This window comes from Cervus elaphus, chromosome X (assembly GCF_910594005.1).
Source record: "Cervus elaphus chromosome X, mCerEla1.1, whole genome shotgun sequence".
Classification (NCBI taxonomy): domain Eukaryota; kingdom Metazoa; phylum Chordata; class Mammalia; order Artiodactyla; family Cervidae; genus Cervus; species Cervus elaphus.
Window position 1 is genome coordinate 160,536,141 of NC_057848.1, and position 288,358 is coordinate 160,824,498.

At 41.3% G+C, this 288,358-nt stretch overlaps 5 protein-coding genes and 1 pseudogene across 16 annotated transcripts; 5 read left to right on the forward strand and 1 right to left on the reverse strand.

Annotated features, from left to right (window-relative positions):
* The first annotated feature begins 2,315 nt into the window (after nt 1-2,315).
* PIR (pirin) lies at nt 2,316-106,138 on the forward strand. 2 transcript variants are annotated; one of them, XM_043896535.1, is made up of 10 exons: nt 2,317-2,602; nt 3,934-4,064; nt 12,988-13,080; nt 37,152-37,235; nt 39,714-39,920; nt 62,957-63,041; nt 72,604-72,648; nt 90,013-90,095; nt 100,046-100,112; nt 105,802-106,138. In XM_043896535.1, the coding sequence occupies exons 2-10, from the start codon at nt 3,972-3,974 to the stop codon at nt 105,912-105,914; spliced, it is 870 nt and encodes a 289-aa protein (XP_043752470.1). In that variant the 5' UTR covers nt 2,317-2,602; nt 3,934-3,971; the 3' UTR covers nt 105,915-106,138. The 2 variants fall into 2 exon arrangements, with proteins under 2 accessions (XP_043752471.1, XP_043752470.1); XM_043896536.1 differs by lacking the exon at nt 12,988-13,080 and having other exon boundaries at nt 2,316-2,602.
* Nucleotides 18,029-19,168, reverse strand: LOC122689802 (annotated as a pseudogene).
* A 141-nt stretch (nt 106,139-106,279) lies between the features above and the next one.
* VEGFD (vascular endothelial growth factor D) lies at nt 106,280-147,207 on the forward strand. Of its 2 annotated transcripts, none has more exons than XM_043896532.1 (7): nt 106,280-107,066; nt 129,185-129,395; nt 133,362-133,552; nt 136,713-136,861; nt 138,079-138,179; nt 145,238-145,433; nt 146,552-147,207. In XM_043896532.1, the coding sequence occupies exons 1-7, from the start codon at nt 106,977-106,979 to the stop codon at nt 146,676-146,678; spliced, it is 1,065 nt and encodes a 354-aa protein (XP_043752467.1). In that variant the 5' UTR covers nt 106,280-106,976; the 3' UTR covers nt 146,679-147,207. The 2 variants fall into 2 exon arrangements, with proteins under 2 accessions (XP_043752467.1, XP_043752468.1); XM_043896533.1 differs by lacking the exon at nt 106,280-107,066 and adding an exon at nt 107,861-108,239.
* Nucleotides 147,208-154,677: 7,470 nt separating this feature from the next.
* On the forward strand, nt 154,678-168,400 carry PIGA (phosphatidylinositol glycan anchor biosynthesis class A). The gene is made up of 6 exons (XM_043896936.1): nt 154,678-154,789; nt 156,841-157,620; nt 161,524-161,656; nt 162,358-162,490; nt 162,657-162,863; nt 166,074-168,400. The coding sequence occupies exons 2-6, from the start codon at nt 156,903-156,905 to the stop codon at nt 166,344-166,346; spliced, it is 1,464 nt and encodes a 487-aa protein (XP_043752871.1). The 5' UTR covers nt 154,678-154,789; nt 156,841-156,902; the 3' UTR covers nt 166,347-168,400.
* A 3,041-nt stretch (nt 168,401-171,441) lies between these two features.
* On the forward strand, nt 171,442-201,273 carry ASB11 (ankyrin repeat and SOCS box containing 11). Of its 4 annotated transcripts, none has more exons than XM_043897234.1 (7): nt 171,445-171,666; nt 180,084-180,163; nt 185,432-185,539; nt 189,757-189,907; nt 193,046-193,180; nt 197,597-197,788; nt 200,693-201,273. In XM_043897234.1, exons 1-7 carry the CDS (start codon nt 171,486-171,488, stop codon nt 200,815-200,817), a joined length of 972 nt encoding a protein of 323 aa, XP_043753169.1. In that variant the 5' UTR covers nt 171,445-171,485; the 3' UTR covers nt 200,818-201,273. The 4 variants fall into 4 exon arrangements, with proteins under 4 accessions (XP_043753171.1, XP_043753169.1, XP_043753172.1 ...); XM_043897235.1 differs by lacking the exon at nt 171,445-171,666 and adding an exon at nt 172,530-172,740; XM_043897236.1 differs by lacking the exon at nt 185,432-185,539 and having other exon boundaries at nt 171,442-171,666.
* A 9,709-nt stretch (nt 201,274-210,982) lies between these two features.
* On the forward strand, nt 210,983-238,643 carry ASB9 (ankyrin repeat and SOCS box containing 9). Of its 7 annotated transcripts, none has more exons than XM_043897268.1 (8): nt 210,983-211,001; nt 211,289-211,484; nt 219,418-219,497; nt 227,839-227,946; nt 230,618-230,768; nt 231,483-231,617; nt 233,058-233,246; nt 237,993-238,643. In XM_043897268.1, exons 2-8 carry the CDS (start codon nt 211,409-211,411, stop codon nt 238,115-238,117), a joined length of 864 nt encoding a protein of 287 aa, XP_043753203.1. In that variant the 5' UTR covers nt 210,983-211,001; nt 211,289-211,408; the 3' UTR covers nt 238,118-238,643. The 7 variants fall into 7 exon arrangements, with proteins under 7 accessions (XP_043753203.1, XP_043753202.1, XP_043753204.1 ...); XM_043897267.1 differs by lacking the exon at nt 210,983-211,001 and adding an exon at nt 211,007-211,137; XM_043897269.1 differs by lacking the exon at nt 210,983-211,001 and adding an exon at nt 214,728-214,920 and having other exon boundaries at nt 211,151-211,484; nt 233,058-233,314; nt 237,993-238,128.
* Nucleotides 238,644-288,358: the final 49,715 nt, after the last annotated feature.

Sequence of the window (288,358 nt, forward strand, 5' to 3'; positions counted from 1 at the left end):
ATCCGCCACATCTCTTTTCTTGCATCAAAGCATATTTTTCAGTTATCTGTCATCATGAAACAAATAATCTGGAAACTGAGTGGCTTGAAACAACCATGTTTATCTGCTCACAAGTTTGTGGGTCTGAAAGTTGGGAAGAACGCAGTTAAGTGTTCGTGTCTTAGACATATGGAGTCAGCGATGGCAGCTGGGCCTGGAAGAGCCACTTCCTAGATGGCTTGTCTATATATCTGGCGCCACAGTGTCCTTGGCCTCTGTCTCCTTCCTCACATGGCGTTTCTTCTTCCAAGACCACTCCTCCATGTGGCGTGGGCTTCTTCCAGAATGCTGGTCTCAGAGTCATCACTCCTTTTACAAGGCAACTGACTTCCAGAAGGCAGGAAGCAGAAGCTGCCAGGCTACTTCAGAGCCACACCTAGAACTGGCACTGTCCCTTCCAGTGTATTCCATCCATCAAAGCAGCCACAGGCCCTGCCTAGACTTAGGAGGAAGAAAAGTAAACGCCGCTCGTGATGGTGGGGTGAGTGTCAAGGTCACACTGAAGAAGAAGATGTGTATGTGGGAGATACTGTTGGAACCATCTTAGGAAAATAGACTCTTCCAAAGGAGGAGAACCAATAATTGATCAACAATGTGTAATCGTGATAACAATGTGTAGTCGTCATGCTTACCAGGTCAAACATCTCACCTGGATTTGACAGAACAGACAGGCAAGGTTTCCTAGAGGGAGTGATGTGGAAACTGAGAGCTAAAAGATGAATGGCGATGAGCCAGATCAAGGAGAAAGAAGGTTCCAGGCAGAGGCACAGCAAGTCGACAAAAGACTGAACGCACATTCGAGAACCTTAAAAAGTTCAGCATAAGGGAAAGAGGGGCCACCTCTGTGTGTGTATGTTTATCCTTGAGCAAGTATCAGCATGCTGAAGGTGAGGCTGTGTTAAAGACATCACAGGATTTTCTTTTGAGGGCAAGGAAGGTTTTAGGTGGTTAGTTCATTTCCCTGCGACTTAGAGAATGGTTTGACTACCAAAGAAGATTGATGGTGGGAAGCACTGGACATATTTACGAGATAATAGGAGCAGAATCCACAGGATTTCAAGGTGGACAAATGATGGCTTGGGTTTCAGGCTCAGGCAATTGGCTACACGTTGAACTATTTGGTAGGGAATGCAGAAGTATTTACCAAAGACTGCCAAGTGCCAGATAGAGAGTCCCTGCTTCTGTTTTCTTTGGAGACGGGTGCAAAGGTTAAATATAATGAAGATGAGCAGCAAGATTATTTCATGGCACTTTTAATGTTCTTGTATATTATCTCATTTAGCTTTGACTCATCGGAGTAAGGTGGTGATTTGAGCCCCGGTAATGTTGACATAGTGATGTTGACATGTAAGTAATCTGGGGAAAAGCCCTTCCTCTACATGACTGTTAAAGCAGTCCCTAAACTAGGGCTGCAGCCAAGTGTAGGCCACTACCTTGTTTTTTAGAGCCTGTGAGCTTAACAATGGTTTTTACACTTTTAAGTGCTTGAAATAAAAAATCAAGAGAGGAGTAACACTTCATGATAAGTGAAAATTCCATGAAATTAAAATGTCAGCAGCCATAATTAATGTTTTATTGAAACGAAGCCACACACACTTATTCTACATGCTGTCTCTGGATGGCTTGTTGCTACAAAGGCCAACTGCCTCAGCCGCCTCAGAGAACACGTGCGAAGTCGAAAATATTTACTATCCGGCGCCTTCCTTCTTCAAAAGCAGGCAATGAGCTTTCTGCTGTTTACAGAATAGAAATCCGTAGAGGCTTCTGCAACTCTGCATCGCCCTGTAAAGGGCGAACAGCCGTCAACTTATTGATGTAAGCAATAACTGAGCAGTGCTTAGGGCCTGCCCAGCTTTAATTCTCATCACAACCCATCAGCTTGTATTGTATTATCGTCACCACGTCCGTTTTACAGTGGAGGCACTCGAGGCACAGAGAGGCTAAGCTACCTGCCCAAGGTCACACAAGGCCCAAGAAACGATGGAGGTAGCCGACTCCAGGCAAAGACAAGTTTTCCGAGGAGGTCCAGTTGGGACCTCTGGCCTGAACACAGCACCTACTAGGCCTATCCACCCCTCCTAGGGCCCAGAGCTCCTCTCTCCTAGTGATGTTTCCCCTCCCGCCCATCACAAGGGCTGCCGAGCAGGCTGGGGCGGAGCTGTGGCGGGGGGCGGGGTGAAGGGATCCGCGCGGCGGCGGACTGTCAATCAAGGAGTATCGCCCTTGCCCAGGGCCTCCGAGACCCGTGGACTCCCGCCTCCAGCCTCCCTGCGGCCACTGGCAGCGAAGCGCTGAGTCACGGTGAGGCAGCCGCGGGGCGCCCTCCGAGCCCCGCCTCTCCACGCCCCCCGCCGCCGCCGCCGCACGGGCTGCTGTAGCCGTCCTTCACCCGGCTGGAGTACCTGGCGCCCGCGGGGCCGGGCGGCGCGGACCCCGCCCTCTCTGGCCCGCTTTAGACCCCCAGGGGAGTCTCCTAGGGAGATGGCCAGAGATGCTTAAGTAGTCCTCTGCAGTTTGGTGCAAGTCGATGACGACTTTTCTTTCTGCAGAGCACTAAGATCTGGTAAGTACCTCGTCAGTGGTGCACGTGCATAGAAGTTAATTGGAGGAGTCTGGGAAGATCCAGACAAAGTCCAAATTGGGGGCGGCGGGGGGGGGGGTGGACGTAAAATACTTTCTAGATGCTCATAGGTGGAGGACTGAGTTCACTAGAGGTGGCAGCCCAGGGGAGGGCACATTTAGAGTGAGCCTTGACTGGCTGGAGGGTTTTGCTGCGCTGAGTGCTCTGAGTAGCAGCAGCTCACATTCTTAGGACACTGACTACACTCTTTTGCAGAATCTACGCTGTCTTATTACTCCTATTCACAGGTGGAAAAACTGAGGAACAGGGAGGCTTAGCAGTTGGCCTCAGATCACACAGCTGATACGTGGTGAACGTGGGATGCAGACCCAGACTGTGTGGCTCCAGAGTCTGTGCTTCTTGCTAAAATATCTATCTTGGTTTGAGTGGGAAACTTTGAAGGAATGGATTATATGTTATTTGCAGAAGAGCTTTAGGGATTGCGTGTATTGTCTGCAAGCATTTGAAGTGGAAAATGGATTAATTATACTTGTTTTGTGATATGCCCTCGAGTAGACTTTAGACTCAGAGGAAGCACTTTTGAATTGGGGGTCCTGAGTAGAATACAGATTGCATGGTCAAGGGCACCTCCTCCGTGAGTTTCCTGTGCTCTGGAAGACTTCAGAGAAAGCTTCAAAGATTTCTTGCCACTTAAGTTGACCCTGAACTTCAGGGATAGATGAGTCTTTGAATTTGATGACCCTCAAAGATCCCTTTCAGTGCCAGATCCTTGCACATTCAGCTAAGAGATACCCACATCTCTCTTAGCTCATGGTAGCAGCTTCCTTCTGGGGCAACACGGGGTAGAGGTAGGGGCAGAGATTTCAACAGGTGAAGCAGGTAAAGTGCCCATTACAGGTTCTAAGTAAATGCCCAGCAGCTGTTATTACTAACTGTGGTCAAAGGTGGTCCTAGGACTACACCAGATAACCACTGTAAATCATTAGTAGGGTGCTGGGAACCTCCTTAGCACTCACAGGCGTCCACCATCATTAGTGTTGTTTGAAAGCATCTAGCCCAGGTCTTGTGCAGAGTAAGCAATTGAAAAATTATAGTTATTAATATTGGGCTGGCCAAAAAGTCCAAAAAGTTCATTTGGGTTTTTCTGTAACGTCTTGCGGAAAACTCCAAATGAACTTTTTGGCCAATGCAATATTTGGGGCAAGGTGTGGGGTGAATTTCGCATCCTGTATTTTATAGTCTGTGGGTGGTCGGTCCCTCCTTGATGACTTCTCTGTTTTGTTGTCCCTTCTCTTACCCTGCATCCTCTACAGCTCAGTCTCGGAACACTCGCTTTTTAACCTTGGACACCATGTCCTCCAAGAAGGTTACCCTCTCAGTGCTCAGCCGGGAGCAGTCGGAAGGAGTTGGAGCGCGAGTCCGCAGAAGCATCGGGAGACCCGAGGTATGCTGGTTGGGTGGCTGTTTCATGCTTTTTTTTTTATTTTTGCAGAAGGGACTGGTGGGACCCTGAGGGTAAGCTTGGGAAGAAAGGGCATGAGGCAATCATGAGCTGCCCCGTGGGGCGCCTATAGGAACCAACTCTAAACTTAGCAATTGGGGTCTCTTTGGGACCAGCCCCACCCCAAGGGGATTTCTGTACTGTGGATCCAGTGATCCTGACTGAAACGTCTGTGCCCCTCTCCGAACACCCACATCCTATCCAGAGTTGATCTGTCAGCCTCCATGTGCACATGCCCATACATACCTGCTAGATCCCCTACCAGTCATGCCTACCAGTCAAAGCACCAGGGACAGATCCTGGGGCCCAACCCCAAATTCCTAGGAGAGAGAATCCCATTGCCTCCTCTTGGGTCAGGTCTCTACCCTGGGGCAGTCAGCCATTTGCCAGGCATTTTGAGTTCTTAGAGAGAAGGCTGAGACCCGACTCTTTGGACCTGTTGGTGGGGGCTAAGTGAGGGCTTCCCTCAGAGGAGGTGATTGTAGGTCAGGCAGACATCTTTCAACATTAGAGAGCAGTTTTATTTGAAAATTTTGGGGGACATGGGACTTGGAGAAAAGAAAATCTTATGTGCAAAAGAAGGAAATGGTGATTCTAATCCATAGAATACAGTGCCCAGCTCCAGATTCCAAAAGCAGAATTCTTTTTATTGAGGTATAATTGACATATAATATTAGTTTCAGGTGATATTAATTTCAGGTAATATTAGCTTCAGTATTTGTATATATTGCAAAATGATCACAAGTCTAGTTAACATCTGTCACCATAATATTATTCTTATGATGAGAACTTTTAAGATCTACTCTCTTAGCAACTTTCAAATATGTAATACAGTATTAACTACAGTCACTGTGCTGTACATTACCTCCCCATGACTCATTTATTTTATAACTGAAAGTTTGTATGTTTTGACCCCCTTTATCCATTTCTGTCACATCTACCCCCTACATCTGGCAACCTCCAATCTATTCTCTGCATCCATGAGCTTGTTTTTTTTTTGTTTGATTTTGAATTCCACATATAAATGAGATCATACAGTATTTGTCTTTGTCTAACTTATTTCACTCAGCATAATGACCTCAAGGTCCACCCATGTTGTTGCACACAGCAAGATTTCATTCTTTTTTTATAGTAGAATAATATCCCATTGTATCCCATATACACCACATTTTCTTTATCCATTTATCTGTCATTGAACACTTAGGTTCTTTCCATGATTATTGTAAATGATGCAGCAATGAACATGGGGATGCATACAGCTTTTCAAGTTAGCATTTTCATGTTCTTTGGATAAATACCCAGAAGTAGAATTGCTGGATGACATGGTAGTTATACTCCCATGTTTTTGTGGAACTGGCATACTGTTCTCCATAGTGGATGTACCAATTTACATTCTAACCAGTAGTGTAGCAGGGTTCCCCTTTCTCCACATCCTCACCAACACTTGTCATTGCTTGTTTTTTTTTTTTTTATAATAGCCATCCTGACAGGTGTGAGGTGATATCTCCGTGTGGTTTTGATTTGCATTTTACTACTTAGTGATGTTGAGCATCTCCCAAAAATATTTTTTGAATAAAGGAGAAGTATATTAGGGAAATGGATTAATTTTGAAAAGTGAGGCTGGTTTGTTCCTCTTCTTAAATTCTGCTCTAATATTCTCATACTCTTCCCACCATTAGCTTCCTGTTCCTCTGAGAATGTCTTTTGAGGTCCGTCAAATATTGTTTTTCAAAGGGATACAGGCAAACAAGATTATTCTAAGGGCTAAATGCACAGTGGATGTTGGGAAGATGCAGATGGATGTGGTATCATATTCTTCTAGGCCACATTGCCAGCAGAAGAATTCAAACACCTGTCAGTAACCCATTACTGTATGTTGAGGGTAGCTAATACTTTAATTACTCCATCTGTCAGAAACACATATGCTCAGGGGTTCTTAATTTTTCTGGTCTTAGGAACCCCTTTGGTAGTCTGCTGAAATCCATCAGTTCACTCTCAGAATGTTGTTTTATAAATTCCTTCTCAGAATAATGTTTTTAAAATGTATAAAATACATGGGATTACACACAAAGGAAAATCTTTGTATTGAAATACAGTTAGCAAAATATTGCAAAAACAAATTTGTAGTTAGTAACTTAAATAACTCTAGTAACATTCAGTAAGAAGATGTAGTTGCAGTTCTCATAAGCACTTAATTTCAAAGCTTTGAGGAGCAGGAACATAGTTCAATACACAGCAACTGTGATGTGATATGAAAAGAGCTTTGATTTCTATTGGTGACAAAGTCACAGGTCCTGGTAACTTACTGTGAATCTTTGACTGCATTCATAATTCAAGGAAATGTTACATTTCAGCCTGGAGATGGGTGGTGGTGACTTGTTGCACAGCAGTAGGAGCGCACTTAATGCCACTGAACTCTATGCTTTAAAATTGTTAAAATGGTAAATTTCATGTTATGTTTGTTTTACTACAAGAAAAATTCAGAAGAAAAAAAAATTCAGTTGGAAGTTAGTAAAAATAATGATGGGTTTTTTGTTCCCAGCCAAGTTTACAGTCACCCTGAATTCTATCTATGGATAGATATATGTAAAATATAAAATTTGCCCAGTTAAAAGTCCCTGGCTGAAAAACCTGTGCTTTAGAGACCCCCACATTCTACTAATTCAAAGGGTTTACCATGCTCCAGGTGTGTCTCTACTGTAAGGAAAAACAAGTGAATAGGAATCATTCCTAATGCCATCACCCTGGTTTAATCACTATTAAGACAGAGTGTTTTCTTTTACCTCTGTTTAGTTATATGTTTTAGTTGTACAGTGTAAACAATTTTGTGTCCTTAGTTTTTCATTTAACAGGGTAGCCAAGCACCTCCCACATTCTTATAAATTCTTCATAAATACCATTTAAGTAGTTATGACATAGTCCAGTGTATGAGCATACCATTATTCCCATTATTCTCTTATTCCTAGCCCAACTTTTAAATTTTTTGTTTAAATATTTGAAAAAATTTTATTGACATATAGTTGACTTACAATTTTGTGTTAATTACTCTTCTACGGCAAAGTGATTCAGTTATAATATATACACATACATATATATACATTCTTTTTTTAATATTCTTTTCCGTTATGGTTTATCATAGGATATTGAATATAGTCCCCTGTGCTCTACAGGAGGACCTTGTTGTTTATCCGTCCTATATATAAAGGTTTCTATCTGCTAACCCCAACCTCCTCCTCCATTTCTCCCCCAACCCATTCTCTGTCAGCAGCCACCACTCTGTTTCAATGTACATGATTCTGTTTTTGTTTTGTAGATAAGTTCATTTGTGTCATATTTTAGATTCCACATTTAAGTGATATCATACAGTGTTTGTCTTTCTTTCTGACTTATTTCACTTAGTATGATTATTTTTAGGTCCATCCACGTTGTTGCAAATGGCATTATTTCGTTCTTTTTTATGTCTGAGTAATACTCCATTGTATGTATATATGTGTGTGTGTGTGTGTCTATACCACATCTTCTTTATCCATTTCTCTGTTGATGGACATTTAGGTTGTTTCCATGTCTTGGCTGTTGTGAATAGCGCTACAATGAACATAGGAATGCATGTATCTTTTTGGACAGTAGTTTTGACTGGATATATTCCTAAGAGATTGCTGGATCATATGTTAGCTCTATCTTTAGTTTTCTAAGGAACCTCCACACTGTTCTCCATAGTGACTGTATCAATTTGCATTCCCTCCAACTGTGTAGGAGGGTTCCCTTTTCTCTACACCCTCTCCAGTATTCATTATTTTGTAGACATTTTGCTGATGCTGGCCCTACTTCTAAACATTTAGATTGTTACCATATTGTTAGCACTCCACACACTGCCAGCTTGCCAAAAGATGGACCCCATCAGCAGAGAAGGAAAACATCACTTATTTCAAGGTGGTTACTTTTCAAACTTTTTGCACCAAGACTGTATCAGTGGAAAATAAAATCTCATTAAAAAAACTAGAGCACAGAGCTATTGTAGGGTAGAATTTACAACAGTGTTTAATATCAGTGGCTCTAGGTGACACGTTCCTTGTTGCTGTAAATATGGAGGTAGAGGAGTTTATAATATTGTTTTGGTGATGAATGGTGAACAAGAGATGGAACTGGGCTGACTGGTACCGTCCATTATACTGTATATGGACAGGGTAGCCAGGCTATAATTGGAATGATTGTATATCATCATGTTGGTGGGTGTGCTTCCAACAGGAAGGAAACCCATCACTCATCTGCATTTGTTTCTATGCCCCACTCCTCTTTCTGCCAGGCAGTCCTTTCTGATGTGATTTTCCTTGGGCCACTCTCAAGCAGGCATACCTCAGGGATGTTGGGGGTTCAGTTCCACATCATTTCAATAAAGCAAATATTGCAATAAAGTAGGTCACACAATTATCTTGGTTTCTCAGTGCCTATAGAAATTACTTATGTTTATACATACTTAGTCTACTAAGTGTGCAGTAGTAAATGTACATACTTCTTTGGACTGCAAGGAGATCAAACCAGTCAATCCTAAAGGAAGTCAGTCCTGAATATTCATTGGAGGGACTGATGCTGAAGCTGAAGCTACAGTATTTTGGCCACCTGATGCGAAGAACTGACTCATTGGAAAAGACCCTGGTTCTGGGAACGATTGAAGGCAGAAGGAGAAGGGGACAACAGAGGATGAGATGGTTGGATGGCATCACCAACTCAATAGACATGAGTCTGAGCAAGTTCTGGGAGTTGATGATGGGTAGGGAAGCCTGGTGTGCTGCAGTCCATGGAGTCACAAAGAGTTGGACACGACTGAGCAACTGAACTGAAAAAATGCTAATGGTCACCTGAGCCTTCAGTGAGTTGTAGTGGTAAGATCTTCTGAGAACTTCTAGATGTTCAAGCTGGATTTAGAAAAGGCAGAGGAACCAGAGATCAAATTGCCAACATCCACTGGATCATCGAAAAAGCAAGAGAGTTCCAGAAAAATATCTACTTCTGCTTTATTGACTATGTCCAAGCCTTTGACTGTGTGAATCACCACAAATTCTGGAAAATTCTTAGATGGGAATACCAGACCACCTTACCTGCCTCTTGAGAAATCTGTATGCAGGTCAAGAAGCAATGGTTAGAACCAGACATTGAACAACAGACTTGTTTCAGATTGGGAAGGGAGTACGTCAAGGCTTTATATTGTCACCTTGCTTATTTAACTTATATGCAGAGTATGTCATGCAAAATGCCTGGATGAAGCACAAGCTGTAATCAAGATTGCCGGGAGAAATATCAACAACCTCATGTATGCAGATGACACCACCCTTATGGCAGAAAGAGAAGAAGAACTAAAGAGCCTTTTGATGAAAGGGAAAGCAGAGAGTGAAAAATTTGGCTTAAAACTCAACATTCAAAAAACTAAGATCATGACATCTGGTCCCATAACTTCATGGCAAATAGATGGGGAAACAATGGAAACAGTGAGAGACTTTTATTTTCTTGGGCTCCAAGATCACTGCAGATGGTGACTGTAGCTGTGAAATTAAGATGCTTGGTCCCTGGAAGAAAAGCTATAACCAACCTAGACAGTATTATTAAAAAGCAGAGACATTACTTTGCCAACAAAGGTCTGTCTAGTCAAAGCTATGGTTTTTCCCTTGAGAGTTGGACCATAAAGAAAACAGTGCCAAAGAATCGATGCTTTTGAACTGTGGTGAAGAATCTTGAGAGTCCTTTGGACTGCAGAGAGATCAAACCAGTCAATCCTAAAGGAAATCAGTACTGAATACTCATTGGAAGGACTGATGCTGAAGCTGCAATATTTTGGCCACCTGATGCAAAGAACTGACTCATTGGAAAAGACCCTGATGATGGGAAAGATTGAAGTCAGGAGGGGAAGGGGACAACAGAGGATGAGATGGTTGGATGACATCACTGACTCGATAGACATGAGTCTGAGCAAGTTCTGGGAGTTGATGATGGGCAGGGAAGCCTGGTATGCTGCAGTTCATGGAGTTGCAAAGAGTTGGACACGACTGAGCGACTGAACTGAACTGAGTGGCAAGATGGTGTGGAAAACACCAAAAGAACTTTTTTGCCAACCCAGTACTTTGTAAACTGTTGGCCAAAAGCTTATTGATAAAATATACTGATGAAATGTTCATTGCAGCAGTGTTTACAATAGCCAGGACATGGAAGCAACCTAGATGTCCATCGGCAGATGAATGGATAAGGAAGCTGTGGTACATATACACAGTGGAATATTACTCAGCTATTAAAAAGAATGCATTTGAATCAGTTTTAATGAGGTGGATGAAACTGGAGCCTATTATACTGAGCGAAGTAAGTCTGAAAGAAAAACACCAATACAGTATATTAACGCATATATATGGAATTTAGAAAGATGGTAACGATGACCCTATATGCAAGACAGCAAAAAAAAAGACAGATGTAAAGAACAGACTTTTGGACTTTGTGGGAGAAGGCGAGGGTGGGATGATTTGAGAGAATAGCATTGAAACATGTATATTATCATATGTGAAGCAGATGGCCAGTCCAGGTTCAATGCATGAGACAGGGTGCTCAGGGCTGGTGCACTGGGATGACACCCTCAGGGATGGGATGGGGAGGGAGATGGGAGGGAGGGTCAGGATGGGGAACACATGTACATCCATGGCTGATTCATGTGAATGTATGGCAAAAACCACCACAGTATTGTAAAGTAATTAGCCTCCAATTAAAATAAATAAAAAATATACTGGTGATATGAATGTCTGCAAAGAAAATCCAACAGAAGCTACAGATGAATTATTAAAATCAATAAGAGCTTAGCAGTGTTCAAAATCACCTTTCTAGTCACACTTCTGTTTAAAGTTTTTTTATTTTATTTTTTGCCATGCCATATGGCATGTAGGATCTTAGTTTATGACAAGGAATTGAACCTGTGTCTCCTGTGGTAGAAGTGTGAAGTCTTAAATGCTAGACCACCAGGGAAGTCCTTCTATTTGCATTTTTGATCCCTAGCAGCAGACTGTTTAAAAATATTCATTTTTTCGTACTTGTTTATAGGGATAGATGGTAGTGTGTGATCATTTCACAGTATTTACAAATATCAAATCATTACCTTGTACATCTGAAACTAATATGTGTCAATTATATCTCAAATATATTATTTATAATACCATAAAATGTATGTTAGTCAGAATTTGATATATGCAAAATCTGTATGGAGAAAATTATAAATCTTATTGAAAGACATTTCAAAGACCTAAATAAATGGAAGTAACCATGTTTATGAATAGGAAAACTCAATACTATATAAATATCATTTCTCCCCAAATTGATCCATACATTCAAAGCAGTTCCAACCAAAAGTCCAACATTTTTGTTTGTAGATATTTTCTAAAATTTGTGTAGAATAGCAAATGGCCAAGGATAACCAAGGTGACCATAAAGATACGCTGATGACAGCGAGCTCTGCTTTTGCCTCTCAATTGGGCTCAAGATTTATCTTCCTTTGCTGTCTAGGTTTTGCACAATATACTAGACACTGAATATTCATAGTACTGTTTATATCATTTATATACATATCTCAAACTCAATGTGATCTAGAATGAAGTCACCATGCCTACTTCAAGGGTCCCTCTTCTGTTACGTTTCTTGTATTTCTGGATGGCCTTACCACCCTCCCAGGCCCCATAGCTAGAAATTTGGAAGTGATCTAATGCTCTTCCTTTTTCCCATTATCCATCACTACTGCCATTGCCTTAGACCTGGCCTTTGTTGTTGCCCAGACTGTTGAAAAGTGAAAGTGAATGTCGCTCAGTCATGTCTGACTCTTTGTGACCCCATGGATTATACAGTCCATGGAATTCTACAGGCCAGAATACTGGAGTGGGTAGCCTTTCCCTTCTCCAGGGGATCTTCCCAACCCAGGGATTGAACCCAGGTCTCCCACATTGCAGGTGGATTTTTTACCAGCTGAGCCACCAGGGAAGCCCAAGAATTCTGGAGTGGGTAGCTATCCCTTCTTCAATGGATCTTCCTGACCCACAAATTGAACTGGGGGTCTTCTGCATTGCAGGCGAATTCTTTACCAACTGAGCTAGACTGTTGAAAGCACCTTCTAAATACTCTTTGCCTCCCATCTCTTCCTTTTCCAGACCATCTTCCACATATATGCTAGAATGGTCTTTCTAGATCTTATCATCTCAACCTGATTAAATCCATCACCTTCAGGATAAAACACAAACTCCTTTATGATTTGACCTCTGTCCTCAGCCCATCTGCATTTTTTGCTTGACAAGAGTAGTTTCCTCACAGGTTTTCAATCTTACCAAGCTGCTTCTCTGCTCTTTTATTTAGAATAGTCTTCCTTCTCCTGCTTCTTGATTAACTTCTACATATATGTACTTCAAGACTCAGCTCAAGTGACACCTCCCTGGTTGAACCTGCTCTAATGTCTCCCCACTCTCCTATATGTTAACTTCCTCCAGAGCATTTATCATCATAGCACAGTAATTGATGTTCTAGTGTGTTCCCCCATGAGATTATGAATCTTTTTGGACTGTATCTTGTTTGTGCTTGACTACTTAGATCTTAGATGATCATGAATCATTTGTCCACTTCTCATAAAATGTCAACTGTTTAACTTAGTGAATCTGTGTGTGTGTGTGTGTGTGTGTGTGTGTGTGTGTGTGTGTGTGTAAAAGGAGTTCTTTCCTGAAAGCATTTTGTATTGCAAAAAGTTGCTTATTAGCCAAGTCATTTTTAATGAGATTCATTAGCTCTGTTTATGAATGTAGCCCCAAGTAGTGTGATTTAAAAGGCACATCTAATCTGCTGGGTTTTATTTTTATTTCAGTTAAAAAATCTGGATCCATTTTTACTATTTGATGAATTTAAAGGCGGTAGACCAGGTGGATTTCCTGATCACCCACACCGAGGTTTTGAAACAGTAAGTAAAACAGTTTGACTGCAAAAGTGAGTATTTTAAAATTTACCTCTGTTCTTAAAATTAATACTCTGTTCTAATAGAAAATTCAAATTTAGAAGCAATAAATAATAGGCCAAAGTTAATCAATAAGTTCCTGGCTATAGACTGGCTGTTAATAGAATTGTATTAATAATATCTGTTTTTTATTGTCCATGCAATTCTTCAGGTGAGAATACTGGAGTGAGTTGCCATTCCCTTCTCCAGGGAATCTTTCTGACACATGTATTGCAGGGAAAATGTAGGGACAGTTCCTAACAAAGTTTAGTCATCTCCTCCCTGAGGAAAACAGACCAGGGCTTAGTGTGTTTGTCAAGCCCATTACTGAATGAATAAATATTTATTGATGTGTGGTGACATGAAGCCACGGTTCAGGTTATCTTTTGTATGTTAGGGGGTGTGTGTGTGTATGTTTGTGTGTGTATGTATTAGGGAGAGAGGACAGAGGCAGAGGGAGGGAAGCTAAGAAAAAATGAGGAAGAATGAGGCATGACCGCTGCTTGAAAGTGAGAGTCACTCAGTTATGTCTGACTCTTTGCAACCCCACGGACTATACAGTCCATGGACTTCTTCAGGCCAGAATACTGGAGTGGGTAGCCATTCCCTTCTTCAAGGGATCTTCCCAACCCAGGAATTGAACCCAGGTCTCCTGCATTGCAGGCAGAATCTTTACCAGCTGAGCCACCAGGGAAGCTTACATCTAGGATATTGTCTAGTTAAGGAGGTGAAAGATGAACGGGTAAAGAGTTAAACACTGCAGTGTGAAAATAGAATAAACCTAGAAGCTTCTGAAAACAGTATGAAGGATTAAGATCATTGGATGGATTTCCCTTCCTCACTTAGCCATTTGCCTTCCACTTCTCTTCTCTGTGATCACTTCAGGGCCACTGTGCCTTGCTTTACAGCAATAATGGAAACCATGCCTTCCTCCTCCCCTACAGGTGTGCTGAGTTCTGACCCAGATCTCAGAGGTCTCCCTACTGTGCTCTTCTGCTTCTGGTATCAAGACATTCTCAACACCCCATCCCACAGCTCCAGCTGCCATTTTACTAATCCTTCAAGATCTTTTCATTTCTTAACCATCTCCTTCATATCTTCCAGACAGTCCCAAGAGGAAACCCTTTCTCTTTCATGTGGCCTCCATAGCATTAGATTTTTTCTAGTCTCATACATTTTAGATCTTTATGGTGGCCTTGATCATATTCCACTTGTATTAAGATGAATTTTCTGAACCTCCCCTCCCACACCCAAGAGAATTGTAAGTTTCTTAACCTCATATCATCCCGCCCATCTCCATGTTCTCCTGGTGGAGATTGTGTCTTGCTTGGCTGAATTTAATTGAATAATAAAAAGAGATGGATTTTGCTGAAGATGATAAATACATTAAATAAAATGATGAAACCCATCACTTTCTTATCCATTACAGAAACGAGATTTAATTCCTTTCTAAATGACAGTTTATAAGTTGTAAGGTGCTCCATGTTAAACTACTCTGGGAAAGGGTTCAGTGGTAGAATATTGGTGTTTGACTCTTCTGAGTAAGAATTTTCCATAAAAGTGTATTTGTTATTACAGGCAATCCTCATCATCTGTGGATTCTGGATCAGCGAATTCACCTACTCACTAAATTTATTTATAACTGTGGTGCTCGCACCATCATTTGTGGGCATGCATGTGCTCCCGGCTGAGGGTGAACAAGACAATGCTCTGCTTTCTTGCTTCAACTCTCCTACTGCAAACAAATGTCCTTCCTGAGGCCAATTTAGTGCCACATTTTGTGCTTTTTGTTGGTGACCTTGCTGTTTTCAATGCCCCCAGGCATAGTGAAGTGCTGTTCAGTGTTCCTAAGTGCAAGACGGCTGTAAGGTGCCTTTTGGAGAAAGTATGTGTTGGAGAAACTTCCTCAGGCCTGAGATGTAGTGCTGTTGGCTCTGAGTTCAGTGTTAATCAGTCAATAATATATAGTCAATAAGGTGTCTTTAAACAGAAGCACACATAACAGAAGGTTACGTATTGATTCTTGATTGTGAATGGAGGCTTGCAGGAACCTAACCTTGTACTTCCCCCGGAGCAATAGTTCAGTATTGGCTCACTCTGTGATCGTGGCAACTTAATAGAACATCAGTTCAGTTCAGTTCAGTCGCTCAGTCATGTCTGACTCTGCGACCCCATGGACTGCAGCATGCCAGGCCTCCCTGTCCATCACCAACTCCCAGAATTTACTCAAACTCATGTCCATCGAGTCAGTGATGCCATCCAACCATCTCATCCTCTGTCATCCCCTTCTTCTGCCTTCAGTCTTTCCCAGCATCAGGGTCTTTTCCAATGAGTCAGTTCTTTGCATCAGGTGGCCAAAGTATTGGAGCTTTAGCTTCAGCATCAGTCCTTCCAATGAATATTCAGGACTGATTTCCTTTAGGATTGACTAGTTGGATCTCCTTGCAGTTCAAGGGACTCTCAAGAGTCTTCTCCAACACCACAGTTCAAAAGCATCAATTCTTTGGCGCTCAGCTTTCTTTATAATCCAACTCTCACATCCATACATGACTACTGGAAAAACCATAGCTTTGACTAGACGGACCTTTGTTGGCAAAGTAATGTCTTTGCTTTTTAATATGCTGTCTAGGTTGAAGCAAGCATCTTTTAATTTCATGGCTGCACTCACCATCTGCAGTGATTTTGGAGCCCAAGAAAGCAAAGTCTCTCACTGGTTCACACTGTTTCCCATCTGTTTGCCATGAAGTGATGGGACCAGATGCCATGATCTTAGTTTTCTGAGTGTTGAGCTTTAAGCCAACTTTTTCACTCTCCTCTTTCACTTTCATAAAGAGGCTCTTTAGTTCTTCTTCACTTTCTGCCATAAGGGTGGTGTCATCTGCATATCTGAGGTTGTTGATATTTCTCCTGGCAATCTTGATTCCAGCTTGTGCTTCATCCAGCCCAGCGTTTCTCATGATGTACTCTGCATGTATTTTTTTTTTTATGAAAAAGATTCATTTATGTAACATGTCTATAGTTTACAGAGGGCTTTCGTTTACACGATCTCCTTTTACTCTCAGAACGATTTGCAAAGTAGAACACTTGTCACATTTCACAAGTAAGGAACTGCTGCTTAGAAACAACGCTGTCACCTGTGGCCATACTTCCTTTGTGGGTTTTGGGGACACCACCTTCTTCAGACTTTTTTTCCCTTCTCCTCTCTTTTTTCTCTCTTGGAAGGCTTTTTCTTTGGTGAAAGTGAAAGTGTTAAGTCGATCAGTCACGTCCAACTCAGTGACCCCATGGAAATCTCCAGGCAAGAAACTGGAGTGGGTACCTCCCCTTAAAATAAATGCCAACGGCCCTTTCCTCTTCTCCTGCTGGTACCCTCTTATTAGGTGGCCTCATCCACTACCATGTTTAGCCATCACACGTAACTGACAGCTGCCAAATCTACAATGCAGAGCCTGGAATCCTCCGCGGAGCACTTGACCTATACACACAACTTCTGCCTCGTGGCTAAGGCCTGCAGAGGCAGCCGGTAGGGACTGTGAGGAGGGAGGAGGTTGGTGTTCAGCTGAAGGACAAAAGCCACTGGAGCTTGGAGGTGTGCGAATCCTAAATACTTGGCATGATTTTCCAGCATGTTGATTTTTGATTCCTATGCTAACTCTATTCTACATGGTCCTAATCTCACGTTGCTTCAATTCTTTCTTTGAAAATGAGAGAAGTTTACAATATGAATCTGAACGATATAAGAATCTTGTATGAGCCAAGTATTATCAGTCTAATTCTACCATTCACTCACTCACTCACCTGATTTGTTCAAACATTTATCAAGTGCTTTTCAATTGCCAGGAGTGGCACAAGGCGCTGGGCTTAACAATGATTAAGACAAAGTCCCTCAAGGAGCTCACAGTCTAATGGTAAACTACTGAGTAAACCGAGGCACAGAGTGGTAATGCCTTACCCGATGAGGTAGAAAGAGCGAGGTGCTCGGGAATGTGGGAGAGAGGGCAGGGGACCACTGACTCATCGTAAATAAACCCCTCTGGTTGAAGAGCAAGGCTGTGTACAGAAACATATTACAAAATCTTGCAAAAACGGTTAAAATAGTTTCCAACTGTCACCATGACTGAATTAATGTCTTGCAAGGAATTCAGTCATGAGCTGATAGCATTTCTATACTTGTCCCCAAAGCTTGGGGCACATCACCAGTCTGCTTGGACACAATGACTCTGTAGGGAGCCTGAAGTCCAATTTTAGCACTGGGAAATCATATTGAAATACTTGCATTAAATCCACAAACTTTAAATGCACACACATTTTATGGTACTTCTACATGTAGAAGTTAGGGAAAAAACTCTCCTCTAACCCTCATTCAGAGGATTCTAATAAGTTATAGATACCATGGAGATTAGAGAATATGTCACTTTCCATATTTACATTATTTTGGCTGTACAAGGGTGAAAAGTCTCACTCAGACATATTTCATAAGTGATCTAGACATTATACAAATATGCACAAAGATGTCACGTCAGGTTTGTGCGCACACCCATCCATGCAGACATGAACCCGTGTAAGGCAACTTCTTTTGTAATGACATGTGTTCCATGCAGCAAAGGGCAAAGTCCACGAGGAGCTGTCCACCCAGCCTGTCCATCTGTTTCAGTGATATTCGTGTGACTCAGTAATTTCTCTAGGCAAGATGACTTCTTCACTGGCAAAAAAGCAGTGAATAATTATAAAAAGAGCTCTTTTCGAATGCAGAAACCATCATTATCCAGGAATCTGAGGAGCAAAGTGCTTGGAGGTGCTCCTGGCCTTCTTGCAGCTATCAAGCATGAGAAAATAGCAGGGACAATTTATTGCTCTGAGGATCTTCGTCCACACAGGAGTCCAAGAGACTCAGTGCATGGTACCTCAAACACCATCAGTTGGTCACTTCAAGCACTTCTTCACTTTGCTGTGGAGAATTTTCTTCTTTATCAGGTTGAAGGTGCTCCGGAGGCTTGCTTTTGGATGAAGAGGTCCCTACGCTGTCTGGCGTCTTATTAATTGAGTGGGAACCCTGCTCCACTTCACATAAATAAATGTCAGTGGGTCCTTTGGAGCTCTTGATACGTACTATGATCGAATCCTCTCTGGGAGCTGGAACATCCAGTCTGGTTTCTGCCGGTGCTTTAACTGCAGTTACAATCTGTTCATGGAAAGCTTGGATCCTGTGAATGTCTTGATATGTCACATATGCTAGTCTTTCATTTTCTTTGTCATCTGTTAACTCAAACAACTGCTGAACACAATCCTTAATTAAGTAATATAGGGCATCTTCCGGAGAAGGCAACGGCACCCCACTCTGGTACTCTTGCCTGGAAAATCCCATGGACGGAGGAGCCTGGTAGGCTGCAGTCCATGGGGTTGCTGAGAGTCGGACACGACTGAGCGACTTCACTTTCACTTTTCACTTTCATGCATTGGAGAAGGAAATGGCAACCCACTCCAGCTTTCTTGCCTGGAGAATCCCAGGGATGGGGAAGCCTGGTGGGCTGCCGTCTATGGGGTCGCAGAGTTGGACACGACTGAAGCGACTTAGCAGCGGCAGCAGGGCATCTTCCATCACTGATAAGTCAGACAGCTCCTCCTGCAGCTTATTCTGTTGGGGGCACTGCTCCAAAATTGCTAAAATCAGATCCTATCCATCGAATATTGTTCTTAGACTTCTTTTCAACCAGGTCGATTCCATCTAAGACGTTGGTGATGTCATACACTCTTTGTTTTCCTACTCCCAGTTTTGCTGCAAACTTATTTAAGTCAAGAATGCCCCCAGGAGCAGATCTGACAAGATCCATAAATTTTCGAGTTAAATAAACCAGTGATACATCAAAACGAGGTCTCTTCACTTTTAGTGCTTTTCTCATGGACACATATTGTACATTATCTTCTAAATTAATCCTTATTTTTGATGGCAGCAGGCGCTCCACGTTGATGGGGTCATGGTGGCGGCACACACCGTCTCCTCCGCCGGGTCCACAAGCAGGCTGGGCAGCTTCCATGCCGGCTGCTGCTGACTCATGCTGCCCAGCCAGTCGCTCCTCGCCTCGCACCCCCAAGAGCTCTCCCGCCTTCTCCTGTTCCGCTTGGGCGCTGGCCCCCGCAACACAACACGCGGGGCCCTGGGGAGTAAGGGAGTGGTCGGGGGGTGGACTGAGCGCAACCCCGGGAGGTGGGACGCGGGTGGGCTAAAGAGCACCATGACCCGTGCACCTCAGGACGCCAGGCCCACCATCTTCCCACATCTGTACTCTGCATATAAGTTAAATAAGCAGAAACAGAATATCACTACTGTGAATAAGTAGAATCAACTGTTTCCCTCAAGTTTCCCGCCAAAGTGTAGGTAACCCAAGTTTTAGCTGTCTTTTAATATAAACTTCAGAAATCTACAGGGAATTCATGGCCTTCTGGTGGTTAGGACTCCATGCTTCCACTGCAGGAGTAGATAAGTTCATTTGTGTCATATTTTAGATTCCACATAAAAGTGATATCATGTGGTATTTGTCTTTCTCTTCCTGACTGACTTAGTATGATAATCTCTAGTTGCATCTGTGTTGCTGCAAAAATGGCATTATTTCATTCCTTTTTTATGGCTGAGTAGTATTCCATTGTGTATTTATATGTGTGTGTGTGTGTATACCACATCTTCTTTATTCAAGAAATATAACTGTGAGCCAAGAGCAAGAACCTGATTTTATTGAGTTAATGCCTAATTATTTTCTAAAATTTAACTCTTCACTTTGGATAGTGAGGTATTTTCTGTTAAAAACTTGCAGAAAACTTTAGGAAGAAGGAAGACCCTGGAGGAGAAGGCACAGCTGGTGGTCCCAAGACAAAGGGGAAAATGTATGCAGTATTTCCTGCCTGGAGTTTGTACTCCAGGAAGCATTGTTTTGAAAAGGCTTGTGGTAAAGGGTGGAATGATTTTCCACTTACCTATTTCTGGTCTGGCCTGATATCTTGATTTGTTTAGGGCAACTCTAAATGGTCAGAAACAAAGAACCATCTGAAAAAATGCACAGCACTCTTCCTTTTTAATCCACATCCTGCCCAGGTTTAGTTTTGCCTGAAAGAGAAGTACTTCAAGTTCACATACCGTTAATGAACCCTTCGCCTGCCCTGAGAAGAAACACATTTTGTGCCTTTAAATTATAGCCTTGGGACTTTTCCAGTTTTTAAGCACTGAAAGAACTGTGTTCCCGGGAACCCCTTGGTCCTGGAGAAACCAATGCTGTTGGTCACGCCTGCTTCAATTGAAGGATGGTTAGGAGTAACTGTCCTGCCTGCTTCGCAGGGCTGTTTTAGGATGGTCTGGTCCATTGTTTCCTTAGCTGGGCTTAGAAATGTTTTATCACGTTTTTTACTACAAGCCTTAGCAGGTTCTTTGATCTTGTTCAGGAGAACAGACCTGCTCTATTTCCAAGGGTGTGCCCATCAGAAAAGCCACACTTACGTTTACTGGTTGGCAGCCAGTGGCGTTTGCATGCAACCCCTGAACAATATCCCGAGAGGAAGGGTAGGGTTCTGGTGATTCATACCTAAGACTTACAGCTGGATCCAAACCTCCTGTCTCCTACACAGTCTGTTTTTACTAACTCATTGTACTTTTAAACCCAAAGCATACCATTGTTGAATCAAAGCTGGAAAAAAAAAAAGAGTTGAATTCAAAATCTATTCTGGAAAGAAAAAAATAGGAAAACTAGGAAAGAAGGATATTTTCTGAACATCAGAGAGACTCTATTGTTCAAGGAACATCCTCTGTCATCTCTTAATATGGCGGTGTTGACAAGTTCCTGACACTGTGAGAAAAAAGATGAGAATGTCTACCAGCACTATCATGATTGAATATGGTTCTGGAAGCTTTGAGGCCATTAATAAGAGTTATACCTATTGGAAAGGAGGAGAGAACAAATTCTTGTGGGTAATATGCTACTAAAGGAAACCCCATGGTGGCTGCATCCAGCTTTGGGTGGTGATGTGATTGGAGGAGGAAATTATGGTCACAGCTCAGCACATGGGTGGATGTTAGTGCATATGTTTACTTGGCATGAATTGAGGGTGACGCTAATAGATTATAGAAAGGATACTAAAATCTTCCCTCATTCCACGGATACCCCTTGGCACTGCCATGCTAAGAACATCAACCAAAAGTGTCTTACTTAAATGGCCAGATATGGACTTCCCTGGTGGTCCAGTGCTTAAGACTCCGCCTTCCAATGCAGGGTGCACTGGTTCAAACCCTGTTTGGGGAACTTAGGTCCCACATGCCACATGGTACAGACAAAGAGAAAAAGAAAGTAAATGGCTGGATAGAAAATAACTGTGAAAGCCACCCACTTTCCTGCACAAAGGCAATTACTAGATATAATGTGGGGGAATCCCATTCATAATAACAATAAGAGCCCCATATAATTCCAGGACAAAAACATATTCTCCTTTAACCCAGTTACCTTACTTACAGGAATCTAATAATTTCCTTAAAAAAAAAAAAAAAAAGCCCAATGTGAGAACAGAGGCTTGTTATACAAGTGTTTCTTCCAGTGCAATATTAAAAAGTTTTAAAAAAGAAACAAAGTATCTAAAATAAAGGGGACTGATTCATATCAATGTATGACAAAACCCACTGAAGTGTTGTGAAGTAATTAGCCTCCAACTAATAAAAAATAAAATAAAATAAAATAAAGGGGAGTGATTATATATGTGGAGATTATATATCAGGAAATTATTATATATCTGGAAGTTGGAATATTATGCAACATTGTAAAAGCAGATATTATAAATAATTTAAATTTTCATGAATCATGGTCTGTTTAAATGGAGGTTCATCACCCTTGGTACTACTGATATTTTGGATGGATCATTCTTTGTCGTGGGAGGGAGGGGGAGCTGGGCATTTTTGGATGTTTAGCAGCATCCCATCCTCTTCTCACTAGATACTAATAGTACCTGTTTACCTCCAGTGGTGACAACAAAACACGTCTCTGGATACTACCGACTGTGTGCTTTGGGCAGGGGGGCCGCCACATTGTCCCCAGTTGAGAATTAGTGGTTTACTTGGATGTGTCCATACAGTAACATACAACCCAGCTGTTAGAAGAATGACATAGCTTGATAGGTTCTGATAAGGAATAATCTCTGTGATAGTTGGAAAGTGGCAGAGGCGAGGTACAAAATTGTTACGGCATAATGTAGGATTTGTATAAAGAGCAAAGACTATACCTTTATTCTTTTTTAAAAAAATGGTTTATTATTTATTGTGTGGAAGATGGATTATTTGAGTGGATGGTGACTTCCACAGACTACACTGATGCGAAGAAAACAAAATCACAAAATTCACATAGCAATAATAGAAGAAGATGGTTGTTAGAAAATGAACATATAATGACAGATACTAATTTAGTGACTTATATGTTCCTAAGCTTCCCAGGTGGCTCAGAAGTAAAGAATCCTGCCAATGCAGGAGACCCAGGTTCAATCCTTGGGTCGGGAAGATCTACTGGAGAAGGAAATGGCAAGCCACTCCAGTATTCTTGCCTGGGAAATTGCGTGGACAGAGGAGCCTGGTGGGCTACAGTCCATGGGGTTGCAAAGAATCTGACATGACTTAGTGACTAAGCAGCAGCAGCAGTATATTCATAAGATCGTACAGGTATCGCCACTGACTCCAGCTGTTTTCATCACCCCCCAGAAGACAGCCCTTACCCATTTGTAGTCACTCCGTATTACCACTTCCCCAGACCTCTGGCAACCACACTGTGTTTCTATGAATTTGCCTATTCTAGACACTTCATATAAAAGGAATCATATCATACAATAGGTGGTCTTTTGTGACTGGCTTCTTTCACTCAGCATGTTTTCAAAGTTCATCTATTGTAGTCCATATCAGAACCTTATTCTTTTTAATGGCTAATAGTCCATTATATGGCTATGTCACGTTTTGTTTATCCACTCATGTCTTGATGGACAACATGTAAGTGATTTTCACTTATACTTTGATTCTTGGGTATGCCTAGATTATCTCTGAAAGAATAACCAAGAAGCTGGTAATGTACCTTCCGGAGAAGGTTACTGGTGGTGAGGGAGAGTGGGAAAGAATTAATTTTCATTCTAACCCTCTTTTTCTCTTTGTGTCATTAGAATTTTGAACCATATGTATTGGTTATTTCAAATATTGATATTTTTGAAGTTCCCTCTTCACTTGCTGTATTTGAAGATTAAACAGTGCTCTTGTGGTTAGTGAAGGACCTGATGCTCACTTGCTGTCCAGGAACTCTTGTGGGTCTGCCCCTGCCACATAAAATCAGCCTGGTTTGTGTTCTATTCTGGTCAATCAGATAAGCTAATAATGTATGTCAGAGTGGAAGGGAGGGTGTGATCTTAGGGAAGCTTTTTCTAGGAAATATTTGTGTACCTTTAGAGGTACCCATGAAATTTAAAATAGGGGTTCAAATTAAAAAACATAACTTTCTCCTCTACAGTATGTTCCCTGTCCAAAAGGAAATTAAAATTGTGTGTGTATGTGCACATGGAAGCACACAAATGAGTTTAGAAGTCGGGGCAGAGGACTTCCAGTTTGCAAGAAAGTGAGAAAATAATTAAGGAGAAACACGAGTGGTCCAGTGCCTGAAGTTTCATGTTCAGAGGGAGAAGCTAGCATTTCTAACAGGTCTGGGAGGGCTTCAGGAAAAGTTTGGCCATTTAGTAAAACTGTATGATAAGTTAGATGACTGGACAGCAGAGGAAAAAGTACAGGGCGTAGTATGGGGATAAACTAAAATCAGGGATTAGTTTAGGTAGAATTAAAAATTGGATGTGTAGGGCAGGGCACCATCTAAAGCTGTAGGTTGGGCCATCATTGGAGAAGGTCTTCAAAGCCAAACTGGATCTCTAGTTATGAATGAAAGGCCAATATTGATATCCTGAAGCTCCCAGGTTAATGCAGTCATTTTGAAATTAGAACCATCTTTAGTCTAAACGTCTGGTTTTTAGACTGTGCCAGTGCTTCTCACACTAGGGGTGATTTTGCTCACCCAGAGTCTTGCGGCACTTTCTGGAGGCCGTGCTGGTCATGCGACAGGGGGTGCTACTGCCATCTACTGGGTGGAAGCTGGGAATGCCGCTGATATCCCGCGGCACCCACGACAGTTTCCCAGCATAGGTCACATGAGGGAAAGTGGCAGTTTAATGGAAATGTTCTTCGAAAGTAGTCCAAATAAATTCCCAACAAATTTCCCCATCTGCCCCACTCCTACCCGATTACAGTTATAGACAGAAACCATTCATGTCTGAAAGACTACATTCCTAGAGTTCTTAAGTAGACAAATTCAAGGGGATATAATAAAGACTATAAACTAGTCATTAAACATTCTTTTATGTTACCAAATATAAAATAATGCTTCTTCATGGAGACTAAAAATAAGTCTAGAATAAATTGGCATAGACCATTATAAGACAAAAAGCTTTTTCCAAATGTTCAACACTAGAGCAAAGAGTCATCAACGTTATCCATCAGTAGACTCCAAATGAAATGCCTGACCACACAAGATTAAACACATAGGAAATTTGCCATGCAATAATATTAGCTACCTGTTTCATGAGAAGCTTCACATGCTTTCTCTACATTACCTCCCAGCAACCCTGAAAGCAGGAATTGTTAGCTCCCCGTTTTACAGGTGAGGAGACAGAGGCCAAAGAAATGGTGACTTGTCAAGCTCACACACAGTCCGTACAAGGCAGATGGGCTCATCTAATCCAGGCCCACACCTGGCCCCTCTTCCATGCTGCTACTTCTGGAACAAAGTTTCCATTCTGTACCTCTGAGAGTGTTTCTGTACAGTGACACATTAATACCATTAGAAGTAAGATTGCACGGTGACACAGACCCTCACACTGTGACTACCTCATACTCCTCTGTTACTTAGTGTGGGACCCAGAGCTTTCACGGTTCGGGGACCTGATTTTCCTGCCTGTAAGTGCAAAGTAATACTCTCACTTCTCTGAACTTCGGGTATAATGAGGAAGTAGATTGGGTTGGTTGACTGTCTGGATACTTGGCCAGTCATTTAACTTCTTATAGCAACAAGGAGATGTTCATGATCTAGGAGCAACGTGATAGTTAACAAAATGGTGCTTTAGTTGTTTATGACCTTTTACTACAATCTAAAGTTTCTTTTCCTCATCCTGTATGCTGTTTTGTCCCAGCCACACCAGCTTTTTACCAATATTTCAGACTTTTAAAAAAATTTATTTATTTTTGATTGAAGGATAATTGCTTTGCAGTATTGTGTTGGTTTCTACCAAACATCAACATGACTGATATTTCAGTCTTTTAAGGACTAGCTGGGGGCGGGGGGCTGCCTTCTCCATGAATTACTCCCCTGTTCCTCTAGATTCTTCATCATCAAAATTGATCTTTATTCTCTCTTTCCAGTGGGGCTAATCGTACTTCTGTTTAGCATTTGTTTCTCTAAGCTGCCTATTTTGGTAGTGTTTCCCCTGCTGGAATTACCAGTTGTTCCCTGAAAGTAGGGAAGGGATAATCATTGTGTTCCTTCTGGGTGCTTTCTAACTTCTCATTAATGAGTTTGTGATGACATTTTCTCTTCTGTAGGCTGCAATGAAATAAAAAGAGAGATTTAAAAATATTTCAAAATTAAAAGTTTATTTAAAAAGACGAAAGACAAAATCCCTCTATCAGACCCCCTTATTATAAAATGTTTTATTGCTTCTTGAAGGCCAAAATCATGAGAACTGTGTCCCAGTACCATCAAGTGCAATGAACACATTCAGTCAGGGAGTTTCAGAAATTAAATCCTTACAATGAATTGAATCCGGAATAATAAGAAATCACCCATCAAAAAGTGTCAGCTGCTTAATTAAATATTGTAATGAAATTTTAACAAAATATTAAAACAAGGGGGAAATTGACAGGATTCCCTTAAATCTGTCTCTCTAAGAGCCTTGTGCACTCAGGCCTGCCTAGGACCATGTGTGTGGAGGAATGTTTTCAGGCCCTTCTTTCTTCGGTGTCAGCCTTAACAACTTTTAACTAGAGGCTGCTGGGCAGAAAAACTCCCTTCTATCCCACAACACAGCCCCTCCCTTAATGACTAGAGGGCAGCCTGCTATGTGGACATGTGATTTTTGAGCAGAGACAATGTGCTCAGGCTAGAAGACAGTCTTAGTTACCAGTGGATCTTTTCACAACACATCTCTGGTTTGGTGAGAACTGATTTTAGAAAAACAGCACACATCACAAGGATCAGCAGAGGGCACTGTTAAGCAACAGTGCTTTGAACTACCCACTTTACCGGCTGGGTGCAGACACTATGCTTTTATATGCGGGAAACTGGGGTCATCCTAGAAGCTGGCACACCATTCCCATGAGCCCCTTTCAGTATAACATGGGAGATGAAACAGTGGATGTGAATGCCTTGACTATAGTTTTACAGAATGGAGGTGACATCAGTTAAGAGGTTGGCAAGACGATGGCATGGGGAGCCTAGGGTACTTTGTCTGAAGAGATTCCCCCAGAGGGTTGAGTAGGGTTTGAAGAGGAAAGGTGTTTCTGAATCTGGGCTCCTCGAAGCAGCTGGAAGATTCTCAGAGAGTTTGCAGTTCAACCTGAGTAGATTTGGGAATGTGATCATCATAGAACCTCGACATGCATGTCTGAAATTTTATTCAGAGTGAAAGGAAAATTAGTGGATTTGGGAGACTTACAAATGGGAGCAACAGAAAAATAGAAAAGGAAAATTGCTCTCAAGTCAGTTGTGGAAGCACTGGCTACTCTGGCAGCTCCCGTCAGCTCTCCTCCAAGGCAGGCACAATGCTTTCAACACCTCCGTTAGTGCCGAGATGACGCCAGCATTTGTGGGACACCGTGGGAGAGTGAAATGGTTTTATTCTCAGAGACAGGAAATGTTAAATCGTTGCTCTGCTACTATTAATCGTGTAACCTTAATCACACTAAGCCACAGTGTTTTCATCAATAACATGTAGGTAATATATTCGCAGGATCATATGCTTTGTGAATGCCAAAATACAAATACAAGATGCTGCCCCTCCTTCCTTTCACAAATCTTCAGTGTCAGCTATATGTTCTAACCTTCAGGAGGTGGTATTTTCTTAGGGCAGACAGGCAATGAATGAATAACCAAATGATTATATAATTATGTTAATTATATAGTGCCCTTCATGGAAAAGCTAGGAAGAAGAAATGATCCGAATAGAAGGATTGAGACTGGATTGACCAGTTAGATTGGCTGGTTGGGGGGTGGCCTCTCTTAGGGAGTGACATTTAAATGGAGGCCTGAACAAAGTGAGGATGCAAACCATAAGAATATTGAGTGGAAAAAAAAGAATATTGAGGGAAATACATTCCTGGGAGGTTGAGAGAGGACTCAACGAACAGGATCTTGGCTTGAGGAAATGTGGCAAATGTGTTGATTCTAGAACTTACTGAACACTTGTGTGCTCCGCACACATCACCTGGTTAGCCCCCACCACACTTGCTGAGCTCACGGCCTAGGTCTCTGTTGTGAATGAACAAACCGAGCCTTGGAGAAGTTTAGGATTTCGCCCCACATCTCACACCTAGTGAATAACTAACAAAGCCCACATTCCACCCAGGGTCTCAGTACCTGCGCGGTTCTTGAGGCAGGGCTGTGCCAGCAGGGGACAGTGTTGGCGGGATCTCAGAAGCACTGGTGCCTCCGGGGTTGTAGCAGGAAATTTCAAGGCAGGACCCAGCAGAGCTTTTAAAGGTTTGGGTTTGCCCCTTGGCTGAATACCTAAACAAAGTCGCTCATCTTTTCCTCTTTTGTGCAACGACCTTTTGGCACTTGTGAAGGCGTTTTTGTGAGGTTGGGACTGGAGGAGCCAACTAGGGGGTGGCGTGTGATTTCCAGGTTTCTCAGTGATTGCTCAAGAAATTAAAACATTTTTGTAAAATAACTCAGGTCCTGAATTGTATGGATTCAAACATTCTGTTTCTGTCCTTGAAAATCAGTTAGCCGCCTCAGTTACGCAAGATGTTCCTTGCTGGCCTCTCTCATCAGCCATGACCTTAACCCATGTTTTTGTTTTGTTTTTCTCTTTTTCCTACTCAGCTACCAGTAGGGAATATAAAAGCACCATTTTAGGGCAAATGGAAATTAAAACAGAGTTTAATCTAGAATATAAACTTTTTCTTTTAAAGAATACATTTTGCATCTGTAGCAGTGAATGAAGTCATGATACTCTCCTTCCTAAATACCAGCCAGAAAGAAACAGCAAACATTTGGTGCTGTAATTCTTCAGAATTAATTTATAACTCCTTGAGGTACACCTTCTCTAAGCTTCATATTGCAGGTGACACTTTTCTTTCATTACTGTTGTGGGTTTTTTGTCTTTCCCTTTGCAAATACAAACACACAAACAAACAAGAACTGACAAGGAAGCATAAATATTTAGTAAAGACCCATAGAAAGTTTAGGATCAGAAGGAGGAAAGGACGCAGCAGGACCAGGATGCACCACAAGTCCTTTAAGAAAACACCTGTTTCAAATTACGAATTTCTTTCTTAATTAGACATACACAATTCTTGAGTTTAAACATAACACTCCCAATTCCGTCAACCACCCACGGCAATTCTCCAGGTGTTCACGATTATGTAATATCCTAAAAAATCATCTGGATTGTGTCAGTTCTCAAAGTACTGCCTGAGCTTTTTTTTTTAAATCCTCCACAGACATTACTTTATCATCTAGTGTAGCAATTACACCACTTAGCAAAAGTAAATAAATAAGAGATAGTAAATAAAGTTTCCTCAGTTTCTGATTTTTGTTTCCCCAAAGGCTAAAAGTGTGTTTTTTGCTTTAAGTAGTAAAAGGTAGGCATTATGGACTCAGTAAAGTGTCATTGGCTAGACTTCTCTGATTTTACAGTATTTAGGATAGGCAAAATGCTGTTTACTTTGGTATTACCAGAGAAAAGAGGACACGCTTCCCTAGTGGCTAAGCTGGTAAAGAATCCGCCTGCAATGGGGGAGACCTTGGTTTGATCCCTGGGTTGGAAAGATCCCCTGGAGAAGGGAAAGGCTACCCACTCCAGTATTTTGACATGGAGAACTCCATGGACTATATAGCTCATGGGGTCACAAAGAGTCGGACATGACTGAGCGACTTTCACACTCACACCACAAAAGTAAAGAAAATGGGGAGATAACAGCCTTTTCATTCTTTTAGCAACAGTGTTGGATTGCTCTCTAAAATAAAATTTGGAAAACAAAAAAATTCTTTAGATATCCATGTAAATTTTCATCTTTAAATGAGTCATGCTTCCCACAATTTACTTTTGAAAGTTGCCTGACATATTTTTAGATGCTTAACAACTTCAAAGCCCCTAGATTTGGATAATTAAAAAATCTTGCAGGACGGAAAGAACATGATTTGAAAGAGACTCCTTTGAGAACCCAAAGGGGAGCTTCAGTGCAAGCAGAATGAAAATTGCCTTTATTATGCAGTTATTTTAATTAAAAATGCATGCATAACAGGAAAAGGAAAGCAATTCTAGACACCACACCATGTAGTTGGGCTGGTTATTTGAAATTTGGAAGCTTTTTATTTGTCCTCTGAAATTTTTAAGCTTGTATGGAGTCCTAAGTGTCTAATTCTTACTTTGATATGAGTACCCTCTATAATAATTCCAGATCTTTTCCACCTAGTAGCATATTAAAGTCAGAGCTACCTGTGTTGTCCTCACAGCTAGTAGGGAGTTATTCTTCTGATTCTTAGTGTCTTGCTTTGTGTCTCACTGCCTTCCTGTCCAGCCCCAGGTTGCCTACACAGGGAACCAGTATTCAACAGCAGCTATGTAGAATAAAGCATATCATTACTTTTACTGATTAGTGGCAGCACATTTTTATTTCCTCCAAATGAAAATAGTTTCCATTGTAAAAAAGTACTCATTGCAGAAAACTCAGACTATCAGAAAAGAAAGCAGATAATAAAATATACCCGCAATTCCACCCTTTGGAGATGACCTTTAATCGCATTTTGGTGCATGTACATCTGGGCACTTACAGGCATACGCAGCATGACTGGGTATGAGTGAAGTCGCTCAGTCGTGTCCAACTCTTTGTGACCCCATGGACTGTAGCCTACCAGGCTCCTCCGTCCATGGGATTCTCCAGGCAAGAATACTGGAGTGGGTTGCCATTTCCTTCTCCAGGAGATCTTCCCAATCCAGGGATCGAACCCGGGTCTCCCGCATTGCAGGCAGATGCTTTAACCTCTGAGCCACAGGGAAGCCCATGACTGGGTATAGTTTTACTTAAATAAACCCATTTCAGTGCATCTTTTCATTTGATTTGTTTAACTATAATTGCTGTTCTATACCCTGATTTTCTGATTAAATAATATTTCATTTGTCTGTAATGGTGAATAAAGATCTGTATTACTTTTTAACAGTTGCATAATAATATTCTCTTGTATGGCTGTACCATCATTTATCCGAGAGGAATATCAACCACTTCAGATATGCTGATGATACCACTCTAATGACAGAAAGTGAAGAGGAACTAAAGAGCCTCTTGGTGAAAGTGAAAGAGGAGAGTGAAAAGGCTGGCTTAAAACTCAACATTCAAAAAACTAAGATCATGGCATCCAGTTCTATCATTTCATGGCAAATAGATGGGGAAAAAGTGGAAACAGTGACAGATTTTATTTTCTTGGGCTCCAAAATCACTGCTGACAGTGACTGCTGCCATGAAATTAAAAGACGCTTGCTTCTTGGAAGAAAAACTGACAAACCTAGACAGCATATTAAAAAGCAGAGACATTACTTTGCTGACAAAGGTTCATATAGTCAAAGCTGTGGTTTTTCCAGTAGTCATGTATGTATGTGAGAGTTGCCCATAAAGAAGGCTGAGCACCAAAGAATTGATGCTTTCAAGTTGTGGTGCTGGAGAAGACTCTTGAGAGTCCCTTGGACAACAGAGAGATCAAACCAATCAATCCTAAAGGAAACCAACCCTGAATATTCATTGGAAGGACTGATGCTGAAGCTGAAGTTTCAGTGCTTTGGCCTCCTGAGAGCCAACTCATTGGAAAACACCCTGATGCTGGGAAAGATTGAAGGCAGGAGGAGAAGGGGGTGACAGAAGGTGAGACGATAGTATGGCATCATCTACTCAATTGGACATGAGTTTGAGCAAACTCTGGGAGATGGTGAAAGACAGGGAAGTCTGGCATGCTGCAGTCTATGGGGTGGCAAAGAGTCAGACATGACTTAGCGACAAGAACCCTGTTAACCTATCATCCAGATTGTTGCTGTTTTTTTGCTACCATAATAAACATTGCAAGATAGATGTGTGCAGACATTTTGTATTCTTGTTGTCTCCTTAGATTAAAATCTTTGAAGTATAGTTTTTAAATTCTTAATCCATTTGGAATACATTTCTGTACTGGAGTGGGTAGCCATCCCCTTCTCCAAGGGATCTTCCCAACCCAGGAATCAAATCCAGGTCTCCCACATTGCAGGTGGATTCTTTACCAGCTGAGCCACAAGGGAAGCCCAAGAATACTAGAGTGGGTAGCCTATCCCTTCTCCAGCAGATCTTCCCAACCCAGGAATTGAACCAGGGTCTCCTGCATTGCAGATGGATTCTTTACCAATTGAGCTATCAGGGAATCCCTTTCTGTATATAGTGGGGGCTTACTCTCTTTTTGCTGAGAAATAAAATACTGCCTGCCATATCTGTAAACAGAGGATGTCACAGTCATCAGAATTGTGGCTATCTCTGCTGGTGAGCTGGTGAACCCTGAGGAAACTCAAGAAGTAAAGAATATATGCCATCTAGCAGCCATCAGGGGGCTTCCCAGGTGGTTCAGTGGTAAAGAACCCACCTGCCAATGCAGGAGATGCATGTTGGATACCTGGATTGGGAAGATCACCTGGAGAAGGAAATGACAACCCACTCCAGTATTATTGCTTGGGAAATCCCATGGATAGAGGAGTCTGATGGGCTACAGTCCATGCGATCACAAGAGTACACGATTTAATGACTAAACCACTACCACCACCAGCAGTCATCAGACTGCAGCCCCTCCCTATGGTGAACCCTGAGGAAACTCAGGGTATGAAAACATAGGACACTGGCCCCAAATAGCTGAGGTGCATATCGAAGGAATGATTTCAGTGAACTTAGACTCTTGCATCTTCCCATACACAGAAAAGCACTAAATTCCTTAACTTGAAATATCTACTTTTCTTTGATTAACGGTTATCTTTTGTTCCTCCTATCTGCCCTTTGTTGCATAGCTCCTATAACTAGCTCCCCCTTTGCTGCCTCAGAGCAGTTCTCTTAGGGTTCCTTGAGATGCTGCTTCCCAGGCTGGAAGTCCTAAAAATGTCTGCCAAATAAAACATAACTCTCAACTTTTAGCTTGTGAATATTTTTTTAGTTGATATTTCATATAGTCAGTCTCTTGTTCCAACAATACGATTTATTGGAAAATGCATCCCTTGGGCCCCTGATTTGAAATTGCTGTGATTATATGCTAATTTCTCCTACAGATGAGTCTCCTTTATTCCTGGGTCAGTGTTGCCTTGTTGCCATTATGATCACAAGTTCCCAAGCAGGGGTTTTAGACTTAAAATCTAATCAGAGTTCTCCAGAGAAATAGAACCGATTGGATACACAAAGATCATGTAAGAGGAGATTTATTATAGGAATTGGCTTACATGATTAAGAAAGGTGGGCAAATCTCACAGTCTGCCATCTACAAGCTTGCCCTGGTCCAAGGGACTGACTGCTGATGTAAGTCCCAGAATTCAAAGACTGAGAACCTGGAGTTTTGATGTCTGAGGGCCGGAGAAGATAGGCGTCTCAGCTGAATAAGAGAGAGCATGAATTCACCCTCCCTCCACCTTTTTGTTCTGTTTGAGCCCTCAAAGCATTGGATGTACTCACCCACACTGGTGATGGTGGATCATGTATCATCAGTCTGCTGAGTCAAAGGCTAATGTCATCCAGAAGCACGTTCACAGACACTCCCGGACATAATGTTTTACCTACTATCTGAGCATCCCTTAGCCCAGTCAAGTTGACAACATAAAATTCACCACCACAGTCTAGATCCTCTAGTTTCTGTAGCCATCTGCCTGTCACCTGCTGAGATAAAGGTCACTGCCAAGGCAGTCCTGTACACAGTATATACCCCAATGACATTGTTCTGCAGGATGACACATGAAGAGTCCTCATGTCACCCAGCTTAATTTCCACTGTAGTAAGTGCTCTACAAATACTTGTTTTCAAGATCCAGCACTCAATAAAATTTACTCCAGAAGAGCTGGGGTATTATAAGGCTCTGCAGTGTAAGATTTCAACAGCATGACAGTAGCAGGTCTTAAATTGCCCTTAATTGGGGGTATGAAGAGATAAAATAAATAATGGCCTGTTTTCCCAGCCTGGATTCTGAACCATTTCAGATGAAAGAGTAAGAAAGCAGACAAAAACAGACCTTTATTTCCAATAAAGATGATCCTGTCAAGTGAGGCTTATGCCTGCAGGCAGCTGGGCTTCCGAATACCACACCTGAAACTGAGGCAAACCCTGTTCCCATCTCACTGGATGTGCTGGAGCTGGCCCTTCTCATAGAGGCAAAGAGCGAAAGAGGACCCTGGCCTTCTGTGGGCAGGCTGATTCCCAAAGAGGAAGGGGAGAGGCAGGGTTCAGTATCGGAGAACAGTTTAAGTTGACCAATCAGATCAAGTTGTTCCCTTCCAACCATGGAGGGGTGGGCGAGCTGCAGCAAGGATTGAGGAGTGTTAAGTCCATGGGGTCGCAAAGAGTCGGACACCACTGAGCGACTGAGTGACTGAACTGAATTGAATATTAATGGAGTACCCTCCGTGGGGAGGGAGATACATCACAAAGGGCAGTGGAGGTTTTCCCTAACACTTTGTGGAAGGTCCTGCCCTGCTGATGGAGCAGGGATTGCGTGATAAAGGAGGCCAAGATCATGGCTGAACTAAACATGCGTTAAGTGCTGTACTTGGTTTTATTCTGTGGCCCCGTCTTGTCTCTCTAGGCTTCTCTCTTGCCATTCCTGTTCCTTGAACGAGAGATGATCTCCCTTACTTCTTGATCTTCACGTATGCCTGGAACACACTCCTGGCCTGCCTTCACTGTCATCTTTTTTGTCTGGCTTACTCCCATCCCTCCTTAGGCTTCACTTCCTCTGAGAAGCTTTATCTGGCACCCAAGTGTGAGCTAAATCCTTCCTGTGCTCCTCACAGTAAATCCTTCTAATGAATATTCAGGACTGATTTCCTTTAGGATTGACTGGTTTGATCTCCTTGCAGTCCAAGGGACTGTCAAGAGTCTTCAACACCACAGTTCAAAAGCATAAATTCTTCGGCACTCAGCCTTCTTTATGGCCCAGCTCTCACATCCATACATGACTACTGGAAAAACCATAGCTTTGACTCTACAGATCGTTGTTGGTAAAGTGATATCTCTGCTTTTTAATACGCCATCTAAGTTTGTCATAGCTTTTCTTCCAAGGAGCAAGTGTCTTTTAATTTCATGGCTGCAGTGACCATCTACAGTAATTTTAGAGCCCAAGAAAATAGTCTGTCACTGTTTCCATTGTTTCCCCGTCTATTTGCCATGAAGTGATGGGACCAGATGCCATGATCTTCGTTTTTTGAATGTTGAGTTAAAAGCCAACTTTTCCACTCCTCTTTCACTGTCATCATGAGGCTCTTTAGTTCCTCTTTGCTTTCTTCCATAAGGGTGGTGTCATCTGCATATCTGAGGTTATTGGTATTTCTCCCGGCAACCTTGGTTCCAGCTTGTGCTTCATCTAGCCCGACATTTCACATGGTGTACTCTGTGTATAAGTTAAATAAGCAAGGTGACAATATACAGCCTTGACGTACTCCTTTCCCAATTTGCAACCAGTCCATTGTTCCATGCCTGGTTCTGACTGTTGCTTCTTGATGTGCAAACAGATTTCTCAGGAGGCAGGTCAGGTGGTCTGGTATTCCTATCTCTTGAAGAATTTTCCACAGTTTGTTGTGATCCACACAGTCAAAGGTTTTAGCATAATCAATGAAGCAGAAGCAAAAAGAATTCTCTTGCTTTTTTATTTATCCAACAGATGTTGGCAATTTGATCTCTTGCTTCCTCTGCCTTTTCTAAATCCAGCTTGAACATCTGGAAGTTCTTGGTTTATGTACTGTTGAAGATTAGGTCAACTTTTTATGCCTTAGGATAAAGCAAAAACATACACTACAAAAAAAACCTGGCCTAGATATGTATAATGGGTTCTTTTGTGGAGGAGGAAATAATTTTTGTGTAAAATAGTGGTGTCTGATGTATATGCTGAGACCTTTATAAATATTTTTCTTCTCTTACCTCTTGGGTGTATTTTTTGTTTTTCTTCTTAAAATGTAGTATTTCTACTCTGTTTCTTCTTGTAGTTTTAGAGAGTTGTGATTTGTTGGTAAAAAATATTATCTGTTTTTAAGTACTGGTTCGAATTGCTTTATTTTGTGGACTGGGTCTTTGAGCAAAAATTAGATCTGGCTTACATAATTACAAGAGATGTTGGGATTTTAATTGCAGACTACATTTTCGGTTTTGTTTGTTTAAATAATGGTTAAAGAGAATTTTGAAATAAAATTTCCAAGATTAAAAGGATAAACACATTAAACTTTAAAAGAAGCATTGGCATAGCTATAATATGAAAACTTTGTCCAGTAATGCAAATGATCAGCATTGTCATCATAAGCCAGAAGCAGGGAGCCACACGTGGTTTGCAGATAAACATGGTTTGGCGGATACTTTTCAGAACTGTTGAGGCTCACTGGTATTTCTTGTTGGCATTACAGGTGAATTTCATAAGTGTGTACAAAATAAGCAAAATGTAAAGTTGAATCTAAATAGAGTTGTACAGAGAGGGCCCCCACCTCAACATACACATGATGTTTTAAGCTTTTAATATTAAATCGTATATTTCAAATGTTACCATGTCCTTGGGGTAGTTTAAAATTCTTTCTAAGTAGTTGGTGTCTTTTTCATCTTTGTTAGGATAATCACAGTAGTTTTTTAAAAAAGAATTTTAGAGATGCTTGATTTTTTCCTTTTAGTGAAATCATGAACTAAGAAGGGCTTGATTTTCTTGTGCAGTTTAAAATTGGTGCCACCTCATTTTGCCCAGAGATACCATGATTGCAGAGGCTCCCAGAAAGGTTTTGCTCTCCACACAAAATGCCTACCATAGATGGCTGCTGATGTCCAGATTTATTTATCAAGATCAGTGTTATCAAGTGAAACTTTCTATAAAGATGGAAATGCCATATCATCTGCACTGTCCTACTGTGGTGGCCACTAGTAGGGCTGTTGTGAGGACCTGAATCTTACATTTTGTTTAATTTTAATTACTTTAAACTTAGCCACTTGTGGCTAGTGGCTCCCTTGACGGACAATTCAGAATTTCAGCATGGACAGCGCTTTTAGATTTAATACGGACATGCCTCTGGAAAAGCCAATTTGAATTTCTGTGAAATCATTTGACATATCTTGCCAGCATTTATTGAAAAATTTTGTGGGCGTGCGTGTCTGGTCCTCTGGATTTCTCCAGTGAGCTTGTAGAGGAAGGTGTGGAGGTCTGATATCTGTCCTCCCACACACCTCTGTCAGCGTGGTCTCGGTAACAGGGTTCCTGCTGTCTCAATAGGAGCTTCTTCTCTTCACCCTGAGCTCTGGAGCCCCTCTCACCCAGCCAGGGGCTCTGCTTGCTCAGGGCTGCTTCTGCCTGGAGGAAGGGGCTCCCACATGAAATTCTCTCAAAGGTTTTGCCTGACCTAGCAGGGCCCTGTCAACTGAGGTTCATCCCCTCAGCTCATCTGGCAAGTTTTCCTTAACACATTTTTAATGTAAAAAGTGAACAACCCTTCACAGCTCTCCAACACCTGTTTTTTCTTCTGTTCCCCGCCCCCCACCCCGTCCAAAGGTATCTTACCTCCTGGAAGGGGGCAACATGGCCCACGAAGACTTCTGCGGACACGCTGGTCAGTTGAATCCAGGAGACCTGCAGGTATGACCAAGATGAAGAATGGCCAGTGGTTCCAGTCTTTGGCTGTTGCTGATGACCCCACCCACGTCTGGTACCTTCTCGCGTTCCTGCTCTGTCTGTTACGTCCTGGACTTCTCCCTTCCTGTGGCTTCTTGCACTCCACCTGGAAACTTGTGCAGGGCTCTTGTGTTCTTTTATTCTTCCCTAAACACCCCCACAGTCATTTTTTAGCTCTCATCTAAGTCTTTTTCTTATGTTTCTCAAAAGAGTAATCACGAGTCACTATCTCAGCTTCCTTCTCTTCCACCCTATCCTCCATTCATTGAAGTCAGGGTTGGCCTCTCAGCACTGCCTCCACACCTTTCCTGAAGCTGTTCAGGTCCCGGTCACTCACAGAGTCCCAGTTGCCACATTCACTGCTCCAGTTTCTGTCCTCATCATTCTAGATCTTTCTGCTGTCTTTGAGACAGTTTTCTATCATCCAGTTCATTTACAGGGTAGGTATTATTGTCACTTAAGAATATGACCCAAACCCTGCCACCATCCTAGTCCTGTTGGACACATGTTACAGTTAAAATTCCCAGGGAGTGCTTGGGTCATTTTTGCCCGTTTTTATAAGCCTGGACTCTGTATCAGGTACTTCTGGGATTATTTACATATTTTGTGGGATGACAGCTGCAAATATTTGAATTGTGGCATTTCAGTGAACATGAGATTGAAAGTGAAAGTCATTCAGTCCTGTCCGACTCTTTGTGACCCCATTGACTATAAAGTGCATGGACTTCTCCAGGCCACAATACTGGAGTGGATAGCTTTTTCTCTTTTCCAGCGGATCTTCCCTACCCAGGAATCAAACCGGGGTCTCCTGCATTGCAGGAGGATTCTTTACCAACTGAGCTATCAGGGAATTAGATGTGAGAGTTGGACTATAAAGAAAGCTGAGCACCAAAGAATTGAGGCTTTTGAACTGTGGTGTTGGAGAAGACTCTTGACAGTCCCTTGGACTCCAAGGAGATCAAACCAGTCCATCCTAAAGGAGATCAGTCCTGAATATTCATTGGAAGGACTGATGCTGAAGCTGAAACTCCAATACTTTGGCCACCTGATGGGAAGAACTGGCTCATTTGAAAAGACCCTGATGCTGGGAAAGATTGAAGGCAGGAGGAGAAGGGGATAACAGAGGATGAGGTGGTTGGATGGGCATCACTGATGCAATGGACATGAGTTTGAGTAGGCTCCGGGAGTTGGTGATAAACAGGGAAGCCTGGCGTGCTGCAGTCCATGTGGTCACAAAGAGTCGGACACAACTGAACGACTGTACTGAACTGAACTGAGATTGAAAGGCAGGAAAGCAAAAGGGCAAAGAGTCATGGCCCAAAGTTAACAGTAACGTCTCACCAGAGCAGAAAGTAAAGTGTGGCTCTGACTGGTTGTGACCCCAAGTGGGTTCTTCCACCCTCCATGCAGGAGTTCTAATGTGCCTTGGCATGGCTCCCAGCAGGATTGAGCCTCAGGTGCCCACAGCTGCAACCTGCTCATTAACTCCCTTTTTGGCTTTCTCCCTTGTCTGGCTTGCTCTTCCTTTCTTTCTGCAACACTTTCCAGATGAACTCCCTGCACTGGAGACCTGTCTCAGGATCGTCTGTGGGAGAAGCCAAGCTGAGACAGACAGGAGACCTACCTGTTTTCTAGCTCTTCATCCCCAGATCCTAAGCTTGGCATCTGGGGCTGGCCCCTCACATGCTCCTACTAACTAGGAAGGAAATGAGTGCTTGCAAAATCTGCACAGCAGTGGAGGCAGTAACTTTCTCCAGGTAGTGAGGACTCTGTTAACAGGGTCGAGCCAACTGACTCAAGTCAGCTGTCTGGGGTGTGGTGGAGTCTGTGGCCTCCACATGTACCATGCGCCCGTCCTCCATCCTGCCCTGGGCACGGCCCTCTGCCCAGGGAAGGGCCTCTGCCAAGGTGGTGCTCCCTCCTGCAGCGTGGCCCACACTTGAGGGTTTGTTGATGTGAAGATAGAAGAGCCTCCATCTGGGACAATTCTAAAGTTTCATCCAATTCCAGAGCTCCCTGCTAGATCAGCTGAAGCCTCCACTGTAGCTGCATTGGTGATTGGCTTCTTTTCATGCCCCTTCCTGCTTTTCTCACTGATTAAGATGCATCTCCTGAGAGCCCTCCCCAGTTTACCCTCTGCATGCAACTTCCCATCTCAGAGGGCAACCTGAGACTCAGAGATGCTAAAGAGGGGGTTCTTCCACTTCTGTGAATGCCCGAGCTGATGCTTTGATCTCACACTCGGAGGCATGGGACATGTTTGCAAAACCAGAAAGGGCCCCAGCAGTTGTCACTGGCATTTTGTTATTCTTCATGGTGCCTGGGGACTTGGAAAGCAGCACTTGTAAGGTGCCTGGCTTAGTTACTGGGGTGTAATTGTCCCACCTGCCAGCTCATTACAGGCCAGGTCACACTTCCTTCTTGTCACTCTGGTATTTGCAGTGGATGACCGCGGGCCAGGGCATCGTGCACGCTGAGATGCCTTGCTCAGAGGAGCCAGTCCACGGCCTACAACTGTGGGTCAATTTGAGGAGCTCACAGAAGATGGTGAAGCCTCGGTACCAGGAACTGAAAAGTGACGAAATCCCTAAACCCAGTCAAGATGGCGTGACCGTTGCTGTTATTTCTGGAGAAGCCCTGGGAATCAAGGTAAGCCATGCCATGGTGTGTTTATGAAAGCTGAGGTGCGCGGTGACACGAGACTGGACCACTCTGGGTCTGCAACTCTCACAGAGTTTTTCACAGTTCCCGTCTCGTGGGATGGACTTGCTTCAGAGGTGTCAGAATAAGTGCACTCTAAGGGAACCTGGAAGTTTTTCACCATGTGCTAACCGTTAGAGTTAGGAAAATTATAGGAAAGCAAGCTCATGTAAAAAATTCAGTAAAAAGGCAGTTTTCAAGATTCATCTTAATATGTGTGCAGATTGGGTCTGTTTCCTTTCATTTATAGTATAGTCTTAGATTAGAACAGTGCGTTTCAGAAACAAAATCCAAAACTTACTCTGCTCCCTGAAGATATATTTAAATTATTTGTGCTCAGCTTAGTAAGGACCATATATTGCTACATCATAGAAAGGATATTTTTAAATTGACTTGAACATTTATTTAATCCATTTATGTCTTATTGTCGTTGTTCAGTCCCTCAGTTGTGTCCGGCTCTTTGTGACGCCACAGACTGCAGCACGCCAGGCTTCCCTGTCCTTCAGCATCTCCCAGAATTTGCTCAAACTCATGTCCATTGAGTTGGTGATGCCATCCAATTCATCTCATCCTCTGTCATCCCCTTCTCCTCCTGTGAAGCCCTTTATGTCTTATACATTCTTCTTAACTGAGACTTTATCTTTTGCTTCTGGGTCCCACCTTTTAATCGATTAAGATCAATTTCAGCTAAATTTCATGGACAGATGTCCGTACGGAAGGGGTATGGTCAGGACTGTGTAAGTCGCGTACCTGCTTCCCGGGAGCCTGGGTTCCTAGATACTGAGCTGGGTCATGTGGTCTCTTAGGTGAGGTTCCACAGAGGCAGACCCAGAGGTGAGCACTCCTCTGGCAGTGGCTTTAAAGGGAGTGTCCCTTGGGGAACAGAAACAGGAACCCGGACAGGAAAGGGAAGGTAGCCAAGCAACGGTGTCATCTCAGGCAGAGTCCCAAAGAGAACTCGGACTCGGGAGGATCAGTCTGCCCCACCCCGGGCAAGGGAGCCGGGCTTTCGTGCTCCCTTCCCCAAGTTATTACTTATGGCCATTGGTTTGGGGTGGGTGGCACAGAAATGGTTAAAAAGGATGGAAAGGGGGATCTGGGAGGGGCTGAGACCTCCAGTTCCCCGCTTGCTACCTGTTGTCTATTTTTGGTTGTCTGTTAACCTGTTCAGTGGCATCAACATATGGGGACCCACTTTGCAATTCTTTGTGCAACCAGCCCTTAAAGCTATTTTAAATGCTAATTTACATAAATTTAAATTTTGTTTATACGCACCCATAGGGATGGTAGCTGGGCAGTGGGATGCATCTCGTGGTTAGCAAGTTGGTCATGATTATTGGTGAGGACTTACTGGTTTTTATATTTCCTGCACTGCAACTGCAGTTCTTTCCTGTCCTGTGTCCTTGCCTTCTTTCCAGTGCAAATAGAAGTGATTGAGGAAAAGTGTATCAAACTTCACTCCCTATTAAGCATTGATAACTGATTATTGTCTGTGCCCTGGCAGGCCTCTGGCTTCACTTTGCAGTTGAAAAAGTTGCCCTTCATTGTGTTTCTGTGACCCATTCATACGTTGCCAAGCATTGGGCAGCACCCTTCTCAACTGTGCATCCCGGGTTTCCTTCTCTTCAGCTCTACAGAGAGATCTTTACAGGTACAAGGCAGAGGGCATGGAGGGTCTAAGAGAGCTGAACTGGTGCAGAGGAGAGGCCCTTTGCTCCATTTCCCATGGCAGTTTTCATTCTGTGTTTTCAGGACTCCAGGGATGGGCCTTCTGGGGATCCTGAGGCCGATGGTAAAGGTCAAAGGATTTCCCTCTCTGTTTCAACCAAAGCACAAGGCTTTGCCCAGTCCCGTGTATTGGAATTGTCTTTAAGATTTCTCTTACCAAAAAAGTGGAGCTATCTGCAGCTGAAAAGAGAAGTTAGACAACTGATTTAATGGATAATCAAAGCTAGCAACATCATGAATCCTTAGTGTTTACAACTGCTTCTCATTTACAGAAAATATAATGCAGTTTTAATGTCAGAGCTGGTTCCAGTTACAGGCAGAAGGACATTTTAACGCTCTTCCAAGCAGCAGACCACCTGGTCTTGCAATCCCAACCAAGAATTAGAGACCAGAAGTAATGTTTTAACTTAGTGAAATAATGTCTTGGTAGCTGCTGGCCTCTCTTTTTCCCTTTGTCAAGTAAAATCTCTGAAGTGAATTACATTCTCCTAAATAAGTGATCAGTCTTTATTATGAGAACATTTGAATAAAGGAGTCTTGAAAGCCTGGGCAGCATTCATTTGGACTCTGAGAGGCAGTGTGGTGCTATGGTTAGTGGCGTGGACTCTGGAGACATAGACAACCTGGATTAGAATCCCCACCATGAACCAGCTGTGTGGCTTGTGGCAAACCGCTGAACTTCTCTGTGCTCCATTGTTCTCGACTGTAACATATGGTTGCTGTGAGGGTTAAGTGATTTTTTAATACTCAAAAATATAATACTGAAAAGTTTAAAAGTGAGTTTTAATACTCAAAGTTGTCAAAAGGGCATCAGACGTGTTGTAAGCGCCACATAAATGGTAGCTGTTTTATTATTTTGATACTTCGTGTTAACTTGGGCAGAAGCTTGGCTGAGATTTCTGTGTGTGGTCTATGCTAAAAGGACTTGCTGGGATTTGGGAAAAGTCTTTAACTTGCTCTGAGGAAAAGACACTAGCATGAATCCTTGTACACATGGAAGGCTCATAAGAAATGTAGTTTTGCACACCTGAAGCCTTAGTATCTGCTTACAAAGGGATGATTGGATCTTTAAAAGCCTAGGTCTACCATAAAAACAAACTGAAGGTTGTTTTGCATCAGGAAGATAATTTTAAGTTAAATCATGAGATGAGGCTGAGAACATACCTTTCAAGAGACTGATATGCTTATAACCAACTAAGAGTCACCAACAGTTCCCTTCCCCAAAACTTAAATATCTAGAAAATGGAATTAGTGACCATTCCAGTGCTTCTCCAGTTTTAATATTCACCTGGGTTTCTCAGGGCTCTTGTTAAAATGCAGATTCTGATTCAGCAGAGCTGGGTGATGCCTGAGAATCTCCATTTCTAACTGGCTCCCAGGTGATGCTGATGCTGTGGTCTGGGGACCATGGTTTGTAACATGTGTGACACCCCCTGAGATCCAAGACACGGGAGTTTACTTATCACAAGGGACAATTTGGTTAGGTGCCTATAGAGGATGTTATGGTCCAGCTCTGTGGCTTTTGGCAAATCTTTTAACCTTTCTGGACTTCATTTCCCACAGCCACAGAAGCCGTGAGGGAGTCTGTTGCAGAATGCTGGAAGCTTTTGCAAGCAGTATGACTGACCTTGTCATAATCCCAAAAGTAGATGTGTCCCTGATTTCCCAGTTATATGTGTCTGAGCATTTCTTCAGCTCTTGAGAAGCCATGGCCAGTTTTGAGGAAGATTCTGCCAGGAGAGCATCATCTAAAGTGAAGGCTGAAAGGGGAAAAAGATAAAAATGGGATACTTTGAATAGTTTCTGTCACTTCTGGAAGGTCAAAAATCACATGATTATTTCAAGAGAATATGAAATTCTCCAAACTCCATTCCATCTGTATCAGGCAGCCAATCAGGAATATTTATCGCCAGTTCTCTCTGGAACGTGATTCTTTCCCCAACAAATGCCTCGTCTTGCCTCCTGCTGTTTAAAATTCCGTTGTGTCAGAAGCAAACGTTAAGGAGGCCTCAGCCCCACCAGGGTCAGAAAAAGGTGATCTGGAGCCAGGCTACCGAGTTCAAGGCCAGTTCCACCACTGACTGCCTTTAGTGAAGTCATGTAAGCTTGCTGGGCCTCAGTTTTCTCATCTGTAAAATGGAGATCATTATAATGACCCAGAGGGTCCTTGGAAGGATTAACTTGGTTAATACGGGCAAAAAACTTAAACCAATCCCTGGTATAGAGTAAGGCCTCTAGAAGTGGTTGCTGTTTTTACTTCTTTGCAGAAGCTTTGTGCAGCATTCACATGACCTACAGACATAACAAGAAGAAGCTTCCTTCTGATGAGCAGACTGTATATTCATGTATTGGATAACCAAACCTTTTAAAAATTCACTTTCCAAAAGAATTTGCCAAACATCTCATGTAAGTTGCTCAAATCTTGTTTACCACTGTGCCCCCAGCACCTGAAACAGTGCCTGATATGTACAAGGCAATCAGTAAATATTTGCCGGGTGCAGAAGTGAAATTAAAATGTAAATGAATGCTGGATTGCGAGAAACAAGGGTAAAGTAGTAAGATCGACAGTGTAGGGATTAAGAATGACTGCAGTAAGCTTAATTCAAGCTGACTAAAAAGTTGAGAGAACAATAAAATTAGCTAAATTCTAGTTTCCAATGAAATAAACTATTTAAGAAGTTCAGAAGCAGGGAAGTAAAAACCAGATTGATTTTTTTCCCTTTAAATATGAATTTTGGGCTGTTCTGCAAGACAAAGATTGTTTCCTGCAGGTTTCTTAAATTCAAGGAGTGACAACGATCAATGAGCAGAGGTTTGGAGGTTCATGGTTCCCTTTGGGGGTCCACAGACAGGTGTCTCACTGTCTGCAGTAACACCTCCCCTGTGTGTTTCAGGGCATGGCTTGACATGGAGTTGTGATGTACTTACTGGCTTTCAGTGTGTCCCTGTGGGCCCCAGTTTAGCCCTGGCCAGCACTGGGAGACCTCATGTCCCTTGGGCCAAAAAACAGCATGCTCACTAATTAGCCCATGTTATGGGCTGGCACGTGATCTGTAACCAAGCCTGTGATTGTCACCTCTGATTCGAAGAGCTGAGGGTGTCCCCAGGCTGTGGCAGTCCGCTGGTGACCACACATGCCTTTTCCTAGACCAGAACTAGAGAGAAACCGCTGCCCACCATACTACTTGCCAGCTTTTGTTTTCATCTGGGAAGCTTCAAGGGCACAATGTCATTTGCAACACTTTATCATCAATCTAGAATTTCATCAGTCTCCCCTCTACCTTAATTTGATTAAAAAATATGTAGTTTATGTAGCTTTCAAGGAAATAATTTTATAGCTTGTCCAAATGTCAGTGGGTTTTGGGCGATAACACTGGGCAGTAGACTAAGAACATTTTTACATTGTTTCCATTTTCCATTTAGCTCTTTCAGGGGAAATGTGAATTTTTAAAAATCGGATTGGCAGTGTGAAATAGATCTTGTTGACTTCAGAGTTGGCACCAGATTCTCGGTTCGCCTCCCCCCTAGCCTTTCTGAGCTACCTTCTGTTACCTTGGTGATGGGGGGAAAGCTGACCCCCCTCCCACGGGAGGCCTCTGTTTCTTTCCCAAGCCCAGAACAACAATTTCTCAAGGCAGCATTTAAAAATCAATATTGTAAGCAGGTAAGCACAGGAACTCTTCTTTTTTTCTTTGAAGTATTCCAGCAAGTTCATGAATCTAGTTCAAGAAAGAAGGCTGGCTAGTCTCCCAGTAGGGGAGGTTGGAGGTGGGGCGGTGGGTTTCTGACAAAGGGATCTGGGTAACAGGGTCCAGCTGGCCCGAGAGCAAACAGGGAAAACAGCACTTGCTCAGAAAGGACTCCTCTCTTCCAAAGGCCTCTCTGTTAATTGATTTTATTTCTAAACCAGCAGAGCACTCTGTGATAGACTTAAAAACTGGACATTTAAAAAAAACATTCCCTTTGGGTTGGAGGGAGATTAAGGATGAACCTGAGACTTTTCTCAGTATGTCTTTTTATTTTTAATTTTGAAAGATGTAAATATTTACATATTTAAAACAAGTTAAACCAGAAGGCAAAAAAAACCCAAACCTTAAAACCAAGCAGAAACAAATGAAGAACCTAAAAATTTGTGTAAAGATCTCAGACCACACAGAGAAAATACTTATTTTAAGGGCTTTTAAACACAGTTTTCTGGGTGTCCAGTTTGAGTGGGGTATATTCTAAAGGCAAAAACATAAAGTTTTAAGCTTCATTTTGTATTTGTATTGTTAATGTTGTCATTACAATTTTAAAATGGTTTTGTACATTTTAAGAAATAAAACAAATGAGTAAGTTTGTTAACATTTTTAGGAATTAGGATTTTTCAGTATAAGAAAAATAGGTACAAATATAGAAGAGCTTATAAAAATACTGTGATATTCAATGTTATATTAAATACTAAATATTTTTTAATGGATGGCCATTATCTCTAAGAGGCAATTTATGGAAACCTAATGTAATTTGATCATTGTAGGCATTTAAGATTTTTAATGATGCGGTTTCATCTTACTTTCTGACAACAGTTTCCTTTTCCTCTGGGTTTTATTTCCATCGCTTTTTCTTTTATGGTCCATGTTTAATTAGACGCTATGAGGAATGCTTTCTTAAAGAGTTCTTCCTAACAAATTCACAAGCACCTAAATAAATTCAGGCTGAATTTTCATTTTCAGATTTTAAATAAATATTTTAATGAGTGAGTGTGGGGAGAAAGGAAAGGAAATATCACACCAGGCAGAGAGCCTACTGGTCTCGCCTTGACACAGGACAAGGGGGAAACAGAGCAGTTCAAGGGAAAGTTACTGTCAAGTGTGAAGTCCTATAGAAATGTGGAGAGAATTTTACCATCTCCATCTGCTCACTAGTCATCACCGGGGGCCAACCCAGGTCCCCTCTACTTTAGTGAAGCCTTCTTAGCTGCCATAGGTCTATGCAGCCATCGTGTCTTTATCATTCAGGGGATTTTTGGACTGACTGTTATCATTTAATTCACAGGTCCCATTTCTTTATGAATTCTGTTCATTCAGTCATCAGGCACCTGCTGTTTGTACAGTACACAGTGCCCTGGAGCTACAATGTGAATAAGATACAGCAGGTCCTCAAATAAGGTCACAGTCTAGCTGGGGGGAGAAACGGGCCAACATCAGAAGTAGCATGTGATACAAGAAGTGCTAAAACAGCAATGTGTAAAACTTCCATGGTAGTCGGGAGGACAGGGAAGTAATTTTGCTTGTGTGGATGGAGAGAGAAAAGGAAAGAAAGAAAAGCGAGAGGGCAGGGGTCTTGTCTTGTAATGGCTTATAGAAAAGACTTGGATGCTAGGGGTGCACTGGTTTTGGGGGGATCTTGATGGGAGGCTGCATAGGCAACCAGAAGCAGCCAGATCCTGGTAGAGTTGCAACAGGGCAAGAGGAGACAATGTGAAATATTGGAAGAAAGGAAACGCAAACCCAAGACCTGGATTATACCTGAGGTTGACCTTGGTTGTATATATATTCCTGCATCCCTCTCTCTCAGGGTTTTTCAGTAGCATAGTTTGAGGGTAAGGTTGGGTGGGGTGCTGTATGCAGCCCTGTCTCATCTCATATTTCACAAAGCCGTTCATTCTGTAGGACCCGCCCCATCACAGGCCCAGTAGCCCAAGCAGATGACCAGCCTTGTTGCACAGACAAGTGCAAGTCTTGGTTCTGATTGAGTGTTGAGACCAAGTGCAGTTAGGTCTGTTAGTCTTGTTCAGTAAATAGGAAGACACCAGAGAACTTGTCCTGAGTTGGCAGCCGTAGTTGGCATTTCACTTGCAGTTAGGAATGTTGAAATAAACAGTGGTCAGGATCTGCTCACATCAGCTCTACAGAAGGCTGCTCTTGCCCAGGGCAGCCCATTCACCCCAGAAATACCATTCTTGGTGCGCACGAAGGGTGCCAGATGTTCTTATTCCTTTAAGATGTCCCTGCCAACCTAGTCATTTAGCAAGAACATTCCAGTGGTGTCAACAAGCTCTCTTCTGCCAATAAATGAATTATGAATAAGTGTACTTTTAAACCAAAGTTATTTCCTGAACCATCCATACATTGTTGGCCATTACTAAGGAGGGTTACAAATTAGTAAGGGATTTAGACTAAGAGCAAAGATCTAAATGTAAGACCAGAAACTATAAAACTCCTAGAGGAGAACATAGGCAAAACACTCTCTGACATAAATCATAGCAAGATCCTCTATGACCCACCTCCCAGAATTTTGGAAATAAAAGCAAAAATAAACAAATGGGACCTAATTAAACTTAAAAGCTTTTGCACAACAAAGGAAACTATAAGCAAGGTGAAAAGACAGCCTTCAGAATGGGAGAAAATAATAGCAAATGAAGCAACAGACAAAGAATTAATCTCAAAAATATACAAGCAACTCCTGCAGCTCAATTACAGAAAAATAAACGACCCAATCAAAAAATGGGCCAAAGAACTAAACAGACATTTCTCCAAAGAAGACATACAGATGGCTAACAAGCACATGAAAAGATGCTCAACATCACTCATTATCAGAGAAATGTGAATCAAAACCACAACGAGGTACCATTACACGCCAGTCAGGATGGCTGCTATCCAAAAGTCTACAAGCAATAAATGCTGAAGAGGGTGTGGAGAAAAGGGAACCCTCTTACACTGTTGGTGGGAATGCAAACTAGTACAGCCACTATGGAAAACAGTGTGGAGATTCCTTTAAAAACTGGAAATAGAACTGCCATATGACCCAGCAATCCCACTGCTGGGCATACACACCGAGGAAACCAGAATTGAAAGAGACACATGTACCCCAGTGTTCATCGCAGCACTGTTTATAATAGCCAGGACATGGAAGCATCCTAGATGCCCATCAGCAGGCAAATGGATAAGGAAGCTATGGTACATATATACAATGGAATATTACTCAGCCATTAAAAATAATACATTTGAATCAGTTCTAATGAGGTGGATGAAACTGGAGCCCATTACACAGAGTGAAGTAAGTCAGAAAGAAAAACACCAATACAGTATACTAATGCATATATATGGAATTTAGAAAGATGGTATCGATAACCCTGTATGTGAGGCAGCAAGAGAGACAAGGATGTATTGAACAGTCTTTTGGACTCTGTGGGAGAGGGCGAGGGTGGGATGATCTGAGAGAATAGCATTGAAACATGTATATTATCAAGTGTGAAACAGATCACCAGCCCAGGTTGGATGCATGAAACAAGTGCTCAGGACTGGTGCACTGGGAAGACCCAGAGGGATGGGATGGGGAGGGAGGTGGGAGGGGGGTTCAGGATGGGGAACACATGTAAATCCATGGCTGATTCATGTCAATGTATGGCAAAAACCACTACAATATTGTAAAGTAATTAGCCTCCAACTAGTATACATAAATGAAAAAAAAATTAGCCGCAAAAATCCTCCAAAAAAAAAAAGCAAGGTATCACCTTCAGTAAAGGTGAGCAGACACTTTGCCTGTCATTAGAATCATTTCTCAGGCTGTCAAGACTTGTCCTTTCTGGATATAAGAAGTCTTTTCCCTGAACACAGTACAGAGTTTTTCTAACCACAGTGAAGGAAAACAGGACAGCTTCAGAGGTTCTTGCCTATTGCATTAAAAACTGAGTTCTTATGGGTTTAAATGAAGTGGATATTGGTATTTTAAAAACTGGTACTGGCATATATAAAGCTATACCACTGAGAGCTACAAACACCATACTTTATTTTGACCAAAACACAAATCCTTGGGATCATGTGGCTTTTGAACAGTTTGAGCAAAGTCACACTAAAATGTGATGAGTAAATTCAGTGTCAGGTAGAATTCTGATTACTTGAAGCTTCATTAAGAATTCTCCTGTGGTCAGGTATAGGTACTCCAAGAGAAATGAGAATTAAAAGTGTTCAGCTTTAATGGGCTCTAAATCATGGATGGGGATGACTGTAAAAGAGGAGTAGGTGTGATCTTCAAGCCAGAGGCAATCCTTTTCACCATTCATTTCAGGCCATGGGCTATTGCACATACTCTTAATAAAACAAGATGAGGAAACTGTCAGATCCCCCCATTCCTGGAAGGACTCCTGTAATGGTCATTGGGAAACTAGGAGGGTTTTTCAGGAAGGCATTTATGCCATCATAGTTCAGTGTGGTACTGAGGGCCACCTTTGTGTAAGACCCTGTGAAGATGTGAGGGAAAAAGAGGAAAAATATCAGGGAGTTGGAAGGGCACAGTGGAAGGACGGACATATCCACTGCTAACATGAGTATACTCTGCTGAGTCACCAGGCTAGTACACATGGCGGGTTTAGGGGAAGGCAGAACAGATGGGAGACTCGGCCCAGTCTGGAAGGGACAGAAACAGCAGGCCTGAATCTCGGAGCCAACTGACCTGGCAAAGAAGGGTGGAAAGAATCTAGAGAGTACGAAGGAGATAGCATGAGTGAAAGTAATGCTGTTCACAGGTGTCAGTGTCCAGTGGAATAACCATGCTTTGAGGAGGCCTTCAAAACTTAGGCCCATTGCTTTAAACATGAAAATAGTTCATCATTTTTATCATGTGAAGCTTTTCTTGTAATGTAATTTCTCTCTGTCTTTTTAACTTGTCAATGTCATTTCTAATGTCTTTAATTATGAATGTATCAAAGATGTTTCACCTGGCATAATTGCTCTTCTGCCCCTTCTGCCTTTTCTTTCCCTCTCTGCATGATCAAAACCAAAACAATGCAAAATTTCAAAGATACAGTACTTTCACATCACTGTCTGTAGGAGCCATCCACGTGGAGACTGGAGGGGCTCCATTTGAAACACAGCATGGATTGAGTAAGCTCCAGGTTCAATAAAGAATAAAATAATGTTAATTTCCTTCTTTTTCATGAAACCTTAAGCCCCTCATGAAGCCCCCTTGCTCTCTTTGCTTACATGTAGATGATGATTTTTTAACATTATGGAAGGAAACCATGATGGCCCCAAATTTTCTTTCCTGGTCCAATTATGAATAGCAATTGGGAAAATTTAAATGCTTCATTTGGAAGGAAACCATTTTGAAGCCCAGAACAAGGCCCTTCTTTCCCACCACCTTCAGACCCCTGCCTCTGGCCAGTTTTCTTCACATGCCTGCCTGTGGCTGCTCAGCTTGCCAGGAGTCAGTACCCATCTACATCTTTGTCTGCCTTGGAGACTTTGAGTGTCTCTGAGTAACTGTGGGCACTTGGCTGGTGGATTCTCCCAGCATCAGGAACTGATTTAAGGCCATCTGTTACTGATTAGTCCAAACGAAGTTTTGAGTGAGAGTTCCTGGTGACTGTGATTAAATGTTTTCATAGGTTTTAAGTGACAAGAGTCTGTCAACTAGACAAAAGCAGCAGAGAGGACTTAGAATTGGGCAGAAGTCAGATGTAGGGAGTTGAGGTACAGGAAAAGACCAGAAGATCATCCTCCTTTCCATCCCAAGCTCGGAATGAATTGCAAGGTAGACTTGGAGAAGTCAGCTGGGTGGAGGTCCAAATAGCATCTTTATGCATGTGTGCATGCTCAGTCTCTTCAGTTGTATCCAACTTTTTGTGACCCCATGGACTGTAGCCTGCCAGGCTCCACTGTCCATGGGATTCTCCAGGCAAGAATACTAAAGTGAGTTGCCATGCCCTCCTCCAGGCAGTCTTTCCGACCCAGGGATTGAACCTGGATCTCCTGCATTGCAGGCGGATTCTTTACCACTGAGCCACCAGGGAAACCCAATACCATCTTTATTACTAGTCAGATCTGGAGAAGAGCGAGTGACTTGTGTCTGAGACCCTGGGGGCTTCCTACTACTTCCCCACTTTGTTACACGTGTCTAGGCAGAGCTGGACAGTCATAGACATCCTTTTTAGAAGCAGACTTATTACCTCATGGCAGAAGGAGAGAGAGAGGAAAAAAGAAAAGCCCAGAAAAAAGAAAAGCTCAGCTCACACTTCTTTGAGTTACCCTCATCAAGAGGGTACCATCCTTCCCCCTCCCCTCCACCCCCAGGGATGAGTAAGGAGGGCAAAGAGCAGCTGGCAGTTGCCTCCTGGGGACATCAGGGAAGGGTCTGGAGGCTCCCACCATATTCCCCAGTGTTTTGTTCTGTTAGCCTATTGGATTTGACACTGAGCAATGAGTGCCTCCCTCATGGAAGGAGAGGAGAAATTTATCAGCCTGGACCTCCTCCCACCAAAACGAACTTCTTCTGTCTGGGATAAGCTGGGCTAACCAGGAAGTTTTGAAATGGGCACAGAGGGTCTTTTCTTAACATCAAGGCACATCACATAGTCTAGGCTGCACATTGACTCCCTATCTTATTTCCCTGTCGAAAATATATGCAGCCAGGTTGAATGGTGTATGAGAAGCCCGAGTGATAGCATAAGAAATATCTAGATGTTAAAATACCCCAAATTTGAACACATCCCATCATCAAATCTCGAAGAAGAAAGTCAGATTCTGATCTAAACTCCTTGCCTTTATAAACCAAATCAAAAGAAATGATAATGAAAAATGCCATTCTAAATAAAATCCCAGAGGATTTTCACCAAATTTAAATTCTGCTCTTCTTGGGTAGAACATGGATTTTCTTTTTCTTTATAAGCACAGTAGCCTGGGTTGCCCTCCTGGACTTGTGGCTCCATCAAGACAGCTAAACTTAAATTCATTCTATCCAGTTCTCATTTGTCTTAAAAAAATATCCATAAAACAATAGGACATACATTTACTGTAATACCAGTCCTGGTTCCATGAGACCTTGTTGCACAAGCAAATCTCCAAGCTCTAGAGCAGTTATATCTGCAGAAAATTGATGTATGTGATCAGGCCAGAGCATCAACATAGTTAGGAGAATGAAGCCATGTATCTATAGTCTTCCATTCTTTGAGGTGAGACATTTGTGCCTTCTTGAGAAGTCAGATGCTTGTGTTGGTGGCAACTCTGGACAGCAGCTCTTAAGAACATCCTCCAGTCAACTGTTGAAGTCAGAGAAGAATATGAAAAGGTAATCCTCTAACCAATACATAGAAAAATGTCTTTTCTAATAATCTACCACTTTATACTCTGTAAGATGACAAAAATCAGGAAGTTGGGTATTATCAAGTGCTGGCAAGGATAGGAGGAAACAGAAACTCATGCATGGTAGGCGAGTGTAACTATTCCTTGTGGAAGAATGTTAATTATTTGACTGAGAGCCATTGGGGGGATGGGGTTGGACCAGGGAATGATGGAGCAAAAATACAAAATAAGAGGGGTTTTCATGGGTTTCTCTGATCATGTGCCATGACCACTTGCGTTACATGTGCCCACAGTACGGGTGTGGGGGGTGGTGTGTGATGGGGAGAGAGAAGGAGAGATGGATTGATTTGTGTCCAGCAGCAGCTTTCAACCTGTTTAGTGTAGGTAATCTCCTGTGTGGGTGATTTAGGGACTCTAGGATGTCCTCACTCATGCCAAAACACCTCGGCTACATTATCTAAACTGTACCATTAGAGAATCAATCCTTTGACAGTATGATAGATTGAAAAGAGCATGGACTGTGGGGTCAAGCAGACCTGGGTCTGCCTTTCAGCTCCATTGATCACCCCTGTGATCTTAGGAAAATTTGCTTTTGCACTTCATTTCTTCATCTGCCAAATAGGGACATTAAGATGTAGTCGTTGAATTATTTGCATGGTATATAATGTGCCTAACCACAAAAAGAGTAATTCATAAATATTTGTTCCCTTTTCCCTTATCTGTCTCACTTTCTGTTCTCACATTCCCTTTTTATCATTAGGCTTTATGGACAGCAAATCTCTAGACCTTCTTGGGATGAGAAATGGCTGACATCTTTTTCAGGCTTAAAAGGCACTATATTCAAAGTCAGAGCTGTCAATGAAAATATAGTGGAAGCCACATGTCATTTAAGATTTTCAGTAGACTCAAAAAGGAAAAATAAGCAGCTGAAGTTAATTTTGGTAATATACTTTAGTCAATTATCTAAAATATTGTCATTTCAATAGATAACCAATATAAAATTATAATGAGATTTTTGTTGTGCTAAGTCTTTGAAATCCCAGTTGTTGTTGTTTTTTAACACAGCTCATCTTGATTCCTACTCACCACATCTCCTGTGCTCGGTAGCCACATGTGGGTGGTGGCAACAGTATTGCGCAGTGAGGCTCTGAGTGCTTTACCTATCTTAGTTATCTTTCCTCCTGATTTTACCTGGGTTCTCTGGAAAACAGAGCCTAAGGCAGGTCTCATGTGCAGACCCAGGACAGTGGGAGTGAGGGAGACCGGAAGCAAAACAGATGTTTGGTGACACAGGAGGCCTGTTCAGAAAACTGTAGCTCAGAACTTTCTATTGAAGGAAGAAAGAGGAAGAATTTTTCCATCATCTTACATCTTTCATCCCTCTTAGACCTCTTTGGTCTACCCCAGGGATGCTAATTCCCTGCCCTTCCAGACTGTCCCTACGCCCTTCCGGTAGCCTCTGAGGAGGCCATGCACCCCATCCAGTAGCTTGGATCTTCATTCCAGTCTAGGCGTGGAGGTCTGTCAGGCCAGACTCTGTAGCTACTGTAGTTCCCACCCCTGTGGGGGCGATGGAAGCCATTCAGAACTTGACAGTCAACCAGGAGGGGCTGAGGTAGCTGGAGGTGTCAACGCTGGCAGCAGCCATGGCACCCAGGGGCGTCTCCATAAGTGGCCAAGGCCTCAGAAGCCAGTGAAGCTGAGGGACTCTGAGGAGACACACAAAATGTGTCCAGTCAAATTCTCATAACAGCCTGATGAGGGAAGGACCCAGGGCATCATGGGATGGTCAACTCGCCCAGGGTTATGCATCTGGGGAGTGACAGAACTGGCCTTCTAACTGGATGTCTGGCTCCCAACCTTGTGCTCTTAACCACAGACTTACATAGATCCTTAGCAATTCAGCACAACCCAACAGAAATCAGATTTTCTGCTGAGAGTGGGTTTCTTTCCCATGGGAATTTTAAAGACAGAGAGTGCGTAAGAGGAGAGATGGATGTTAAAGAGGGAACTTTTGACCCATCTCTCATCTTGCTAAGGAGCTAACCACTTCCTCCTCATCCAGGAATTATGGACAGTCCCCTGCCCTAGACGGGGGATAAGTACCGACCCTTTCCCTAGGTCTCTGGCCCTTCAGCAGCCTTGTCAACTCTTCAGGTTCTCAGAACTATTGCTGAATAGTAGGGAACTTCCTCTCTTCTTGTTTCTGGGTAGACGGGAGGCCCTATTTGATACTTTGGAGTTTTTGGAGACTTTCTTTATTCAGATGGGTTAGCGTAGTAAGTTTGGGGGTTGATCAAGGTAGAGACAGGTTCCTGAGAGGTTATCATGCGGTATTAAGATGTAAATGAAGTTCTTAGGGCAGAATGAGTCTAGAATTCCTGACAATATGAGATGCTTTTCGGAACCATGCAAGACCTACTCCTCCTGTGGTTTCTGGCACTTGGGTTTGAGTCATAACTGGCAGCAGTAGATATGATAGAGCGGCTGTCCACCTCCATCACGTTGTAGATGAGGATGCGGTAACTCAACTGGGCAAAAGTCATACGGCTCCATGTGGAAGGAACCTAGACCCGAACTCAGGTCTGCCCCATTTTATTTGCACAGTAGGTCTGCCTTTATCACACCCTTCAGCCCTTGTACATAAACTTGCTGAGTGTGTCTCTATCCAGTTTGGGAATGCCTTAGCTTATTTTCATGGAAGAGAGCTTCAGAATGAGCCTCCATCTTCTATCTCCACCAGAAGGGTATCTTCAGGCACTTGTCTTCAGACACTGGGATTATGTCAGAACATCTTGCAAGCGATTATGTGGGAGAAGCCCTGTGCCATAATTAATTCCCCCTTAGACTGAAAATCAAAGCTTCATGTCCACACTGTGGTCTGTCTCCAGATTTCTATGAAATTATATGTTTGCCAGATAGTTTCCCATGTCAATGCACTTTCTTATAAGAACTCTTAAAGCCTCTTAGTAAATACCAAGTGTAACTAATAGAGATTAAAAGCATTATAAAGCTCTGTCAGGGATATTCTAGCATCGATTAATAGATTTGCTGACTTAGCCTTGAAAAACATTACCCATGGATGGGCGATAAGCAATAGGAAGTTTCCCTGTTGGAATATTTAGGGGCCATTTGTGATTTTCTTGTACTGTAGCCTTTGTAGGATTACGGATGGATTATTCATCTAAGAGCTGGGCATTTGTTCTTTCTTGGTTTTTTATTTTCCAAAAAATTTTAGAATATCTGTAACCCAATTTTGTGCAAAGATGCTGACTCAAAGAGTGAAGAAATCAAAGTCTGCTTTCACAATGAACATGTCTCTGATTAAATTTTGGGACCATGAGTCCTATCAGCATCTTTATTCCCTTCCTCTTTAGCTCTTCTCTCCTCATGATCCCCTCCCCCAAACACAAGGTAAGAAGGGGAGGGACTCAGCTGTTCCTACTGATGAAAATGCTTCTTGAAAAAGGATGCTCTTGAGACTAGACTGTAGAATAACTTGGCTATATCCACAAAGGCTGCTCAGCTGGACAGCTTGATGGTTGAGACTTTCTGTAATCCTGTATTATTGATAAAATTTTAAAATGTGGTCTGACCCTCTCTAACTATCACCCTGTACAGTGTCATTGGCATTTTGCCCACGAGTTCCTTGTCTTCTCTTTGGGTAACACTTCATGTATGTGTCAAAATGTAAGTAAGGGTTTTAATCCTCCCCACAATACCTTTGGCACTAAGGATGGGAACCAATCTCTCCCACTCCTTATCAGAATTCTTTAAAATAATAAAGAATTCTGAAATCAGAGTGCTTTGGATTGGAGACAGAAGACTTACCCTTTGGTTGAAGAGCATCAGCTGGTTCTCAACAACAAGAATTGGAATTTGGCTTTAAAGAATGGATAAATCTACTTTTCATTTCCTCAAAGCATGCTATCTCCTAACGAAAGAGGAAGGCATGGTTCTCCCACAGGGGCCGTGGATCTGGTAGTGAGTTTCTTGAGCTGTATGGAGGTGTAAGTGGTGGAGAGAACAGATCTATGCTGGTGGGTTTTCTCTCTAGCAAAGCCCTGTGAAAGCAGGAGTGTCGTGGCAGGAAGATGAGAGGGGGAAGCCCCACGGGTGATGGGCTGGATGATGCTCAGAACTCCGGTGGAGTAGATCGTCCTCTCTTAGTTGAAGCCTCTGAGCTAGTCCCCCAGTAAAGTTTTTTCCACTGAGGTTCTTTTTTTTGTGACTGGCAGGAAGAGAACCTGCCTGAAATAGACCAAGTGTATGTGCGACTTCGTGATAAAGAAGATGGTCATCTGTTGGGGAAAAGAGAAGAATAAGACAATGGGGACAACTGATTAAGCATTCATAGAAAGAAACCAGTTTGGCTTTTGATCTCACACCTCATAGGAAAATAAATGTGACATAGATCAAAGAATTAAATATTAAAAAATTTTGAACTGGAAAGATACAGGCAAACATTTCATGTGACCTTTGCATGGGGAAAGACTTTTTAAGTTTGAAAGCATTGCAAGGAAAAGATTGGTAGATCTGACCCATGTCAGAATTGCCATAAAAAAGCCAAAAACAAACTGGGTGACTTTTACAACTAACAGTATTAAGGGTGAATAGCCTACATTTATTTTTTAAAACACTGTCTCAGATAAATTGATAAGAGAAGCACCAAACTCCCTTGACCCCACACCCTGCAACTCTAGTTTTTCAGAGATTTCCAGGTTTTTTTTCCCCCTTTTCTTTTTGTTTTCCAGCAATTAATTCTTCCCTTCTATTTTTGAAGAAGGATGTATTGGGGAGAAAATTTAAATGTGTAACAATAGGGAATTTGTTGGAATGAGTTAACTTTCTAACAATAGGAGATTAGATGAATGGGGGAAAAAAGCCAATATTTAGAGCACATAATGAGTTAGAAAATTGCCTTGTGGTATAGTGTAATTACAGAGACCAGAAAAGCCAACAACTAGCAGTAGACAAGAGTGAAGTTGCTCAGTTGTGTCCGACTCTGTGACCCCATGGACTGTAGACTACCAGGGTCCTCCATCCATGGAATTTTCCAGACAAGAGTACTGGAATGGGTTGCCATTTCCTTCTCCAGAGGATCTTCCTGACCCAGGGATCGAACCCAGTTCTCCCACATTGCAGGCAGACGCTTTATCATCTGAACCACCAGGGAAGCCGTAGACAAGTTTGGGGAAATTGCTTTTCAGTCACATTACCGTGTTGACCAGCTCACTTTTGGCCACATTGCATTTGGCCATATTGCGTTTGGCCATAAACTTGTAGATATATCAAGAGCTATATTAAAATGTCTAGACCTTTAGACCCACAATTTCACTGAGAATGAAAAAAAAAATGTGGTCAAAAATTTACTTGCAAAGGTATCCATCAAAAGTTAGCAATGATGCCAGAAAAACAAATGCTGAACATTAGGGTGATGATCCAACATGAGAGTGAGGGTCCAGGAATAGGTATATATACACTGCTTCTTTCTTTTATAAAATACTGAAAATTTGCACTTGTTACTCTAGAGTAATTTGCATAAGCAGCATCTAGTAAGATTGAGAATTCAAGTGCTTTTCCTAAAAAAAAAAAAATCACTCCAATCATCAAAGGTTTCAAAATAGTTCTCAAAAAGATGTGAAAACACTTATTACAGCTCTGACATGTGACAAATTGCTGCCCCTTGGTTTTAGGGAAGGCCAGCATGGCAGTAGAATGAGTAGCATTCAGGGATAGATGGGTGGTAGTTATTTGTGAAAGGAGCAGTGGCGACATGAACGATATTTCATCTTCTTTACCTCACTTTTATATAGCAAGCAACATAGCAGGGAAGACATACTAAGCCACATGGCTTCCATGTGGAAGTAATTTCATCTCCTAATTAAGATCACATTTACGAATAAAAGCAGAGGAAGGAAACCAGCTTAACACGGGTATCATACCGAAAGCCAGGGGAAGCGGGAGGTCTTTGAAGGCTGGAAAATGAAGGTAGTTGAGGTTCCGAAGGAAGTGGTTTTGTAGACCATGCTTTGTCTTGGTTGTTTTGTGGTCATTATTGGAGTGGTGTCTTAGGCTCATTTAGGGTTTAATTCCAACATATTTATAGAGAGAGACGAGGCTTGTCTGGATTTGGTAGCAGCCCTGTTGTTAGTGGTTAGCCCGAATTTACCCTTAACATCTCATAAAGAGTTCTGTTACTTCACTTCTAGAAGCTTTGCCTTCATGATATTTGAACTGTAAGATTTTAAGCTATTGGGCTTTTAAAATACAGACGGAAACCTTTAAAGATAAGTTTCCCAAATGCTTTAAACAGACAATTAAGTAATGAAAAGAAAGGCGAAAGAGGAACCATGTAGGATTTTAGTACCTGTGCAGGCAGTGTTAATCAGGACCAAAAGAGAGCAAAAGGACGATGACAATAATTTCTCTGATGGAACTGAGGTGCGTTACTTTGGTTCATGCTGAGACAGATTTATGGAGAAATGTTTTATTTTAGGTTGCCTTGAACCAGTTTATTTTAATCCTATGGAAATAGATTGAGAGCAAAAAAGAAGAATGATTTGTGTAAATAAATTTTCATTCTATTTTGAGGGTCTATTAATATTTTAATACTGCATATGAAAATAAAATAGAACACAAGAGTATGCTGAATGGCAAAATTTCTTTATGGCTGCAAATCAGCAGTGTGTGTGATGGAAAAATTAAGTCCAGATTTGCTCAAAGTGTATTGGAGACTGGTGTTACCATCCTTGAGTTAAATGAAGAGAAATTACATTTGGTATTTCAACAGAGCTACCATAGAAGATCAAAATTTTAAAAAGCAAAACCTACCTGTGTGTGCATGTGTGTATATGTTTATCCGTATATGTATATATACACACAGATTCATAGGAACAGCTTTCAAATTGAATTTTGTCTCAGTATAGGTTAATTTAAATAGAATAAGGTACATACAGGTTTTGGGTAGTTGATTATTCAAGATGTGTTATGTTGAAACTGTCAGTGATCTGATTTTCAGTACAAAGAGACTAGAATCAGAATCCTGTTTTAAGCTGTAGATGTTATAAAAAAAAAAAAAACCTTCAAAATGAATTTAAAACTTCCCTGTAGCCCTTTTCATACTGTGAGGTTGTAGGATATATTTGTGGCTTTTCTCATGGCTCTCATTGGTGGTTTTTTTGTAAGTTTGTAAATTAATACATAAGTACAGAATTCTGTGTCTATGTGTGCATATGCGTATCTGGGGCTAGCCCCTCTCTCTCTTTTGGAGAGGCAGTATGGATTAGGTTGAAAAGCTAGAGGCAGGAAGAAGAGAAGAGCTAATCAGGAGGGCAGAGTTGATGGCTGAGGTTCGGGGCCAGAATAGCACAAGTTAAGCAGTGGCGCCCCACACAGTCCCCACAGCCCTAGTGGCTCTCCCTTGCCCCAGCCACCTTCTCACTTCTCTACAGCTCTAGTCTGAGAAATCAGAACAGAATTTAAAAAAAATTAAAAAGTGGGGGAAAAAACATTAACTTTCTGATTCAGAATTTCAGAACCAGAAATACATTTCAACATCAGTGAAGTCTCAACATCAGATTTTCGGATGGAGTGAACTAAGCCCAGAAGAAGATAAAGGCGTTGCTAATCACCAGGAAAAGCAATACCAGCATCAAAGCCTCCTGGATGACTTCTATGCATACATTTTGGGAGACTTCTAGTAAAAGTTAAACCAAGAGCCTCTTTGTGATTCGTGTCTTTGCTGTTGGCAGGGATACTGCCTTGGCCAGGAGGCAGAGATCAGAAAAAATGCTTGAACCAAACAGAGATTCTTTTTTCTGAAAGAGAGTAAAATATTGCCTCGGAAGAGGAGTCATCTGATACTAAGTGAAGTTTTCCCTTGATCTTTTTAGGAGTAATTTTAGAAGTCTTCATTAGGCAAAACCAGATCCTTTCCAGATGGTGCCTTATACACCTCATGATGCTAGAGGATCAGATCTGTGTCCCGCGGGTGCTGCCCTTGTTTCATGTGTGTTCCAAGCTCCTCAGATTGATTGGGAATCTTTGGCCTCAGGTCACCCTTGATGTCACAGGTCTTTCTTCTTTCATTTATGTTCCCACAGGGGAATTCGCTTTTCCAGTCTTTGAAGCTATATGAATACAGCTTGACCTCCTAAGCCACGTAAAAGCAGCTACCAGACCACTTGAAGCCTAAAACTTCAATTCATGGGACTTTTTCAGGGAATAATCTTCTGATAGCATTATTTACAATTCTCTATTCCAAAACTTAATGACCAGACATATATTTGGGCCATACTTAATCACCTGTCTTGAAGAGAGGCATTTTACTACATGTTGGTAAAGACATTGATAAATATACTATTATACTGTAAGTAAATTTATTATTATACATGAGATTTTTCATAATGAAACATCATTTGGTAAATTTTATTGAACACCTACTATGTGACAGGCCCTGTGCATTGGCTCTGGGTGAAAAGGGCAGATATATGGCCATGTCCTCATGGAGTTGACATAGTGCAAAATGATGCCCTTATTAAGGATGGTAAAGGGCTCTGCATTCTGTCTTGTGGTCTATTTACACATCTGTGTTTCTATTGAGTGTAAGTTTTTGTTAAAAAATACAACACATACACAGAAAAGTACACAAATCATGTGTACGACTCAGACAATTTTCACTGAGTGAACTCATCCATGAAACCAAGAGACCAAATACTGCCAGGCTCCAGAAGCCCCCTTTTAAACCTCATTCAGTTACTAACCATCCCAGGGTAACTACTTTTCTGATTTCTGATACCATAGACTCATTTTCCCTTGTTTTGAACTTTATAGAAATGGAAGCATATGTTTTATGTATTTATTTATTTGGCTGTGCCAAGTCTTAGTTGCTACATGTGGGATCTTTTATTTATTTATTTATTTATTTATTTTTTCATGTGGGATCTTTAGTTGCAGGATGTGGGCTCTTGTTTCCTGACCTGGGACCGAACCCGGGCTCCCTGCATGGGGAGCTGGGGTCTTAGCCACTGGACTGCAAGGGAAGTCCCCAGGAGCATGTGTTATATGATCTGTGTCTGGTTTTGTTTGTTCAGTACTATGTTTGCGAGATTCATCGGAGTTGTTGCCTATAATTGGGTTCATTCATTCTGCTTGCTGTGTCACAGTCCCTTGTATATTGCAATCTATCTATCTTTTCTATCATTAAAGACTTTGGGAATATTTCCAGCTTGGGGCTATCACTGACATTGTCACTGTCAAGATTTGAGTACATGTCTTTCGGCAAACATTTCTGTTGGGGATACACCTGTTGAGTTGGAATGCTGAGATTATTTATATATCCATCTGTAGTACATACTGCCAAGCAGTTTTCTCAAGTGTTTATATCAAGTGATAGTTCTACCAGCAACATATAAAAGTTCCAATTACTCCACATCCTTGCCAAATTTGGCATTATGTACTTTTTCATCTTTGTGTGTGTTTTAACTTAAAAAAATAAGAACAGAACCACTGGGACTTGGTGACAAACAATGAAACATCATGAAGTTTATGGCAACAGGGATAATCCCTTGGATTTGGGGCTGTGTCAGTGATTCAGAATGGCTGTATATTGAATTACAAACTGCTGAACTGTTGATGGAATCAAAGCCACTGTTTATAATGAGAAATCCTGCAAAGGTTGGCCTTTCTTACATTTTGAGTTGTGGCGTTTTTAGACCAGCAGCGTTGGACCACCTTTTAATGCAAGAGAGCCAAATTAGAACAAATATTTACAGGCTGTGCTCTTTGAATTTCAGAATGGACAAAACTTTACTGAGACCTGGAAAAGAAACATACTTTTGACATGTGTTAACCTACCATATTCAGGAGAAGACAAGAAGGGAGAAGGTTGTAGAAGCTGTCGGCCATTGAACTATTGATATCAGATCATATTTGAGAAATGGCTGTAGGGAGACAGCTGTAATGCTGAAATAGCTTGTCAACAATATTGTCAAGCTAGGAGGGTGAACTTTTAGACTGAGACCCTCAGGAGGTGGGTATATTGGTAGCCCATCATATCCACTTTAATAGCATCTCCCAAGAAGGAGTTGTAAATATAATGGATCCAGGCCCTAGGCCCATGACAGTAGGGACCAGCTCAAGTAAAGATGAACCTTATTCCTGGAAAGATGCTGATGATTTCCTCTTTCTTTTCAGTCCAAGATTTACACTTACACACCAACCTTATATTTGGACTTTAAATTGGACCAAGGAGCGAAGCATGTGCAATCTATTCCTAAAGGTATGATGGATTCTGGGGTTTAGTAATCCTTTCAGGGTGAAAAAACCATAAGGGCCACTTTCCCTGGAATGAGTTTGTTTCTGAACCTCAACACAAAGTTCTATGAACCTGTGTATGTTTAATTATGTTTAAATGAGCAAATAGTGCTTGAGCTTTTCAAGTTAAGAAAATCAGGAGGAATTCATAGAATGTTAGGGCCAATCCATTGGGGCCACCCCTCATTTCATTGGTGTGAACACTGAGGCCCAACAGATTCATTACTTGCTCAAGGCCTTATAAGGACTTGCTGGACACGGCAGGACATTTATCCAGGTCTCTTGACTTCCCAGCCACTTTTGACTCACAATTCCTGGAGGCAATCCAACCTGTGTTACTTATGAACAAGTGCATTCTTGATTGAGATACAGCTTTTGTTATGGAGGATTTACTTATAAGTCACCATTTAAATCCAAAGAACAATTAGAAAACTCCCCAAGTATTTAAAGCCAGTTTTAGTTTTTAAAAGGGCCACCCCTGAAGTCATTAGGTACAGTATTAACCTTGGACCCATTCTTTTCTTTTTTGTTTTTTTCCACTCTGGCTACTTTTAAGTTCAGAAAGGTTTTTTACATGAATGCAATTAAACATATGCCTACCTTCATACATACTTTTTATAACAGTAAGTGTGACAGCACATATGCTTTAAGTTTTAAGTGGGTTTTTTCTTTTATTTTTTGAGTTTGCTTCCCTCACAACTGTCTCCCCCACCTCTCATCTACCCATAGCAGTATCCTCTCTGTATCCTAGATCAGGAGTAGTTCAGAGATAATCCTTGAATAAGATCTTGCAGTATTTTTCTCAACCCTTACTTCTGTACACATATATGTACATGTAAATGTACACAAATATAGGGTTTTGTCCTTGTTTTACTAAAATGAAATCATAAATAAATTTTTGCATCTTGCTTTTATGACTGAACCTCATGGAAATTCCTCAGGATCTGCTCCTTTGCCTTTGAACCCATTCTATGCCCTAGGTTGACTACAATGCATTTAGCTCTTCCCTCTCAGCAGGTGCTCCCCTTGTTTCTAGTGCTTGGCTACTGCACGCTGGTCTGCAGTGAACATCCTTGTACCCATGTACTTCCTTAGGGGGGTTGTTTTGTTATGACAGGTTTCTAGGGATGATCACGAGCCCTATGCATGTTTACTTTTAAAAGTCTGGCAGATTGCAACTCAGAAAGGCAGTCCTGCATTCCAACAGCAGTATATGAGACAGCAGTTTCTCCATGATCCTACCAATACTTAATGTGTGTGAAAGTGAAGTGAAAGTGAAAGTGTTAGTCGCTCAGTCATGTCTGACTCTTTGCAACCCCATGGACTGTAGCCCACCAGGCTCCTCTGTGCAGGATTGTCCAGGTAAGAATACTGGAGTGGGTTGCCATTTCCTCCTCCAGGGGATCTTCCCGACCCAGAAATTGAACCTGGGTCTTCCGCATTGCAAGTGTATTGTTTACCATCTGAGCCATCAAGGAAGCCTGCGTGATTCATGTTAATTTTGCCTCTGTACTTCACCACTACCCTATATATTGCCTCATAAGAGAATATGTATCTGTCAGTTTACAAAGCCATACTTCTAGATTATTTTGTCATTATGGATTTTAAACAGAGTTGTTTCAAAGATGTCTTGGGACACATACAAGAACAAGTAGCTTAGAAATGCATGTTTATTATTGGGTCACTGTAAACTCACTTTAAACAAGTCTGTTACAAACCTAGTTAAGATGCAGAAAAACGTGTCTTTTGCAGTATGTCATTTTCAGTTATAGTGTGTTCTCCACTTGCCCCCCATATACACTCATCCGTGTTTTCATTGTGTTAGCTGACAAATCTAAAGTTTGAGGCTTCCCTATCCAATTCCAGGCAAACAATTTAGGTATTATAAAGCAGCACTTCTTATTTATAGTTCTGGCTGCCTGTAATCCAGCATAAAAGTGAAAGTGAAAGTCACTCAGTTGTGTCTGACTCTTTGTGACCCCATGGACTGTCCATGGAATTCTCCAGGCCAGAATACTGGAGTGGGTAGCCCTTCCCTTCTCTTGGGGATCTTCCCAACCCAGGGATCGAACCCAGATCTCCTGCATTGCAGTCAGACTCTTTAATCCAAGATATTGGTTAGTAAAGTTATACTGTATAAATTTTAATATCAAGTCATTCAAGTCAGGGTCACCTTTTGTCTTTTTAAACCACCTTCATAGATCAAATTCCGTTATAAAATCCAAGGACTGCCTAAATTTATTTTATTTGAGAGCTGTGTTTTATCAAGTATTCCTTGAAATTGTAGCCCATTGGCTGGGTCCTCGTGTTTTGTTTATAATATTTTGATTGTTTTGTTACTCATGGTAAAGGGATTTGACATGGATGTCTGTGTTATGTTTGGCTTTTGTCATAAGCTTTACAATCTCACTAATTTAATGTTGACTTTGTTGTACCATTACCAAACTAAAGGATAGAAATATAGGCATGCACTGCTGCCATCCCATTTCTGACACCAGGAAAATGCTTAAGTCCTGAGGGACATCCAGTTAAGGGAGACTGGTAACATTTCTCATGAGTCAGATGAGGTTTTATCTGAATTCCATCCCATGAATAGTATTGGAATCAATTTTTACCATCTCTTTACTTCCTTTGGGCAAGGCACGTTTCTGTAGAGTTGTGCTAATCTTGCAGAAAACAGATGTTTCATGCAGTGATGATTTGGAAGGCAGTTGATATCAGAAATTGAGCTAGATGGTGCATCTCTTACAAAGAATCCAATTTGTTGAGTCTCTGACAGTACCAGATTCTTCTCACATTAGCCACACATTTTTCATGTTAGTTCTTGGCTAAAACTAATAATAAGTAGTTATGTTTTTTGTTTTGGGTTTTTTTTTTTTTTTTGCAGTGACTTTTACCATCTCTTGCAAAGCAGTGTGATTTCCCTTGCTGTAAACTGATGTCCAGATAACACTGTTTGTTATCATTCATTGAGAAGGTCATAAATCTATATTTCTAGGAAAATATCAATCTTTTCCAAGAATCTTGTGCCTTCTGGTCCTCCTGTCCCCCTTTGTCTTCTAACTGACTGCATCACAGTTGGGCCCTCAGTACCCACTCTGTTTATTTTTTCCATCTTCCTTCACAGTATCCCTGCTACTTGATGTTTAAAAGCATGATCTGCAATGTTAAAACTGGAGGATTGTTATGGTATAGAAAAACTTCATTTCGTAAGCCCTCTTTGCTTCCCTCAACTTTTTGCTTTTCTTTAGGTATATGTATTTCTTCAGATTGGAAATGCAATGGGCTTCTTCCTTTGGTAGTGCTAGCTCTTCATGGATCAGAGGGGGCTCTCTGATGGCTTTTGTCTCAACTCCTTAGATATTCTTTTGTGGAATCTGTGGAAATGAACTGGTCTTAATAGCTTGAGGACAAAAATCACTTTTTCCTCGCTGGCCAACCCTCCACCACCTCTTTTGCTATACTGGTGTGGTGACACTCAGAAAGGACATCTCAGTTGTTGTTCGTCTCTTTATGACTCACCATTTCTACTGTGGTCAGGACTGCACTCAGGAATGTCCACAAGTACACGTATGATGGATGCTTCCCCTAGTAGTCCTAGCCTGGGAAACATCTTGGGAAACTACTCTGGCAAATCAAACAAAGGTCTTGGTGGTAAGGAACTAGAAATCAATCTGGGATGCCATCAGGTCTACCCCTGGTGCATCTCCACCCCGCCTCAGTGGTAGATCCGGGAGGGGCAAGAAAGACACCTGTGTCGGTAAGGGACAGACTAAGTCTGACCAGGGAAGGAAAGCTTCGGTGGAGAGTCTGTCTACACCCCCATCTAGAGCAGAGAAGGACGCTTCTGGTGGAAAAAAGCCACAGCTGTGGATGCTGCTTTTTTCTCTTTTATAGATGGGAGCTAGCAGTTCCAGAACCACTTCTTTAAAATGTATTTAAAACACTGGAACAAGTTCGATCCCCAGAATTTAAAAAGACACGCCTGATCTTCTTCTGTGATACTGAATGGCCACAATATCCTTTGGAAGATGGGGAATGCTGACCTGTTGAAGGATCTCAATTATTACTGTTTTACAACTGGACTGGGCTTCCCTCGTAGCTCAGTCGGTAAAGAGTCTGCCTGCAATGCAGGAGACCCAGGTTCAATTCCTCGGTTGGGAAGATCCCCTGGAGAAGGAAATGGCAACCCACTCCAGTATTCTGGCCTGGAGAATCCCATGGACAGAGGAACCTGGCAGGCTACAGTCTATGGGGTCACAAGAGTTGGACACGACTGAGTGACTAAACACATATATACATCAGTCAACAAAATTTCTTCAGAGAACATACAGCTTATCCTATTATTCTGTAATAACAGAGTAATGGCTGCACAAAGATGTCCACATCCTAGTCCTGGAACCTTTGAACGTGTTACCTTACATGGTACAGGGGATGTTACAGCTGTGATTAAATTAAGGATCTTGAGATGGGGAGATTAGCCTAGGTAATCCAGGTGGGCTGATGTAATCATAAGGATCTGTATAAATAAAAGAGGGAGATGGGAGTCAGAGTGAGAGAAAGATGTGACTATCAAAGCAGAAACAACAAAAACTGGTTAGAACCTACTAGGCCTAAGATGGTGGAAGATTTGACTTCCACTAGACCTTGAGCTTCATTACATGCTCATTATAATACATCAGCATATGCTAACTGACACACCCACAGATGCTGTGACAGTTCAGAGGCTAACCATAAAAGGCCAAAAAGTGGGTGGTGGCCCAATCCCTACCCCTTCCCCAAAATAGCTTGAATAATCCTCCCAATCATTAGTGTATGAAGTTACCCAGCCCATAAAAACTAACCATGCCTTACCCTAGGGCCTCTCTCACCTTCTGGAAGGGCCCACAGTCTGTCAAGGAGTGTGCATCTCCCTGAATAAATCTGCTTTCACTCTGCTTCAGCTCCCTCTTGAATTCCTTCCTGCTGGAAGCCAAGGGCCCATCCCAAGGACTCACCAGAGAGCTAGGATGTGACCATTCTCTCATACCCTCTTCTCCTGCAAGAAAATCATATTCTCTGGGTATAGAAAATTGACTGGAAGCAACCAATTAGAGGCTGTTTCTCTCACCTATATGATTTTATCTGCAAAAGAGAAGAAAGAAACAAAATAAATACGTTCCTTGTTTCATCCTTCGTGCTCTTCTGAACAAAAAACATTAAAGCGTTGAAAATAAAAACACATCTCTAAAGTTGAGAGGGAAAGGGATTAACAAACAATGCCGTCATGACAAGGACACATCAAACAAATCCAAACTGAGCGGCATTCTACAGAATAACAAGTCTGAGAGTAACATTGAAACATATACATTACCATATGTAAAACAGATAGCCAGTGGGAATTTGCTCTGTGACACAAGGAGCTCAAATCCAGGGTTTTGTGACAACCTAGAGGGGTGGGGTGGGGTGGGATGGGGTGGGAGGGAGGTTCAAGAGGGAGGGAGCGTATGTATACCTATGGCTGGTTCATGGTGATGTTTGGCAGAAACCATCACAATATTGTAAAGCAATTATCCTCCAATTAAAAATAAATAAAATAATTTAAAAACAAAATAATAAGTCTGTACTTTTAATGAAGAAAAAGACTGAAGAACCATTTCAGATGAAAGGAGATTAGAAGTGACAATTAAATGCCACACGTGAACCTGAATTCCATCCTGGTCTAGACATGTATTTTTCGTTTTGCCCTAAAAAGCATTACTGACACAATTGGCTCAATTTAAATGTCTGCACAAAGCTTATAGTATTACATTAATGGTCATATTTTTTTCACTGATATTGTATCAATGTCATCATTTTTATAAGTGCACTCGGGTTATATTGGAAAATACTCTTGGTTTTAGGAAATACTTGCTGAAAATTACTTCAAAGTAAAGGGGTATCATGTCTCCAAGTTTACTCTCAAGTATTTCAGAAAAAAAAAACAATGATGTGTGTTTCTAGAGAGATTGATAAAGCATATGTGATTTCAGGTTAGCTTTTGGAGAATCTGGGTGAGTGGCATATGGTAAATCTCTATTTTGGTAGCTTTTCTGTGTCTGAAATTGTTTCAAAGTAATAGTGAAGTGAAGTGAAAGTCACTTAGTCGTGTCCAACTCTTTGCGATCCCATGGACTGTACAGTCTATGGAATTCTGCAGGCCAGAATACTGGAGTGGGTAGCCGTTCCCTTCTCCAGGGGACCTCCCCAACCCAGGGATCGAACCCCGGTCTCCCACACTGCAGGTGGATTCTTTACCAACTGAGCCACCAGGGAAGTCCTCAAAGTAATAATTAGCAAATACTGTGGTGGAATAAGGAGGAAGAGGGAAATATCCAGTGGATCTGCCTGCTGTCCAGGAGGCCAGGCATGGGGTCCATGGTGAATGAGCTGCCTGCCCAAGTTGGGTGTCGCAGTATCTAGGGGGAAGCTCTTAGGAACCAACACTTCTTTGGGGTGTGGCATCCAGTGTGACCCACAGTTTGGGGAGAGGTTCCTGCTCTCCTTAGCCCTGTTGCCTTCTCCCTTTCCCAACCCAGAGCTAACCTTTGTCATGGATTTGGCGTGTCACCAGGCCATATTTTTCTACTTTCTCTACATGTACATGTATAAGCGGTTGTTGGAAAGCTCATTGAAATGAACTTAAGACTGAGGGAGGAGGAAAATGAGTTGGGTTAAGGCAAGGAACATAGGCCAAGAAAAGTTCTCACTAGGGATGTTTGCAGGAATTGGGAACCTCCCTGGAAATGAGAGCAAATGCCACAGAGAATGATTTACGTGTTTAAAAGAAAAGTTTTACACGTCATCTGTTGGACTGTATGTAGGAGGTCTGTCTTAAATGTGTTTCCAATTAAACCAAGCAACGGGTCCAGGGATAAAATGTGACCTTCCTCCCAACTCCTGTTCTGTGTCATAGCCTCAGGGTGGGAGGGAGAGCCCTTCGCAGCTGTGAAGAGCCAGTGGCTTGGAGACAATCTTTTCAAGGCCTGTGACCTGAGACAGCAAAATGTCAGGATGTATCCATTTCTGGTGCAGTACAGAAAAGTGAGAGGAAAGATAGAGGAAGAAAGAGTGATGGGAAGGACCTGGAAATCTCACAAGAGAACTCTTTGTTGATATAATCCTGCTCTTAGCAGAGAAGGAATTCCAAGAAAATGTGGTAGTTTGTAAACATATGTAAGCATTCACCCAGTTTGACTGTTGTTTTGCTATAGCTTTAAGAAACAAATGCTTAGTGGATATTAAACAAGGTTTAATAGAAGTGCAGGTAGACAACATGTTAAAAACAAGGAAAAAAGGAAATTACCCTCTGTTTCTATTTTATTCCCTCTGTACCTTCTAACCAGTAACATGAGTTGTGTTAGTAGTGGTGAAGGTGAACTCTCTATCATAATAAAGACTTGTGCAAGGAACAAAAATAGGTGAATGCACATAGTACATTGACCTGGCCATTTGGTCCTTCTGGATAAAAGATTTAAAAAGATAAAAAGGGAAAGAAAACAGACCAAGGCAATTAAGTGTGGACTAATTTTCTGCTTGGAGGATGAGGAGGAATGAAGCAAAGGAGGTGGAGGAGAAATGATATTGGAACAATCACAATGATTCCAAATAAAAACCCACTTGAGCAATTGAGAACTTTGAGGTTCTGTCAAACTCAGAAACCATTAATTTTTTTTATATCTTTCAACCATGAGCAGAGGATCTATTATGTCAGTCACAGCATGTTCTTGCAATGGAATGCTTTGCAGGCTTTCCCAAGGATGGGTTATTTCTCTATGTTTTGACATGGAAAGGTATCCAAAATAGAATACTGAGTTCTAGTTTTTAAGCAAATAATATATAGTGCATAAAAGAAAAAAAGGAACTTCCCTGGTGATCCAGTGGTCAAGACTCCTGGCTTCCAGTGCGGGGGGCATAGGTTCAATCCCTGGTCAGAGAAGAACCCACATGCTGTATGGTTCATCCCCGCCCCCCCAAAAAAAGAAACTGAAAGCATAAATATGAAATTGTTAATGATATTTATGGGCTGGGAACGACTAGCATGTGTTTTCAGCATCTAGCATGAACCTCCCTCTTCCATACTGCACACAACATGAAGATCCATGACCTTGTCTTTCTCTTCTGTCTCCATCACAACCAGTTCACGTGAGTGGTAGCTGGGCTCTAGATGATGGGAGGTCAAGTTCAGAAGACTGAGCCAGTGGTGCAGTAAGGAAGCAAAAGTGTGAGTGTGCTCTGAGCAGATAGATTTACTTCCAGAGCCCTTAAACACATTCTAGTCAAATCTTGGGGAGGAAAAACAGTGAAAGAGGAGGTTGAAAAAATATCATCCAGCATCCACTTGAGTGTCTGTCTTTGTTTTGCCATCCTTTAGGTTTTCTGAACCAGACTCAGTTTATGTTGAGTTTGATCAGTTATGCCTTATCGTGTGGGCCCCTCTTGCACATTTTAACCCACCTGGCAGCACAGCCACATCCCCAGTGTCTACTTTGTCCTCTATAATTCTTCACCACGTTGACTCTGCCACAGACCTCAGTCTGGATCCTGCCCTTGTACCTTGGACACAACCCTGCATTCCCTGCGCGAATCTTCTTTTTCACCAAAGACACACGGAGTGATGTCCTGATTCTGTTTTGAGCTGGCCCCTCCTACATTCATGTCCCTCAGTGGCACTGAAGGATCCCCTCTGGGCCACAGGGACAGGACATAAATATCTGTGGAAATCAATGCTGGTGCCAAGAGGGCAGATAGTGGGTTGTCTGTGTTTCTGAGTTCTTGGCCCACGGGTCACAGTGGGAATCTGGCAAATGCTATGTATCCTCTTCGCAGAAAAGCTTATCCACTTGAAAAATTCTGTGGACAATTCCAAGGAGGGCACAAGCCATCTGAAGCCCATTCATACCCCAAAGATTATGCCTCTCCACATCCCTGGAACTGATGCTCTGTTTTAGGACAGAAAAGAGAGTGTTCACTGGAAACTAAAATGCAACTAAGTAAGGAGAAGCACATTTCTAGCATTCTTTTTACACTTAAAACTGCTTGGAGGTCCAAGGAACTGAAGATAAGCCAAACTAGTGAGTTGTAGTTATTAGCATGATGTTCTACCTGGAAGGAACAGCTTGTTTATTAGCACAGCTGTTGGCATATAGGTATACAGTCAGTAAGCAGCATACTGTCTGCTTGGGCGGTTCTTAAACATTTGGTAACAAGTCATTTGGGTTTAGTTCTGTGTGGTGTGTGCATGTACACGTGTGTGCACATGTGCATGAATTTGTGTGTGCAAGCATGCATGTGGGAGTGTGTGTGTTCTTAGCAGTTTATAGAACTTAAATGTAAAAAATATATGTATCTAAAAGATTTGATCTCCAAACTTATCATTTATATCTGTTATATAAGCTTGTATGTTTATATTTCAAATAGAGATATTGTTAAATATTTGATACTGTTATCCCTTTGTTCCTTTTGGCATTATGGACACTAACCTTTTAATGTCGCTGGTCCCTTTTCAGGGTGGACAAGCTTCATTTATACCATATCTGGAAATGTGTATATTGGTAAGTGATGAGTCTGTTGCTTTGGGTTCAATTGCAATATAAACTACTGCCAGGAAGAAAGGATAAGATGAAACCTTTTGTGTAATTGAATCCTTTGCCTCCTCCTGTCCGGCACTAGCCCTCTCTACACTGTAGTACATACTGGTATCCCCAGGGCAGGGCACCTCTCAGCTTCCAGCATGTTCAGTGAGGGAGAAGAATAACAGCACCAGTCATGACAGGAGCCATTTTACTGTAGCCTGTGCAAATGTCAGGTCCAGCCATGATTATGTGGGCTGACACCTTGCTAAGTTGTTGGCAACCCACATACTGATAAGGGGGCTTCCCAGGTGGCACTAGTGGTAAAGAACCCACCTGCCAGTGCAGGAGACTTAAGAGATGTGGGTTCAATCCCTGGGTCGGGAAGATCCTGGGAGCTGGAAGAAGGTGAATTTGCTGTCCCAGGTGCTTCTGAGAAGTCTCAAAGTGAGGCCTTTTCTTTGAGTTTCCTGGAGGGATTCTATTCAAGCTATCCACGTGAATGTGCCCCTGGTAACACATCCTTTCTTGTCTGCCATCCCTTTCCTGTCTAACTTTCCCACTGCCTAGACGTGTTTCCTGGGACTGCCTCCCAGATAAGCTCCTTGGACTCAAATATGCACCTCAGGCTGTGATTCTGGGAAAAGCTACAGTAAGAGAACTAGCCTCCTTTCTCCCACTCTGGGCTCTTCATGGACAGGATAGGTGTTGTGGATGGGGGTGGTGGGAATAGAGCAGACCATCTGACCACTCCAAGATGCAAGCCAGGAATCCCATTTCTGAGACCCTCTTTGGTTGGGGGCTCTCCACCCCAACCTGCAGCACAGCCTCCTCAACAATGAACTTGCTGTCCTGACATGACTACCTCCTTGGACAACATACTCCCAGCCCCAGACAGCTGACTTCCTGGTACACTCTGCTCAGGGCTGGAAGGCCACACCCAGAGCCGGTTAAACTATTCTTTATATTCTCCAAAATGGGAGTTATCATTGCCTGAATTTAATCTTCTGAAAAATAATGGTAACCCAGAGCTTGTGTGTTTTGATTTTATATCATAGAAATGGGCTTAGTTCCTCTATTACCAATTAGCATTTCAATTATGGTTCAGAAGCAAAATTCATTTCTTTTGGCATTTGAGAAAGTGTGAAAACGATTTAGTAGTAGTATCACGAGTCCATTGGCATACACATTAAACTGTATTAACCATCTGGAAGGGATGAAGCATCATTTGTTTTTTATGATCTTTCGAAAATCTTGGTTTTCACATAGTATATACTTTCTACAAATGGAGAGTAATAGCCATTTTTTTTTAATGGAGGTAGCACCCCTGACTTAGCATTTCAAGAGAAATAAAATAATGCACAGATCTGGTTTCCTCGGTGTGTATGCCCAGAAGTGGGATTGCTGGGTCATATGGCAGTTCTTTTCCAGTTTTTTAAGAAATCTCCACACTGTTCTCCATAGCGGCTGTATAATGTATATTATCTAGGGTGAAACAGATCACCAGCCCAGGTTGGATGCATGAGACAAGTGCTCGGACCTGGTGCACTGGGAAGACCCAGAGGGATCGGGTAGAGAGGGAGGTGGGAGGGGGGATCGGGATGGGGAATACATGTAAATCCATGGCTGATTCATGTCAATGTATGACAAAAACCACTACAATATTGTAAAGAAATTAGCCTCCAACTAATAAAAATAAATGAAAAAATAAAAAAAATTTAAAAAATAAAATAATGCACAAATGGAAAGTAATAAAGAAAACACATGGATTCAGAGCTGGTTTGGATACCAGAAATGTATAGAATGTGAAAGGACGGGGGCAGCAGATTTTCTCCAAAGGACCAGGTAGCAAGTATTTTCGTCATTGCAGGCTGTACAGTTTCTGTTGCAGTGACTCATTCCTGCCTTTGTAGCACAATAGTAGTCACAGGTGATACATACACGATTGGGGTGGTTGTTCCAATGAAACTTGATCCATGGCCAGTGAAATCAGATTTTTATACATTTTTCACGTGTCATGAACTACTCCTCTTGGGATTTTTCCCAATCATTTAAAAATGTAAAAACCCTTCTTAGCTTGTGTGCTCTACAAAAGCTCACATTTGGTTCTGGTTTTATAGGCAAGGAAAAATTTTTCCTCTACCGTTCTAGGTTCTCTTTTTGGCTGGGCTATGAGTTAAATCAACATAAGACAGATTAACAGTAGAAAAACAAGCTTAATTACATACGTACAGGAGTCCCGTAAGATATGAGACCCAAAGGCAAGTTGGGCAGACGCCGTCCTGAGCTAAAGAATGAAACAGGGACTTGGGGCTTCAAAGGGGAAGAGGGTGATTCACAGGATGATAAGAAGAGCAGATGTGGGGTCATGAGATGTTTGCCATGCCATGCACATGGGTCATTCAGATAAGTTATCTCTGGTGATAGTTCTTTGTACTAGGCTCCTTGTGTGAATTCCTTTAGGTAGGAATCTTTTGGGCCTTGATTGTCTTCAGCTGAAAACAATCCGCATACCAAAGTGGCATATCTTGGAGAGGCTCTGAACCTGTTCAGTTTAAATGGTTGAAGGGGAGAAAGATGAACAGATAATCTTCAAAACCCGTTTCAGCCAGTAGGTACAACCTTGTTTCCTGACCGACCTTTAGTCCAAGAGTTTAACAAGTGAAAAGAGTTCAGTGGTTTGAGGGATAAGAAAGGCTTACACACCCACTTGTTTTTCTCAACGTGAGGCAGGATTTTCCTGAGTCATCTCTGCTCATTGGCCCTGTCACTTCTCATGACCATGAGCCACAAGTGCAAAACATCTGGCAGGAAATGGGGTCACAGTCTGGAGTGCTGGAGCAAACTTGCATCTGTCCAGGGTAATGGGGACCATGGAGAGGATGTAGATCATGAAACTTCTCTCCTGGGAATCTGCTTCAGCCAATGAGGAGCTGGCCAGATGACCTCATTTAAATTTTATCTCCTTCTGTTCACCCTCTCCTCCCCCGAGTGGAGATGGTAATGAGAAAAACAAAAGGGCAAGAACAAATAACTAGAGAAGAAACAACAAAACAGAAATAATGTGTGCTGACCTATAAAATCTAGAAAGAATCCCGAAACTGCTGATTTTATTGCCTCAATTTTATCTTGATTATAAAACCAGGATGGCACCAGCCAACCAGATGGCAGGAAGTGATAAGCAAGTAATTGTCTTTTTCAAGCTGTCAGGTACCTCCATTCTATTGAAATAGATGTTATAAATATGTACTTAACTATGGGGCTGGAATATATAGACTGCAGTTTGGCTGGAGAAGGTAGCCTGGGGAATTCCGTAGATGGAGATTTAAGAGGACTATTAAAAATATTAATTGATACAGGAAGTACTTAAAAGATGGACATCAGTAGATTTAGTTTGAGTAAGAACAGATGGAGTTTGAAGGTTAGAAAATGCTGGACATTAACTAGTTGTCTAAGTTAGATTCTTTTTCTTGAGTATTTTGTTTTTAATTGGAGGACAATTGCTTTACATTGTTCTGTTAGTTTCTGCTCTACAACAAGATGAATCAGCTGTATGTATACACATATCCCTTCCCTGTTGAGTTGCCTTCCCACCTCCCAATCCCACCTCTTTAGGTCATCAGGGAGCACCAAGCTGAGGTCCCTTCATTATACAGCAGCTTCCCACTGGCTGTCTATTTTATGCATGATAGTCTATATATGTCAGTGCTACTCTTTCAAGTCGTGCCAGCCTCTCCATCCCCCTGTGTCCACGAGTTTGTTCTCTATGTCTCTGTCTCTATTCCTGCCCTGCAAATAAGTTTATCAGTAACATTTTTCTAGATTACGTATATAACCGTTAGTATATGAAATTTCTTTTTCTGACTTACTTCACTTTGTATGACAGAGTCTAGGTTGACTCACATCACTATAAATGACCCAATTTCATCCATTTTATGGCTAAGTAATATTCCATTATATATATGTACCACAATTTCTTTATCTGTTCTTTTGTCAATGGACATCTAGATATTTTTAAGTTCATAGTGAGTACTTCCCTGGTGGTCCAGTGGTTACGAATCCACCTGCCAATGCAGGGGACATGGGTTCTATCCCTGATCTGGGAAGATTCCACATGCCGTGGGGCAACTAAGCCCACATGCCACAACTACTGAGGTCATACTCTAGAGCCCAAGAGCCACAGTTGCTGAGCCTATGTGCTACAGTTATTGAAGCCCCTGAGCCTAGAGCCTGTGCTCTGCAACAAGAAGCCACCACAGTCAGAAGCCCACATACCACAACAACAGAGTAGCCCCTGCTGGCTGCAACTAAAGAAGGCCCGTGTGCAGCAAGGAAGATTCAGAGCAGCCAAGAATAAATCAATACTTTTTCAAAAAAATTTAAAAAGTGAAGTTCATGGTGAATATGGTGAAGCCATATGCTGCTGCTGCTGCTAAGTCGCTTCAGTCATGTCCAACTCTGTGCGACCCCATAGACGGCAGCCCACCAGGCTCCGCCATCCCTGGGATTCTCCAGGCAAGAACACTGGAGTGGGTTGCCATTTCCTTCTCCAATGCATGGATGCATGCTAAGTCACTTCAGTCATGTCTGACTCTGTGCGACCCCATCGACGGCAGCCCACCAGGCTCTTCTGTCTACAGGATTCTCTAGGCAAGAATACTGGAGTGGGTTGCCATTTCCCCTCCGGGTGAAGCCATATAATTGCACGCTAATAACACTCTGAGGCTTCCCTGATAGCTCAGTTGGTAAAGAATCCACCTGCAATGCAGGAGATCCCGGTTCGATTCCTGGGTCAGGAAGATCCACTGGAGAAGGGATAGGCTACCCACTCCAGCATTCTTGGGCTTCCCTTGTAGCTCAGCTGGTAAAGAATCTGCCTGCAATGCAGGAGACCTGGGTTCGATCCCTGGGTTGGGAAGATCCCCTGGAGAAGGGAAAGGCTACCCACTCCAGTATTCTGGCCTGGAGAATTCCATGGACTGTATAGTCCATGGGGTCACAAAGAGTCGGATACGACTGAGCGACTTTCACACAATGCCCTGAAGAAGTGATGGAATTAGCAGAACTAAAATAAGACAAATAGAATTCGTACTTCCTTATTTAAGAGTATATTTGAGGGGGGGAGGAGCCAAGATGGCGGAGGAGTAGGACCGGGAGACCACTTTCTCTCCTACAAATTCATCAAAAGAATAACCGAATGCAGAGCAAACTTCACAAAACAACTTCTGATCGCTAGCTGAGGTCATCAGGCGCCCAGAAAAGCAGACCATTGTCTTCGAAAGGAGGTAGGACAAAATATAAAAGATAAAAAGTGAGACAAAAGAGCTAAGGACGGAGACCCGTCCCGGGAAGGGAGTCTTAGGCGGCCTTGCTTGGGCTAGGGTCCGGGCCTGAGTGCCCTGAGGACAATCGGGGGGAGCTTCTGTGAGGTGCCAACTTGAACTGTGGGAGACCAAAGGAGAGAGAGAAAATTGACCGGCCGGAACACACTGCCGGCCGTTCGCAGAACAAAGGGACGGGGAAAGTCCCGAGAAGAGCTCGCAGGCTGCGGACCGGCCCAGCCCTGCCGGAGGCAGGAGGCAGGGGGGAGGGGAAGGTCGCGGCGAGACACAGGGCGCAGGCACCCGACCAGCGCGGGGCGGGGACTGGGGCTGGGGACGCGGAGGGCGGAAGGCGCGCGCACCCGCCTGGCGCCAGCGGAAACTGAGACTGGGTCCGCGGAAGGGAGTGGGTGCGCCACACCTGGGGATAGCGCGCCCACCAAGCCCCTGGCTGCCTGGACCGCTCTGACGGGGAAGGCACAGAGAGCAGGCGCAGCTTTTCCTTCCGCGCTTTTGTGTAACACCCGAGGGCTGGAACCTCGCGCAGCGCGGGGCGCGCTCCATATAGAACAGCCGGGAGCCTGAGCAGCGCAGACGGAGAAAGCAGCGTCAGCCCCTTCCGGCAGCGCCAGCCCCGCCCCCGCAGGGCCAGCCCCTCCCCGCAGCGTCAGCCCCGCCCCCGCAGGGCCAGCCCCTCCCCGCAGCGTCAGCCCCGCCCCACAGCGCCAGCCCCGCCCCGCAGCGTCAGCCCCTCCCAGCAGCGCAACGGAACTAGCTACCTGAATAAGAGTCCGCCTCCGGCCGCCTGTGTCAGGGCGGAAATGAGCCTCTGAAGAGACCGGCAAACAGAAGCCAAATAAACAAAGGGAACCGCTTCAGAAGGGACTGGTGCAACAGATTAAAATCCCTGAAGAAAACACCGACTTCACCGGAAGGGCCCTGTAGATATCGAGAAGTGCAAGCTGGAACGAGGAGCTATCTGAAACTGAGCCGAACCCACACTGACCGCAACAGCTCCAGAGAAATTCCTAGACATATTTTTACTTTTTTTTTTATTTTTCTGTTTTTTCTAAGTAAGGAAAAAAAAAAAAATTTTTTTTCTTTTTATATTTTTCTTTTTTATTTTTTCTCTTTTATTTTCCTTTAAAATTCCCTATTACTCCCCCATTACTCCTTAACTTTCATTTTCATAGATTTTTACGATTTTTTTAATTAGGGGAAAAAAAAAATTTTTTTTTTCTTTCTTTTTTTTTTTTTTCTTTTTCTTTTTTTTTCTTCTCCTTTTTCTTCTTTTTTTTTTCTTTCCTTTTTCTCTTCTATTTTCTATTTTTCTTTTTCTCTTATTTCTTTTAAAGTCCTCTAGTACTCCTCTACTACTCTTCATTTTCATCTTCACTACACTATAACCTTACAAAAAAAAAGAGAAGCCCTATCTTAAAACCGAAGATTATTCCCTCCCAATCTTGACTCTCTGTTTTCTACCTCAGAACACCTCTATTTCCTCTTTTCCCCTTCTCTTCCCCATCCAATTCTGTGAATCCTTGTAGGTGTCTGAGATACGAGAACACTCTGGGAACAGACAGCTGCGTAGATCTGTCTCTCTCCTCTTGAGTCCCCCTTTTTCTCCTCCTACTCATCTCTATCTCCCTCCTCCCTTTTCTCCTGTTCATGTAACTCTGTGAACCTCTCTGGGTGTCCCTAACGGGGGAGAATCTTTTCGCCATTAACCTAGAAGTTTAATTATCAGAGCTGTATAGTTGGAGAAGTCCTGAGACTACAGGAAGAATAAAACTGAAATCCAGAGGCAGGAAACTTAAGCCCAAAACCTGAGAACACCAGAAAACTCCTGACTACATGGAACTTGAAGTGATAAGTGACCGTCCAAAAGCCTCCATACCTACACTGAAACCAACCACCACCCAAGAGCCAATAAGTTTTAGAGCAAGACATACCACGCAAATTCTCCAGCAACACAGGAACATAGCCCTGAATGTCAACATACAGGCTACCCAAGGTCACACCTAACACATAGACCCAACTCAAAACTCATTACTGGGCACTCCATTGCTCTCCAAAGAGAAGAAATCAAGTTCCACGCACCAGTACACTGACGCAAGCTTCCCTAACCAGGAAACCTTGACAAGCCAAACGTCCAACCCCACCCACTGGGTAAATCCTCCACAATAAAAAGGAACCACAGACCTCCAGAATACAGAAAGTCCACTCCAGACACAGCAATCTAAACAAGATGAAAAGGCAAAGAAATACCCAACAGGTAAAGGAACAAGAAAAATGCCCACCAAGTCAAACAAAAGAGGAGGAGATAGGGAATCTACCTGAAAAAGAATTTAGAATAATGATAATAAAAATGATCCAAAATCTTGAAAACAAAATGGAGTTACAGATAAATAGCTTGGAAACAAAGATTGAAAAGATACAAGAATTGTTTAATAAAGACCTAGAAGAAATAAAAAAGAGTCAATTAAAAATGAATAATGCAATGAATGAGATCAAAAACACTTTGGAGGGAACCAAGAGTAGAATAACGGAGGCAGAAGATAGGATAAGTGAGATAGAAGATAAAATGGTGGAAATAAATGAAGCAGAGAGGAAAAAAGAAAAAAGGATCAAAAGAAATGAGGACAACCTCAGGGACCTCTGGGACAATGTGAAACGCCCCAACATTCGAATCATAGGAGTTCCAGAAGAAGAAGACAAAAAGAAAGGCCATGAGAAAATACTCGAGGAGATAATAGCGGAAAACTTCCCTAAAATGGGGAAGGAAATAGCCACCCAAGTCCAAGAAACCCAGAGAGTTCCAAACAGGATAAACCCAAGGCGAAACACCCCAAGACACATATTAATCAAACTAACAAAGATCAAACACAAAGAACAAATATTAAAAGCAGCAAGGGAAAAACAACAAATAACACACAAAGGGATTCCCATAAGGATAACAGCTGATCTATCAATAGAAACCCTCCAGGCCAGAAGGGAATGGCAGGACGTCCTGAAAGTAATGAAAGAGAATAACCTACAACCTAGATTACTGTATCCAGCAAGGATCTCATTCAGATATGAAGGAGAACTCAAAAGCTTTACAGATAAGCAAAAGCTGAGAGAATTCAGCACTACCAAACCAGCTCTTCAACAAATGCTAAAGGATCTTCTCTAGACAGGAAATGCAGAAAGGTTGTATAAACGTGAACCCAAAACAACAAAGTAAATGGCAACGGGACCACACCTATCAATAATTACCTTAAATGTAAATGGGTTGAATGCCCCAACCAAAAGACAAAGATTGGCTGAATGGATACAAAAACAAGACCCCTATATATGCTGTCTACAAGAGACCCACCTCAAAACAAGAGACACATACAGACTGAAAGTGAAGGGCTGGAAAAAAATATTTCATGCAAATGGAGACCAAAAGAAAGCAGGAGTCGCAATACTCATATCAGATAAAATAGACTTTCAAATAAAAGCTGTGAAAAGAGACAAAGAAGGACACTACATAATGATCAAAGGATCAATCCAAGAAGAAGATATAACAATTATAAATATATATGCACCCAACATAGGAGCACCGCAATATGTACGGCAAACACTAACGAGTATGAAAGAGGAAATTAATAGTAACACAATAATAGTGGGAGACTTTAATACCCCACTCACAACTATGGATAGATCAACTACACAGAAAATTAACAAGGAAACACAAACTTTAAATGACACAATGGACCAGCTAGACCTAATTGATATCTATAGGACATTTCACCCCAAAACAATCAACTTCACCTTTTTCTCAAGTGCACACGGAACCTTCTCCAGAATAGATCACATCCTGGGCCATAAATCTGGTCTTGGAAAATTCAAAAAAATTGAAATCATTCCAGTCATCTTTTCTGACCACAGTGCAGTAAGATTAGATCTCAATTACAGGAAAAAAATTGTTAAAAATTCAAACACATGGAGGCTAAATAACACACTTCTGAATAACCAACAAATCATAGAAGAAATCAAAAAAGAAATCAAAATATGTATAGAAATGAATGAAAATGAAAACACAACAACCCAAAACCTATGGGACACTGTAAAAGCAGTGCTAAGGGGAAAGTTCATAGCATTACAGGCTTACATCAAGAAACAAGAAAAAAGCCAAATAAATAACCTAACTCTACACCTAAAGCAATTAGAGAAGGAAGAAATGAAGAACCCCAGGGTTAGCAGAAGGAAAGAAATCTTAAAAATCAGGGCAGAAATAAATGCAAAAGAAACTAAAGAGATCATAGCAAAAATCAACAAAGCTAAAAGCTGGTTTTTTGAAAAAATAAACAAAATTGACAAACCATTAGCAAGACTCATTAAGAAGCAAAGAGAGAAGAACCAAATTAACAAAATTAGAAATGAAAATGGAGAGATCACAACAGACAACACTGAAATACAAAGGATCATAAGAGACTACTACCAGCAGCTCTATGCCAATAAAATGGACAACTTGGATGAAATGGACAAATTCTTAGAAAAGTATAACTTTCCAAAACTGAACCAGGAAGAAATAGAAGATCTTAACAGACCCATCACAGGCAAGGAAATCGAAAGTGTAATCAAAAATCTTCCAGCAAACAAAAGCCCAGGACCAGATGGCTTCACAGCTGAATTCTACCAAAAATTTAGAGAAGAGCTAACACCTACCTTACTCAAACTCTTCCAGAAAATTGCAGATGAAGGTAAACTTCCAAACTCATTCTATGAGGCCACCATCACCCTAATTCCAAAACCAGACAAAGATGCCACAAAAAAAGAAAACTACAGGCCAATATCACTGATGAACATAGATGCAAAAATCCTTAACAAAATTCTAGCAAACAGAATCCAACAACATATTAAAAAAAATCATACACCACGACCAAGTGGGCTTTATCCCAGGAATGCAAGGATTCTTCAATATCCGCAAATCAATCAACGTAATACACCACATTAACAAATTGAAAGATAAAAACCATATGATTATCTCAATAGATGCAGAGAAAGCCTTTGACAAAATTCAACACTCATTTATGATTAAAACTCTCCAAAAAGCAGGAATAGAAGGAACATACCTCAACATTATAAAAGCCATATATGACAAACCCACAGCAAGCATCACCCTCAATGGTGAAAAATTGAAAGCATTCCCCCTGAAATCAGGAACAAGACAAGGGTGCCCACTGTCACCACTACTGTTCAACATAGTGTTGGAAGTTCTGGCCACAGCAATCAGAGCAGAAAAAGAAGTAAAAGGAATCCAGATAGGAAAAGAAGAAGTGAAACTCTCACTGTTTGCAGATGACATGATCCTCTACATAGAAAACCCTAAAGACTCTACCAGAAAATTACTAGAACTAATCAATGAATATAGTAAAGTTGCAGGATATAAAATTAACACACAGAAATCCCTTGCATTCCTATATACTAACAATGAAAAAACAGAAAGAGAAATTAAGGAAACAATACCATTCACCATTGCAACAAAAAGAATAAAATACTTAGGAGTATATCTACCTAAAGAAACAAAAGACCTATACATAGAAAACTATAAAACACTGATGAAAGAGATCAAAGAGGACACAAACAGATGGAGAAACATACCGTGTTCATGGATTGGAAGAATCAATATTGTCAAAATGGCTATTCTACCCAAAGCAATCTATAGATTCAATGCAATCCCTATCAAGCTACCAACGGTATTTTTCACAGAACTAGACCAAATAATTTCACAATTTGTATGGAAATACAAAAAACCTCGAATAGCCAAAGTAATCTTGAGAAAGAAGAATGGAACTGGAGGAATCAACCTGCCTGACTTCAGACTCTACTACAAAGCCACAGTCATCAAGACAGTATGGTACTGGCACAAAGACAGAAATATAGATCAATGGAACAGAATAGAAAGCCCAGAGATAAATCCACGAACCTATGGACACCTTATCTTTGACAAAGGAGGCAAGGATATACAATGGAAAAAAGACAACCTCTTTAACAAGTGGTGCTGGGAAAACTGGTCAACCACTTGTAAAAGAATGAAACTAGAACACTTTCTAACACCATACACAAAAATAAACTCAAAATGGATTAAAGATCTAAATGTAAGACCAGAAACTATAAAACTCCTAGAGGAGAACATAGGCAAAACACTCTCCGACATAAATCACAGCAAGATCCTCTATGACCCACCTTCCAGAATATTGGAAATAAAAGCAAAACTAAACCAATGGGATCTAATGAAACTTAAAAGCTTTTGCACTACAAAGGAAACTATAAGTAAGGTGAAAAGACAGCCGTCAGATTGGGAGAAAATAATAGCAAATGAAGAAACAGACAAAGGATTAATCTCAAAAATATACAAGCAACTCCTGAAGCTCAATTCCAGAAAAATAAATGACCCAATCAAAAAATGGGCCAAAGAACTAAACAGACATTTCTCCAAAGAAGACATACAGATGGCTAACAAACACATGAAAAGGTGCTCAACATCACTCATTATTAGAGAAATGCAAATCAAAACCACAATGAGGTACCATTACACGCCAGTCAGGATGGCTGCTATCCAAAAGACTACAAGCAATAAATGCTGGAGAGGGTGTGGAGAAAAGGGAACCCTCTTACACTGTTGGTGGGAATGCAAACTAGTACAGCCACTATGGAAAACAGTGTGGAGATTCCTTAAAAAACTGGAAATAGAACTGCCATATGACCCAGCAATCCCACTTTTGGGCATACACACTGAGGAAACCAGATCTGAAAGAGACACGTGCACCCCAATGTTCATTGCAGCACTGTTTATAATAGCCAGGACATGGAAGCAACCTAGATGCCCATCAGCAGATGAATGGATAAGGAAGCTGTGGTACATATACACCATGGAATATTACTCAGCTGTCAAAAAGAATTCATTTGAATCAGTCCTAATGAGATGGATGAAACTGGAGCCCATTATACAGAGTGAAGTAAGCCAGAAAGATAAAGAACATTACAGCATACTAACACATATATATGGAATTTAGAAAGATGGTAATGATAACCCTATATGCAAAACAGAAAAAGAGACACAGAAATACAGAACAGACTTTTGAACTCTGTGGGAGAATGTGAGGGTGGGATGTTTCAAAAGAACAGCATGTATACTATCTATGGTGAAACAGATCACCAGCCCAGGTGGGATGCATGAGACAAGTGCTCGGGCCTGGTGCACTGGGAAGACCCAGAGGAGTCGGGTGAAGAGGGAGGTGGGAGGGGGGATTGGGATGGGGAATAAGTGTAAATCTATGGCTGATTCATATCAATGTATGACAAAACCCACTGAAATGTTGTGAAGTAATTAGCCTCCAACTAATAAAAAAATTAAAAAAAATAAAAAAAAATAAAAAAAAAAAAAGAGTATATTTGAAATGTTTTATGGTTTTCCAGGATCTTCTTATTTTCTGATACATTGTGTTTTTTTCAAGCCTTCCAGGCTGACTATTGAATAGTAGCTTTAAAAATGGTGCAGGAGAGAGACCTTTGATAGCAGTCTTTTATTGAGGCAACAAGTATCTTGACCAGCCCTCAGCTGAAATCTTCTGTGGTATATGATTTTTAAAAAAATTAAAACAACATGATCAGAAAACCAGCAGATCCCTAGGATACCAGTACTGAACGTCTTCCCTGCAGCTGAAATGAAAATGACATTACACATTAACAGAGAGATCAACACAGTAGAGGAGTTTATACCCTGTATGCCTGAAGCCTGGGACAGTTTGTCAACTTGGATGCCAGTCCTCTAGCAGACGGAGTATCAGGTATACTGTTGAGGCTTAGAAAATATATTTAGAAATCTAAAAATATTTGTTTGTGGTTATTGAGATGACAACTAACTGGTTTATGTGGGTAGTAAAATGTTTCACAGTTATTTAAATAAGTAGTAATTAATGCTCACTATGTGCTCTGCCCTTTGCTTTTGGTTCTGGGGGTATGAAAAAGTTCGACACAGACCGTGAATCTCAATAAAGGTGGGAAAACACACAAGAAGGCAGGTGTGATTCTGAGGCACCTGAAGACAGTGTTTTCAAATCGGTTTATGCCAGTGGCACCAGTGATTGCAGTTATGCGATTTAATTGAATAATATTTAAATTTAACAAAATAAGTGTGAAAAGAGTTCGTATTTCTAGAGCAACTAAAGTCAAATGCTTTGTAAAAGTGAATTGTTAAAGAAAACCCCTTGAGTTAGTATGGCAGAGATGACAGTAAAAGATTGGGGGAAGCTGATAATCTAGCAAGATTTCAGTGGTGCGTTATGGGTATGCTTCAATCCAATCCAATTTCTAAAAAATGGCAGATGGATTCACATTTACACTTTGAAGTATTGGCATATAAAATTGATGATACCAAAATCTCTGATAGAAGTACCAGAATGTATGGGTCAGAGAGTAAATGGGATAGCAGTTTTTGTAAAGAGAAGAAGAAAAAGGAAATCTGGTGTATGGGGAGAAGTTTCACAGCAGTTAACCACACACTGACTTTAAAGTATGTTTGAGTATTTTGGCCTTTCATGACTGTTTAGGCAAACAAAAATATTTGCAATTCAATTGTTTTCTTTTAAATTTTCCTTAACTGCACTATTAGATTTAACATTCTTGGCGAAGCTTTGCAATGGAAACTATTTATTATCTGATTTGGCCTGATTTATAATTGAAAGTAGTCAGAACCAATAGAATGTATTTTCTTTGAGACTTATTTTAGGTTCAGGAGATAACCAGGTGGATGAAACAGCACAGAAATGACATGAAGATACAATCAGTCTTTGCTTTCTGTGATCCTGTTTTAAACATTTCATTAAATAATACTGAAGCTAAGGTACATTTAGAATGATTAATCTGAAAAACCCAACCGTCTAGTGTCTATAAAAAAGGTCTGCCTTACAGTGGAGCATTTCAAATAACCTCTTCAAAATCAACACTGTGATTCCTCTCCTAGATCATCAAGTAGAATGGCAGAATTGCATTTGGTATAAAATTAGAATGAACACTCTTAGGGAAATATGAACTCTTTCTAAATTAAGATTTTGTTACAGACCAATGAACTGCAGTCAAGCAAGCTACCCTGATAGGAGGTGCAGAGAAATCCCAGTTCAGCATTTTTTTGAAAGCTGTCTCTTGCCAGCTCATTCTATCAAAACATAGCAAAAGGGGCTTTATAAACTGTTTTGGTCTCTCTATCATAAAACATCCTACATGATAAAATTAGGGGCTAGGGGTAGACCATATGGGTAATGGGTGTTATATACAAATTTGTTGAAGATAGCAACATGGTTCATTGCTCACAGAAAATCTCAGTGTAGCACACTTAATAAAAGGCTGCTCCATTATCACAGTGAAAAATATTACCCCACTCTAAATGAGATTATTCTTAGACTCCGAGACGTCTCTTTTATTGCCACATCCTTGCATGAGTGGAAAATCAATGGAGTTTATCATTCACTGCTATGACAACTGTTAACCTAAATCTTTGGTGGAGAAGAAGCCTTTAGTGATGTGATGGGGCTGGCTCTTGGCAGCTCACAGGATTTGGTTGTGTACATCTTCCCTGACCTCAGATTGGTAGCTTGAAACTGGTCACAGTAGGAGCATTTACACCGTGGAAATTGGCACACACTACACATCAGGTTGGTTCTTCCCCTTGTCCTTGAAAGCAAGTTGGTAAACATTAACCAGCACACTACTGCCTCTGAGACAGAAGTTCTTTTCTTTTCAATTTTTGGTTGTGCTGGGTCTTCATTGGTGCAAGTTGGCTTTCTCTAGTTGTGGCGAGCTGGAGCTACTCTTCATTGAGATGTTCAGGCTTCTCATTGCAGTGACTTCGCTTGTTGTGGAGCATGGGCTCTAGGTGCAGGGGCTTCAGTAGTTGCAGCTCAGGGACTCTAGAGTGCGGGCTTCAGTGGTTGTGGTGTTTGGAGTTATTGCCGCATAACATGTGGGATCTTCCTGGACCAGGGATCGAACCTGTGTCCCCTGCATTGGCAGGCAGATTGAGACAGAGGTTCTTAAACTTTTTTGTTCCATGGATCCTTTTGAGATTTGCCAAAGCCCCACCTCTGAACAATGTTTTTTTTTTTTTTTTTAATTCAATGAAGTCATTAAATGGTTCAAAGAACAAGTCTATGATATAGTTCCATGTATGCTTCTCTAATGACATTTGTAATAACATGATCCAGAAGCAGATTTAAATTAGGTTAAGTAGTGATTAACGTAAATTGATTTTGAGATCTCTGCAATGCTAGTGAGGTAAGAAAATATCTATAATTTCTACTGGAGACAAAGTCATTGGTCCAGCTAATACAGCTATGATTTTTTCTGAGGGGGGGCCTACATTCATGACTGAAAGAAAGGCCACATTTCAGGTAGCTGTTTGTGAAAGTAAAGATGTCATTTGTTTTCCTTACAAGCCCGTGACTGCTTTGAATTCTATCCAGGGACCCCTTGGGAACACACTGACTCTGGGTTAAGAAGGCCTCTCTCAGAATCCTCTTTCACATTTTTAAGCATCACAATGAACCTTTCTGCTTCATATAGGTTATCTCCAAAGTAGAGGTAAAAGGGAGGACTTCTCTAGAAAATATGACTATCGTTGAACTCCAGCCAGTATTCACAAAATTCACAAATAATGTTTCTGTTTATATGGTAATTCCTCAAGCTCTTGTTTTCACTTAAATAAGCACTTCCACCTTGATTATTCAGCTATAGCTCTATCATGTCAGGTGAATGCTTTTATTTATAGCCCAGAATGTCATGTAGCCCAGACATCATGCTTGAAATCTTCACTCTGTTGTCCATGCACATGTCTTTCTCAACCCTACCTCTCAAACCCACCCATCTTTCTCTGTTCACTCTCCAAGCTCAGACTGGAATTCATTTCCAGTTAGACTGTTAGAATAAACTCCTAACAGCTCATTCTAACTTCAGTCTTGCCTCCTCCAATTTATTCTGTGCTCTGCTTTCAGTTATTTCTCCAGAACACAGATCTAACCATTTCACACACACATCCTTTCCTCAGAGTGTATTTCCTTGAGCTGATGCCAGTCTTCATGGCCATCATTCCCCCCAAAAGAATGTTCCAGAAATGATAGAAGGTTCCCCATTTCCCCAGGCATGCCCTGCATATTCCCAGCCCCTCACAGTCTATCCTCTTTTCTAGAAAGCCCTTCATCCTTGTTTTGCCTTCTGTTGGTCTATCTGATCCTGCAGAATTCTACAGTCCCTATTCTCTCATTGAACTTTGTTTTTTCCTTTCTTGTTGCCTTTAACACACAATTTCAGTTTGTATTATTTCATCTGTGAGCCTCAATATAGAAGGGATGGAAATATACCCAACCTGAACTTACTGGGCTTCCCAGGTGCCTCATTGGTAAAGAATCCACCTGCCAGTGAGACCCAGAAGGTGCAGGTTCAATCCCTGGGTCGGGAAGATCCCCTGGAGGAGGAAATGGTAACCTACTCCAGCATTCTTGCCTGGAAAATTCCATGGACAGAGAAGCCTGGCAGACTACAGTTGATGGGATTGCAAAGAGTCAGACATGACTAAGCAACTAACACACACACACACACACACGTGTAACTTTGTTCTGTATTTGTAAATGTGATGTTATATTTTCATAATTTAAAAAATAAAAAAGAAAAAATCTTAGGTTTATAATTGACCCAAGGAAACACTCTCATTAGCATATGATGCCAAGGACTTTGCTTATTAATTAATCTATTAGGTGTAACATTATAAGTGTAAGTAGAAACACAATATAGGATTCATCTCCTTTTCTACATTGGCAAACAAGCCAGTTTTGGACTTTAATAATTGCAGATACCATCAACCAAGAGATTTAAGGAGATTCCTAAGTCTGTTATTTCTGAACTTGAAATTAATATTGTGATGCTGTATAGTTAACCAGATTTATAATCATATGAGAAATGTTCCATCATGAGGACTAAATTAAGTGGGTCATCCTTTTTGTAGGACCTGATGATGCACAGCAAAAAATAGAACCTCATCACACAGTCGTGCTGGGAGAAGGTGACAGTGTTCATGTGGAGAACAAGGTAAAATTAAAAATATTTCTTTTTTCAAAAAACTTTTTTGTTTTTAAAAAATGTTAGTATAATTTTAAATGTTACTTTCCATTAACAGTTATTACAAAATTTTGGCTATATTCCCCATGTTGTACAATACATTCTTGAGCCTATCTCAAGAATGCACCCAGTGGTTTATATCTCCTAATCCCTCATCCCTATATTACCCCTCCCCTACCCCTGGTGACCACTAGTTGTTTTCTGTATCTGTGAGTCTGCTTTATTTGTTATATTCACTAGTTTATTGTATTTTTTAGAGTCTACATTAAGTATTATCATATAGTATCTCTCTCTCTCTGTCTGACTTACTTCAATTAACATAATGCTGTTTAAGTCCATCCATGTTGATACAAATAGCAAACTTCCATTTTTTATGGCTGAGTAATATTACATTGTATATATGTACCACATTGTCTTTATCCATTAATCTGTTGATGGACACTTAAATTGCTTTAATCTTTTTAACTTGTACTTTCTACTAGTTTCCAGTTTCCAAAAAAAATGCCCAAATCTCCTGTGTACCTGGATAATTTTTTCTCTTCCTCAGGGAAAGAAACTGTGCCACAAGTTTATCAACCAGTTTCATTAACTTCAGTTATTTCTAGTGGTTTATTTTAAGGTATTACCTATACTGATTCCTCATCTTTAGGAATCATCGAAAGTCCAAATTGTTTACCCCTAGAAATATGAATCTGAGGCAACAGTTCTCCTTGTCTCTTATTTTTTCTTTCTTTATACACTTGATTGATTTTATCTTTGGCATAAGTGAAAATGGATCAGCACTCTAGGGGTATAAATGTAGATCTCCATACATAGTCCCATGGAGCCCTTTGAAATTTGGCCCCATGTCAAACTGAGAAGAATATATGCTCTATCTCGTAGTCTTTTTGTGTTGAATCCTTGCTTTGTAAGTAAAGTTTCTGATATTTTCAAGGAGCTTTTTAATCTTTGCTGACAGATTTCTTCCTCGTGTTACTTCTTTTATTCCTTTGGACAAGTCACTGACCATCTTGTGAGCCTATGAGGCCCATATGGCTGCTTTGTGCCATTCTAATAAGGAAAATTGAGGAGACAGTTGTGCCAAAGCTCCTGCAAAGTTGAATTTTGAAAAGTAGGGATTAAAACTGTGTCAGCATGCATGTGACTGGCAGAGAGGCCATCTGACTGACTGCCAGCTCTCCGACCCTGGCATGGTAGAATTCAGTGAGTGTGAGGAAGGTTGCCTTTGCTGACTGTTCCCCTATTGCTCCTTTAATTCTCTGTGGTACCTCCAGGAGCAGTGAAGTCAAGGGAGGCAGAGGCCCGTGAGCTCTAGAGGAAATGCGTATCTTGGGGTCCGTGCTCACTGTTATTAGGTTAAACTGTATGAAACTGCCATGTCTGACCTACAAAAATGATGATTTCATCTGTTTCCACCCAATGCACGAAAGAGGCATTGAAGCTATATATAAGCCAGAGAGCCTCCTGACACCAGGTTAGGCTGTAACATTACCTGGTTTAACTTGACAACCTCAGACCTCTCTGTGATGTAGCACAGGGCACACTGCAGGTGATCAGGATTTGGAAGCTGAAGCAGAACACCAGAATGAAGATGTGAGGGGAGCCAGAAATAGGGAGGCAGTGGGATGTAAAAAAAAATTGTCGGCTGAAGTCATCAATTCTGTGACCCAGGGGCAAGGTTCTGTTACATGCCCCTCTGTAATTTTGACTGTATGCAAGTGTAGCTTGAGCCATCAAGACATTAGGAAGAGCTGTTAGTTCCAAAAATTAGCCTTTACATGAGCGTGTAGCACTTATATCCCGGAAGAGTAGAAAGTCCCCCTTAGACACCACAGGAAGAGCCTGTGACGGTGTGAATCTTGGCCTTGCCACTCATTAGCCACATGACTTTGGACACAGTTCTCAACCCGCCCTGGGCTTTGTTCAGCTTTTTGTCTGCAGATTTGAAATCATGATGCCAGCTGCATGGGGCTGTCAGACTATGTGTGATTATGCAGGTCAAGAGTCTAGGCCACATCTAGCATGGGGCTCAGTAATTTATGCCCAATAGACCAGATGTAAACTTTTCCTAAAGTTTCATTGAATCCCAGTCACACCCATTCATTTCCATTTGTCTGTGGATGCTTTCATACCACAGGTAAGTGGCTGTGACAGAGACTGGGTGGCCCACGAAGCCTAAAATCTTTACTCTCTGGCTCTTTACAAGGACAGCTTTGCTTACCCCTAATCTAGTACACAGTGGGTGTCCATTGATGATAGCTGGAAAGTTCACTGATCTAAACACTTGATGTGACAGGTGGTCATGCCACATACATGTTACTTAATGAAGATTCATACCTTGGGTCCTCAGGTTTAGGACACGTAATTTTCTGCAGCTAGAAAAAGGCCTTAAAGGACTCTTATTCAATTGGGCTCCAGGCCAGAGGTGTCTTCACTCAGGACTAGGAGTAGCCTGAGGATGAAAGAATGACCTGTGCCTTCATGGTTCTCCCCTGTTCCCCCGTGCACAGAGTTGTGGGCAGGAATGAGGAGCTGATAGGTAGTCCCTGGATTTCCTCTGTTTTGCCCTTCCTCTGCTTCTCATTCTGTGTCTTCACCCTCATGCTTGTCTCCGTGGTAGCCCAGGAGTCTGGGTGGGTTTCTTCAGAATGGCCAGTCCTTGGGCAGATGAGGAGGACAGCGAAGAGTTGATGTAGACCACATCTTGGACCAGCACATTTTAGGCCACAGGGAGCTCTGTCTTTCTCACTCAGAGTGTGGATTATCTTTTGTGACTGTACTCTGAAGTCTTCAAGGAGGGGAAGCAACTGCAGGGGGCTTGGTGTATACTGAAGAGTTGTTAAGCCAGACTCTTTGACTTCTGAGAAGAAGCCCAAACCCCAGCATTGACTTCAAAATGGCCCTAACTTTTATGTTGTTCTTAGAGATGGAGCTCAACCCCGGGCTACTCTGGACATTTAAGCCTGGACTGGAATGGCCACCCTGGAACAGCCTGTGTTCTGAGCATTCAGGCTCCCTGTGCTGCTTTGGCAGCAAGGTACCACAGTTAGTACCCTGGTTGCTAACATGGCTCCCTGATCAGGAGCACATGGATTTGATGTGAAGGCTTGGTCTCACCTTTAAACTTGTGTTTGTACTAGTGTCCTATTGAGAAAGTCTTAAGCCTCATGGTTAACAGACTTACTTGTAGTTTGTCAAGGTAGACAATCAATTCCTCTTTGACTGCCACTGAAACCATACTTGAGAGTAATGGTACTCTTTAACAAATTTGTCTTTCAATTTTTAATTAAATGTTAATCTGTATTAATTTAATGTATTCCCCATGAATGGTGCCAGTTAAAGAGTACCATTTAAAGTTAGAGACAACTTTTTGCTGATGTATAAAAATTCATAGTAAAATAAAGCATTAATCTTCAAAAACTGGCAACAGTTCATTGTTTTCACTTTCACTTGACCTAAGAAATATAAACAATGAAATCGAGTAAGAATAATTGCATGCAATTAAGTCCTGTTAAATCTCACTTTCTGGTAATGTTTTTCAGGTAATATTTCACTATAATAAATGTTCCTGAAGCAAAAGCATGCCTTTAGATTCATTCTCAGAGTCCAAGAGCCATCTCAAGCTTTGTATTGAATATTTCTGATCAATAAAACAAACTCTGAATGCATATTCACAGTGTAGAAGTTATCACCAGCTTAGATGAATCTTAGGGCTTCATCTGGGCTTCAAATCATTCTTGTCGTTATCAGTGGAACTCAAGACATATCTTGGCGATTTTTATGGAATAACAGAACATTTTGTAAAAGTGAATTGTTACATAAACCCAGAAGGTCCTGACTCAAAACTAAACTCTGAGAAGGTGTGCCAAAGTGAAAGACATGTTCTGGATCCCAAAAAATCATGAGTGTAGGTTGGGGCAGCTATCCATGAAGCAGTAGGTGGACTTCTGTTACCTTTGTATGAGAGTCTTTTTATCAGACCCCAATAGGGCACTGACATAGATCCACACAGGGACTCATGACCTTCAATAGGTCTTTCCTTCTGCTTGCTTTGACCAGTCTTCTCATTTGATATTGTACCCAAGGTCACCTTGCCATAGACGAGAACTTTTCAAGATGGCAGCAATTGCACTCTAGTGCACAAGCCACAGGAGAAGGCAATGGCACCCCACTTCAGTACTCTTGCCTGGAAAATCCCATGGACAGAGGAGCTTGGTAGGCTGCAGTCCATGGGGTCGTGAAGAGTCGGACACAACTGAGCGACTTCACTTTCACTTTTCCCTTTCATGCGTTGGAGAAGGAAATGGCAACCCACTCCAGTATTCTTGCCTGGAGAATCCCAGGGACGGGGGAGCCTGGTGGGCTGCAGTCTATGGGGTTGCACAGAGTTGGACACGACTGACGCGACTTAGCAGCAGCAGCAGCACAAGCCACAAGAGCACTCTAGTGAAAATTCAGAAAGATCATCAGCTTTCACCAAAGAAGGCTAGGTAAGGGAAGAAAAACGATGCACTTAAGGGAAAAGAAAAAGACCCAAAACATCTGGCTTAGGTTAGAGGACAAGGGTCCATGCAGTGGTTAATTTTGTGAAAAAGTCATTCAGAGGAGCTTGGACCAGCCTGCCGCTTTCTGAAATGGAAAGCCCAATACCCAAACAACTCAACACCCAGCAGATGGATCATTTTTCATTTCAGACCAAACACTAGTGTCCTTTTATCCTACTGTCTGACTTGTAAATGAAAGTCATCATTTGATTTGACAAATGTCAAAAGGGACAAAACTTGAATTTTGAGCACTTTATTATTATTCCAAATTGTGTAAACTGTAGGACACATTTGTCACTCACAAAAGATGTATCTTCTGAATTAAGAAACTTACATTCTGAGGAGTCATAAACCTGTGACACAAGGAGGTTGGCCTTTTCTTTCCTTTTCTCTTATGACTCCTGATCCTTTTTCCCCTGTTTCCTGAACCTAGAAGTCAAGTGCTTAGCTCCTCCAAAAACAAATACCTCAAAACAGTTTGTAGTGATATCTCCCTCGGATTAAAGCATATATGATGTAATACCAGTGATCAGAACTATTTATAAGATACTTTTCTTGAATGTGTCATTTGATTCACACTGAAATTTCGCCCCTTCAAAGCCCTTAGTAAATAAATCTTTTTTGATAACTTCATGCTTTGTTTTTTTTAATTTATTTTTATTAGTTGGAGGCTAATTACTTTACAATATTGTAGTGGTTTTTGTCATACATTGACATGAATCAGCCATGGATTTACATGTATTCCCTATCCCGATCCCCCCTCCCACCTCCCTTAAGTTGAATTTTTTAGTCACTTAAACATGACATTGAATAAGAAAACATTTAAGTTGAATAAGAAACCCTCCCCTTTCTTGTGGACTCTTGGGCTACTGCATGATACTCTGCACAGTTTAACTTACTCATAACCTTGGGTCATCAGCATGTAAATATATTGATTACTCTCCTGAGCTATAAAGTATGATGATGTCTTTAGGGCCTGCTGGCTCCTACAGTAAGTGGTCCTGGACTAGTTTTTAAGCTTCTATGTCTGTTTTTCATAGTTTTGTTTGTTTTTTTGTTTTTAATTTCCATAATTGATGTTAAGCTATCCATTTCCTTGTACTGCTGTATAGTGGTGCTTTCCTATCTTCTAGCTTTGAATCTCATGGATCTGATGACCACAAAGCCTAACTATTAACATTGTATACAGTGTCACAATAAGTGGGAATTGAATGAGGGTCTATGCTGAGGTTAAAATACTAATCTAGAAGATGGGGTTTATGACATCTATTTTTAAAATTTGAATTAGCAGAAGCCTTTTTAGTTTACTCTTTTTTTTTTTAACTCCTGACTCAGGACTTCTTTATTGCATGCTTGAAATATGCCCCAGTATGCAGTGGTTTTTTTTTTTAACCTCCTAAAATATAACAGTTTCAATTACTTGCCACATATCTGTTTTTAAAAGGCAAAGGACGTTTACTGCCCTCCCCAAAATGTCATTTACTTTTCTGTCAAATGTAATTGAATTTTCAATTTTGTTTGAAGGATATTGCTTTACAATGTTACAGTGGTCTCTGCCTTACACCATCGCAAATCAGTCGTCAGTTGAGTTCAGTTGCGTCTGACTCTTTGCAACCCCATGGACTGCAACATGCCAGGCTTCCCTGTCCATCACCAATTACTGGAGCTTACTCAAACTCATGTCCATCAAGTCGGTGATACCATCCGACCATCTCATCCTCTGTCGTCCTCTTCTCCTGCCTTCAATCTTTCCCAGCATCAGGGTTTTTTCCAGTGAGTCAGTTCTTCGCATCAGGTGGCCAGAGTATTGGAGCTCCAGCTTAAGCATCAATCCTTCCAATGAATACTCAGGTCTGATCTCCTTTAGGCTTGACTGGTTTGATCTCCTTGCTGTCCAAGGGACTCTCAAGAGTCTTCTGCAACACCACAGTTCAAAAGCATCAATTCTTTGGCGCTCAGCTTTCTTTATGGTCCAACTCTCACATCCATACATGACTACTAGAAAAAACCATAGTTTTAAGAATACTGCAGTGGGTTGCCATTTCCTTCTCCAGGGGATCTTCCTGACCGAGGGATCAATCCTAGGTCTCCTGTGTTGCAGGCAGATTCTTTACCAACTGAGCCACCAGGGAAGCCCGACTGACACTTGACTAGTCAGACCTTTGTTGGTGAAGTAATGTCTCTGCTTTTTAATATGCTGTCTAGGTTTGTCATAACTTTTCTTCCAGGGAGTAAGCATTTTTTAATTTCATGGCTGCAGTCACCAATCTGCAGTGATTTTGGAGCCCAAGGAAATAAAGTCTGTCACTGTTTCCATTGTTTCCCCATCTATTTGCCATGAAGTGATGGAACCAGATGCCATGATCTTAGTTTTTTGAATGTTGAGTTTTAAGCCAGCTTTTTCACTCTCCTCTTTCACTTTCCTCTAGAGGCTCTTTAGTTCCTTTTCGCTTTCTGCCATAAGGGTATTGTCACCTGCATATCTGAGGTTATTGATATTTCTCCCTGCAATCTTGATTCCAGCTTGTGCTTCATCCAGCCCAGCATTTCTCATGATGTACTCTGCATATAAGTTAAATAAGCAAAAAACAAAATAAAAATTAAAAAGTTAAATAAGCAAGGTGACAATATTACAGCCTTGACATACTCCTTTCCCGATTTGGAACCAGTCTGTTGTTCCATGTCCAGTTCTAACTATTTTTTCTTGACCTGCATACAGGTTTCTCATGAGGCAGGTAAGGTGGTCTGGTATTCCCATCTCTTTAAGAATTTTCCAGTTTGTTGTGATCCACACAAAGGCTTTAGCATAATCAATAAAGCCGGAGTAGATGCCTTTCTGGAATTCCTTTGCTTTTTCTATGATCCAACGGATGTTGGCAATTTGATCTCTGGTTCCTCTGCCTTTTCTAAATCCAGCTTGAACATCTGGAAATTCTCGGTTCATGTAATGTTGAAGCCTAGCTTGGAGAATTTTCAGCATTACTTTGCTATCATGTGAGATGAGTAATTGTGCGATAGTTTGAGCATTCTTTGGCATTGCCTTTCGGTGGAATTGGAATGAAACGTGACCTTTTCCAGTCCTGCGGCCACTGCTGAGTTTACCAAATTTGTTGGCATATTAAGTGTAGCACTTTAACAGCATCATCTTTTAGGATTTCAAATAACTCAGCTGGAATTCCATCACCTCCACTAGCTTTGTTTGTAGTGATTTTTCCTGAGGCCCATTTGACTTCACACTCCAGGATGTCTGACTCTAGGTGAGTGATCACAGCATCGTGGTCATCTAGGTCATAAGATCTTTTTTGTATAGTTCCTCTGTGTATTCTTGCCACCTTTTCTTAATATCTTCTGCTTCTGTTAGGTCCATAACATTTCTGTCCTTTATTGAGCCCATCTTTGCATGAAATGTTCCCTTGGTATCTCTAATTTTCTTGAAGAGATCTCTCGTCTTTCCAATTCTGTTGTGTTCCTCTATTTTTTTGCATTGATCACTTAAGAAGGCTTTCTTATTGCTCTTTGCTATTCTTTGGAACTCTGCATTCAGATGGATATATGTTTCATTTTCTCCTTTGCCTTTCGTTTCTCTTCTTTTCTCAGCTATTTGTAAGGCCTCCTCATACAATCATTTTGCATTTCTTCTTATTGGTCTCTACCTTACATCATTGCAAATCAGTCATAGTTATGTATATATATATTCCCTCCCTCTTGAGCCTCCCCCCTCCCCGCCCCATCCCACTCCTCTAGGTTGTCACAGAGTGCCGGGCTGGGCTCCCTGTGTTATATAGCAACTTCCCACTAGTTATCTGTTAGACACATGAGAGTGTATATATGTCAGTGCTATTTTCTAAATTTATCCTAGCCTCTCCTTCCCCTGCTTTGTCCACAAGTCTGTTCTCTACATCTGGGTCTCTATTTCTTCTCTCTAAATAGCTTACTCTGTTGATTTTTAGCTGAGTTCACATTAGTACATTTTGACAGCAAATAGGGAGTAAATTAAGACTTTCACAGAAATCATTTGACCATATTTTATCACAAATGTGGTGGGAGGTTCTTCTGCTGGTTTCTCTGGCATGATTGTGTCAGAAGACATTAGCAATAGGAGGGCTGTCTGGAAGTTTACAGCACCCTAATGATTTTTGGGCTCCAAAATCACTGCAGATGGTGATTGCAGCCATGAAATTAAAAGACGCTTACTCCTTGGATGGAAAATTATGACCAACCTAGATAGCATATGAAAAAGCAGAGACATTATTTTGCCAACAAAGGTCCGTCTAGTCAAGGCTACGGTTTTTCCAGCAGTCATGTATGGATGTGGGAGTTGGACTGTGAAGAAAGCTGAGCGCCGAAAAATTGATGCTTTTGAACTGTGGTGTTGGAGAAGACTCTTGAGAGTCCCTTGGACTGCAAGGAGATCCAACCAGTCCATCCTAAAGGAGATCAGTCCTGGGTGTTCATTGGAAGGACTGATGCTGAAGCTGCAACTCCAGTACTTTGGCCACCTGATGTGAAGAGTTGACTCGTTGGGAAAGAGCCTGATGCTGGGAGGGATTGGGGGCAGGAGAAGAAGCGGACGACAGAGGATGAGATGGCTGGATGGCATCACCGACTCGATGGACATGAGTTTGAGTAAACTCCAGGAGTTGGTGATGGACAGGGAGCCCTGGCGTGCTGCAGTTCACGGGGTCGCAAAGAGTCAGACACGACTGAGCGACTGAACTGAACTGAATGATGTACAGAAAATCTCCCTAGTGATGTATAGAAAAGTATATCTTTCCCTGCATCCACACTAATATTGGATTTAATAATTAATATTTTTTTCAGTTTCAGGAATAAAAGACCTCATCTTAATTGTAAACAAAAACAATAGGATCCTTTTGGAGAGAAACTTGCCTGAGCAGATGTCCCTGGGATGTTTTTATAAGGTTCCATTTAGTGCAGCATTTCTGGGGCATATTTTATACTAATAGTAATAAATGTTGAAAGTAATAAAATGTTCCTTTTGGATTTGCATAAATAATTTTCCATTCTCAAAATTAAAATTTTAGTAGGAAATTATAAGCTCTATAATAAGCCAAGTTATTTATAGTTTGTCATAAAGGTGTTTCTAATTAAAGAAAAATTTTAATTTAAATTCTCCTTTATTTGAGTAGGTAATTATTTTGGTGGTTGGAACATATTCTTGAGTTTTGATTGCCACCAAGCATCTTAAAGAATGATCATTTCCCTATTGCACATTGCACAGAAAATATTTCTGGAATTTATCTTTAGAATTAAGGACATTATCCATTTGGCCAGGAGGTCAGCTTCAAATCATTCCTTATCAGATAGTCAAAAATAAATCTATTTATTGTTTGTTGCTTTCTTTCTTGCCTTTAGGATCCTGAGAGAAGCCACTTTGTCCTAATTGCTGGGGAGCCATTAAAAGAACCAGTTGTCCAGCATGGTAAGCCACAAATGATGGCGATTTTCTTGGTTGGTTTTCATTTCTTTGAAAGCAGAGTACATCTATAGTATCACTGGGAAGAACAGCTGGATTTTGGTCCTCTATGTACAAAGTTGAGGATTTTGTTTCATTTCTCTATTGTCAAAGGAAAATATACACATGGTATTTATTTCTATATTCATGCTCTCTTTCTTTTCAAGAAACATTTCTTGAGTATCCATCATGTGTAGGACATGGAGGTTTGAACTTTTAGAGGACCAAAAACAGTATTTTTTATGTTGTGTGAAGAGAATTTCAACTTAAAAGATTTTATGGTCTACTGCGGAGTTGAATATCATTTTTATCTTTACCAAAAATAACAATGATTTCTTTGTTTTTCTTTTTGGCTATACCACATGGCTTGTGGGACCTTAGTTCCCAGTGACTGAACCCAGGTCCATGGCAGTGAACGTGCTGAGTCCTAACCACTGGACCACCAGGGAATTCCCATAACAGTGATTTCAATACTGTCCTTATAGTTTACTGTCTTATTAGTGAAAAATAGGAACCTCTTAGGAATATTTCTTTGGAAGTTTCTAAAATATTTGAATCAATTTTAGTTGATTGAAAAAAAAAGCAAATATAGGGAATTCCCTGGTGTCAGTGGTTGGGACTCTACACTTTCACTGCTTAGGACCCACGTTCAACCCCTGGTCGGGGAACTAAAATACCACAAGCCATGCAGCATGGCCAAAAAAAAAAAAACCCAACCAAACCAAATAAATAAATAAAGACATAAGAAGATAAACAACAAGGGATTACTGTATAGCACAGGAAACTATATTCAATATTCTATAATAGACCATAATGGAAAAGAATGTAAAAAAGAATATATGTGTGTGTGTGTCTATATGTATCACTGAATCACTTTGCTATACAGCAGAAAATAACACAAAATTGTAAATAAACTATACTTTAATACAACAAAACAAATAGAGATAACTGTGGTATAGTAGAAATAGGACTGTACTTGGAGGCAGAAAATCCTGAAATAGGTACTCATAATAGTCACTTCAGTTCTTTGTCTTGACTTCTTCAAAATGTTGTTTGATTAAGTGAGGATCATCTAAAAGCACCTAGAACTCAACCTATTATTTAGGTAAATGCTACAAAGCATAGTGTACCTCCACTTACCTAAATATTAAATTTAACATGCAATAAAATCCCATTACGCTACCTTGCCTTGGCTAATGATATGCACAGTGGTTTTAGAAAAAAAAAACTGAACTGGTCATAAATTTAAAGAAAACCGATTACTTTTAAAATATTCATTTTTGTTCTATTAGTAATTTAAGAGGCAAGCATTTAATTTTACCCCACCTAGCCCATAGCATTTGACCTGGATTTTGCAGGCTTCTGATTTCCACTCCAAAGGTTCATGGTTCTCATTTTCTTTTATCTTGATTGAACAGCCCTGAAATAGTTTGTTTTTCTGGAAGAAGCCTGCAGACAAATTGAGTAGGATCACCAACTTTATTAATAGCAGCTAGTATTTAGGTGGGAAAACAATGCGTGGGATGGAAATCTTCTAAGTTAAGCAGCGTCCCCTGCATCAGTGATGAAAACCAAGAATTCAGCTACAATAGGTGACAGGCCAAAGGAGTGGGACCACCTGTAGCCACCCTCCATTCGCCTCCCATGAATCCTCTCTGAGGCTTGGAACTTGGGGATACTGGGTGTGCTGGCATGCACAAACTTAGATTAACCAAACAACATAGAGATGGCTCCTGAAATCTCAGTTAATGAGAGGCAAAGCATTCTACTTGTTTATTTTCTTTTGTTACCTTTTTCAAACCCAGAAAATTTCCTTTTATCTGGGCCTGTTTGAAGACCGCCACAACCATCTCTTGACTATTTGGGAACCAGTACTAGTTGATGAGGAAAACAGAATCCAGATGTTCCACTTCTTTACATAACAAATACTTGGGTAGCACTATCTGCTAAGAGGTTTGTTGGCCACAAAGCTGGCTTCACACTCGAGCTGTGCAATTCCAGCCCCCAGGCTTCTGCCCCTCCCTGTGCCTGGTTGCCCCTTCTCTGTCCTGTGGCTTCTGTGACGGAAAGTAATTGTTAGTGGTGGAGCTGGGATTTGAACCCTAGTCTCCTAAACCCTTGTCTTGTGTGTCTCCACTATAGGAAGTTTCTCCATAATGAGAAATTAAACTCACACCATTTTTATTAAGGTAGAGGGAGGGAGGTCAAAGACTTAATTAGAGAAGAGATGAAATGTGTAGGTTAAAAGAGGTTTGATAGAATTATACATAACTAGCAAATAATTTTCTTGTTCATAACCCTTTACATGTGTTAAAAAACATGCCTTCTGGGGGATATAGTGTACAACATGGTGACTATAGTCAATAACACTGTACTGCATATTTGGAAGCTGCTAAGAGAGTAGATCTTAAAAGTTCTCATCACAAGAAAAAAATTCTGTTATTATGTGTGCTAATAGATGATAACTAGACTTATTGTGGTCATTTCCCAGTGTATGCAAATACCAAATAATTATGTTATACTGGAAACTTATATAATGCTGTATGTGAGTTATACCTGAATTTCAGAAAAATTAATTAATTTAGTTATATACTATTCCCCCCCACCAAAAGGGCTTCCCAATTGGCACTAGTGGTAAAGAACCCGTCCTAATGCAGGAGATGTAAGAGATGTGGATTTGATCCCTGAGTTGGGAAGATCCCCTGGAGGAGGGCATGGCAACCCACTCCAGTATTCTTGCCTGGAGAATTCCATGGACAGGGGAGCCTGGTGGGCTACAGTCCATGGGGCTATAAGGAGTTGGACACGATTGAAATGACTTAGCATGCACACATTCCCTGCCACCACCACCCCAAAAAAGAAAAACAAAAACATGCACTTTCTGGTTTCAGTTTTCTTCTTCAGGATTTGAGATGAGCTTCCTTACCTTGGCTTTGGAGGGCTCACGCTTCCAGTGATTACCTTGTTTCTCAAAGTGTGGTCCTTGAACCAGCAGCATCAGCATCACTGGAGAGATAGAAATGCAGAGTATCAGACCTCACTCCAGACCTTCTGGTTCAGAATCTGCATTTTAATAAGATTCCCAGGTGATTCACGTGCACATTATGATTTGAGAAGCACAGCAGAATACCCCCAGAGAAGTGTCCAAATGGAAGCCCAGAAGTGTACTGTTTGTACAGAAAAGGAATTGGGGGAGGAGAGAGGTGCTTCACAAGTCCCATCTCTAGCAAAATTGTGATGTGCAGAAAGTCACTCCTTGGCCCAGTACCTGCTCTCATTTTCTGAGTTCCATTTCCCTTTCTTTTCTGTATCCTTTAAAAAGTTGACTTTTCCAGGATGCCCTCTAGAATTTATTATTTATTTTGCATATTTCCTACCTGGTATAGTCCACATCTCCAGATGAAATTTCTCTCGTGAGCCCCAGAACCCTGTTTCCAACAATGTACTGAGCACCTCTGCCAGGAAGCTGTCTGATTGTCTCCAGTGCCTTCATGTCAGAATATCCAGAACTGAGCTCCTTGCTCCCACAGCTTCCTGTGTCTCGTGTCTCAGATATCCTTAAACAATTCCACCATCAACTCAGCCTCCCAGGCCAGACATCTTCTCTACCCTGATACCAAAGGTGTCTTCTCCAAACTGCACATCAGATCACAGTGCTGTCTACTTAAGTCTTTGGTGATTCCGGATCACCTGCGGAATTAGGTCCAAACGTCTTCCGAGAGATCAAGTTTAAAACCCAGAGTGGTCTGACCTCTTCCCCCCTATCAGATCCCGTCCCCCTTTGTTTCCCCCTTCGAGCCTTCCTTCCAGCACTGTGCCCCACTGTCACTGCCTCCCACATGCTAGTCCTGAAAATGTCTTTCCTCTATGTCTGCCTGTTTGGACATCACCATGTTTATGAATTCTGTCCTGGGCTGCTCCTCCTCCCCTTTCTGTGCTAATTCTTTGAATTTTCCATGCTTTTGTCATTCTTAGTTCCCCAACCAGGGATCGAACCTGCATCCCCTGCATTGGAAGGCAGAGTCTTAACCACTGGACCACCAGGGTAGCCCCACTTTTGTCATTCTGTTTGTCACACTGCTTTGTAATAATTTGTTTTCGTATCTGTCTGTGTGATAGATTTGAGATGCTTGAGGGGAGAGCGTCTGTCGTTCAGCTTTGTCTCTAGCTCTCAGTGCCATGTTCATTATTCAATAAGTGCACAAAAAATACTGGATAGATGAGTCATTAAATGAAAGAATTTAGATGCCTGCTACCTGTTTTCCCTTTCTCTTGCCATCCTGTACCTTGCAGTCTCTCAAAAGGCCTCAATATCATCAAGGCCTGTGATATTGAATCTTCCTTCTCAAGTGCTAAACCAAAGTGAATGCCAAATCTGTGCTGATATGCTAACAGTAATTAATAAGTTTGACTGTGTTATTCCAAGTATTAAGTTATATTTTAATTTGGGTCTCTCAGAGAAAAACCTCTTAGACGAAGCACTTTGTAAAAGGCTCCTGATGGAACGTCTGCAGGCTAGGGCAAGAGATATACTGAATGGACAAATCTGTCAACTGCTTTCAAGACACTGCCAATGCCATATAAGAGCTGGCCCTGTTTATCCAACAGACGTTGGAGGTGATACAGTCTAAGACAATACCCTTTTGCTCCTACAGTATGTGAAGAGAGGGAAAGAGACATTCTGCCTCTTGGTTGATGAGAAGAGGACTTCTACACCTTTAGCAAAAGCCAAGTTCAAACCTAGGAATTAGACAAACTGTGACCCATGGGCCAAATATGTCTACTACATGTTTTTGTAAATAAATTTTGTTGGAATATTATCTATGACTGCTTTTGTGCTTAAACAGAAGAGTTGAGTGGTTGAGACAGACACAGTTTGACCCATAAAATCTAAAATATATACTATCTGGCCTAAGTGTACTGACCCCTGGAGACTCCAAAATGTGATGTCTTCTTGACTTGAAAATTTTGTAATTTAGTGTCTGTCAGGTGCTACTAATTTTAAGAAATGACTTGGACCCCTCACATAAGGACACGGCTTCATATACTGTGCAGATGCCAACACTGTGATGAGATTTGCCAATTTTTTAAAATCAGTTCAGTTCTTGATATCAGTCAATTCAACTCTATACAACTGACAACAACAATAAATCTTAAAAGTTCTCTTCACAAGAAAACAAATTCTGTAACTATGGATGGTGACAGATGTTAAGTAACCTAATGTAGCAATTATTTCCCAATATATACAAATATCAAATCATTATACTGCATACCCGAAACTAAAGTGTGTCCATTATACTTAGATAAAAAAGATAAAGAGGATAAAGAGAAGTAACAACTACAAAAATAGTTACAATAGAACCAAACCTGAGAATGTTTCAAGTAAAAATATTGTCATTGCTGATGACAGCCTGGAGTGGATGAGTGAGATATAATTGCATTTTTTTATCTGAAGTTTGTTCTTTATAATCATAAACAATCCTAGTCAAGAAACTTGTACTACAGTCCTCAGGGATCGGGTGCTGTGAAAATAACCTTGTTCAGATATGCCTGAGTTTGTTTCAAATTAAGAAGTACAGAAATACGTACCATTTTCACAATAGAAAAAAATGTTCTCGTCACCTGGGACTTTCTGAATGTCTCTTTTCTGCTCTAGGTCCGTTTGTGATGAACACAGATGAAGAGATTTCTCAGGCCATTCTTGATTTCAGAAATGCGAGAAATGGCTTTGAAAGAGCCAAAACCTGGAAATCAAAGATTGGAAACTAGTGACAAGCATAAGGGCAGCTCTGACTGCCTTCTAGAATGTTGCCCTTTGTAACATCCACCCATTCAGTGTGTGCAGTTTCCAAGGCTGACATTGCCAGTGTTTGTAAAGAATTCCACACTCAAGTGATAACATGTTTTTTTTTGTTTATTTGTTTAAATATAGCACTGTGTGTAAAATATTTCCTGGCCCAAGCAAATAAACCTAATTGTTGCTTCTCTAAAAATCAGTGGGCTTCATTTCAACCTAAATTACTAAGCTTCTGTTAAAAAATTTTTTGTATATGTTTACCTTTCCACAGATGTGTGCCTATTTTGTCATATTTGTGCCTGTATGTTTTTTAAAGCATATTTGATTACTTTCTGTGTGTCTCACTGATATACATAGGTATGTGAGCATCTGAGGTCTCTTTCTGAGCAATGCAGTTTCCATGCCTATGTACTAGGGTTGGTTTCATGTTACAGGTTATCTGCATTAAAGTAACAGCAGTTCTGAGCGCTTCAGTCAGTTTTCAAAACTGCCCTGCTATTGGTAGGGACACGACAGGATTACGGCCAAGACTTCCCTGCTTTTTCTGCCAAAATCTGTGTCAGATTTAAGACACATGCTCCTGCAAGCTTCCATGAGGGTTGTGAAAAAAGTTTGAATCCACAATTGGGTCCCAGCCTTCTGTAGCTGCAAACATTGGTGGCCGCACCACCTCCTTATAAAACAACTTGAACCTGGGTATAGGGTGGAAAGATTTTTTTATTTTTTTAATTTGCTGGACATGAAATGGATTTAGAGTGCTTTCTCATTTCAAGTAGAAGACATGTCCACTTCCTGATTATTTTTGGAGCATGAGAACATTTACAATTTTTTTCATCTCTCTCCCCCTTCCATCAGATTGCACAGAAACGCACCTTGACTAATTGATTTTGATCACAACTGATGACTTGTTTTTCCCTGTGAACTCTTGGGGTTTCGAACTTTCCTTCTGGAGAATGCCTTTTGAACCAGTTTGCTCTAGCTGCCTGATGTCAACTGCTTGGTAATCAGTGGATACTGAATACAGAATATCCAGAATGTACAGACAGTGGGCAGTGGTGAATATTTTCATGATGTCTTCTCTGCAGTTGGTGCAGGGCTCCAGTTATGAACGTGGACCAGTGAAGGTAGGTGAGCTCAATTTTTCATGTGATGCAGATGTTTAAGTTGGCTTATACAGAGGATGCTTTCTTTGCCCCCACTATTTTTGAGATAATAGCAAAATGCAGAACACTGCTAATAGTGGGTAGGATATGTCCTGTATTTGTTAATGAATATTCTGTTTCTTAAGCTTACTCAGATTCTTGCCATGAGTTTTTTTTAAATGCTTAGGGTAGGAGGCTTTTGGAGATGTAATAGGACATGAATGGGCATTTTGGAATCTTTTCAGATAGGAAAGTTTTCCCTCAACTGTATGTGCAGATGGCACAGTAATTTTTTATTGGAGTATAGTTATTTACAATGTTGCATTAATTTCTACCGAACCACAGTGATTTTTCTAAGGAAGCATTGATTTGTTTTTATGACACAGATAACTTTGTGGGCTGTTTATTTTCAGGTCATCTGTGAACAGCAAACGTTCCTTTTTTTAGTTAGTTAGTTAATTTCTTCTGTAATTCAAAAACTGCCATGGGTTTCTGCAGACATTTTCTCTCTGGTTTTCCAAGTTACCCTTTCTACCATGTAGAAGAATCTTTTTGTGGAAGTCGTTTTGGTCCTTTGCTTTTTGAAATGTGTGTAAAACACAGTCATAATCAAATATTGGATTCTATCAGCAAGCATCAAATAGAACCCAATGAATTGAGAGTAATACAAAAAAATTAACTGGGATGTGACTGACTGAGCATGATTTCACCCAGTTTTATGTATTTCACAGTTTATATTGTTGTTCTCAGCTTTTGATTTTGAAAATGGTTACGATATAATTGATTTGACCAAAGTGGTGCTAAATCATTATTGATTTAAGAATCTCTGGCCGTGAACAATCAACATGGACTTGAGTTTTTGTAGCTGTTGTTAGGATGTGCATTTTCAGTAAGGGCGATACCGCCCCCAACAGGGGAAAATTGTCCTTGGGGGTGAAAACGTCTTACTGTTACGTATAAAGCACAGATGTACATACAGTAGAGAAAGAGATACACTGTATTTCTGGGAAGATTGACCTCCTGTGTTAGAGGTAGAGAGCCACCTTGCCCAGCAACAACTTTCCAAATTCCAAATGGACACAAGAGGGATCACAGTCGTTCAGCTCCACTTCAGCGCCACCAGCCTGGAGTTGGGACCTCAGTAGCAGATTGCAGGTAAACTGGAATCCCATTTTGAGCCTCAGGGACAGGAGATAAAATGAGACTTGTTTGAAACAAGTAAGGCTTTTCAGGCTGTTCAGCTGTTTTTAAGTCCACAAAACTCAGGAATCCTTTAGGTGTGTTTGGTTTATGGAGGTTCCTACCCACCTCCCAGCCCCACATGGGGTTTTAATATATTTTCATTTTACTTTGAAGCTTCAGTTGCCTCAGTATAAGAGGAGACAGAATAGTTGGAAAGAAGTCATATTCTTTAGGTTGTTCAGCTCTTTTAAACAGCAAAGACACAAAGAATTCTTCAGTTGTCCTGGGCACAGTGAGGTTTTAAATGTTTCAGGGACTTCCCTGGTGGCCCAGTGGTTAGGACTTAGTGCTGTTCCTGCCAAGGGCCCAAGTTCAGTCCCTGGTCAGGGAACTAAGATCCCATAAGCCATGTGACATGGCCAAAAAAAGTTTCAGATTTACTGCCAGCAGTTTTATTAATTGTATTAAACAGTTGATTTAATAGGGCATTGGAGGAAAGCAGTTGAATTTGAATGTGATAGAAAATACGTCTTTACACAGGGAACATGCAGTGTTATATGCTTAGTGATACCATTAGCAATGTTTTTTTTTCATATATATCTAGATTGCCTTCAAAAAGGGAAGCTCTGTATAGTGAACTTAGATCCACCTAACACCTAGCTCAATTAAATCTTTCTGATATGAAGAAAAGGCGTGCATACAGTTACACAGAAGTTTGGGCACAGATGTGAGTGGGTGGTAAAGGCTCAGGAGGTACATTGTACTGGTTGTTATACTTTTTCTCTTCCCCCATAATTTTCTCTTAAGAGAAAAATCCAAGAAGAAATATGTTTTTTAATGTTCTTGTTTAAATCAAAATTTACCATGAAAGCATATTCAGGGTGGTTATGGTTTGGACACTGGAATATGAATGTATTTTGTGCTTGTTGAGATAAAACTATTTCATTTATTATAAGATGTGTCCAGGGTCCTCCTTGGTGGCTGGTCCATGAGTGTGATCTCTAACCTTCCTCTCTTCTGACTACCTCTTTTTCTGAAAGGTTGCCCTTCACCCAGTCTTCACTTTCTAGCCTTGAACATTCTGCTGTTTTTTCAGCTTAGACTAGCAGTGCCTGTGGTACAGTTATAGGAGTCTGTGAATATTCTTTATCCTGCATTAACTGTGCAAACGGCTGCCAGTATCCCCAACAGTTGTGCTCACTGCCATTTGAGTATAAGGCCTCCTGATTTCATTAGTCTTGCCACTTGGACTTAGCTGTTTGGGGTCAGCAGTGCCTGGAATTTGTGAACTGAGAAAAATCTGTTGGAAAGTCTCAACTCAAATTACTGTTTAGCTGATAAGTTTTTCCAATATGAGCAGAATATGTTTTCTTCTAGAAATAAGATTAACCCAATCCCTCTTTCTGACTCACTAGTATAATCAGAGTAACCATCTAGCTATGGGATTTATTTCTATGTCTGTTTTCTCCAGCTTTTATATATGTTGGGGTAGTCATATACAGTTGCATAGGGTGTGCAGTGCACAATTCTAGGACCCTCTATCCACCTGGTCTCATATCTGTATATGATAACCGTGGGTACAGTAGTGTACACTCTCTGGGCTTTTGATTAATAAATATCTGCAACCTCATTGTCCTGTCATTTGCATCAATCTTCTGGCCAGTACTATTTCTAGTATATTTGATAAGTATTTCTTGTCACCAGGAATCTTGGCACCCCCTTAAGTCACTAAGGGAAGCCATCTGCCATAAATCTTTTCAAACCCACTGAGGCAGACATACCAATAGAAATGACAAAGGGTTCATTCCGGGTCCTGGTAGGTTTGGCTAACTCTTTTCTGACAAAATTGGTTTCCTTCTCCCCTATGCTACCTTCCAGCCCCCTCTTTCATAACCTCACTGGCAGGAGAGTATTGTTGAGTGGTGGAGTCATTCAGACTCTGCCCAAGACTGGAACAAGTCCAAGATCCGCAGGAATGTAGGACACCTCTAACTTCCATGAGAAGCCACATGGCTCGCAAATTAATAACCTTGTGTCACTTGTCTTCCCCTGAAATTATCTCTAGAGGTAACTGAATAACAAAGACTGAGGTGCACCTTCCATATTTAACTCCAGGAAGCAGCCTGGCCCTCACTGCCCCCCGTAGGTCATGCACAAGGAAGTCCCTTGACTTTGCCGCTAGTGAGATGGCCCAGTGAGCTCATGTCCGCTTTCCTCTCAGGCATAGTCCTTGGCACAAAGGACATTTGAAATGTTTTCCATTAATGTCTTCTTCATTTATGACCATATAGGTAAATATATTGAATTACATGCTTCTGTACACAGAGGTCTTCTCTCCTAGTCAGTCACTTTTAACTGGTGGTGAAACCTTTATATCACTTGAGCCTGTTATTGCTATTCATGGTACAGTAGAACCCCCTGTATCTTACAGCGTGAATATAGTACTTCCATGTATGACTTATTTTTTATTTTAAAAAATCTGATTTAGACTTGTGGGTTAACATTTATTATAGACCCTTAAAAGCTCTAGAAAAAAATCACATGAAAGCTGCATGTTGAGCGAATTTGATTAAGGAACCACTCTTGGGACAAGCTTATAAAGATAGTTTGTGGAATGAAAATGTAGTATTTGGACACATGCGTGCTTCCTTGTAGAGTGTAACGTAGGGTGCTCTGGAACTCCCAGGCACATTTATTGTAACCACAGTGGCCTAGAAGTATTTGAGAAAGAGGGACACAAGTGACAGTGACATTGTTTCCGGGTACATTTCTAAGCTCGGTTCTTTCCCACCACTTGAGATTAGCAGAGATGGTGGGAAACTATCCACAGTTGGGAATGTGATTGAGATGAGGTGAGATGAGACATTTGTTCTTTGGTTGCTTTTATGGTGAGAAGTCCTTTTTTCTCTCTCCCTTACCACTAGTTCTAATAGTCTCTACCAAGATACTAAGATGTTATAAAGCAAAGATACTCTGAGGGCCCCCTGCATCATGAACGTCTTGACAGGTGGTGATGTTCTATTCCCAAAGGCTCTCCCTTGCCTCTCCTTAGAACTTTCCAATATTTGACAGTTCATTTGTTTATTTATTGAGCATCTACTGTGTTGAATGCAGCAGGAATTAAGGCAGTGTTTCAGCTCTCATGGAACTCATATTCCAAGTGTGGCAGGTGGAGGCAGGCAATATGCAAACCTGGAACATGTCAGGGGTGGAGTGCCATGAAGAAAATCAAGAAGGGGACAGACACAGAGGGATGGGTTGGGGGAGACTTCTGTGATTTCTTTTCATTTGTGTAGACCTCTGGAGGAAGTGAGAGGGCAGTGGTTGTGGTGAGGGCAGGGCGTGGTCTTGCATGTTTAGGTATTAGCCAGGGGCCAGTGTGGCTGGAGTAGGGAGAGTGGAGGCCAGAACTGCAGCTTCTGAGGTTAGAGAAATAGCCTGGGCATATCACATAGAAAGGATGAGATGGTTGAATGGCATCACCGACTCAAATGGACATGAGTTTGAACAAGCTCCAGGAGATGGGAAGGGAAGCCTGGCATGCTGCATCCATGGGGTCGTGAAGAGTCAGACATGACTTAGTGACTGGACAACAACAATCACCTAGAGTGTGGTTGTGTTCCAGTTAAACTTCATGGACACTGAAATTTGAATTGTGTATCATTTCCATGCATCACGAAATAGTCTTCTCATTTGTTGCAATCATTTAAAATTATAGGAAGGAATTCTTAGCTCACAGACCATACAAAAAGAGACTGCAGGCTGGATTTGGCCCACAGGTCATAGTTGGCAAAACCTGATCTGTGTCTATTTTATCTTCTTCATAGACTGTATCAGGACCTGACATTTTTTATTTGCTTGTGTATAGGGTAGGACACATCACTTCCGGTCACAACCTCTTTGACCCCCTGCCCCATCCAACCACCAGGGGCCAGAAAGTGCAAGCCTTCCCTGTGCTCAGAAGGTAGAAAGCTGGAACTCTTTGGTGATTAGTATTAATGACTAACCCACACAACTCTGGTCGGTTCTAAGTGTTTCTGAACATACCACTGAGATGGGAGGTGACTGTGGTTGGACACTGGGGTAGAATCATGGAAGGAAGGAAGATCCTTGGGTTTCTTTATGCTGCTCAGGAGGCTCCTTTTTCCTGGAAAAGGAAAGCTGTACATTCAGTTCAGTGAACATTTGTGGAATGTCCACCGTGTGCCAGGCACATGACTGGAAATGACATTTTTATAAAATAAAGATGTCTCAGTTATTTGCATGTCTTACTAGCAGCCAAGGAGCTCAACTTGGCCTGTGAGAAGGATAATTTTAGTGCCTGAAACCTTAGGTAATAATGAAAATTTTAATGAGTCTCTTTCTGTCATTCATTGTCATCTAAATAATTATACCACTCCTATCTTTGAGAAAAATATTGCTTTCCTAAAATCTAGGTTTGCCTGAAGTTATTTCTGGGGAAGAAAATGACATATTGAATATTGCAATGGCAGAGATTTTTTTATTTATGGTTCCATTCTGGAGGGAGTTGGCAAGAGTGTGATTTTGATTGAAGGAATTCCCTGAGTTCATCTGTATAAGAGACCCTCTGAAAAGAACTGTTCATAACTTGCTTCATAACTGTCTTGTCACAGCAAGACTGGAGATCACTGGGCATATCAGACAATGCAGAGGCTGTAGGTGAGGAAGAGGAAAGCTGTGGATGCTAACATGGGACCACTGCATCTTTAGGAGAAAGATGAAAATTAAGCATCCTGGGCTGACTGCCAGTGGCATGGCAAAGGGCTGCCTAATAAAAAGGAGGCTGAGGTTTGGCCTAAAGATCCTCTGACCACCCAGCAGATTATGTTTTACTTAGGCTGACATATGGCTGTAGGAATCACAATAATGCAATGTGACAATATAGTCCAAATTTCAATGGTTCAAAACATTGATAACCAGCATTACTGTGGCTGAGCTGGGAGTCAGGATCAAGGCTGAAACCAAAGGTTGAGTATGGGTCTGCCCCACGTAACTCTCATCTGCCTGGATCAGTGGGCCAGAAGGGACACATACTCACAGTGATGGCAGAAATGTAGGAGAGCAGTGTAGTCACAAATACATTTCAACACTCTGCTTGCATCATGTCTTATAACATCCCATTGGTTGAAGCAGGTCACATGGCCCAACGTCAGTGGGGCTGAGAAACATACTCTTCTCTTGGGGGAGGCACGTGGAGGCAGTGAAATTGTTTCTAACAATAACCTAATTACCATAAAGACTTTGCCTTATTTCCTTAGATGTTGGGCCCTTCATCTTTGAGATCAGTGATAAAGATACTGTAACAGATCTTAGGGATATATTCTCCTGGGGTTATTCAGAGCATCCTTTTAGAGTTTTGCCACTCAAGCCCATCCCACACTAATTTCCCCCCACATGTCCTAAGCATAGATGCATCCAGTTGGAGCAGAGATATTAGAATGGAACATGGATTTAAAACATGTAAAGGGAAGCATACGCCCCTCCTTGCATGCTAGGCAATCTGGCTGGGGAGAAACCATCCTGCAATACTCATCAAATTAGAGGATGTGAAGGTCCCAGACACCTTAGCCATCTAGTATCCCCTTAAAATACCCAGATAGCTATGCAAACACACTTGCACAAATGTATACATACACACATTTACAATTTCTGTGTCTGTAGTTCCTTTCCTTAGTCTAAGTTTAATTAAACACCCTGGTTTCTCACATTTATACATTTAAATGTAGAACTGCATGAGTCAAAGAACCACCAGTAGCGTGAGGCCCCACTAAAGGGCCAGGTTTCTCGATTTCAGAGCAGCAGGACCAGGCCTTCAGCTGGCTCCATCTAAGTCATCATGAGCAAGCGTGCATTCTCCTCCCTGCCCTCAGTTGGCATGGCCCACACTATTAGGTGTCATCTGTAATGGGGAAGGCTGGATTCTAATAACAAAGCACAAAGGTTTAAGAAGTGGGTGGTTTTTCCTTCACTCACCTGTAAAGACCTATGTAAGCCTGGGTAGATACTTGAAAATTGGCATTTCATCTGAAAATACCTCCCAGAAATATTAAAAAAAGATATTTACCCTGCAAAAGCTTTTCTCTTTTAAATTTTTATTTACTATGGTTGGAGTGGCCCTATCTTGCTCTTTTCAAACTCAACTCAAGTTGCTCAGGGAAATCAAGACCCATGAAACACCTCTGAACCCTAACACAGGACCAGATGCCCCACCCCTGAGAAAGGAAGGAAAGGCAGTGAATGTTACCGAGTGCCTCCTCTGTATCTGACCCTTTCCTACTTATGACCCTTGGTAATCTCCACATCGGCTTTATGAGAAGTTTTGCATTCTGAAATGAGGAAACTATGACTTAAGAAATTAAATAATTCACCCTCAGTCAAATAGCTAAAAAAGAGCAGTGCCTGGATTCAAACCCAGCTTACTTTATATTTTTAAAGTTACTCTATGGCAAAGATTATCGTTTTTCCCATTTGATGTGCTGTTCTGTGAATTTTAACACAGATTTCTGTGACCACCACCATAATCAAGATACAGAAAAAATTCCTTTATGCTACTCTTCAGTCTATGCCCCAATCAGCAATGCTATAGAAGCTGAATTCAAATGGTTTTGTGAAGACCTACAAGACCTTCTAACCAACACCAAAAAAGATGTCCTTTTCATCATAGGGGACTGGAACGCAAAAGTAGGGAGTCAAGAGATACCTGGAGTAACAGGCAAGTTTGGCCTTGGAGTACAAAATGAAGGAGGGCAAAGACTAATAGAGTTTTGCCAAGAGAACGCACTGGTCATAGCAAACACCCTCTTCCAACAACACAAGAGATGACTCTACACATGGATATCACCAGATGGTCAATAACGAAATGAGATTGATAATATTCTTTGCAGCCAAAGATGGAGAAGCTCTATACAGTCAGCAAAAACAAGACTGGGAGCTGACTGTGGCTCAGATCATCAGCTCCTTATTGCAAAATTCAGGCTTAAACTGAAGAAAGTATGGAAAACCACTGGCCACTCAGGTATGACCTAAACCAAATCCCTTATGATTATACAGTGGGGGTGATGAATAGATTCAAGGGATTAGATCTGGTAGACAGAGTGCCTGAAAAACTATGAATGGAAGTTCATAACATTCTACAGGAGGCAAGTGACCACAACCATCACAAAGAAAAAGAAATGCAAGGCGGCAAAGTGGTTGTCTAAGGAGACTTTACACATAGCTGAGAAAAGAACAGAAGCAAAAGGCAAAGGGGGAAGGGAAATATATGCCCAACTGAATGCAGAGTTCCAGAGAATACCAAGGAGAGATAAGAAAGCCTTCTTAAGTGAAAAATGCAAAGAAATAGAGGAAGACAATATAATGGGGAAGACTAGAGATCTTTTCAAGAAAATTAGAGATACCAAGGGAACATTTCATCCAAAGATGGGCACAATAAAAGACAGAAATGGCAAGGATCTAACAGAAGCAGAAGAGCTTAAGAAGAGGTGGCAAGAATACACAGCAGAACTATACAAAAAAGATCTTATGACCCGGATAACCAAGATGGTGTGGTCACTCACCTAGAGCCAGACATCCTGGAGTGTGAAATCAAGTGGGTCTTAGGAAGCATAACTACAAACAAAGCTAGTGGAGGTGACAGAATTCCAGCTGAGCTATTTGAAATCCTAAAGGATGATGCTGTTAAAGTGCTGCACTCAATATGCCAGCAAATTTGGAAAAGTCAGCAGTGGCCACAGGACTGGAAAAGGTCACATTTCATTCCAATCCCAGAGAAAGACAATACCAAATAATGTTCAAACTACTGCATAATTGCATTCATCTTACATGCTAGCAAAGTAATATTCACAATTCCCCAAGCTAGGCTTCAACATTATGTGAACTGAGAACTTCCAGATGTTCAAGCTGGATTTAGAAAAGGCAAAGGAACCAGAGATCAAAGTGCCAACATCCATTGGATCATAGAAAAAGCAAAGGAATTCCAGAAAAACATCTACTTCTGCTTTATTGACTACATTAAAACCTTTGACTGTGTTTATCACAACAAACTGTGGAAAATTGGTTAAGAGATGGGAATACCAGACCACCTTACCTGCCTCCTGAGAAACCTGTATGCAGGTCAAGAAGCAACAGTTAGAACTGGACATGGAACAATGGAGTGGTTCAAAATTTGGAAAGGAGTATGTCAAGGCTGTATATTGTCACCCTGCTTATTTAACTTTTATGCAGAGTATATCATGCTAAATGCCAGGCTGGGTGAATCACAAGCTGAATCAAGATTGCTGGGAGAAATATCAACAACTTCAGATATGCAGATGATACCACTCAAACACCAGAAAGAGAAGAGGAACTAAAGAGCCTCTTGATGAAGGTGAAAGAGGAGAGTGAAAAAGCTGGCTTAAAACTCAACATTCAAAAAACTAAGATCATGGCATGCAGTCCCATTGCTTCATGGCAAATAGATGGGGAAAAGTGGAAACAGTGACAGATTTTATTTTCTTGGGCTCCAAAAGCACTCTAGATGGTGACTGCAGCCACAAAATTAAAAGATGCTTACTCCTTGGAAGGAAAGCTATGACGAACCTAGACAGCATATTAAATAGCAGAAACATCACTTTGCCTACAGAGGTCTGTATAGTCAAAGTTACTGATTTTTCCAGTAGTCATGTATGGATGTGAGAGTTGGATCATAAAGAAGGCTGAGCACCAAAGAATTGATGCTTTTGAACTGTGGTGTTGGAGAAGACTCTTGAGAGTCCTTTGGACTACAAGGAGATCAAACTAGTCAATGAATCCTAAAGGAAATCAACCCTGAATATTCATTGGAAGGACTGATGCTAAAGCTGAAGCTCCCGTACTTTGGCCATCTGATGCAAAGATCCAACTCATGTGAAAAGACCCTGATGCTGGGAAAGATTGAAGGCAGGAGAAGAAGGGGACGACAGAGGATGAGATGGTTGGATGGCATCACTGACTCGATGGACGTGAGTTTGAGCAAATTCTGGGAGATAGTGAAGGACAGGGAATCCTGGCATGCTGCAGTCCACGAGGTCGCAAAGAGTCGGACATAAGTTAGCGACTGAACAACAACCCTTTCATAGTCATACCCTCCTCCCAGCCTCTGGCAACCTCTGCTCTGTCCTCCATCACTATCATCCTGGATTTTTGAGAATGTTATTAATGGAATCCTGCTGTCAGTAACCTTTTGAGACTTACTTCTTTCACTCCTAGTGCCTTTGAGATCCATCCAAGTTGCTATACATACCAGCCATTCATTCCTTTTTACGGCTAAGTCATATTCCATGGGATGGGTAGCACAGTTTGCCTAAGCAACTGTTCACATACTGAATGACATCCTGGTTGTTTCCAAGTTTTTTAGCTCTTTCAAAGAAAGCTAGTATAAACATTCATGTCAAGGTTTTTGAGTGAATCTACGTTCTTGCTTATCAAGGGTAAATTCCCAGGAATGGGACTGCTGGGTCATATGGCGAGTGTCTGTTGAACTTTGTAAGAAAATGCCAGCTGTTTTCCAGACTGCTCTACCACTCAAAGCCAATTTTAAGCCATTCTCATCCATTGCCCTCCCCTCTCCAGTCAGCCATCTGTCCAGACCACAGAGTGGTTTCAAGTATCAGGCAAAGCTTCCTTTTAGGAGATGCAATGTCCTTGAGAGCTACAAGAGGCAAAGGCACACAATTTCAGTTTGGCCTCCTGGGTCTAACATGGCCTGGGCGGGTTCCTTGACAGGCTGGGGGAGTGAGAAAAGGGAAGGGGTGTGGGGGAACAGTATCTGTGGACAGCTGGGAACATGATGGTGCAACTTGGACCCCAAACCAGAGAAAACTTGGTGGTTTGGGCTAAGCCTTAAACATCAAGCTAAAGATGAAATGCTTTTCCAGTCAAACAGAAGTTTGCTGAGAGGTGAAAGGAGCATGGAATTATTTGTCTTGAAACCGGATCCACCTCCCTAAAGCCACTGCGAAGGGAAATAAATAGCTGATGGTGGTTCCCTGAACTCCAGAGACCGATAGGCAGAGGACTGGTTCCCCAGGCAACACTTGTAAATCCCAAAGCAAATCCAGGGAAAATCACATGAAATGTGTTCCCTCCACAGCGCACTCCGAAGCTTGTGGATCTTGTGGATCTTCCAAATATACAAATTCTCTCTACCCCACCCCCATATCACTAAACTTCCTGAAGACAAACTGCCAATACAGTTTGACAAAATAGCATCATCAGTTTTGAAAAGGCTTAGAAACACAGACCCACAGTTCTGAGAGATCCAGTGGGGAATATTGCAAAGCTGGTCTCCTTTTTCATACCTAGAACAGGAGGATTCTTAAGAGCATGGGACCCAAGAACAACTTTTGGCAACAGTTGGGCTCTGACAGCTCAGAGCCAGGAATGGAACTCAGCCGTGTACTCCCAAGCCATGCCCCTTCCTCTTGGCAAGGTATTTATATTCTAATTTTTATTTTCCTTCAAATAGTTTCTAGACTGCCATGTGGAAGGATTAGAATTTACTATTCCCTGGTAAATTCCAGTAAGTTAAAGCAATGCTGTGTTGTGCTAAGTCACTTCAGTCGTGTCTGACTCTATAACCCTATTGACTGTAGCCCACCAGGCTCCTCTGTTTGTGGGATTCTCCAGGCAAGAATACTGGAGTGGGTAGCCATTCCATTGTCCAGAGGCTCTTTCTGACCCAGGGATCCAATCTGTGTCTCTTAGGTCTCCTGGATTGGCAGGCGAGTTCTTTACCACTAATGCCACCTGAGAAGCCCTAAAGCAGTACCTGTTACTTTTAATTCTGTTCTGGAGATAGGTTATTTTGGCTCCTTGAGAACTGTAGCAATTTTTTCCCCCTGTCATCTAGAATGGTCTCATATAAGATAGCTGATCCCCTTGTTTTAGCCTGGAAAACAGTTTTGTTGGCCTACCATCTTGAAAAAGTCATTCAGATTGGGAAGTGGGCCACAAACAATCCAGTGACTTGAGTTTAAAAAAAAAAGGCTTAAAAAATCCAGTTCAGCAAGATACTTATCCCAATATTTTGAAGCCAAGGTATAACTCAAAGGAGTTTAAAGAATAAGACTATTTCTCAGCATACATCAACCATTTATTCCCCACTCAGTAAACTTGTACAGAGCTCAGGCACTCACGCAGGCCTTTAAACCATCATGCACCATCCCGGAAATGAGTATTTCTCCTACAACTCTCTTGGGAAGATTTCTTAAAGAAACTTCATTTTGAAATAATTATAGAAAAGTTGCAAAGGTAACCTGGAGGATAGCCTGTGTGTCTTTCACCCAGCTTCCCGTAAGACTAGCAACCAGTAGGGAAGTTTTTAAAAAATCTTCATGGCAAAGAGCTAACACCTATCCTACTCAAACTCTTCCAGAAAATTGCAGAGGAAAGTAAACTTCCAAACTCATTCTATGAGGCCACCATCACCCTAATACCAAAACCAGACAAAGATGCCACAAAAAAGAAAACTACAGGCCAATATCATTGATGAACATAGATGCAAATATCCTTAACAAAATTCTAGCAACAGAATCCAACAATGTATTAAAAAGATCATACATTATGGTTTCATCCCAGGGATGCAAGGATTCTTCAATATTCACAAATCAATGTGATACACCACATTAACAAATTGAAAGATAAAAACCATATGATTATCTCAATAGATGCAGAGAAAGCCTTTGACAAAATTCAACATCCACTTATGATAAAAACCCTCCAGAAAGCAGGAATAAAAGGAACATACCTCAACATAATAAAAGCTATATATGATAAACCCACAGCAAACATTATCCTCAGTGGTGAAAAACTGAAAGCATTTCCCCTAAAATCAGGAACAAGACAAGGGTGCCCACTCTCACCACTACTATTCAACATAGTTTTGGAAGTTTTAGTCACATCGATAAGAGAAGAAAAAAAATAAATAAATAAAAGGAATCCAGATTGGAAAAGAAGGAGTAAAACTCTCACTGTTTGCAGATGACGTGATCCTCTACATAGAAAACCCTAAAGACTCCACCAGAAAATTACTAGAGCTGACCAATGAATATAGTAAAGTTGCAGGATATAAAATTAACACACAGAAATCCCTTGCATTCCTATACACTAACAATGAGAAAACAGAAAGAGAAATCAAGGAAACACTTTCATTCACCATTGCAATGAAAAGAATAAAATACTTAGGAATAAATCTACCTAAAGAAACAAAAGACCTATATATCAAAAACTATAAAACACTGATGAAAGAAATCAAAGATGACACAAATAGATGGAGAAATATACTATGTTCATGGATAAGAAGAATCAATATAGTGAAAATGAATATACTACCCAAAGCAATCTATACATTCAATGCAATCCCTATCAGGCTACCAATGGTATTTTTCAGAGAACTAGAACAAATAATTCCACAATTTGTATGGAAATACAAAAAACCTCAAATAGCCAAAGCAATCTTGAGAAAGAAGAATGGAACTGGAGGAATCAACCTGCCTGACTTCAGACTATACTACAAAGCTACAGATATCAAGACAGTATGGTACTGGCACAAAGACAGAAATATAGATCAATGGAATAAAATAGAAAGCCCAGAGATAAATACACACACCTATGGACACCTTATCTTTGATAAAGGAGGCAAGAATATACAATGGAGAAAAGACAATCTCTTTTAACAAGTGGTGCTAAGAAAACTGGTCGAGAATGAAAGAATGAAAAATGAATGAAACTAGAACACTTTCTAACACCATACACAAAAATAAACTCAAAATGGATTAAAGATCTAAACATAAGACCAGAAACTATAAAACTCCTAGAGGAAAACATAAGCAAAACACTCTCTGACATAAATCACAGCAGGATCCTCTATGACCCACCCCCTGGAGTAATGGAAATAAAAGCAAAAATAAGCAAATGGGACCTAATTAAACTTAAAAGCTTTTGCACAATGAAGGAAACTATAAGCAAGGTGAAAATACAGCTTTCAGAATGGGAGAAAATAATAGCAAGTGAAGCAAATGACAAAGAATTAATCTCAAAAATATACAAGCAGCTCCTGTAGCTCAATTCCAGAAAAATAAACGACCCAATCAAAAAATAGGCTAAAGAACTAAACAGACATTTCTCCAAAGAAGACATACAGATGGCTAACAAACACATGAAAAGATGCTCAACATCACTCATTATCAGAGAAATGCAAATCAAAACCACAATGAGGTACTATCTCATGCCAGTCAGAATGGCTGCTATCAAAAAGTCTATAAACAATAAATGCTGAAGAGGGTGTGGAGAAAAGGGAACCCTGTTACACTGTTGGTGGGAATGCAAACTAGTACAGCCACTATGGAGAACAGTGTGGAGATTCTTTAAAAAACTGGAAATAGAACTGCCATACGACCCAGCAATCCCACTGGTGGGCATACACACCGAGGAAACCAGAATTGAAAGAGACGCATGTACCCCAATGTTCATTGCAGCACTGTTTACAATAGCCAGGACATGGAAGCAACCTAGATGTTCATCAGCATAAGATGTCCAGCAGGATAAGAAAGTTGTGGTACATACACACAATGGAATATTAGTCAGCCATTAAAAAGAATGCATTTGAATCAGTTCTAATGAGGTGGATGAAACTGGACCCTATTATACAGAGTGAAGTAAGTCAGAAAGAAAAGCACCAATACAGTATACTAACGCATATATATGGAATTTAGAAAGATGGTAATGATGACCCTATATGCGAGACAGCAAAAGAGATACAGATGTAAAAACCAGTCTTTTGGACTCTGTGGGAGAAGGCAAGGGTGGGATGATTTGAGAGAACAGCAATGAAACATGTATATTATCAGATATGAAACAGATTGCCAGCCCAGGTTTGATGCATGAGACAAGGTACTCAGGGCTGGTGTTCTGGGATGACCCTGAGGGATGGGATGGGGAGGGATGTGGGAGGGGGGTTCAGGATGGGGAACACATGTCACCCATGGCTGATTCATGTCAATGTATGGCAAAACCCACTACGATATTGTAAAGTAATTAGCCTCCAATTAAAATAAATAAATTAGTTTTTTTTAAAAAGTAATCCAAGGAGGGAGGTGAATCCACACTCCACAAATGTACTGGAATGTATGCTAAGTCAATAAAGCCTAGCCTGGGCCAAAAAAATAAAAATAAAAAATCCTTATGGCAAACCTGTAACCCAGACCCATAAAATAAGAATATCTGAGGCTGGGATCCAAGCATCAGTGTTTTTCTGTGAGGTTTCTTCCCAGACAGGTTCAAGGTGAAGCCAAGATTGGGAACCTGTGCTACAAACACTTCTCAAAGTGTGGCCAACCAACCAACAGTACCACAGGCACCTGGGCACTTGTTAGAAATGCACCACTCTAGGTCTCCCTCCAAACCTACTGCCTCAGAACCTGCATTCTGACAAGATTGCTGGGTGACTGGTATGCACAGGAAGTTTTGAGAAGCATTGCTCTATACAAAAGACGAAACAGACCACACAAACCTGGGCCTGATCACAATATTTGTCTAATATGTGTGTATTTATTACAGTTAAATTCCTTCATCAGCTGTGCATTAAGTACTTACATAAAAAGATGAACCTGACCACATATTCTACCCTCAAGGAGATCATAGTCTAATAAGGGAAATGTAATATCCTCATTAAAAATATAGTCTAAGTTAGGAATATCATAGAAAGCTTGATGGAAAAAGTGGCTGGTGATTTGGACCTGGAAGGAGGATACTCCGGGGAAGAGCCTTGAAAAATAAGTGATGCAGTTCGAATAAGTAAGTAATGTCAGGGTTAAACTTTCTATAGCATTTCTATTTATTCATATATTTAATAAATATTTAGCTCTTACTATTTTTTCTTTGTATAGCTTTTATTTTTATGCTAAGATAAATGTTGATATATCCCATTAGTTTTTTTTCCCATTTTTAATTTAAATATATTTAAAAATATTTTTACAGTGTTGTGTTGGTTTCTGCCATACAGCAACGCAAATCAGCCTTAATTATACATCCCTGCCCTCCCTCCCTTGCCTCCCTCCCCTCTCCCTATCCCATCCCTCCAAGTCATCACGGAGCTCCAGGCTGGGCTCCCTGTGCTACACAGGAACTTCTCATCAGTCATCCATCTTACACCTAATAGTGTGTATATGTTGATACTACTTTCTCTGTTCATCCCACTCTCTCTCCCCCACTGTGTCCACAAGTCTGTTCTCTACATTTGCTTCTCCATTCCTTCCCTGCAAGTAGGTTCATTAGTACCATTTTTTCTAGATTCCACATATATGCTTGAATATGCTGTATTTATTTTTCTCTTTCTGACTTACCTCACTCTGTATAACAGGCCCTATGTTCATGTACCTCACTTAGAACTGACTCAAATTCATTCTTTTTTATGGCTGAGTAATATTCCACTGTATATATCTACCACATCTTCTTTATCCATTCATCTATTGATGGGTATCTAGGTTGCTTCCATGTCCTGGCTGTAGTAAATAGTGCTGCAGTGAACACTGAGGTACATGTGTCTTTTTCAATTATGGTTTTCTTAGAGTGTGTGCCCAGTAGTGCAGTTGCTGGGTCATATGGTAGATTTATTTCTAAAGGAAAAGGAATAAAGGAATATCCATACTGTTTTTAAAGGACTCTCCATACTGTTTTCCATAATGGCTGTATCAGTTTACATTTCCACTGGCAGTGTAGAAGAGTTCCTTTTTCTCCACACCCTCTCCAGCATTTATTGTTTGTAGATTTTTTGATGATGGCCATTCTGACTGGTGTGAGGAGATACCGCATTGTAGTTTATATTTGCATTTCTCTAATGATTAGTGATGTTGAGCATATTTTCATGTGTTTATTGGTCATTTGTATGTCTTCTTTGGAGAAATGTCTGTTTAGGTCTTCTGCCTATTTTTTGATTGGGCTGTGTATTTTGCTAATATTGAGCTGTATGAACTGCTTATACATTCTAGAGATTAATCCTTTGTCAGTTTCATTTGCAATTATTTTCTGCCATTCTGAGGGTTATCTTTTAATCTTGTTTATTGTTTCCTTTGCTTTGCAAAAGCTTTTAAGTTTAATTAGGTCTCATTTGTTTATTTTTGTTTTTATTTCCATTACTCTAGGTGGAGGGTTAAAGAGGATCTTGCTGTGATGTATATCAAAGAGTGTACTGCCTATGTCTTCCTCTTTATTATTTTTAACTGAACTATAGTTGATTTATAATGTTGTGTTAGTTTGAAGTGTACAGAAAAATGATTCAGTTATACATATACATGTCTATTCTTTTTCAGATTCTTTTCCCTAATAGGAAAAGAAAATATTGAGTAAAGTTCCCTGTGCTATACACTAGGTCCTTGTTGGTTATGTATGTTATATATAGTAGTATGTGTATGTTAATCCCAACCTCCTAATTCATAGCTCTACCTATTGCTATGTGAATAAAGCATACCATTACTCCTCCAGTGGTTCTTAAGACACAGTAGGGAAGAGAAGCATTAAGTAAGTAATGGCAAATAATTCTTCAGTGTCAGTGGTGGTAAGTGCTAAGGAAAAGGAAGGGGAGCTAGGAATCCATATGATTGAAGGACCAGACCCAGGCAGGGGTGGGAATTGTGGGAGAGGTTTCCATATGGAGGTAACACCTGGTTGAGAAAGGTTTAACTTAGAGTGGAGGGCATTCCCAGCAGAGGGAACAGTGGGGAGTGAGGCCAAAGCAAGAAGAAATGAACAAAAGAGCAAACCAATGAAATGGGTGTCCAGTGATATCTCATTGTTCATCTCCGATATTTTACATTGCCTCCCAAACTGGATACAACTAGCCTGGCCTTTAAACTTCCAATCCTTCCTCTTTTTTATTTTAAACCACTATATTGTTATACAAGTTACATACTATAAAATTTAACCATTCACCTGTTTGAAGTAATTCAATGGTGTTTAGTAAACTTGCTGAGTGGTGCAGCTATCTCCATATAGGATCCCTTGTGTGTGTTTGTGTGTGTGTGTGTGTGTGTGTGTGTGTGTGTGTGTGTGTTCTCAGTTGCTCAATTGTATCTAACTCTTTGCAATCCCAACCTCCTCTGTCCACGGGATTTGCCAGGCAAGAATACTAGTGTGTGTTACCATGCCCTCCTCCAGGGGATCTTCCTGACCCAGGGATCCAACCCGAGATTCTTGCATCTCTGGCATTGGCAGGCAGGTTCTTTACTGCTGCACCACCTGAGAAGCCCAAGATCCCTTGTGCCCCTTTACAATTAACCTGAATTCCCACTCCCAGCCCCAGGCAGCCAATAATCGATTTTCCGTCTCTTGAGTAATCCTTAGGAGTGGAATTAGTGGATCATACCACGAGTTTAACTTTTTAAAGAATTGACGAACTCTTTTCTAAAGTGACAGCACCATTTTACAATCCTATCAGCAATGGATGAGGGTCCCCATTGCTGGGCATCCCTACCAACCCTTGGTGTTGTCTTCTTGACTGTGACCATCCTCAGTTCAGTTCAATTCAGTCGCTCAGTTGTGTCTGACTCTTTGCAACCCCATGGACTGCAGTACACCAGGCTTCCTTGTCCGTCATCAACTCCCGGAGTTTACTCAAACTCATGTCCATTGAGTCAGTGATGCCATCCAACCATCTCATCCTCTGTCATCCCCTTCTCCTCCCACTTCAATCATTCCCAGCATCAGGGTCTTTTCCAGTGAGTCAGTTCTTCACATCAGGTGGCCAAAGTATTAGAGTTTCAGCTTCAGCATCAGCCCTTCCAATGAATATTCAGGACTGATTTCCTTTAGGATGGACTGGTTGGATCTCCTTGCAGTCCAAGGAACTCTCAAGAGTCTTCTCCAACACCACAGTTCAAAAGCATCAATTCTTCAGCACTCAGTGGCTGTTAAGTAGTATCTCACCTCACCAACCTCTCTTCCCAATCTTACTTTCCAGCCCTCTCATTCTCAAGCCCACTCTTTACCCAACAAAAATGAACCTCCTGCTGTTTTTTTCCCAGTGGGGATCCTTGATATCCCCAAATTATGCCTTTGGTCACTCTTTGAATGTGTTCTTTGACTTGATATTGGAGGGAGAGGCATGGAAATTGAGAGCTCAAATGATTAAGAGTACAGAATGCTTTTGATTTCCCCACAACATGGACACTTGCAAATTCCTCCTCCAAACCCGGCCACCATACCTTTCCAAATATCTTCCCTGTGGTGTTAGTCACACTCGGCCTAGATGACTGCCTGGGCCTGAGCTGTGCAGATGCTTGTGCTTCCTTGGAGAGAATGCCAGGTGAAGTCAAAAATTAAGGAAAACTGACTACCCTTCCTATTGTCTGCAGGAAGAAGTATGCATTGAAATAACAGTAAATCTTGTTACAAAGACCTTAAGTCTCAACTTAGAAACTGGCTTGTGGTAGCCAAGACATCAGAGAATGATTTGCTATTTAGGAGGGAATTTGCTAACAGTCTTGAATTAATGACCACAGATGTATAAAAAGATGCTGTTGTGACAAAAAGCAGTGATCTGGTAACACTTCCTCAATTCCTCTTGCTGAGTGCTTTCTGATTATTTTAGTTTTGATTAGCACTTCCATTAGAAAATAGGAAGAAATTATAAACAACTTGGCAAATGTTTGGTAGTGAAAACCAGTGAAATTCATAGTTTTAATATATACTGGGGGCTATATTTACACTTTTTAATTTTAATGTTTGTCTTGTTCAAGCAGATAAAAATGAACTATACAAAAATCCACCAATGCAGAAAACCTCTTGGAATCAGTAGTCATTCTTGACCCTTTGTAAATACATGCCCACCCCCTACCCCCACAAGAATTAGTTGTCAGCTTTCTGCTTATTCTGAATTTTTAGTACCTCCACTTGTAAGAGCAAAATAACTGTCTGCAATTTCTGAATTATTTCAAACTAGGTTTTAAATTATAAGGCTTAAAGTTTGCTTAAATAACTTATACTTGAGTGAACACTTCATTTTTCATGATGAGGTAAGTTGTATGAGCCCTTCAGTGGCCTTAATTCAATCCAGAGATTTGATTATTTCCTCCTGAGCTCTCATGGTTGGATAGTTTGAAGATATTTCTCAGATTGAATTGAAACTTGTAAGAGCTATGAAGCCTTATCATTTTGAGATTGAAATTTGCCTCAATAAATAAAAATCCTCTCAGAGTACAATTTTTAAAGCATTTAAAAAGCTATTTGATTGTTTTCATTATTTTCATGGGGAAGCAGTCTTGTAACAAAATTTTATTCCACAGAGTGAATTGAATATGAAGTAGTTATAGTGTCCAACTAGAAGAGGGAATGAATAATCATGAAATAAGAAACTATTGAAAAATGAGCCTTAATAGCACATCACTGAATTTCAGAGTTGCTGAAGAGATTGGCAGTTATTCAATTTCATCCCCAGATTTCTTAGATGAAGCAGTTGCAGAATGCTCCTGAAATTCAATGTCTATTCCCCAAACCCTATCTGTGCTCTTCAGGCTTCCTCCACCCCTTGCTCCCAGAAAACTGCCTTGAGACAAATTTCCCAAAGAAGTGAGAAACCATAGGTGTCAATGAGTCCTGTGATCCTCAGGCCTGGATCATCTCTATGAGCCTCCTCTTTCAGGCCCTCATTCATTCATCCTCTGTCTGCTTATCTCTGGAACTTACATCACACCAACCCCTCTAGGTCCTTGCTTTCCCTCCTGCATATGTTCTTCCGCTCTGTTGGCTCTTTCCCTCAGTTCATAAACATGTTTGAGATTCTCACACCTGTTAAAACATGCACACATACATACATTCACATTCATATCTGGACTTCCAAGTAAAATGACCTTCTGCACTCATGTTTTCAGATGGTTTACAGTCCATAGCCATGATTGATAAAATAAAAAGTTGATCACAGGATGGTAAGCATCTGCAGATGGGAAACATTTGCAGAAATGGCACCAAAAACATGACGTTGAAGAACTCAATATGTTACATACCTTAAACCTATACTACATTATCTGTAAATTGTATCTCAAGAAAAACAATTAGAAAAAACCCCATGAAACTGAAGCTGCAGAACTGATGGACTCCTCTGGAAGGTGGAGGCCATCAAGAGTTCAGCTCCAGTGGGTAATGAGCTTCTGGTGGCTTTAGGCAATCCTTGGCTTATGAGTGTGCTACTTTAACCTCTCCCTCTGTCTTCACATATCCTCCTCTTCTGTGTCCATGTCTTCCCTCTTCTGACTTTTATAAGGATGTTTATATTTGTATTTAAGTTTATTCAGATAATCCAGGGTGACCTCATCTCAAGATCCTTAACTCTATTACATCTACAAAGATCCTTTTCCCCCACAAAAGTCTTATTTGCAGGTACTGGGGTTTAGGATGTGGACATGTCATTTAAATGTCTGCCATTCAACCCACTACAATGTTGTCTTTAAATTATTATTTATTTCCAGGGGAAATAAGTCATTCCATTGATCATAAATAAACAGAATGTGGATCAAAATTACTACTTGTCATTTTTCCTAGGTACCAGTGTCCCTTTTGATAATCTAATTTTTAGCTCTATTTACATTTGTGAAAGTGAAAGTTGCTCAGTCAGTGTCTGACTCTTTGCGACCCCATAGACTATACAGTCCATGGAATTCTCCAGGCCAGAATACTGGAGTGGGTAGCCATTCCCTTCTCCATGGAATCCTCCCAACCCAGGGATCGAACCCAGGTCTCCAGCATTACAGGCAAATTCTTTACCAGCTGAGCCACCAGGGAAGCCCAATTAGATTTCTAAGTGTTAGCAAAAAAAATGCTTGTTATCAAGACAAAGTAGAAATTGAGTAACTTGCTTGTAAATCAGATCTTTTGGTTTGTTTCACTTTAAGCGGGCATCTCGGTCAATGTTAGAACGATCTGAGCAGCAGATCAGGGCGGCTTCTGGTTTGGAGGAACTACTGCAGATCACACACTTCGAGGACTGGAAGCTATGGAGATGCCGACTGAAGCTCAAAAGTCTCACCAGCACAGACTCTCGCTCAGCATCCCATCGGTCCACCAGGTTTGCGGCCACTTTCTTTGACATGGAGACACTCAAAGGTAGGTGTGTGCAGGTGGAGGCCGAGTCCTACTCTTTATCTGATAGTAATGAATGCGCCAGCTTCTACTGAAAGTCTGAGCAGGGCAGGCACGTGGCAAGGAGAAGAAAAGCGGGTCTTTGATTTCATAGCTTTGATTTAGTGGAGAATTCTGGTTTCCTGTGTTTACTCAGCAGAGAAATCGACCCAATATGATTTTGAGATCAAAATTCAATACCAAATAACACTTCACAATATAGAAATATAGTAAACTCAGAGTTATGAGGGCAAAACAAACCCAGAAAGACTGTTCTTAATAGAAAAAAAATCATTGAATTTACTTAAAAAATAAAAAAACTTGGGCATTCATTAAATAAGGAGCATTCAATGGCCAGACATACATGGATGAAAACCAGTATATTAGCTATAGCTTTTTATGTCTTCAAAATTCTGTGATTTTTTAAAGTAAGAATGAAAAGCAGAATTTAGAAGCTGAGTTGGAATAATGCTTACTGGTATTACTAGGAGAATAATGGAAAGGAAAATTCTCTAGACAAAAGAATCCAGATTCTGGACTAGAAAATAACATGATTTGAAATAAAGGGAATGACTCTTCCCTAGTAAGCTTTGCAGGTTCTTTATAAGAAAATCATTGTCTTGATGTACTGTCCTGTAATGAAAGAATCACTTGCCAAATACAGTTGTGTGACCTCCAATTAGACATTTAGCTTTTTTCTTTCCTTTTTTAAAAAATTTTTTGGCCATGACACACACCTTACTTCCTTCCGCAAGCAGGGATGGAACCCATGTTCCCTGCAGTGAAAGTACAGAGTCCTAACCACTGGACCAACAGGAAAGTCTAGCATCTCACTTTTTGATGACATGTCACAAGAACACAAGAAGCCACCGTAGCATTGATGAGCTAACATTTTAGATTTGATTAACATATGATTACCTAGTATTGGATTGTAGCTATTGCATAATAATTCAAATGGATTGCTCAGCCAAAATTATTCTTGTCTTTCTCTATAAAGTTATCTTTATTTTCTTCAATTTGTAAAAGGATGATGTTGAATGGGCTGCTGTTGTTGGCTGTGGGGAAAGCTGTGCATAGGCAGAATAAATCCCTTGGCAGCACTGAGGCCCGGGTGTGAAGAGGATGCTTGATGCGTATGTGTATGACTATGTCTGAAAGAGTTGAGATGGTTGGAACCATGGCCTAGAACCCAATTTAGCCAGAGGTCTGCAAATCTACTTGTTTCTATGTGGTGAACTAGCATGGACTTCATGAAAGTAAAGGGATGAGACTTCATCTGAAGATTCAGGGCTTTAACCAGATTACCTGCCTGAAGGCCTTAGGCAAGCCTGAAGCTACTCTGAAGATGGAGATAGAGAAGCAATTACCATAAAACTAAGACAAGGTAATTTTAAAAAGTCGTTGATGTTGAAATAAACATTTTCTAAGGAGGAAACCATAACATTTAAAAAAAATTTTAAAAATCATAAATTAAATACAGAATTTGCTAACTCTAAAATGTCTCTTATTACATGGCAGGTGGGGGATCATCTAAAGTTAATTACTAAGAAGTAACAGGTGGCGCTAGTGGTAAAGAGCCTGCCTGCCAATGCAGGAGACATAAGAGATGCAGGATCGGTCCCTGGGTCAAGACAATCCCCTGGAGAAGGAAATGGCAACCCACTCCAATATTCTTGCCTGGAGAATCCCATGGACAGAGGAGCTAGACAGGCTACAGTCCATAGGGTTGCACAGAGTTGGGCATGACTGAAGCGACTTAGCACACACAGAAGTAGCAAATAATGAAACCCATGTGGTATCCCAATGATAATTTCTTATATTTCATGTATTTCAGGATAATTCCCCGAGGAAGAGCAGCCCTGCTGGGCAGTAGGAAAGGAAGTAGAGATATGAAGCCTTTACTCAGTGACAGTGGTCATAGTTCCACACAGCGTTCTGACTTTCAAAACTTGCTTTTATAAAAAAGCAAATGGAAAGCAACATTTAAGTGGAATTTTAAACAAGAAAGAGTTTTTAAAGTTGATTACTTGTTATTTCAGTGATTTATGATTAATAATAGTGATTTAAACAGTACCTAATTGGATAATTTATTTCTCATGTTTACAGCCTTCAGGCTCTGTATGTAAATATTCATAATCAAACATTTTAAGTGGTTTGTTGGGCTAAAAGATTTTATTATGGAAAAGGAAAGTTTAGGTAAACTGTGTAGTGTAGGCAGTGCTTTTCAGCCAGCCAAACATACTTTGTGTTTTCAATGATCTAAGAAGCAACATATGAGGAAATTTGAGATTAAGGGGGGGCGGAAAGGAGAAAAGCTGTGGGAAAGATGTCTTAAGGGAATAATTTATAGACTAGCATCAGATTTGCAACAATAATATTTTATCTGTATCCTTCAGGTAGGAGTTTGCTCTATCTGTTCTAGTGGAAACACATTCACATATACAGGAATTCAGAATGTGAGCAGAGACCAATTAGATTTTTGAACATAAGATAAAAACAAAGAAGAGTTTATCTATTGCTGTGTAACACATTACCCCAAAACTTAGTTGCTTCAGACAGCATGTTTTGATCTCACAGTTTCTGTGGGTCAGCAGTGCAGACATGGGCTCAATTGGTGTCTCTCCTTCAGGGTCACTCCGGAGGCTTCAGTCAAGGTGTCAGCTTGGGCTATAGGCACCATCTCACGGTTCAGTTAGGGCCGGATGTGCTTCCAAGTTTCCTGAGTGGTTGCTGGCAGGGTTTAGTTCCAGACAGGCTGTTGGGCCGAGGATCCCACCTCCATTACCACCTGTTGGATAGAGACCACCCTCACTTGCCTGCCATGTGGGTCTTTCCAACATGGTGACTTGCTTCCTCTAAGGCTGCGGTTGAGAAGGCAAGAGAGGGTGCCAGCAAGAGAGGGTGACTGCTAGCGAGGTGGAGAGCAGTCTTTGTTAAGTTCACCGTGGATGTGCCATCCCACCATTCTTGCTGTCTTTTCTTCATAAGAATTGGGGTACTAGGTCCAGCACACATGCAGAGGAGGGGATGACAGAAGGGTATGAACGCCAGGAGGTGGGCATGATTGCGGCTCAGATTAGAAGCTCCCAGCCACAGAGGGTTTTAGCCACCCCCACCCCCAGCCTATATAATTGACTCGACAATTCCATGACAAACTAAAAGAAAGTCTAAATCTTGCCAGTATCACATATTTGAATCATTTCCCAGAAACAGCCACAGAAAGGCTATATAACATTATCAAAATCTAATTTAAAAAAATGAACTTTGAGAGAAAGGCAAGTGTATTTTACAGGAATGTATGTAATCTTTTTTTTTTTTAATTCCCTGAGGCTTGTTTCTTGTTTCCCACAAATTCGTTAGAATGGCCAGAAAATTGCTCCTTTCATCAAAATGAATCAGCTTATTTCATCATTTGATAGAAACGTCAGTATCGGGTGTTTGCAAATGAGAACACTCTGACTTGAGGAACACTTAAATTTTCATTCATATGTTTGCCATATATAGTTACTTAAGCAACCAACAGAAATGTATTTCCTAATGGTGCTAAAACCTAGTCACCCCTGACTTAAACGAGAAGAAATGCTCTCCAACTATGTCATGTAAATTGCTTAATAAATAATGCTTACATGTTATTGCTTTACATGCATTAATTTACTTCCTTATTAGCCAGCCTCTCCAGATGTACCCAATGTAGTTATATCCAGGACATGGTGTTTATACTAGCGGAAAGTAGAATTAGTGGCTATGAAGGGATCATAAACATGGAAAGGAACAGAGATTTGGGTTGTAATTTTTCTGCCAACAATTCTTGGTTAAAGCCAACCCAGATACCCATCTTGTGAAATCAACAAGCTTGATATATACAAGAATGATGGTGCTGAGCAAACCCTGGTACATGTAGGCAGGTCAGGGCCATTTGTTCTGCTGACCCAATGGACTGCCTCTCTGCAGTTATAGACGAGGAATGGCAAAGAACACAGTGCAGCCCTCGAGAGACCTGCGTGGAGGTGGCCAGTGAGCTGGGGAGCAGCACGGACACATTCTTCAAGCCTCCCTGTGTGAACGTGTTCCGGTGTGGCGGCTGCTGCAACGAAGAGAGCCTCGTCTGCGTCAATACCAGTACCTCGTACGTTTCCAAGCAGGTAGGAGGACACGAGCCCTCTGTGGCCCTGATGCTGGTGGCGTTGACAGCTACCGCTCAGCTGGTTGCCAGCGCTGTCTCAGTGCCTTAGCTGCATCATTTTATTTAACCCTGAAACAAGCTCAAAGGGGAGCTTATCATCTTATCGTTGAGGAAATGGAGAGTCAGAGAGGGGCTCCAGATTCACCCGAGGTAGTTATATCTAGGACTGTCTCTCTGATGCTATGATGTCAAGGATCAGAAAATCATATGGAAGTCACTAAGGCAGACATTTCAAGCAACAAAGATAGCCACACTGACTTGTGTTATTAATTACGTACCACGTTGTTCAGATGGAGTGATTGAGAAGAGTTTGAAGAAGGGAATGGGCAGGGTAGGGGAAGGAAGAAGGGCTGATGAAGTACCCAGAGCTGCTAGAAAGGGGGAGCTGTTCCCACCCTTAGACTGAAGAGGCCAGAGGGTGGAGTGGTTATGGGAACCCAGAGAGGAAGTGGGGAAGAGGGCTGCAGGACTGGCTGGGTGAGGGGCAGCCACTGCCCACCCTTATCCTGGCAGGGAGAGGAGGCAGGGTGGGGGAGGTATGGAGGCTTATAGATGTAGTCCGTGGAGGTCAGCATCCTTGGACACTGCCCAGTGGGGAAGGAAGAAAAGAGGATGGCATCTCCAAAGGGGCAGATGGAGAATATCTAGCACAGAAGACCTTTGGAAAGAATCCTCCAGTCCCCAAGAAAGAAAGAATTCTTCTCTCTTATCTTATAAAACCTCTTTTGCTCAGTAGATAAGTTTTTCTTTGTATTGCTACCATATTGTTGTAAAATGTATATGGCATGCATGCGTGCTTAGTCACTCAGTCACGTCCGACTCTTTGCAACTCTATGGACTACAGCCCACCAGGCTCCTCTGTCCATGGGTTCTCCAGGCAAGAATACTGAAGTGGGTTGCCATACCCTCCTCCAGGGGATCTTCCCAACCCAGGGATCGAACCCACCTCTCTTAAGTCTACTGCATTGGCTGATGGGTTCTTTACCACCAGTGCCACCTGGGAAACCCATATATGGCATAGTGGAGCAGTAATAACAAACTTAGGAAAGAAAACATACTAAAAAGCTGTAAGCCAAACTATATTCCTTTTGGTTCAATGTTGCAAATCTCTCACACATATTGATATATTTATTTAATTGTCACATTTGCCTCTACAATCTAGTCTCATGATTGGGAAAAGAGGTACTGCAATAAAAATTATTATTATTCTGTAAGATATTATGAAAAAACTTGAACAAACTTTTTGGCCAACCTAATACATAACTTATCTTGTTCGGAAGGAAAGAATGGAATGCTGATTTGTTTTGGTACTAGGTTAACGTACCCTTACTTTCCCCCCCATACCTCTTAAAATAGCCCTTAAAGTTTAGAGTTTCTTTTTCTAAATTCTTTTAGAGAATCTTGGATTGTAAAAGTTCTGACCTCTACTGTTTGACAATCAGAGGGGGAAAAATGACATGACTATGGTTAAGCATCAACTGTCAGTAGAAACAAAGGTTGCGTAACGTAAGAGGCTTTAGTTCGTGACTGTGTTATACCCTAGAGTATACTGAAAAATTTCGCAAGATGAAGTTCATGCAAAATAAACACTCTTAAAAACACTCTTACTTAGACTTATGGAAGTACCATTACATATTGAAAGGTCAGGACAAACACAACTTTAATGGATTGTTTCCACTTAATAGATAATTGAATATTTTGACTGTTGTCCACAACAAATGAGTTTCCAAGAATATGCTTAAGTGTAAGTGTTCAGCAGTTTTTCTTTCCAAATATGCATATTTGAACATTGTAATAGTGTTTTCCAAAAAACTTCTCATCCCAAAGTTATGGGCTATTCAGTGAAATACCTCTTAGAAGCTAAGTGAATAAATGAAGACTCTATGTAGCAAGGACTATGTGGAATGGTAATTGAATGGACAGAACATTAAAATCAAGTTCAAATTCACCTGTACATCAGAGAACCACTCTAGAATTAAAGTAATTGATACTCTTGGCAAGTAAATTTTACTTGCTGAGGTTCCATCTTGCAGCTCCTGGTCATAGCAGTTTTATTCCAAAAAGTAATAAGGCATGTTCTTGACAGTATGCCCTCTGGCTGTGGAGTAGACTGTCTGGGTTCAGATCCCCATCCTCCCAGTCAATAGTTATGTAGTCTTAGGCCAGTTATTTAACCTCTCTTTCCATCTGTTTCTTCACCTGTAGAGTTGGGGGGGTAATAAAACCAACCTATAATGCTGTTATAAGGGATAAATGAATCAATATAAAGGTACTTACAACAGGGGCTGGCATATGGAAACATAGAAAAAATGATATTCATGTTACCTATAATTGTTTGGGCATGATGGTCTTATATCAGTCAGTTTTTACTCTGTAATGCTGAATAAACAACACCCTAAAACTTAGTGGCTTCAAACAATAATGACATTCTCATTCATGTATCTGAGATTCAGTTACTTTAGAGTTTAGGCTCAGCGGGGCTTGATGCCAAGCTGCAGGTTGAGTCCAGGTCTGGTCCCCGTGTCTTTCATCCCTTAGACCAGCAAGACTGCCAGATTGTGCTGTTGTCATGTCTAGAGCAAATGCATGAGACAGCGAGCCCCAGAAAGCACACATAGTCCAAGTCTATGCTTGTGCCAAAGCAAGTCACATGGCCAAGTCCAAAGTCAAGGAACAGGAAACTATATTCCTTCGGTGGAGACGGCGTGGGAAGGGACAAGTAAATCGTTTTGAACAGTTATCTCTTCACCATGGTTGCAAAGAAACTTCATAGCTGTAATTTCATTTAATCCTTACAATTTACACTCAGACTTAAAGCAGGAACAGGGAGCATTTCACAAACTAACTATTTTAGAAGGGTACTAGGGACACCAAGAAGTTAAGAGATTTGACCAAACTTAAATACTTGATAAAGTGATGTAAAGGCCCTGGTCTTCTGATTTGCAGCCCAGCATTCTTTCTATCACACCAGCCCTCAACCTTATCAGTTCTATCTTAATGGACAACTTTGCTAAAGTCACAACCGTAAGGGACAAAGGCAAAAATGCAGACTGTAGACATGATTATTTTTTTGTAAAACAAACAAATATATGTGTTATAGTTCTCTTTCTCTACTCTAGCTCTTTGAGATATCAGTGCCTTTGACATCAGTACCTGAATTAGTGCCTGTTAAAGTTGCCAACCATACAGGTTGTAAGTGCTTCCCAACAGCTCCCCGCCATCCATTCTCAATTATTAGAAGATCCATCCAGATCCCAGAAGAAGATCGGTAAGCCTTTCTTACACTTGTTACACTTGTTAAGCCTTTCTTACACTATGCTTGTTCTTGCCTTGCTGAAGCTGTGTGTGGCGAATCCGTCATTAATTACAGAGTGGTCTCTCTTGCTTCAAGCTCTTTGTCTTTTAGGTTCTAACCCATATCTGTGGGTAATGAGTGTTTGGCAAGTGTATTTTTTACTAGGTGTTACTTGTATATTGCAGGATGTCAAAAAGCTCGGTGGCTGTGAACTCAGCATGTAAACTTGTGGGCACCTTTGTTCTTAATGCACATAGTTTGATGCAGTTGTAAAACTCAACTCCAGCTTCAAATTTGGCATCTGTCCCCTCATTCCAGAACAAGCATTGGATAAAACTCATTTCAGGCTGTTTATATATTTAAGTCCCAAAGTTAGGAGGAGAAAAAGGCTCCTGGCGTCATTGGAGAGTGGCAAAGCTATCTGCATCTGATTTGGGCATTTTTTAACCCCTCCTCTTAAGTTTACCAAATGGGAAATTGTATTTTAAATGAAAATGACTTAAACTTAATTTGACTAGACATTTTCTTGTGAGGATTTTGTGATTCTTTCTGAGACAAATTATGACACCCTAAAGTGTTCTGAAATCAAAGGTCAGAATCATTGATTTGGGAAAAAATAATTTAATACAGAGAATCAAAGGGCAAATTACAACCATTGAATAAAAATATAAAGTAATTAAGTTGGAGACTTTGATCTTGCAGAACTAAAGGAGGAAACTGTGTGAGTGGCTAGTGAAGGAGTGAGCCTTAAGCCAAGCAGACCCCTCTGCCTTTCTCAAGTAGAAGAGAAAGCTCATGGAAAAGGAACATTTACAAAATGTTCCTGCTGTCTGGCCAGCATTCTTATCTCCATTTTACAGACGATGATGTTTAGGAGCTGTGTTAGAACACTATTTACTTTCGGTAAATAAGCTTTGTTGACAGCTAATTTGCATAGTTTTTAACACCAATCCTCTTAAAAAGATTATAACTTTCCAAAATTACAGTTTCATTTCCAAAGGTTTCCACAGAGAATATTTGTAATTACAGAATTACTGTCTAATAACATGTTCTTCATAAATATGAATCAAGCTCCTGAAAATCTTCACTGTTCTCTACTCAGAAATGTATTCAACATTTAAAAAAAATGCTCCAAAGGTATGATTACCTTTGAAAGCTTTAAAATATGATTTATTGTCTTCTTTTCCTAGTTGCTCCCATTCCAAGAAGCTCTGTCCTGTTGACATGCTCTGGGATAGCAACAAATGTAAATGTGTTTTACAGGAGGAGAATCCACTCGCAGGAATGGAAGGTAATGATTGCAGTGGTGAAATAATAACAGTAATAACAATAACAATAACAACTAGTATTTATTGACACGATTTAAAGCAATTGTGTAATCTTTTTATATATATCAACTAATTTACTCCTCCCAACAATCCTATAATGTATGATTAATGCCTCTTTTCCTCTTTTCTTTTTACAATTACAAAATGGACACAACCAGGATGTCTAGTAATTTTTCTCAAGGTCACACAGCTAAGAGTGATAGAAGCAGTGAGATTCCAGAGCCTTTCAGTATAATTATATAGTAAGTCCATCAATGCATCATTCTGCTTTTTAATCTTAAAGCCCCGAATGATTAGAGTATCTCAAAGCAATGAATTTGAAAGGGGATGATAACCTTTAATGAAAGCCACTTCAGAACTAAACACGAGTCAACCACATTTTACTAACTTGTTGTATAAAAACCTCACAGGAACCTCAGGTAGTTTTGAACTTGGTTTCTTTCAACTGTGTCTTGTGAAAACATGCCAGTAATTTGAGAAAATGGTGAATAAGAGATGACTTCTTCTGACACACGGGTAAAGTAAAAGCAAAACATGGCTCTTGGACTCAGGGGAGTTGGGAGGCGGATGAGCTAGGCTCTCATCATTGCACGTAACTCTTAACACTCTGATTTTTGATCACGAACATCTGTCTGAAAACAAATGCACTTTTTATTGATTTCCAAGGTAACTTGACATGATTCCACTGTAAAGATCACAAGGACTCATGTGTTTTGAACCTTGCTTGTTTTTCCAACTGTGATCTACAAGCAAGATTAGTAAGGAGTAAACTGTAAGGAAATCTGTCCCAGAAACTGTGAATAACAAGCTAACCTTATGCTTCTGTCTCTCAGCTTCCAAATGTTTTCATGAAAGCTCAGCCCAGGGTTTCATGGAACCTTCAAGTTCATGTAGTTTAAATGACCATGCATATCTTTTTGAAAATTGAAGTATAGTTGATTTACAATGCTTCAGGCATACAGCAAAATGCTTCAGTCATACACACACACACACACACACACACACACATCCATATATATTCTTTTTCAAATTCTTTTCTGTTGTTACAAGATATTGAATATACTTCCCTGTGTTATATAGCAGGTCCTAGTGTTTTATCTGTTTTATGTATAGTAGTGTGTAAATGTTAATCCCAAAGAAGGTGAAAGTGAAAGTGAATTTGCTCACTTGTGTCCAACTCTTTGCGACCCCATGGACTGTAGCCTACCAGGCTCCTCCATCCATGGAATTTTCCAGGCAAGAGTACTGGAGTGGGTTGCCATTTCCTTCCCCAAGGGATCTTCCCAACCCAGCGATCGAACCCGAGTCTCCCACATTGCAGACAGATGTTTTACCATCTGAGCCACCAGGGAAGCCCTTGTTAATCCCAAACTCCTAATTTATCCTCTCCTCCCTTTCCCTTTGGTAACTGTCTTCTGTATCTGTGAGTCTATTTCTGTTTTGTAAATGAGTTCATTTGTATCATTTTTTTAAGATTCCACATATAAGTGATATCATATATTTGTCTTTGTCCACTTACTTCACTGAGTATGATAATCTCTAGGTCTATCCATGTTGCTGCAAATGGTATTATTTCATTCCTTTTTATGGCTGAGTAGTATTCCATTATGTATATGTACACCATCTTTTATCCATTCACCTATTGGTGGATATTTAGATTGCTTCCATTTCTTGGCTATTGTAAACAGTGCTAATATTGGGGCGCATGTATCTTTTCAAATTATAGCCTTCACCATTCGCAGATAAGTGTCCAGGAGTGGAATTGCTGGGTTATCTGGTAACTCCATAAATGCCCATGTTGATTTTGAATGCCATGTACATCCTTCCCACCAAGTCTTCAGCTGTCCTCTGCTAGAATATACATCAGTCATGAGGAAACTTGCCAAACCCACTGAGGCAGCCCAGTTACACTGGGCACACTCTTGTTGCTAGTAAACTATATGGAACCTGAATATCTTTCTCTCTAGGACAGTGCTATCCAATGGAGTTACAGTGAAAGTTACATATATAACTTATATTTTATAGTACTCTCATTAAAAAGGTCAAAATAAGAAGATAAAATTATTTCTAATGTGTTTTAATCTAAAATATTTTTTAAAAAACACTCATTTCAGTGTGTAAACAATATAAAATTCAACAATGATATATATCTTCATTCTTGTGCTAAGTCCTTGAAATCGAGTGTGTATTTTACACTTACAACACATCTCAGTTCAAACTTGCCATTTCATGCTCATTCTGGCCTGGAGCTATCATACTGGACATCCCAGCTCTAGAGCATCAACTCGTTAGTTCAGGTTTACCCTCTAGAACCATGTCATACTGATCTAGTTCTTTCTCCATGTGACCCATTTTTAAACTGTTAGAAAGTCATTGTGTGGAATCTAAAAAGTGGTACAAATGAATTTATTTACAAAACAGAAATAGAGTCACAGGTATAGAAGACAAACTTATGGTCGCCAAGGGGGAAAGGTTCAGTTCAGTTCAGTCACCCAGTCGTGTCTGACTCTTTGCGACCCCATGGACTGCAGTACGCCAGGCTTCAGATTGGGAGTAACAGATACATACTGCAAGTGAAAAGTGAGTGTTAGTTGCTCAGTAGAGTCCAACTCTTTGTGACCCCATGGACTGCAGCCTACCAGGCTCCTCTGTCCATGAGATTTTCCAGGCAAGAATACTGAAGTGGGTTGCCATTCCTTTCTCCAGGGGATCTTCCCGGCCCAGGGATCGAACCTGGGTCTCCCGCATTGCAGGCAGATTCTTTACTGTCTGAGCCACCAAGGAAGTCCCAGATAAACAGTACTATACATAAAAGAGATACACAACAAGGACTTACCGTTTAGCACAGGGAACTCTATGCAATACTCTGTAATGACTTATATGGGAAAAGAATTTTAAAAAGAGTGGATATATGTATAACCAATTCACTTTGCTGTACTTCTAAAACTAACACAATATTGTAGATCATCTATATTCCAATAAAAATAGGTTCCACAAAGAAAGTTATTGTGGAAAACTGTATACATAGAACTTAAGGTGGTTCTATCCCTCGGGGTCATCCCAGTGCACCAGCCCTGAGCACCCTGCCTCATACATAGAACCTGGACTGGCGATCTATTCCATATCTGAGGGATGGGATGGGGGAGGGGGTCAGGATGGGGAACACATGTACACCCATGGCTGATTCATGTGAATGTATGGCAAAAACCACCACAATATTGTAAGGTAACTTGCCTCCAATTAAAACAAAAATAAATAAATAAATAATAAAATAAAAAATCCCAAATTAAAAAAATTTATTCCTTAAAAAAAAAAGAACTTAAGGTGGTTCTAGTTACGGTTTCTCTGGTACACAGCTCCTGGGGGAGAGATTGGTATTCAGGAGTTTACTTGCAGGAATGCATTCAAAGGTGAAGGGGCAGGGGCAGGACTGGGCAGGGGGAAAAGTTGAACTATATGGCAGTTGCTGAGAGGCGTGAGCCAAGCCTGTGGGGGGATGTCTCAATTGAGACAGAGGGGCTGGGTCCTATGGATTGGTCACTGGATATGGGCTTCCTCTAGAGGGGATATAACCTTGGGGGAGCCAGCTTCTTTCTGCTGAAGGTAATTCCTGCAGAGGGACTTAGCTGGTATACATGTATTTTGAGAGTAGGGAAAGTAATGGAGAAAGAGAGGCGTGCTCTGAGCAGGGGAAAAATGAGTGCTCAGAGCTGGAAGGGAGAGAACCCAGCACATCAGGGTGCTAGAAGATGTTCAGCGTGGTAAGGACGTAGAGGCAGGGGGCGGGGTAGATATGAGAGAGGAAGCCAGGGAGCTTCATGGGAGACCTTGTGAACTGTGTCCCAGAGCTTGGATGTGATGTTAAGCACAAAACAAAACCACTCAACAAGTTCAAGTAGACAGAGACAGCACCAATTAGGATTTCAACAAAATCAACCCAGGGACAGTGTACAAGAGAAGAGATTGGCTTGGGGCAGGCAAGGATGAAGGGACCCTTTTGGGAAGTTGTGGCAATGACAGAAGTGAGAGGCATGAGGTAGCCTAGATCACAATCATTTCTAATTTTCATCTCCCACAATGCAGTTGACATGGGCCAAGTTCACAGTCACGTCTCAAGTGGCCTCATCAAACTCATGACATGTACTGAGCTTCAGTTCAGTTCAGTCACTCAGTCATGTCCGACTCTTTGCGACCCCATGAATCGCAGCACGCCAGGCTTCCCTGTCCATCAAAAACTCCCGGAGTTTATTCAAACACATGTCCATTGAGTCGGCGATGCCATCCAGCCATCTCATCCTCTGTCATCCCCTTCTCCTCCTGTCCCCAATCCCTCCCAGCATCAGGGTCTTTTCCAATGAGTCAAATCTTCGCATGAGGTGGCCAAAGTATTGGAGTTTCGGCTTCAGCATCAGTCCTTCCAATGAACACCCAGGACTGATCTGCCTTAGGATGGACTGGTTGGATCTCCTTGCAGTCCAAGCGACTCTCAAGAGTCTTCTCCAACACCACAGTTCAAAAGCTTCAATTCTTCGGCGCTCAGTTTTCTTCACAGTCCAACTCTCACATCCATATATGACCATTGGAAAAACCATAGCGTTGACTAGACGGACTCTTGTTGGCAAAGTAATGTCTCTGCTTTTTAATATGCTATCTAGGTTGGTCATAACTTCCAAGGAGTAAGCATCTTTTAATTTCATGGCTGCAATCACCATCTGCAGTGATTTTGGAGCCCCCAAAAATAAAGTCTAACACTGTTTCCTCATCTATTTCCCATGAAGTGATGGGACAAGATGCCATGATCTTAGTTTTCTGAATGTTGAGCTTTAAGCCAACTTTTTCACTACTGTTCACTAAATACTCCCCCCTGCCCATACATGTGGCTATTAAGCCAACTGCCTTTCTACAATGACTTCTCTTCCCTGAAAGAGGACATGTGAATTAGTGAATTGAAGTCCAATTTCACCTTGTTAGATTTAGGCCATTGCACTAAACTGTTTCCAAAAACAAAAACAGAAAACTAACAGTACCCAAAAAAGGAAAAAAAGGGGAGTCCTGACTCTGGATTTTAACTCCTCCAGACACCCACAAATTCAAGAATTTACTTGGGAAAATTCTATCAGTTTATTGATCAAAATGATAAATGGAACAAGGCTGAGGACCTAACACATTGGTATCCCATCACCAACTTCCCTAAGATTGAAATTGAAAGACAGTACTTCTGAGTATCGCCCTTAGCTAGTTACTGCTTCAGTCAGTCCTCCTATATCCTTTCACTGTTAGTTTTAACTTGTCTGTAAGGATTGAGGTTGGCCATGGCCAACTACATTGCTGAAGTTCAGCAAATACCTGGTAGATTTTTTCCCTAAATCACCTCTCCAAGAATGGAGATGGGCTGGCCTGAAGTGTTCTAAGAGAATCTCTACTGCCACCTAGTGATCCATGCAAATCTTTTAAGAGCTTCTATCTAGTCTTGTTCCAAAGTGACACATACTTCACTGGAATATGCTTTACAAAGCTTACCTTTTTCCTTTTCATACAATCAGAACAGCGTATCCCCAGATCTGGCCTTTCAACAACCATTCCACATGAACCCTCAAAGATCATCAATCACAGAGCAGTTAAGACTATGAGACTGGATGACACAAGATTTTGAAATATCATTAATGGCCAGATGAAAATAAATGACGCTTGCTCCTTGAAAGGAAAGCTATGAAAAACCTAGACAGCATATTAAAAAGCAAAAGTGAAGACATCACTTTGCTGACAAATGTCCATATAGTCAAAGCTATGGTTTTTCCAGGAGTCATGTACACATGTGAGAGTTGGACCATAAAGAAGGCTGAGCACCAAAGAATTAATGCCTTCGAATTGTGGTGCTAGAAGACTCTTGAGAGTCCCTTGGACTGCAAGATCAAACTAGTCAATCCAGAAGGAAATCAACCCTGAATATTCACTGGAAGGACTGATGCTGAAGCTGAAGCTCCAGTCCTATGGCCACCTGATGTGAAGAGCCAACTCATTGGAAAAGACCCAGATGCTAGGGAAGACTGAGGGAAGGATGAGAAGGGGGTGACAGAGGATGAGGTGGTTGGATGGCATCACTGACTCAATGGACATGAATATGAACAAACTCCGGGAGATAGTAAAGGACACAACAGCCTGGTGTGCTGCAGTTCATGGAGTTGCAAAGAGTCAGACGACTTAGCAACTGAACAACAGCAATGACCAGATATTGGCAAAGTGGGAGAGAAGGTTTGGGGAAGAAACTAAACAACTTTCCTCCAAGCCTTTCAAGAATACTAATGTGATTTTCAAATTCTTCTAAAGCTTCTGTCTCTTCCAATGAATTTCAACTTGATCAGAATTGGAGGTGGAATACTAATTATCCAACTATTTTGTACATTTTCTAGAAATATCTGTTAGCTAAGTGTGTCAAAAACTTCTCAGCACCTCCTCTCTGAGCCAACTGTATCTTCCAACAGATGTCTGTGGAATCAAAGTACATTTTCATGCTATACTTTTTATACTAGAGTTATGACCTGCAGTGAGGAAATACACCTACCCATAGCCTGTGTATTTCTACAATGTCCTAGTATTTCTGTTCTCTCCTTTTATTCTTCACCTAAAACTGGGAAGGAGTAGACTCATAGTCCTTAGACATCCTGTATTTTATGACTAATACTTGGTTTTGCAAGGTTGCTTCAACTAGTCACAACCCAGTTGTGACATCTTAAAAAATCTTTAAAAATCTTAATCTTAAAACATCTTAAAAAATCTTACCAAAATATTCAGCTTACAACATTTTTATAAAAAAACTAAAGAGAACATGTGATGTGTTAGTATTGTGAAATCAGAGGTGAATCTCCTTCATTCTGTGAAAATATTAAGGGCAAAAATCTACAAAAAAGGATATTGGGTGAATCCAAGCTACTTTACAATGATGAAATGAATACAACCAACTTTGGTGATCCCATTCTCCATGCTACAGCTATTTGACCAACACTTTCCTGTTTTGGCTCAGATCACACTCACCTCCAGGAACTGGCTCTCTGTGGTCAGCACATGAAGTTTGATGAAGATCGTTGTGAGTGTGTCTGTAAAACGCCATGTCCCAGAGATCTCATCCAGCACCCAGAGAACTGCAGCTGCATTGAGTGCAGAGAGAGTCTGGAGAGCTGCTGCCAGAAGCACAAGATATTTCACCCAGACACCTGCAGGTGAGTGCCTTTTCACTCTTGCCTATATTTGACCCATTGACATTTAATGTAAATACTACTTAGATTTGGCGAGATTCCTTATTAAGCCAGTTTTATTCTTCAGTGCCAAGCCCCCTTTTTGATAATAAAACAGAGGTTTGGCAACTAAGTAAGTATATAGAGTGATGATTAATTGTGAAATCAAGAAAATTCTGTCTGCTGTAGCTGGTTTATGGATCTTCAGCAAAAATTAAAGTTGATGACATATACACAAGTATTTCAGATCAGCTGACTCTTTTATTTATTTATTTTTATTAGTTGGAGGCTAATTACTTCACAACATTGCAGTGGGTTTTGTCATACATTGACATGAATCAGCCATGGAGTTACATGTATTCCCCATCCCGATCCCCCCTCCCACCTCCCTCTCCACCCGATTCCTCTGGGTCTTCCCAGTGCACCAGGCCCGAGCACTTGTCTCATGCATCCCACCTGGGCTGGTGATCTGTTTCACTATAGATAATATACATGTTTCGATGCTGTTCTCTCGAAACATCCCACCCTCGCCTTCTCCCACAGAGTCCAAAAGTCTGTTCTGTACATCTGTGTCTCTTTTTCTGTTTTGCATATAGGGTTATCATTACCATCTTTCTAAATTCCATATATATGTGTTAGTATGCTGTAATGTTCTTTATCTTTCTGGTTTACTTCACTCTGTATAATGGGCTCCAGTTTCATCCATTTCATTAGAACTGATTCAAATGAATTCTTTTTAATGGCTGAGTAATATTCCATGGTGTATATGTACCACAGCTTCCTTATCCATTCGTCTGCTTGATCAGCTGACTCTTTAGCTCAGTCCCTCTCTTAATATAGCTCGACATATGTTTATGTTTTCCTTTGAGGAAGGAGATGCCATTGGATTTATATAACAAGAAATGTACTGATGAATAGAATGCTTAGAAGTTAGCAGTTGTGCTTTAATAACCATGTGGGATAACCAGCCAGGATTTTATATTGACATCCTAAACATGAATCTGGAAAATTTACTCTGAAAATGTAATCAAATCAGAACAGAGTTTTTCCTTAGAATTTAGTCCTTGATTCTGAATTCTCATGTTTATCTTCTTTTGTAACAGCTGTGAGGACAGATGCCCCTTTCACCCCAGAACCTGTGCAAATGGAAAACCGGCATGTCCAAAGCATTGCCGCTTTCCAAAGGAGAAAAGGGCCACCCATGGGCTCCACGATCGAGAAAATCCTTGAGTTAGCCCTGATCCCCAGTTCCCCATCCATGTCATTTAAACAGCATGCTGCTTTGCCAAGTTGCTGTCACTATTCCAGGTGTTAGGGGAAAAAAAATCCGTTTTACATAGTACCATGGTGAATCCCGACCAACCTTCCATTAAACAACAGCTGAGGATTCCCTGGCTCCCTGCCAGATGTCTCCTAACAGAAGATGCTCTGCACACCGGGGAATGGAGAGGAAGAAATCTCCCTCACCCTCTCCCCTTTTTTTGGTGAGTGAAAAAGGTTTGATCATCATGGAGTGACAGGTACCATGTGATTAATTACTCAGAGCAGATGAGGCAATTTGCATAGTCTTTGAGTCCTTTGCTAATTGCAACTCTCTTGTGAACTATTTTGATTCTTTCTTATGCAGATCTTGATGTGTATGATCAGCACTGATTATCTGATTACTGTCCAGCTTGTAGTTTTGAGTTTACCAAACTACTGTCTGTTGTTTTATATTTAAGTGTATTTAAAGAAAATAAACACATTTATTCAAGCCAGAGAATTTTGTGTGTTAATTAATATGCTGTAAATTTACTGCTGTAAATTTTATGCTAAAGAAAAAATCTTTTAAAGAGAGAAAGGAATTCAGAAGTGGGAGACGTGGGAGAGACATGAACACACTGAAACTAGATTCCAGTTTTCGGAAACCAAAGGAATAGCTCTCAGAAGGTTTAAGATTCTAAACGAGGTTGGTTGAATAAATGTGACTCAAAAATCAGCTGAACTTCAGCCTTTCCTTTGAGATTCAGATTACCTTGACTTGACCTCCAGTTGAACTTGACTTGAAGGAGGAGAGCCCACTGATGTCCCTGACATCTTTGGGGGTGTATGTTTCTTTCAGCCACCTCCAGCTCCACGTTTCCGCATTTACTCAACTCTCAGTCTTATTCATATTTCAATTCTCATAGCCATATGATTCTTCTCTCTGTTCCACAGCTACCCAGGAAGGAAGCACAAGCCTTTTTCCTATGCTTTTTTTTGCCCAAATATACTCCGACAAATAACTTGTTGATGGCACAGACTTTACTGAAAAATTTGGTATAACAGAGGGAATTTAGCAGCTTTAGCAGAACTAAGCTTTTTAGCCAAATAACTTAAAAACTGAGGTTCTCCCAAGGTTCTTGCATAGGTAGGTAGGTAGATGCATGCACACACACACACACACACACACAATCTATTACAACATTTATTGCACACTTTCATAAATAGTTGTGTTCACGTTATCTCCCCACTACCCGGTGACCTCCTTACAATTGGAAATTGTGTCCTGATCAAATTGTGTAAGCCAAGTTTCTCAGGGTGGAGCAGTACAATAATAGGGAAATAGAGCACAATAAACAAGTATAGCAAAAAATCCTTTTATTTCTCCTGGAGCCGAATGATAGAATTGTTGGATCCTGGTTCAAATGCCCGCCCTTCCTCTCTCAGAGCTCCTAAGCAGTTCCTGGATTCTCCCATCCATGGCCTCATCATTTACTGGTGTTGGTCCAATTACACCTCTCCTGTCACTGTTCCTCTTGTCCACATTTTATGACCTTTATGTCAATGGGCCTTCTTTCTTCTAGGCATACGATTTGATTCTCAGGCTTCTGACAGGATTCACAGGTAACTTGGTTTCTTAACTATATTAGGATTCAATTTTTTGCTTTGGCCCTTCATCCAGGTTCTACAACACTCTCTGCAGTAGTATTCCCTTAAATTCCCTTGAGAGCTGGGGCAGCAGATGGTCCAGGGACACTGCACGATTAAAGGAGTCACTTTGCTCATCTTCACTGGAGAAAAAGAGAGGGAGAAGCTCAGGGAAGAAAAGATCTCAACTGAAGGACAGGCTCTGCCAATTAATTGCATTATGAGGCCAAGCAACCTCATGGCACCTCAGTTTCCTCTCGGGCTCAACAGGCAGATAATCTCATCTACCTGTATCTAAGAGTTGTTAATTCACTTCATAAATGAAAACAATTTGAAAAATACAATGACCTTGACCCGTTAAAGGGATTATTTCCCAAAAGAGAAGCATGACTGTGAGCAAAATTCTTGGCTTATACTGGATTCCTGGATCTACCCCAAATCAACTCAAACCACATTTTGGTTAGTGGCTCTGGCTTCCTAATTGCCATTTAGATGGAGATATTATAGGGAATTCTGGACCAAACTATGGGAGATCTGGCTTTCTACTTCCCAAACCCATCCCCCCTGCTTTCTCCCAAACTCTCCACAATAACCACCAAGAGACTTTCACTTGGATCTCTGAGACTGGGTCTGGGCTGGGGTGGAGCTGGTCCTTAGGGCGGAGGTGGGGGAACTGGCCTTTTGCCTTATTAGAGTGCACTGGTCATTGTACAAGAATATTTGTCATACTAATAGCTTTGGAATGTGAGCTGCAATTTTTCAACTTGTAAAATTGTGTTGCAAAATAAAAATATGTGAGAAAGCCCAGAGAGCTTAAAGCAAACATAGTAAATGCCAGCGATGCACGATGCCCCTGATCATCTGAGCCACAGGGCCAGAAAATACATTAATAGGACAGCACAGATCATAAATCTGTGACTACAGCAGTGTTGTGGGAGGCCCTCTGGAGATGGAAACAGATTAGACAGCATAATGTTCAGAGCTGGATGAGACTAAAATACTGCCTGAGATACTTGATAAAGGAGATGACACAAATAATCCATTTTAAAGGCATTTAAGGAAAGGGTTGGATGAAAATTGTGAGCTTAATGGATTTAGTCATTTGCTCAACAAGAGGTGGACTTTGTTTAATTTACTCCTAATGTTTCATGTTACTTTACATTACTTTACCAACAAAGGTCCATCTAGTCAAGGCTACGGTTTTTCCAGTAGTCATGTATGGACATGAGAGTTGGACTATAAAGAAAACTGAGCGCCAAAGAATTGATGCTTTTGAACTGTGGTGTTGGAGAAGACTCTTGAGAGTCCCTTGGACTGCAAGGAGATGCAACCAGTCCATCCTAAAGGAAATCAGTCTTGAATATTCATTGGAAGGACTGATGCTGAAGCTGAACTTTGAAGATGAACCAATACTTTGGCCACCTGATGTGAAGAACCGACTCATTGGAAAAGACCTTGATGCTGGGAAAGATTGAAGGCAGGAGGAAAATGGGATGACAGAGGATGCGATGGTTGGATGGCATCACCAATGCGATGGACAGAAGTTTGAGTAAACTCCGGGAGTTGGTGATGGACAGGGAAGTCTGGCGTGTTGCAGTCCATGGGGTCGCAAAGAGTCAGACACAACTGAGCGACTGAACTGAACTGAATGTTTCATGTGGGAACAATGTCTTGCATATAGTAGGTCCCTAATAATTATTTAGTTACTAGTGAAGTGTATGGATTCTGTGACCAGTGAATGGAAACTCATCTACCACAAATTCTAATTCTCCAGGGCTCTCTCCAGGGGGTTTTCATGATTCAGTATCTTACCTGAGCTTCTTCATAGCATAGCCATCAACTTTCAAGACAGCTTCCAACAGGACATGCCCCAATGTGTACGCACTTATTGAGCTTCTGCTATATCTCATTTACTGATGTCTCATTGGCCAAGCATAGAGTTGATGTGGGAGGAGATTAGACAAGGGTGCAAATATAGGAAAATGGTTCACTGAAGGCTACCATGTAACAGTCTCCCACAGGGTTGGTTCTTGTCTCTAGCCACACAGAGAGACCTGTTAGTCTCCACTGTTCTACAAGAGTTGAACTCTCCTCAGTGTCTTCTGGTTTCCCCATACAGAGCCCAGGACCTGTGTTGTCTCTGTTCTAATCACTGTTCTGCATTTTGATTCTGTTTCTGATACACGGAAATCTTGAGGATCTTCTTTTACCCATAGCTATAATGTGAATTCTCTCATTTATGTCTCTTAGTTTTCTTTCTGAAGCACAGTGAGAAGAGAGGAGTCTCAAAATATTAATTGAAAATGTTATCTTGGCTGTCAATCTGGCTCGGCATCAAGTCCTTTTCCCTTAGTAAGATCCTCTATCAGTCTGTTCCAGCCTTCCCTGGAAATACCTTTCTCCTATATGAACCCTTCTCCTTCTCTTGCCCTGTGGAGTTATACAACAGCATTCACTGGCCAGCCAGTGCCTGTCTCTGTACCTTGGTCACGTTCTACTTGGAATAATCTTGCTCCCAGCAGTTGCATGAGCACTTTTTACTTCCACTGGCAGCCAGAAATACTCTGAACTCCCAGTATTGTTCTTGTATTTCTTTTGTGGTATTTATCACCTCCCACCTTTTATCATAGATATTTACATATTCCTTAATTCTGTTTTGGTTTCTTAGGGATAAAGCGCATGTCAATTTGTCCTTGCCTTGTGCCTTGTACATAGATAGTGGATTCTTAATACAGATGCGTTGCCTTCCCATTCCAAAATTGTCCAAGAGCTCATTTACATATGAATTTGCAAAGGGTTGAATTTCAAGGGAAGATGATATCTACTTTTATTTTATACCTTCTACATTTATAGGTCATTTTATACTACCACTGGTACTGATTGTTCTCACATTCTATTATGTGCAATCAGAAGCCACTGCATGAAAGTATTTCAGTCTAATTTATTGGTTTATACGAAAATTCTCTAAAGGCATACCCTGATGCCATACGTTTAGGCAGAACACTATAATTAGAATTATTCCCAGATTTACAGCTTCTTCATCCTGCTGCTACAACTTTTCTTGACTTTTAGAAAATAGCCTTTAAAAAAAAAGAAAAGAAAATAGCCTTTAATGGTGACCTTTGCTTAAGGTTTAACTGACTAAAAACGGAGTCTTAACCCATGTGAGATGGTGAAGCGTGTACAGAATCATGATTTATTTGCCTTTTAATGTTAAGTGCCTAGATCAGAGATGAACATGATGTTCAATGTTTTCAGACTTTGTTGGAACTGTAAACTTTATTGGCACAGCCTGCAGGTTTCTCAACCCCCTCCTCCACAGAGACTTGGCAACAGCATGGCCGTATTAATATCTATTTATAAAAGTCAGCCTATTCTACAGTATTTAAAATACAAAGAACCTTTCAAGAAAAGTGGATTGCTTTTTTACCATTGATGAAAAGTATATAAAAGCTGAAAAAGATGAAAAGTTTTAAAAACACACTCTGTTTAATATTCCTTGTATTCCCCACAAAACCTTTGACAGAGTAGGCACTCGGTAAATGTTTGATGATAAAGATAGAAAATATTTATTCTCCTTTGGAAATAACTCAAGTTTTTTGAAGGAGTATTGATTGGCATCAGGATCTTAGAAGATTCACAGTAGAATTGCCATCACTTTGCTGACAAAGGTCCGTCTAGTTAAAGCTATGGTTTTTCCAGCAGTCACGTATGGATGTGAGAGTTGGACCATAAAGAAGGCTGAGTGCCAAAGAATTGATGCTTTTGAATTGTGGTGCTGGAGAAGACTCTTGAGAGTCCCTTGAACTGCAAGGAGATCAAACTAGTCAATCCTAAAGGAAATCAATCCTAAAGGAAATCAACCCTAAATATTCACTGGAAGGACTGATGCTGAAGCTCCAATCCTTTGACCACCTGATGCGAAGAGCTGACTCATTGGAAAAGATTCTGATGCTGGGAAAGACTGAAGGCAAAAGGAGAAGAGTGAGGCAGAGGATGAGATGGTTAGATAGCATTACCGACTCAATGGGCATGAATTTGAGCAAACTCCAGGAGATAGAGGACAGGGAAGCCTAGTGTGCTTCAGTCCATGGGGTCGCAAAGAGTCAGACACGACTTAGCAATTGAACAACGACATTGTAATAAGAACTATGGCAGTGGCAAGCCAGGAGATCAACAAATGAGGATTAACCTTCACTTATACATTCCAGGATTTCTACCCAATAGTTATTGTCTTGAGTGGCTAAGTCATGTCCAACTCTTTTGCGACCCCATGGACTGTAGCCCGCCAGGCTCCTGTGTTCATGGGATTTCCCAGGCAAGAATCCTGGAGTGGGTTGCCATTTCCTTCTCTAGGGGATCTCCCCAACCCAGGGATAGAACACATGTCTCCTGCAGTGGCAGACCGATTCTTTACCACTGAGCAACCAGGGAAGCCTATTGTCTCACTACCTATTGCAAACATGAAAAAGAAGACCAAAACAATGCTGTAACCCCCTGGTACTGTTGGTCTTATCTGGGAAACCAACTGCAAATTATTAAGCTTGCAGAAGTATCCTTGAGTCTTCCATAACTTTTATTCTCTGATGCTTCAATATAAACACAGAGCAGAATATCTATTCTCACTTGAGCCTTATTCATTAAAGTTAAATCATTAATACATTTCAAAGTCTACACCCAAAGTGCTCTATGAATTATATCAGTTCCCTGTACTTTTTTAAGGTACACCCCTTGGAATGTTTTCAATACATTCAGTCAGTCAGTTCAGTTGCTCAGTCGTGTCTGACTCTTTACAACCCCATGGACTGCAGCACACCAGGCTTCCCTGTCCATCATCAACTCCTGGAGTTTACTCAAACTCATGTCCATCTAGTCGGTGATGCCATCCAACCATCTCATCCTCTGTCTTCCTCTTCTCCCTCATGCCTTCAATCTTTCCCAGCATCAGGGTCTTTTCAAATGAGTCAGTTCTTCAATAGATTCAATCGCGCATATATATGTGTCAGAAATTGTGCAGGCATTGAATAAATAAATTCATTAATGCAAGTAAAACTTACTTGATTTCTAGTACCAGGAGCAGATCTTGCCTCTGCTTACTAACAAGCAAATATAAATGCCAATTTTCAGAAAGAAATCCATGCGAGATCCCAAGGAGACACAAGTCTCCAAGGATCAGGCTGAGGAAGAAGGCCAGGTGGAGGGGTGGGGCAGGAGGACAGGCAAACAATTTGAATATCACCTGATAAATGCTATACCAGCATATAGCCAAAGTACTGTCAAAATACAAAAGAGGGAGGATTTAATTCCCTCTAGAGATTTGGGAAAGGAGGTGAAATCTTCAGGGATGAATAGCCTTTCTACAGGCTTAAAATGAGTGCTGGTAACAACGGTGGTGATGGTGCTCAGGAAGGCATTTCCTCGGGTGTGAACACCATGTACCAACGGTGAGGAGTGGATGGATGATCATCAGACTACTCCCACTGATTCATTAGCCTCTTGGCCAAGCACCACCATGGCCTGCTGAACCAGTCTGAGTGGGAGTTGCTATTTCAGGTCTCAGATTGTTTTTTCCTTCAGAGTGGAGGGTTGCCACATAAAATACAAGATGCCCAGTTAACTTTTGAATTTCAGATAAACGATAAATAACTTTTTAGTAAAGTCCCTTATATTTAGGACATACATAAACATTATTTATCTGAAATTCAAATTATTAAAAACTTTGACTTTTTGTGTATTTTACTCACTGCATCAGGCAATCCTACCAAAGTGGTAAAAACCTGGCGGAGCTTCTGTAGCAGAGATGATAAACAAAAAACAAAACGCAACCATGACCCCAGTTTTCTGCAGCCATCCCAGCCAGCCCAAAGTCTCTCCAACTGGAAGCCAGAGCGAACAGGCGTCCAGAAAAGAGACACCGTATCTAGGCAACCACGGCGCGAACTCAGCTGACCATCCGCTAGATTCGGGTTAGACGTGCGGTGCATCCTGGGAGTGAGTTTTCTAAGTTCGGATTCGCCTCCAAAGGCCACAGGACTACAACTCCCAGGAGCGCCAATGGGTCGCTGCGAGGCACGCTAGGGAGTGTTGGTTTTACCCGGTTGAAGAGTCCTGGTGGGTTGCTTGTGTAGCAAGAGACCAAGGCCGATTTTTAGAGAATCGTAACATTAAGAATTAACATAAAAGGTTAAACCGAGCACTACTGCTTTCAATACAGAGAAAACAAGTCTTCCGGAACATCGTGGTGACACGTGTAGGCGCGTGCTGACGTTACATCGCACGCTGATGGGTGGGGAGTCGCTCCTGCGCGTGACTCCACTTCCTCTTTTTGATTGGCTGTCCTGTAGGTGCGGCGCTCGCGCGCGGACGCCCTTGATTGGTGCCTCGGAGCTGCTGGGTGGGACTCCGGCTGCAGCCGCGGGAGGTCCGGACACTGGCGGCCATGGGACTTGCCGGTAAGTACGCGTCTGACTTCCCGTCGCCGGTCCTCTCTTCATCTTCCAAATTGGGACTGGGCTCTCCTCAGGGGAGCATAGCCGGTGATGGAGGGGGAGAAGCCGACCCAGCTTGAGCCTCGGAATTCGGGGTCGAGGGGCTCTGGAGTCGAGTGGGGCTGAGGGTGCGCTGAGGCGGCCGCACACTGTAGCCGGTTCCCTGTCGGCTGAGGCGGGCGGGACGAACGGCTCCGGGACCCTCGGCCTCGGTTTCCTGCTCACTTTCTGGCCGTCTTCCTCCCTTGGGTCCTGGCGAGACCCCGCGCGGGGTCGCTGACTGAGGTGGAGTCATCTCTTCCTTGGCCCTGGCGCTCCCCAGCGACCTCAGAAAGTGAAGCCGGGACGGCGCCCGGGGGTTGGGTTGGAAACACGGTCCTTTTGACCCCAATCCTCCCCGCCCCCAGGGCCCCTCTAAGACTTCTCAGAAGTCTGCTGATAATGACTGTCCAGGGACTCATTGACTGTGGCTGTGGATTTTACGGCCATCTCGCATTTGCCACTTAAATGGCTGAGTGGGGACCTTGGACAGATCGCTCAACTTGTCATTTGGAAAATAAGAGAGTTGTTTCACTAGATCTCCAAGCTTCTCTTCAGCTTTAAAATCTTAAGATTTTGTGCTTGTACCGTTTGTTGTGCTTTTACACCATGAAGGTGTTAGGTGTGATACCCTGATAGACAGGTTGCTTACAGAACATTGCAGGTTAATGACAGAACTTTAAATCATTTCATTTGGTTCTTTACTCACTGTTTTCGTTATCATTCATCTTTTAAAATAGAATGGAACTGGAAATTCAGGTTTAAGTGAGAAACCACAGTAAGAAAACGTTACTGAAGCTACTTAACAGTACAAACTTATCTCTTGATTTGGTAATATTGAATCTTAATTAGTAAATTCAGCTCAACAAACACTTATTGAGTATTTCTGAGACTGTGTTTAAAATAAAGATGACTTTGTTGGAGAGAATAGACTTTGCACAAGCTGTTGCTTTGCATTTTCCGAGTTTGTGGTGAATCAGAAACTCAGACATTTAGAATGGCTTCCCATTGTATAGTTGAGTTTCTGGAGGCATGGAATTCTCATTTGTAAAAGCTGAGGATGAGTTTCACTTGCTTTCTCTTTAGCGTTAAAAGTCTAAGAATCTGTAGTCATATTGAATATTTAGTGGCCATTTTGCACTGATGATCTCGGGACCCCTTAGCTGAACATTTCCTACTTCAGATGTAGAAAATGGCCCCAGATCTAGCCCATCTCTAGGTTTTATCTTTAGATTCCGAACTGAAGAAAGGGTCATTCGTGGAGGGAAGATGTACATAACCGAAAGTTTTAAGAAATGAGAGGAATGGTTTGATTATCACTGTTTTTGAATAAGGAAAGGGGCTGGCCGTAGCTCAGCGGTTCCTTCGACTTCATCATGTCAAATTACTCTCTCTTGAGGGTGGTTCGAGACCCGCGGGCGCTCTCCAGTCCTTTTTAAAAAAAAAAAAATGAATAAGGAAGGGCAAAGTGAGGTCTGGCACGTGCTGCCAATTGATACTTTAAAAAGTTACTATCAAAAGACAGTTCTTACTCTGGGTATATTTTAGTGTAAATCACAGAGTTAATACTAGCGAACTTGATGGGATTCATTGAGTCAGTGGCTTAAGCTCTGAAGTGAGGTTAGCAAGCCTTTTCTGTAAAGAGTTGCATGTCTAATTGTCAGGATAAACTGCTTGGTTAGTATGGCAAAGTATTATTACTCTTTGGTAACAAAAATTCTTTAAAATTATGTGTAGTGGTATTCTTAGATCAAAATTAAGATATGAGGACCATTGCAGAGTCTAGTTTTGTTGTATGGCCCACAGTAAATGGTAAGCAAGTAAATGCTGTCAAATGCATGAATTCATTGTATGTTTTATTTCTAGGGAAAGAGCTAACAGATTGACATTGACATTAAAACAATATGTATGTCTGGATTTGGAGTGCAGAATGCATTTTGTCTCTGAGCTGAGATCCTGTCTACTCTCTCTTTCAGGTACTGGAGGACACCTGTCTTAACTGGGTTGCTCTAAGGACTAATGCCTAAACCATCTCAGCATGGCCTATAGAGGAAGAGGTGGGCGTGGCCAGCCTTCCTCAGCATCACTCTCCCGTGTCATCCCTGGAAGTCTTCACACATTTAGGACCTGTGCCCATAATATATGCATGGTGTCGGACTTTTTCTACCCAAACATGGGAGGCGTGGAAAGTCACATTTACCAGCTCTCTCAGTGCCTGATTGAAAGAGGGCACAAGGTCATAATTGTCACCCACGCTTACGGAAATCGCAAAGGCGTCCGTTACCTCACTAATGGCCTCAAAGTCTATTACTTGCCTCTGAAAGTCATGTACAACCAATCTACAGCCACGACCCTCTTTCACAGTCTGCCATTGCTCAGGTACATATTTGTTCGGGAGAGAGTCACGATAATCCATTCACATAGTTCCTTTTCTGCCATGGCCCATGATGCCCTCTTCCACGCCAAGACAATGGGCCTCCAGACAGTCTTCACGGACCATTCCCTTTTCGGATTTGCTGATGTCAGCTCGGTGCTTACAAACAAGCTTCTAACTGTGTCTCTTTGTGACACAAACCACATAATTTGTGTCTCTTACACTAGTAAGGAAAACACTGTGCTAAGAGCAGCACTGAATCCTGAAATAGTGTCCGTCATTCCTAATGCTGTAGATCCTACTGACTTCACTCCAGACCCATTTAGAAGGCATGATAGTATAATAACTATTGTTGTTGTCAGCAGACTTGTTTACAGAAAAGGTAATGAAATGATAGCTACAATTGTACTGCACAGCCTTTTTTTCCTTGCAGAAAGCTGTTGAATATCTGTGTTAAAATGATTGTTGGGCTTCTCATTTTGTTTTACGGTTTTATAACTACTTCTGTGTTAAATATAGTAAAGAAGGGTCTAATATGTTTTATACATCCTAAAGGAGAAATTTCTAGAACAGTGGTAAATACTATTTCTACCCTCACCCCCCCCCACCTCTGATGTTTTAATAGTTGCTTAAAGGAAAAACAACCTGATGCTGTTTAATAGTTAAGGTCTGTTGGAAATTTCCCTACATATACAGTGAGAAGTACAGCCCACCACATAACCCTTTTTTTTTTCATTGCAGATATTTTGAAAGCTAAGAAAATCACAAGGGTGAAAACTAATATCAGCTGTAACTGTGTGATTCAGGGGTGACCCTAATGAATGTTTTGATTTATAGCTTTCCTGTCATTTTTAATTCATTTACTCAGAGTCAGTGAGCTTGTTCTGCACATTGCCGTTCTGTAGCTTGCTTATTTCCTTTCAGTGTAGATAAGACAATAATGTATTGGCAGGTAAGTGATGAAGAAAGCAGGGTTAGATGGCCCAAAATCCTATCCTGGTTCTGTCCTGCTGTGTCATCGATGACAAGCTACTTAACATCTCTGAGTCTCACTTTTTTCATTCTGTGTGATCTGAGCAACAGTGGTAATCTTATGAGGTTCAGTGATGGGTCCTATAAAGTACTCGGGAAGGGTCTGCTGTGCTCAGAGAGGATGGTTTCAGTGCCTCTGCAGCATTTCACGGATACCACAGCCTCGCTGACTGAAAGTCTGAAGCAGTCCAGTTATTCAAAACATAAATGGTCTTCTGGATGGTATCGGAAAACCAATTGTCAGCCATCAAAATTGTCACTAAAAGTAGGGAATTGTGAAAAAGATAATATGTAACCACCCTTTTAAATATTTGAATTTACTCAAAATACTGTTACCGTGCACTGAATTGCCAATAAGAAGATGTAGGCCTGTAGGCTTAAGAGTATTGGTTCATTGGTTTGAGCGGAATCATCTTTCTTGCACAGCCATCTTCAAGAAGCATAATTTACCATTTCCAGTCTGGGTCTCTTATGTGTGATGAGACCCTAAAGGCGTGCGAAGTGATGTACCTCTGGATTTTTCATTTGTTTTTGATCTTACACAGTGGTTCAGGATACCCCCTGATCTGACAAGGACTTTTTCTATGTCTTGATTGAGTGTTTCAGGCTGTTCAGCTTAGCTTCACAGAAACTCATTTTGTCCGTTTATGTGCTATTTAATTAGGTAAGCCAAATACAGTAACAAGTGCAGTTGGTATCAAATAGATTTGTGGAGAAATGCAGCTGATTCCTGGTAAGCATTCAGCTCAGCAGTGGGGTCCGAAGTGTCCCAGTGCACTGGGGAGTGCAGATGTGGGCCTTGGTCAGAATGGTTTAGGAATGGAGAGTCTTAGTCTGCGGTGACCCGATAAACCGAGGCTGGTGAGAAAACCACTGAACTGCGTTTTGAGGGGTGCAGGCAGTGGCATGCTTTCATTCTTTACTTGAAGAAGATGTGAATGGAGCAGCATTCTGTGTTCTGAATCCCTCTTGGGATATTGGTGATGTGTTTATGCCTTTTTTTTTTTAAGCAAATGATATACCCTGGTGACATAACCAGCTAAGAAAGCGTATGATGCATACATGGTCAAGGATCAGAGCAGAGTTAACTTACCTGTTCAAAGATTGAACCTGGAACCTTTACCTCACTAATCATGGTATTTTAACCAGCTGAGCTAACCAACAGCAGGTATAGCCTTTCCTGTTCTCAGTTCAATCATTAAAAAAAATGTATCGAACCCTCTCCATTTGCCAGTAACACTCTAAGACAGAACAGCCATATCTGTAGCCCCAAAGTGATTAGTTATATTAATGACCTGTTAATTATTAATAGATAAATTTCTTTAGGTGGTGTTCATTTGGACCAGATATCAAAGGCCACTGGAACGTATTAAGTAAGAGGACAAATCAAAGTTCCTACTTCCCAGGATTCCTGGCCGGCCTCTTTCCTCTTCTGTTGAGCCTGTTTTGCTCTTCAGCAGGGTTTCGCAGTGCTTCTGTGCGTGTGCAGGCATGCCCTGCTTCTTGCTCTAGTGGTAATGATGACTTCCATCTATATTCTGCAGTTGATAAAGCCTGTGCATGGTACAGTACCTCACTTGACCGTCCCAACTGTAGTGTAGATGTTCTCTGCATGTAACAAAGAAACTGAGTCTCAGAGAGGGTAAGTAACTCACCCAGGTTACACAGTAAGTAAGAGAGATAACCAGCCTGAGTTGAGCTCTTCTCAAGTTAAGGTCTTCTGTTCCCTCCATCCTCAGCCCAGCCATTAGCCTAGGTATAGATTCAGAAAGTTCCTTAAAATACTGTTAGACTGTGCTTTAGAAGAACTTTGAATCAGAAATTTTCTTGTCCATTTTGTGTGAATATGGCAATTGAAAGTCTTTTTGTGTGTTTCGTTGCGTTAGGCTCTTGGTAGAGGTATAGAGCATTTTTTATTTGTGGGGAGCACTCAGTAAATGTTAGCTGTTGTTAGGGACTCCGATTATTACTCTATATGTTGTTCTAACCTTTATATTGGAAGAAAGAGGGGAAGGAATTATAGGAGGCTGATTGATAGACGTCAGTAAAACATCTGGTTTATCTAGAAATCCAGTTGATGGGCTTGATAATACACTTGAAACAGAGATAGCTAAGATTTTAATGAGAAGGTTTCGTAATTCATAAATGCCACATGTGAGTTTGCTAATGGAGTCATATTTTAAAAATACTAGCAGAGTTTATTTAATCCTACTTTGAATTATTTAATTAAAATGAGCCTTTATTATTTCTCCTACCATCTTTTTAATTATTAATCTGCCTATATTTGGGAAGATTGACTGAAGTGCAGTTCTTGTGTATGTGTCTATGTGCTTTAATTGGCTTATTTTACATTTACTTTTGAATGTGTATGGTTTGTCATTGTTAATGAACTAAATTCTCAAACATCACTACTGTCTCTTTGTATAGCCACTTTTCAGACTAGTAGAGCAAAATTTACTTTGCTGCTTTTTATTACCTGAGGTTGTATATACATATTATGAGAAAGTATTTCATTGAAAGAAAGGACCAAGATACACCCTTTTGTTCTATAGACTGTAATGATCTGGCACATGAGGTCCTGCCACCTTCATCCACTGTCATTTGGGGCAAGTGGGCTATCACAGGTTTAGATGGACTATTCTTATAAATTTTGCTAATACCATAGCGTTCGCTGCAAAATCCTGTGTACAAACTGCATTCTCAACAAAATGGAGGCAGCAGTTATGTTTTGCTGCTTAGCCCTTTCCTATAGTAGGAGGTAGAATCACAGTTCAGTAGAATTTGTGGTTGAGAGAGACCTTGGACTTTAGGTACAGTGGTCTGTTCATTTTCTATATCAGGAAACTTTCCCATTGTCAAAGACCTTGCTCGTACAAAAGCCGGAATAAGACCCAGATCTCCAGTCAGCTCTCCTGTTCTGTAGAAAAATTTAACTGAAATGTTAGCTACCTCTAATGCCTTTTTTAGTCACAGGCGTTGTGTAATCACAGGTGAATAACTTGAATGCTATTGAAACAATAGTCCACGAACTGAGTGGGTAAACGGTAACAATGGGTGTCAGTATATATCTTGCAGAATTCTTGGGGGACCCCTGATAGTTTGTGAGCGATTCCACCATTCTAGGAAAGGGTTAAGGGAATTTGTTTCTCTGCTTATGTAAGCTAATACTTTTCAAAGTGAGTGGATTCTCAGTTCTGATAAAAATTTTAAGTTTAATTATTAACATCTCCAACATTCAACTTTATGTTTTCAGGGACCGATTTACTTAGTGGTATAATACCTGAACTCTGTCAGAAATATCCTGATTTAAAATTCATAATTGGAGGAGAGGGACCAAAGAGAATCATTTTGGAAGAAGTACGGGAAAGATACCAGCTCCATGACAGGTATTGATGGATTCAATATTGTCTTGGGTGAGAAAATATCTTACATAAATTTGGTTTTGGTTTCGTGCCTGCATTAAGTGGGCTGCTTCTGCTACATGTACTTGATAAAACAAAGTAATGCAAAGCCTGTTTTAAAAAATTATATAAATGGAAACCCTAAATAGGGTATTCATAAATTTTTTGTTAGCCCAGTATTATTTGACTTTAGGGGACACTGGTTGGGGCACCCAAGAATGCACAAAAAACAGCTACTTTGATTGGAAATGTTTGCAGATTCTCAAGCCATACTGAGTTGTGATTTAAATAACATGGCCCAAATCATGTAAACTGCTTTGCACATACAGATTCAAACATTTCTCTTCCTTGTTAACTTAGATAACATGTGAGCTATGTGCATGTGGAGCCTCAATTTAAGAGACATTTTCCTATGTAGAAATGATAATTTAACATTTACTCATCAAAGTGTATTAATATTTTCATGGAATGCAAACTAATTTTGGAGAGGATGAAATTTGATCTATGACAGAAGTTAGAAATATGTATAGCTGTATGAGTTTTAACCAAACAGTTTTATATGACTTTTAGATCAGAGTTGGGTGACACCAGTCTTTTGAGATGGAAAACGTTAGAAGCTTATGAATGGTATTTCTTTTATACCATGATTGTTACTCCCTTCTTTCTTCTCTTGTTTCAAAAATCAGAGTGCGTCTCTTGGGAGCCTTAGAACACAAGGATGTTAGAAATGTCTTAGTTCAAGGACATATTTTTCTTAATACTTCTCTTACGGAAGCATTCTGCATGGCGATTGTGGAAGCAGCCAGTTGTGGTTTACAGGTAAAAAGCTCGGAGGGCTTATTACATTGTTGGGGTTTCTGCATGTGTATTTTGAAAAATAATCAGATGCAGTCTGTTACATTTTTTTAAGTTGGTTTTGCTTGTTTACCTGAGATGAATTCTGGTGGATCACATTTTTTTGTTTTGTTTTGTTTCTCTTTTTAAGGTTGTAAGTACCAGGGTTGGTGGAATTCCTGAAGTACTTCCAGAAAATCTTATCATTTTATGTGAGCCTTCTGTAAAATCTTTGTGTGAGGGATTGGAAAAAGCTATTTTCCAACTGAAGTCAGGAGCATTGCCACCTCCAGAAAATATCCATAACATTGTAAAGACTTTCTACACCTGGAGGAACGTTGCAGAGAGAACTGAAAAAGTACGTCACGTGCTAGAGAAGGGTATTTGAAGATTGTGTCTGGAATTCTTACCTGATGTTTCACATACACATTTACTCCTTTTATATAGGTTTACCATTTCTGCTCTATTGCTTAAATTTATGAAGTCTCTTACCAAATGAGACTTCTTTTTGTATATACTAGGCTAAGTTTCTAGTCAGATCATTGCCTTTGACATCTGAAAAATAGTAATGCAGTATCTAGACCTTTCATTAAACTGGCCATATAAGAGTTACAGAATTTTTAGAAGTTACAACAATTAGAGGCAAAACTAATATTAAAATCTACTTTTAGACATTTTCTTGAGGCTGTTTATAATTCTAAAGCATATAGGTCTACTGGAAAATACCTGGTTTTGCTTAGCCCAGTTGTGGCAACTTCGTAACTTACAAATATTTAATTCAGGCTACTTCCTAAAACTTGTGTGGCTCTTGCTAGCTGCTGTGATTTTTTTTTCTTTTTTTTTTTACTGAAAGGAGATTTTTGCATCTTTGGGCTGATGGGGAACATAGTAAGTTAGAATTCCAAATGCACATGACAAATGTAAGTAGGATCACAAATAGAAAGCAGCAGTAGAGAATTTCCAAAAGGACAGGTGCAGGAAATAGGTTAATGTCCTTAGGTGGGAGAGTACAGTTGTGGGAAATGTGTCTTTATTTTGAGGTCAGTACTTCAGTTATTCTACTCAATTTCATCCTTGTTTAACTGCTTCTCATTACTTCGTCTGCCTCCTGCCTCTTATTACAACATAACAAGCTGAATGGAAATGCTGTGCTTCTTAGTATTTGGAAATTTAGCATGCAGAAAGACAGTTGGTTGGGAGCCTGGAGAAGATAGTGCTGGGTACTCTTACTGGATTCAATGGAACAACTAGTTTCTAGCCCAAAGTTGAGAGCTAGATAGAGCTGAGTAAGCAGAAAGGCTTTCTTATGGGTTTTTATGTGTGTGTGTATATATATATATATATATAATTGCTTTACAATGTTGTGTTAGTTTTTGCTATACAATAAAGTGATTCAGCTATATGCATACATATATCCGCTCCCTCCCACCCAGCCCCTCTAGGTCATTACAGAGTCTTAACTGGCTTAAATTGTAAATTCCCATACATAAGGTGAGCCCGTATTTGAATGGAAGGGCAACAAAACTCTCCAAAAATTGTCATACGAATTTTCCATTGAAACATGAGATAATTTGTATTAACAAACAGTTTTGACTGAAATAACCCTGAGATATTTTCTAGACGTTAACTCCACCAGTGACTCCATCAGTTTGAAATAACTACATTTCCTTGTTTTCCTGTGGAAGTTGGGGCACAGCACTGAGTACTTGCCGGGAGTGCGTGGCAGAATTGTCTCAGGAGTGTTTTCAGGCTCAGTTCACTCTGTTTTCCTGTGCCCTTGCCACTGCTGGATTCTCACAAGACCCTTTGCTGGGGGTTAGGGGCGGAATTCGGGAGTGGCGGGCAGGGATATTTGGTTAGGCAGATTTTCTTAGTGAGGCCCATCCTGACTGAGAACCATCTCTAATTGTACCTTACCTTTTTGATCAACTTGTAAACCTCAGAAGTTTGCCCTATTATACATAACAAGTTCAGGGGCAAAGAACTATGGTGACAGTTTTTCAGCCTATGTTAAAGGAGTGAATTAGGGTTTTATTTAAACCACAAATTTTCCTTCAGTTACGCTTTAAAGTAATAGTAGAACATCTGTATTGTTTTCAGTTTTACACTTTGACGGTTTATAGTATACATGCAAAGAAGAAAGTGAATCCTTATCGCTAATGGATTGTCAAGCCTGTCATTCTCTCCATAGTAGCAAAGTATTATTTTGTCACTTGAGATCATAAGTTAACTGACCTAGAAATAAAGGTGGACATACGGGTGAGTTTCTAGTTGCTCTTTTAATTCTACCTGTTTCACACAGGATGTTTGATCCCTTTCAACTCCTTAGTTTCACTGCTATTTAGAAAAATTAATCAAGAAATTAAATTGGCGTTTGTGCTGGAAACATACTTTTTCAGTTATAATTCACCACTCAGTGTAATGCTTGACATTTGTTGTTCAGTCGCTAAGTCGTGTCTGCCACTTCGTGACCCTGTGGATTGCAGCATGCCAGGCTTCCCTGTCCTTCACTGTCTCCTGAGGTTGGCTTAAGTTCCTGTCCATTGAGTCAGTGATGCTATCTAACCATCTCCATTTCCTGGAGGAGGAAATGGCAAACCACTCCAGTGTTCTTACCACGAGAACCCTGTGAACAGTATGAAAATGCTGGACATCATTCTAACTAAAATGTATTCCAAATGTCCTCAGGGTAGAGGAACTAGACAAAAACAGCCCGTACCTTTCAGAGACCATTGATCTTTAGAACTTGCTCTGCACATCAGAACTTTCCTGAGGTCAAAACGAGATAGTTTACAGATCTGATAACACGAGAATGAGCACGAGTAATGCCTAAGTGCAGTTAAAAAACACGAAGGCCGGCCCATTTTATGTGTTTGAAGTAACTTCAGAGAGCTTTTTTGTTTTTTTTTTTTTAATATTTCAGAGTTTAGTGCTTAGCAGTTCTTTAAGAAAGCAAGCCATCTACTTACCAATTCTCAGCAGTGAACTTTATTTGCCAGTGTTTGGCCTGTCCCCTCTACCCAAATTTCCCCCAGCCCTTTCCCCTCCTTTCATATGGCACCCATGAAATGTCTCTGTTTCCTCCTTGCCTGTGCACAGCCCCTAAGCCTCTCGTGGCTGTGAAGAGAAGAGCCTCTTTGAACCCATAAACTGTAACTCCTTGGTGGCAGTTGAATCAAGGAGTCCTAAAGGGCCAGTCCTGCTTTTGGACGTCACTGCTGAAATAAATACAGTCTCGACAGAGGTGGCCCCAAAAGCCATTCCAGCTTCTCAGGACTTTGGAATTCTCCTAGTTGGTTAAATATTGATAGGGATCCCCTAGGGCACAGGAGCCATGGTAAATTCATATGGGTAAATATACCCCAGTGATTTGTCCAGAGGAGACACTCCATAAGTGAATCAAATGGCAGTACTTAGTGTAAGCAGTTTCATTCATCACATCTTTACTGTAACAACAGTGAAATGTAAGTGCCTCCTGTTTGCATCTCTAAAGCACTCCTGACCTGTGCAGGTCGTTGTTTTGTTGCAGCCTGCGATGTTGTGCTCATTTTTGGTTCTCTCCCACCAGGTGTACGACCGAGTGGCAGGAGAAGCTGTGTTACCCATGGACAAACGGCTGGACAGACTCATCTCTCACTGTGGCCCTGTGACAGGCTGCATTTTTGCTCTGTTGGCTGTATTCAACTTTCTCTTCCTCATTTTCCTGAGATGGGTGACTCCAGATTCTTTCATTGATGTTGCAATAGATGCCACAGGGCCAAAGGGTGCCTGGACTCATCGATATCCTTATCGATATAGTAAAAAGGGGGCTGAGAATACTGAACTGTCTAAAACAAGATAGAAGAAAGCCTGAATTGTGAGATTTTCAATACTTGTAATAGTTCTATTGAGACTATTGAAAATAACCTTGATTTTTTTCTTTTTCATTTTAAACTTAATTTAGTAAGTTATGCTACCTCTATATCATTCAATGTTTTATTTTGAGGAAAGATAAACACTTATGCAATTCCTGAGTGTTGAAACTCCTTGCACTTATTTAAAATTTAGGAGAGAGCATTGAAGCCACTCAGGTATGCAATTTTTCAGACTACTGAAATCCCTCTAGCAGAGATGTTTTAATGTTATATTTTGGGAGCTTTGGGTGCCGAAGGGCCAAACGTTTCCTGGGCATTTTTTGGCCAGTTTTAAATGTTCTACCATTAGACGTTCACCAGATGTTTACAGGTTTTCTTTAGGGAAGTACAACAACTCTATGAACTATTTTTTAAGTCATGTTCATACTACGTTTATTAGACGTTGAAGTCATGTTCGTAACTTATTGGGTACACTCAGTAAGTGTTCCATATAATCAGGTTTCTTGAGTAAAATGGGCTGTCAGCAACCAGCCTGTTTGAAGCACCTGTCACATGTTGAACTAGATGCTTCCTGCGTTAGGAACCAGGGGATGCATTCATTCCTTGTTGATCACTCAAATAAATGGCTCACTTCGTCATAGTCATATTTGACATGAAGTGGTAAGATATCCACCACGCCAAAAATGCTGATGGTTTTTAATGCCAGGAAAAAATTGCCTGCATACTCCGAGTTCTTCTCTGATCCTGTTGGATGCATTCTCCTAGGTCAAGCCTTCGTCTTCAGTTGTATGTATGAAAACGCTTCTTCCTTTTAAATACTAGGGACCGATCCCACTGTTGATGATAGTGCAGAGAAACCCTCCACATCTCTCAGTGCATAATTTAGTCCTCTGTCAATGCCTTCGTGTTTTCCGAGCAGAATGTACGAGGTGTGCCATCTCAAAATCAGCTGCTACCCTGGATCTTTGATAGAAGTCACCTCCCTTCACTTGTGGCCTAGCTGATGCCTGATAAGTATTGTCAGTGTGCAGAAGTCTTGACCCAGAATATTTTGTTTATAGCCAGTTGAGTCTGAAAATTTTAGAAACAGTCTCTTTGTGGATGGATGTTTTTAACTATAATTGTTGTTGCCCAGAGCCATGGGTTTTTAAACCCCAAATTATCCACATGGTGTGTCTTATTCATTCTTTGAACTCCTTATTAGAATAAATTTTTGTGATAAAGGACTGTGAAATCACAAGAGTGAGGCACTGTGGACGCGCTAGTTAGACGCTGGCAGTATTGTGATTCTTTACAGGATTTTTTTTAATGACAACATTCACAGAACTTTTAAAAAAGTATCTTAACATGTCTGTTAATTGGTTGCCACTGATACATAAGAAATATATTTGTGTTTTAAAACACAAAATGCAAGAGTACAGTTTTTAATATCTAGAAGTTAGGGGTTCTTTTGTTAATGAAAAACAGACTGACCCAAACCATTCGAACTCACTGGGATTTTTAGGCATAGAAACTGAATTATATAAATATGAAATAAACAGTGCCAGTATTCATGATAAAGCGGGGAACTATATAACATTTGTTTTTATCCGTTTATTAATTTTTAAAGGCATACTCCTGTTTTTTCTTGTGTTTTATTCTTTTCTTAGCTTTTTTTTTTTCTTCAAAATTATCACTTAACGATTAAGCTGCCATTTATTTCACATGGAAATAGGATTTAATGTTCTTGCATGAAAAATATGTAAGTTGCATATTTTCCTTATTTTTTTCTTTAATAAGTGGAAGTAAACTTGCTTGTTCTAGTACATCTGAATTTTCAGGCTTCCTGAATACCTTAATTGTAACTGTCAGTGTTGCACTGGTCAATATGTGGAAACATATTGTTCTACCCTGCTACTTACATTTATTTGAAAGTGAACTTGCAGTGATAAGGAATATATGAAAAATATATTGTGTTTCTTTTGATGTTGCAAAAAGTAGCACATGTAAAGCTGATTTATAAAAACACGCTACCTGTCCAAAAATAAAGACCAAAATGACATTTTGACATTTTTCTGAATTTGCCTTGTTTGAGAAATAGAATATTATTAACTAATTGAGCAATACTCCCCCCACCTACCTACCTCACATGCTTTTTTTTATTTTAGTGCAATCTGATGTTTTGCTTGGTCTGTTAGTGAAACAGGAAATATGGAAATATCTTTTAGTTGATTAATTACTCTGTCATCTTTTCTTTCTAGAATATTCTTTGTTTTAATCATGGAATAGCAAGTTCAATTGTGCCTTTGTTTCCTGATCCAAACAAGCCTGTATTTTTCACTTCACTAGAATTACTATGTAAGACAAATGAATACTCCTGTAAACTATTGTATATGTGAATTACATAATTATACTCTATATCTTGTAAGCTATTTTAAGAAAAATTGGAATTTTGACTTCATTTACCGAAACCCAGTGTACCATCAGTCCCTGCTTCACCTGCAGCCTACTCACAGGTCTGACCTTCCTATGTACTTGACCTGGCCCCAGCTAGTGATTATTTTAATCTTTACATCAAACATCTCTACCTGATAGCTTGTCAAAGGAGCTGTGAGGGGTGTGTCCCTGTGCTATTTCCCTGGTAACTGATGAGCCACCTGACTTCAGTTCCCCTATAGCTGCTAATCTGCTCCTTCCCTTAGTAGCGAAACCTCCTATCTCCATGTCCTGCCATCCTGCTACCTGTTAACTTACAGCACACATTGGGGTGTCACTGCAGGACCTTGCTTCAGATGTGTAAGATCCCCCATCTATTAAACCATTGATGTCTCTATCACTGACTCTGGGCTCTTCGATCTTGAGGTGGGGCAGGTACAGGGCTTGGCAGGCCTATGGGGTACAGCCCAATGCCCAGTTTCTCCCACCTCCTTTGTTGGAAGCAGTGGAAAGCAGTTGCCTACATTGATAAGTTCTTTTTTTCTTTGTTTCTAATATTTATTTACATAGTTATTTGACTGCTCCAGGTTTTAGTTGTGGCATGTGGGATCTTTGCTGACCAAGGATCAGACCCCGGCCCCTTGTACTGGGAACTCGGAATCTTAGCCACTGGACCAGCAAGAAAGTCTCCAGTGATATGTTCTGATTTATATTACACCAAAACTTACTTTTAGCTCAGTCATGGTATAATAGGTCTGTGTTTAGTTTCGCAAAGGTTTTTTACAGGCCTTTTTATCCTTCTCTGCATTCCCCAAAGATGCTAAATTGTATTATCCTGTGCTGGATTTTTAAAATATGAAATTCTGAAAATCAAAGCTCTCTACAGTAGATTTTGATTTGTATTCAACAGTCCTTTGGGGAGTTGATTTTCTGTTATCCTTTACACTTGGCTGTGGCTCAGTTATTCTCAGCAGGATGTGGCGGTGGTGATTTTGCCCCCTACGGGACATCTGGGAATGCCTGGAGATATTTCTGGTTGTTCCAACTGGATAAGAGTGGGGCATTGGCATCACACACCAAAGAATTATCTGGTCCAAAATGTCAGTAGTGCCGAGGCTTAGAAACCCTGATGCTCTAGATGGCTTTGCCTTCTTTACAAGATACTGTGAGTTAACTCATCTTTTCAGTAGCCTTCTACGCCCATCTCAAATGTAGTGCTCAAATTTAGTAAAGATAATCTCTTAAATAGTACGAAAGTCAGGCTTCTCATGGCCAGCTTTTCTGGTATGTAAAATGAAAAGTACAGTCATGTTTTAGATGAAAAAATTAAGTTCAAAACAAGATCAAATAATATTAGGTATTACTAGATACATCACTGAGCCAACATGGGTAAATGATCGCCTTCTTCCAGAACAGTTGGAGAAAGAAACATGAAAAGAACTAAAATACTTATGTTTATGTATTTTAATAGCTTGGTTAGGTAATCTGAGCTTGGTAAAGAAAACCTTGTCTGCTAGTATCTGTCCTTGCCAATGGAAACCACACAGGTTCACACAAGTTTGTGCTGGCGTGGAGATACTACACTGAAATGGGTATGTTATGTATTGTGCCTTGGGGTTGATTCTCATGTCTTACTCTTTCACAGAGTATAGGGAGATAGTTCTTACATAGGGAGTCATTCTAATTTGTCTGAGTGCTAGGAGAAACTCCCATAGTTTTGCATCAAACATTTATTAAATAAGGTTGATTTAGTTGTCTCCTATAAATTATTTGGGTTTGTCTTTTCCAATAGGTTGTAGAAATTTAGAAAATGTAATGTAGCCAAGAATGAAAGAGACTTCGAGTTTCTGCATCTATTTTTCCAACTTGTATTGGCTAGCCGATGTATGTTGAAGAGTTAGGATTACAGGAGAATATTATCCAGCTAGGGAAGATACTGATTGATAGACTCTTTGGATACCTCACCCGGAGTCTAGGGCATCTTCATCCTTTTCATTATAAGTCCTCCATGATTGACTATAGCCCACATTTTCGAGAAGGAAGCACCACGTTTCCTGACAATAGGAAGTAAAGATCAGAAATGTTGCTAGGGGACTTTGTCATGGATGAACCTATTATAGCAAGTGGTCTAATGCTTCCAGTCTGGAGAGGCATCCAAGCTGGGCCTTTTATTAAATACTGCCTTAGAGTAAATAGCCTTTCATAACTGGTCATATTTTAGATTTGGGCTTTATAGCCTCAGAATGAAGAGAATATTGAAGCGTTCCAGGAGCTGGTACTTCACACCAAAAGCACAGAATGTAATATTAGTACTTCTTTTTTATGAACTTCAAATAACTTGTTTCATCTCCACGGGATCTGAGAAGCTTGTTCTATCTTTCCAATCCTGCCTTTCAATGGAACGTAGTAAAACCTGAAATTGAGGGGTAAAAACATTTTGGACTTGAATCCTGTTTGTTAAACAACACAGGAATGTAGGTCTAGAACTATTGGTGTTTCTGGTTCGAAGGAAATTTCTTTCGTTCATTTAACATTGCCACGAGTGTCAGTGTATGCAGTCGCCAAATCACAGTTAGCTTAGAATCTACAAACTCAGTTCTCCGTAACAGGAGCACAGAGAGCTAGAAGGTTTAAAATAGATGTCATATGATACCAATTATAACTCAGTGAAATTTTGCAGTCCCAAGAACCTATACAGAGTGTAAGCCAAAATGGAGGACGGTTCTGTTTCCTATGGCTTTAAAAACATTTTTATTACAATGTTTGCTACTTTTTTTTTCTTCAAGCTTTTAATTAAAGTGTTCTTGGCGCTCCTAACCCATTTCTATATCGTCAAAGGAAATAGAAAAGAAGCGGCTAGGATAGCAGAAGAGATCTTTGGTGAAATTTCAGGTAAAAATACATGAATTTGTTCCCAGTACTTTAAAAGAAACCTCCTAGATAATTCATATGAATAGTATTTCTAGAAGACAAATTTTATTTATACTTTGGCTTTGAATATTTTATTTATACTTTGGGTTATTTTAAAAAATTATTATTTAAAGTAGCAAAGGGTGTTGACTGCACCCATTTGTGAAAGATTTTCAGCTTTTCTGCAAATTAGTAGTTTCATTAGCAGTTACTATTTAAGAAATAAATAGAATAGTGGCTTTCTAAGAGTATTTTGAGAAACCTCATTTCTACTAACAACAAAATTACTTTATAGGATTATTTTCTTAAATATTTTAATCAAATGTTAACAATACATTCTAACAAAACTTTCCCCAGGAAATGGACTGACCAGTAAATTTGATTTAAAGTAGCCATAGGTATGCTGCGTGTGTGTGACACATACACATATATATATGTGCTGTCATTTGCAATTTGAATTGCTTAGCCACTTGTCACTGTCAGGGGAAACCCCTTCACTGAATCCATTTATACCCAACACGGTGCAAAGCACAGCAAACATTATTACAATATGAAATGCCAACCTTTGGGCAAAACAATTTAAAGTCTCATGCTTTGCAGAATTTAGTCTCTACTTCTTTTAAGAAATGATGCACCTTAATTGTAGGGAGATGCTGCAAAAGTAAATGAATCAGATATTGTTACTGCTGGGACTGCCACTTGATAAGAGGAGGATTTATTTATAAACAGAGTTCCTTATTTCCCTATGTATTTTTAGTGTTTGTAGGGGTTCTAGGGTTACCTCATTCTTTATCTAGTATCCATTTCATCTTGCATCCCGGATTCTCTTTTCAAAATAGACTTACGTTGTGTGATTCCAATACAGTAGACAACTTTAAGGACGCTAGGGAAAGCAGCCCTATCCAAAGAAATAAGACCTCCAAAAGCAAAGCCTCAGAATGCTTCAATTAACAGGGGAAAATGAGAAGAATCTCGAAGTTTCGGAAAGTGGCAGAAGCCCTGGAGTGTGGAAAGAGATTTCTTTTGGGGATTATATTTGTCATACATTTCAGGGAGGTATGTTGGTTTGACTTGGTTTAAAAAAAAAAAACCTAAAAGTAACTTTAATTTCAAGTTAAGCATAATCTGAAAAGCTATTTTCTAATTTAATTTGTAAATTGAGTCAGGGGCTGTCAAAGTTTTCATCACACAGTTTTGATGTTCTCATAGATACATCCTCACAGTTTAAATTAGGTAAAGTCAGATAGTCAATATCAGCAAGAGCATGTTGAAAACATTTTCTCTTGGTGCTCGTGTGCATTATTCTGCCTTTGTGGTCCTCAGTGAAGTACTCTCTTAAGAAAGGTTTATAATAATAAAAACCTGGGGCCGTAATACAGTTTTCATAAATAGAACTCACTTATTCTTTAGCTCAAATATCTTTACTTGTTGAAGCTCCTAGGATAATATTCATTTAATTTGCAAATGGCATGGTGTTACAAAAGTCAGAAACATGCTTTTCGATGATCACTAAGAAGAAGCAATGGATTGAATAGTGCCTGTTAATTTTGCAGTTTGATTTTCTTGCTATATACATACATATATATGTGTGTGAGGATGGTGCATTTGCTTCTACACATTGCACACATATATAATAGTATGTCCAGATTTGGTAAACAAGGCCTTTTATAATGATGTAGGTGGTAATATGTGAGAAACAGTGGTTTTTACATGATTCCAACAGTTTTTTTTTCTTTTGACACTGTTAATAGTCAGATACTATATATATTTAAAACTAGACATTTTAAAAACCAAGAACAAAATTTTGTCTGAGTGTTCAACTCAGACCAGAAATTGACTTTGCTGCTCGTTGGTCAGACAAATGTTTGTTGGGAAAATATGTGACATTTAATCAGTAAGTCAGCTAACTGATTTACTGAAATCTCAGCCCAAGGTTACCTTTCTTGACTCCAATAGCATATTCTGTTTCTGTAAATTATCGTCAGGGCTATCAAAAACAAGGAGAGGCAGTAAAGACGTCAGCCAGGACAGAGTTGAGCCTGCCATAGATCCTAGCACTTTCAGATGCTGTACCTAGCATCACATCCCTCATTTAGTATCATTTTTTAGCTGTAAAATTTTTTGTAAAGTTTTTTTTTTTAAATATTCTGGAGTACATCATTTGATACTTTCTTTGTGGTTTAAACTATTCCATTTGTAAATAAGTCATCAGAATTGAGTTCAGCTATGGGGTTGGGTGGGTTTTTAGTTTTCTCAGGCTTCTTTGTGTAATTTGTCAATAATAGATACATATTTTGCAGTTCGAAACATTGTTATTGATCTTTGATATTCTCATATCTCCAGCACAGGATTCCTCACCCGCCCTCCCTTCAGCCCACAGATGTTTCTCTAGACACATTCTCTCTCCTGAGGGACGTGTATGATTTTTCAACCTTTGCTAATTTGGCCAGAACTGAAGCTCTATATTTAGTGCAGTAACTTGGTCATCAAACTTGATAAAAATAAAGTGTAGATTCAGGTTGATAATTTGTTATTCACAACCCTTGGGCCAGACACGTTTCAGGATTCAATCGTGCAGGGGATACTGAAAGGATTACGCAGTGTTTATACTGGGTATTACCACAGCATTCCCAGCAGAGTCTGGAGCTGCCTCCTGCAGTCAAAGGTTTCAATATTTCTATACTGAAAGTATCAATATTCACACTAAGCAAAAATACAAATTAAAAATAATAGGTTGTTAAACCTGAGTCATGACCATGTTTTGCTGCCAAAGGATCTTGGATACAACTGGGGAAAGACTTGGTTTTCAGAATTTGGGGAATTTTACAATTGCAGATAAGAGATAGTGGAATTGCACCCTTGGAAAAAAGAATGAATTCTCTTCTAAGTGTTTTGCCTAAAATCAGTTGTCCTTCTTGTTTTTCTAAATTCAAAGGACTGACTGACCTTGATTTGATGGCCACACCTCTGCCTGACTTATCATCCTGACTCCTTTTTCCTGTCCTTCCCACATCACCGGTTTTTTTCCTGCCTCCAGCCCGTTCTTGCCCGGCCCTCCAGCTCATCTTGTTCAGTGTCGGTGCTTGTCTCTGCAAGCCTCGGCCCACCCATCCTCTGAGTGGTTATGTATCACAGTGCCTGTTGGCTGTCCCACGTTGGGACTAACAGTCCTCGGCAGGGCTCTGCCACCCGACCTGTCATCTGCTCAACTCTCTTGACTCCTAATGGGTTCAAAGGAAGCTTCTTTCTGACTCACTACAGAATGATGTTCATTGACAGTAGTTCACCTCTTGACCAGAGCTGAGTGTTCCAGAGAGAGTGCATTTTAACCCAGTTGTATTATAATATTTTCATTAACTGGGGGCATTTCTTATGTCTTTTCCAGTTACCTTTGTTTTCCTTAAAATATTATTTAATTCTATTAAGTTCTTATCCGTATTTTGATTCACATCCAAAATTCTTTTGAAATTTTCTTTTTTTGATCAATGCTGTTGGAGAAGATATTCCTTCATATGATTTTGGAATTTGAGAGAATAAATATTGCTCCATGGGCACTAGAGATGATAACCAGTCAGGCAATTTTTTTTTAAATAAACCAGTCGTCTCAAATACTTGTTGAAATTAGGAAGGGTAAAATTGCAAAAAATTAATAATTGATTTTTATCTTGAATACCTGGAACTTGGACAACCGTATTCCATCTGAACCCATTTTGTTCTTGAAATCTATGGTTTTGGATGTTGTCATGAAATTATTCCAAGAGCCTGAGAACCAGAGATATAAATCACATTCTGAGAAAAAGTCAAAGGGGGGAATGAAAAAGTACTTGAACATTTTCCATACACCTCATCAGGAACAAGTAAACATATTGGTAAAGTAAACTTATCTTCAAAATGTGCCCGCGGCCCTGTGACACAGGAAGCCTGCCAAATAACTAAAAATAGACTGCCTCAGAAGCGAAGGGCTGATTCCTACTTCAGCATTCATTTATTTGGAGAGCTTAGATGCATATTTCCTGAAAGGAATGGAAAAACTCTCTAGCTGCCAAATAACTTCTATCCTCAATTTCTCACAATTAGCTCCAATTTGTGAAACAAGAATGATAAGAGCAAGAGACTGTGTGTTGGGAATCAGAATAGAAAAACAAGAGCCCACCATAGCAGAGTTTCTGGAAAAGGGTTTTTTGTGAATACGCTTCAAGGTCCTTTGAAGCAAGTGATGGGAAACAGAGTGACTGGGAAGGTGACTTCCCTGTCGCGGCTTTATTTCCAGTTGGGAAACCGAAATGACTTCCCCACTGAAGGCAATCCACTTGATTTATTTCCTGTGGTTTACAGAGAGAAGAGGCATACAGCAAAGCACTCCCCATGAGTCAGTCTACCAGAAGGATGAGCAGGGTGGAAAAAGCACTAGCTCTTAAAACCAGAAGAGGATGTCTTCTCAATTCTCAAAACCTTTAATTTCAGTCCTGTTTCTGCCACTTAACCAGAAATAAGATCTGAGGTGGGGCAAAGGGTTTGTTGTACATCTGGACTGTCCCCTCCTGTCTTGAGAGCCTGGGGATGGAGTGTCCAGGAGGAAGTCAGTTTAGATCAGTTGGAGCCAGGAAGGAGGGGAGCCTGGCATTTCACCTTAGAGCCGGAAGTCTGTTTAGGCAGGTGACTCACCGAAGTGCCCCTGTGCTCCTCAACTGGGAGTAAGAGAACTGGAGAGTGGTGAGCAGACAAGCCCAGGATCACTGTTCTCTTTTCCTCCAAGGATCGCAAGGAGGCCTGCAGGCTTGCCTCGGCCTCGCCAGCCTGGGTGGGGGAGTTGCCGGCATCAGAGGATGCAGCACGGATGGGGGGGACAGGAGGAGGGAGAGGTGGCCAAGGCCAGTGTGTAGGGCAGGGGCCTAGGAGGGAGCCCTAGTGTGGAGAGCTAGCATGGGAACCAGGAGCAAGACTGCCATTGAGGCCCAGTGGGCAAGACTGGCCTCCTTCCAGCCCCCGGGAAGGTGGGTCCCCATCCCCCTCGCCTCTTCCCACCCCTATGGTACCAGAGGAGCTGGCATGTCAAGAAGGAAGTGGGGACCTGTGTGAGAACGTGTTGCCCTTCTTGGGCGGAGAGACGGCCACCTCTTGCCGAGTGTGGGCAGAGGAGTGGAAATGACAGTTTAAATCGGACTGAGCGGTAGACGGGTGGTTTTGAAATCGCTTTCTTGCAGTAGGATATAAATACAGATAAGTGCACAAACCATGGTGCTTTTGACTCCAAACACCCCAGGTGAGTCTGGCCCCTTTTGTACTTTGTGGAGATGGAATCATGCGGCATATCCTCTTCTGTGTCTGGCTGCTTCATCAGCGTGACATTTTGAGAGATTGGTCCAGGCTGTGTGTATGGTGTGGGTCTTAGGGGCCTGATGAGTAAGAGAAAGTTACTAGAAATAGGATGAAATCATGGTTAAGATGGCCTGCTTCCTAGCAGGAAAGGGGACATCAAAGCCTGCCTGGAGGCAAGTTTTAGATAAGGCCATTTCATGTTGCTATTCTTAAGTTAATATTGCTAGAATTATTCTCATAATAGCAAGTTGCCATTTAAATCTTGGTTTTAAGCAAATACTTAAGAGTGCCTTCAGGTGACTCAGGTTGACTGGTTATTATTAGGACACAAGAATAACAAGCCATGGCTGCGGGTTTGCCTTTTACATTGGCCAGGGCACTGAGTTGCCATCCAAGGGGAAGACCACCCTGCCAAGCCCAGTGCTTGTCCATCTCCGAGTGCGATGAGATGGAGATGGAGATGTAGTCAAAGAAAACCAAGGCTGACTATTGAGGATTCTTTGCATACATTATCTCATTATTCCCAGTTTATGCAAATGATCAGTGTCCAAAGAGATTTAAAAATCCACTCATCAGCTTAACTGACTCAAGAACAAGCGGAGATAAAAACATATTTTCAGGTTAAACTTTCGGTCTGTTTTTCTTATTAGAAAAAGCATTCTACATGTCAGGAATATGCAATTCACCAGTGATTAGATAGATGAGATAGATATAAATAGATACACTTTTTATTTTGGAACTAAAGTGGTACAAATAATTCCCACTTCTCTTTGCCCAGCCTACATTCACATTTACCCAACTGTCCCGTTAATAATCCTTTATATAGATACATATCTGTAGAGAAATAGAGAACCAGATGGGTCACCAGATCCCACATTCAGCCCATAGATATTTCTGTAAGCACTATCTTTTCATATATTGAAAATCACATTTTCATACCAGTTGCTCTAATTGTGCCAATTTCAATACAACCCTGTAGAGCCCATTCTAGCAAAAGGATCCAATCCAGGCACCCATATTGTCTTTAGATGTTGTGTCCCATCAGCCTCCTTCAGTCTGGTTACAGGCCAATTATTTTTGAGACTGTCACTCATTTTGAGTTGGTTCTTGGTGTCCTCATAATTAAATACAGGCTATGCATTTTGAGCAGGAATGTTCCAAGCGACGCTGTGTTCTTTCCACTGTGTTCCCTCCTGTAGTACGTGACGTGGCTTGTCGCATTCCCTCAGATGGTACACTGTGCCAGTTGGTTCCATCACTTCTCAGGTTAACTTTGATCCCCCCAGGCAAGGTGGTGCCTACAATTTTGTTCAACTGTACACCTACCCTTGTTCGCTTGATAACTGTATAATTATTCTGTGGGGAGAACATTTGAGGTCGATTTTATGATTTCTCCTATGTGTCTTAAGTTGGTGTTCTACTATGAGAAGAGCTTCCTTTTCTCTCTGTTAATATATTTATATCAGTGAGGCCTTAGAGATTCCCATTTTTGCTTGGGTATAATCATGATTTATTTTCATGCTCAAATCGTCCTGTATTTGACCAGTGGAATCCCCTTCAAGGCACCTGTACTTTTTGACATTCCCAATCATTCATTGAACACTCTGACAAGACATTTGTAGCCCATCTTATATCTTTCCTGCCTTAGCTTTGAAATCAGCCATTTCTCCAAGGAGTCCTGGTTAGGTTTCCTCACAACACAGACAGTGCTAATCTATCTGTCTGTCGAGATACGTCTGTATATCTATCTATAGGTATAGATATATTGATATATCTGTAGAGAAATAGAGAACCAGATGGGTCACCAGATCCCACATTCAGCCCATAGATATTTCTGTAAGCACTATCTTTTCATATATTGAAAATCACATTTTCACACCAGTTGCTCCAATTGCTCCAATTTCAGTACAACCCTATAGAGCCCATTCTAGCTTTTTCCATTTTCATAACCCAAAGGGTTAGAGAAAATAAAAATCTGGTGGGATTTTTTTTTGTCAAGGTTGCAGATATGGGAAAGGCTGAGTTCTTAGCACCATCAGGATCACCTGGAAAAGGGTGATAAGATAGACCCTCTGTGTTAAATGCAAACTGTATGACACGATTGACAGTGTACCAAGAACACAGTTATTATTTGAAGAAAGGCCAAATTTTGCAAACTGGTATAGGTTTTCTTCCAAAACAGATGATTACCTTTGGCATGTTTCATACAAGGTTGCTTCTCAAGTGCACATTTAAACAGGTTAGTCTTGTTTCTTGACAAGCAATTACAAGAATATATTTGTAAGGCAGTTCTGAGGTTGTTTCTTAGAGCGCTACCCTACTATGTGTACTTATTAATCATTTTCTTGAGCACCTAACATCATGGATGTACTTTATCAGCCTACTTAGAGACCAAAAAAACTGCTAAATACTAGATTACTGTTCCCCCACTTTACAGATCAGGAAATTGAGGCTCAAATGATTTTTGTAACTTGTGCATTTTGCCAGAGATAGTGGTTGAGGCAGGACTTGAATCTAGGCAGTGGGGCTCCACTGGCCCCGTGCTTATCCATCACATTCAAACTGCCCACCATAAACTTTTGGAGAAATATGTCATCTGAACAACAACATTTTGCATAATGATAACAGATTGGCTTCATTACCAAAAGGAAAGAATTATCTAGGGGATTTCAAACAAAACCATTTTTCCTGATCCCTTAAGATTCTCCTTTCTGGCATTTAGGATGTTGAGTCTTAGGGTTGAGGTGAAGGTGGGGCGGGAGGCAGGGGCAGAAGGAAAGTGGGAAAGTTCACGAGCCAGCTTTGCCCTTCACTTTGCCTATTCGGAGTTACTAGATTCAATCACTGGGCAGTATTTATTTGAATGAAATGTATTCCTTATGAAAACTGCCCCCAAAGCGAGAGAGATGGTCTGTGCTCCCTGTCCACACACAGCACCACACCCCTGTGTCACCTGAGAGCGGCTGACCGGAACACCTGATGCAGGTGCCAGCTCCCCACCTCTTCCCTCAGACCTCCTCTCCTCACAGTAGGAGGAAGAGTTCTCCTGATCTTGACTCTGAGCTTGATGTGTATTTCAGATTGCTGGGCCGATCGGTCTCCACTTCATGAAGCGGCAGCTCAGGGGCGCCTACTGGCCCTGAAAACTTTAATTGCACAAGTAAGTAAATGGGAAAGTCGATCCTTTGTGCTTGTGCTATAATCAGGCATTATTCTTAATCAGCTTTAAAAGTAGCAGGGGTCTTGCTGGCCCCATCTGGGTCCCAGCATGACCATTCTAGATGGATGTGTCCTCTCCCAACTCACTGTTTGTTCCTCCTGCCTCTCCTTTCTTGGGGAACTGGCTGATTTTCTGCTCATTTCCATCCTTCCCCTTCTGGGTCTTTCTTTGCATCATAGAACGTTTCCCCCTGAGGCTGTTGGAGGATGCCTCAAGCTTTTGTTGCACTGACTCACCTTATTCTCTCCCATTGTGCCTTAATAATAGCAGCCTTGAAGTTGCCTTTATCAGCTATTGCTCTGCAACAAAGTATCTTGAAACACAGTGGCAGAGAAGGACAAATGCTTAGACTCTCAGGGTGTCTGTAGACCAAGCAGCAGCTTAGCTGGGTGGGTCTGGCTCCAAGTCTCTTGGCTCCAAGCCTCTCAGAGCCAGAACCATGGCGGTTCAGGCTGCAGAGTGTCAGCCAGGGCTGCAGTCATCTCACAGCTTGATCAGGGGAAGGATCTGCTTCTAACCTCACTTATGAGGTTGTTGGCCATTTTCAGTGCCTTGACGCATGGGCCTTACCTTGGGACTGTGTCATGAGATGGTAGCTGGCTTCTTCCATAGACATCATGAGAGAGCCTCAGTACATAGCCTGTAGCCTATCTCCAAAGTGACATCTGATTGCTTCTGCCATATTCTCTTCATTAGCTGGGTGTCAGTAAATCCTGCCCACACCCAAGAGGAGTAGAGTACACAAGTGAGCCAATACCAGGAGGCAGGAGCCATCTTGATCACTGGGAGCCATCTTAGAGGCTCACTACCCCGATGACCCACTATTTCAAGAGCAAACATGAAATAGGTCAACAAGTGGGTAGATCTTACACCTTAAGAAAGATTTATTCAAATCATAGTTACTAAGGCTACTTTATTTATGACTGTATCCCTAGCACTGTGAATAGTAAGTATCTGTGAGATGGATGAAAGCATCCACAGTCCATTACTTTGTTTCAGAGTCTATGTGTGTACAGATGAAGTAAGTCAGTAGAACTTTTTCCCCACATCTTGCTGCTGCTGCTGCTAAGTCACTTCAGTTGTGTCTGACTCTGTGTGACCCCATAGACGGCAGCCCACCAGGCTCCCCCGTCCCTGGGATTCTCCAGGCAAGAATACTGGAGTGGGTTGCCATTTCCTTCAATGCATGAAAGTGTAAAGTGAAAGTGAAGTCGCTCAGTCGTGTCTGACTCGTAGCGACCCCATGGACTGCAGCCTACCAGGCTCCTCCATCCCTGGGGTTTTCCAGGCAAGAGTACTGGAGTGGGGTGCCATTGCCTTCTCCATCCCCACATCCTAAGTACCACCAAAGCTGGCTTCCTTATTTTGAATTGAAACAGCTGGACACACTGCTCTTTTTCTCTGTGTGTGTGTGCCTTTTTTTTCTTTCTCCTTTGAGCTGTGTTACTTCTTAAGAAAGTAGAGGCAAAAGGAAAACAGTACTGCCAGTTGAATGGACTTTGCACTTGATTTTATCACTTGCTCATTTAAATATTTATAATTTATTTGGTTCGATTTTTTTCCTTCCAGTTTTATTGAGATATAATTGGCCAAGAGCACTGTAATAAGTTTAAGGTGTACAGCATAATGATTTGACTTATACACATCATGGAATGATTACCACAGTGTTTAGTGAGCATCTGTTGTCTCACATAGATCCCACGCTTAAAAAAATTTTTTCCCTTGTGATGAGAACTTTCAGTATTTACTCTCTTAACGTTCACATATAACACACAGCAGTGTTCATTCTATTCATCACGTTGTACATTATATCCCTAGTACTTATACCTGGAAGTTTGTACCTTTTGACTCCCTCAATCCAAATCTCACCCCCACCCTCTCCTCTGGTAACCACAAATCTGATCTCTTTTTCTGTAAGTTCATTTGCTTTTGAAGTATAATTGACCTACAACACTATAGTGTTATAGTAATAGTTCCTATTACACCACATAGTCATTTGCTCTTTCTGTATTTCAAAATATTTCAAATGTATTTTCAAATGTATATTCAAAATATTTGTATTTCAAAATAATTACCATGAGAGGTCTAGTTACCCTCTGTCACTAAAGATATCACAGAATTATTGACTATATTTCCCATACTGTACGTTTGATCCCCATGACTCATTTGTTTTGTAACGGAAGGTTGGTACCTCTTAATCTATGTCATCTATTTCTCTCCTCCTCCTCAGTCATTAAGCACTTAAAATGTTACTTGGTTGGAGTATTTTTAATATGTGACATATTTACATAACTTAAAAATTAAAATGATTGGAACCTCCCTGGTGGTCCAGTGGTTGAGACTCTGCACTGCCAGTGCATGGGGCATGGGTTCGATCCCTGGTTGGGGGCTGGAGTCATGCATGACTCCACACAGACGAAAAAAGAAAAGGAAAATTAAAATGACAGAAAAACGTACACAGTGAAAAGTCTTGCATTCACTTCCTTCCTCCAGTCTCCCCACCTCAATATTTTTATTAGTTTTTTTGTGCATGTGTGCTCAGTCACTCAGACTGATCCGACTCTGTGACCCCATGACCCTATGGACTGTAACCATCCTCTGTCCATGGAATTCTCCAGGCAAGAATACTACTGGAGTGGGTTGCCATTTCCTACTCCAATTAGTCAATATACTTTTTCTTTTAGAACACTTTTAAAGAAGAGTTGTGAAGATAGTACACAGAATTCCAGCATACCCTTCACCCAACTTTCCCTCCTGTTCATATTGTACATAACCCTGGTAACTAGTCAAAAATAAGAAATGAACATTAGTAGAACACCACTAACTAAACTACAGGCTACTGGGATGACACCAGTCTTCCCACTAAGCTCCCTTTTCTTTTCCAGGATCCAGTCCAGGCTATCACATTGCTTTTAGCACTTTATTTTTAACTGTACTTCAAAAGCATGTTGGTTACTATAGTATCCTTCAAAATGTAAAGAGCATTCTTCATGGAGAATTTTTCAGCTTTTTCATAGCACATCCCCACTTATTTACCCTTACACACTGGTAAACATTGGATTATTCTATTTTCTACTCTGTTTTACATACAGATAGTTTGATGTGCTATGAGCAAAACATTAAGGATCGGGAGCTTATGATGATCACACCGGCTGTCACCGACAGCTTGGGAACCTCAAATCTTATCAGTAATTTGAACTCTGCTCCTCTGTTTTCTCATGTGATTCACTGTAGCTCATCTTCCAGGCCCATCCACTATTTCTTGTTGTTGTTCAATTGCTTAGTCATGTCCGACTCTTTGCAACCCCATGGACTGCAGCACACCTGGCTTCCCTCTCCATTACCAACTCAAGGAGCTTGCTCAAACTCATGTCCATCGAGTCAATGCCATCCAACCATCTCATCCTCTGTCGTCCCCTTCTCCTGCCCTCAACCTCTCGCAGCATCAGGGTCTTTTCTGATGAGTCAGCTCTTCACGTCAGGTGGCCAAAGTATTGGAGCTTCAGCATCAGTCCCTCCAATGAATATTCAGGACTGATTTCCTTTAGGATTGACTGGTTTGATCTTGCTGTCCAAGGGACTCTCAAGAGTCTTCTCCAATGTTGTCTTTGGACAAGTCCAGGGATTCTGAGAGTTTGCACGGGATCAGTGTCTTTTTCCTAGCACACTGCTGCCACCTTGTGGACTTTTTTTGCCCAAGCTCCAGGGCTTGCGGGATTCTGGTTGCCTGACCAGGGATTGAACTGGGAGCAAGGTTGGAGGGGGCGCTTGGCAGGAAAGCACGGAGCCCTAACCACTGGTCTGCCAGGAAATTTCTTGTGGACTACTTTTTAACATGCTGTAATTTTTATTTTCTTAAAAATAAAATATATATGGGAAAAGGAAAAGAAACCTCCTTGTATTAGATATCCAATTGTAAATATACAGCACATCTCTAGAGTAATGACGTCACATTCAGGACATAAACATAGACAGATCAGGGAGGCACAGTGGGCAGTCCCAGCTGCTGGCCGCCGGAGGGATGCAGCCAGCACCATGGAGGTCTGATAAGAGGGGTGGGAACAGATTGGGCTTTGGGGTTCAGGATCATGCACTAGGTTTTGGAGGGTTTCAGTAGGTTGGTCACGAGGCAGGAAATCAAAAGCACAACTTGACTGGGTCCTGGCAGAACCTAAATGCTTTTGCAGACTAACAGTGGTGATCATGGGGAAGCAGTAAGTGCTAAGTTGTTAGAATCAAGACATGGGGATTTCCCTGGCAGTCCAGTGGCTGACTCTGTACTTCCAATACAGGGAGCACAGGGCACAGGTTCAGCCCCTGGTTGGGGAACTAAATTCCCACATGCCACAGTGCAGCCCCCCCCCCCAAAAAAAAATAGAATCAGGGCATGAAGTCAGCACTGGCTGGCAGCTAGGTTGAGCCTAGCATCTCTCACATGGACTCCAAGGGGAGGAAAGTGGAGCACAGCAGGATGGGGAGGGCAGATGTGTTAGGACTGGGCGTAGGTGTTGGGATCTAAGGAAGGAGATGAGTGTCAGTGGAGGTGTGACGGTCAGCATCACTGCTACTACGGCACGGGAATCCCGGGAGCACTGTCTGCTTTACTGACTACTCTTGAGCCTGAGCGGCATCCTTCTGTGCCAAATCCAGTTGTGCCCCCCACCCTGGGACTCTGCCACCTGGATCAGAAAGAGTCCACACGTGACAGAGGCAGAGGAAGAAAGGGGAAGTGGGTAGACAAGGAAGACGAAGGAAGAAGTACGAGATGAGGGGAAGAAGAAGGGAGCCAGAAAGTCCTTGATTACCAAACAGGGTGCATGTCTTACAGTGAACAAGGTGCCTGTCAAATCTGTTTAGCTGTGGAAAAGTCTGCAGCCAATATATGAATAGCAGTGTTCTGGCTGGGTTTCCCCACCCCACTCCACCACCATTTCTGTCTCCCCACTAAGCTCTTAGAGGAGAGAGATCCATGTTATAAGCTTTGAAGCTCCAAATGCTGGCACATCGCCCGGTCCAGAGTGCTGAATGAACTTTTGCTGAATCAGTGAATCAGAGGCTCCTAGCCATGTTTCAATTTCCCTGGTCATGGCCTTTACTCCTCTCTAGATGGTATCTGCAATCTGTGAACACTTCACCAACAAGACCCACAACCTTGTTTTCATTCTTACTGCTTACACAGCCTTTAACCCACTTCTCTCCAAATTGTAGGGTGTCAATGTGAACCTGGTAACAATTAACCGGGTCTCTTCTCTCCATGAGGCGTGCCTTGGAGGACATGTGGCCTGTGCTAAGGCCTTACTGGAGAACGGTGCCCACGTGAGTAGCATCCCTGCCTGCAGGTTTGGTGCCCTGGGACAGCTCCTAATCCCTAAAGACCCATCACCTTCCAGAATGTGCTTATCTGTGGTGGGGTGTGCAGGCCTGGCCCATCTGGGCACATGTTCTTGGATGGTCAGGAAAATGCTGCTGATATATTCCTTTCTTCAGCCTCTTTAGTAGTAGTAGTTTAGTTGCTAAGTTGTGTCCAACTCTTGCGACCCCACAGACTGTAACCTGTCAGGCTCCTCTGTCCATGGGATTCTCCAGGCAAGAATACTGGAGTGGGTTGCCATTTCCTTCTCCAGGGGATCTTTCTGACCCAGAAATCGACACTGGGTCTCCTGCATTGCAGGCAGATTCCTTACCGACTGAGCTACAGCCTCTATGTCCCTGTGCAAATGTTCAGATAAGGTAATTCACAGAACTCATTCAAAACTCATATTAACTTGGGCAAAAAACAAAACAAAACAGCCTGAGTGAAAGTCATTTGAAAACTGATCTTGGAAAATTTATTTTAAAAATCTTTAAAAGAACAAATTTTGAAAGAACAAAAGCCACTTTTAATTCAGCATTGTACACCCACAATGATTTTTATTGAGCAAAATTAGACTAAATGAGCTTGTAATAAACTAGTACCATGGAAAAGCAGTACAAAGTGAACTTTAAAATTCTCTCCTTTTCAAGGAGTGACTGAGGGGCTGTATGTAGTACAGATATCAGAATAGAATAATGAATTTAATACTTGTGAAAATCTCAGTGACCTTTATTTAGTTACCGGATACTGATTTTTTAGAATTTTTATTAGAGAATATGATTTACACTGTTGCATTCGCACCAGATATTGTTTTGATGTTAATTTCATTTTTAAACTCAGCCCTTGTATTCTTTTCTTTGTGAACTGTAACGTTTTTAGGTGCTTAATGAAGATATGTCTTTGCGTTTTATATGGAAGTTGGGTTTCTACTTGTAGAACTGAATGTAACAGTCATCCTTAGGCAAAGTGATTTTCCTGATGCCACAGTGGTTGTGCATGTTCATTAGGTTGTGCTTCTTTGAGGGCAAGGTTGGGTGGGGGCCATTTCCTGTCAAGCTAGGTGACTGGAGTCACAGGTGGGAAATTGAGGAGCCTCTTGAAGGTTCTGGGGGGAACAAAGAAAGGAGAACAACACAGTCTCTTGTCTTTGGCAGTCTCATGAGGGAGCAGTCAGTAATTATTATCTTATTTAACATTCAGATCAGAATAAGAGAGGAATAAGAGAAACTTGATTTATCAATAGAAAATTCCTCAAAATTGGCAGTTCCACGGGTACCTCGAACTTGGTGCATCTGATACTGTGCTTATCGTGATCTTCCCTCTAGGACCAGCTCCTCCTCTTGGATTTGCAGCCCCAAACCTGAAGTCATCTTCATTCTTCCATCTCCCCATCTGATTAATCACAACATCCCAGGAATCCCTAGAGTGTTATGAATTTATCTACACTTGTCCCTGTCCTTGTCTGTCTCTGCCATCTTAATATTTTATTTAACTTTCCAATTCAATGGGGGCTATCCTGGCACTGTGGGGAAATATCTTGTTTCTGAAACAAGATAATTTAGGATCCCGTTGATCACAAGCATATATCCTTAGTTGTTGAGGCAAAATGGTTTAACATTCAATCCTCATTGTCCTATATTTCAATCTTATCAGAGTCTCTGCACTGAATGCCTTGATTCCAGAATGTTCTTTCCAATCTGTTGCTAATGCTCAAAGATGCCTCCCAGCTGTACTTGTTCTCACAGGCCTCTCAGATCCCTGGAAGGCACTGAGGTTGGTTAAAGACACCATGTTTTTTTTTTTTTTAATTAGTTTATTTATTTTAATTGGAGGCTAATTGCTTTATAATACTGTAGTGGTTTTTGCCATAATGCTCAAAATTCTCCAAGTCAGGCTTCAGTAGTACATGAACTGTGAACTTTCAGATGTTCAAGCTGGTTTTAGAAAAGGCAGAGGAACCAGAGATCAAATTGCCAAATCCGCTGGATCCTCAAAAAAGCAAGAGAGTTCTAGAAAAACATCTATTTTTGCTTTATTGACTACGCCAAAGCCTTCGACTGTGTGGATCACAATAAACTGGAAAATTCTTAAAGAGATGGGAATACCAGACCACCTGACCTGCCTCTTGAGAAACCTGTATGCAGGTCAGGAAACAACAGTTAGAACTGGACATGGAACAACAGACTGGTTCCAAACAGGAAAAGGAGTACGTCAAGGCTGTATATTGTCACCCTGCTTATTTAACTTACATGCAGAGTACATCATGAGAAACTCTGGGCTGGAAGAAGCACAAGCTGGAATCAAGATTGCCTGGAGAAATATCAATAACCTCAGATATGCAGGTGATATCACCCTTATGGCAGAGAGTGAAGAGGAACTAAAAAGCCTCTTGATGAAGGTGAAAGAGGAGAGTGGAAAAGTTGGCTTAAAACTTAACATTCAGAAAACTAAGATCATGGCATCTGGTCCCATCACCTCATGGGAAATAGATGGGGAGACAGTGGAAACAGTGTCAGACTTTATTTTTTTGGGCTCCAAAATCACTGCAAATGGTGACTGCAGCCATGAAATTAAAAGACACTCCTTGGAAGGAAAGTTATGACCAACCTAGATAGCATATTAAAAAGCAGAGATATTACTTTGCCAACAAAGGTCCGTCTGGTCAAGGCTATGGTTTTTCCAGTGGTCATGTATGGATGTGAGAGTTGGACTGTGAAGAAAGCTGAGTACTGAAAAATTGATGCTTTTGAACTGTGGTGTTGGAGAAGACTCTTGAGAGTCCCTTGGACTGCAAGGAGATCCAACCAGTCCATCCTAAAGGAGATCAGTCCTGGGTGTTCATTGGAAGGACTGATGCTGAAGCTGAAATTCCAATACTTTGGCCACCTCATGCAAAGAGTTGACTCATTGGAAAAGACCCTGATGCTGGGAGGGATTGGGGGCAGGATGAGAAGGGGACGATAGAGGATGAGATGGCTGGATGGCATCACCAACTCGATGGGCATGAGTTTGAGTAAACTCCGGGAGTTGGTGATGGACAGGGAGGCCTGGCGTGCTGCGATTCATGGGGTTGCAGAGTTGGACACGACTGAGCGACTGAACTGAACTGACGTGAATCAGCCATGGGTGTACATGTGTTCCCCATCCTGAACCCCCCTCCCACCTCCCTCCCCATCCCATCCCTCGGGTCATCCCAGTGCACCAGCCTCGAGCACCCTGTCTCATGCATCAAACCTGGACTGGGGATCTGTTTCACATATGATAATATACATGTTTCAATGCTATTCTCTCAAATCATCCCACCCTCGCCTTCTCCCACAGAGTCCAAAAGACTGTTCTTTACATCTATGTTAAGACACCCATGTTGGTGGCTGTTTTCTTTGTGTATTTTGCCTGGTCACAATCTCTTCAGGAGTCATTTTGGCATATGCAATTTGTGTGGATTATAATAGACCAGAAAGGAAATCTGTGGCAAGAAAGAACTATGGGGGAATCACTGAGGAGGTTTTTTTGTAAGCACAGATTCTGGGACCTTACGCTATATGATTTCTGTTGTACTTTTTGTTCCTGACATGTTTGTTCATGATTTGGAGGGGGAGTCAGCTCCATATGAGTGGAAAGTGGAGATAATTGTTGTTGCAAGTGTTTATTGAATGCTTACTGGGCACCAGGCAATGTTCTTGGGCACCAGGCAATGTTCTAGGTGTTTCCCATATAGGAACTCAGCTGATCCACCCAGTAACCTCATGAGGTCATTTATTTTATGGTCCTCATTTTACAAGTAAGGAAACCCAGGCACTGGAGGTTACTATCCCAAGCAAGATCTCTGAGCACATAAAGAGAGCTGGGATCTGAATACAAGCCATAGTTGTTCCAGAGACCGTGTTCTACGCCACAATATAGGACCACTCCTCAATAGCCAGGAGGCTCCTAAGAAGCTCTTGAGTACCTCTGAATACATTTAAAAAACTGTCCCTGTTTGCCCCACTTGTGATGCTATTTATAGGGGACAGTTGATAGACCTCTGGTACCTCAAAAACACAATACCGTAAGGACATAGAGTTGTCTCGCTCATTGACCAGCATGGCATGCTTCCCCATGCAGATACATAGGAATGCACACTGGGAGATGGTGAGAAAGAAATAGCAAACTGTCTGGTTCTCTCCTTGCCCCTCGTTAGGTCAATGGGGTGACAGTTCATGGAGCCACGCCCCTCTTCAATGCTTGCTGCAGTGGCAGTGCTGCGTGTGTCAACGTGCTGCTGGAGTTTGGCGCCAAGGCCCAGCTCGAGGTGCACCTGGCCTCACCCATCCACGAAGCAGTGAAGAGAGGTAAATGAGGCATCACATCACACACAGAACATTGAGGGGGCTCCCTTCAGTCTGCATGAATCAAGGGTAGAGTGTTCACCTTGCAAGGATCTCCCAGACCTTCTTCACCAGTAGACTAGGTGTGGCTTAGTTAATCCTACAGCAGTAACTTCAATAGGAAATAACACCGGGGAGTGACATAGCTTTTCTTAGAACTGGGAATGGCTGTCTGCCTCAGACGTCCTGTTTCCTGGGCTCGGTCTCTCAGTCGGCCTTACTTGAGGCTCTTTGCTGGTGTTTGGGTGGGAGCTGGTGGAGTTAAGCATACAGGGGTAACTTCATGAGTTGTGCTGTGTTTCTGTTTCCGTCCTCACTAGAAAAGAACAGCTCATGCCCCAACGTCCGTAAAACATCAACCACGACCATAAAATTGATTGTGAAAGTGTCTGAAAGCCCAGGCTAATCGTTTCTCTAATGGAAGATTAAAGGTGACTGTCCACAACAAGCAATATATTCTAGATGAGCTGATGGCTCTCAAGGTCATTAGTTCTTGAAAAAAAAAACGCTCCAGCTTTAAAAAGCATGCCATTGGATACCTTGAATGGACTCTAGATTTCTATATTCTCATAGAAATGGTGGAAAGAGTAAAATTAAGGAATTAGAAAATGATGTGCAGAGACTTCCCTGGTGGTTTAGTGACTGAGACTCTGAGCTCCCAGTGCCGATGGCCTGAGTTCTATCCCTGGTCAGGGAGCTAGATCCATGTGCTGCAACTAAACATTCTGCATGCCACAACTAAGACCTGATTCAGCCAAATAGATAACTATGTGCATAGACTAGACGTGAACAAGAAGAGCCATCAAAAGGCCAACACCATTTGTCAGAGGTAACACCCAAAGAAGAACATTTCTGTTAACCAGCAGTGGAGATGTTCTCTTATATTGAGATCAGAAATACAGCAGAGGGAGTTCACTGGTGGCATAGTGCTTAGGTGGCATCAGCTCTTTCACTGCTGGGGCCTGGGTTCAGTCCCTGGTCAGGGAACTGAGATCCTGCAAGCTGTGTAGTACAGCCAAAGTTTTTTAAAAGTTTTAATTTAAAAAAAAAGGAAATAAAATGGAGAAGTTAGAACACTGTAGAACAGCGATTTTTGCTGGTATAATGAGGATTTAAGTGTTTCAAAAGGCAATAGTGAAAGATTTTTCCTAGGTGGTTAAACCTGTCACTTGGTAAAATTATTATTATTATTTTTTTGCAGAGGATTACTATCAATGATAGGGCTTCCCAGGTGGCACAGTGGTAAAGAATCCTCTTGCAGTGCCGGAGACTCAGTTTGATCCCTGGGCCAGGAAGAACCCCTGGAGAAGGAAGTGGCAACCCACTCCAGTATTCTTGCCTGGAAAATCCCATGGACAGAGGAGCCTGGTGGGCTACAGTTTATGGGATTGCAGAGTCAGACATGACTGAGCGGGTACACACACACACTATAAATGGTACATAATCCCCAAATCTCAATGCAAAATCTCTATGGTTTTGATGTCCTGTACATATTTAATAAACATTTCTTGATTAATAATTGATGCTGATTATTTCCCAAACTTAAAGTAAGTCCTTTAAGTTGTAGGGAAATAGTCTACTTTGGAAATGAAATAAAAGTGTTTAAAATGTCTTAAATTTTGATTCGAAGCAAAATTTAATCTGTTATTTGCATTTCCATCCAAAAGTTTTAAAATGGATGAATACTGGGAATGGTTTGAATTAAGTAGTTCTGCAGTGTTTAGATGGTTATATATGGAGTGCTTGGTATCTATGTGTGTGACATATATATTTATCATATGATATCATATCATAAACAATGAGTTCATCTGTCTCCTCACATTTTTTTCTGTGTCATAAAAACATGTTAGGGACCAGTGTCCACAGAACAGAAGAGCAAATAGCAAATTTGTTAGTCTAGATACTATATTAGTGCCAATCATTTGACTTTTATATAATCATTTTTAAAAATCTTCCTGAAAATACTTAAATTTAACTCAAGCTAGATTCAGTTTCTTCTGTTAAAAAAAAAGGGACAGGAATTATTTTAACATGTTTATTAGATGCACTGTATTTACCAGGCAGTTTTAGGTCCTGATTAGATATTATTTCTGAATTCCTACAGCTTTAAACCTCTACGAACAAGTGGAAGGGGGCGGTCAGTTTGAGTCAGTACTTTGACAGGTTAATGCTATAATCCAGGTATAAAATTACTTAGTTGAACAAATAGATTTGAATTTGCAGAATCTTTATTTATAGGTTTCAATGCATAATTATGCTTAATTCAGAATTTGTGATAAATCAAGCAGGCTTGATGAAGCTTACTTTTATGTCATCTATAAAGAAAACGTTGGTTAAGCTAATCAACAATAAGATTTTTTTTTAAGGAAACATTTAAACCTTCAAAAAAGAACAACCTCTTTGTAAAACTCCCATCAATACCTCAGAAGCAATTGCTCCCAAACTGATCATTCATATGCTTCAAATTAATCATGTCTGTCTATTAATGGGGCCAACTCTTGAAGGATATTGCTTGCTTATATAGTTCTTGTTAGCCACTAAACTTAGCCACTAAAGTGCATTTGAATAGATTTTATATTTGAAGCTTTTTATTAATTCTCATAGGAGTCTTCCAGGTTAACCAAAATAAGGAGGTACATAGGATGGCCATCCACCTAATCTTACATGCATGGGCAAAGAAGAGAAGGAGAGATTTGTAATGGAGAGGGATGGGTCAGGGCTGGGCCTTGGATCTGAGCACTGGCTTTTCAGAGTAATAATGGCATGAGTCATTTGTCCCCCTGGGTCTTGTAGCCTCTGCCTGTAAACCAGGGGCTTATTATAGAGAGTGATTTCATCTGTATTCCTTGGAACCCTTGGTTTGGTTGGAGGTACCTCAAAGGCTGTGAGGAAGAATTTCAGTGGGGGGTGCATGGGCATGCTCTTTTTTTTAATGGTTTTATTTTGGAAATTTCTAAGATTTCCCCCACTCCCAAATTTTTTTTTGCTATTGAAAAGAAAATCTAGGTTGTTTCTAAAGCCCATTCCAGATAACCAATCTTATAATTCTGTGAATAGTTAATATTTTCCTTACTTGAGTGAGGTTTTCTTGTGTTCTACCAGGTAATAGAGAGTGCATGGAGATTCTACTGGCAAATAACGTTAACATTGACCAAGAAGTGCCTCACCTCGGAACTCCCTTGTATGTGGCTTGCACCTACCAGAGACTTGACTGTGTGAAGAAGCTTCTAGAATTAGGTAACTTCCAGTAGTCTTTTCATGAGAAGAACTAAATAATCTTGCTTTTCCATGGCTTCAGAGACAAAGTTCTTGTCAGGCTGGACAAAATTCTGACAGCATTTGATGTTTCAATACTTAAAATGGAACTTCAGAAATGAGTATCTGGAGTTCTCAGTTGTGCTTCCTTTGATGTTGGCTCCATTTACCTGGTATGGTTCTCCTTGGTGGCCTCAAGGGAGAGCAAGAGTCTCTTTCCCATAAATCCAAGGGGAAAACAACCAGTTGTATTTAACTGGCTCTTTTTGAGTCACATGCCCATCTCTGAACCAATCATGGTGGCCAAGGGAATACCCTGACCAGATTGGCTTAGGCCTAGATTTCAGTCTGCACTGCAGTGGTTGAGCTTCACTAGAAACAGGAGCTGGGAATCACAGAAGATGGTTACCCAGAGGGAAATCTAGGTGTGGTTACCAGGAGGATCAGTTCCGTTCAGTTCAATTGCTCAGCTATGTCCTATTCTTTGCAACCCCATGGACTGCAGCATGCCAGGCTTCCCTGTCCATCACCAACTCCCAGAGCTTGCTCAAACTCATGTCCATTGAGTTGCTGATGCCATCCAACCATCGCATCCTCTGTTGTCCCCTTCTCTTCCTGCCTTCCATCTTTCCCAGCATCAGGGTCTTTTCCAGTGAGTCAACTCTTTGCATCAGGTGGCCAAAGTATTGGAGCTTCAGCTTCAGCATCAGTCCTTCCAATGAGTATTCAGGACTGATTTCCTTTAGGATGGACTGGTTGGATCTCCTTGCTGTCCAAGGGGCTCTCAAGAGTCTTCTCCAACACCACAGTTCAGAAGCATCAATTCTCCAGCACTCAGCCTTCTTTATGGTCCAACTCTCACATCTGTACATGACTACTGGAGAAACCATAACTTTGACTAGACGGACCTTTGTTGGCAAAGTAATGTCTCTGCTTTTTAATATGCTGTCTAGTTTTGTCATAGCTTTTCTTCCAAGGAGCAAGCGTCTTTTAGCAGACGCTTCCCATAGAATACTTTAGATCAACCCTGCTAAATTATTTAGTCATTTTTAAATTCTCAAAGACATATACAGAAACTGAGAGTCCAAGGAAAAGTAAAAGGTCTTGAAACTTATTTGGTTAAAGGTTCCCTAAACTTAGCCACTGCCATAAAGGTACAGATTATAGTAAGAACCTTTAAATAGGAATTTTTTTCTCCGAGATTTTTGTCTTTTTTTTTAATCCCCTATCATTTGCCAGTCCCTATATTAATTCATAAAACTTTTTTTGATTCCAATTTCAATACTAAATACTTATTTAGTATTAATCCCAGTATAAGTACTAAGTAAACTTAGCTTTGTCCTTTGCCAAAAAACAAAAAAGCTACTAAAAGGAGCTGCAAATATTTTATTTTGAATGTCACACAATTCCTATAGGAAAGCAGGTAAAGCATTTAAAATGACTAAAAATGTCTTTTTTTTTAAATTGACATCTTCATCTTTATTAGTTAATGACATGGTTTTTCACACAGTTGTGCCAACCTGAACTAGCTAATCTTATGTGAAGTTTTGCCAATAGTTTACTACTAAAAATGCATCTTTTATTTTTCAACTTCTCAAACTATAACACACAGCAAGGCATGCATATATGAAAATATGTAACTTAAAGTAATAAACAACTGCCATTGCAAGCCAACCCATGAAAACATATAAAACATTGCAAAGACAAGTCCCCCTTGTGACATCTCCCCAAAACTATACCTTCCCCACCTCCTTTGAAAAAGTTATTAACATCTTGTCCTTTATGGTAATGATTTCTTTCCTTTTCCCTTTAATTTTGCCACCTAAGTTCTCATTAATAATCAAAATTTTTAGTTAGATTACATATTTTAAATTTTGTATAATAGGCATCATATAATATGTTTAATATTGCACTGGCCATCTCTTGCTCAACTATATTTGTTTATGTTATTACAAGTAGCTGTAGTTGTTCAGTTTCATTGCTGAGTAATACATAATGTGTATCTATATAGTGCAGTGTCTTTATATATTCTACTATTGAGGCTTCCCAGGTGGCGCTAGTGGTAAAGAACCCCCCTGCCAATGCAGTAGACATAAGAGATGCAGGTTCAATCCCTGGGTTGGGAAGGTCCCCTGGAGAAGGACACAACTGAGCGACCAATAAACACACACAATATCTGATATGAAGTGCTGGTCATAGGGTATGCAAATATCTGTTCATTATGAGATATTGTGTGTGTGTGCCAGTCGCTCAGTTGTGTCCAACTCTGTGAAAAGGAAAGATGAATGCAGAGTTCCAAAGAATAGCAAGGAGAGATAAGAAAGCCTTCCTCAGTGATCAATGCAAAGAAATAGAAGAAAACAATAGAATGGGAAAGACTAGAGATCTCTTCAAGAAAATTAGAGATACCAAGGGAACATTTCATGCAAAGATGGGCTCAATAAAGGACAGAAATGGTATGGACCTAACAGAAGCAGAAGATAAGAAGAGGTTGCAAGAATACACAGAAGAACTGTACAAAAAAAGATCTTCATGACCCAGATAATCATGATGGTGTGATCACTCACCTAGAGCCAGACATCCTGGAATGTGAAGTCAAGTGGGCCTCAGGAAATATCACTACGAACAAAGCTAGTGGAGGTGATGGAATTCCAGTTGAGCTATTTCAAATCCTGAAAGATGATGCTGGGAAAGTGCTGTACTCAATATGCCAGCAAATTTGGAAAACTCAGCAGTGGCCACACGACTGGAAAAGGTCAGTTTTCATTCTAATCCCAAAGAAAGGCAATGCCAAAGAATGCTCAAACTACCACACAATTGCACACATCACATGCTAGTAAAGTAATGCTCAAAGTTCTCCAAACCAGGCTTCAGCAACACGTGAACCGTGAACTTCCAGATGTTCAAGCTGGTTTTAGAGAAGGCAGAGGAACCAGAGATCAAATTGCCAACATCCGCTGGATCATCGAAAAAGCAAGAGAGTTGCAGAAAAACATCTATTTCTGCTTTATTGACTATGCCAAAGCCTTTGACTGTATGGATTGCAATAAACTGTGGACAATTCTGAAAGAGATGGGAATACCAGACCACCTGACCTGCCTCTTGAGAAACATATGCAGGTCAGGAAGCAACAGTTAGAACTGGACATGGAACAACAGACTGGTTCCAAATAGGAAAAGGAGTACGTCAAGGCTGTATATTGTCACCCTGCTTGTTTTAACTTATATGCAGAGTACATCATGAGAAACTCTGGGCTGGAAGAAGCACAAGCTGGAATCAAGATTGCTGGGAGAAATATCAATAACTTCAGATATGCGGATGACACCACCCTTATGGCAGAGAGTGAAGAGGAACTAAAAAGCCTCTTGATGAAGGTGAAAGAGGAGAGTGAAAAAGTTGGCTTAAAGCTCAACATTCAGAAAACTAAGATCATGGCACCTGGTCCCATCACTTCATGGGAAATAGACGGGAAAACAGTGGAAACAGTGTCAGACTTTATTTTTTTGGGCTCCAAAATCACTGCAAATGGTGAATGCAGCCATGAAATTAAAGACGCTTACTCCTTGAAAGGAAAGTTATGACCAACCTAGATAGCATATTAAAAAGCAGAGACATTACTTTGCCAACAAAGGTCCGTCTAGTCAAAGCTATGGTTTCTCCAGTAGTCATGTACAGATGTGAGAGTTGAACCATAAAGAAGGCTGAGTGCTGGAGAATTGATGCTTCTGAACTGTGGTGTTGGAGAAGACTCTTGAGAGTCCCTTGGACTGCAAGGAGATCCAACCAGTCCATCCTAAAGGAGGTCAGTCCTGGGTGTTCATTGGAAGGACTGATGCTGAAGCTGAAACTCCAGTACTTTGGCCACCTCATGTGAAGAGTTGACTCATTGGAAAAAACCCTGATGTTGGGAAAGATTTAGGGCAGGAGGAGAAGGGGACAACAGAGGATGCAATGGTTGGATGGCATCACCGACTTGATAGACATGAGTTTGGGTAAACTCTGGGAGTTTGTGATGGGCAGGGAGGCCTGGCGTGCTGCGATTCATGGAGTCGCAAAGAGTTGGACACGACTGAGCGACTGAACTGAAGTGTGATCCCATGGACTGTAGCCCTCCAGGCTCTTCTGTTCATGGGATTCTCCAGGCAAGAATACTGGAGTGGGTTGCCATTTCCTTCTCCAGGATAAAAATACCATTTTTCAATACTTTTCTTGTCAAAATATTTGGAAACAGTCTTAGTCGGCATTGCCGAGGGTTTAGGCTTCAGTCACATATTTTCACAGATTTGTCAAATATGTCATGGCGTTTAAGATGGCTTTGTGGACAGCTAGCATACTTGAGGCTCATTGTGTTTCTCCACTAATGTGTAGTGTTAAATTGTGGTCATATGCTTTCTTAAGGAGCCAATGTTAACCACGGTCAATGGCTGGACACCCCTCTTCATGCTGCCGCCAAGCAGAGCAGTGTGGAAATCATCCACCTGCTGATAGACTACGGGGCTAACCTCAAGTGCAAAAATGCCCAGGGCCAAAGTGCACTTGATCTGGCAGCTCCAAAGAGCAGCGTAGAGCAGGCGCTTCTGCTCCGGGAAGGTAAGGAAGGGTGAGCATCCCCTTTTCCACAAGCACATGTACTCTCTCTCCTTCCTGCCTCCCTGTAGACTGTCTTACCTATTTGCTTTTCCTGTTTCTAATTGGGAGTGGCTCGTGGGAGCAGGCGAGTGCTAGCATTGCCAGACGGGATTTTGTCACTTATAACAAAGGGACATTTTCATACACCTGTTATGTGTCTTTGTTTGTGCATTAACAAGAAAAGAGAGAAATTTGTTTTCACCTTAAAAAGGTGGAACTGCCCCATGTATCCTGGCATAAGCACATGATTGAGCAGGCTGCTTTGTAATACTTGAAGGCAATTTAGGGGAAATGAGAAAAATTTGTGTTAGATATGGTCAAGTGGACACAGAGTGTGTCTTTCAGAAACTGGACTAAATGGTGAAGTTGTTTGCCTATTCTCCAGCTCAGGGTGTTGGTGAATCTGTGCTCCCCATTGCCCCATGCCCATATCCACCATGGGCTAATGAATCTCTAGACGCCAGAGGAGGGAAGGCAGGCCCTCTACCAGGCTTGATATCCCAGATTCTATGGAGAACCATGCTGTGTCCCCATAAAAAGAGAACACTATCTGAGCCTCTCCGGAGCATTTGTATGCTCAGGAGACCATTAAAGTAATAGTAATTATTCAGCTTTCCATATGTCAGACATTGAGCTAGGTTTGAAAGAAACATTGATGCATCTCACTGAATTCTCAAAACCTCAAAGCTATGAGAACTTTATGGTAACTTGTACTTTAACCCAGCTCCAAATAGAAACAAGAGGAGCACAAAGAGATGGGCTTTCAGAAGGTCACACAGCTACTAAAATGTAGGACTAGGATGCTAACTAAGAGCTAAGATTCTAACTTGCCCTCTTCTTATTACTATTATTGGAGTACTATGGATTTTTGGCTTTCTTGGTGAGTCAGCTGGTAAAGAACCCACTTGCCAATGCAGGAGATGCAAGAGGCTTGGGTTCGATCCCTGGGTCAGGAAGATTCCCTGGAGAAGGAAATAGCAACCTGTTCCAGTATGCTTGCCTGGAAAATTCCATGGACAGAGGAGCCTGGTGGGCTATGGTCCATGGGGTCGCAGAGAGTCAGACATGACTGAGTGCATACACATATTATTAATTTACAATGTCATGTTTCAGGTGTATAGCAAAATGATTCTATATATATATATATGATTTATATATGTATAAATATAGATATGTATATATAGATATAGATATATATGGGCTTCCCAGGTGGTACTAATGGTAAAGAACCCACCAGCCAGTGCAGGAGATGTAAGAGATGTGGGTTCGATCCCTGGGTCGGGAAGATCCCCTGGAGGAGGGCTCAGGAACCCACTCCAGTATTCTTGCCTGGAGAATCTCATGGACAGAGGAGCCTGGCAGGCTACCATCCAAAGGGTTGCAAAGAGTCAGATGTGACTGAAGTGACATAGCATGCATGTATATGTATATTCTTTTTCAGATTCTTTTCCCTTGTTGGTTATTATAAAATATTGAGTGTAGGTCCCTGTGCTATACAGTATGTCCTTATTGTTTCTCTTGTTTTATATATACTAGTATGTATCTATTAACCCCACAGTCCTAATTTATCCCTCCCTTCCTTCCCTTTTGGTAACCATATTTCCAGTGTGTGCTCTTATTGTTTGGATGCCACAATCCTGAATCTTCTGAAACAATTTCTAATGGGGAAGAGTTTAATTTCACTCACCAGATCCATTTTGTGAAACCACCCCCGTGTCTTGTATACATTATACCTTCCAAGTGGGAGGCTTGCATCTGTAGTTTTAGTGCTTCTTAAGCTTCATGGTGCTTACAGATCACCTGGAAATCTCCTTAAAATGCAGATTCTGATTCAGGAACTCTGGGGTGGGGCCCCAAAGTCTATATGGCCACCAGCTCCCGGGTGATGCTGATGTTGCCAGTCTGAGGACACACTTTGAGTAAGACTGGTCTACATTATTTCCAGTAGTCCGTGTCATTAATGGTTGTTCTTTGATTTGAGTCTCTACTAACAGCTCCCAGTTTGGAAATACCAGGTACTTAACAATTATTAGCTAAGAATATGGTTTATAGCCACTGTCACATTTCCTGTTTCCTTCCATCAAAGATGTCTCCAGGTCCAAGATTTATATTTCTTCTAAACAAGTTCCTCTGCCTTCCATCTTCATCAGTACAGCTGCTCACTCTAGAAGACTGGACACCAGCTATGTCAGAGGTCACTCTGAGGAGCTTTAGTTGTGTGACAGGAGAGACACTTTGCATTCTAGCTTCCTAAGGTCTTGACTAAGGGTAATGGTCTGCTCCTCCAGGTATCTTTCAGGCACATGGGTGCTCCTTGGCAATATCAATCCAAGTGTTATCTGGCTTTTGGCCTACGTAGTCACTATTTCTCATGGAGTGCAAGACGCTGTGACAGTGGGCTTTTCTTGAAAAGGAAAGCTTTGTATAGTCCAGTAATTACATAGATCTCCTTGCAGCAGTCTTTGTTGATACAGTAAGGAAAAGAAATAACAGGGCATTACAGATGCCCGTGCGTGCCGAGGATCCTAGCCAAATGCTCATTCAGCCTGTTCCACCATGTTTTTGACCATGGCTAATTTGCTTTCCTTCAGGACTCAAAGCCACAGGCATGACAACTCTTTGAGACCTCACAAGACTGAGGTGCAGGCTCTAACTGGGTCTAAGTGGGTTGTATCCTTTCTCCAGATCCTCTGTTGAGCTGGGATCCTTGTCAGAATGAAGGCCCCCGTTCTGAGTGTGAGTGGGGACCCAGCCAGCACCACCTCAGGGGCAGCTCAAGTCAGGAGGTCCCTGAGGCCTGACTGTCAGGCCCTGCACGTCTGCTACCACCTCCTCTGTGACCATGTGTTTGAATTCCTCCCGCAGGCCCACCTGCTCTTTCCCAGCTGTGCCGCCTGTGTGTCCGGAAGTGCTTGGGTCGCAACTGTCACAAGATCATCCACAAACTATACCTGCCGGAACCACTGGAAAAATTCCTCCTATACCAGTAGTCCCAGCTGTCTATAGGAAGATGCTTGGGAATAAACAGGTTGTTGCCTGCTGTACCCAGGGTGCCTAGTATAGATGCGCAATGGCTAGACTCCTGGTGTCTTCACGTGAGCTAAGCTAGTCAGAGCCTAACACTGATGAACTGGAGTACGTGGGGAATAGAGACTCCTGATTAATGTAGCATTCTTTTTAACCAAGGCGCAGTCAGAAACCTTTTCATTTTTATTTCTTGTTAAGAAATTTAAAAAAATTGTGAAGTAGAGTGAAACTAGTAGGCAGTTTTTCAAGATTCATGATTCTCTATTATCTAATGTTACCATTCTGAATAGCATGTAGACACGTAAATCTGGGTGGATAAGATTATGATGAATATAAGTCTTGCAAAATAGATTCTTGATTCAGTGATTCCCTCCTTCCCCTTTGTTTCTTTTCATGAATAAATCTGTGCTAAAATTTTATTTCCTTGTGTTTTATTTTATATATAAAAAAGCCAAATACTTTAAAACATCACAGTTAATTGAAGCTTGCAGTTATCGAGGTCCTGGTTGATGTTGATTACACATGGGAATGATAATATTTTGAATGTATTGGGCTGGCCAAAAAGTTCATTTGGGTTTTCCCAGACAATGTTATAAAAACTCGAACAAACTTTTTGGCCAATTCACTATTAGGTTAAATACAGTTCATTATTAAAATTAGTTTCACTTCTTTTTAAATGTGACTGCAATCCAATTTTAAATTATACATGTGGCTAACATGATATTTCAGTTGATACTGTTCTAGACTTTTTCTGATTTTCATGACTCAGATATCAATAAGTACTCATAGTTAACTATTTGGGGGATAAAGATTAAATTCTTATTTCATATCAATTTAGAAACAAGTATTGGTTTGTAGAAAATGTTAAAACATTTCAAATGATGGTATAAAATACTGGAATAAAATGTTCATGAATATAAATGAAAGGGGAGCTCTTTTCTAAGGATAGTATCAAAGAAACTTTAAAGGCAAATACTGATAGATTAAAATAGATATCATAGAATATGCAGGAAATGGAGGCTTTCTGTCTTCTGAGTGTTTGCCAGAGTGCCTTTTTTGGTCTGCTTGCATCATGCTGAATGTCTAAAGTCTGTGTTAAGCCCAGGATGTCCTAGGATGTTCAGAGTGTCTGTGACCACAAGGAACTTGACAATCCTGTTGTTGCATCCACTTTTGGAAATTTTGGACCATGAATTTCATGAATCGCTTGTATGAATCTCCCAAATCTGGTAAGTGTGTGTGTGTGTGTGTGTGTGTGTGTGTGCGCCCCCAAACCGATCCTTCTGCATCCAGAATGGGTGTGGAACAAGTCCAGATCCCTGCATCTTGGTGGTATTGTGATGTTTGATGGTTTATGATTGGGCACGAGATAGTCTTTATTCTTCTTCTTCTTTTTTAATGAGATAGTCTTTGCATTCCCTTTGAGCCCTGCATTCCATCAAGCTAGAATTAGACCCTGAGTTGAATCATCTAGTTTATATGAGATTATATGGCTTGCTTTTGGGGGTTCTGACCACTAATATGGATTATTTCATTTTTTTCACAGGATGTGGAATGTTTTATTCCCAAAGTGGTGTGACTTCTTGCCGTTTTAATCATATTTGAAGTACCCTGCAGTAACTTCTCCATTCATTCATGCATTTTTTACTCAGCATCTATTATGTGCCAGACACAGTTTGAGGCTATGAGAAAGAAAGATGAGGTCCTTGCCCTTGAAAAGCTTATGTGTCAGTGGAGGCAACAGGGAATAAGCATACACATGTCATCATGACAGGAAATGATAAAAATAAAGGAAATTGTGGTTAAGAGTGATGATGAGAGCCACTGTTTTAAGTAAGTTGATTAGGCAAGGTCCCTGGCTGGGTGACTGAATTTTGAAAGAAGTATTCATGTGTGTATCTAATATTTATTATTTAATTTTTGCTCTTAAGGTTTTAGTGACTGTTTTCAGTGTATTTTTAGTACATCTTGACGAGTTTTTTTTGTTTGTGTCTTTGCTTGATTTAATGTAACAATCCTATTACAAAAGTATTCTTTTAATTGAAGTATAGTTGATTTACAGTGTTTGTTTCTGGTGTACAGCAGAGTGATCCAGTTACACACATATATACCCATTGTTTTCCACTTACTTTTCCATTATGGTTTACTGCAGGATGTTGAATATAGTTCCCTGTGCTATACAGTGGGTCCTTGTTTATCTATTTTATATATAGTAGTTTGTATCTGCTAATCCCAAACTCCTACTTTATCTGTGCCCCCTCTTTGGTAAACCATAAGTTTGTTCTGTATGCCCATGAGTCTGTTTCTGTTTTGTAAGTAAGTTCATTGGTCACATTTTAGATTCCACATTTAAGTAATATCATATGGTACTTGTCTTTCTCTGACTTTGCTTAGTATGATAATCTGTAGGTTCATTGATGTTGCTGCAAATGGCGTTATTTCATTCTTTTTTGTGACTGAGTAACATTCTATTGCGTATGTATACCACATCTTTGTTATACATTTATCTGTTGATGGATATTTGGGTTGCTTCCATGTCTTGGTTATTGTGAATACTATTGCTGTGAACACTGGGGTGCATGTGTATTTTCAGATTAGAGTTTTCTTCAGATATGTGCCCAGGAGTGGCATTTCTGGATGATATGGCAACTCTATTTGTAGTTTTTAAGGAACCTACATATTGTTCTCCATGGTGGTGGCACTAATGTGCATTGCCACCAACGGTGTAGTGGGGGGTTCCCTTTTCTCCACACCCTCTCCAGCATTTGTTTTTTGTAGATTTTTTGGTGATGGCCATTCTGACTTGTGTGAGGTGGTACCTTATTGTAGATGTGATTTGCATTTCTCTTAACAATTAGTGATGTTGAGCATCTTTTCGTGTGCCTGTTGGCCATCTGTGTATGTATTCTTAGAGAAATGTCTATTTAGGATTTAGGTGTTCTGCTCATTTTTTGATTGGGTTGTTTGTATTTTTTGGTATTGAGCTGCATGAGCTGTTTGTATATTTTGGAAATTAAGCCCTTGTCAGTTGCATCATTTGTGATTATTTTTTCCCAGTCCATAGGTTGTTTTTTCATTTTGTTTATTGTTTCCTTTGCTATGCAAAAGCTTATAAGTTTGACTAGGTCTCATTTATTTATTTTTGTTACAAATGTATTTTTTGATTCCTGTTCTCCCCACAAACTGTTTTGTAATGATTTTCTAAGTTTCAAACTCTTTGAAACTGTCCTTTAAAATGGTGGTTACATATTTCTTAGCTATTTCCATATTGTTGGATATTTAATTATTTATTTCTAATGTCTTGCTATTATAAATAATATGAGTGTGAACTTCATTTTGATAAATCTTAAAACAGTTGAAGTATTTCTTAGATTTTCAGAAGTGGTATTTCCTAAGAAAACAATTTAAAATAATAGTATAAAATACTTTAAAATATCTACATAATGAATCATTTTAAGGGAAAATTATTTTCATAACCAAACAAATACCACATATTATCTGTTCAAATGCCATCTGTCTCCCTACAGAGATATCCAATATATTCCTCTGTATACCATGTGCCTATCATCTGTCTATCCGTCCATCATTTATCTGACTGTATCCATCATCTGCCATGACCCATTATTTTAAAAACTAAGCTTGCATGTGTCACTTCAAGACGCAAACCTCAACTCTCTGAAAAGCCCATCAATTATTTAAAAGGTTGGGTGCATCATTCAACATCTCTAAGTTTTTGTTCATATTTTATTAAGGAACCATTTCTCCCAAAGTATTCTCCTCCCTGATATTTCTAATATTGCCATGTCAAACAAACCTGAGGTTTACAGATAATTCTCTTTTCAATAACAGTGCTCATTGCAGAGACGATTTTATGTGCTTCCCACATAGAGAACAGCTGACTCTTCAGAGACAGTGCCTGAAGTTGTCATGGTGAGGGCTGAATCATTGTCAAGGAAGGGCACTCTGTGCACTGGAGGACCTCTCGTTTACACCCATTCCAAATCCTTGCCAGGGGCTACTCCTGCATGAACATTTGCATGTGAAATATCAGTACATCATCTTTCTTTAGCAGAGTCTGTACCAGGACGAAGGCAGGGGTCAGACAGGGTCACGGTCACAATAGCAGCTTCATCTTTTAACATGAGTGTAACCTGTAGAAAATTATGTACTAAGTTTTAGTTTTCGTTAATTAAATTTCCTCTCCTGCCATCGTTATGTCTTGAAAATCTTTCAACTTGCAAAAAACTTGCAAGAATAATACAATGAATATTTGTCCATCTTATCACTTCACTTTGTCAGTTGATAAGATTTGCCACATTTGCTTATGCCTTTTTGTATATGTATATGAACATATGTATGTATATATACATATTTGTATGAATGTGTGTATACACACTTACATATATAAGTAGGCCCATGAATAATGAATACCTGTACACATATTTTTAAAAATGAACCCTTTGTAAGTAAACTATGAGTGTTATGATTCTTCACCAGGGCTAGGATTAGGAGGAGGTGAGTGAGGCAAAAAATTTAAGGGGGCACCGAAAAATGTCATCAGAAGAAAAATTGTAGTGCAGTATTAAGAAAATTCAAATGTTAAGGGAAACAGGTCCCCAATGACCAAAATATCAAAAATTTTAATAAAGACAGGCTGTGGTTTGTTTTACAACCCTGCATAACAGTGTAATGAAAACAGTGTTCCCAATCAGCCCAAGGTCCTGGGACATGGGGCCGCTGGGTTTATGAGGAATGACAGTGGCTTGTGAACAGAATGTGCAGTGCTGACTTTACATATAGTCAAGCAGTTTGACCATAGAGCTTACATTAACTTTTTCTTTAAAAAAAATTTTTATTAGGCTGCCCCATGTTTTAGTTGTGGCATGTGGGATCTTAGTTCCCTGACCAGAGATCAAACTTGGGCTCACTGCATTGGGAGCACAGAGTCTTAACTACTGGACCACCAAGGAAGTCCCAAGTTTTTCTGTTTGGTGCAAAATATGTACATAGGGACATACGTTTCTCTCACGCTTCCACAAGATGAGTACTTCAAGTAAGCATGTCCTAAGAACACAGCTTCTTTGACAAGCGTGGGCGATGCAGTGATCACACGCAGGAAGTTTGACATTGATGCACTTGGAGTATCCGATATACATCTGTATTTAAATTTCTGTAGTTGTGGCACTGATGTCTTTTATGCCTTATCCTCCCCAATCAGGATCCAATCAAGGATCATCACATTTACTGATCAAGTCTCTTCATTCTCCTGTCATTTAGAAAGCCTCCCCCCCCACTTTTGTGTTTTATGCCACCCCACTGGCATTTTTGAAGAGTTCAGCTTCATTGTTATGAAGACTCTCTCTCAGTTTTGATTTGCCTGATTGTTTGCTCAAGAATACTACATTATGCCTGATTTTCAAAAAACACATCCTTGTTTGAATCGTACTGCACTGACCTATGGAGTAAGAATGAGTGACAGCTTTCTGAAGTAACAACAGCAGCCAGCTCAGTGTGCGGAGCCAGTTAGGCGGGCAAGACTAAGACAGGACTTTGTTCAGGAAAAGCAGATCACGCAGAATGACCAGAGGAGAGGCGCACCTTTTAGGTTTTAAAGGTTTTGTACTGGAAAACTTGCTGGCTGCAATGACAAGAGGTTTCAGCTCTGGGGCCGACTTTGACTGACTGAAGGTGACTTCCAAGTCTCTCCAAGGTGCAGGAGAAAAGTCTTGGAATCCCATGAGTGATGTCAGCCACAGATCTACAGGTGAGGGGTGGGGCAGAGTCAGTGGCCAGTGTTAAGTCTGCATTTGATAAAGAATGATTATGGCCTTACTGCTGCTACAGGCCATAATTCTTTTTCCTTACCTAACTTGGGCTGAGTTTCCTAAACATGCAGACAGACACAGAGACCGACTCAAAGCTGGTAGATTGTTTTGCTCTTGCGGCTTCTTGTAAGCCAAGCTGTTTCTCTTTAATGAAAGCTCATATACATGTAGTTCAACTCTATCCACATGTGGATCCTTAAAAATGCATCAACTTCCCTCATAATATTTTTCTAATTCCTGACTAGAACTGTTGTTAAACAGTTTAAAAAAAACAACAAGCAGTTCCCATCTTCCAGCATCCACAGGTGTTGATCAGCATTATGAGAAGATAAAATGGTGATTAATTCCTTCCCAGATGCTAAGGCAACAAGCTTCAAATCTTCTTTATTGTTGTTTTGGACAATCAAGTTAACTTTGAACATAGAGAAACATTATCTTCTTGGAATTTAATGAAAAGTAAATAAAGCTTTACAATGAAGATTTTGCTCAGAGAATGGGATGCTTTCCAGCTCTCCTGCTGCACTGTCTGTTTAACTCCTTGACAGCCAGTCTACACTGGGAGTAAATTTCTCCCTCTGCCAAATACAAGGTTCATTTTTCTTCAGATCTTTCCTGATACAGAAATGAACAATATATATATGCTTATGGCATTCTCAGTTAATTCTACAAATACAGCTGGAGGGCAATTTCAGTTCAGTTCAGTCGGTCAGTCGTGTCCAACTCTTTGCAACCCCATGAACCACAGCACGCCAGGCCTCCCTATCCATCACCAGCTTACGGAGTTTACCCAAACTTGTGTCCATTGAGTTGGTAATGCCATCCAACCATCTCATCCTCTGTCGTCCCCTTCTCCTCCTGCTCTCAATCTTTCCCAGAATCATGGTCTTTTCAAATGAGTCAGCTCTTCGCATCAGGTGGCCAAAGTATTGGAGTTTCAGCTTTAACATCAGTCCTTCCAATGAACACCCAGAACTGATCTCCTTTGGGATGGACTGGTGGAATCTCCTTGCAGTCCAAGGGACTCTCAAGAGTCCTCTCCAGCACCACAGTTCAAAAGCATCAATTCTTCGGCACTTAGCTTTCTTTAGTCCAACTCTTACATCCATACATGACTACTGGAAAAACCATAGCCTTGACTAGACTTACCTTTGTTGACAAAGTAATGTCTCTGCTTTTTAATATGCTGTATAGGTTGGTCATAACTTTCCTTCTAAGGAATAAGTGTCTTAATTTCACGGCTGCAGTCACCATCTGCAGTGATTTTGGAACCCCCAAAAATAAAGTCAGCCACTGTTTCCCCATTTATCTGCCATGAAGTGATGGGACCAGATGCCATGATCTTAGTTTTCTGAATGTTGAGCTTTAAGCCAACTTTTTCACTCTCTTTCACTTTCATCAAGAGGCTCTTTAGTTCTTCTTCACTTTCTGCCATAAGGGTGGTGTCATCTGCATATCTGAGGTTATTGATATTTCTCCTGGCAATCTTGATTCCAGCTTGTGCTTCATCCAGCCCAGCATTTTGCATGATGTACTCTGCATATAAGTTAAATAAGCAGGGTGACAATATACCCCCTGACGTACTCCTTTTCCTATTTGGAACCAGTCTGTTGTTCCATGTCCAGTTCTAACTGTTGCTTCCTGACATGCATACAGGTTTCTCAAGAGGCAGGTCAGATGGTCTGGTATTCCCATCTCTTTCCGAATTTCCCACAGTTTATTGTGACCCACACAGTCAAAGGCTTTGACATAGTCAATAAGGCAAAAATAGATGTTTTTCTGGAACTCTCTTGCTTTTTCAATGATCCAGCAGATGTTGGCAATTTTCTCTGCCTTTTCTAAAACCAGCTTGAATATCTGGAAGTTCACGGTTCACGTTTTGCTGAAGCCTGGCTTGGAGAATTTTGAGCATTACTTTACTAGCATGTGAGATGAGTGCAATTGTGCGGTAGTTTGAACATTCTTTGGCATTTCCTTTCTTTGGGATTGGAATGAAAACTGACCTTTTTCAGTCGTGTGGCCACTGCTGAGTTTTCCAAATTTGCTGACATATTAGGTGCAGCACTTTAACAGCATCATCTTTTAGGATTTTAAATAGGTCAGCTGGAATTCCATCACCACTAGCTTTGTTCGTAGTGATGCTTCCTAAGGCCCACTTGACTTCACATTCCAAGATGTCTGGCTCTAGGTGAGTGGCAATTTGGCAGTATTTAAATTTTAAGTGAACTGATTAATAATTGTAGATTCATATGCAGTTACAAGAAATAATACAGAAAGGGCTCCTATAGGTTGGCCCAGTTTCCCCCAATGATAACTTTGTGCAAAACTGTAGTACAATATCACAATCAGGAAATCAACGTTGAGACCATCCATTGATCTCATTCGGGATTCTCGTTTGACTTGTACCCACTCCTGTGTGTCTTTAGTTCTGTAGAAAAGATCACATGTGTATGAGCACAACTTGGACCCAGTGTGTCCACTCTTAGTAATCTCACCTCTGGCAATAATTGCATATTGTCACTGAGCCAAATCTGGGTCCACTCAATGTGATAAAGTCTATTGACACTGCATTGTGATGAAGGAATGTATAGCGTTTATTACAGAATACCAACCAAGGAGAATGGGCAGCTCATGCTCAAATGACCCAGACTCTCCAATGGCCTTTAGGGGAGGGGTTTTAAAGGCATTGTGAGTGAGGGAACTTCAGGTTGTGTGGTGAGCTTGTGCACAGTTCTTGGATTGGTTAGCATCATGATGATGTTTCAAGCATCATCAACCTTTGCGTTTTGACCAGTCTGAGGTCTACATGCTTGTGGTCAGTTTTCATCTGGTGGGGGCCTGCTTCCTGTAAAAACAACTTAGGCATGTGTGTCAGACCTTTGTATCTTTTAGGGAACTGAGAATTCAGTTAGTCTGCTATGTGGCAGATTTATAGTCTAAATTGTTACCATTTCCCCAGCCTAACAGCTATTCTTTGTTTCTAGTCTTCACATTTCCTACTTACTAATTCAGATTGGGGAGGCCTGGGAGAGTAAAGCAAAAAAGCCTTTCACTGAAAAGAACAGGGACACAGGGGCATGTGTTGGGCTCCAGTTACCCCTTTTCTTTGATAGTCCTCTGTCTTGAGGGGCACAGGTTCAGGACAAGAACGGGAATACACTTTCAAATAGGTTAATCATAAACTTGGGGAACAGAGTTTAAGGGGGACTCAGTTTCAGTATGTGCATGAAGCCATATGTAGAAATCTATGAAGTGCAGTGTTTTTGCAGTAGTAAAAGAAAATGGTAACACTCTGCCTCCATCATTAGGGGGATAATGAAATACTTTTGGTGTGAAATACTTACGAAATGCTCTGCTGTAGTGAATAAAGAAAAGGACAGAGCTATTGAGTTACTCTGCTGAAATGAAAAGATCCCCAAGACAAAATAAGTATAAAAAGTGTTTGTGTTAATATAATTACAATCATGTGGAAAAGGCACAGCAATAAATGTGTATCCCCATGTATGCAGGAAAATGCACTTTAAAATATGCAGGACATTCCTCAGAGCAGTGGCTCCCACATGGGTCAACTGAGGCTCGGTGACTCTGAAACAGTAAGGCTGTATCTTTGACATTAAAAATAATCGGTGATCACTGCACAAGCAGACTATGCTTGAGACTAACTCAGAGCCTTCCCAAATGGGGAAGGAAAGTCCCTTTCTACTTGGAGAGGGAGTGGAAATCCAGGGGTGGCCATCAGCCTGAGCCAGCACCCGAGGGTATGGCGAAGCTGGGTGTATTTGAAAAAGACACGGATAAAACCCCAAATGTTTTGTAAAGGCAAATGGGGAAAACTCCACACAGTAAAACTTTTTATAACTAATCATTGAAAGATAGAAGCTCACCTCCAGGCCCCCCTGCTGCCCAGCAATCCATTTTTTTTTTCCAATAGCAACCCTGAATTATTTATTTAGAAGTTAAACTATAATGTGTGGAGGAGGGTGAGCAGGGCATTTAGTGCAACCCCTGCAGTCAGAAGGTAGAAACTAGAAGTTCTTTCCAAATGTGCATTTTTGTAACATATAGACACATTTTCCCATAAGAAACTCCCAGAAAAATTGAAACCACATGTGCAGATGGTCAGGGCGTGCTGTGTTAAGTTGCTGTGCAAGCAATTCAGCAGGGCTGCAGCAAAACCAGCTTTCTCAGCTCCTGGGTTCTGGGGCTTGTCTCAACAACAAGAAACCCCCAAACAACAAGTGGATCCAGTAGGCGAACAGTGTTGCAGCAGGCTAGCGGTCTCCTCCCCCAACCCTGTTCCCTGGGCTCTCCCAAAGTTACAGACTGTGAGTTTCCTTCCTGATAAACCTCAAGGCTTCCTCACTGATTGGTCTCAGTTTTGGAAAGGACGTGACATCAGCAACTTTGCAGACTTTAGGCTGGGGGGCTGCTGTGGGCTTTGGGCAGCCTCCAGACCGTTAGGTAGAGCGTGCGTCTGTGTGTGTGTGTGTGTGTGTGTGTGTGTGTGTGTGTGTGTGTGTGTGTGTGTGTGTGCCCCCGTGTGCGCGTGTCTGTTTGACCACAGGTAGTACTCAGATTACCCTGCCTGTCCTGTTCTCTGCCATCTGACCAGGAGGGTGCCGCTCAGCCACTCACAGCCCTGGAATTTCCCAGGAGCCGGGGGAGCATGGAATTTGGACTTTCCTGAACAGCTGAAGTGGAGTGTGGAGCTTGCCCAGCCCAGGAGAGCACCATGGATGGTGAACCACCGGGCAGAAACGGCAGCAAGCCCCCGGACATGAGACTCCTTTCCAACCCATTGACGGGGGGTGAGTTTAGGGGCTGTGTTGTCAGCCTGCTGGGGAGGTCGGTTACAGTGCTTAGGAGAGAAGAGAGACGAGGGTGGGGCGATTTCAGTGGCTTCATCTGAAACGTGGCCACGGGGTAGTTACTGGACAGATGTCCATGACTTGCTGGTATCTGTTCTTCACATGGTTTTTCCAAAATGTGTACACCTCTCTCTGCAGGGTCCTGTGGACCATGTCAAGTCACTGATCACAGTTTATTCCCCAGGAGAAACGTCAGCTGCAAAGAATTATTTTTTGTGGGTCAAATATATCACTGATATTCCATTGGAGGTTTGAAAGTCATTTCTAAATAGGAACATCTTCACTGCTAAAACATTTATTAAAAGGTCTTAGGTATGTGTCATTTGGGTGGGGCTTGGTTTATAAATGATGTTCAAAAATTGAGCCCTGATTGATTCACTTTAGAAGGAGCCTTTTTTTTTTTTTTTTAACCTTTGGAGCAGTGTCTTAGAGGTATGATTCTCCCGTCTTGTGGTGTCTTTGTTAATGCATAGAGTCCTATACCTCTGGGAAACTGTCATTTCCTGTGAGCACTCAGCAGGTACCTGCTGACTGAAAGGATTCTGAAAAATGGGTCTAGACATTAGAGGAGGCTGATTATATGGTTATATTCAGCACCCTGGGAGGCTGCCCACAACACTTGCTGGTCAAAGGGACAAAAAGCAGGGACCCTAAAATCAGCTAGGACTTACTACTCTCCTGCTGTTTAGGTGCTGAAGGGGGAAAACACACACACACAAAGAAATACAAAATGTCTTCCCTCTGGCTCATGGAGCAGACAGGACTGCTCAGGTTAGTCGTTTGTTTATCCACTTTGGCTCATAAAAGGAGCAGAGTCCTCAACAGCAAGTAGGATTTGGATCTGCCAAGGCAGACCTGGATTAATCAGAGATACTGAGTGTGAACTTGGAGCAGTAGAAAGCAGAGTAGCACCATAAATAACTTAAAAAAATGGATTTGATAAATATATTTTTAAAGCAGCAAACCAATCAGTATGGGGAAGAATCAGTAATGTGGTTGACTTCTGCATGATGATTTTATTTTCATTTCTACCTAAGAGAGGGGCACCAGCCACTTTTCACTGTTCAGGGTTTCTAAAGGTCCTAATCCAGGAATTTCCTGGCAGTTCAGTGGTTAGGACTCCACGCTTCCCCTGCAGGGGGCATAGGTTCGATCCCTGGTCAGGGAACTAAGATCCTGCATGCTGTGCTACTGTGGCCAAAAATATAAATAAATAAAGGTCCTAATCCAACCCTGGTTGGAGCTGGCTGGGTGGGTGTGGGTGGGCAGGCACTATATATTTAGAGCACTGTCACAGCTGGACTGCAGTGTCTTAAGGAGTCTAATGAGAACAAGTGTGGAGAGATGAAATCTGAAAATGAAGCTTCAGAAGCTAGGTGGAAGAGTTCAGCCTTCATGAGGCAGGGAGCTGGGAGCCATCAACGGTTCTGGAGTGGAAGCTTGGCCATAATAAAGACTGTAAGTAAATTAATGTGGTAGCCATAGTCAGGATAGACTGTGGAGAATTTATGAGAAATTACTGTACTAATCTACTGCTTCTCAAACTCGTATACATCAGTATCACCTGGATGGATTGTTAAAATGCTGATGGCTGGGCTCCACCACCTCAGATACTAGGTCTGGGGTGGGGCCTGGAAATCTGTATTTATAACAAGCTCCCAGGTAATGCTGATGGTGCTGTTTGGGGACAATACCTTGAGAACCACTGCGTGAAGCTGATATCTGGATCAAGCTTCAGAAATGACAGAGAAAGGGAAAATATGGCTTGTATTTTCAGAGGAAAGAGAAATCAAGCTCTGTTGCTTGATTAACTCAGCTGGTAAAGAATCCACCTGCCATGCAGGAGACTCCGGTTCGATTCCTGGGCTGGGAAGATCTCCTGGAGAAGGGATAGGCTGCCCACTGTAATATTCTTGGGCTTCCCTAGTGGCTCAGATGGTAAAGAATCCGCCTGCAATGCGGGAGACCTGGGTTCGATTCCCAAATTGGGAAGATCCCCTGAAGGAGGGCATGGCAACCCATTCCAGTATTCTGGCCTGGAGAATCCCATGGACAGAGGAGCCTGGAGGGCTACAGTTCATGAGCTTGCAAAGAGTAGGACACAACGGAGCGACTAAGCACAGCACAAAGGAGAGAAGGTGTCCAGAACTGCAATGTTTTCAAAGCCTAGGGTAATGTCAGTTCAGAGGGCTAGATGAGAGAGAAGTCGGGAAGGGGAGCCGGCTTGGGGATCAGAGTGAGATAGGGAGGAGAAGGACTTGTGTTTGAACGGGAATGTGCCAATGGCCATGCCCAGGGCTCAGCATGAAGGTGCGGGACAGAGGCTGGGCAATGAATTCAGGTTGGGAATCAGGCCTCAGGCTGTTCTGCAGAGGGGCTGGGCTGAAATCCTGGAGAAGGAGACATTGTCTGATAGCTGATGGCTGAGAGCCAAGGATGGAGCCCTGGGACAGACTTCCATTTGAGGACGGAGAACCAGTAAATTGGACAGAGAAGCAGGAAGAGACTCAGATGCTGTCATTTCACAGGGACTGAAGGGAGAGTTTTCCAAGAAGCGGAAGTCACAAGGGTGGGCGCCAGGACCCCTCTGCTTACCCAACTCCTCTACATCTGACCCACAGACTACTGCACTTTTGAAGCCGCTGCCCTCATGAAGCCCTCCCAGACTTTCTCCCAGCCCTTACCCAAGTGGAGGCTCGCTCTCCCTACTGTGCATCAGCCCTGCCCCTTGGGCAGAATTTCACTGATAGCCGGATTGCATTTATTTATGCTTCGGAAGCCTTGACCTTGGTGAAGTGTGGAATGTGAAACACTCAGAATGTTGTTTCCAGGCCCTGATGAGAAACTCAACTCAGGTGAAGCGAATCCCCTGGCACTGGACCAGGGCGGAGGTCAGTGGGGTGTGGTTGGCCTTGGGGAGCTCTGCTGCTCCCACCTGCACTGGCAGGCTTTTCTTGGCTGCCGCCTCTGGAGGAAGGGAGGAAAGGATATGCAGATGGCAACAAAGTATTTATAGAGATAGAATTCTTGACTCTTCTGTCCCAGGAGTGGGAATAGAATGTCTTTCTTTTCCCCCTGAAAATACCTTGTTATTGATCACGTTGTGTCCCCCCAAAAAACATAAGCTAAAGTCCTAAGCCCCCAGACCTCAGGATGTGACCTGATTAGAAACAGTCATTGCAGGTGTAATCCGTTAAGGCCCGGTCACAGTGGAGCAGGAGGGCGCCGCATCCAATGACTGGTCCATGGAAGAAGAGCAGAGGAGGCAGAGAGGGAGGGATGAAGCCTTGTGACGACAGAGGTGGAGATTGTAAAGATGCATCTGAAGAGCCAAGAAACAGCAAAGACGGACACCCAACACCAGAGGCTAGAAGAGGTGAGGAAGGACTCGTTTTCTTAGGGTGGATTTTTAGCTGTTGGGCCACCTCAAGAGGGGCAGTTTTTCTGGGGGAAACCTGCCTGATCAGACAGGATGGGTTGTGGGGGTGAGGTCCCTATGGAGGAGGCAACCGGAGATAGAGACCCAGACAGGAGAGGCAGGGTGATGGAACGGGGAGAAAGAATTGCAGTAGACAGGACTGATGTGCCCAAGAGTTGCCTTGTTGGGCCTTTGTATTTGTCTCTTTGCTACCGTGAGCCTCTGTTTCTTTCTCCTCTTTTGATTTGTCCTGCCATCTAACCAAGGTCCACAGTCACTGTAAACACAACACCCAGATCCTCTCCAGCGTTGGTACTCATCACTGAACCTACCCCATAACCACCAGAAGACTGAGGGCTTGTGCTCCCACTGTCTCTGAGCAACGCAGCCTCTCTTCCCCGCCTTGCCCTTGCAAAATGTTTCCCAGGAGGAACAGTGGATACTACTCCCAGCATTCATTGTGGGCTTTCAGAGCTTCATGAATAATAGCTCTTTTCAGAATGTACTAATTAGTACATTTTCAATCTCTTCTGAATAATGGAAATTTAAAAAATCATTCCAGAAATGGCAATAAAGATGAAATGGCAGCTTTCCTAATGTGCTGCAGGGTTTGATGGAGACTCAATTTAAAAGAAAGGTAAGTTGAATAGCACTAATTGGAGGACTTGTGGCATTGTTTCATGAGGAGAGCTCTTGCCTCATGTCAACCACGAGCTACACTAGTGAATCTGTGGCATCGCCAGTGACCCCATTTGGCTTCTATTTCTTGACAGTAAAACCGACAGTTCTTAGCTGATAAAGTACTGGGGAAAAATTCTTAATATGTACCGAGCACTTGGATGGTGTGTTGTATAGATATAATAGCCCTTGAGTTTCCAGGGGTCAGTGGAAAAGGGAATGTGACTTTGAGCTTTCCCTCCATCCATAGCCACCTCCTGTGAGCAGCATCCATGTTCTGGCAGGAATAGTCCCCTTTCCTGCTTATTCTACTCTTTTCCAGTTGTCAGCAGGAAGGCGGGCAAAGCTGCTTTGGGCTTTAATTGCTTATGTGTTGAGCTTGTAGCTCATTGCCTGCTTGTGATGTGGGCTCTGGAAACATCTCCTGGATATCTCATCAGTGTTTTCAAGAGCTAAAGAGAGTGTTAGACCAGTCCATGTTTCAAATTATAGCATTTGCTAAATGAACTATACATAAAGTCCATGCTCTCAATGCTAGAAAAATGTCAACCTTTCACAGTTTTAACTCTGTAGATAATCAAGTGTTGAGAGACCAGCTGAGGCTCAAGTCTTTGTATATGTTTGAGGTGACCTTTGGCTATACAAGAACCTAAGGTTTTCTTCCGGCCTGGAGTACTGGCATGCTCTGGTAGATTCACCAAATCCTAGTCTGAAAGGACTTTAACTTATGAAGGGAAGTCTCATGTACTGCTGCTGGTAATATAGTGTAGTGCAGCTGCTTTGGAAAGTAGTCTGGCAGTTTCTCAAAAGGCTAAACACTGGATTACCATATTATTTAGCAATTCCATTCCTGGGTGTCTACCCAAGAGAATTGAAAACATATATCCAAAAAAAAAAAAAAAAGAAAAAGAAAACATATATCCACTCAAAAATTGGTACATGAATGTTTAGAGCAGAATTATTAATAACAGCCAAGAAGTGGAAACAAGACAAATGTCTATGAACTTTTTGATCTATCTATACAAATATTATTTGGCCATAAAAAGGATGAAGTGCTGATACATACTCCAATGTGGATGGACCTTGAAACATTATAATTGGTGAAATAAACCAGTCACAAAGGACCACAGATTGTATGATTCCATTTGTGTGGAAAGTCCCCCCCCTCCCAAAAAAAAAAACAAGTCCACAGAGACAGAAAGTAGATCAGTGGTTGCGAGGGGTTGGGGGAGGTGGAGATGAGGGAAGTGATTGCTGATGGGCAAGGGGTTTCTTTTTGGGATACTGAAAATGTTATAAAATTGATTGTGATGATAGATGTACAACTCTGAAATCTACTGAAAACCACTGAATTGTATATTTGAAAGGGGTATATGTGAGTGATAAATCATTAAAGCTGGACAATACCCTGTGCTTCTTGAAGACACAGATAGTCTCCACTTTGTAAATATTGGGTTGGCCAAAAAGTTTGTTTTGTTTTTTTGTGACGTATGGAAAAACCAGAACAAAGTTTATGGCCAACCCAATAATACTATGTCCTAATGCATGGGTGCAAAACCTCAGGTAGTCTTTTTTTTTTAATGTACTTTTTAATTTTTCTTTTTTTATGTACTTCTTCAAGTACATAATTCTTTATTTACCCTAAGTAAAAGAAGTCTGCTTCCATGATGAATGCAAACAAAGTAAAGCCCATTTTGGTCTACACTTGATAAAATAATTGCATCACTTTTATGAAATCTAAACAGAGTTAGAGTTTAGGACCCAAATTACCTGTCTGGCTGTCAACTCTGATTATCTGAGGTAGTTTTAAGAAAGGTTGAGGAGTGTGGCAGTGATATTTCTTAGCAGCTGAGAACTTGGAAGGAAAAAAATGGCTTAATCCTCACAAACATGGTGATCCATCTGGTTTTTGAAATCTTTCTCAACTTGTGGCTCTTTTCACTCAACAGTTTGTATGGGTGGTATTTTGCCTTTGAATGAAGGTAGAATGAGTTGTCCTTTTAATTCTAACTTGGGGATCCATCTTTCCCTATCTGCTGTCTGCACTGCAGTCGCCAAGCCCTGGAAGCAGTGGTATTTCTCCTGAGAGCATTAGGACCCTCAGAGAATGGTGCAAGGACTCTAATTTTCTATTGAGCATAAGTTTTCAGAAGTTAGGAAAAGTCATTTCCCTGAAGGTACCTCGGGCACGGTGATGAGCCCAGAAGGGAAGCCTTGGATGGACGGTGTGGAGGTGGGCTCATTCAGCATGCTCTTCTCTATTAAGAGCCTCGTCAATCCATCTGGAAGAATGGTAATGTGCTCACTGGGACAGATTTTCCAGGACACTGATAGCTCCAGGTGGCAGGCCCATGTCAGCCAACACATGTTAAGTCCAAAGTGTTCCAGCCGCCTCCTTGATGTGCTGGCGTTGGCCAGGCTTTAGTAACTGCCTTACTTCTCCAGGTCTTCGGACTTTGAGGAGATACCAGTTCAGTCACGAAGCATGACTGATATCAGACCATCCTGCTTCGTTGGTGTGTTGTAGTGTGTTTACTCAATCAGGCAGAGCCTGAGCTGCGGCAAGCGCAGACTAGCTGCCTCATGTTCTGACTTCCTGCCTTTGTTCTGAAAACCAGATGCAGCTGGAGATGAGAAAAATTCAGGTCTATGCCAAATTCAGGGCACATCCAGTCGATGAGCAAGAGGGGGAAACATTTATTGTGTTGAGGTGCATTTTACAGACTTCTTTCCTAAGAAAGTTTATTCTTTGTATATGGTTAGAGAATACATTTGCTATTTTTTTTAAAGATTTTTTTTTCTGATGTGGACCATTTTTAAAGTCTTTATTGAATTTGTTTACAATATTGCTTCTGTTTTTCATGTTTTCATTTTTTGACTACGAGGCATGTGGGATGTTAGCTCCTCGACCAGGGACTGAACCTGTACCCCATGCATGGGAAAGTGAAGTCATAACCACTGGACCAGCAGGGAGGTCCCTGCTATTTTAAATAGCAGTGACTGTGGGGTATAATCAATACCCTCTAATTAGTGTTAGGGTGGGATAATAATAGTAGCTAATAGAAGTTGAGCCATAGGTAAGTATATTGCTGTCCTGACTTTACAGAGAAGAGAACTGAAGCTAGGTTCTGCTCCAGAGAAGTCAAGTGGGTCTGAATTCACAGATTTCTCTTAATCACATTGGCGCACTGCCTTTGTGGGTAAATCACATCCCTCTTGCAAGGTCAGAGTGAAGTCTGATTTGTGCTTGATATTGGGACAGGAGGTAATCTCCAAATAGATAGGGTTTTGTTTAGATTTGATTCCAAGCCTAATGGCGTATGTAATGACATGATTACTACTATTAGTATATGGCACTGTTTGCTGAGGTGCCAGAGTTTGTATTTCATGCAGGAAACTAGGCTGGCAAACACAGTTTAATGCACTAATGCTGCTAATTAGTGAAGCTCTCATTTAACTAAATGGATCATTTGCCTTTGAAACCAGTGTGTAAATCGAAGTACAGTAATCTGTCATCCCAGTCCACCTCTTTGTCTTCAGTTTGAAAGCAGACTGTAGTTATTGCTTTAGCTAGCTAGACATTTCAAATAAGCTGTATTCAAGAAACATACATAGAGGGGAGAAATGCTAAAGTCCTGATGAAGGGGGTTGGTTGCTTGACTCCAATGTTTCCCTCCAGTAAGACCAGTTAGGCTCTTATTGATGGGCAAGGATGAGCCTCTGGGTCTAAAGCACAATAGCAGGATGTAACTAACCTCTTCCTCCCTTTCCATACAGATATTGTATCTGATTGGTCTCCTGTGCATGAAGCAGCCATTCATGGACGTCTGCTTTCTTTGAGGAGCCTCATCAACCAGGTAGGTAACTTTTGGGGGAAAAAAATGATGAATATTAGGCAAGTTCTTCTGCTCACCACACTGAGGAAAAGAAGTCATAGTCTGATCTTAGGATGTAAATTTCCTGTTTAGCAGGTTGAGATGAATCCTGTCCTCCTTTATTTGGAGGCTGGCATAATACTAGAGTTTAGTACAATTTTATGCACAAAGTAGATTCTGTAGTATCTATTGAATGAATAGTGGGCAAATTAGTGCATTCAAGTCGCTGTCACTTTATTCCATAGACTGTATCCTGGAAAATTATCATGTAAAGCAGTGGTTTTCAATCGGGGCAGTTTTGCCCCAAATGGGGACATTTGACATTGGCTGAAGACATTTTTGGTTGTCATAACTGGGAGCAGGAGTGGGAATGGGGTTGGGGTGATGTTGGCATCTAGTAGCTGGAGACCAAGAAAGTTATTAAACATCTGACAGTGCACAGGATGACTCTCCCCATTAAACAGTTATCCAGCCCCCAGTATCAGTAGTGCTGAAGTTGAAGATCCTTCACATAAAATAAATGCTTGAAAATGTCTTTTAAAATATGTCATCTTAAAATATCAAAGAAAATTTCAGTTCTATTGAAGCTCCAGTGAAAATGGCTCTGCCAGTTTGATATTAGTTTCTCTGCTCCTTCGATGTGATACTTTCAAGTACACATTAATTGGAATTTTGGTGGTTTGAAATTATTTGAAACTTAAGCAAAGGTGCTTTTAAGAAAGTAGTTTCAATCACCATTCAAAATTCCAATAAAATTTTTGTCCATAGTGTTTGTCCTCTGAAGAGACAATATAGACCTTTTAAGTTAGGAGCTCTTGGCCCTTTCATGGACCCCTTTGATAGTCTGGCAAAATCTAAGGACCCCTTCTCAGACTAATGTCTTAAATGCATAAAACACAGTATAGAGGAACCCTACTAAACAAATGTGTAACATAGTACTATATGAACTTCTTTATTAACACATTCAGTAAGAAGATTTAGTGGCAATTCTAATTATTACCATACTTTCTAAGTAGGATGAATGTATATTTTGAGCTGCTTTATTGATTATCTGCAATAATCAATGCAATTAAAAATATCTGTGATTCCTCTCAGTGATGTCCTATTACTACTGTGGTTTGTGGTCTAGATTCACAATTGAAGGACATGATAAATTTCAGGTGTTAATTCTGGAAATATTAATAAATGTGCTTTGAAAAATTCCAATTTCACAGACCTATCTAGACTAAGAAATTCTCCTATAAGAAGACAATTTTTAAAGATAAATTTCAGACTACTCTAAGTCACTATCTTAAGCTGTTTATGGTAGCAGCAGCCTCTTATAAATAGAAATATAGATAGTAGCACATAACTCTAGCTAAATGAAGTTAAGCTGCTTCTCAGATAAACTGAAACATTTGCCTTAATTTGATAGGGTAAAAAATGATCATTGCAGCTTTTATATATAACTTACTAAATTGGACTGTATTCATTTATATTCAATATGTTTATTGAATATCTGCTGGAATCATGTCTTTATCTAAGCTCTTTTGCATTATTTAAGCAAATTATTTTCTTGGAACCTCAGTTTCTACCTTCAAAAAAATAAGTGTTCCAGTGTGTGTGTGTGTGTGTGTGTGCGTGTGCGTGCTGAGTCTCTCAGTTGTGTCCAACTCTTTGTGACCCCATGGACTGTAGCCTGCCAGGCTCCTCTGTCTATGGAAGTTTCCAGGCAAGAATACTGGAGTGCATTGCCATTTCCTTCTCCAGGGGATCTTCCTGACCCAGAGATCAAAGCAATGTCTCTTGCATCTCCTGCATTGGCAGGTGGATTCTTTACTACTACACCACCTGAGAAGCTCCTGAGCATTCCAATACCTACCTCCAGACTAATACCTCTAGTATTAGCCAGGTCTTGCTGTGTAAGAAAAAAGCCCAAATGCAGTAGCAAAATACAATAAACATTTATTTCTTGCCAATAAGACTTTGGATCAGTTGATCTGCACTGATCTTGGCTTCAAGCTGTGGGTTGGGTACAGCTCTCCTGCACTCATTTCCCATCCTTGTTTAACCAGTGGCTGCCTGAGGAATTTTCTCCCTGTGGCAGAAGGCTGTAGCATAGCAGGGCAAGCCCAACCACGAGAGAAAACTTCTAATCTGCTTATGTTACATCTGCTAACATCCCATTGGTCAGAGCAAGTCAGATGGCCAAGTCCAAAGTCAAGGATCAAGGAAGTACATTTTGTCAACTATGAGGTCATGACAAGGGTGTGACTATATTACACTGTTAGAGGAGGGTGAAGAATTAAGACCCAAAATTCAGTCTTTTACGTTACCTTATATATGAGTTTGAGAGAATTAACTGAGGTGACATTATGTACCTGCTCTAGTTACTCTTCACAAATGAAGAGTACCCATTTTGTTATTACAATCTACATAGCACTTCAGATAATCAAAAACTACTGGAAAAAACTGCTGCTAAACTAAACAAACGAACTTTAGTAAGGGATATAAGGCCAAATATTCAAATGTCTATAACAAAGAGAAAAGAAAATTATAAAAAATAATTCTCACTTGGTCCAAGAAGGGAGAAACTGAATCTGTAACTAATTATTCTTTACCATGACTTCACATTAAAATAATGTGAGATTTAAAAAAGAACATGACAACTGGCTTTCACTCTAGATACTCTGATTTAGCCTAGGCCAGGCTTCATGCATTGGTATTTTTTAAGCTCCTGTAGAATCACTATGTTGAGGAATTTTTTTAAAAGGCCATTTTGCCAGTAGAGAAAGAGGGAAGAAGGCATTTGACATGAAAGAGAAATAGTATGTGGAAAGGAACAAAAACATTGATAGGTTGGATTTCATTAAAGTTAAGGACTTGTTCATCAAAGGCAGCATTGTAAAAGCAATAAAACAAGCCATACATGAGAAAATATTTGAGATATCTATCTATCTATCTATGACTAAGAACTCTTATTCCTAGCCTAAAATAAATACATAAAAGACTGACAACAGAAAAAATGAGCAAGAAACTTGGACTGGCAATTTATAGAAAGATATCCAAGTGTTCAATAAATATATCAAATTGTGCTTATTAGTAAAATTAGTAAATGTGTAATTCAAATTACAAATAAATTATGTTACTCACTCCTCCCACTAGAAGGGTTAAATTTGGAAAGACAGATAATACCAAGTGTCAGAAGAATGTGGAGCAACTGAAACTCTCATACATTGTTGGTGGGAGTGTAAATTTGTGCAAACCAATTTGGGAACTATTAAGGAATATCTACTAAAGCTACAAATATCTATACCCTACAACCAAACACTTTCATTTCTAGGTTTATATGCAACAGATATGTATACATGAATTCATCAAAAAACATGTATAGGTATATTCATAGAAGCCTTATTCCTAACAGCAAAAAAAAAAAAAAAATACCCTTGAAAACAACCTAAGTGAAAATGGAAGTGTTAGTTGCTCAGTTGTGTCTGACTCTTTGCGATGCCATGGTGTGTAGCCTGCCAGGCTCCTCTGTCCATGGAATTTTCCTGGCAAGAATGCTGGAGTGGGTTGCCATTCCCTTCTCCAAGGGATCTTCCTGACCCAGGAATTGAATCTAGGTCTCCTGCACTGCAGGCAAATTCTTTACTGTCTGAGCCGCTAAAGAAACAGCCTTATTCATAACAGAAAAAAAGAAAACCCTTGAAAACAACCTAAGTGTCCATCGAAAGTAAGTGGATAAATATATTTTGGTATATTACTCTAATATACAACCCTATGCACCAATGAAAATACATGAATGAATGAGTTTGAAAAACAGATGTTAAACAAAGTAGCTGAACACACATACAAAAATACTATACTTCATGCTTCAATTAATAAAGCATTCAAAACCAAGGAAAACTATGATGCTAGAAGCCACTATTCTGAATGCCTTTGTGGATGTAATTTGGGTAGGATGTATGTGGGTTTCTGGTAACTTTTTTCCCTTTACCTGTATAGTGGTTATATAGTTAGATTGTCTTTGTGATAATTCACTGAGGTTTACACTAAGGATTTATGAACCTTTCTTTGTATCTGTTACACTTCAATAGTAATTTATTTTTTAAAAAGCAATTTGTTAGGCCAGCATAAAGCAATTAAGGCAACCTTGGACACTCTGTGACCTTAATTTAATGGTTCATATTAGCATCCCTTTGGGCTGGGGTTGCATGGGAAATCTTAAAAATACCAGTGCCTGGATTCAGCTACCTTTGGTTGTATTGCAGTTGCTGTGGGATGCAGCTTGGGTATCAGGACTTTTTTTTTAAAGCTCCCCTGAAGATTGAATGCACAGCCCTATAAACCTTCCCAATAAAGTTCCACTGCATGCACTGGATGAGGACTGACTTTTTTGTTTCTTGAGTGAAAATTCTTTATGCTGCTCCATGCAGTCTTTAAAGGATTAAGTCACTATCAGGGTGGATACTAGGAAAGATCCTGGGCATTCTGAAATATCAGACCTAAGGATGTAGCCGACTTCCCTGATAGCTCATTTGGTAAAGAATCTGCCTGCAATGCAGGAGACCCCGATTCAATTCCTGGGTCAGGAAGATCTGCTGGAGAAGGGATAAACTACCCACTCCAGTATTCTTGGGCTTCTCCTGTAGCTCAGCTGGTAAAGGTGTAGCAGCTGATTCAAGGCTCAAAGATAAAGAATTAAAAGAAATCTCATCTATTAACTGCCTGGAAATTACTGAATGCTAAACACTTTGCATACATCATTTTTTAAGTCTTCATAACCAACCTGGTAGGGTAGGTGAAATTGTCCCCATTTTACAGATGGAAATTGAGGCTTTGAGAGAAAAGTAGCTGGCCCAAGGTCACACTGCTAATTAGGTGATGGTGCCAGCATTTGAACTTGGGAATCATTCTGCTATCCTCTCTCTGAGATTTCAGTCCTAGGTTTGAAATGAAGATAGTGGTACCATTCAGAGAATCAGGTCTGGCAGAAAAGGAGCTCTTTTCAGGAGAGTTTGGTTGGCAAAGGCTAAATTTATGTCATGAGCTGGGTCTCTGGGTGATTATGTCTTAGCAGGGAATTAGGAACATGTACTGGGGCTGGAGATTTAGATTTGAAAGCAATATGTAATATATAGAGGGTATTGAGAGAAAAGAAAAGGATTTGGGGGCAAATCCTTGAGGAAATGCCTACATTAGGAGATGTAAGGAGGAGAAGAACAGAGTTAGTGAAAGAGACAGAAAAAAAGGCAATCAGAGACTGGAGATAATTTCAGGTAGAACTCTGTTTTAGAAGCCAGGGCACAGGTTCCATGAGGTCAGGATGAATATGTTGCAAATTTAGAGGTGGAAGGAGGTGGGGAACAGAACAAGGCATACTGGATTCTGAAAGTCACTGGTGGTCTTTAAAAGCCATATCAGCAGGATTCTCTTGGTAGAAAATGAGAGAAGGTATAAAAGTAGAGATAATGGGGGTAGACTATTTTTGGGAAAAAAGGGGGGGGGCCAGTGAAGGGATGAAGAGCATTGAATGGATGCTTCTCAGAGGGTCAGGACTGAGGGCTGGGAGCTTTGAAAGCAAAAAGAAAGTGTACCTAAAGAGGAGAGAGCAGGGGAATGCATGTGAGAAGGTAGATGAAAGAAAGTCATGGGGGTGGTGGGAGGACCAGGTGAGGTCATGGGCTATTGGACTGAGCTCATATATTTCTCCCACAGAGAAAGGAGCAATGGGAGAAAAGAAGACTGGAGAAATATTAAGAGATGTTAGGGGTGGAGAGGAGGGTAATGTAGGAAGCTCTCACATCAAATGGTTTTGACCTCCTTGGTAAAGTAGGGAGGAAGTGATGTGTTTGGATGAACGTGAGATGGAGGTCTGTGATCTTCCTTTCTGCTGAGTGTAGAGAAGGAAGCGATAACTGTGGACAGGATAAACAATAAAGTCTAACCTTCTTGTGGTCGGTTGGTTCAGTCTGGGTAGGCATATGATTTGGAGCTGGGACAGAAAGTTGACAGGTACTAAGCACTATGTCACCCGTAGCTTCCCTGATATTGCACAGCCCCATGGAATCATCAGAGCTTCTGACTATACGCTGAGATTAGGGGACAGACAGTTGATGATAGAAAAATTAAAGGTCAGCTCTTCAATCCATTTTTTTTTCTAACTAAGAACCCTCTGTAGACTGGATCCTCTCTGAAGTAATGGGTTAAAAATTACCTTAAATAGTATATGATTCAGACTTGACAGTATTTCAGACAAACTGCCACAGTTCATTTAAAGTCAAAATTGCATATCTGTGATGAACTGTAAATACAGACCTCAGTTTGCACAGGGAAGCTTAATTTAAAGGAACTTCTTTGTAATGTGAATATGTAATGAGTGGTGAACATTTTTGGAGTGTAAATAATTGCTTTTTTGTTTTTTCATTTACCTGGATTTATGTATAAGCACCTAAATGATTTTGAAATGGCAGTAGTGGCTATAGGAGTACATTTGTAATAGAAGAACTCTTAATAAAGAATTCCTTTAAAGAATAGTCTTCTTTCATCTCATGATCTGTAGCACAGGGAAAAATGCAGTTAACATTTTGCTGTGAATTTCCTGTGTATTCTACCAGTGTGGGGGAAGAGCCTGGACAAACATAGAACATTGAGAGTGGGGAAGAACGGATTTGAGAACAGATCTTTGAGAGGAATGCCTGTAATAAAATAATAATGGCAGTAATAAGATAAAAGATGCTACACCATGAAGTCCATGGGCAGTGCTTGTGAAGGGAATAAATGCTACAATTCAAATTTTTCTCAAGTCAGGGTGTCAGTGAGCATTTGTTGAATACAAATGGGATTTGAGGTTGTGAAGGAAGGGAAGAAACAGCCCTGTCCCTCCCTGCAAACAGCAGAGCTGGTATGACAAAGTGCTGAAATGGATTTTCAAATTTCTCATTTACAAGCAGATTATTTTGAGTCTCCCAGAACCCCTTCCTAGACCCACCTTAAAAAAAAATCTCTGGGTTTGAGATCCTGTGAACTCAAGCATATATCCAGAATGATGGGATATATCAAAATGTGTGAGCTTGCCAGTCAGAGGGTAACAGCCCAAAGGACAGCATGACTAGGGGCTGACAAAAATGCCCACAAAAGTAGAAGAATATGTGTTAGGGAAGACAGTGAGTGAGATAATTTAATGGAATGATTTTAGGCAAATTTATCCCAGAAAAATTTATTTATTCTGAGCTTCCCTAGTGGCTCAGACAGTAAAGAATCTGCCTGCAATGCAGGGGACCTGGCTTCGATCCCTGGGTTGGGAAGATTCCCTTGAAGAAGAGCATGGCAATCTACTCCAGTATTCTTGCCTGGAGAATCCCATGGACAGAGGAGCCTGTTGGATTACAGTCCATAGGGTCACACAGAGTCGGACTTGACTGCAGCGACTTAGCCTGCATGCATTCTGGGAAGAAAAGGTATAATATATTGAGTTGACCAAAAAGTTCATTTGGGTTTTTCTGTGACATCTTACGGAAAAACCCAAATGAAGTTTTATCTAACCCAGTATTACCAAGATGTTGATTAAACTATCCATGCTGTTAATTGACATATGCTAAGGAAAAGAACTTTTATTGTACCTGGTTTCTTCCTGTTAGGAATAGATTATATATTCCAAGATCAGGGGGTCTGTGGAGGCTCTCCTTGAGTTCTTTTGATGTTCTGCTTGGATTAGGTTCAGGATCCATCTCCTGGAGAGCACACTTTGCAAGAGGTTGAAGAACCCCATAACCTTTCTAGACACTTTCTCGCTTCTTTAGCTCTAGGCTACTAGAGTGAGAATGTAATTGTCCCTTTGCCTCTCTGTCAGTAGAGGTTCACTTAATGCTTTGGACTGTCTTAGTCATGTTTTGCTGTGTAACATATTATCCTCCAAATTAGCGGCTTAATGTAACAGACATGTATTCACAGTGTCTATGGGGCAGGAATCTAGACACAATTTACCTGGGTCAGGGACTCTTTTATGAATCTGCAGTCATGAGAATATATATCGGCTTCCCTGGTGGCTCAGTGTAAAGAACCGTCCTGTCAATGCAGGAGATGCAGGTTTGATCCCTGGGTCAGGAAGATCCTCTGGAGAAGGAAATGGCAACCCACTCCAGTATTCTTGCCTGGAGAATTCCGTGGACAGAGAAGCCTGTTGGGCTACAGTGCACGGGGTCACAAAGAGTTAGACACAACTGAGTGGCTGAACACATAGGTGAGCAAGGTTAACTTTTAAAAGAATTGTGGATTCATGGCTGAGCCCTACAGAACTGTTACATTGCACTCCTTACTCTGCCCATTTCCCCTCCTCCAGGGGTGGCCGGTGAACCTCATCACGGCAGATCGTGTGTCTCCGCTCCATGAAGCCTGTCTTGGAGGTCATCCTTCCTGTGCAAACATGTTATTGAGGCATGGAGCTCAGGTGAGTAGAGCTCAAACCACATCTTAGACACCGCTACTGAAAAATGACTATTTCTATCCCTTCTAAATACTTTCCAGCATTTTTGATTAGCCTGATTTGAAATATGAAGAGGGTTTTTTTCCCCAAAAAGTATTATGTCCATCAAGCTTATTTACTTTAGCAGTAGATGAAATACTGCATTTTTAGCTAGAAAGTCATGGTCTGAGCCTATGTCATTTTCTTTAGCTGTCACTACTAATAAATAGCTGTTACATTTCTGCCTTCATTCCTATGGCTGGAAGGTAGTGACATATTCTAAAAAATATACAACATTTGGCTCCGTAAGACCTGAATAATGGTCCTAGACCATCTCTACCATTTACTAACATTGGAAATTTGGACAAGCTACTTAGCCTGTGAGCTTTAGAGTATATATATGAAAAGTAATGGGGAAAATAGCAAAAAAAGTTATGTAGCATATTTTGTGGGATTGGGAGGATTGAGAGGGGTAAGGCATGTGGTTATTTGGAGAATGGGAATCAGGGTGACATAATGAGATTACAGAGAAGGAAGTTACAAAATCATTGAATTTGAAAGTAGGGACCAGTATTTCTTCCATTAACTAAGTCCCTTCTTGCTCAAAAGTGATGGGAAAACCTGATCAGATGATTCTATATAGATTGCTCATCTTTTCTCAACCAGTCTGTACTGAACATTTATTATGTGCCTAACTCTAAATAAAGATTTTCAGGAACTTCTAAACTAAATGAGGAGATAACCAGATAAACAGGTAAATGGCTGCATGTAACACTAAATGCTTCAGTAGATAAACCCTGAAATCTCAGTAGCCTCATAGAATAAAAGTTTATTTCTTGTTCAGCTTAGACTCCTATGTGGGTATTGCCGGTTGGGTGGCTGTTCTCCAAGGGTGATTCAAGGACACAGGCCCCTCTCATCCTGTTGCTCCTCTGCCTTCAACAAGTGGCTCCCATGTGTGGAAGAGGAAAAGACATGGAGGATTGTGAATGGAGACTTTTCAAAGGCCAGTCTTGGCAGTGACATATGTCACTTTTGCTCACATCCCATTGGCCAGAGTTCAGGCCGTGCCTAACTGCCAGGAAGGTGGGAAAGTGTATGGCTGTGTGCCCAGGAGAGAGGGAATGAGTTTGGTGAATGCATAATATCTCAGCCACAGCAGGCAATTACAATACACTGTTTTTATCCATCAGTTTCTGCTGTGTAACAAACCACCTGACTTAATGACTTCAGACAGTAGCCATTTCTTTATCTCACAGTTCCTTGTGTTGTCTGGACAGCTCTTCTGGCCTGGCCTGCTTTGGCTAGCCTCAGCTGGGCTCACGGAGGCATCTGGGGTTAGCCGAGAGGTGGGCTGTAGCAGACTGCTTCATGGTGACTGTGGCTGGGGCCGCTGGGAGGTCTGGGGAGAAGGAAAATCTCCCTGTGGTCTCTCATCCTTTAGCAGGCAGCCCGGGACTGTTCACATTGTAGCAGGGATTCCGAGAGCAGCAAAAAGGGTGAGCTCTTTGCTTGCATCACGCTTGTTAACTGTCCCATTGACCAAAAAGTGATTCATGTGGGCAAGCCCAGATTCCAGGATTGAAAAAATAGTCTCTGTCTTGTGATGGGAGGAGTCGCAGAGCCACATTACAAAGGAATGTGCATCCTGGGCCCAGAGTCTGTGGCCATTTTTTGCTACCACATGCTACCAAAATATAATAAGTATTAATAGTAAGAGGATTGTTGGCAACATGTAAAAATGTTCCTAACCTGTTTATTTCTGATGGAGAGAGGGAGTGAAAAGATGCTTCCTGCAGGAAGTGACATCACAGTTGAAATCTATAGGACCTGTTGGAGTCACTCAGCTCATTGGTGGGTTGGGGAAAATGATGAGCTTCCTACCCACTGGGAACAACAAACGCAAAAGCCTTGAAGTGAAAGTGGGGGCATTTTGTGTGATTTCAAATCATTCCTTATAGCAGCAGGGTAGAGCAGGGGACAGGGGTCAGAACAAAACAAGCTTGCTGTCCATGCCAAGAAAATGGACTTTGTCCTGAGGGCAGCCGAGAGCCATGATAAGTATATCCACAGGTTTATAAGTATATCCTCAGGCTAAGAAAACTTACCCCGAACTTGGAAACAGGGCCAGGACTAAGCAGAGGCAAAAGAGGAGCCTGAGGGTGCAAACGTGAGGGAGCTGCCCCCTCTCAGGTTGTGCTGCACTTTTGTGATCCTGGGAGTGAGTGTCTCCTTCAGGTTTGCACCTGGGGCATCTTAAAGTTAAGAATATATATATATATTCACAATTTTAAGAGGTTGCTCTAACTGCTGTGCGGAAATTGGATTGGTGTGGGATGGGTCTAGGATAGAGTGTTTAAAATAAGGTGAGTAGTTTGTGACCTGTTCAATTTATCCTAACTAGTGTCCAAGTTCATGTTCCTGGAGGAGGGCATGGAGGAGACAAAATATTCAGAAACATTCTTGGGGCCCGACAGCCCATACTTCATTCAGTTTTTCACAACAGCTTTGTGGCATTTGTTCTTTTCTGTCTCCATCTTGTAGCTGTGGAATTTAAGGCTCTGATAAGCGAAAAAACAGCTTGAAAATGGTGGCGCTTACGATAGAATCCAGGGTACTTCACTGCCTGCCTTCACCTTGGAGTTTTTCCTTGCAGGTGAATGGTGTCACTGTAGACTGGCACACTCCCTTGTTTAATGCTTGTGTCAGCGGCAGCCATGAGTGTGTGAATTTGCTTCTGCAATATGGAGCCAGTCCCTACCCTGCGAGTGACCTGGCATCCCCCATCCACGAAGCTGCTAAGAGAGGTAAATCTGTTGAGAATTGAAGTTTTCCACCCACTCCTTCAAGGGACATCTTACAATTGAAGAGGGAAAAGGAGGTATACAAAGCACTCGTTTTCCATGTGGGATCCTGGGATCCACACAGAACTAAAATGGTGTAACAAGATAAATGCAAAGGAGCAGTATTTCAGTATGACATTCTAGACCAAGGAAGAATGATTTCTGCTTTCACCCAACCTAGTTGGCCACACAGGGCCCCACTCATGTTGGATTTGGCACCATCTCCTAAGCCTCTCCCGTGCCCACTGTGGGCTGTTTCTCCCAGGGCCTGCTTTTGGTGAGGTTGTAAGTTTCCTTCCCTGCTCCATGGCCCACTCTCTGTGCTGTCTTCTTCAGGCCCACCTTGTCCCTCTTCCACACCTCTTCCCAACTCTCACTTCGATTTCTGAACTCAGATTACAAAGCCAAACAACTAAAAAAGGTGGATGGTTGCTGGTTGCCTACCGTGGCTAATAAACTCAAGTGGAGTTCCACCCAGAGCTCCAGATGGTGTCTTATGGAACACCCCGTTAACTAGTGATGGTGTTGTAGACCATTTGCTATTCTAAGTAAAGAACATAGCTTTTGGTCCCTAGTTAAGTCATTGGAAATTTTCAACACACAGAATATGGGCAAGGTGGTATTTCCGTAGCTGTGAGAATTAGTGCTGTAACTGTCTTCTTCCACTTTGGACTGCAGGCCACGTGGAGTGCATTGAGTCTCTTGTGGCTCACGGGGCCGACATTGACCAAAACATCTGCCACCTGGGCACACCATTATATTTGGCTTGTGAAAACCTGCAGGTGGCCTGCGCCAGGAAACTTCTGGAGTCAGGTAAAACCAAAAGCACAACAGAACAAGGAGAGTAAATGAAAAGTACATTCAAGGTATTTGAAAGCTCTTGCTGTTGTAGCAGAGGAAAAACTGTGGGCAGTGGGTTGGACAAGATCAGAGTTCATGTTGACTGTGTTCCCCTGGGGAATTATTTGATACTGTTTCAATTTGAGTTCTCTTACTTGTAATAAGAATCATGATGACGATGATGTCCCTACTCCCAGGATGGTCCTCAGTGATTATTAGTTTCTCCTCCCTTTCCTCTGCCTCCCTCCCTCTGGCCATTGATATCACTAGTTTCTGCATAACTCCCACAGCTGCTGGGTTAGGACTGGGCCTTTGAATTTTAGGCCACCTTCAGCAGTTCTCTTTGATATGGAAATAAACTGGCCTCAGTTTTAGTCCATTGTAGATGTTGTATTTTTTAAAAGGCCCATGTCCCACCATTCTTTTTCACCTTCCTGCTATTGTCCAACCCCTTCAACACTTGGAATACCCCTTTTTCACGTTTTAAGTTATTTGAGTCTTGGTTATCTTTAAAAATCAGGTAATCTTTCCCTCTGCTGAAGGTTTATTGTTCTCATTGCCTTCTACTCAATTGGCAGCCATTACCACGAACCAGGAGAAGGTTGGTTTTCTCTCGCCTTCTCTCTCTCTCTTCTCTTGTTTTAGATGGCTTTTAAGCTCCTAGTCAGGAAAGGGTCAGGTTTGGCATCCCTCAAAAAGCTAAGAACAATACAAGAACAATTCAGTTAACATTTGTTGACTGGACATAGATTCCCATTTTTCTAGAGAGACAGCAGCTCAGGCAAAGCTGTATGTCCCCACACATCCCAGTGGGAGCCAGTGTCTAGGCTGGGCTAAGGCTCTGTTGAGAGTGTAGGGATAGAATTGGGTGGGGATGGTCCTAGGAATCCACCTGACCCCCAAAGAGGATGACTTTGCCACCTGCCCTGTGATCTTAGGATTGGCCACCCCAGTCTAGGCAATGTCGTCATAATGGGTAGCTCTTCACAGACCAGTTCACATGGTCTCAAGTCTCCAGTTTAAGCTTCATCACAGTTTCTGGGCGTGTGAGTGTGGCAAATTGCCATAGATGAGATTTTGCCATCTAGCCTCACTTCCGGTCTGTGCCGGCTAATATTTGGGCTCTAGTAATAGTGAATGCGCAGCTTTCACACTGCCAGTGTTTTTCCTTAATCCATCACAGCTCTGTATGATGCTCAAAGGTGAGGTTTTTCAACCTCATCTGCCATATGGCTCATGTCATACCTTTAGTCATATTGTCAAGTGGCCTTTTCCCCACATTATTAAATGGAATCAAGTCATCTCCTGATGACTTGGAGAACTGCCATGCCCACTGTGGAGGCACAGCACTTTTAGAAGGGGGTGCTTGCACTCTGCTGCTTGACTGACTCTGTTGTTCTCCTGACTGTTTAGGAGTGAATGTGAACCAGGGCCGGGGGCTGGACTCCCCTCTTCATGCAGTGGCCAGGGCATCCAGTGGGGAGCTGGTCAGCCTGCTCCTGGACTTTGGAGCAGACACCCAGGCCAGGAATGCTGAAGGCAAACGACCCTTGGAACTGGTGCCTCCAGAGAGCCCCCTGAGGCAGCTCTTGCAGAGAGAAGGTGCTTCTCCTTTGCCTGAATCTAAGCCCTAATCTGTATAGACTCTCATGGGCTCTAGCAGGAGGCAGGTACTTAACCAAGTTCTGACTTTGCATTCTATTAAACAGATCATACTCTCCCTTCCCCAAATGTGGGGAGCTGAGATAATTTAGTATTAAAGGTACAGTATTGGCTGCATAATAAACAACCATCCTGCTGTTTGGCATGTTGGAGAGAGGCTGGTTTGGATGATCTAATATTCAGGGGTATGCCAGCTCTCAAAGAATTAAGATATTGTTTTAAATTGTTAAAAATTAAGACATGCTTAATTTTTTAAAATTTATTTTATTGAAATATATTTGGTTTACAGTGTTGTTTATTTCTGCTGTATAGCAAAGTGACTCAGTTATACATATATATTTGTTCCTTTTCATATGCTTTTCCATTGTGATTTATCACAGGACACTGAATGTAGTTCCCTGTGCTCTACAGTAGGACCTTGTTGTTTGTCCATCCTATGTATAATAGTTAGCGTCTGCTAACCCTAAACTCCCAGTCTAGCCCCTCCCAAGCTTCTTCCCCTTGAAAACACAAGTCTGTTCTCTATGTCTGTGAGTCTGTTTCTGTTTTGTAGTTAAGCTCATTGTGTCTTATTTTAGATTCCACGTATAAGTGATGTCATATGATATTTGTAAGCCATGCTTTTGAGTGATGTGGCAGAAGCCTCTTTGAGGTTATACAAGCCCCAGTATGTCCTAATGCGAACTACTGGGCATTAGGCTTCTGGGATAGGGGGTAAGAATGCAACTCATTGAGCATTACACAGTATTGCTTTCATGATCCATGGCAATCTGAAGACATTTACTGTTATAACTAAATCAACACTGAGCCCATATACCTTCATAAATAAAAACTGACACTTCTGACCCAAACAACTAAACACTGGGGTTGAGCAGTGTGCAAGGAGGTGGAGGCACTTTCCTGGGTTGGGAGTGGGCTGGGAGTAAGGAGCAGAGACCCTTCAGATTGCATTTGCATTCTTTTTTTGTGTGTGAATACAAATTCTATTTTTTAGTTTTTACTTTATTTTTAAAATTAATTTTTACTGGGGTATAGTTGCTAAAAATGTTGTGTTAGAGTCTTAATTGTCCTGGGAGGTGGAGAGCAGCCAGCTGAGGACCTATTTATCTGACCAGAGTATGGACTTCATTGAGTCTTAGAGGTTGTGGAAGTTTGAAGCAGGCTTCCCAACCAGGAGGATTCTGATATCATGTCATGTGGTTATTTTCTCCCCATATGCTGAGAATTAGGGTTCTGGGCAGAATTGTAAAGTGGCCCCTGAATCCTTCTTCCTCCTACACCCATCACCCCAGGGTACTTGGGGGTCATAGCCTGCCTTGGGCCCCCCGCAAACAAGGAACAAAACAATAGAAAACCCTTTATGTGAAGCAGTGGGGTAACCCCCGGGCAGTTTTGCCCATGTTTTGAACATTTCTTGGTTTTAAAAAATTACATCTAGACAGGGCAGATTTCTCCAGCAGGCACAGATGGCACAATACGTGGGGCACACTGTCTTTTTAGGGGTCCACAGAAATGTTTTAATTTCTTTTAAAATCAGAAGGAAAAAAATGAATATAACTCAGCCTGGATTATTTTCATCCTTATACGGACCCAGTTGTAAAATTACCAGCTGTAAAATATCTTTTTTTTTCAATTGAGAAAGAGATCCACAAAGGTATAAGTACCTCAGGCCCCCCTAAAGTCATTAAATCATATATGTAGACACACACACATTCGAAAGAGGTTCAAGAATATGACTACCCCCTCCCTCGCCAAAGAATCTAAAGCAGTGTTTATTCCTGACACACAACGACAACTAATAGGGACTCTCTCACCCCAGCACCACAGGAGCCACCTTGAATGCACTTTGGTCTTAAAGCATCATGAGTGTTGGTGCAGGAGAAAAAAGAACTGGAACCCCAAAGTAATATGTCCATCAGTAAATATAGAATTAGTCGATTCCATTATGGAGTAAAGCAATACCCCCTGAATATTTGCAGGTGCCAACAAGTGGCTACAAAGCACTAGTGAGTTTTCAGCTCTATTTATATGGAATGAAGGCTCTAGTTATACACCATCCCACTTGTAAATAGCAGATATTCAGTTTCCATTGGTAGTTATGCTGAGTTTCCTCCAATGGCCTGCTTTGCCTAAGTCTCTACCAGGCTTACTCTGATGTCCTGTTCTCTGTACTCATTTATCAGTACCTCTTGCACTTGTCCCTGACATTGTATCTAGCACATGTGATTAGTCATGTCCTTCAACACGCTTTAGTGAGATGAGGTTAAGTTCAGTTTCCCCACACTATGCTTTTTGCAGTTTGTTAATAAGTGCTTTAAGTAACTGGGAAATCCTTCATTAATATATGCCTTGAGTACACTGAACATAATCTGGAAGGTGCCCTAAATTCCAACAGTGACCTTATGAATGTGTGGTGAGGGCCTCATTGAAAATATTTCCTTTCTTTCTTTCCTTGTATATGTGTCTAGTTCCACCTCTCCCTGTTTTCCATCACCTGAGAAGTATGCAACCCAGTTTATCCTGTAGCTTGCAGTGATGCTCTAGGAAATTGAAGTCTAATCCAGCTTTTGTACCCTGCCCAACACACTGAATTGAATCTTGGAGACAGAGTTTTGGCTCAATCAGAAAAGAATAGTTTTATTGGTTTGCCAGGCAAAGGGGGTCACAGTGGGCTACTACCCTCAAAACTGTGTTCCCACCTAGAGGGAGTAGTGAGGAGTTTTACAGGAATGGTTCAAAGAGGGCGTGGTCAGCTTGTGGACATTCTTCTGATTGGTTGGTGGTGAGGTAAGTGGAAGTCGGCATCATCAGCCTTCTGGTTCCATCAGGTCTGGGGTCTAGTGCTTGTGGGCAGCACGCAGTTAACTTTTCCCACCTGGTGGGAGTTTCAGTCTCTGTAAAACAGCTCAAACATATTGTTCTGTGTATCCCTGGGGGGGGGGGGGCGGACCAGGACCCTGCCCTAGGCTGCACTATTGTTCCTCCCTTGTCTCAGGATCCCCTCCTTCCCTAATTAGCATCTGTTTGAACCTACTCATTGGAACTCAGGGAAGGTCTTAGAAGCTTAATGAAGCCTATTTCCTGTAATCAAGAAATGGGGACACAGATAGGCTTTTGTAAAAGTCCAGGAGCCCCACAGGGTCCTGCTTGGTATCACAATCACAGGCCACTGTACCCTTTGAATTACATTCTCAATCCTGGCCACACAATACAATGACCTGGGGTGCATGCCTGTACAAAACCCAGATGCTTAGCCCATCTGATGATGGCCGTTGAAGCAACATCTCCGTGGTGGGCCCAACATCCCCCCAGCTCCGCAGAGTCTGGCGTGAGGGCTACTGCTTTATGGAATTCCTGAGGGTGTGCATACATGCTCAGTTGCTCACTCGTGTCCGACTCTTTGCGACCCCGTGGACTGTAGCCCACCAGGCTCCTCTGTCCATGGGATTCTCCAGGCAAGAATACTGGAGTGGGTTGCCATGCCCTCCTCCAGGGGATCTTCCCAACCCAGGGACCGAACCCAGGTCTCCTGCATTGCAGGTGGATTCTTTACCATCTGAGCTACCAGGAAAGCCCTGAAAGTGAAAGTGTTAGTCGCTTAGTCATGTACAACTCTTTGCGACCCCATAGACTGTAGCCCGCTAGGCTCTTCTGTCCATGGAATTCTCCAGGCAAGAATACTGGAGTGGGTTGCCATCCCCTTCTCCAGGGGATCTTCCCTACCCAGGGATCGAACCCAGGTCTCCTGCATTGCAGACAGATTCTTTACCACCGTGCCACCAGGGAAGCCCCTCTTTAGGGTATACAGGTTTGCTTTTTAAAATGTTTTTAATAATCAAAAGAGAACTTTTGTTACAATTTAGTGCAGGAGTTGGGGCTGGGAAACAATTTCCCACCCTTTTACCCTATGATAGAGTTTCTCAAGCTCAGCACTATTTACATTTTGGGCCAGTTGGGGGCAGTCCTGTTCTGCACACTGCAGCATCCCTGTTGTCCACCCTCTAGATGCTAATAGCCCACCCCCCAAGTTGTGACAAACAAAAGTGTCTCCAGACATTACCAAAGGTCCCTAGGGAGCAAAATACACCCCTCCCACCCCCTGCCCCATCGAGAATTGCTATCTTAGGATGTAAACTCTTGGCTGGATCTGTGCAAGGTTTGTGCTAGTTCATTTTCCACTATGAGCTGAAGCACTGGGGTGGTTCTAAATGCAGAATATAAAAACAAACATGACTTCAGATCACACTTAGGTTTCACAGATAGCTCCTTATATTTGAATGTCTTAAAATTGCTAAATTATAAAATTAGAGTATTTGCATCCAGAAATATGGACTTATTTTTTTAACTGTGAAGACAAGAAAACCATTAAACATGGATTTTCTTGTCATTGCCGGGGATTTCATAGCTTTGTAATTTCAAAATTAGCTTCCATAAGCCTCCGTTGGTGAGACCGAGCTTTACATTTCTTTGTTTTAAATCAAAACCTAACAGCCTGATTTCAGTTAGATACCAGAAAAGAGAGACCATGGCCTTAAAATATCTCTTATTAAACCCAGAACATGGTCTTAAGCAGTACCATATTATTTCTTGATAATAGTGTTAAATCTTTTATGCTTTCAACGAAGGAAAGGAAAAGTCTTGGATCAATGAAACCCATGTGTGACTTGTCTTATCATCTTTCTCCAGGGCCCTCTTCTTTGATGCAGTTATGCCGCCTTAGAATTCGGAAGTGCTTTGGGATCCAGCAGCATCATAAGATCACTGGACTCAGCCTCCCTGAGGAGCTGAAACGGTTTCTCCTCCACATGTAAATGTGTCAAGGGAATGGCGCCACAGACAACAGACAAACGTTATCGAGCGTTGAGACCACTGGGATTTTCAAGTAAAGTCAGGTTTATAGAGTTCAGCTAAGTTTTTTTTTCAGTGAGATTTTTATTTGTAACTCTTTGTACTAGGTTCTTTTGTGCTGTTGGTTGGAGGGTATGAAAAATCTTCTCCCCTGCCTGGAAGGGGGTGGCTAAGATATCCATGGTGTTTCATACCTTACCTTGCCAGGCACTGAGCTGAGAACACTTTATGCTTCGTCTAATTTAGTCCCCAGAGCAACCCCACCAGGTAGGCACTGTTCCTCCCCTCTTCCCTAGGTGACACCCTAAGACTTGGGGAGGTCAATTTGTTTAGTTACCCACAGTGAGGCTAGGCAGCCAGATTCAAGTGTAGGTTTTCTGATGCTAACCTGGGGATTTGTGAGGGAGGCAGAATTTTCCAGTATCGCTATCCTGGCTCTGTCTCCACTTTGTGGGGAAAAAAGATTAAAGAAGTGTGACATTTCTGTGACTACGTCTGACTTTATTTACTTTAAAAAAAAAACAAAAAACTTCCTTGTTCTTATTATAAGACCACTACTGCCTTAGTGGGCAGTTCTTTTTCTCAACAAAAATGTTCTATATATATCAGGTATATTCTAGAACTGTGCTGTTCATTGCAGTGGCTACTAGCCCACTGGTTTTCAACCAGGGGTGATTTTGCCCCTTAGAGAGGGTATTTGGCAAAATTCAGGGGGTGGTTACTCCTAGCCAGTGACTAGAGGCTAGGACTGTTGCTAAACATCGTACAGTGTACCACACAGTCACCACAGCAAAGAATGATCAAGCCCCAAATGTCAGTAGTCCCAAGGTTGAGAAACCCTACACTCGCCATATGTGACTTTTGAAAAATGTAAATTAGTTAAAATTAGATACAGTTAAAAATCCAGTTCTTCAGCATCATTAGCCTCATTTTAGATGTTTAATAACCTCAAGTGGCTAGTGACTACCGTATTGGACAGCACAGACATGTATAGATCATCATAGAAAGTTCTATTGCTCCATTGTTGCAGAAATTCCTATTGGACAGCACTCTTTAGATGCTCGACAAATGGATTTTAACTGCTTCTCAGTTTCTGATTTATATGAGACCTGTGATATAATTTAGCAATGATGGCTGTAGTTTGTCTTCTCTCTGAGACATGAATTTGGGGCTCCATTGGATCAAGAGAAAATAAGAAAATATTGTACCCACTTAAGGCAAATCCTTACCTGTAAGATGACATATGGCCTAGATGATCTCTAAAGATATTTCCTATGTAATCTTCTGTGATTCTAAACTCAATTTGGTATATGAAAAAAACAAAACAACTCTAGACTATTATTCTAAAATGCTCAACTAGTTACCCAGAAGATGGCGCTGCTGCTACATGATGATTTAAGCAAAAAGGTTACTGGTCATAAACTACCCATTGTAAGATGGTTTACAACATAGGCTCTGGAAATTTCCATGCAGGAGTGAAAACTTTGTAGTGATAAATTCCATTTAAATTCCATTGACACTGCGTTTTCTTCTTCTCTTCCAATATGCTCAAAAATTCAAATATGACTTTACATTCCCTCCCTGCTCCCTTTCCTTTTCTTTCCCTTTTTGGTCTGATCATGTTCACATTTTTAATTGCTCAGAATTTAGACAGAAAATGAGCACCAATACCGTATCACTTTCTAATTCATGTAACTTCATTAATTAATTTATTCAGGACATACTTAGTCAGTGCCAGGTGCCATTCTTGGCACCAGGGTAGCAACAGTGGAGGAAACGGGCAAAGATACAGACTTTCCAGATCTTGCACTCTAGTCAGGGGAATCATTTGCTAAGAAGTAAAGAGCCATAGGCATTGGTCGATAGTTTTCTTTTTGAAAACACTAGTTTTTAAAAATATAGCCTGATTTCTCATATAAACTGTATTGGACAGACTCTCGCTTATGTTAATCTTCCCTCAGTCAAATCTTCTGAGCTTAACCCAGTACTGTACAAAATTACTAGAACAGCATTTTTCTTCTCAGATCTTCCAGCCAGTTAACCAATCTGCAAATCCATATAGTAGATGGTCATCTCCAGAAAGGGGGAAAATACCACTGCCACCTCCCTCATTGCAATTTGGGAAAATTACAAATTACTTCACTTAGCAGTGTTCAGAAAGAAGCTTCTATTTAAACAGGCAGTCTATTTTTATGAGCCTAGATGTGGTTATATTTGTAAGTGACATATACCTTTGAAAGCTGTATCATCACGATCTGGCTGGCACAGCCTCATAAATTCCATCATCAAAGCTGGTTCAGTGACATTTACTAGAACCCCACCTTCCTGAATGAGGGATATAAATTTTTAGCATCCTGATACCATCTTTTAAAAATGTTAATTACTTTGTTTTAAGAGTGAGGACTTCCCATTATTTCATGTAGCCCACTCTCATATTGTTGCTTTACTACATTCCCAGTAGTAACGCTGACCAGTTGGTACAGCACAGGTTATGATGAAAGAAGTAAAGCAAGAAGAGGCCAGTGAAGGACGATTGCTTTCTTTCTGTGTATATGTTGCGGCTGACTGACAGAGTTTGATACTCCTTGTCCCATTCTGGAGTGGTTAGTCATTCAGTAGTCACTTCGGCTCCAAAACAAGGGACCAAGATGTGGTCTGCTGCCTGACCTGGGGCATGGGGATGGGCACTTACAATCTGATGAGAGCCCAGCTTTAGGGCTTGTGTAGATCAGCATCAAAATCGGCCAAACACCAGCTTGCGTTTTGACGGCTTGCTAGGGCTAGGCCCCACTCACCAGTGTTCTGTCTTACCTCCAACCTTCACAACTCTGTTATCCCCATTTTACAGATCGGGGTGCTGAGGGCATAAGGAATTTGCAGAACATCACAGTTAGCAGGCAAAACCAGAGCTTTATACAGAAGCCAGAGCTCCTTTTTCTTTAATTTTGACCACAAGGTATATGGGATCTTAATTCCCTGATCAGGGATCGAACCCACGACCCCTGCATTGTCAGCATGAAGTCTTAACTGCTGGACTGCCAGAGAAGTCCAGTCAGAGCGCTTAATCATTATACTCTCTGCCTTCTGGGAAAGATTGAAGGCAGGAGGAGACGGGGGCGACAGAGGAAGAGATGGTTGGATGGCATCACTGCCTCAGTGGACATGAGTTTGAGCAAACTCCGGGAGATGGTGAAGGACAGAAAAGCCCGGCGTGCTGCAGTCCACGGGGTTGCAAACAGCCAGATACAACTGAGCAACAGCTGCCTCATGGGTCCTAAAACCCCCTTCTTAGTTTCCCAGCATGCCTTGCAAGTGGAGGTGGAGCCAAGTATGTAGGTACGTAGGTCAAAGGTCTTGGCGTAAGGTCGGGCGGCTGTTCGAGGTTTAGATGGAGCCTGAGAGAGATGTCTCCAGGCCAGGGGAGCCAGCTTGGGAGGCCCGAAGCCTGCTGCCTCTTAAAGCAGGTGGGTCAGCCTCGCTCTGTCAGTGAAACTGGTAAGTACAGAACCACGCTTTCCTGTGGACCCAAGCCCAGCGTGGCAAATGAAGGGTTTTTTTTGAACTGGAAGTATTTTGTACTGACTCTGTCAGTGATAGAGTCTTTATCTGTGCTGGGCAGGGTGGAGGGGAAGCTGTCTGGACTTTGAACAAAAATCCTCCGGCCGCTCATTTGCAAGTTCTGTATGTTTGCTTCTTTCTGGCTGTATTAGTGCTCTACGGCTGCAAGACAAATGATCACAAACAACTTAGTGTTAACCCAAGTTGGTGTGCCCAATACAGAGTGAGGCCAAAGAAACTGAAACGTCGGAGTTTGGAGCAGACGTTTATCACGAGGTCTTGCAAGGAGGTCTCAGGCCCTAAAAAGCCGAAGGGTTTCGGCAAAGCCCTTTGAAAAGGGAGTGGGGTCACAGGGTGTGTGATCAGCTTGTGCAGAGTTCTCTGGCTGGTGGTGAGGTATCAGGGTGGTGTCATGGGGGTGAACTGTATCAATCCTTAGGCTCCAGGGGGCCTGGGACTGTGTGCTCATGGTCAACAAGTAGTGGACATCTTCCATTTGGTAGACGGTGGGGGGGAAGTTTTTTTACATCTGCAACGCAGCTCAGGAAATGAGCATCAAATACTATTATCTAGGTGCTTCAGAAAGGAGCTAAAGCAGAGGATATGGGGGAAGGCCTGTCCCAGGAAGGCCCCGTAGGGTCCTGCTCCATTGCATTAGCGGCTTAAAGCAACATGAATTTGTTATTTCATAGTTCTGTAGGTCAGAGGTCCAGGCATGGCATGACTGCATTCTCTGCTCAGGGGCTCACAGGGCTGAACTCAAGGCATTGACTGAGGCTCCAGTTCTCACCCAGGGCTCAGGGGGTCTCCCTTTGTGGGCAGAAGTCAATCCTTTGCACCGTGGGACTCGAGTCCCTGTTGTCATGTGTGCTAGCTGTCAGCTCAGGACTGCTCTCAGGACCTAGAGACCACCCACGCTTCCCTGCCCAGTCATCCCCTCCATAGGAAGTTCATGACATGGATGCCGGTTCTCCTCCAGGAAGGATGGAGTGCATCTCCCTGTGCTCCTAATTGTGACCAGCTGGAGCAAACTCTGCTTCTGAAGGGCCCGCATGATTGGGGCAGGCCTACCCGAACAATCTCCTCATTTAGTACCTTCTTTACACCTGCAGAGCCCCTTCAAATGTGCACCTAGATTAGCATTTCATTGAATAACTAGCAGAAGGCATGTGTAATGCCAGGGGCCCAGAATCTTGGGGGCCATTTTAGAGTTCTGCCTACCATACCTACTAATGGCTAATCACCATCAATGTTGTATCAAGTTTACCTTAAGTCTGATGTATAATAATGGTGATTTTTGTTATCAAATTCATATATAGTGCTTACACTCTGTTGGGCATGGCTCTAAGAATTTCACAAACATCAACTCATATAATACTTATAATAGTCCTATGATATAAATGTGTTATACATTTTCCAGTAAGGAGACAACCACAGAGAAGTCATGTAACTTCTCCCAGTTCATACAGGGCTGTCAGGAACCACATAATTTCTTTAATCACATCAAGTCTAGATTGGCAAGTTTGGCAATGAAGAAGGAAGGGCCGGGTTGGGCCAAGAAGTGGGACTACTCAGCCTTGCCTTCATTCCCTTTGGAGTCTGCTCGGTAAGTGCCAGCTCATGCCCACCTGGGGATGAGGTGATGGAGGACTGCTCTCTCTTGAACTGGCCTTTGTGAAGCTTCTGTAAATCTAGGTATGTTGTGGACTAAAATCATATGTTGAAATCTTAATCCCCGATGGAATAGTATTAGGAGGTGGTGGCTTTGGGAGGTGATTAGGTCATAAATGTGGGGCCCTCATGATGGGATCAGTGCCTTATAAAGGTGACCCCAGAGTGCTCTTCATTTCCTCTACCATGGGAGGACACAGCGAGATGATGACCATCTGTGAGTCAGAAAGCTAGTCCCCACCTGACACCTCATCCAATGATGCCTTGATCTGACACTCCCAGCCTCCAGAAGTGTGAGGAATAAATCCTTACTGTTTAAGTCACCTAGCCTTTGGTGTTTTTGTTATGGCAGCTTGAATAGGACCAAGACAAGGAAGGACAGTTTCAACTAGGCAGATGTTTTACAGGAGACTTCACTGAAGTTTATAGAAACCCAAAGGGAAACCAAGTAATATGCTTATACAATGCAACTACGTTTGCTACTGGTCCCCCTTCTGGCCAGCTGCCTTCAGGCAGAGGACACTGGTCCTTCCCTCCCCTGACTTGCCTTCAGCACTTACCTGTGAGGTCTCCTCCACGTCCAGGAGTAGAAAGCCCAGAGAGGACAAGGAGCCTCCAGGTCTGGCCCCTGCTCAAGTCCTGCCTTCCATAGTCCAGTTTCCAGTCTCATTCCTTGAGGATGTTACTGGGAGTGACCAGCCCCTGCTCCCCAAAGCGTGGATTTACTCTGCAGTCACAGGAGGACTCTTGTATCAGACAGCCCGGCAGCCCCCAAAGGCCAGAGGCAGTCACCATCAGAGGCAGGATAAGGGGTCTTCGGTTGGATGTAACCTGGAGGCTTGTATTCATGAGTCAGGAACAGGCTTCCAGGCCTTCCTGTGTCTCTCCAGCCCCACCCTTTAGAGTGTGGGGACAGGGGCCGGGTAAATGGAGTTCAGGTTTGGCTTCCGCCATGGACTCATCTTTTTTTTTTTCCCATTTATTTTTATTAGTTGGAGGTTAATTACTTTACAATATTGTAGTGGTTTTTGCCATACATTGACATGAATCAGCCATGGATTTACATGTGTTCCCCATCCCGATCCCCCCTCCCACCTCCCTCCCCATCCCATCCCTCTGGGTCTTCCCAGTGCACCAGCCCTGAGCACTTGTCTCGCATCCAGCCTGGGCTGCCGATCTGTTTCACCCTTGATAGTATACATGTTTCAATGCTATTCTCTCAGAATATCCCACCCTCGCCTTCTCCCACAGAGCATGGACTCATCTTGATGAGGAATATGGCAGGCATTCTTGGCACAGTCTCCTTGGCACAGAAAACAACCCTGCCCTCACACTGTACCTTCCAGGATGTGCTGGATGAGCACGTCCTCCTGTCTGATACACCCTCCAGGACCTTTCGACTCCTTCAAGTGTATAAATTCTCACTGATTTGCCAAGATTGATTTTCTACCCTTTACTTTGCAAAATCCGTTGTGAGGCTGAAGCAAGTGAAATTGATTTCCACTCACTTTCCTCCCCACCCAAAGCCTCTTCGCTCACTCCAGGCGATAGGAGATTTTTTCAACTTTCGATGCCCTTTTGAAAAGCTTTTTCTTTTTTAAAGTACAGTGAAATCAGGTGGTTCTACAGGCCTCTGTGGGCATTTTAATGTGATGTTTTAAGTGTTTAAACTTCATTGGCTTAGAAGACACCTCTTTTGGAACAGACTTCTGTTAGAAGATGCCTCTGCTGGATACTTGAGTATTTACATTGTAAACATTGATGTTGGTTGTCCTGACTCACATGCTCAGGTAGTTTCTATTTTTCCAGTGAAACAGGAAGAGTGAGTATGGGGAGGTGACTCTGGAGGTCAGAGAGTAGAAAAGATGTGAAATGATTGTCTCTACGAGTGTAACAGTTAACTGTACCGGACGACTGTGCTAGCAGACAGAGTGGAGAGCCGGGTACACAAAGTACCCACCTGAGATCTGCCACCAGGACTGTTTCTCCTCCAGCCACACTCAGTGCTCAGGTGCAGCTGTGGTGTGAGGGCAGAGCTGGGAAAGAAGAATAAGGGGGTTTAGGGGAGCACACGGGTATGCTGCTGCTGCCACTAAGTCACTTCAGCCGTGTCCGACTCTGTGCGACCCCATGGATGTCAGCCCATCGGGCTCCCCCGCCCCTGGGATTCTCTAGGCAAGAACACTGGAGTGAGTTGCCATTGCCTTCTCTGACACAGGGGTATAGTTGCTGTCTAAACTGGGCGAGGAGAGAGAGGACAGGCTGGTGGGCAGTAAAGATGTGGTCAAGCCAGTGGGTCAGAAGTCCTAGTGACCTCAGTGAGCCCAAGCTCTATTGGCGTCCAGAGCATGTGGGTTAGAGCAAGAAGGGTTGACAGTGAGAGGCTCAAAATCCAGATTTTGGAGATTGGTTATTGGAGATGACAGACTCTAAGAAAAACTGCATTAAGTGGGTGGGTTAAGGAAAAGATGACTGGAAGTGAAGGCAGCAAGGGACAGAGAAGTAAAGATGCAAAGTGATTTACCTTCTCCATGAGCAGAAAAATTGCCAAGAGCAATGACAACCATAAAAGATTAAGAGGAAGACAGCTAGGTCTAAAAACCAGACATTTGTTGAGGACCATAACAGAGCAGTGGTGAGTTGTATCCTCTGATGATATTCATTTAAAAGGAGAGGTTTGAGGGAGGAGGAAGAGCAGTGATCTAGAACAGAGATTGGCAAAGAATGATTAGCAGACCCCAACCCATCTTGCTTCCTGTTTTCGTAAGTTAAAGTTTTACTGGAACACAGGGACACCCATTCATTTACATATTCTCTAGGTTTGCTTTGGCATTATGTTGAAATTGGTAGCTGTGATGAAGACCGTATGGCCTACGAAGCTTACATTATTCACTATCTGGTCCTTTACAGAAAACAGTTTGCTGACCCCTGAACCAGAATTACCAGTAAAGAATATTAACCTCACACTGAAAAGTAAGCACAGTTAATATCACAATAACTTATTTTGCCATATACATGTCAAATTTTTCTGTTCCTTTCAGGCTGGATCAGATCTCGGTCACCAGATCAAACATTTTGACTCAATAAGGTTTTTTTTCCCCCACAGTGACTCATCCAATCGAATGGTTGAAATGGTAGAATGACCACTTTAACTTGTACATGGGTATATTTTTCCATGTAAGCCAAAGCCAGTGTACATGACTGTAATGTATGAAATGTATGAGGTAAATTTCAGCAGGTGCAAATATAGATTGCCATTTATTCAAACGTAAACTGCATGCTATATAGCAGTACCTTATGGCTTATTAGGGAACTGAGTAGAGATGATGTGGATCTGTCTTCCCACAACCAATATCCTGTTCTAAGAACAATTTCCTTGTTCCTTGCTGCTAGTTTTATGAATGGGAAACCATTCTAAATGGTTTTGCCCAGTGTAATAAGACAGGAATGCATAGCATTCCTAAAATAGTCAATCTGAATTTTGTTAGTGGTCACTCATTCCTTCTCTGGAAAATTTGAATCAACAAACACAAAGACTCTGAGAAGGATCAACTGACTCAAGTATTGATGATTGATGGGGCACCAGAGTAAGTATTCATGTGTGCCTATCGTTGTTGTTCAGTCACTAAGTCGTTCGTGTCTGACTCTTTGCATCCCCATGGACTGCAGCAAGCCAGGCTTCCTTTCCCTTCACTATCTCCCAGAGTTTGCTCAAACTCATGTCTGTTGAGTCAGTGATGCCATCCAACCATCTCATCCTCTGTCTCCCCCTGCCCTCAGTCTTTCCCAGCATCAGGGTCTTTTCCAGTGAGTCGTCTTTTCGCATCAGGTGGCCAAAGGATTGGAGCTTCAGTATCAGTCCTTCCAATGAATATTCAGGGTTGATCTCCTTTAGGATTGACTGGTTTGATCTCCTTGTAGTCCAAGGGACTCTCAAGAGTCTTCTCCAACACCACAGTTCAAAAGCATCAATTCTTTGGCACTCAGCCTTCTTTATGGTCCAACTCTCACATCCATACATGACTACTGGAAAAACCATAGCTTTGACTATACAATATGTCACTGCTTCCATATTTCCCCCTTCTTTTTGCCATGAAGTGATGGGACTGGATGCCATGATCTTCAGTTTTTGAATGTTGAGTTTTAAGCCAGCTTTTTCACTCTTCTCTTTCACCCTCATCAGAAGCCTCTTTAGCTCCTTGTGCTTCATTCAGCCCGGCATTTTGTGTGATGTACTCTGCATATAAGTTAAATAAGCAGGGTGACAATATGCAGCCTTGACGTACTCCTTTCCCAATTTGGAAACAGTCTATTGTTCCATGTCTGGTTCTAATTGTTGTTTCTTGACCAGCATACAGGTTTCTCAGGAGGCAGGTAAGGTGGGCTGGTATTCCCATTTTTTGAAGAATTTTGCACAGTTTATTGTGATCCACACAGTCAGAGGCTTTAGCATAGCCAGTGAAGCAGAAATAGATGTTTTTCTGGAATTCTCTTGCTTTTTCTATGATCTCATGGATATTGGCAATTTGATCTCTGGTTCCTCGGCCTTTTCTAAATCCAGCTTGTACATCTGGAAGGTTTCGATTCACGAACTGTTGAAGCCTAGCTTGAAGGATTTTGAGCATTACCTTCCTAGCATGTGAGATGAGTGCAACTGCATGGTAGTTTGAACATTTCTTGGCATTGCCCTTCTTTGGGACTGGAATGAAAACTGACCTTTTCCAGTCCTGTGGCCACTGCTGAGTTCTCCAGATTTGCTGACACATTTAGTGCAGTACTTTCACAGCATCATCTTTTAGGATTTTAAATAGCTCAGTTGGAATTCCATCACCTAGCTTTGTTCATAGTAATGCTTCCTAAGACCCCCTTGACTTCACATTCCAGAATGTCTGGCTCTAGGTGAATGACCACACTATTATGGTTATCTGGGTCATTAAGACCTTTCTTGTATAGTTCAGTTCTTCTGTGTATCCTTACCACCTCTTCTTAGTCTCTTCTGCTTCTGTTAGGTCCTTGCCATTTCTGTCCTTTATTGTGCCCATCCTTGAATGAAGTGTTTCCTTGGTATCTCCAATTTTCTTGAAGAGATCTCTAGTCTTTCCCATTCTGTTGTTTTCCTCTATTTCTTTGTATTGTTCACTTAAGAAGGCCTTCTTGTCTCTCCTTGCTATTCTTTGGAATTCTGCATTCAGTTGGGTATATCTTTCCCTTTCTCCTTTGCCTTTCACTTCTCTTCTTTTCTCAGCTATTTGTAAGGCCTCCTCAGGCAGCTGCTTTGCCTTCTTGCATGTCTTTTTCTTGGGGGTGGTTTTGGTCATCACTTCCTACACATTGTTCCAATCCCCTGTGATGAAAAGGACATCTTTTTTGATGTTGTTTCTAGAGGGTGTTGTAGGTCATCATAGAACTGTTCAACTTTGGCTTCTTTGGCATCAGTGGTTGGGGCACAGACTTGGATTACTGTGATATTGAATAGTTTGTCTTGGAAATGAACCGAGATCATTCTGTTGTTTTTGAGACTGCACCCAAGTACTGCATGTTGGACTGTTTTGTTGACTATCAGGGCTACTCCATTTCTTCTAAGGGATTCTTGCCCACAGTAGTAGATGTAATGGTCATCTGAATTAAATCTGTCCATTCACGTCCATTTTAGTTCACTGATTCCTAAGGTGTCAATGTTCACCCTTGCCATCTCCTGCTTGATATTGGATATTTGGCTGCTCTCAATGTAGAACAGCCTTGGAGGAAACACTTTATCTGACTAGTGGAGGCGACATAATGACATTTTTGTTTTGTCTACCTGAACATGGACAGTAGCTGTTTTCTAAAAAAAAGTTACTGAAGTATAGTTGATTTGCAATGTTGTCTTAAATTTCTGCTGTACACCAAAGTAATTCAGTTATACAGATTTTCTTTTTCATTATGGTTTATTACAGGGTGTTTAATACAGTTCCCTGTGCTAAAGAGTAGGACGTCAGTGTTTATCCATTCCATGTGTAGTAGTTTGGTCAGCTAGTCCTAGATTCTCTGTCCTTCTCTCTCCCACCTCTTTCCCCTTTGGTAACTATTAGTTTGTTTTCTATGTCTGTGAGTCTCTTTTGTAAATAAGTTCATTTGTAGCAATACTGTTTTAGGTCCCGTGTATAAGTGATATCACTTGATATTTGTCTTTTTCTGTCTGGTTTACTTCACTTAGTATGATAATCTCTAGGTCCATGGTGTTATTTGGTTATTTTATGGCTGAGTAATATTCCATTGTATATTTGTGCCACATCTCCTTTATCCATTCCTGTGTTGATGGACATTCAGGTTGCTTCCATGTCTTGGCTATTGTGAAGAGTGCTGCTGTGAACATTGGGGTGCATGTGTCTTTTTGAGTTACAGTTTTGGACAGTAGCTTTTGCTAGTGCTATGTTGGTAAACATTTAACATCCAGAAAAAAAAAACATCTGGTTTGTAGTGTGTATCAGTTTCTGTGGTGTAAAGATGCCTATAGTGGCCAATTTCAGACCTCCAACTGAATGTCATTGAGTGCAGAGTGGGAAACAAAATGAGTTCAGTCAGTTCTTAGGAGACACCACTGTCTTCTAGGAATGGTTAGACCACACACAGCAAGACTGGCTCCTGTCAACCGCTTCAGAAGAATATCTGATGGGAAGGAGAGTTAAGGGAGATGTTTTGATGATGTCACTTTTAACTGTGGCTCATCTTAATGGCTTAAACATGAGCTGTCTCACTTGATGTAGATTCCTTTGACCACTCTAGGTACATTGTATGTGACCTCCGATGACTTACATTTTTCACTGTGGCAGTACAGAATTTGAGAAAGAGCTTTGTATTGGGGTGTGGTTGGGGCACATTGCAGGAAAAGATCTTGCTCCCATCTACAGTTCTTTCAAGTACTATTTCACTCATGGACAAAGCATATGTCACCCAGCCCCTTCATGGCCTCCCCGGCAACTTATGAATAACATCCAGGGACCAGCCAATTCAAAAGCAAATGTAGAGGGCTATGCATTTCACCTTTTGTCCATTCTCTTCTCCCTCTGGAAGTTCAAATACTAGGGCAAAGAATGGAGAACAGAAACATGGTGTCAGCCAACTCACGGAGCCCAGAGCAACTGCAGAGTCTCCTCTGAAAGGACTTCACCACTTTGGCACTTAAAAATGTAATGTGCAGAATGGTGACTATAGTCAACAACCAGTGTTGTCTATTTGAAAGTTGCTAAGAGAGCAGAGCTTAAAAGTTCTCATCACAAGAAAAACAATTATGACTAAGTGAGGTGATGTATGTTAACTAGATTTAAAGTGTACATTTCACTATATATATGTATATCAAATGCTGTTGTGCACTTTAATACAATGTTATATGTTAGTTTATTTCAACAGAACTTGGAAAAATTAAAAATCAAGAAACCAGATTCCTTGAAAGAAAAGAAAGGAGTTTTCCCCTATAATTCAAAAAGAGTACATGTACTTTGCATAGTGAAATCACCAAACACTTTCCACTTCATTAATTCTTTATAATACAATTTGGAGAAGGTATTCCCCAACTGTAAAATCATATACAGAAGTTTGGAAAACAATGATTTTCCAGATCCCACCTCATACCTGATGATTTAGAATCCCAATCAGGGTGGGGAGTAGAGAGGAAGGGCAGAGCATGCATTTAAAAACATTCCTCCAAGATTCTGATGCAGTTGAAGATTTGGAAGTCACAGCTCTAGACCATGGAGGGACTTGGTTCTTGCTCAGCTAAGCAGCACTCAGTGTTAAGCTGTGTTTTCTAGATCAGCTGTCCACATGGGAGCCTAGAAAGACTGAGGCCTTTATAGATGAGTGTTGCCAGTGATAAGAAGCCAAAATATTAGGGAAACTGCTGATTGCCTTCAGACACTGGAATAGCTGTCAGAAAGAGAAGCTCTTAGCTACTTGCAGCCCTTCATGGACATCAGGTTTTGGTCTTCTAGTCAACGTAGATTAGGTGCATCGATTCCTATTGTAGGCAACTGTCAGTCAACATTTCTGTCCCTTATGATAACTGACTTGAGTATAATCAGCAGGTGAACACACACTCTATCATTGTCCATCTTTCTTAGCCTCTCTGTATTGATTTTCAGCCTCAGAGCTGGGCCAAAACAGCCTTGAACTCTAAGTGATTTTTCTTCTCTGCCTCTTTCTTCAATTCATTCATTCATCAGATAGTGTAGAAAAGTCTGTTATGATCCAGAAATACTTCTATTAAAAAAATTGGACCAGAAACCCTGACCTCATGGAGTCTCCGAGCAAGAGAATGATAAAAAATAAAAAAGGACAATTAATAAATATGTTAATATGATGAGCACAATGAGTAAAATACATATTATGTCAGATGGTGCTAAGTACCACAGAGAGAAGGAAAGCAGACAATGAGGAGGGAGAGTTGTGGTCAGAATTATTCACTGATGATGACTGTTCAACAGGGTTTGATTGCTAAAGAAGACCCAGAGGAACTTCAGTGACAGTGCTTCAAAATCTGGAGTGTATTGCAGGAAGAGAATATCCACTAGAGAAAGAGTGTTAACATGAGAATACGCATCACAACCAGAGACTGTCCCCTGGCAAGGGGTCTGGAGGAGCCAGGGGTGGGCATCTGTTGTCCTCTATCTGTAAGGGTTACGGCATGACACACTCTTGCTTTCTGATCAGGAGTCATAGGTGTGTGCGTAGTACCTCTGGGAATCGGGAACCGCAAATGGAGTCTTGGCTGCAGTTACTCATATTTTGCTGGTTCACTGTGCATAGCTCCGCTGTGTAACCATCCTTAACAGTGGAGACTTCTGAGGGTCTCACCCCGACCAGGCGCAGATTGTTAATCTCCCTGTTGTCAATTAACAGTGCTGACAAGCTGGTACAAACCTCCTCAAAGTCCTCGAACCCACGGTCACACAGCACCATGATTAATTAATAGGCTTTGTGCCTTGACCAGGGGTCAGTGCCACATGCATTTCTTATTTCAGCAGAACAGCTTAGGCCAATTCTAGGCATGCTGCAAATAACTCATAGTGCAGATTGCAACTCTTATTTTGAAATGAACTCTAGTTGCTTTTACATTTTGTGTTAATTTCAGGTGTACATCAAAGTGATTCACCTATATGTGTGTGTATGTATATTCTTTTTCCATATTCTTCTCCATTACAAAATGGATAAATTAGTTTGGGATTGACATATACACACTACTGTGTATGTGGTACATAAACAACAAACACTGTATAGCACAGGGAACTATATTCAATATATTGTAATAACCTATAACAGATTGTAATTCTAAATATTAACATTAAGTCAGGGAGAGCTTAACTGAGAGGGTGACATTTAGGCCAAAATCTCAAGGTGGTAACAGAACTAGCTATGTAGAAATCTGAAGGCAGCTCCCCACACTGCTCCAGGCAGGAAAATCGGCAAGTGCAGAGGACCCTGAGGCAGGATCGTATTCAGGGGAGAGCTCGGGGGCCTATGAAGGCAAGGCTGAATGAATGTTGGGGAAAAGCTTAGTAGATGATCTCAGAGAGGTCAGAGAGTTAAGGAGCAGGTACTGGGTGGAAATCTGAATCATGTGGCCTTTGAAATGTTTCTCGACTCTGCCTTGCTTTTCCCTTCATGTGGCAATGGATGATATCAGTCCACGAGAACAGGAAGTCTTAATCTAGTAGGAGTCAAAAGATAGAATTCAAGAAGCCTATAAACAGACATTTAAAAATATCTGTATTTTCATTAACTTCTAACTGATGTCAGGTATTTCTTTCAATTAAGGATTCAGGCATAGATATATGCATGTGTATGTGTCTGACTGAATCAATTTGCTATATACCTTAAACTAGCATAACACTGTAAATCAACTACACTCAACTACACTCCAATATAAAATAAAAAATACAAAATCATATAAAAGATCAGCTTTGAAAGAAAAATAAATTCAGGCAGAGTAGTATTCGCAGTACTTGCTATTTCTGCATCCATAGACCTCATAGACTTTTTTGTATCACACTGTAGTTGTTGCAGATATCCTGAACTATCTTTTATGTTCCTCACTTCTTGGAAATTACTGTAGTTAGTAACCTGCTGCTAGATTATACACAACCACGATCTTCCTGTCTCTTGAATATTTTCATAACTGGAGTCAAACTCAGAAAGTTTTAAGGGAGTAGGTTTGAAAGTTGCTAAGAGCAAATCTTAAAAGTTCTGATCACAAGCAAAGAAATTCTGCAACTATGTGTGATATGTTAACTAGATTTATTGTGGTGATCATTTTGCAGTATATACAAATATTGAATCATTATGTTGTATACCTAAAACTAATATAGTGTTCTATGTTAAGTGCGCCTCAATTAAAAATACAAGCCCAACAGCACCACTACCAAAGCAAAGCCAAACACACAGCTCTGGAGACTTCTGGTGTCTTTAAGTGAAGATTAGCTTTGCCTTGTAAGATGGCCAGTGGAAGTTTAATTCCATTTGCAACAATGTACCTCAGTGTATTGACTTTTCAGCACTGGAAACTGTAACAACAAACAAAAGGATGTAGGTCATGTTGATTAGATAGCCAACAAGATGTGCTTCCAACCTTTATCAAAGACCAGTCCACAGTTCAATGTTTTGTTTTTGAAACTAAGCAACAACAGCTTTCACACAAAACTGTCATTTACAAAATCTTTTAACTTGTATGTGTGTGTTGTATTGTTATTGTTTTTGCTATTTAGGGCGATGACAGATGCACATAGATTTCATGTCATAAATGGATTAATTTTCTTTATTTTTTAAGATTCATTGAAGTATACTTTACATATATTTCATAGAACTTTACTAGCTGCAAAAAAAAAAAAAAAAATGAGCTCAGCAAGAACATTTCCTATTAGCTGTTCCAAGCAGATATGCAAGGTCTCCGGGATAACAGCTGGTATCTTGAGAAATTGAATTTTCCAGTGCCAGGTAAGGTTGATGAGGTATTAGCTCCTGAATGGAATATATCATATAAGATTTGACAAGCTTGAATTAATACCTAATGTTCTCGAAAGGGGTGGGAAATGATTGGAGAGCAATCAGGGAGCGTTCCCGAAGAGGCCACGGACAACGTGAAAGCAGATAAATACAAAAATGCACCCCATTAGCAGGTCAGGAATGGACTGGCATCAGGTGTGTTATTGCCCAGGGTAAAATGAAAGCTGAAGGAGATGTGTGAACACAGCAAGGAACCAACACCTCTGCTGATTTTCGCTGCTCAGGTAACCAGAGATTTGTTTATAGGGCTGTGCAGAAATGCTTTTGGCTGAAGGCCCCACTTAAAGAAAAAAGGCCTGCTCAGCCATACCCCCTGAGCTGAGAAATATGCACCCCTTGGGGTCTGTTTCAGTTATTGATCTGGGTTCTAACCACATCTGACAGTCATCTAAATTCAGTGCTGACATCCAGCACCTAATCCAGCAGCCCTTTCTCCACTCTGTTCAATGTGGGAGAATCTTCTGGGGTCTTCTTTGGTTCATTGACTTCTTGGGCCTGTGGGTGTCCTCTACTGCGGGGTATTTAGGCCCTTCCCAGGGGACATTTGACAATGTCTAGAGATATTTACTGGCATCTAGTGGGTAGAGGCTAAAGTGAAAAGTGAAAGTTGCTCAGTCATGCCCAACTCTTTGTGACCCCATGGACTGTAGCTCGCCAGGCTCCTCTGTCCGTGGGATTTTCCAGGCAAGAATACTAGAATGGGTTGCCATTTCCTTCTCTAGGGGGATCTTCCCGGCCCAGGGATCAAACCTGCATCTCCTGTGTCTCCTGCATTGCAGGCAGATTCTTTCCTGTCTGAGCCACCAGGGAAGCTGAGGACACTGCTAAACATCCTACGATGTCCAGGACAGCCCCCAGGACAAAGAAGCCTGGTCTAGAATGGGAACAGTGCCAGGTTTGGGAAACCCTGGTGTAGAGGGGATGCACAGAGTTGCCTGGTAGTGTCAGCCCTGCATTAGAGGACGGTCTTGATGGAGGAGCAAAGTGGCCCAGGTAAAGAAGGGAAGAAAAGGTACACCGTTTTGTCTGTTCTGACACATGTTCCAAACATGCCTCTGCTTTGGACTTAAAATTGTTTCATGCAGACTCCTCACTTCTGTCCTGCTTTCATCTTTTCCGTGCATAAAAAGGGGCAGCTACAATCAGGAAATGCTATAACAGGGCTCTGGCACCACCCAGAAAAGCATGCACACTTGGAACTCCTTTGTTCAATTATTTTTTCCTTAAATTTTGATCTATTGGATTGGCCAAAAACTTCGTTTGGGTTTTCCATTACATCTTATGGGAAAAACCTGAATAAACTTTTTGGCCAACCCAATATTATCACTGAATATTGGCCTGTCATACATCAGTCATAATATACTGTGTATACTGATGTCATCTGCCCAATTAATATTATTTTTAGCTCTTATCCAAATAGGTTGAATGTAGTCATAACTCACATGGTGGAGTGATTGGGTAATAAATGGGTTTTCAAGTAATATTCCACCTCTTACCTAACGTTGGAGTTCTAGGTACTCTGATTTGTCCCATGGAAAGGAAAGGCCATGTTGGGACAATGAAAATGATGGGAGAGAAGTAAGGAAGCACATTTTCAGAGGGTTATGGGAGATGTATTGGGATTCAGACCAGACCTACAGCAGATTGCAAAGTAGGGCAAACTTGTAATAAGTAGCTGTCTTTAATCATCTCTTGTGGTCCCTTTTCCCACCACAGAATCCATGATCTATTTATGCAACCATCTTGGGGTCTACTGATTGCTAATTATTCCTGCTGTGATGTTTGTTAATGAAAGCCCCCGGTACTCTCTAGCAATGTATTTGGAGATTCTGGTAAACAGAAAAGTCCTCAAAACACAAAAGAATAGCTTCTAATGTTGTGTTTCAGTAGTCTGGAAGAACAGATATTGGAGCTCAGAGAGACACTGAGAGAATTCCTTAGTCACCACCACCAGCTAGGGTGTCCGCTGTCTCTGTCCTTCTAAGCAACTGAGCTTACTCTTGGCACCACACTCCTAAAGATCCATAAAGCTCCAGATGGCCTTACCCATTCCCATGGCTGTGAATGCCATCTTTTTACCAACAACTCCCAAACATAAGAACTCAGAAGTGACCATCTGATGTGGCAATTATCAATATGTCCCTCAAACAGCCACTTGGCTTCTTTGAGTTTGAAATTTGATCATGGTGGATTGGAAACAAATGGAAGGTGAGAAAGTGGAGATGGCTACTCTTTCAAGAAGAAACCAGTGATGAAACTCTGGAGAAGGGAAGATTTTGGCTAATCTTTTGAGGAAAACGCCTCTGGTACCTGGGTCATATTCACTTGGTTCACTTCTGATTTCACTTGCAGCCGAGCTGGACAGTTCCTTGCAAATCTAGACTCAGCTTGCCCTTACAAGGCCCTGTGCCAAGCACACACCTTTCTGCCTTCTGCTTCAAGATCTCTTCTGACACCCTGGAGATTCAGTAGGCTTTTGTATGAGCACAGTCCAGAAATAAGGGAATTAACCCCAGCATCTACCGTCACTATGAGGGATGGAAGCTAATGTATAAATGCTCCAACCTCCCATTTTGAGGGTGGTCACTTTTCTGCTTTTGTGGTGGAATGGTGTCCCCATTTCTCACAGCAGTGCCTTTGAAAAGGTACCCTGATACTGGCTTTGCCTCCTTTCCTGTCCACTCTTCCTACTGACTTATTCATTCCTGATTATTATTGCCAAATGCTTTTGCTTAGATCTTGTCATTACCAGCACTGAGTGAATGCCAGACTCTGCAGTCTTGGCACTTCATTGTTTTACTGCGTATGTTCACAATTGTATTGAATATCTTCTGTGGATACCGAGTCGGATATCTGTGCTTCTGAGCTCTCCCTTGTACTGCGGGGGCTTAAAGACTAGAAACTATATTGCCCTTGGCAAGTGGGTTCCAGTTTCATTCTGTTACTGAGACCATGGTTTGGAAAGCCATTATCATTATCTTTCCATGGAAGCTGGAGGTAGTGACTGGGACTGTAGATGAATACTTGAAAATTGCTCACTTTAATAGCACAGGTCATTGGTGCCTGTGACTTGGTCAGTTGCACACTTGGTCAGTTCCTGTGACTTCCTTATGTTCTGATCAGTTTTCCTGACTTTCATTCTTAGAACCCTTTTAGGAGTTATGTAATACTCTAATTCCCTATGGCAAATCCCTTCATGTTCAAAATACCTAGAGTGGTTTCTGTTTTTGTGGCCAAACCCTGACACACATATAATCTAATTTTGTTGTGAGAAAAGGTCTAAGAGTTAGATTTGCCAATGATGGTTAATAGGTGAAGGAAAGATAATATGAACCAGCTCAGACCACAAAGCACAGGTATTTTTAGAGATGTTAGAACAATGAAGCAAACACATTACATTAGAAGTCAAGGTGAAAATCATTTCAAGGGAAAGGGAATCCTTGATGATGAATATTCTCTTGTCTCTCAAGAGATGTCAGCCTGTATCAAGCTGATGGATATAAAACTGCAGTTTTTAAAGGCATGGAATTGAAGCCTTCTATAAGTCACTGCAAGTGAATGTAGAAGGAAGGATGAGCTGACCATAAATACCTCATTAACATGCATGCGGTGGCTGTGTTATCTGAATTCTCACAGGCACTGATGCAGTGATGTTGGGAATTGTGTACTATGTGGTGCTGTGAAGTGGAAAGTACAATTTACTGAAAAAATTAAGAATTATAGGTGACACTGCAGCTCATAAATCTATCATATAATGCTTCCTTAATGGATGAGGAAGGTGGTATTTTTAAAGATTTTTTGGGGTTTTGAGGGGGTTTTGGTTTTGGTTTTTAGCTCTTTGGCATACTGGAGATTAGGATGAAATTTGGGGGGATAAAATAATTCTCTACTCATCTGAGTCCAGACGAGATCACACATGTTCAGGGTGGTATGGCCATAGACCACATGAGTACAAAATGCCTGAATCATGTAATAAATGAATGCTTAAGTGAATGTGTTCCCAGGGTTAACATTCTCTGTCTATAGCTTTTTTGCACTATTTGCCCAGAAATTTTGCACAAAATGTTTTAGCCAATGATCTTAATTTGTAGCCTATGATTTTGGTAAAATATTGATGGTAGTCTTAAATTTAAAAAAGACTCCAATAAAAAGCCATGTGGATTAGTCAGGGTTCTCCAGAGAAACAGAACGAATAGGATGTGTGTATGCATACATATTTAAAGAAATTGGCTCACTTGATAGTGTTGGCGAGCCAGACACCCAGGAGAGGTGATAATGTTGTTCCAGTTGGAGTCTGATGATTTGAGAACCAAGGGAGGTGATGGTATAGTTCAGTCCAAAGGCCTGCAGACTTGAGGCCAAGGAAGAGCTGATGTTTTAATTCAAGTCCAGAGACAGGAGAAAGAAACCAGTCTCCCAGCTTGAAGGCAGTCATATAGGAGAAGTTTTGTCTGGCTTGCAAGAGAGTCTTTGTTGTGTTAGGTCTTGAACTGATTGAATGAGGCCCACTCATGTTAGGCAGGGCAATCTGCTTAATTCACTTTACCCATTTAAATGTTAATCTCTTCCAGAAACACCCTCACAGACATACCCAGAATAATTATTTTTAATATTTATTTGGCTGTGTGGCGTCTTAGTTGTAGCATGCGGGCTCTTTGTTGCCATGAAGGCTCTGTAGTTGTGGCCCATGGGCTTGGTTGCCCCGCGACATGTGGGATTTTAGTTCCCTGACTGGAGATTGATCCCTGCATTGGGTGTCCCCTGCATTGGAAGGCGGATTCTTAACCACTGGACCACCAGGAAAGTCCCCAGAATAATGTTTAATCAAATGCCTGGGCATCCTACCTGTGGCCCAGTCAAGTCAACAAGTAAAATTATCTGTCACATCAATGTGAAAGGGAACACATGATTTCCGGCTAAGAACACCCAGAGTAGACCCATCTATGTATCTAAAACACATTTCCAAGCTCAAGCTCAGGAAGAGCTCCTGTTTTAGTTGCTAGGCCTACAGAGACAATGATCCTATTTTTAACGATCCCCTAGTCCACTAAGAGGAACAGACAGGTTTTGGAAAACTGCATTGCAATGTGATAGAGACACGTATGTGCCAGATGTTGAGGGAGCTCCAACGAGGTGCCACAAGGGAGCTGGAGATGGGTTCTTGGAAGAGCTGATACCCGATCTGTGTCTCAAAGGACAAGCAACATTTAGCTAGACAGAGGAGACGTTGAAAAGGAAATGTTAGATGACAGAGACAAGAAGGAGAACAGCACCGTCAGGAAATTACAGATAGTTACCATGAGGATGCACTGAAAGAATGTATTTAAGCACCAATGAAATAACAGCTCTGAGCGCCAATATCTGACACTCAAGTAAATGTTAACCCATCTCTACTTTCCCTCTTTTCCTTATTGTTGCTGTATGTTCTTTGGGGGGACAATACGATTTTCAAATGTCGGACAGTACTTGGATAAGCACTTGCATGTAATTCACTACACTTAAATCATTGCCTCCTTGTCAAAGCTGCACCTTAACAGATGTTTCTGGGTGAATTTATTCATCATATTGAGCATAGCCTTGCAACGTGGGATGCTTTTCAAAAGCCCCTTTTAGGTGAACAGATTGTGTTGCTGCTGAGGGAATTCACAGGAATGAGGCAGTCACTGTAATTCAAACAATTTCTCCTCATTTAAGAGCACCACTGTTTGTATTAGCACTGACATGATCCATTTATGGAGCATCTTAGCACAGTTGTCTGAAATTTTTGGCTGTCAAATGGTCATCAGAACTGAATTGGCTCTAATTGCAAGCAAGATCCTTCTGATCTCTTTATCCAAAACCTTTACTGAACTGCCTCCGTATTTGGGAGTTATGTGTGATACTACACCATAAGAAAAGTGGCCAACTTATTTATTTACTAAGCAGCATTACTCACATGCCTGCCACACTATGCTGGCTCTAAGAATACAGGGATAAATAAGATATCCTCTCAAAGAGTTCTCAGTCTAGTAATAGAGAAAGATACAGAAACAAATGATTGCAGCAGAATGCTATTTAAACGATAAACACTGGAACAATGACATATGGAGAAGGGCATCCTTGAACTGGATTTTTAATGTAGAAAAGGTAGAAGGAGGAAAGAAATATAAATACTGGGGACAGCATTATGCAAGAGAAGGGGTGTATAAAACAGTCTAGTCCAGTGAGAAAAGAGAAATGGACTTGGCATGATTCTAACATGTTGGGAAAGGGCAGGGGACGATTCAGAAAGTCAGGCAAAGACCCAGTTAGATCTAGATGGTGTGTGTGTGTGCACACGTGTGTGTACATGAGACTCCTCTTAAAGTGTGAGCTAGATTAACACCTTCCCTTTGACCTTCATATGACACATCAACACAGTGGATGTGATATCTGCTTCATAAACATTGCATTTTCTCAAATGCATCGTTATAAGAAAGTAATGAATTCATTGCAGTTCAGTAAGGTGGCAAAGCTGTTCCGAACAACTTCTTGATAATCTGTCCAATTCCCAACTTCAGTTTCACTATGCCTTCTCATTTCCTCTACTCAGAAACCAGCTACATGTTGAATGAAGCCCATCTCAGCCTGTTTTCCCTGATGTCATTGAGAAGGCATTGTAGTGATCACTTGAATGGCTATGGCATGCTTCGGAATTTCGGCCTTACTTTCTAGGGAATAGTGTGCAGAAGCATACCACGATCTGATTTAGGCTACAGAAAGATGATTGCAGCAGTGGGATGGATGGTAGATGAGAGGACAGGGATGAAACTGGAGGTAGAGAGACTACGAGATGATGGTCTTAATTCCTGAGAAATGCCGAGGTCCTGAATCAAGCCTGTAACATTGAGTTAGAGAGGAGGAGATGGAGGTAAAAGAGGAAAATTTTTTTTAGCTTTATTGAGATATAATTGACCTGTAACATTGTATGAGTTTAAGATGTAGAATGTGATGATTTGGTACACATATATATTGCAAAATGATGATCACAGCAGGCTAACACCTCCCTCACCTCACCTGTGTGTGTGTGTGTGTGTGTATGGTGAGAACATTTAAGATCCATGCTCTTTTTTCAAGTATACACTACAGTATCAACCGTAGTCACCATGCTCTACATTACATCTCAGAACTTCTTTATCTTAAAAGTGAAGGTCTTTACCCTTTGACCAATATCTCCTCATTTCCCCTTCCATTCAGCCCCCAGCAACCACCATTCTCCTCTCTGTTAGTATGAGTTCAGCTTTTTAAGATTCCACATACAAGTGATATCATCTGATATTTGTCTTTCTCTGCCTGATTGATGTCACTTAGAATAATATGCTCCAGGTTTATCCATGGGTTGGCAAGTGGCAGGATTTTCTTCTTTCTCATGGCTGAGTAATATTCCTGTCTACCTCACCATCTTTACCCGTTTATCTGTTGAGAAACAGCTGGATTGTTTCCATACCCTGGCTATCATGGGAATACAGATATCTCTTTGAGATTCTGATTTCATTTCCTTTGGAAGTATGCCCACAGATAGATTTTCTGGGACATATAGTAATTCTATTTTTAATTTTTTGAGATACCGCCATACTGTTTTCCAAGGTGGCTGCACGAGCTTACATTCCCATCAACAGTTCACAAGGGTTCCCTTTTCTTCACATCCTTCTCAACCCTTGTCTTTAATCTTTTTCATGATGGTCATTCTAACAGGTGTGAAATGATATCATTGTGGTTTTCATTTCCCTGATGCCATCTTGCTGACATCACTTGGTCTGAAAGAGAAAATGTCACAGCAGTAGATGAGGCATGCCAGTGGAGGCCGGGTGTGGGGTGACAAGGAGATGGAGAAGGCTAGGACAATATCCACTTTTCTGACTTGAGATCCTGTCCAGATGATGGTTCTATAGATCAGAACAGGCTGATGGGAGAAGGAATTTTCTTTTACAGTGGTGGGATGGGGAGAAAGTAGAACAGAAGGCTTCTGAAACACTAGCAGTCGGATGGAGATTTGGCACCAAACGTCAGGAAGGTCTGAAGTAGGTCATGAGTTAGATCGAGACTCCTTAGAGAGGGAGTGTGCAGGTGAGATGAGAACAGGAAACAGAGGATCCTTTGCTGATTTTGACTCATGTCCCTGATTTGGGAGGGTTCATTTCTCAATGAACTGGCTGCTTGTCTCTTTCTCCCTGCTTCATCTTTCTCCTCCTCCAGATGGTCTTTTGTAACCCCAAGGCTATAAATGCCACCGTTATATCAACAACTCTCAAGCATAAGGAATGAGAGGTGACCATCTGATTTGGCAATTACCACGACAGTAACCTGACAGTCACTGAGCTTCAGTGAGTTTGAAATTTCATCATGATGAGTTGAAAACAAGTGAGGGCGGGTTGAAATCAAATAGTAGATGAGGAAGTGGAGATGCCCAGTCTTTGAGGAAGAAACAAATAATGAAGGGGAAAGGAAGCTTTGGGCTGATGTCATAAGGAAGACACCTCTGGTACCTGTGTACTATTCTTTGGCCTGTCACTGATTTCAGCTGTAGCTGAGCTGGACAGTTCCTTGCAAATCTAGAGTCAGCTTGCACTTACAAGGCTCCACCTCAAGCCCACACCTCTCTGCATTCTGCTTCTAGATCTCTTTTGATACCTTGGCAGCTGACTAAACCCTTGTACAAGCCTAGCCCAGAAATATGAAGGAAGCCCCACCAGGGACTACCATTCCTGTGAGGGAAGGAAGCTAACGTATAAACCCTCCAACCTCCTCCTCTTCCTCTTTAGGATGGTCATTTTTTCTGATTTATGGTAGAATGGAGCCTCCATTTCTCACAGCTTTGACTTTGATAAGGTGCCCCTGTATTGGCTTTTCCTCCTTCCATGTCTCATTTTTCCCATTCCCTTATTCATCTTTTCTTGCCAAACGGCCCACCAGGACATACCAGGTGCTGTGCTGTGCTTAGTCGCTCAGTCATATCCGACTCTGTGACCCCATGGACTGTAGCCTGCCAGGCTCCTCTGTCCATGGGAATTCTCCAGGCAAGAATACTGGAGTGGTTAGCCCTTCCCTTCTCCAAGGGATCTTCCCAACCCAGGGGTCAAATCCAGTTCTCCCACATTGCAGGCAGATTCTTTACCATCTGAGCCACCAGGGAAGCTGACCCTTATTCACCTCTCAAATAAGCTGTCTTGATCTCTGATTTTGTGTGGTCCAACTGAGACATCCCCTCCCTCCTCAGTCCTGAACTTCATCCCATCCAAGCCAGACATCTGAGTTTCATCTCTTAACCACCTGGTTCATTGGTACAGATGGAAGGGGATGATGAGTAATTTCAGAAGACATCTGAGCATCTGCCCATTGACCAGTAAAGGAGTTCATTCTTTTTCAGAAGAGAAGAGTTAGGTCTAGTCAGTACTAGATCCTGACTGGAGGGCCCTTCCTCCCAAAAGCCCTGACCCTATGATGACCCCGTGAGAAGTAGAACCAGTCCCAAGAGCTCCTATTCCTAGACAGTCCCATCAGGGAGCTTCAGGTGCTATTTTAGGAAATCTGCTTGAGGATTTGAAATATTGTTAATTCCTGGTTAATCTTAACCAGTTTTAGTAGTTTTGGCAGTAAAAGGCATTAATTTCCACAAATACCATGTATTCCCTTGATTGCTTTTTTAAGTTCTATTTTTAAGAAAGGAAGATGAAGAGAGTTGACAATTTAAGTTTACTTTTGGTACTGTTTAGGTCAGCTAGAACTTAAATCTAACAAGTAGTCACTCGTTCTGTCCTGTTTTTGAGAAACATCTATTGTTTATTTTCTGTGTAAGATACTGTGCTGGCTGTAAAAAAAGATGAACAGAACATAGTCCCCACTTCAAGGAGCTCATAGCCTCATGGGTGTGTTTGAAATTTTACACAAGGCATGGGTGAGTCTTCATAATGCTTGTTTGTGTGCTAAGTCACTTCAGTTGTGTCTTCCTCTGTGTGACCCTGTGGACTGCATACAGACAGGTAAATGGGAAAACCAAAGTATGTAGGTTTTGTTTTAAACTCACTATTTATGTATCAGAATAAAAACAGCTCATGTTTATTGTGAGCTTACTATACCAAATGCTAGTCTAAGCATTTTACATGAATAATTTCATTTAACCCAAATCATACCAGTAGCAGGGTATTCCGTTTAGTTCAGTCGCTCAGTCATGTTTGACTCTTTGCAACCCCATGGACTGCAGCACGCCAGGCTTCCCTGTGCATCACCAACTCCGAGTCTATGCAAACTCATGTCCATCACATCGGTGATGCCATCCAACCATCTCATCCTCTGTCATCCCCTTCTCCTCCTGCCTTCACTCTTTCCCAGCATCAGGGTCTTTTCCAATGAGTCAGTTCTTCACATCAGGTGGCCAAAGTATTGTAGCTTCAGCTTCAGCATCAGTCCTTCCAATGAATTTCCTAAAGGACTTATTTCCTTTAGGATTGACTTTTTGGATGTATTACTAGTTCCATTATGTAAATGAGGAAACTGAGGACTGAGTGGTTGAGTATTTTGACAAAGTCACATACCAAGTAAATAAAAGAACTGAAATTGGAAGTCAGGGTGACTCTAGAGTCCAAATATTTCACTGTAATATTACACTACCTGTCTTTCTACCTTTCTATAGCTCTTTCTCTTCTTTCTGTCCTACCTGTTCATCCATCTACCTACCCATCCATTCATCCCTTGAAAAATCTATCCATCTATTCACTCACCCATTATTTTATTTCAATAGAGACATTAAAGACACAAAAAAGCTCCATGGGAAATAATTAGGTTGAATGAATCAGGGAAGTCTTAATGGTTGTTTAAATATGCATAGGATTTTGAAACGTTGGGGTGAAGTGGAGAATAAGGGATATTTGCAGCAAAGATTAGGAAGGACTGATGTATGTGTGAAATGGAGTTTTTGTAGATTATAGTGATGCTGGTGATAGAGAAGAAATGATTTGATTGTTACAACCACCCTAAGTATTGACAAAATGATAGTGCTATAGAAACAGTAGAATTCTTTGCAAATGTAAGGTACTATTATAGAAAACAGTCCCAGGTCACCTCCTTTGTCTCATATATCTCCATGGCAAGGGACTATTAGGTCTTGAACCAGATGTTGGCCAAGAAACTTAGTAACTGGCAATGCTGATTTAAGTGTGCCTGAGGCTTTAATTATATTTTGCTGTTTCTGCATTTCTGGCAAAAATGTAGCTGTGGAGCATGGTTTGTTAATCTGTACACATGTGGACTGCAGCTGGGGTTTAAATAAAGCCTGTTTTCCCCTGTTTCTTGCCAAAATGGAGCTGCAGCATCTTTTTGAGTCCAGTGAAAATATAAACAGGCTCCTCCCAGAAGATGCTAGTTTGTAATGCCACACTCTGATGCCTTTCTCATTGTTTCCAAATGCCCCTCGCATGACAAAAAGTCACCCGGAGCAGATTTCTTTCTTTCCTTTAAATCATAGAATTCCAAGATCTCACTTCTCTCCTGGTCATTTCACAGCCCCAGAGTGAGACAGTTTGGATTGTTCTGTCACATTCTTCAAGGCACTAGGTTTTGCATATGCTCTGGGATGTCTGTCAGTGTGACAGAGTCGTGACTGTACATATGATGACCAGGCCTCACCAGAATACTCCTGTCTGTTGAGAATATTCTGTCCTAGCTTGTGAATTAACTGTGGTCAGATTTCCAGCTGGCCAGTTTTTTCAGGCCACCTGACATTTCTGGCCCTCAGCTTCCCCATAAGGCTGCCATTCACCTTTAGGGCCTAGATCGGTCCTAGTTGCAGGCTTCCCTGATGGCTCAGCAGATAAAGACTCTGCCTGGAATGCAGGAGACATAAGAGAGATGGGTTCAGTCCCTGGCCCAGGAAGGTCCTCTGGAAGAGGGATGGCAACCCACTCAGTATTCTTGCCTGGAGACTCCCATGGACAGAGGAGCCTGGTGGGGTATAGTCCATGGGGTCACCAGGAGTTGCACATGACTGGGCTACTGAGCATGCATGATCCTAGTAGCCTGCAGGAGGTTGAGGTAGAAAATGGATTGAATCAATTGATTCATTTCCATTCTTTGGCAAGGATCCTGCCAACATCAGCAGTTACAACCCATTTTAATGAAATTCTCAAGCCTTTGGATGGCTCCTTCCACTTGGCAGGTTTATGGTGACTGTCAACTGGTGCCAAAAAGAATTTTTCTTTTGGCATGAACTGTATGAAGTAGAGACTTACAACTGTTCTTCAAAATCCTCTGCTCTGCGTGCACATAGTCAGACCACTCCCCAACATTCCTTGAGGTTCGTTGAAGCTGTGACCAGAGGAATGTAGACAGAACTGGGAAATGCCACTTCCAGCCTGGCTCAGGAAAAGCCCCACAGCCACAAGACAGAAAGGGTCTGAGCCCTGAATCACCGCTTTGAGAAAAACCATGACTGTTGAGTACATTTAAATATTATCTGAGTGGGAAGTAAACTATTACTGTGGTAAACCACAAAATTTAGGGGTGTATCTGTTAAAGCAGCTGTTGCCCTGATCACATTTCCGTTATGAGGGACAGGGTGTTACGGAGACTTGATAGATGCTGGGAGGGATTCTGCTAAAGGAGAAAGGAATGCCATGGCTAGGGAGCCCCACGTGAATGGTTCACCCACTCTCCTGTGTAGTAAGCAGTGCTACCTGGAGGTCTGGTCACAAATTCAAGTCCATGAGCCTTGCCTGTGAGCTGGGGAGAGGCCTGGGAATGTGCACTTTGAGTATTAGTTTCCATGATTTTGATGCAGGTACACCAAGAAGGCTGTTCTGAGAAGCAGGGAGAACAAGCTCTCTCCAGGCGAAGGAGATGTTTGTCAAATGAATAATTAAATGGACAAGAAGTGGGAGAAGAGAGAGCAAAAGTGAGATTACAGTGAGGAGACATGAAAGGGAGGTACCCAGCTGGGCAGAGCCTCGCCCTGAGGCACATTAGAAGGTGGGACGTCTGGTCACAGGTGGCTGTGGCTGACGGTGGAGTGGAGGCAGATGGAGTGTGCTCCTGAGCTTGCCAGCCCTAATTTCCCGGGGGAAGCCCTCTGTTTTGAGGAGCCTGCTTTTTATCAGGCGTTTTATGTACATCCTGCTGTCATCATCCCCTAACAAGCTGTTCCTCTGCTAGAGGCATTTTCGTGGCTAATGGCATCATTGACTTTTTTGAAGATTCTGGGGGCAACAGAAAAACACCGTGTAGATGGATAGATTGGAATCGGTTGCCACATGCCAGCTTCCGTTCATTTGCTGCACAAATTTAATTTAAGCCAGAAAGATGAGATCTCTCGGGTCCTGCAGCATCTTCATCTTGCTTTCCTGCCACCCAGGTAATAAGGAGCCTACCTGTGATTTGCTGAAATCAGTGTCATTTTGTCCACAAGGAGGCTGAAGGGAAACCCACCCAAGGCTCATCTGGTGCAAATGGCCAACCGGGGTCAGAGCCAAGGGGTTGAGTCAGCATCAGGAGCTAAGGGGTCAGGATGGAATGTACCTTGAGTGATGGGAGCAGATGCCACTCAGAGGCTAGAAGTGAAAGAGACAAGTGATGGAGTGTGAAGATGGAGAAAGGTGGACGGGGTGTGCCGGGGCACTGACTACTCCAGCAGGCTGCTTGTCTGCTGCTCTGGCTACGCAGGGATCATTGCACTAGATACCTCTTTCCAATCAGGCTGTCTTGAAGGTCTCATGTGTCTTCTTCTAGTGTCATAGTAAGTTCTTTTCAAAAGAAATGAAATGCCTTTATGGCCAAAGGTCGCCAGTTGATGATTAATATTGTACCTTTAAGAGTTTGAGGTATGCTGGTGTGTTAAGTCAGTATTCCTCCAGGAATGCCAATTAGAATTAATCTTTGCTTCTTAAAACTTTAGGTAGGAAATAGTATCATTATAATATCCCATCCACCCATTATAACAAGAGCTTCGATGTATGGACCACTCAGTGTGTGGCTTGTATCATGCAAAATGCTTTACATATGTTGCCTTATTCAATTCTGATAACAACCTTGTTGAGACCAAGACCTTAACTGTCAGGTTAGAGTCCAAGAGACTGAGTCTTAGAGAAGAAGAAACATGTCCAAGGTCTCCAACCCACTAAGCAGCAGAGCCAGCTTTTCAACATGAGCCTGAAGATCATTGTTTTAGCATCAATCTGTTTTTTAAAAAATTACATCATGCAAGTGAAATTAGCCAGACAGGGAAAGACAAATACTCTATGACCTCTTATATGTGGAATCTAGAGAAAAAAAGCCAAAGTCATAGAAATAGAGAGTAGAGGCGTGACTACCAGGGACTAGAGGGTGAGGCGAGATGGGGAGATACGAAGGGAACAGGCTTCAGTTCCAAGATGGATAAGTCTGGAGCTCTAATGTACAGTGTGGTGACTCTGGTTAATGACACAGTATCATATACTTGAAATTTGCTAAGAGAGTAGACCTTAAGCCTTCTCCCCTCCACACACATACATGATAGTGATGTGAGGTGACAGATGTGTTAATTAACTTGATTGTGGTAATCCTTTCACTAAGTATATGGATGTCAAATCATCACATTGTACACTTTAAGTATATATAATTTCATCTGTCAGTTACACCTCACTAAAAGTGAAAAAAAATGTAAGCACTTTAAAAATTCTTTTTCAGCTAACTTTGATCAAGGGAGATGTAATGAGCCCTTATACATATCACATCCTTTAATCTTCCCAACAGCCCCATGGAGTAGGCATTCCGGTTTTCAGATTGAGATGGAGGAAATGAAGGGTGGGGACTCTGGGTGACTTGCCTGAGATCACCTGGCTTTTAAGGAAGACAGAGCTGTGATCTGTTGATCCCAGGGGTTGCTCCCAACTCTTCTGTGCTGGCTGATCCATCAGTTAGGCTGTGATTTGGAGCTCCCAGAGGCGGAGATCCAGTCTCCACTGTCCCAGCCTGTCAGCCTGTTATATGCACCATTGAGGGAGGGTATACTTTATTATTTAAAACTCCCATTTCTAAGTTGTTGGTACTCTGGACTTAGGAGGCTCCAGGGAGCTTCTGTGAGGGGCCTGGGAGATTAATTTCAGTGGAAATGCTGGCAGACAGATGTGAAATGGTGGACGCTTCAGAGATTTAAAATAAATCGCTGTGTGTGTGTTATTTCCTTCTCATATCACTCTTGGGGGTTGGCTAAAGGAAAGTTATCACATGTTTGCCTCAGCCCCAGTGCTGTCCCAAGGGTGATAAACAGCCTTGTCTGAACTGGGGCCAGGTACTTGCCTGCAAAAGGAAGTCAGCCGTGTGTAGAAATACACACACAGCTGGCGTCAAATGGGGAACTGTTTAATCTGTCTTTTGAACGGATTAACAGTTGGCTTTAAGAAGGCGCTTCTGACTTTTGGCTCCTTAGACCAGGTGGAGAGGCTGTGCTACATAATGAGCATGAGGACCAACGGGGAATTAGTAGGGAAAAAAAAGCCATGATTTTCATGAGACTCAGACTTCCTCATGTCAAAATGGGATGGAAAAAATCACCCACGTAGGACCCTTTCTATCAGTGTTGAAAAGTAATTGCTTTCAAAAGCAGCCTGACGTAGACCTGGGCTTTCTCGTACAGTGGCTACTAGCCCCGGGTTGCCAGGGAACGTGTGAAAAGTGGCTAGTTCAAACTAAGATATGCTGTCAGGCTAAAAGACACTCCAGATTTCGAAGACTTAGTAGGAAGAAAGCCAGAGAGCTCCTTGATCATTTTTTAACACTGATTACCTGCCAACATGATATTTTGGATCTATTACACTAAATAAAGTGTGTTTTGAAAAGGAATTCTGCCTTTTTGACATTTTAAAATTAGACTACTAGAAAATTTGAAATTACATATGTGGCTTGCATTTTATTTCTGGGAAGGCAGTGGTCTAGATTCTGGGCTTTGTGTCCAATGACACTGAACTAAAAGCATCTCTGGCACTTACTTGGAGTGGAACTCTGGCAAGAGAACACCTTTCTGAACTTCAGTTTCCACTTACGTAAAATGGCCGACTACTACCTGTTTTAAGATTATTATGATGGTAAATTAACAAGCATTGTGAAAGCAGCTGGCAAAATGGCCCGCACTAGATAAACACTAGTTGTCTTCTTTCCTCTTGCCACATATTTTTTAAAACTTGAGGGAAATGATTTTGAATTTTGAATCCTATATTCTGGCAGACTGCCATTCAAGTGTAAAGAAAAATAAAGACCTTTTGGATATTCAGAGATACTTTTTGGATGGTCAGAGATTTAGGGATATTCAGAGGTACTTTGAAAGCATTACTTAAAGATGAACGCCAACAGAATGAAAATGTAAATGGAGAGAACATGAGAGTAACAGTAGTAAGCAGAAAACCAGAAAAAACTATTGACAATTGCACAAATAATAGACGCTAAACTAAAATGATAATAATACTAACAATATAATCCAGTATCCAAAATTCTAGATATTAAAAACGAGATTAAAGGGAGAGGGAAGTGAGGTTTCTGCCTTGTTTAGCAGGAGGATTTAGATACTGATGGCCTTTCAATACGACTAAAATACTATCATTTAAAATATACTTCAGTTAAGAATATAAGACTATCAAGTAGCTAAATAGAAAAATGATGACTAGTTCCAGTTTCCTAGAGGAAAGTTAAGTGGAACAAAAGACAATCAACACAGTAGGCAGGAAGTAAAAAGAAGAAATGAGAAGTCACGATAAACAGGAAAAATGAACCAAGGCATGAATAAATTCAAGAATATTAATAACATCAAATATGATGTTAATACAACTTTCAAAAAAAGAAGAGGAAAAACTGATGAATAAATTTAAAAATTCAGCTGTATTCTGTTTTACAAGAAATAACCTTAAAATGAAATAACATAAAAAAATGAAAAAGTAAACGATGGAAAAGATACATCATGAAATGCTAAAAAGAAAGGACAGAAATAGTAATATGAAAATAAAAGTGAAAGTCAAAAGTAGTAAAAGAGAAAAAGAGTTCATATTGACAATAGATATATTTCTTTAAGAAGATAAAACAGCTATGAACAACAGAATTTTGATGTAAAGGAGAATAGACAAATTTCCAAACATATTGGTAGAATTTAATACAACTTCTCAGAAACTTGATATCAAAAACACAAAAGCAATGGTGTATAAAGCTTTTAATTACACATTTATGAAGCTTCAGTTCAGTTCAGTTGCTCAGTTGTGTCCAACTCTTTGCGACCCCATGGACTGCAACACACCAGGCCTCCTTGTCCATCACCAACTCTCTGAGTTTACTCAAACTCATGTCCATTGAGTCAGCGATGCCATCCAACCATCTCATCCTCTGTCGTCCGGTCTTCTCCTGCCTTCAATCTTGCCCAGCATCAGGGTCTTTTCAAATGAGTTGGCTCTTCGCATCAGGTGGCCAAAGTATTGGAGTTTCAGCTTCAGCATCAGTCCTTCCTATGAACACCCAGGACTGATCTCCTTTAGGATGGACTGGTTGGATCTCCTTGCAGTCCAAGGAACTCTCAAGAGTCTTCTCCAACACCACAGTTCAAAAGCATCAGTTCTTTGGTGCTCAGCTTTCTTTATAGTCCAACTCTCACATCCATGCATGACTACTGGAAAAACCATAGCCTTGACTAGACAGACTTTTTTTTTTAAAATTTTTTATTTCCATCATCCAAAAAGATGTCTCTCACATCATTAATAACATCTTCGATCACAGATCTGTATAATTTAGGCACGGTGTTTGTATTTGCCGAGTTCGCCATTTCCACAGACAACACAAACAAGAGTGGGGGGGGGCACCCCGAGGAAACAAGATGAAAACAAAACGAAAAAGAAAGAGGAAAAAAAAAAAAAAAAAGAACACTCGAGGGTGACCCAAGCCACCGCAAAACTGAGGGGAAAATCTTTCAAACAAAATCGGATCCTGACGGAGGAGAGGGGAGCAGCTAGAGGAGGAAGGGGAGGACGGAGGGAGGGGGAGTCCTCCCAGAGCTAAAAAAACTCGAGAATCACCCTTAAAAAAAAAAGGCCAAGACCCTCCAGGGTCCCGGGGGGCGTTGCCCGCTCCCCACCCCCGCTGCAGCTCCAGCCGTCTGGTCCACCCGCTTCTCCCCTTTATATAGGTGAGCCAATGAGCTGCGTGAGCCGCCACCGCCGCCGAGAAGACTAGACAGACCTTTGTTGGCAAAGTAATGTCTCTGCTTTTTGATATGCTGTCTAGGTTGGTCATAACTTACCTGCTAAGGAGTAAGCGTCTTTGCATTTCATGGCTGCAGTCACCATTTGCAGTGATTTTGGAGCCCCCCAAAATAAAGTCTCTCTCTGTTTCCACTGTTTCCCCATCTATTTGCCATGAAGTGATGGGACTGGATGACATGATCTTAGTTTTCTGAATGTTGAGCTTTAAGTCAACTTTTTCACTCTCCTCTTTCACTTTCATCAAGAGGTGCTTTAGTTCTTCACTTTCTGCCATAAGGGTGGTGTCATCTGCATATCTGAGGTTATTGATATTTTTCCTGGCAATCTTGATTCCAGCTTGTGCTTCATCCAGCCCAGTATTTCTCATAATGTATTCTGCATATAAGTTAAACAAACAGGGTGACAGTATACAGGCTTGATGTACTCCTTTTCCTATTTGGGTCCAGTCTGTTGTTCCATGTCAGGTTCTAACTGTTGCTTCCTGACCTGCATACAGGTTTCTCAAGAGGCAGGCCAGGTGGTCTGGTATTTCCATCTCTTTGAGAATTTTCCATAGTTTGTTGTGATCCACGTAGTCAAAGGCTTTGGCATAGGTAATAAAGCAGAAATAGATGTTTTTTTTTAAAAATAGATGTTTTTCTGGAAACCTCTTGCTTTTTCAGTGATCCAGCAGATGTTGGCCATTTGATCTCTGGTTCCGCTGCCTTTTTTAAAACCAGCTTGAACATCTGGAAGTCCACGGTTCACGTATTGTTGAAGCCTGGCTTGCATAATTTTGAGCATTACTTTATGAGCGTGTGAGATGAGTGCAAGCTTATGAAGCTTAGCATGATATTTTTGTTTTTCATTTTACATATCACTATTTAGATACTTTAAAAATTCTTTATTTAGTTTTGGATGCATGGGACCTTTGTTGCTGTGAGCAGGCCTTCTTTAGCTGTGGCAAGCAGGCTTCTCATCGTGGTGGCCTCTCGTTGCAGAGCGCAGGCTCTGGGTTTTGTGGGCTTCAGTAGTTGCAGCTTGCGGGCTCAGTAGTTGTCGTACATGGGCTAAGTTGCTCGGAAGCATGTGAAATCTTCCTGAACCAGGGATTGAACCTGTGTCCCCTGCATTGGCAGGCAGACTCCCAACCACTGGACCACCAGGGAAGTCCCAGATACGGCTTTTATAGCAACAGACTGAAGATAATATTATTCCATACATGTATGGTAACAAATTCTCCAAAGCAGAAAACACAGGCCATAATTTTCAGATCAGTAGTAAAATTAGAAATTAGTGACAAAATAGAAGCCAGAAGTAACCTAAATTACTCTTGGAATGAAGACGAAAACAAAGAAAATTATAAGGTCAATCAAGGTCAATGAGAGCTGTACAGAAAACAAAATGTGGAGTACAGCCAAAAAATACTTGAAGAAAAAATACAGTTATAAATATGTTTCCTAGAGAAAGCTGTCAAGCTCAGAGAGCTTACATGCAAATTGTATAGCAATGTGAAAAGCTTCTAAATTCATATTTTTGAGGCTAGTATATTGATAGAAAAATCAGAAAACTATCACACGCACGCATGCACATGCCAATCTCACCTTGGAGCCCCTATGCAGAAGTCCTAAGTAAATTTAGTATTTGAAATCCAGCAGTCTGTTCAATCAGTATTACATAATGATCATGCAGGGTTTATTCAAGGAATGCAGGAATGGTTTAGAATTTTGATATTTATATGCTATTTATGACAGCAACAGATTAAAGGAGTCAAACTTAGTAATCATCTCATGCATGCTGAAAACAATCACTTGATGATTAAATTTAAGACTGATTTCTCCTGTGCTTACTAGAGAAGTGTAAGAAGCATTTTTATTAAATCCAGGAGGAATATAAAATGCTCATTTTCACTGCTGTACTTCAAAAGGAATAAATATGGAGAGAAGAGGGAAAAGTGTCTTTTCCTTAAGATAATACTGATTATCTGGTTTGAAAATCCAAAAGGTTTCTCTTAAAAGTGGTCAAAACTGTTAATGATATTCATATAATTAAGGAGATATAAAAATAGAAACATTAATAGTCTTTTTATATTAGTAACCTATTTGAAAATGAATTTTAAAAAGATTATGTTCACAATATTGGCAATAACACACACATTAAAAAAAACAAGAGTTAACCTAACACAGTTTGTAAGATTTCTTTTCATTTTGCATGACTTTCATGAAGAAAATAAATCATTACTGAAAGATATTAAATAATATCTGAAAAAGCAAAATCTGAAAAGTTACATCATGTTTCTGGATGATAAAACTCAGTGTTGTAAAAGTATAAGGTTTTGTCAGGTTCATTTATAAAGTCAGGGCTCTTCAACTCAAAATTCTAACATAGAATTTTGGAAGGAAGTTAACATTCCAACTCTAAAATTCAGATAAAAGTAAAAATGTATTAAAAAGAACCAAGAGAGTCTAATAAAGAAAAAATGAGGAAAACTTGCCACATCAGAAATGAAATATTTTATAAATACTCTATGAGGCCATTTATATATGAGGCCATTTATAAATACTCTATGAGGCCACAGGACTTCAAATAAAACCTATGTACTTAAAAACTAAGAAAAGTGAACTAATAGAAGGGAAAAAGGAAATTAGAATCTGGTGCATGTTAATTTGTAATTAATCCACAGCATTGTATTTTGTATCTTTATTTAAATTATTTAATAAGAAATAAATTGCAGTTGGAGTCATGATCTAAATGTAAAATCAAAATTATGAAAGTATTAGAAAAGACTTAAGGGAATTTAAATAACATAAAATAATCTCCAACTTTATTGTTATTTAAATGGAAAAAGAGAAATCACAGCATAATACATGTCATGTGTCATGTCAAAGTAGAAACAATTATCTAGACAAAGAACCAGAATGATCCATAGCAATATGCTCGAGTGGTTACTTGTAGAAGCCACTTAAATGTCCAGCAAGAGAAAAATAGTTAAATTATGAAAATTCCTTAAAAGCAGTATTATTCAGCCATGAAATGAGTGAAGAGTATATTTACTTACATGGAATGACCTCCAGATCATTTTGTTAGTTGAATTAAAAAGGAACATCACCAGGCAATATGTGTGTATATATATACATGTGTTTATATTTATAATTAAGGCCATAGAAAAACTAATACAAGATAGAAGGACTGGAATGATGATATATAACAATTTGTCAGGAGTGATGATCTTTAGGGAGAGGGCAATGATTTGGGTATTTTGCTGATTACTTGTGTTTTTTTTTTTAATTGAAGGATAGTTGACTTACAATATTGTGTTAGTTTCAGGTATATAGCAAAGTGATTCAGTTACATACATATTTTTTCAGATTATTTTCCATTATAGGTTATTATAAGATATTGACTATTGTTCCCTGTGTTATAAGTAAATCCTTGTTGTTTATCTAGTCTATACACAGCAGTGTGTATCTGTTAATCCCATGCTCCTAATTTATCTTTGTCCCCCTCTTTCCCCTTTGGTAATTTTAAGTTTGTTTTCTATGTCTGTGATTCTATTTTTGTTTTGTAAATAGATTGATTTATATTACTTTTTGGGTTCCACATATTAGTGATACCATATAATATCTGTCTTTGTTCGACATCACTTAGTATGATACTCTCTAGGTCCATCCGTATTGTGACAAATGGCAATATTTCATTCTTTTTTCCAATGGATGAGTAGTATTCCATTGTACTTATGCACTACATCTTCTTTATCCATTCATCTGTAGATGGACATTTTGGTGGCTTCCATGTCTTGCCTATTATAAATAGTGCTGTATTGAACATTGGGGTGCATGTATTTTGCTGGTTAACTCTTCAACATTGTCCAGTATAACTTCCTGTGAAGAGGGAACTGTGCTGTGTCTATGTTGTCCTTTTCAGTAGCTACTAGCTGTTGGGCACTTGAAATATGGCTAGTGTGACTGAGGAAATCAATCTTTACATTTTGCTTAATTTTAATTTAAATAGCCACGTATGGCTAGTGATTACTGTGTTGGACAATGCAGCTCTATATACTTTTGTATTGTTTGGAAAAAGCTTAATTTTTAACAATAATAATGCCTACCTCTATTATGGTTTAGGTCATGCCGTGATGACAAACTGCCCTAAAAAAAAAGAAAGAAAGAATAAAAGAAAGAAACTATGACTTAACAAATGCTTATGTTCATCATGGGTTGACTCATGGGCTATGCTCCATGTCCTGTCATCCTAGGACCCAGACTGATAAAGCCTATACCTGAAGCTTCACTGGTCACCATGGCAAAAGGAAAGGGAGACAGATGGTCTCATGGTAGCAATATAAAGCCTTTCTCCTGAAAGGAATGAACACATATCCCTTTTTTAATTTCATTGGCCAAAGAGAGTCCCATGGCCACCCTGAGTCCAAGGTGGTGGGGAAATAGAAACAGAGCATGTGCCCAGAGAGAAGAAGATTAGCATACATACAGCCCAATATCGCCCACATTTGTATGATATTCTTTTTAATGACGAAAGGATGAAGAAAAAGTCAAATGAGAAAACTGAAGCTCAGACCTCTATGGTAATACTCATCAAAGTTTAATCAGTATTGAAAAGTTACTCACCTACCCCCTCCCTCATTTGAGTAAAAAAACATTTTTTAGTTATAGAACCAGAGAACTTAGAATATACTGAAAAAGTAGGTTGTTGCTTTCTACAGCTATTTTGGCTGAATACCTGGGGAAATATTTCAGTAGGATTTAACATTTGTAATTGGGTAAAGTATTCCAGCTGATACTGAATACATATCTATTTTTTCCAAATAGTCATTTATTTCAAGAAAATATACCAATTACTGATACTACTATGATTAATGATATTTCTACAGTGGTTTACACATGTCTTCTAGTAATATGATAGTGTGTGATTTTGATGGTATCTGGAAAATTGGTAGAAGTGAGAATTTACTTCTCATTTACACTCTTCAGTGACTGCAAATGAAAGCATTGTCATATAAGAGAGTATAAAACACTTACTGGAAAAAAATGTGAAGGTAAATGAGGCAGGAATTCAGGCCACACCAACTTTAAACAATGAATCTCTGGGTCCTTCTAAGAACTGGTTTTGCTTAGTCTGTGCAGGTTTGAGTCTGATAAGGACCTAATGTGGTTGGTGGGACCCATTTTATCCTACAAAACCTTACTTTCTCTTGTTGGAGTCTTGGCATGAATGGGAGTATGAATTGAGTTGCTCTGAATACATTACTGATTATCCTATTGAGAAGTGGTAGAAAAGGAACATCGAGTTTTATCAGTGATTGCTTCCTGCATCTGTCTAGAACCCAGCACACTGCCCAGCATGACTAAATCCTAAACTCACTCAGTGATACCATTTAAGTCTCCTTAATACTACTTCAGGCACTCTGTCTATCAGATCTAATCCCTTGAATCTGTTTGTCACTTCCACTGTATAATCATAAGGGATTTGATTTAGGTCATACCTGAATGGTCTGGTGGTTTTCCCTACTTTCTTCAATTTAAGTCTGAATTTTGAAATAAGGAGTTTATGATCTGAGCCACAGTCAGCTCCTGGTCTTGTTTTTGTTGACTGTATAGAGCTTCTCCATCTTTGGCTGCAAAGAATACAGTCAATCTGATTTCGGTATTGACCATCTGGTGACGTCCATGTGTAGAGTCATCTCTTGTGTTGTTGGAAGAGGGTGTTCATTATGACCAGTGAGTTCTCTTGGCAAAACTCTGTTAGCCTTTGCCCTGCTTCATTTTGTACTCCAAGGCCAAATTTGCCTGTTACTCCAGGTATCCCTTGACTTCCTACTTTTGCATTCCAGTCCCCTATAATGAAAAGGACATCTTTTTTGGGTGTTAGTTCTAGAAGGTCTTGTAGGTCTCTATAGAGCCATTCAACTTCAGCTTTTTCAGCATTACTGGTTGTCTGAGGAGGTCTTACAAATAACTGAGAAAAGAAGAGAAGCAAAAGGCAAAGGAGAAAAGAAAAGGAAAGATATACCCATTTGAATGCAGAGTTCCAAAGAATAGCAAGGAGAGATAAGAAAGCCTTCCTCAGTGATCAATGCAAAGAAATAGAGGAAAACAATAGAATGGGAAAGACTAGAGATCTCTTCAAGAAAATTAGAGGTACCAAGGGAATATTTCATGCAAAGATGAGCACAATAAAGGACAGAAATGGTATGGATCTAACAGAAGCAGAAGATATTAAGAAGTGGCAAGAATACACAGAAGAACTCTGCAAAAACGATCTTCATGACCAAGATAACCACAATGGTATGATCGCTCACCTAGAGCCAGACATCCTGGATTCAAAGTCAAGTGGGCCTTAGGAAACATCACTATGAACAAAACTAGTGGAGGTGATGGAATTCCAGTTGAGCTATTTCAAATCCTAAAAGATGATGGTATGAAAGTGCTGCACTTAATATGCCAGCAAATTTGGAAAACTCAGCAGTGGCCATAGGACTGGAAAAGGTCAGTTTTCATTCCAATCCAAGAGAAAGGCAATGCCAAAGAATGATCAAACTATCGTGCAATTGCACTCATCTCACACGCTAGTAAAGTAATGCTCAAAATTCTCCAAGCGAGTCTTCAACAGTATGTGAACCGTGAAATTCCAGATGTTCAAGCTGGTTTTAGAAAAGGCAGAGGAACCAGAGATCAAATTGCCAACATCCGTTGGATCATCAGAAAAACAAGAGAGTTCCAGAAAAATATCTACTTCTGCTGTATTGACTATGCCGAAGCCTTTGACTGTGTGAATCACGATAAACTATGGAAAAATCTGAAAGAGATGAGAATACCAGACAAACTAACCTGCCTCCTGGGAAATCTGTATGCAGGTCAAGAAGCAACAGTTAGAACTGAACATGGAACAATAGACTGGTTCCAAATTGGGAAAGGAGTATGTCAAAGCTGTATATTGTCACCTGCTTATTGAACTGATATGCAGAGTACATCATGAGAAATGCCAGGCTGGATGAAGCACAAGCTGGAATCAAGATTTCTGGGAGAAATATCGATAACCTCAGATATGCAGATGACACCACCATTATGGCAGAAAGTGAAGAACTAAAGAGCTTCTTGATGAAAGTGAAAGAGGAGAGTGAAAAAGTTGGCTTAAAACTCAACATTCCGAAAACAAGATCATGGCATCTGGTCCCATCACTTCATGGAAAATAGATGGGGAAACAATGGAAACAGTGACAGACTTTCATTTTTTTCTTGGGCTTCAAAATCACTGCAGATAGTGACTGCAGCCATGAAATTAAAAGACACTTGCTCCTTGGAAGAATAGCTATGATCAACCTAGATATCATATTAAAAAGCAGAGACATTACTTTGCCAACAAAGGTCCGTCAAAGCTATGGTTTTTCCAGTAGTCATGTATGGATGTGAGAGTTGGACTATAAAGAAAGGTGAGCACTAAAGAATTGATGCTTTTGAACTGTGGTGTTGGAGAAGACTCTTGAGAGTCCCTTGGACTGCAAGGAGATCCAACCAGTCAATCCTAAGGGAAATCAGTCCTGAATATTCATTGGAAGGACTGATGCTAAAGCTGAAACTCCAGTACTTTGGCCACCTGATATGGAGAACTGACTCATTTGAAAAGACCCTGATGCTGGGAAAGATTGAAGGCGGGAGGAGAAGGGGACAACAGAGGATGAGATGGTTGGATGACATCACTGACTGGATGGACATGAGTTTGAGTAAGCTCGGGGTTGGTTATGGACAGGGAAGCCTGGCGTGCTGCAGTCCATGGGGTTGCAAAGAGTCGGACATGACTGAGCAACTGAACTGAATACTGCTTAACTGTACTTGAAATTCAGTGTGTTTCAAACCGATGTCAGAGTACTTACCCCTTTGAATAGCAGTGAGTTACCAAAAGGAGCGAGATGAAGCCACTGAACAAACACACCAAGGATATCCCTGCACTCGACCAAAGTCAGTTTTATTGAGATTGTTGCCACAAGAAATACCATCTGTCAGAGGACCATGGACATCTCAGTAAGAGGAATCTGGGATGGCCTCCTTAGAGCAGAGGTCTCCAACCTCCAGGCTGCAGACCCATACCTTCTGTCAGATTAATGGCAGCATTAGATGAGAAATTAAGTGCACGATAAATATAATGCACTTGAAATCCCGAAACAATGCCCCCACCCCCCAATCTGTGGGAAAATCGTCTTTCAAGAAATCGGTCCCCAGTGCCAAAAAGGTTTGGAGACTACTGCCTTGGAGGGCTTTGGCTTGAGCTAAATATTCTAAGGAGGATTTAAGAAATTAGTGCCTCTTCTAACTTGCTTGTTATCACTGAGCTGGAAGGATCTGGTGATTGGGTACTTTAAGAGTATTTGCCTAGGAGGCAGGAAGGTTAAAGCCAGGCTTGAGTGGTTATTGGTAAAGCAGCAGCAGGTACTCGGGTTGGTCCTAAGAGAAGGGTACTTCATCATTTTTGCAGTTGTGGATTGGCCCTGTTTCAGTCATGATCACAGGGTGACCTCGTCAGGGCAGTTTCTGTCAGCTTTGCTTATGGTCAGTTGAGAACAGTACGGTTGTCTCCAGTAGGGCTGCTTTTGTTTTCTTTTTCTTAAAAAAAAATATATATATATATATATATTTTATTTGGCATCCCCGGTCTTAGTTGCAGCATGGCATGTGGGATCTTTCATTGCGACTCACAGATGTTTTAGTTGCAGCTCCCACACTTAGTTGCTCCACGCCATGTGGAATCTTAGTTCCCTGACCAGCATGGCTTTAGGACTTGCCCTTAGCCTCCTGTATTTACTTACTCCATTCAGTTGAATTTCAGTAGAATTTCAAAGAAAGAATGAGCTATCAAGGTTTTTGGAGGAAAGAGGAAACTTGAGATCTTGCTTTAGTGTTGTAGGGTGTGATAAGACTTCAGGTGGAGCTGCTATCCAAAAGTTTACAAGCAATAAATGCTGGAGAGGGTGTGGAGAAAAGGGAACCCTCTTACACTGTTGGTGGGAATGCAAACTAGTACAGCCACTATGGAGGACAGTGTGGAGATTCCTTAACAAACTGGAAATAGAACTGCCATATGACCCAGCAATCCCACTTCTGGGCATACACACCAAGGAAACCAGAACTGAAAGAGACACATGTACCCCAGTGTTCATTGCAGCACTGTTTACAATAGCCAGGACATGGAAGCAACCTAGATGCCCATCAGCAGACAAATGGATAAGAAAGCTATGGCACATATGCACAATGGAATATTACTCAGCCATTAAAAAGAATACATTTGAATCAGTCCTAATGAGATGGATGAAACTGGAGCCCATTATACAGAGTGAAGTAAGCCAGAAAAATAAACACCAATACAGTATACTAATGCATATATATGGAATTTAGAAAGATGGTAACAATAACCCTATATGCAAGACAGAAAAAGACTCTGTGGGAGAAGGCGAGGGTGGGATGTTCTGAGAGAATAGCATCGAAACATGTATATTATCAAGTGTGAAACAGATCGCCAGCCCAGGTTGGATGCATGAGACAAGTGCTCAGGGCTGATGCACTGGGAAGACCCAGAGGGATGGGATGGGGAGGGAGGCGGGAGTGGGGGATCGGGATGGGGAACACATGTACATCCATGGCTGATTCATGTCAATGTATGGCAAAAACCACTACAATATTGTAAAGTAATTAGCCTCCAACTAATAAAAATAAATGAAAAAAAAAAAAAGACTTCAGGTGGAGAACAAGTGTAAACAAAGAACCCCAAAGAGACAACTGTTCAAGTCTAGAAGTGAACTGACCAATCAGATGAGCACTGGCACTCCTCTGACCACTGGCTATACACGCATGGAAAAGGAATGTGGTGATTGCTCAGTCATGTCCGACTCTTTGTGACCTCACGAACCATACAGCCCATGGAATTCTCCAGGCCAGAATACTGGAGTGGGTAGCCATTCCCTTCTCCAGGGGATCTTCCCGACCCAGGGATTGAACCCAGGTCTCCCACATTGCAGGTGGATTTTTTTTTTTTTTTTACCAGCTGAGCCACCAGGGAAGCCCTAAAAAGATGAGAAGAGGTTACCTAAACAAAGGAAGTGAGCAGGTTTGGGGAGGAGGAGATTTTCAGGAAGAGGGAAGAGTGCTAAAGAGATTCAGTGGAAGGGAGCACAGGATTCAATAGAGAAGGGAATGCATTAAGACTGGCAAGAAAGGCAGGGACTAGAAAACAACCCCACAGGGGCAGATTTGGGAACTTAACCTAACAGTAATGGAAACCTATGAAAGAAGTGTAACCCGGGAGTGACATGATCTCATTTACTTTTTGAAAGATCACTTTGGTTGCTGAGGTATTAGTATAATTGGGATAGAATTTGGGACAAATAAGTCCTGGCATTTTTCCATCTTTGTCAGGGTGCCACACAATACAAATTGACTCTCTCATTTGTTCCATTAAAATCAATGACTTTGTTTAGGCAAAGTGGCTCCTGGACCTCATCCCAGAGAGAGGTTAGAAGGGTTCTTCATAAAATTCTAAATTTTCTAAATGAAAATTAGAGAGTAGCCAAGAGGATTGATTTTGGGGCAAGCCAACAGTTCTTGGTGGCACTGCGCCAAGGCAAAGAAGGGCCATTAGGCTGGGTTTAGAAGACTGTGGCCATGAGTAACTAAGAGGGTGCCATTTTTTTTTCCAGTGATGACTCATTGTGGAAATGAGATTGATAAAATAAATAGTTTTTTTTTTCCTGTATGAAAGCTAAAAAGACACAACCCTTTCCAGCCCTCTAATTACTCAGATTTGGATCTCATCTGGAGGTGCACTTTGAGGCTATGTCACATGTCAGAACATTCGATTCTCTCATTTAGCAGCTTTAGAGGGCTGATAGCACATAGCCTTTCATAGGAAAACAAAATTAAGGTAAAAGTGAAATCAGATTGACACTAAGTCTTAGAAACTTGGAAATTCTGAAGACAGGAAATTAAATGACAAGAAGAAATTTAGCTTGCTCTTTAAAGTTGGCATGTTTGTTTAAAAAATTAAGAATTTTAGAGACATTCAAAAATGGACTGTGGATTGCTGATTTTGCTAGTTACTTAGGGTTTGGGCCCTGGTTTGTCTTTATACCCTAGGGTATCCATGCTTTGATTTCCAGAATGAAGGACTTATGAGGGGAACTTCAGTGGTACCAAAATTGTGTACAGGCTAAAATGTCACGTAATTGTTAGGAGAGCACATTTTTAGGAAGTTGAATCGTGCAAGTATAAATCGTGTTAAATGTTGACAAGTTTTAAGAGTTTCCCAAATTCAGCCCTGTTGACATTTGGAGCTAGAAAATTCTTTGTTGTGGGGCCTGTTCTGTGCATTGCTGGAAGTCTAGCAGCGTCACTGGCCTCTACCCACTGGATGCCGATAGCCAACAGTACCCTCCACAAGTAGTGACAAGTAAAAGTGTCTCCAGATATTGCAAATGTTCCCGTGAGGTGCCACATCACCCTGGGTTGACAACTAATGGGTTAGATACTATCTAAACACTGTTTTTGAAATGACTATTGGACAGATTTTTAAACTGTTATTTTAAAAATTGTGCCCCATTAGAAGATTGACTATTTATAAATAGGTTCAGAGCTCCACAGCAGGCCAAGAGGAAGACATTTGGATGTGTTATCCTGTGGTTTCCATCATGGCTGAAGCTGTGAGTGAACACTGTGGTGAAATGTCAGAGATATTAGTTGGATTTTAGAAAATCATTCACCGGTCTCTGATGAGGGTGAGAGAATTTAAAAGGGGTGTGTGTGTGTGTGTGTGTGTGTGTGTGTGTGTGTGTGTGTGTGTGTGTGTGTGTGTGTTAGAAAATGAGAATGTGAGGGAGGGCCTGAAGATCTAGTTTTGGAAGAGCTTGGAAAGGTCTCAGAATTCAATGTATTTTATGCATGTGACAGAGCATGAAAAAATATTCATTGAATGAAATATTCATTAAAGTCAAGTTTGCTTTTTCTGTTTACCTTTAGCTATTAGAACAGGGATAGAGAAATACTGTGGATTACCAGGATGAAGGTCTGCTGACTTGGGTCACATGTGGTTGTGTTTAAGAACACGCAGGAAGGGCCAAATAAAACTTGTGACCACAAACAAGTGATAAAGGAAATGGAGAGGATGATTTTAGAGTTGACTTTCATTTAAAGAATTACTGGGATATGAAATGAGGAACTCGGCTCCCTAGAGAAATAGCTGAAGTCACCAAGCATCAGGTAATTTGAAATAGGGAGGGATGAGTCACAGCATGTCTTAGGAGAGTTTGTCTAGCTCTGAAATACTGATGAGAGGATTAGTCCAGAAAATTAATGAGATAAATGTACATGTTGCCAAATCACCAAAGTCAGCCGAAGATGAAAATGGAGAACACAAATAACCCATTCTCCCTCTAAAGGAGACTGGAACACCCAAGTGCAGATAACTCTGCAAAGTGCTAGCATGGAATCATATTCTCATGCCTGGAAGGGCCCTGTAATGGCTGAGGGTGTGAGCTCTTAAAACAGACTGGATGGGATCAAATCCCAGCTCCACCACTTACTAGATGTATAGCCTTGAGTACAATATTTTCTCTGTGGCTCAGTGTCTTCATTTATAAAATGGGAAGAGTAAGAGCAGTACCTACCTTATAGGGTTGTTGTGTGAATTAAATAAGTTAAACCATGCAGAAGAGTTACAGCTGTTTTGTTCTATTTAGAAAATGTTACCTTTAATTCTCCATAGGAAATGTTGGCTATTATTAATCAAGGCTCAATGGGACTATGACTTGCCCATATTCAGCAATCTAGCTGGGTACAAAGCTAGGCCTTGGACTCTCAGTTCATAGCATTTATGTTGATGTCAGGCTGTTTTCTTCCATGTGATGTACCTCTGTACATGAATGAGTTGAGGAAGGTAAGAGAGAAACCTGGAAGCAATAGTAGCAAAATACAATTGTTTAGGATTTTTATATCACTTTTACGTTGTGTTCAGTCACTAAGTCATGTCCTACTCTTTGTGACCCCATAGACTGCATCACACCAGGCTCCCTTGTCCTTCACTATCTGCTGAAGTTTGCTCAAATTCATGTCCATTGAGTTGGTAGTGCTATCTAACCAGCTCATCCTCTGCTGTCCCCTTCTACTTTTGCCTTCAGTCTTTCCCAGTCTTCACTTTTATAGCACTATCATATTTGAATCTCAAAACAACTTTACAGGATAAGGTTAAAATTTCTCCATTTTATAGATATATGATAGAAAAGCTAAGCAATTTGCCCTAAATGGCAGAACTGATAAGTAGAACTGGAATTCAAAACCAGGGATTTGGAGTCTTGTTCTGTGCCTCTTTCTTTGCATTCCACTCAGCAGCTATGAATGCGGGAGGAAGCACAGTAGGAACGTAAGTGGGGTTATATAAAGCATGGTGGAACAAAGGATTTTCAGGGCAGTAAAACTACTCTGTATGATGCTATAATAAAGGATACATGTCATTATACATGTCCAAACCCATAGAATGTCCACCCTGCCTCTTGTCCTGCAGGCAGGGTCCATTAGGGAGGGCTTGTTGGAAGAGAGGATACCAGTCTAAGTACATTTCTATCCCTCCTCCGAAGAACTTTGGAATCCATCCATTTAATTTCAGCCCTCCCCACATCCATGTCCTCCATCATCTCTTACCTGGACTTGTATCTTTAGACTGGTCAATCCACGCTCTCCATGTCGTCCTAGTGATTAGGTAAGAAATAAATCTGATCATATTTCTCCCATCACCTCTTTCACCCTCATCGCTTCAGTGACTCTTCATTGCCTACAGATCAAGCCAACTTCCTCCACAGTAGTTACACTCCTTCAGTTCTGACCTGTGTTCCTTTATCAAGACCCACCTCTCTCCACTACCCTGATGCTCCCTCTGTGCTGACATATATTTCAGCCAAAAGACATTCCACGTTGTATGGGAAATGGGAGTGAAAACAATGAGATACCACTGTTTACTTATCAGAATGGCCAAAATCCAAAACACTGACATCACCAAAAACTGACAAGGAGGTGGAGTAACAGGAACTCTTATTCATTGCTGGTGAATGTGCAAAATGACACAGCCACTTTGAAAGATATTTTAGCAGTTTCTTACAAAACTAAACATAGTCTTATATGATTAAATGGTTGCAATACTTGGTCTTTACCCAAAGGAGTTAAATATGTATGTCCATGCAAAAACCTGTATGTGGATGTTGATAACAGTTTTACTTGTATTTGCCAAAACTTGGAAGTACCCAAGATGTTCATCAGTTGGTGAATGGAAAAGTAAACTGTGGTACATCCAGAAAATGGAATATTCTTCAGTGTTGAAAAGAAGTGACTTAACAATCTGTGAAAAGATGCAGAAGAAACTTAAATGGGTATTACTGAGTGAGAGAAACCAATCTGTAAAGGCTCTACACTGTATGATTCCAACTCTTAAGACATTCTAGAAAAGGCAAATCCTTGGAGACAGTGAAAAGATCAGTGGTTGCCAGGGCTTGGGCATAGGGAGGGGTGAACAGGCAGAGCACAGAGGATTTTCAGGGCAGTGAAACTACTCTGTATGATGCTATAATAAAGGATACATTTCATTATACATGCCCAAACCCATAGAATGTCCAACACCAAGAGTGAACCCTCATGTAAACTATGGATTTGGGTGATAATAATGTGTCACTAGTTTCATCAATTGTAACAAATGTACCACTCGGGTGGAGGTATTGGTGATGGGGGAGTCAGTGCATGTGTGGGGGTGGGGGATATATGAGAAATCTCTGTACCTTCTGCTCTATTTTTCTGTGGACCTAAAATAGCTCTTTTAAAAAAAGTATTAGAAATGACAATATAAATTATAACAAATTATATGATAAAATTAAAATAATCCATAATGAAATATATATGTATATTTTAACCTTCTCTAATGCATCATGATCTCTTGTCTTCCTACCCTCTGCATGTAACCTTGCAGCATTTGACACGTTCTATTTTAATTGTCTCTTTGGACTTTGAAAAATGAATAGTTTCATCAGGCAATGAAACCTGGGCAGACGGCCTTGGCAAAATCAGAGATTATTAATATTTAACATGCATTAAATGTTATTGCTCTGTAGATGCTATAAATTGGCCTTGCAAGAGTTAGTTTCTACCAGTGGAACATGTTTAAATTTTATCCTTGGAGCCAACATTTCAGAAAGGATCCTTCACCCTTTGTGAATTGGAAAACCAAAAAGCTCTTTAGAGACATGTCTGCTCTCCCCAGCTTATTCATCCTCTCCTCAACCTAAGGGCATCTCTGATTCTCAGTGAGGGTATATTTGGGTGTATCTGCAGTCTGGGCTCACAGTGAGTCCCCTTGCTCCTCTGAGGCCCTGCCTCTTGTACCCCCTAGGGCTCATTTGTATCTTTGTGATCAGTAGGAACGGCCCAAGAGTTCACGAATGGGGCATGTAATTACATTGGCTATGGCTTATTGGAACACATCTTTAACAGTAATAAAATACTCTGTTTGACCAAGAAAAGAAAGGTTTATCTGGGAGACTCACTCTAGGTCCTTCAGATCAACCCCAGTGGGGAAGGAAATAAACTGACTGAAAGGATTCCAACTGCAAATGTCCCAGATCTTCAGGGCAATTTAATAATATAAACCAACCTAAGGATTTGGGCTTTCTTAAATTAAAAAACTTTGGAGATTATAGAAATACCC

Bases quoted from the DNA above. Each gene is read 5' to 3' on its own strand.
- PIR (XM_043896535.1), top strand. From the start codon at position 3,972: ATGTCCTCCAAGAAGGTTACCCTCTCAGTGCTCAGCCGGGAGCAGTCG. The intron at 72,649-90,012 runs GTAAGTGATGAG...TCCTTTTTGTAG, and splicing joins ATCTGGAAATGTGTATATTG to GACCTGATGATGCACAGCAA. The intron at 100,113-105,801 runs GTAAGCCACAAA...TTTCTGCTCTAG, and splicing joins AGAACCAGTTGTCCAGCATG to GTCCGTTTGTGATGAACACA.
- VEGFD (XM_043896532.1), top strand. From the start codon at position 106,977: ATGTACAGACAGTGGGCAGTGGTGAATATTTTCATGATGTCTTCTCTG. The intron at 129,396-133,361 runs GTAGGTGTGTGC...GCCTCTCTGCAG, and splicing joins TGACATGGAGACACTCAAAG to TTATAGACGAGGAATGGCAA. The intron at 133,553-136,712 runs GTAGGAGGACAC...TCTCTACTCTAG, and splicing joins CCTCGTACGTTTCCAAGCAG to CTCTTTGAGATATCAGTGCC.
- PIGA (XM_043896936.1), top strand. From the start codon at position 156,903: ATGGCCTATAGAGGAAGAGGTGGGCGTGGCCAGCCTTCCTCAGCATCA. The intron at 157,621-161,523 runs GTAATGAAATGA...TTATGTTTTCAG, and splicing joins CAGACTTGTTTACAGAAAAG to GGACCGATTTACTTAGTGGT. The intron at 162,864-166,073 runs GTACGTCACGTG...CTCTCCCACCAG, and splicing joins TTGCAGAGAGAACTGAAAAA to GTGTACGACCGAGTGGCAGG.
- ASB11 (XM_043897234.1), top strand. From the start codon at position 171,486: ATGGAGGACGGTTCTGTTTCCTATGGCTTTAAAAACATTTTTATTACA. The intron at 185,540-189,756 runs GTGAGTAGCATC...GCCCCTCGTTAG, and splicing joins TACTGGAGAACGGTGCCCAC to GTCAATGGGGTGACAGTTCA. The intron at 189,908-193,045 runs GTAAATGAGGCA...GTGTTCTACCAG, and splicing joins CCACGAAGCAGTGAAGAGAG to GTAATAGAGAGTGCATGGAG.
- ASB9 (XM_043897265.1), top strand. From the start codon at position 214,779: ATGACTGGTCCATGGAAGAAGAGCAGAGGAGGCAGAGAGGGAGGGATG. The intron at 214,921-219,417 runs GTGAGGAAGGAC...CTTTCCATACAG, and splicing joins AACACCAGAGGCTAGAAGAG to ATATTGTATCTGATTGGTCT. The intron at 219,498-227,838 runs GTAGGTAACTTT...CCCCTCCTCCAG, and splicing joins TGAGGAGCCTCATCAACCAG to GGGTGGCCGGTGAACCTCAT.